At 43.2% G+C, this 253,731-nt stretch overlaps 2 protein-coding genes across 6 annotated transcripts; both read left to right on the top strand.

Annotated features, from left to right (window-relative positions):
* Window positions 1–71,780: 71,780 nt before the first annotated feature.
* USP2 (ubiquitin specific peptidase 2) lies at window positions 71,781–163,678 on the top strand. 5 transcript variants are annotated; one of them, XM_063437001.1, is made up of 13 exons: window positions 71,781–71,953; window positions 133,556–134,252; window positions 149,248–149,298; window positions 149,403–149,523; window positions 151,016–151,127; window positions 152,494–152,604; window positions 156,889–156,953; window positions 157,323–157,426; window positions 158,842–158,919; window positions 159,410–159,488; window positions 160,288–160,395; window positions 161,417–161,537; window positions 162,259–163,678. In XM_063437001.1, the coding sequence occupies exons 2-13, from the start codon at window positions 133,617–133,619 to the stop codon at window positions 162,344–162,346; spliced, it is 1,674 nt and encodes a 557-aa protein (XP_063293071.1). In that variant the 5' UTR covers window positions 71,781–71,953; window positions 133,556–133,616; the 3' UTR covers window positions 162,347–163,678. The 5 variants fall into 5 exon arrangements, with proteins under 5 accessions (XP_063293071.1, XP_063293069.1, XP_063293070.1 ...); XM_063436999.1 differs by having other exon boundaries at window positions 133,577–134,252; XM_063437000.1 differs by lacking the exon at window positions 71,781–71,953 and adding an exon at window positions 114,226–114,358 and having other exon boundaries at window positions 133,577–134,252.
* A 48,786-nt stretch (window positions 163,679–212,464) lies between these two features.
* On the top strand, window positions 212,465–247,608 carry MFRP (membrane frizzled-related protein). Its single transcript, XM_063435702.1, has 13 exons — window positions 212,465–212,525; window positions 224,765–224,930; window positions 229,027–229,129; window positions 234,949–235,077; window positions 235,453–235,557; window positions 240,621–240,828; window positions 241,019–241,149; window positions 241,231–241,356; window positions 241,656–241,881; window positions 242,131–242,261; window positions 243,538–243,672; window positions 243,813–243,940; window positions 247,307–247,608. Exons 2-13 carry the CDS (start codon window positions 224,784–224,786, stop codon window positions 247,529–247,531), a joined length of 1,794 nt encoding a protein of 597 aa, XP_063291772.1. The 5' UTR covers window positions 212,465–212,525; window positions 224,765–224,783; the 3' UTR covers window positions 247,532–247,608.
* The last annotated feature ends 6,123 nt before the right edge of the window (window positions 247,609–253,731 follow it).

Consider the following 253,731-nt stretch of genomic DNA (forward strand, 5'->3'; position numbering starts at 1 on the left):
GCCAGACACAGGTCAGACAAAGATTTTCCATCTACAGAGAGGCAGGACAAACCTGAGATAACAAATGGTTTGATTAACTAAATTTGGTGGTGCATAGCACAGCGTGCTGTAGTGGTACTTGAAGTGTTCCTTGAATACCATAGTGACTAATCATTCCTCTGGTGGGGATAGTAGATTAATGAACCAGAAGATTTAAGAACCCTTTCACGGATATACTATTTCAGATCCCATAAAATGAGGAAATTTATCAGTAACACATACCCCAAACACAGGAAGTACAGAAAAAGGTAAAAATCATGAAATAAGTCTTCCTGGTTAGTATGGGCCAAGAGTATCCTTACTTTTTTTACCCACCAACTATAACCAGTCCATTTCCAGGTGAGAATGTTTGCATAGCTGTTTGTATATTTGACATGTTCTTGGAGATAACCTGCAATTCTGAATGATTTTGCAGTTGCACTCTACCACATGAAACGTGCCAGATCATTGATGCAAATGGAAATATCCATGTACTGTCACTTCTTCGCAATTAAGCAACTATTAATACAGATACAGTTATTGGAGACACAGTGACCATTAGGTTTATACTGGCCTCAGTGGCCACATAACTATAACTATACAATAGAAAAAGACAGACTACCTGGTAAATCAGTTGGGCTTGAGACTGAATAAGTTGAGATATAATAATCAGGAAATATGTAGGACGGCACATCTGGTTCATAATCAGTATTCAGCAGTAAGGCTGTACACAAGAAATATAATCCATGGTAAACATGTAGGAATGAGTGTTGACAAGGACTCTTTCAAAAAGCAGTAAAGTTGAAGTATATGTTTGAGAACAATTTAGTATTAAAACTATAATAGCCTTCCATATATAATGCATTTACCCCTGGAATATTATGGATTCTATTTAATTCCAAGAAAATAGCAGCACCAAACATTGTATTGTACATGTAAAATATATCAAATCATGTATTTAACACTTTGTTCCTAATTAAATACAAATACAATGCCTTGCAATAGTATTCAAGCACTCGAACAATGCTCAGATTTTACTTAAACACAGTTTATGTATTGGACTTTTGTTCTGTATGAAACTTCATCAGAAAACTAGACTAGTGCAATTTAAGATTTTTTTTCCCAAAGATAGATCACCTTTTAGGACACCTTACATTCGCTTGGATATCGGTTTATGCGATGCCAAACGCTGATTCAAGTGTCAAATCCAAAGATTGGCAAGGATATGGGACAAGCAGTGTGCTTCAAAAAAAAAAATTAAAACATTAGCAAGATAGACCTTTCGACCACAATCCAAACCGCTCTGTGTTTCACAAAATAAAACACTGCTCTTACCTCAATAAAAGAAAGTTCACTTTTAGCTTTTAGCTCAACAATGATGAGAAGCACAAAGCAAAGCACTATTGTAATAACGCGAGAACAAATTTTAAAATTCTACAGTGACCCTGTCAAAATTCTAATCTTAAACTCATTGAGAATCTGTGGCATCATCTGAAAATTACAGTTCACAAGCTTTACGTAGCCAACATGGCACAAAAATGCCAAAAACAACAAACAAAAATTACATCCAGACTTAAAGCTGTTATCACAGCAATATTTATGCAAACAATACACTTACTTTTTTTGTTTAAAATATTTACTCATAAATACCTAATTTTGACTTTAAAATGTGCCGTTAAAATGGATGAATTTGCTTTCATTCATGAGGATCATTTGTAAAACAGAAAATTTTTTAAATATATTTTATCAGGGTCTGAATGCTTTTGCAAAGGCAATAAATATATATATATATATATAAAGTGCTGTTAACAGATTAAAATATACATTAGACATATTAAAATTGGTGTCTATAATATAACATTAAATATAGTATACATTTAAAAATGACCATGTATAATTAATTACAGTAATTCTATTTCTGGTATAAGTCTTAACCATACTTGTAGAGATTGTTTCGCAATGCTTCCAAAACGTGATGCTACATTTTAAACATATTAGCTGTTATCCTTCAAATATACAAGGAAATGTAGTGAGCACTTCTGTTTGATACTGTGTGTTAATTTTCAGAAACGGTGGAATTATATTATGAACCACTATTTCTAATACAGTTGACCAAATGATACCGTCTAAATGTTGTCTTTAATCTTCTTTACATTGTTGCATCAATCTGTCTTTTCCTATTAATTTTTGTATAATTAAATTTGATATATCACCATTGTTAAACCTTTAATCATGCATAAATGACATCTGTTTCCAAAAATAGATATACGTGTATTTCTTTAATTGATTGTTGTTATTATTACTATTTTATAATTAAAAGTGCCAGCATATTTTGCAGCTCTGGATAATATATAAATAAAACAAATCTTTTGTAACAACACAAGCTACACATACATGATGAAGCAATGTTCATAGTTTGGAAGCCAAATATAATTACACAAACAGGTGTCTGTTTCTCCCCCAACCCATGTGTGTGTCTCTTTTTACTCTTCCCCTATGTGTGTCTCTTCCCCTTAGCCCTTTTGTGTGTTTGCTTTCCCCCCAGCCCTTTTATGTGCCTCTTGCCCCCAGCCCCTTTGTCCCACCTCAAACCCACTGTGTGTCTTTGTGTGTGTGTCTTAGTGCCCCCAGCCCTTATGTGTGTCTCTTTGTGCCCCCATCCCCTTTGTGTGTCTTTTTTCCATGAGCCTAAATGTGCGTCTGTTTGTGCTCCCTCCTCCTGTGCCATTCTTTTGCCCCCCCCCCTCCCCTCCTGTGCCTTATTTAGCCCTCACCCCTCCTGTGATTAATTTAGCCCCCCTCCTTTGTACTTCTGTCCCCCTCCCCTCCTGTGCCCTTCTTAAGCCCCCTCCCCCCATGCCCTTCTTATGCCCCCTCTCACCTCCTGAGCTCTTCTTTTACCCTCTACACTCCTGTGCCTTTTTAGCCCCTTCTGTGATTTTTTAGCCCCCCTTCCCCTCCTGTGTACTTCTTCCCCCCTCCTCTCCTGTGCCCTCATTTGCCCGGTCCCGTGCCCTTCTTTTGCCCCCTCCCCTCCTGTGCCCTTATTTAGCACCACTACCCTCTTGTGCCCTTAATTAGTCCCCCTCCCCTTCTGTGCTTTTATTTAGTCTCTCTGACCTTCTGTGCACTCTTTAGCCCCTTCCCCTTCACTCCATAGGCCCTCTCCAATCCACTCTTTAGCCCCCCTCCCCTCCACACCACCTCTCACCTCCACTCTCTAGCCCCTCTCCCCTCCACTCTATAGTCCTCGTCCCCTCAGCCCCCCTGTCCTCCAATATTCAGTCCCCCTCCCCTTCACTCTTTCAACCCCCTACTCTTCAATCATTAGACCTGCTCCTCTTTAATCTTTAAACCCCCTCCCCTGTGCCTGCTCAGTCTGCATCGAATGAGCCTCTGCTTTCCTTATCCAGTCCGACAGGAAGCAGTTCTGTGCTCTCAGTGGGCACTTCCTGTCAGACCGGGTGGGGGAACAAAGGTTCCTCTACCGCGTGCATTCTCAGTCACGCTTTACATTTTGTGACTGGCAGGAAGGGAGCATTGTGCATTGCTCTCCCATCCTGCTGGTCACCCCCCCCCCCCCAACCCCCGCTTAGTACGCCACTGCTGCCTCCTTTTACTCTTCACATTCTTCTTGCCCTGATTGGGCAGCTCTTACACAGAATAACTTATTGTCATTTCTTTCTTATAATTTCTTGTAGAAGAAAATAATAAGTAAATAGGAAAAGAATAAGAAAGTATGGTTAAACTCAAGTACAAGATGTTCATTCATGCTTAAAAGGGTTTAGACGTCATCTCATTCATTGCCACCCATAGGCATTAATTTACAGGAATAACTATAATAATAAAAATAGACTAAGCCAGTCATGCAGAGGTATGTACTAGGAAATATGCATATAAATGCACGCAGTCACAGAATACACACAAACATAAAAACAGTGATACAGACTGACACAGCACACATAAATACAGAGGCACATATATAGGAACACTCATAGATACTCACATACAAAAAGATGAATTACTGTTGCATACTTACGGACACATATACTCACATTCATGCATACAGACACATATGTAGACATTCATGGATGCATGCATACGAAGAAACACTCGAAACACAGATACATAGATAGACTAACAGACACATTTACAGTAGAAAAACACAGACAGATACAGACAAGCACTGAGCAGTTACATGCTCAGTCATGAATGCAGACACTCACATATACATATACACTCACAGACACATTTACAGTAGAAAAACACAGACAGATACAGACAAGCACTGAGCAGTTACATGCTCAGTCATGAATGCAGACACTCACATATGCATATACACTCACAGATACACAGTCATACATGCAGACAGACACACTAATAAACAGAAGGAAACTTACAGAAAAACACTGACATACATACAGGTAGGGATATGTGCATCTGGGATACGCTCATACAGCTACTTAGGCCACCTTAAACTTGTGCTGGCCCTAGGGACATGTGTGAGAAGTGAGATGGATGAACTTATTAAGGGAGAGAATGTATTCAGCTCACTGATATTCTTCCTCAAAAAGTACATTTTAGAAATTTCTTAAGAGCCTGAATGCAACAAAAAAAATGTAAATTGTGAAGAAAGAAATTCAATAAGAATGTGGTTGAACTAGATGAAGGTAAGGGTGATGTAATATTATTTGTGCACTTACAGGTATTTAAGGAATACTCGAAGCACCACAACTACAGTGTGCTGTAGTGGTTATGGTGCCATGATAGATCTTGCACCCCCCCCCCCCCAGTGGAAGTAGCAAGACCATTTAGCAACTGTTAGACTTCTTACCTAGGCTTGGCTGGGTGGTGCTCCATACCCTCTCTAGCTTGAAGCTCTCAGCCCTGAAGTCATTTGATCAGCTGATGCTCTGAGTCAATGAGCTGACCCTGCTGTGCTCAGGAATGCTAATGGAAGCTCCTGCTATTAGTATGAGGGTGCACACAAGTCCAAAACTAGTCTGATATATACCATACTGTATGTATATGGTGCAGATATATGGACTTCAACTCCCTGTAGTGGTTACTCACATATAAAAAAAATCAAATGAAGAGGTATACATTTTTATTTAAGGTAACAGATCATCCATTATCCCCTTAAACATGGAGTCAATTGTACAAGTTGTGATCAAAACAAAACGTAAACAAAACCTGGCATTTTAACTGTTTATGTCATAATACAGTTAGTTTTTACTGCAATAAATTACACATATTTGTATTCAGCGATGTCTCACAAGTACAAAAGCACCCATCATGTACAGGTTTTATGGTGTTTTGGACAGTTAAAGGGTCAAATATAGGGCCTTCCCCTTTTTCATTTTTACACAATAAAATTTGCCAGATTTGTTTGCTGGGACTATGCTGTATTTGGGACCGTATGTCAGTCCAGGAATTAAAATTAACCCCAGCATTGCATACAATTTGCAAAAGTAGACAACCCAGGGTATTCAAAATGGGGTATGTCCAGTCTTTTTATTTATTTTTTTAACACGCACCATCATTTTATTGAGGCATAGATATTGTAGTACAAAAAGTAGAAATCAGAGTTAAGACATATGTTAACATGACAAGAAGAAATGTACGAAATGCAAAATGTAAATAACCCCCTAGTGAATCTGCCTCATTTTATGAATTAAGGGAAAGCTGGCTATACAGGCATGGTTACATTTAACATTTGACACTACACGTTGTCCTGGTGCATAAGCTATGGGTGTGCGTTGGTTGTTGTTGCAAAGTAGGCACTCTATTCTACATTTCTGTTGTGCTGGCATTTAAACTTTAACAACCTAATCAACTTTGAGCAGGGCTAAGCTGTAGTGTTAAGTAGGGGCAGGGCCGCCATCAGGGGGTGACAACCATGACGGTTGTCACGGGCCCGGCCGGCCGGGCCCCATGTGGAGCGGCGAAACTGCCGCAGGTGCATCTGCACCGGGCCCCATCAGGTGGCCCAAGCATTTAGGGCCACCCGATGGGCCCTATATCTTCAGGGGCCTGGTCAGCGCAGCGGGCGTGTAATTGCGCGACCGGGCTCCTTTAAAAAAAATTGCGGCTACACTGCAAGTGCTGCTCGGAGGAAATGACGGCCGGTCACCTTCTCCCAGCTTACTCCGCGCGGGGGGAGAGGGAGAGCAGAAGGAGAGCGGAGGAGAGGGAGAGCAGAGGGAGAGCGGAGGAGAGGCAGAGCAGAGGACACCAGAGGCATCCACTCCCATCATCCCCAGCCACCCTCTTGCAACTTAAAGGTAAGAGGAGGGTGGCTGATAAATGAAGTGTGTGTGTGTGTGTGTGTATATGTATGTGTCTGCAAGTATGTATATATGTCTGTGTGTATGTCAGTATGTATGTATGTCTGTGTGTGTGTATGTCAGTATGTATATATGTCTGTGTGTATGTCAGTATGTATATATGTCTGTGTGTGTGTCAGTATGTATGTCTGTGTGTGTATGTCAGTATGTATATATGTCTGTGTATGTCAGTATGTATATATGTCTGTGTGTGTCAGTATGTGTGGCAAAACTAGCCACTTCTGAGCGATATGCAGTATAGGTTGTCCGTAGGCTGAATGTATGATGTATTCCGTTAAATGTGTATGTATTGTGCTATGGCCGTTCGCATGCTGACAGCCGTACGCTGCCAGCATACCAGCATTCATACGACGAAACACGGCTATCCTGGCCGTTCGCCGTACGAATACGGGCTCCCCAGGTCGACCACACATTCCCAAGTCGTGTGGTACCAATTAACCGATTGCAACATTGTTGCAATCGGTAATTAAGGGCTCTCCTAGGTGGCCGTCGATCCACTACCGACCATGCGGCGGTCGGCCATCTTGGATCCTTTGTCTCTGCAGCGGTGTTCGGTCGTCGAGAGCCTGGAACTGAAAACGGCTACTCAATGATCCGAGCACCGCTGGACTTCCAGAGCGTTCGGGAGTTCCACGTTCGGTACATTATGTGTCCCGTACTTATTCGGTACTTTTAGACCAACTTCCATGTTTAAATGTATTAGGTGCGGCGTTCGGTCAATTCAGCCGGGATCGGAGCGGTATTCTCCCAAAGTGTGCGCTCCGACCCCAGCTATCTACCGAACGTTCGATTATTCCAAAGTACCGAATATTGTGTGAATTATGTATTTTAAAGTCAATTGTCGGTTTTGCTGCACGAGGGGATAATCCACTTAATCGTCCATTTTGGTGGGAGTATCCCTCTCGTGCCGCAATGCCTGTTGGGGAAGTCACAATGCATGTTGGGAGAAATCCCCTGGAGTATCTGTGTGGAAACCCCTTGCATGGGGAACTGTATAAATATGCTGCTTGTGAATAAACCGAGTTAGTTGACTCCCAAACTGTGTTTTGTCCGGTTATTGGGAGGATTGGGGATATTGCCTTGCTTTCTACTCTGACTGTGGATTTCCTGAGGATACCAACGGATATCGTGTATTGTTATACTGCATTCCGTTACAATTGGTGGCAGCGGTGGGATCCGAACCTTACAGCCGAAAAGCAGCGTTCGTGTAAACTGGAACTACCGAACAAGGAAAGCAAGGGCAATTCGTATGGAGATTGACTACACCATACTGAAACGACAGACTTTAAAAGAGCTACTGGAAGCCAGGGGTAAGATAGCCAGCAACAAATCTAAGGCTGTGCTGATCGCTGAACTGATGGAGGGAGACAGAGCCCGCAGCGCTACACCTCCACCAGCCAGGGAAGAGACCCCATTCCAGAAAGAGCTACGAACCAGGTTGGAGTTTCTGCCGCAACCAGTATCGTTGGAAATATTGACCGTGATGATATCGGATGTACAGGATTATCTGCTGGCAACCAACCCACCAGCAACACCGCCTAGGGCAGAGTCTGTTACTGCCTCCACCTATGGACAGGTAAAGCCCAAAGTCCCGCATCACGCATTTAAAGCGTTTTGTGAAGAAAAGGACGAAATTGATGGGTACTTACAGGATTTTGAGCGGCTGTGCGATTTGCACGATTTGGAACCCGCAGTATGGGTGCCGCTGCTGGCAGGCAAATTATCGGGTAGGGCAGCTGAAGCCTACCGTGCTGTACCTCGAGAGGACAGCAAAGATTACCCTAAAGTAAAGAGGGCGATCTTGGAGAGGTATGCTATTACCCCAGAAGCATACCGGCGCAAGTTCAGGGGCTTGCGCAAACCGGAGAAAGATTCTCACGCAGAGTGGGCGCACAAGCTGGATCAAGCATCGCAAGGATGGATACAGGCCAGCAACGCCACTAATATGGAGGAGTTGCGACAGCTGATGCTACTGGAACAGTTTTTTAATGGTTTTTCCCCAGACGCACAAGAATGGGTGAGAGACCGTAAACCACTCACCCTACCCGAAGCCGCTAGATTGGCGGATCAGCATTTTGATGCCAGGAGGCATCACGGGTCACAGAATAAGACTCTCCCTCGGATTACCGGGCCACCCAATAATTTTACTCCTACCGGCCCCACCGTACCCGTGCACAGGCCAGCACTGAATACTCCACCACCCCCCTCCCGATACAACGGCCGGGCTAACATTCAGTGTCACACCTGCAAACAGTGGGGACACATTTCTCGGGAGTGCACCCTAAACCGGAGCCGGCAAGCTTGGAATTAGGTGCGACAAAATTTGGCACCAAGGGCTGCTGCACACCATTACCAGGTAGCACCCGTCACCCAAGAATTGCTGAGCGCTCAAATTGAGGAGCCTCTAGGGGTGCTCCACGAAGTAATGTCGGTCCGAGCCACCGACAACCGACAACATCATCGGCAGCTAGTAACCCTAGAGGGGAAGGAGGTACAAGGGCTCCGGGATTCGGGAGCCACTTTAACGTTGGTTGCACCACATTTGGTACCGGGCGCAACCCACACTGGCGGTTCAGTAGCAGTACGGGTGGCCGGGGGAGCAGTATACCGGCTACCGACTGCCAAAGTACACTTGGATTGGGGTGTGGGAGAGGGGACTGTGGAAGTGGGGCTTATGCAGAATTTACCTGCAGATGTTGTGCTAGGGAATGACTTAGGCAAAATGACTTCCGCTTTTATTCCCCAGACTCCCTACCAGGAGGCACACCCCGTAACCACCCGGCAACAGGCTCGCACCACGGCTACACCGATACACTCTGAGGCTCAGGTAAGAGACCATGCTCCCCAACCGACCCCATGCCCTGGGATACCCCGACTACCTTTGCGACCGAAGTCCAGACCGATCCCACCCTCCAAGTATATAGGGACCGGGCACAAACAGACCAAGCCGGGCTAGAGGGGGAGCGGTACATCTGGGAGAAAGAGTTGTTATACCGTGTCACGACAAAAGATGTGGGGGGGTCTGTCACCCTGACTAACAAGCAGCTAGTGGTACCGCAAAAGTATAGGCAGGAGCTGCTTAGAATTGCTCATGACATCCCCTTGTCAGGACACCTAGGGATGACCCGTACCCGGTACCGCTTAACGCATGCCTTCTTCTGGCCCGGAATCTCTCAGGATGTGCGCCAGTATTGCACCTCTTGCGACGTCTGCCAGCGAGTAGGCAAACGAGGGGATCGCCACAAGGCCAAGCTATGTCCCCTACCCATTATCGCAGAACCCTTCAGCCGAGTAGCGGTGGATATCGTAGGGCCCCTGCCAAAACCCAGTCCCTCTGGCAAAAGATACATTTTAACGGTAGTGGATTACGCCACCAGGTACCCCGAAGCTGTGGCCCTCACTAATATCCATGCTGAGACCGTAGCGGAAGCATTAATGAAAGTGTTTTCCCGGGTAGGGTTTCCCCAAGAGATAATCTCGGACCGAGGTACCCAGTTTACGGCCGAAGTTACTCAACATATGTGGAAGGTATGTGGCATTAAGCCAATAGTTAATTCCGCCTACCACCCCCAGTCCAATGGGCTATGTGAGAGGTTCAACGGGACACTGAAGCAGATGCTTCGGACGTTCGGGGAGACCCACAAAGACTGGGAGAGGTTCCTGCCTCACCTACTCTTTGCTTATAGAGAGGTTCCCCAGGAGTCGACAGGATTCTCCCCGTTTGAGTTACTATTTGGGAGGAGGGTGCGGGGACCCTTGAACTTAATTAGGGAACACTGGGAGGGAGAGAGTACTACCAACGAAACCCCTATCATATCCTACGTCCTGGAGTTCAGGGACCGTCTGGAGGCGCTCACTCAGGCTGTACACACCAACCTCCAGGCGGCCCAGCAACGACAGCGACGCTGGTACGATAGAGGAGCCCGAGACCGCAGCTTTCAGGTGGGACAGAAAGTTTTAATTTTAAAACCTGTCCGCACAGACAAGCTGCAGGCCATCTGGCAAGGCCCATACCAGGTAGTGGAGCAGCGATGCGACACTACCTATGTGATTGGCCCCTGCTCAGGGGTAGGGAAGAGACGCATGCTCCACATGAACATGCTCAAACCCTACCATGAGAGGATCGAGGATGTGACGGCAATATGTGCCTCCTCCTTAGAGGATCAGGAGAACCTGCCCTTACCTGACCTACTAGAACCCAAGGCACCGATAGAGCCCTCCCAGGGAGTGCAGCTGGGGGAGCGGCTAAGCGCCCATGAGCGTGCCCAGGTACAAGCGCTGATCGAAGCCAAAGGAGCTACCTTCTCTAATTTACCTGGTTACACTCCGCTAGCCACCCACCGAGTAGACACCCTGGGACAGCTACCTATGAGACAGGCTCCATATAGGGTTCCGGAATCAGTCCGTACCCATATGAAAGCCGAGCTAGACGAAATGCTACAGCTAGGGGTTATCGAACCCTCCGATAGCCCCTGGGCATCGCCGGTAGTCCTGGTACCGAAAAAGGATGGCACCACCAGGTTCTGTGTCGACTACCGGAGGCTAAATGACAAAACGGTGTCTGATGCCTACCCGATGCCCCGGATAGACGAGCTGTTAGATAAGATGGCACGGGGCCAGTATCTCACTACCATTGATTTGTGTAAGGGATACTGGCAAATTCCGCTAGCCGATGACGCCGTCCCCAAGTCGGCGTTTGTCACTCCGTTTGGCCTGTACCAGTTCAAGGTCATGCCTTTCGGAATGAAAAACGCTCCGGCTACCTTTCAGCGGATGGTAGATCGGCTACTGGACGGGTTCCAGGAGTATGCCTGTGCCTATCTAGATGATATAGCCATCTTTAGCCAGACCTGGGAAGACCACCTACACCATATAGGGGCGATCCTAGATCGTATTGGGGAGGCCGGGTTAACATTAAAGCCTAGCAAGTGTCACATAGGTATGGCTGAGGTGCAGTATCTGGGACACCGAGTAGGGTGTGGGCAACAGAGACCCGAGCCAGCCAAGATTGAGGCCATAGCAAAGTGGCCTACCCCCAGGACTAAGACTCAGGTGCTGGCGTTTCTAGGGACGGCCGGCTACTACCGGAAGTTTGTTCCAGACTATAGCACCCTGGCCAAACCCCTAACGGACTTGACTAAAAAGAACCTTCCCCGACAGGTTGTCTGGGCCCCAGAGTGTGAGCAGGCATTCCAGCGACTCAAAACGGCTCTAACTAATGCTCCTGTGTTAACTGCTCCTGATCCAACTAAAAGATTTCTTGTTCACACAGACGCTTCAATGTTTGGATTGGGGGCAGTACTGAGCCAAGTGGGAGCCGATGGCGGAGAACACCCCGTAGCCTATTTAAGCCGCAAGTTGCTGCCGCGTGAAGTGAGCTACGCTGCCATCGAGAAAGAATGCCTGGCCGTGGTGTGGGCCCTCAAAAAGTTACAGCCATATTTGTACGGACAACCTTTTTCCTTACTCACCGATCACAACCCGTTAGTATGGCTAAACCGTGTATCTGGAGACAATGCCAGGCTGCTGCGCTGGAGTTTGGCGCTGCAGCCCTTTGACTTTACCATTCACTATCGGCCCGGAAAACAAAACGGTAACGCTGACGGGTTATCCAGACAGACTGAACTCGAGAAGTGATCTGTGAGTACTCTCCCGGACATCCCCAAGCCGATCCGTTGGGATCAGACTGTGTATGCCGGCTTGGTTCTGGGGGAGCATTGTGGCAAAACTAGCCACTTCTGAGCGATATGCAGTATAGGTTGTCCGTAGGCTGAATGTATGATGTATTCCGTTAAATGTGTATGTATTGTGCTATGGCCGTTCGCATGCTGACAGCCGTACGCTGCCAGCATACCTGCATTCATACGACGAAACACGGCTATCCTGGCCGTTCGCCGTACGAATACGGGCTCCCCAGGTCGACCACACATTCCCAAGTCGTGTGGTACCAATTAACCGATTGCAACATTGTTGCAATCGGTAATTAAGGGCTCTCCTAGGTGGCCGTCGATCCACTACCGACCATGCGGCGGTCGGCCATCTTGGATCCTTTGTCTCTGCAGCGGTGTTCGGTCGTCGAGAGCCTGGAACTGAAAACGGCTACTCAATGATCCGAGCACCGCTGGACTTCCAGAGCGTTCGGGAGTTCCGCGTTCGGTACATTATGTGTCCCGTACTTATTCGGTACTTTTAGACCAACTTCCATGTTTAAATGTATTAGGTGCGGCGTTCGGTCAATTCAGCCGGGATCGGAGCGGTATTCTCCCAAAGTGTGCGCTCCGACCCCAGCTATCTACCGAACGTTCGATTATTCCAAAGTACCGAATATTGTGTGAATTATGTATTTTAAAGTCAATTGTCGGTTTTGCTGCACGAGGGGATAATCCACTTAATCGTCCATTTTGGTGGGAGTATCCCTCTCGTGCCGCAATGCCTGTTGGGGAAGTCACAATGCATGTTGGGAGAAATCCCCTGGAGTATCTGTGTGGAAACCCATTGCATGGGGAACTGTATAAATATGCTGCTTGTGAATAAACCGAGTTAGTTGACTCCCAAACTGTGTTTCGTCCGGTTATTGGGAGGATTGGGGATATTGCCTTGCTTTCTACTCTGACAGTGGATTTCCTGAGGATACCAACGGATATCGTGTATTGTTATACTGCATTCCGTTACAGTATGTATGTGTGTATGTATGTCAGTATGCACGTATGTCTGTGTGTGTGTGTATGTCAGTATGTCTGTATGTACGTGTATGTGTCTATCTGTATGTGTGTGTGTATGTCAGTATGTATATATGTCTGTATGTATGTATGTCTGTTTGTCAGTATGTATGTATGTCTGTGTATGTGTCTGCAAGTATGTATGTCTGTATGTGTGTATGCCAGTATGCATGTATGTCAGTTTTTATGTCTGTGTGTGTATGTCAGTATGTATATATGTCTGTGTGTGTGTCAGTATGTATGTGTGTATGTATGTATGTCAGTATGGCTGTGTGTGTATGTCAGTATGTCTGTATGTATGTGTGTATGTGTCTATCTGAATGTGTGTGTGTATATCAGTATGTATATATGTCTGTATGTATGTCTGTATGTATGTATGTCTATGTGTATGTCAGTATGTATGTTTGTATGTATATATCTATCTATCAGTATGTATATCAGTATGCATGTATGCCTGTGTGTGTGTCAGTATGTCTGTATGTATCTGTGTATGTATATATCTATCTCTGTGTGTGTGTGTGTGTGTGTGTGTGTGTGTATGTCTGTATGTATGTATGTATATCAGTATGTATGTGTATGTATGCCATTATGTATGTATGTATGTATGAATGTTTCAGTATTTGTGTCTGTTAGTATGTGTGTATCTTTCTGTGTGTGTGTCTGTGTCCTTTTGTGTCTGTGTGTGTGTATTCCTGTGGGCGGATTTGGAGTCGGAGCTTGGAGCTGGGCACCCAGGGGCCCAGACCTTGAGCTGTGTTAGGGGCCCCACAATTTCTGATGGCGTCCCTGAGTAGGGGAGTAAAGCACAATATACAATAATATATGCTCAGAAGGATATTATGCTGTCATGACTGACAGCTTAGCTCTAATCGATAACACATGCAGTATAAAACTTCTAGATATATCAATTGGCAAAATGTCAGATACACAACAGTGTGCTAAAAAGTTCCCGAGTTAATAAAAATCAACATGTTAACCAAGAGTAATATATGCCACTGGAGTTTCTTAAGGAAATCCATGCAGCTCTCTGGGGCCTGCTCCACAGACTTGCTTGAAAAGGCATGCAGACAGGCTTGATTCCTGCCTCCGACGGAGGTAAAGTGAGCGTAGAGTCCTGGAAGGAAGGTAAGTCCGGTGGTGCCATTCCGGTTCCGTTATCACTAATGGCTGAAAACGGAGATCCTGGCTAGGGTTTTGTGCCCAGGAGTGGGGCTGTGGTTGTCCTCTGGGGGCCCAAAGCCCAGGAAGGCAGTCGTGGAGACCGGGCCTAGGGTCCAGGTACAGAGGCCAGTGTAGCCGTAGTTGTAGCGTTGGTTGTCGGGGTTGTTTAGGTGATAGGAGTTGGATTGTCTCTGATGTACAGGCTGTCTGTGTGCAGTTAGTTATTATTATTATTATTATTATTGGCATTTATAGTTGAGCTGCGCCCTGTGTAGGCCACCCGGCTGATATGTGTTTGTTGGCTTAGCACAGGAGTCCAAACGCTTGGTGAGCTCTGCATGGATGGTCTGCATAGTATCGGCTTCCTCCAGTGGGGACCGGGATAACCCCCACCGGCCCATGGGAGTGGGAACAGGGGCCTGTGAGGGGTGTCACAGGGCTGTTATGTGGCAGCAAGTATATGAACAGGGCTTTTGTCCAGACTTTTGTAGTAGCCACTTAGTCACAAACCCTGGCCAAAGTTAGTGCAATTTTCACACAAAGACTGCATTTTCATTGATGATATCATCATTATACATTTTACTGCCCTAAAACACTGATATTTGTGTTCAGTGATGCCTCATGAGTAAAACAGTACCCTGCATGTACAGGTTTTATGGAGTTCTGGAATGTCCGGGTCATGACATAATAACCTGGCAAGAGAAGACCTGGCACTATGAATGGACCCAGAGACTGTGCACCAGCAGGAAGGAGGGGGGTGAGTGTCAAGGCCACAGTCATAAAAGACAGAGCCCATCACGAAGATGGCTCCCAAATATGCCTGAGACAACAACAGATAGTGGAGGTTCCAAGACAAACCAGTGTCTGAGTCACTAATCCTAGCAGAACAGGCACTCAGCACCAGATCAATAGAAGTCTACCCCACTAGGCAAAGAGGCCTCTGAGATATGCCAGCACCTAGTAGCTGGATGTTAGTAGGAACAGCATACACACAGAGACACAACCAAGTTGCTTGGATTGTGTAACGAAACATCTGAACAGAATATGGATTGGACCTGCCTAAGTCCAGATGGGAGATACCACAAAGGGTAATTGAGAATGACTGGGCTAAGATCCTGTGGGACTTCAAGATTGAGACAAGCGAGTGCTGGCCAACCAACCTGACATCGTGGTGGTAGACATAAGGACTGATTTTGGAACCGCTGGTCTATACTCATCCCTAATTTGATTTATTTCAGGTTTGGTCCCTATATTCTGCCCCTTATCTCCTGGAGGCCTTACTCCATGTATCCTGCTCCTGGAGGCCTTATGTCCTGTATCCTGAAGGCCTGAATCCCAGAGACCAACCCATGTATGTACGTAGTGGGCATTGGATGAGATACCTTCCTGAAACCAACCATGAACCCCCCAAAAAATACAGACACTAATATTGGATGAAACTGGCCACAGCATTTATTAAAACATACAAAACATTTATAACATCCATATTCGTATAAAATGATAAATATAAATAACCAAATGATCATGACTTTACATATAAATAACAGTGCATAATGTCATACAGTATGTACTTACTCTAATCAAAACGTCCTTGCCAATCTAACTCAGACCCCTCCCAAAAGCTCTCACCTACCCCCATAGTCATAACAAATTCCTCTTCCCTTTTTGGGCTCACCACCAGCTGGCTTTTAGCTCGGTGGAGGCCCATCCATAATGCAACATCCAACCTGGTACCCTTGTGGTTTACCATAAGAGACAAGGGAGGTTGGAACCCGGCCATTATCCAACTTAATCTTCTACCTGCAACCATCTCCCAACCCGTTTGGTAAGGACATGCCTCCCGCCACAAATCCTGCTGTTTTAAGCCTAAAATCAGCAGGGGACCCCATCCAAACAACCCAAGCCCTGCTCCACCGCCTCCAGGATAGCCAAATTAAACAGGTCGAGCCTGACCTCTGTCATATGTACTTGGTCCTGGAGAAATAATTTTTCCACCTCCTTCTTAAAGACCTGATAGCGAGTGGGGATTCCCCAAACCCCCGAGACAAACTTTGAACCCCACCTATATAACTTCTTCCAGCAGCGCTCCAGCGCATTTTGGCTATGGGCCTACCGCCAGAAGTTCCTAGCAACTACCTCCGACCATATTATACAATCTTTGGGGAACAGGATAGAGATATGGGACAAGTCCCTCTTAATCATCTCCACCAAACCTCCAACCGGAATCGTCCCCAGGTCATTGCCCCCCCAGGTGGACGACCAAAACTGACGGTGCCCCTAGCAGGCGAGAGAGCCTGATCAATTCAGGGAGGAGCCAGACCCACCTCATTCCCCAGGTGCCAAACCACCGAACCTCCGCAGCTAAAGGCGTAAATCCGAGGTACTCCCCCCCGGCCAGACTGCTGCCATGCCCAGCGGATATATGAGTGCTCAAACACCCAGACCCTGGGGTGAACCTTAACTAATGAGAAAAAACAATAGCTTAGCAGACCGACAGGATGAACAAAGGAAGCAAAGCTCCTACATTCCCACCTGCCAATTCTCTGTACCTCATGATCTGGCATACCTAGCCAAGAAGCCTCCATCACAGTGCCAATCAAATTCCATCAAAATTGTTCCATTCCACCCACACCTTTGAGTACCTTGCCCACGTGGAACTAGACACCAATCTACGAACAAGCCTGCTGTACCAAGGAACCACAGCTCCACCGGACATGGTCACCTGTCCCTGTCTGCTTGAGGCGCGATGGCCCAAAACTCCCCCCACTGTGAACGAGAGAGGGCATCTGCAATCACATTACGAAACCCTGGAATATGCATCACCCTACACGTTACATTGAGGCACAAGCATTGCAGCACCAAGCGCCAAAGCAAGCGGACCACCTGTAATCGCCTGCACTATCCCCAGATTGTCGCAGTGAAAAATGAAATTTCTGATCCCCAAAGTTCCAGCACCACCATAATGGGAAAAAGCTCAAGGAAAGTCAAATTCCTAGTCAGGCCCAAGGCATGCCACTCAGCCACCCAAGTGTCGGCACACCAACGCGGCCCCATTCCCAGTTCCCGAAAGTGTTGGGAATCTTCTGATAACAAAACTTCTCCTTATCCAAATCCTTCCGATCCTTGTCCCCCAGGGGAGGGGCATCTTCCAAAAGCAACAGGTCAAAAATCACGACAAATTCCCCTTTCCAGTTTTTACTCTAATTTCCGGCTTCAGATGCAAGCCAAGGGGGCCGGCCCAGCTCATATAAGCTGCCCCTTAGGCCATCCGGGCTAGGAACTTCCTGTATCTCTCCTGATCTAAGCCCAGTAGAGCCATTGCAAGGTCAGCTTACTAGCTGTGACTGTCACGATATTAAGCAGGTGGTTTTAATGTGGCTGATCTGTGTATATGTGATTTACTAATGGAAGCACCTAGCAGAAAAGCTCAGGTGTCACTTTATGCTGAGAGGAACCGGACAAGGCATCCAGCATAATTTATACTATTGAATAAAACATTGAAAATCACATGTAACTTGTGTTAACCTTTCTATCATGCTCTGCTCGGTTTTCTTTTATATCTATATAAGACATTTAGTAAGTGACTTGATAATAATCCAGTTTACATAAGGTAAAGTAAGATTTTCTGATTTTGCTGACATTACTGGAAGAATAAAGATAAAGAATGATGGCAAATGAAAAGAATGAAAGGATAATTATTGGCAGAAATCTTCACAACTATGTGAAAAGTCAGTGGGCAGCTACAAAGGGTAGTGAAAACTTTTATTGAAACTTGGTGATAAAAAAAACGCTGGAAAAGCTGCATTCGTTGTCTTTAGAAAAACTGCAGCTTAGACGAGATATGATAACATTATGCAAATATTTACAGGGCCAACACAAACAGCTCTCTGATGACATTTTAATAAAGGAACTAAAATAATACTACATTTAAAATAACCCTAAAACAGGCATTTCAAATACTGCCTTCCCAGAGGTTGTACAAGTATGTGTACAAGGAATTCTCAGAGTTGATGAACATTAACATTTGGCGGCCAGAGTTTGAGATGATTTTTAATTTACCTTTAATCCGGTGCTGAGAGAGATTACTCACTATAGTCCAATTTGACTACTGTAAAGTCATCAATAAAATGCTTCTCATGGAGAAGCATTATGGGCCTACATACATGCACAACAAGCATCAAGATCTTCCAATCAAATTCTTCTCAAATAGAATCACTGAATCCAGTGCTCATTTGTGGAAAGCATTGAACACATGGATATGTCTCTATGTAAAGTCATTTACAAGCATATGTCTCTAGATAGAACATAGGTGCTAACAGATCCTGTAACAGAGCTCAGCACTCAGCTTGAGTGTTTCCGTCATAAGTCCCTCTCTTTAGACGCTGGATACCTGAAGTGATTATAGCTGTTACAGCTGTCTCACTCAAACACTAGCCGAGACTTAGTGAAGGGTGAATAAGAACTGTCTTTATCGGAAAAAAGGGAAACTTTTATACACACATAAACGTTATCTTAACTATCTCCCAAATATCAGGGCACCATTACAATATATTGGCCAAAACACATAAAAAGCATAAATAACCCTCTCAAGTCTTATTTCCCCAAATAACTCTCCACCTCCGCCTCCTTTCTTCAAAAAGGGCTGTGCCTGGTGGAGGGTAGATACAGCCTTAGGGACTGTGATAACACTCTGAAGGGGAAACATGTCTCTTCACAGTGACAGAACTGTGGTTCTGTTACATTTTTAAGTACTGTCTCAGCAAAAATATACCTTGGGGACTTGTCCCACATATTAAAATCTGCCAGCAGATTTCAAAATGCAGGAGGAGACTGGGCAAAAAGACAGAGGCTTTCAAAAGCATATGTCTCTATATAGAAGCATATACAAGTTACATAGTAATAAAGTCTGAAAATGTTTATGCACATTTGAAATGACATGGCAAAACCAAACTGATATATATTAATGTATATGTCTCTTTATATAAGTTTATCAATGTTTATGCCTCTTTGGAAAGAGACATGTTTGGATTTGCCTGTATATACAGACACACAAGTGAATATAATATACAGGGCAGGTGCAAGACTATTTTGCGCCTTAGGCAAGACCAGCCACTTGTGCATCCCCTAAACAAAGAAATTCCCCCAACTCCAACTCCGTTGTGGGTCTCTTCTCCCCCAACCACTCTCTGTGTCTCTTTACACCCCCAGCCCTCTGTACTCCTCTCCACCCATCGGAACTCTGTGTGTCTCTTCCCTTCTTAGCTCTGTCTGGCTCTTCTCCCTCCTTAGCCTTCTGTATTCCTCCTCCCCCACACAGCCCTCTGTGTGCCTCTTCTCCCCCACTTAGCTCTCTATGTGCCTCTTCGCCCGCAGTCCTCAGTGTGCCTTTTTCCCCCCTTAGTGCTCTGTGTGACTACCCTTGACCCCATCAGCCCTCTGTGTGCCTCTCCCCCCCCCCCCAGCCTTCTGTGTGCTTCTACCCCCCTCACCCCATCCCTTCAGTCATCTGTGTGCCTCTCCCCCACCCAAAATCTCCTTGTGGTCTCTCGCCCCAGTGCATGATCGCCTCCATCCTCTATCCTACATGCAGTGACCGGCGGGGGGGAAGCACTGTGCACTGCGCTTCTCTCCTGCCGGTTACCCGGACATTGCGACCCCTGGGTCGGTGCGCCCTAGGCAGCTGCTTATTCCACCTAGCGGTCGGCCTGGCCCTGTGTATATTATTCCATATAGAGACATACACGTGCATAGATAGAATTTCTAGCAGGGTTGTGTGTCATTTTTTTTCCCAAAGCTGTAGCTTCATGACTTTTCATATTGAACATAAGTCCCATGTGTGGTTACCACACATGTCACCAATTAAATTCTTCTTATATAGAAGCCATGCTTCTAATTTTGAAGCATAGAAATAGCCATCGCACAAGCGCTACAAAGTGTGCATTAAATAGAGATGAGCTGAATGACAGCTCAACTCACCCACATGCTCAGCCCCTCCACACTGTAAAATTGAATTCTTCCCCTCCCCACCTATACCAGCACTGATTTCCAGACCGTGAAATGTATAAACAATATTTATTTAATATATTTGATGTTTAAAATATTTATTTTTATTTTATTTAAACAGATTTATTGTGTGTTTATTTTATTCTCATTATGCTCTCAGTTTTGCTTGCACTGCAGAATTTCTTGGCACAACTTATAACAAATGTGTAACATATTTTGTTACTTCATATTTGCTGCCTCATAGTTTATGTTGCAGATACTTTCTTTCATCTGCAACATAGTTATATGCTCTATTTTAGAGATACAAATAATGGACACACTGTGGATAAGATGCGAACACTCCACTAGGTATCAGTCTAAAATAGGCACAAATTTTTTTTTTAAAGGGACACTGTAGTCACCAGAACAACTACAGCTTATTGCATTTGTTCTGGAGTAGAATCATTACCTTCAGGCTTTTTGCTGTAAACACTGTCTTTTCAGAGAAGATGCAGTGTTTACATTACAGCCTAGTGATAACTTCACTGGCCACTCCTCGGATAGCTGTTAGAGATCCTTCCTGGGTCACAGCTGCCTAAAATGCATCCAAACATTCAGTGTCTCCTCCCTCTGCATGCAGACACTGAACTTTCCTCATAGAGATTCATTGATTCAACACTATAGGGTCAGGAATACATGTTTGTGTTCCTGACCCTATAGTGATTCTTTAATAATGTATTGATGTATAGCATAAAAATTGTTTTCATTTTACCTAATATTGGCCTCGGTTTAAACACTCTATTCAGCAGAACAACTACAGCTTAATGTCCTGGTTCTGGTGTCTATAGCATGTTCCTGCAGCCTTAGCACTGTCACTGTCTTAGCACTGTCAGAGAAAAGGCAGCGTTTACATTGCTGCTACTAACATCCCTAGTGACAGTCACTCAGACGACCACTAGAGGTGCTTCTTGTGTCCGTGCTGCACCCAAATGATGCGTTTCCACACTCTGCATGGAGGTACTGAACATTCCTTATAGAGATATACTGATCCAATGCATCTCTCTGAGAATATGCTGATTGGCGCAGCTTGGCATTTTGCCATGCATGCGCAATAGCCTCCCAATGCTTTCCTATGGTGATCTCAGCAATGGACGTGGGACCAGGCATGGCCAGCTGCAGCAAGACCGGTGTGGCTTTAGAGAAAAGGTGAGCAAAAATACCTTTAATCTCCAGAGAGAACGGGTGCAAGGACCTAGTGCTGCAAATATGCTTTTTAAATTTTGTATGTATTATTATTATTATTATTATTATTATTTCTAAAGTGTCAAAAAATTCTGCAGCAACAAGAGGAGTTGGGTGCACAGAAACAGAGGATGTTGAGGGTGTTCCTGAAACGAGCTTACATTCTAGAAGGAGTGAGGTAAAGTGACACAAGAGGTAAGGGTAGGATGTATTGCATGTACTGGAAAAAGTAGGGTGATAGAATAGTTTACAATGAAGGGTTGTTGTTTTTTGGATAACACAGTTGCAGGAGAGTAAGCAGGGTGGGTTACCAAGGTCCGGGGAGGGAAAGTTATTGACAGTTTAATGCATTCCTAAAGAAGTGAGTTTTCAATGATGTTTTGAAGGAACAGAGACTGGGTGAGAGTCTAACAGAGCATGGAAGGTAGTTCCATAGGAATGACACAGTCGTGAAGATGAAGGTTTGAGGGCTGTGAGTATGAGCAGAGGATAGATGTAGGTCTTCAGCAGAGCATAAGGGACAGGACATACTTGTGTATAAACAGCCTATAGGTAGGTAGTAGCAGCCTTATTTATTTATTTATTTATAAAATATTTTACCATTTACGTATGTAGAGAGTTTGTAAGCAAGTACCAGAATTTTTAATTCAGCCCTAAAGCCATAAGTAAGGACTGACAGAGGGGGAGGCAGGGTGGTGAGGGTGGACATGAATAAGAGTCTCACCGCTGCATTCATTATATACTGTAACAGAGCAAGCTGGGAATGCATAAGACAATTCAGCACCTTAGCTGCATCCAGCGTTAGATAGGTGCTGATTTGATTTATGTTTTTGAGATTGAAACTGCAGGACTTGGTGAGAGATTGTCGAAGAGAATACCTAGACAGTAAGCCTGTGAGGTAGAGCTGATGGTAGTGCCATTGACTTGGAGGGAATCAAGAGTAGCAACACTTGATGGAGGAATGACTAAAAGTTCTGTTTTGGATAGGCTAAGTTTAAGGGAATGAGCAGCCATTCAGTTAGAATAAGCAGAGAGGCAGTCAGAGACACAAATCAAGAGGAGCATCAAGAAATCAGCAGAGGACAGAGGCATGTCATCTGCATAGAAGTGATATTGGAAGACAGAAGCTGTTGAGTTTATCAAGGGTGGCAGTATAGATCGAGAACAGTAGGTGACTAAGAACAGTTTGGGTTCTGGGGAATAAGGACAGAACTTTGGGACAGAGAGGGGTTACAGAGAATAGTAAGAGCCAGAAGAAGAGCGCTGGGAGAGGTAGGAGGAGAATCAGGAAAGAGCAGAGTCTCATAAATAGAGATTACGGATGATGAGAAAAAGTTGCTGATAATCAACAGTGTTTAAAGCAGCAGAAAGTTCAAGGATAATAAAAAGAAAGTAGTGACCACTGGATTTAGCAGTCATTAAATTGCTAGATACTTTGGCCAGGGCCAATTCGAATGAGTGACAAGTGCAGAATCCAGACTGAAGTGGATCAAGCAGAGATTTGGATTCAAGGAAGTAGGTCAATCTAGCATACACAACTCTCTCAAGGATCTGGATGCTGGATGGTAGTAGCAAGATAGGGAGGTAGTTGGATGAGAAGTAAGGGTCAAAGTTGGACTTTTTTAGAATTGGGATTACGGTTGCATGCTTAATGGATGAAGGAAATATGCAAGACGAGAGGTAGAGCAAGGGAAGAAAACAGAGCTTGAGTGAAATGTGAGGGAATACAATTGAGAGAATAAATGGTGGGGTTGAAGCACCCGCCTGTTATGGAATAGTGGGTGCAAGTGAGCATAGAACAGATGAGGGAGAGGATGTATTGGTAAGAATATGAGAGAGATTCGAAATCTCTGAACCTGATTATGAAAATCTTCTCACTGAAGTGAGTTGTGAAGTTTGTAGATGTCAAGATAGTAGGCAAGAGGAGCAGCAATGGGGCAAATAGAGAATTTATTGTGTGAAAGAGGTGTTTGGGTTTTTGGGAGAGTTTGGTTATAAGGGTATTAACCCCCTAAGGACACATGACATGTGTGACATGTCATGATTCCCTTTTATTCCAGAAGTTTGGTCCTTAAGGGGTTAAAGTAGTTTTTATTTTGCAGAGGAAAAAGCCAAACAAGCATAGCTTACATTTATAGTGGAGGACAGAGGGTCCAACTGGAACCTACCCCCATAGCCCCTGCTCCCAGGCATGATACCACACTCTCCACCCCAGTGCAGTGGCAAAACTAAAGTAGAGGAGGGGGCTCTCAAATAAATGGTTCAAATAAATATTTGGGACCCAATTTGGCAAGGGTGGCCAATAGGCAACTCTAACAATGCTTTGACAGCTGGGGTTCTACAATATTCCCATGCCTCGGTTGTATTTAGCACTGATAAGTGTTTGTGTTTTTGAATGTACACATGTTTTTGTTTGGAGTATGTTTGTGTGAATGTAGAAGTGTGTATGTATGTGGTGTTGGTCTTTGAATGTAAGTATGCATTTATGTTTAGTGTTGGTTTTTGAATGCAGAGGTGTGTTTATATATAATTTTGGTGTTTAACACAGAGGCATGTTTGTATGTAGTGTTGACATATGAACGTAGGGGTTGTTTGTATGTAGTGTTGAAGTTTGAATGCAGGGGTGTATTTGTGTGTAGTGTTGGCATTAGAATGCTGAGATGCATGAACATATACACATACACTGCCACACACACTGTGATACACATACACACACACAAACACACTGAAACACATGCAGACACCCAGATATACATAGAAAAGCATACAATTAGAGTAGATACAGATACTAGGATCTCAGTATATACAGCAGCCTCTCATTAGGCACACTCAAATGCAGGGCCGGACTGGCCCACCGGGAAATTTCCCGGTGGGCCGTCGGCACCTGGGGCCGGGCAGGCAGCTGGCTCACCTGCGGCCGCAGAGTGAGCTCTTTTGGTGGCCGCAGGGGGAGCTGGCTGTTCTGTCTCTGCTCCACCCCCCTCGCGCGCTAGAAAGAGACCGGGGGCCGGAATATGACGTCATATTCCGGCCCCAGTCTCATTAAGCAGCGCGCTGGGGCGGGGGAGCAGAGACAGAACAGCCAGCTCCCCCTGAAGCCGCCAAAAGAGCTCACTCTGCGGCCGCCATCAGACTGAGCTATCCATGCGGCCGCCAGCACACAGGTAGAAATTATGTGTGTCAGTGTGAGTGTATGTGTGTGTGTCTGTGTCATGATGTGTGTGTGTGTGTGTGTGTCTGTGTCATGGTGTGTGTGTGTGTCTGTCTGTGTCATGGTGTGTGTCTGTGTGTGTGTGTGTGTGTCTCTGTCTGTCATGGTGTGTGTGTCTTTCTGTGTCATGGTGTGTGTGTGTCTGTCTGTGTCATTGTGTGTGTCTGTCTGTGTCATGGTGTGTATGTGTCTCTGTCTGTGTCATGTTGTGTGTTTCTGTCATGTAATGTGTGTCTGTATGTGTCCCGGTCTGTCTGTGTGTCATGGTGTGTGTGTCTGTCTGTGTCATGTAATGTGTGTCTGTGTCACGGTCTGTCTTTGTTATGGTGTGTGTGTGTGTGTCAAGGTGTGTGTGTGTCTTTTTTTAAGGTGTGTGTCTGTCATGGTATGTGTGTGTCTCTGTCACGGTGTGTGTGTATGTGTTTCTGTCTGTGTCACGGTCTGTCTGTGTCATGGTGTGTGTCTGTCATGGTGTGTGTGTGTTTTTACTCACCTCCCCCCCCCTCCCCCACGTCGTGCTGGTCTCCCCTCGACTGGCCCTGCCTCTATGGCTGAGATCATCAAGCTTGATGATCTCAGCCAATCCGCACTGACACAGGAAGCACCTCTAGTGACCGTCTGAGTGTCTGTCACTAGGAAGCAATGTAAACACTGCCTTTTCTCTAAAAAGTCAGTGTTTACATTGAAAAGCCTGCAGGGACAGGCTATAGTCACCAGAACCACTACATTAAGCTGTGTGTGTATGTGCGCGCCTGCTAGTGAGTGGGCTTGCTTGTGTATGTGTGTGTGTGTGTGCCTGCTACTGAGTGAGCTTGTGTTTTTATGTCAATGACCTTATATATATCAGTGAGATTGTTTGTCTATGAGGCTGTGTATCAATCAGCTTGTGTCCGTGAGATTGTCTGTGTCTGCATGCGAGTATGCTTACTGTATAATTAAACGTTTTACTCTGAAAGGACCAATATTTTATATTAGAAAAAAAAAAAAATATATATATATATATATATGTGAAACATGGGGGATGGTTGCACTCACCTGAACATGCTTAAATGGGGTGCTGCTGGGGGCCATATTATACAATAAACAATACACAAGATCCAGCGCACTCTCGTATCTACTAAACAGCAACTTCAATGTTGACAGATTTTATTAGTTTTTAAAAGTTTTTTTAAAAACACCTAATCTAGGCAAAAAAAATAATGGGGATTTAGTTACATTATATGATCATACATTGCATAAGCCTGCCACAACGTCAATGTACCCCATCTTTGGCAGGTCCTACTCTCACAGTCTAAATATGTGAGGGTTGATTGTAGAACGCTACCTGGTGGATAATTCTTCTGGTTCCGTAATGCATACCGGAAGACTTCCGGTATGCATTACGGAACCGGAAGAATTATCCACCAGGTAGCGTTCTACAATCAACCCTCACATATTTATACAGGACATTGAGGAACCACCCCACACTTTTGATAAAGCCTCTGGAGAGGCGAAACACGTTAAGTGGGACATTCTTTTTTGGACATTTGTACCTATATTTTTATGTTATATTTATACAATAAATAGTCTATTTTATTCTACTTAGCCATATATCCTTTATTATTTTAACCTACATTTTATGTCCTGTTGACTACCTGGTGCCACCATATCCTTAGGTGGGGATAGTACCACCCATGCTGTGATTACTAGAGCAGGTCTTGCTCTACAAATTGTAAGTACAATACTTTGTTCTATTATCCTGGTTTATAGTACCTACTACACTATCAGAGGGCTTCTCTCTTTTATTTACATTTGCATCTGGAGGACCAATACCATCCCTACCATCCTGTATCCTTAGACGGGGATTATACCGTCCACGCTGAACAAAGCAGAGCTCTTATATAGCTCTACCCTATGTGAGTGGTTTTCCTACAGTTATCCAGCACAAATTTAGCACTTTAATATACTGCACTATTATTGTTTTTTTCTGTTTTATTACTTCAAGGTACTTACCAACTCTCCCTCCCTGAGGTGTATGTACGTATTACCTTTGGGCGCAGTATACGCCATATTTTATTCTCTGTTTCACCAATACACAAGGTTTGGGAATCCTTGTATTGTATACAGCAGCCCTCACTGATCTATCACATTATAGCGAGCGCCTATATACCTTGTTTTTTCTTATACTGTAGTAGAAAGACACTGTGGCAGTAATCAGGTCTCTGGGCTGTCGTCTGCTGGCTCTGCCTAACGCGTTTCGTCCCGCAATGTTCGGGACTTCCTCAGGAGCTGGGGATAAATTGTAAGTCCTTCCGTGTTCCTTTTAAATATTCGAATCTTCGCACCCAAGTAGGTCGATGCGCATGCGCGCAAAGGCATCATCCTCCATCTTCCCCGGTGCATTGGCGCACACTTGTACGTCATACACCTTGAACGTTCAGGAAGTGCCTCGCGCGCATGTGCCTTCACCTTGGAACGCACAACTTTAATGGCATCCGAACAACCTCCACAAAGTAACATAAGCTTCCACGTCTGTGGAGGTTACATGTAGCTGTTAGTCCGTAACATCTGATGGTTTGAGCATGTCGGAAGCCTTGGTTTATACCACAAATAAATCTTATGTGTTTAAAAAATAATATTTTCAAAAATATGCCACAAAAAACTCAAGTATAAAAAGATGTATGAAAATGTTTTATGGGAATATATATATTTGTGGTACCCCTTACAATCTAAACAAAAAAAAAAAATCAAAAAAAAAATAAATAAATATATATATATATATATATATATATATATATATATATATATAAGTACATGCAAATTAGAATACATAAAAGTATAGTATTATCTTACTGAAACGAATAATAAGGCGTCCAAGTACACATAGCATAAGATATTTAAAATAAAAAATATATAATATATAAACAAAGATATAATAAGGATTATCCATGAACATCTATGTGGACTTTTACAGGAACTTTGGATCCTATTTGGGGTAGACAGTGGAAAAAAAAAACTATTTTTTTTTTATATATAATAATAAAAAAATAATGATAAAAACCTTTTACATCTGGCATCGGATTTGCACTGTATAATAAAGGAGTTATCAATATGAATAGTGATAAGCTTATAAGCCTATAAGCTTATAGGAGACAAAAGACAAGAAACAAAAACAAACGTGATGACTTAGTAGGGTCATGAATAATAGCATTGTAATAGTTCCAAATACATCAATATATATTAATGCATACTATCGTGAATAGCAATATCAATACATCTTAATATAAAGAGTGAATATGTTAATAGATATACAAGTAGAATAAAATAAAAGAATATCATAACTACAAATACTTTATGATTTGCTAAGATATCCAGGTCAGTGTTAAGGCCATATGGAATGGAAGATTTAAGTTTATAAATTTATTCATACACCCAGATATACACACTGACACACATCCAGATATACAGACTCATATACACAGACTGACAAACATACATATACAGACACAGAGTTACACACACTGGCAACTGTTGCATGCAGTCTTCTCCACCAGGAGATAATGTAAGTCACTTTATACTGGACTAGAGCAAAGCAAGATTGAGATCATTGCCTGAGAGCACTCAGATGATGATTGTGATCCTGCTTTGCTCCTATTCACTAAACAACAAATTGTAGTGATTTGCTAAATGAATTGCAAGACTGGCAAAATAAATAAAATGGTTTTGAAAAAGGTTTCTACCTAAGCTAGAGCCTTGGTTTTAGCCTTGATTTAGTTAATTATTTCTGTTGTACATCCCTGAATCATTAAATTTTAATTGAAAAATTAAGGGTTAATAGAAAAAAAGTTCAGTATATATTTAAATGCAATTCATAAAACTAATCACTAGAGGGCTGAACAACATCATTGTCAATAATAACTTTGGGCTTGATTCTTCTAACATGCTAAAGACTACAAAAAATGATTTTATCACTTCCTACACTATTTACCAATTAATTATACACCAAACTCTTTCCTGGCAATTCATAGTTATTATTATTATTATTATTTTATTATTTATATAGCGCCATCATACTCCGTAGCGCTGTACAATGGGTGGCCTAACAGACATGTAATTGTAACCAGACAACTGGACGTACAGGAACAGAGGGGTGGAGGGCCCTGCTAGTTCTTAATATGTTTAAAGGAAGACCAGCACAGTTTCTCCATCCACTATGACCACTTATTCTTTTAGAAGTGGTCACGGTGGTAGGTGTCAGTAAGTCAGTAACTGCACATCCAAAATATATTAACTTTTGTGCAGCACTAGTCACACCCCCGGCACATGTGAACTCTGATTCATTTTATAGCGATTTATATAGTAGAAACAGGGGAGACCTAATAGCTAGTGCCCAAAAGGGAACTATATAAAAAGAATGAAGGAGAGATAGGAAAAGGATTAGTGTTATTATATATTATCACTATCGCATTATTTGCTTTTCCTAAGTTATGTTCTATAATCCTTTCTTACCCTTAATAATTTTTAAAAATAATAAAAAAATGTACATTTTATATAATATATATATACCCAGACGTGATGATCTTTTAATTTGTTTTTTTAGTAGTAGTTCACTTTGCTAATCCTACCAATTCTACAAAACAAAAGTTTATAATGATCAGCTGCTGGTCTTGTAGGTGACTCACGAGCTGTGCATGATCTCAGCCGTAACAGTGTGTCATATAAAACCAGCAGACAGGATTACCAAGCATTTGTTTGCGCACATCTTGACGTTGTGTACGAAGCATGTTCGGAAAAATAAAAAAACTGTGACTTTTATAACACACATCTAACCATAAATACATAAATGTAACAACATAAAACAAACAAACAAATAAAACGTGCCTGTGCATTGCTCCTTTTTGGTCAAAAGACTTCTTATAACAAACAAAATCAGCATCTATTTTAGAACAATTTTTTTTTATAGTAGGGAAACCTGTTTGGTTTTTGTAAATATTTCTTATTTTATTTAGAAGTTCTAATATTCTACTTGGTCTGAATTGTGACAGACTGCCATGTTACAGACACTTGACTATGATCATGTGGCCCTAGTAAGCTATAAGTGGACTTTTGGATAGAGAAACCACAAAGGTGATTAAACATATACAATACGAATAAACATTGGGGTCGCCATGATCCAATGGACACTGCATAGGTCACTTGGTTGGGTCATTGAAACACAGAGCTAATGAGGAGAAGAGGCCTCAATATTTTGGGAATTGAGAAATATAATGTTACCTTGTTTTTTTACCTGCTGATTTTGAGAAAAGTTGTCTTTTATCATGTGAAGCCCCAGAGAAAGTCTTGTTGAGAAGACAAAACGCGTTGGATGGGGCATTAAGTTTGGGAAATATTTCACAAAGTACCTTTGTTGTTGCATAACAGAGATTCTGAGTGTTTCCACTGGTTGATGTGTCTTGCTCATTTTATACATTTTGCACTATTTTTATCTCTTCACATTTATATCATTGAGCATGGATAGGAAAACCTGAAGGATTTTATTTGGTATTACCATTTGAAAGCCACCAGGGCCGGACTGGCCCACCGGGATACCGGGAAATTTCCCGGTGGGCCGCGGCACCTGGGGGCTGCTCTGGCAATGTATGTGCCACCGGGTGGCCGGTCCGGTGGCACATACTCTGAGCCGCCGGACCGGGTGGCTGCCTCGCCGGTCCGGCGGCATTTCTAATGCTGGGGGCTGAGCCTGAAGGAGGAGGGAGGAGCATGTCTCTGTACCATGCTCCCTCGCGGTTCCCACAATTCACAGCACAGGAACCGCGAGGGAGCATGGTACAGAGACATGCTCCTCCCTCCTCCTTCAGGCTCAGCCCCCAGCATTAGAAATGCCGCCGGACCGGCGAGGCTGTAGCGTGGAACGCGCTTCCCGCCCTGACTCCTCTTAGGTAGGTGCAAGAAAGTGCAAGAAGGGGAGGGAGAATGGGTGGGGGGTGCAAGAAAGAGACATAGGGGAGGGAGAATGGGGGGGTGCAAGAAAGTGACAGAAGGGGAGGGAGAATGGGTGGGGGGGTGCAAGAAAGAGACAGAGCGGGAGGGAGAATGGGTGGGGGGGGTGCAAGAAAGAGACAGAGGGGGAGGGAGAATGGGTGGGGGGGTGCAAGAAAGAGACAGAGGGGGAGGGAGAATGGGTGGTGGGGGGTGCAAGAAAGAGACAGAAGGGGAGGGAGAATGGGGGGTGCAAGAAAGACAGAGGGGGAGGGAGAATGGGGGGTGCAAGAAAGTGACAGAAGGGGAGGGAGAATGGGTGGGGGGGTGCAAGAAAGAGACAGAGGGGGTGCAAAAAAGAGACAGGGGGGTGCAAGAAAGAGACAGGGGGAGTGCAAGAAAGAGATGGGGGGGGTGAAAGAAAGAGACAGAGGGGGAGGGAGAGTGCCACAGGAAAAGGAGGGAGAATAGAGAGACAGAGGGGGGAGAATAGAGAGACAGAGGGGGAGGGAGAGTGCCACAGGGAAAGGAGGGAGAAAGAGGCAGAGGGGGGAGAATAGAGAGACAGGGGAAGAGATATGTGGGAGAGAGAGAGAGAGAGACACATGGAAAGGGGGAGAGAGACAGAGGGGAAGAGATATGTGGGGGAGAGAGACAGATGGGAAGAGATGTGTGGGGGAGAGAGAGACACATAGAAAGGGGGGAGAGAGACAGAGGGGAAGAGATATGTGGGGGAGAGAGAGGGAAAGGGGGGAAGAGACAGAGGGGAAGAGAGATGTGGGGAAGAGAGATGTGGGGGAGAGAGACACAGGGAAAGGGAGGAGAAAGAGGGGAAGAGAGATGTGGAGGAGAGGGAGACACAGGGAAAGGGGGGGAGACAGAGACAGAGGGGAAGAGAGAGACAGGGAGAAAGGAGAGAGACACACAAGGGGAGGGGGAAGAGAGAAACAGAGGGAGAAAGGAGAGACACACACAAGGGGAGGGGGAGAAAGGCAGAGGGGGAAGAGAGAGACTGGGAAGGAGAGGGGAGACTCCTCTCCCCCCTCCCACCCCCCCACGAGGCTCTCCCCTGGTGGTCGCAGTGTTGAAAGTGAACTCTAGCCCCATAGACACACTACCCCCACACACACACCATACACATGCACACATTGCCCCCCACACACATTTAAAGCCCCCCACACACACATTCACAGCCCCCCCATACACACATTTCCCCACACACCCTACGCATTCACACACTACACCCCCCCCCCCCACACACACACATACACTGAACCTTTCACACACACACTGCACCCCTCACACATTGCACCACTGCTCCTATACCCTACTACAGCCCCATATCCCAGCAGACCCCAGGTAAGTTGTCAAACTGTTCTTAACCCCTTAAGGACCAAACTTCTGGAATAAAATGGAATCATGACATGTCACACATGTCATGTGTCCTTAAGGGGTTTTAAACGGTTTGACTTCTTACTCTGTGAAGGGGTCCCGGCACTCCTTGCGCAATAACCACTACACAGAGCAGTACTGGTTATTGTACATGGATTTTTTTCCCCTCCCGGGATCAGGCTCTGGATCCTCCAATGGTATATGACATGTATATTAATGTGTGTATTAGTTATATACATATATATATACATACATACATATATATATATATACATACATACATACATACACACACACATATATATATATATATATACATATATACACACATATATATATATATATATATATATATATATATATATATATATAAAATTATGCCTTTTATATTTACAATAACATATTTAAAGTGAAGCGCGCACCCACAGGACTTCAATATAAATAAGATAACGTCAATTTTTTACAGTTGTGCCATACATACATTCACTATTTCAGTCCCATTACCAAGCTTTCCTTAATATGTCAAGGTAGTTGGACTGAAACATTGATTACATGCACGTCTGCTTAAAATAAATCAGCACTTTTGTTTATTTTGAAGCCTATGAGTGCTTTTCTTTACGTTGGAGTAATAGTTTTTAATTTTAAGTTCTCTTTTCTAACTCTGTATCTGCACACTATGCTGGCGCGACGCATTATGGGGCTGGTAAATCTTTTTTTCCAGGGCTGCTTTTAATTCCCAGTCCGGCCCTGAAAGCCACTGCTATTGAAAGCATCTAGTGAGTGAATTTACACCTTACTCAGCGGCGATATATTAACCCCGTAAGGACGGAGGCAATTGTACACGTTCTAATGAAAACAGGCCTCCAATGTCACATCAAATATTTATATATGATACATAATTTAAAATGAATAAAATCTAAAAAAAAAGTGATAGAAATTTAGAAATGTTATATTTCTGGGTTCTGCCTGGCATTTTAACTGTGAATGTCATAATACTGTTAGCTTTTACTGCAATAAAATACACATGTTTGTATACAGCAATGTCTCACGAGTACAACAGTCCCCCCCCCATGTATATGTTTTATGGTGCTTTGGAAAGTAAGGTCAGTTATAGGTCAATTTTACCCCATGACAGGGGGCTTCCTATTTTGCATTACTTTCTTTACTTAAAACTCCAGCAGCAACTATCCATATTAAAGATAAACCAATCAAAACTCAAAAAACCACAGGATATATAAGGCTGAGTCCGCCCACATTCCTCCTCTTTCTAGGCTGCTCCAGCAGGATACAGGTCAGAGAATTTGCTCCTGCAGTTTATTTTTACTTCACTTTGTTATTGTATTTCTGATGTAATCCCTCTGTCATGTGTGGGCATTATTTCCAGATACTGTCCCCTCCACCTGTCTTCCCTCCTTGCCTGGCTCTCTCTGCTCTGTTTGGGGTCTGTTGCTGGGTCTCAGGCTTGGGTCTCCCTGCAGACTCCCTTTTCCTTCGGCCTTCCTCATGCTGCGGAAGGCGTTGCTGCGATCGCTGAGCTTTTGCGCTCACTGCTCTCCCCTACAGGCAGGCTGGGCTTGGGGGACCTCTCCTCAGGTGGTAGGGGCACTTGCGACCTCTCTACTGATTACCGGGACCCGCAGTAGTTGTTCCCGGCGGGTCCGGGTGCGTGCTGTGGCCATCTTGGATCTCGCCTGTACTTATCTATATCTGGATTGGGGCTGTCTCCGGCTCTGCAGACTCCCTCTGCCCTCTCCCTCTGCCTCTCACAAGGACCACTCTGCTCTCTAAGGATTTCTGCAGGATCCTCAGGTGCTTAATCTCACTGCTGTTATTTTATGCTTTACTGCCACATGTACTGCTGTGACTGCCTTTTTTAACTTGATTTGTGGGTCTGTGGTTTTGCAAACTATGCATCTGTTACATTTAAAAAAAAACTTTAGATTTAGTTAAACACAATGAATTAGTGGTAGTAGGATCTTTTGTATAGTTTTCACACTGGGTTTGTCTGGGATGAGCGTTTTAAGTATTTCATCCTGTTTTGAGATGTGCCAGTGTTTCTTGATTTTTTCACTATCTGGCTTTAGTTGTTAAAGTTAAAAATGACTGGCAAAGATGGTGGATCTTTTTTATTCTTTGTTTTATATTCTAAAAGATTCTTCCTGTCTTTTTGTTTTACAGTATTTAGTATTTTATTCAGGCTTTCTGGTGAATAATTTTTCCTGGTGAATTGTTCTTTGAGGGTTTTAGACTGTTCTTCAAAATCTTTATTGCGGGAACAGTTCCTGCGAATGCGTAGGAACTGACTCTTGGGGACCCCATCCAACCAAGGCTGGTAATGGCAACTAGATTTTTAATAAATAATTAAGAAATAGTTTAAGAGAATCTTCAGGCCCCTTCCAAATAAAAAACAGACAATCTATGTATCTAAAATAGGTAACTAGGTTTGCTTTCCAGGGGTGGTCACCCCAAATAGCCTTTGACTCCCAGCCTTCCATAAAAAGATTTGCATAGCTGGAGGCAAACCTAGTTCACATAGCTGTACCTTGTTTTTGTATATAAAAAGAGTCTAAAACCAAAAATAGTTGTTGGTTAAAATTATGTTAATACCTTCTTTGATAAAATTGATTTGCTTCTCTGGGATATTATTATCTGCTGTTAGTCGATTAAAAACTACTTCACACTCTTTATCATGGGGAATAATCGTGTACAGAGACTGTACATCACGAGTAACTAAAATAAAATCTGCATGCCATATAAAATTTTCTAAAAAGAGAAGTAGTGTCATTGAGTCTTTGAGCCTCATGAGTTTGACAGATGGCTGTAGTAAAATGTCTATATATTCAGACAGATTAGATAATATAGAATGTATCCCAGAGACAATAGGTCTACCTGGAGGGTTCTATTCATCTTTATGTATTTTGGGTAAAAAGTAGATTACTGGAATTTTAGGATGGGGTAGGTTTAAATATTCCAATTCTTTTTTTAGTGAGAATTTTCTGTTCCAGAACCTTAGATAAAATTAGTTATAGTGAGTTTTTTATAGTTTGGGTGAGGTCTGAAGATAGTTTGCCATATACATTTGGATCGTTTAGTTGTCTTAGTGCTTCATTGATATACATAGTTTTAGAAAGTACAACTAAGCCTCCGCCTTTACCGGCTGGTTTGATAATTATATTATCGTCTTTTTGTAGTTCTATCAGTGCTTTCTGTTCTTGGCCTGTTAGATTATGATATTTGTATTTTTGTTTGTTCTTTGTTCCCTTTGTTTGATTTTGTCAAAACTTCTCAAACACCTGTATAGGACCTGGGTTAAAACTGGATGGGTAAAAGTTGGGAAAAAAATTCAGCAGGGTACTTACTACATGAGGTTTGTTTGTAGTGCACGGGTCTGAGGTAGAGTTGTTTGGGGTGTTGTTGGGGGTGTGCGATATATTAGATTTGCTAATAAAAAATCTTTTTAAAGTTGCTTTTCTCACAAACTTGTTAACATCTAAAAATGCCTGGAATGGGTAAAAGGATTAGTGCGTGCAAATTTTAGACCTTTACTTAAAACTGAAATTTGGGTTAAAGTTAAAAATGTTTGTGATAAATTAAAAATTCCATGTCTGTTATTGTCAGAATTGGTTAATATCTCTCTAACTTTTTTTTCTCTTGAAATCTTCTTCCACTTCTCCATCCTCTATACTTAAATTCCTCTTTCTTACTCTTGTTGGGTAAGGTGTTTGGACAGATGGGATGTTGTGTGTTCCGATCTCTAAAATATGATCATTAATATCAGTTTAAGAATCTATAGATAGTATTTGGTATATATTTGGGTGGTGAATAAGGGATGTGATGTGATTTGTATGATTGGAATTTTGGTAAGTGAATCTGTGTCTCTATGGTATGGGAATGGAGTTATCGGTGTCTTGTCTAAGTGTAGTTGGGACAGAGGTAGTAGGTTTGGTGAACCTATGTGTGGGGTGATTTTTATAGGTGATGTTGCATATTGGTTCGGGATATGGTGGGATGAGTTGTGATATCTGAGGGTCTTTTCCACCCTGGACCAAATACCAGATGACACTTGGTGAAGGTTAAAACAACAGCTAACTTTCCTAGACATAGCACACATATTTTAAGCCCCCAACAACCTAATTTACATACAGTGATGCATAAAGCACTATAGTACAAGGAAGGGTTGGGTCAGACAATAGCAAGGACTGATAAGAGATTGAGGAGGGACGAAGCAGCTTGTTTAAACTGGTCTGGCATTATCACTGGGACAACGCCCTGCTGAGGAAACAATAGGACAGGAAAAAGGGGGAGGGGGAGAGGCACAGACAAGTAATACATTCAACATACTCTGCACCAATAATGCAGAGTATGGGACAGTGCTTGTGGAGAAGGGATGAGGTTAGAGGCTTTGCCCTGGGATCCACTCTTCTGTGGGGCCAGCTGTATCTGATGCCTCAGGCTTGTGGGTTACCAGTGGGTTTGGGCAGAGGCCAGTGGTGCTCAGCCTTGATGCCGGTGTTTCAGGTGGGAAAGTTGCGCACTCCTCAAATGCCACCTTCACCAGAAGGTTGATCTCCTTGCTCTTTAGCTCCGGCATCGCTGCAAGTTGGGGGCAGAGGCCAGCGGCGCTCTGTCCAGATGCCAGCGATTCAGCTGGGGCAGTGGTGTACTCCACCAGCTCCACCATCACCAAAAGGCTGTCCTCCTGATTCTCAAATTCCGGCGTTGCTGCAAGTTGGGGGCAGAGGCCAGCAATGCTCTGTCCCGATGCCAGCGCTTCAGCCGGGGTTGAATTTTGCCGCTGGGGAGGGAGACTAACAACCTATTTTTCCAGTAACTTAATCTGCTGCTAGGAGAGGGAAGCTGACAACCTCTACCTCTGCTCAATGGGGTTCCATGCCATTGCTTGGGGATCAGGGCCGGCTGTGCAGTATCCCTGTGATTCAGGTGTGGAGTATACAGTTCATTCCCCATCTACCTCACCAACATATTCAGATGTAAGGTCTATTAAATCCCCAGTCTCTGGTACCTGCTGCTGTGCAGAGTCAAACAATAGCCTTTAATCCTGTTCAAGCTCCCACTCCAGGGTGGCCAGGTAGGTCAGATCAGGTTCCAGGTCTGTCACTTCTGATAGATCCAGGATGTCTCTCCTAAGTTCCTGAATCTCCCTGAGACAGAAAACAGCAAGGCTCACCACTCTTCAAAGGCCTCCCACAATAGGCCAGGACCAACATAGTCCTCACCCGCTGGAGAGTCGTCATTGGCTAGCCACGGGTACTGCTGGACTGCATACCGTCGTAAGACCCAGTAACCATTTTCCACCCACAATTCCATCCAGACCAGTCACTCAAGTTCAACCACCCAATCATCCAGGGGCTGTTCTCCCAGGAAATGTATCCACAGATCCAGTTGATCATGAAGTCGCTGTTCTGGGGTTGGGAGGGATTCCCTCCAGTGAACCTGAACTTCCTCAAGTAACTCGTTCCTTTCAGATCTGGTCCCTAAAATCCAATTTACTCTTTCCCGAGACTGTGTACTCATACTGGGACAGAGCAACCTGTAGTCTCCTCTGGAACTGCTCCTCAGATGGGGACGCTGCACGGCTGCTAGCTCTATCCATCTCTCTGTGTTCCAGAGAATGTGCAGGGATCCCAGTTGTGTCTTGGATGTTTCCACAATAGTTAGGAAGTCATCCCACCACTGGCAACCAAATGTGACGGAGCTCCAGTACTCCAACTGAGTACCTCCGCCAAGTCTGCTTCCTCGTAGCTATCAGGAACCCTGAAGCACTTCAGACCAAGTCGCCATGGCTTGACTGGGATCACTGAAGGCCTTTTCCACCTTGGACCAAACACCAGACAACACATGGTGAAGGTTAAAACAACAACTAACTTTACTGTGTATTACCAGCCGCTCCTACCGACCGGCTTTGCAGGAAAGGCCTATACATACATATATACTGCCTTTTAAGGCGAACCCCATACTACATATTGCAGGGGGGCCTCTCCAACAGGCCTGACTTACTAGCAGGCGGAGTAACAGTGTCCTCTCCTTTACAGGATGACACATGGTGCATTATATCAGACTCGCCGCAACAGACGCAGGACTTCCAGTCCATTGTCCGCGCTGCGGTGGCGGCCTCCATGGAAAAGGCCAAATCTAAAATTCTGACGCACCTCCCCTACTAGGGGTATTCCACTTTCTGAACCGAAGGATGTCTTGGGCTGAGAGGTTTCCAGAAAGGACCTCCCGCCCCTACCTAATCGACACTGGGCCCTGGCCTAAGGAGAAGGTTACCGCTCAAGCGCTCCAGACAAATGGTAACAGCTGAACCCCTACCTCCAATACTCTCCTCGGACGAGGAGGATGAATACCAACCTGAATCTCTTGAAATCCTGGATGAATGGAGGGCAGAAGACTGCAAATCTGAGCAAGAGGGCGACTGGCAGGATATGCCATCTTTGTTCCACAGGGAATCCCTCAAGGGTGACTCCTTCCCTCATGACACACACAACTCCATCCCGTCAAAAGGCAATGGACTGTTCTTTGACACCCATGGCAGCCTACTATTTGACCCGAGGGCCATCAGACACCCTTTGTCTTCTGAATGGAGTCTACCAACCCATCTCGCCAGATTTGTACACTTTTGGCTCCGAAAACTGCTGGACTCGCATATGGATGGAATGCCTCAGGCCCTCGCTTCCAGATAAAATTGCAGTCACACCAGTGTTGAATGAAATGGTGGTGGTCTTCATGTCCCAGTCGGGAAGACACCCTCGCAAGGGCTTCAAAAAAATGGCTCAAAGTTACGCAAGATAAGTTGATAGACCTGCTAGGTCCCCTGGGCAAGATCCTGTACTTCATGGACCTTGCCATGGCCCAAGGCACACAGCTCGGCCCGAGCGCGATCCGGGAAGTACATATGTATGTTGGGAAATATGAATGCTGCTCTGTGCACTGAAAGACACAGAACTGCCCTCCTACACATCGACATGAAGCTGATGAACATGGCCTCCAAAGAATTGGGCCCAACTAACGGCCTCCTGTTTGGAGATTAATTTATTGCCAAGTTGAAAAAGCATGTGCAGTTGTTCACTACCCTTAACAGGGGGCAAGGTGTTTTTGGATGGCCTGGTCAGCAGCAGGGGCCGGGCCACGAGCTGCTTCTGGTCTACTGGCTCTAGATCCAGTCCACCATCATCGTCCTTCTACCCATCCTCAATGCCCAGGAATACATCCTTCTATAGGGGCGCAACCAGGCCCAGAGGCTCCAGAGGATGTTGACAAATTACCACAGGTGAGTACCATTGTATTTTACCAACCAGATGCTTTCACTACAGGTAGATTGTCCCTTTTCTTGCTGAACTGAGAAGAAATCTCCACAGATGTATAGATTTTACAGATGGTAAGGGGTTACGTAATCAACTTCAATGCTCCTCCACGTCAACCTCACCCTCCACCTCCACTTCGGTTTTCCATGGAACACGATGATGAAATCCGGACTCTTTTTTTCTAAAGGCATGGTGCAGTATGCCAGAGACGAAGGCAGTTTCCTCAGCAATATTATTCTGGTTCAGAAAAAGACCGGAGATTTCCACCCAGTCATCAACTTGAGACATCTCAATTCCTTCGTGGTGTATCAGCACTTCAAAATAGAAGGGATTCACCTGTTGTGAGACCTTCTACTCAAAGGCAACTGGTTCACCCGGTTAGACCTAAAGGACACGTACATGTCAGTCTCAGTCGAGCATTTCTTTCACAGATTTCTATGCTTTCGTTGGAGAGGTCGGTCATGCCAGTTCCCCAGTTTTTACCCATTTTTTCCTTCGGACCCTTAACTATATGTGGTTAAGACGTTATTACTCTATGTCAAGTCTCCTGCCCCACTACATCGTTCTCCGACGGGAAAGTTACTCACTTCTTACGTGAAACCTCACAAACCGGTGTCTACCACTACTTTAGCCATATGGGTATGATGGGTACTATCTCTAGCTGGCGTCGAATCCTGTTTCAGCGCACATTCAGTATGCGTCACAGGCTTTGTCACAGGCTTTTTTGCCAGGAGCCTTGTTAACAGATATCATGCACTCCTCCGACTGGTCACGTGAAGTTATTTTCATCTTTCTCTCATGCTTCTTTTGCTCTTCTTCCTTCAGTGAAAAATCTCTCAAAGATCGAGTTCAGACAAGGGCTACTAAGCTAGTTAATGGATTTCAGGATAAAACTTACAAGGAAATGTTAAAGGAACTTAACATGTATAGCTTGGAGGAAAGACGAGACAGGGGGATATGATAGAAACATTTAAATACATAAAGAGAATCAACACAGTAAAGGAGGAGACTATATTTAAAAGAAGAAAAACTACCACAACAAGCGGACATAGTCTTAAATTAGAGGGGCAAAGGTTTAAAAATAGGGATGTCGCAAAAAATACAATTTTCTGTTCGCGAATGGCGAACGCGAATTTCCGCAAATGTTCGCGAACGGGCAAACCGGGCGAACCGCCATAGACTTCAATAGGCAGGCGAATTTTAAAACCCACAGGGACTCTTTCTGGCCACAAAAGTGATGGAAAAGTTGTTTCAAGGGGACTAACACCTGGACTGTGGCATGCCGGAGGGGAAAATTACATAGTTGATGCAGAGTATGGTTTTAATCCATAAAGGGCATAAATCACCTAACATTCCTAAATTGTTTGGAATAACGTGCTTTAAAACATCAGGCATGATGTTGTATCGATCAGGTAGTGTAAGGGTTACGCCCGCTTCACAGTGACAGACCAAACTCACCGCAAACAACCGCAAACAGTCCATTTGCACAACCGCAAACTCCCCATTTGCACAAGGTTGGATACCAAGCTAGCCATGTCCTGTTCCTTGTCCTCACTGATGTCATTGAAGGTCTCTTCCTCCACACAGCCACGTACAACACCAAGGATCCCCGAAAGGTGACAACAAGCCCCCTGTATTTTTTTTTAAAATGTACACTACTGTTACACCAGATATGAGTTGCACTGGTGTGACACTGTGCCCTGGCAGGCCCTGAAACGCACACGTGTGAAGGAAACTGACTGCTATTATTTCACAGTCAAATTTCTAGGTTTTTTTTAATGTACACTACTGTTACACCAGTGATTGGCCCATGTCATGCCTATGCCCCCAAAACGTTTGTGTGTGGGGGTGCTGGAATGACGTGGGCCATTGGGAGCCTGAATCAACTTTTGGCTTCCACTGCCCCTTTAAGAGCGAGCTCGTGACTCGAGCCGTGCTCCTAGTGCCAGGCGGGCCACGTGACCGATCACTGCGGTCAGTGCACGCGGCTAAGTCTATATCATATTTTTTTTTATATATCTTTTACTGTGTAGTAAGTAACTGACAAAACCCCAGTTTTGTGGCTACCAGTGCCCTTTTTTTCGTATGCCGTTCGTGAATTTACCCTTTTTTATTCCCTTTTATTTTACCGAATAAACTGCCCAATGGCCAGACCACACGCAATGGGAGTGTGCAGCCTGTTAACCTCCCAGAAGCTGTGGTTAACCGCAACTAATTGACCTAATGGACGAACGGCTGGGTGGTCGCCGTTCGGTACTTGGACTCACTCACTACTATACTGAGCCAATTGCATGAACGGCCCCGTTCGTGCATTCGAATAAGACAATAATTTTTATGCCTGAAATTGACCGATCACAAAGGACTTCCGACTAACTTTTTATCTACTGGAGGGATTTGTATTGTTTTTGAGAGTGTTTATATTTAAAGGATGCTGATTAGTAATATGTTACTTTTAGGAAGATTGGATGTATATTTTTTCAACTTGTATTTTATTGAGTTTTTAAGTAGGGGATACAGAAGGGAAGACAGGCTGGGGTTATCACGGTGCCCACTGGTATAGTCTTGGGGACTTCTGTAAGCAGCATTGTAACCCACAGCGACTAAAGAGGTTGGGGTCTTCTACTAAAGATGGACGTTCCACAATCATCCGCCTATGCACACCCGAACCTCTACATATTGCCAGTGCCCTGGCTCCACCTCCCTTCCCCTTCTTTTCTTCTTTTGCCCTTCACCCCATTCTAAACAAAACAGCAGTTCAGATGGACACACCAAGACATCTGCCTCCTAATAACTGGGGTACAGTGTGTGTGGCTGAAGCCCAGCTCAAACGAGACTCTAATGTAAACGATTTCACAAAATGTAATGCATTAGGCCATTATAAATGTTAATGTATAAGATTATCTGCCAATGTACTAATTGCAAACCGTACTGTATACCTTGCATAAGTACATCAGATATGCAACGCTGCATTTTTGAACTCATAAATAAAGAATTAAAAAAAATAATAAGAATTACTGGTAAAAAAAAGAGTTTTAGAGAATAATATTTTTTTTAAATGTAAATTACTGCTTCTAAAATAAATTACAAAAAATAAAGCAGTACTACAGCACCTTGGAGCTCTTGCAATAACAGTCAAATTATGAGCAAATAATAAATGATAATAAATAACTAAAACATAACAACCAGTTACTTTCACTAGTTGCTGTACTTAGAAAACCAAATTAAACGAAACCAATTCAGAGAATCAATGTCTTAACCGTTTATTTCACTGCTGATTGTGAAGAGAAAAAAAATAAAATAAGAAATTAAATCATTGACATATAGACAGTTACTTAATTGTCCATATACTTCTAAAACAAAAATTTAATTAACCTTGCCTGACTGATTTTGTGTACTGTAGATAGGAAACTGGAGTACAACTAAAATTGTATACACACAGTAGAATTTATTAAAATGAATTAAGTTAACAAAAAGATACTACAATAAATCTTTCTAAATGTTTGCTAATACCAGAACTAATTTAAATTAACTCTTACAGTGCAATGCACAGTCACACAACCAATGTGCTCAGCAGGCCCGTCGCTACCCGACAGGCAAAACAAGCAACTGCTTGGGGCCCCGAGCTGGCCCGGGGCCCCAAGCAGAGCCGGCAGGGGCATGCGGCCCTGGGGGGCCCGGATTGCTCAGGTCGTCCGGGCCCCACATTCAGTGGGTACATACCGGGTCGCAGGGGAGAAAATTTGAGTGGGTGGGGGGTGGGGGGAGGGAGAAAATTTGAGTGGGTGGGGGGGGAGAAAATTTGAGTGGGTGGGGGGGCGAGGGAGAAAATTTGAGTGGGTGGGGGGGAGAGGGAGGAAATTTGAGTGGGTGGGGGGAGAGGGAGGAAATTTGAGTGGGTGGAGGGGGAGAGGGAGGGAGGAAATTTGAGGGAGTGGGGGGGAGAGGGAGGGAGGAAATTTGAGGGAGTGGGGGGAGAGGGAGGGAGGAAATTTGAGGGAGTGGGGGGGAGAGGGAGGGAGGGAAATTTGAGGGAGTGGGGGGGAGAGGGAGGGAGGAAATTTGAGGGAGTGGGGGGGAGAGGGAGGGAGGAAATTTGAGGGAGTGGGGGGGAGAGGGAGGGAGGAAATTTAAGGGAGTGGGGGGGAGAGGGAGGGAGGAAATTTGAGGGAGTGGGGGGAGAGGAAGGGAGGAAATTTTGGGGGGGAGAGGAAGGGAGGACATTTTTTGGGGGAGAGGAAGGGAGGAAATTTTTTGGGGGAGAGGAAGGGAGGAAATTCGAAGGGGGGGAGAGGAAGGAAATTTGAGGGAGGGGAGGGAGAGCTAGGAATTTGAGGGGGGAGGGAGGAAGGAAACTTGAGGGGGGGAGGGAGGAAGGAAATTGGAGGGGGGAGAGGAAGGAAATTGGAGGGGGAGAAGGAAGGAAATGAGAGGGAGGGGGAGAAGAAGGAAATTGGAGGGGGGGAAGGAAGGAAATGAGAGGGAGGGGGAGAAGAAGGAAATTGGAGGGGGGAGAAGGCAATGAGAGGGAGGGGGAGAAGAAGGAAATTGGAGAGGGGGGGAGAAGAAGGAAATTGACGGGGGTAGGGGGAGAGATTGACATCCATCACACACACGCACAATGCACCCCTTGCACACAGAAAACACACAATGCATTACACACAGACACACATACACAAGCAATGCATCCCTTACACACAGCAACACACAATGCACCTCTTCCACACACTCAGTGTTTCCCAACCCAGTCCTCAATGCACACCTACCAGTCCAGGATTTAGGGGTGACCCAGTTGTGTCTAAGGTGTTTTTTCTTTTTTTTCTAAAAACCCCTTAGACAAAACTGGGTAATCCTTAAATCCTGGACTGGTAGGTGTGCCTTGAGGACTGGGTTGGGAAACACTGCCTTACAGACACACACACTGCATCCCATACATACACAAACTCACCTTGCAGCCCTTACACATACAAACACAGATTCACACAATGCATTCCTTACACACATCAGGACATCCCCCCCCCCCCCACACACACACACACCCCTGTGAACAAACTCATTGGTGGAACATGAAGGTGGACCCTGGGACCCAGACCCTGAGCTGTGTAAATGGCCCTCAAAAAATGGAGCTGCTTCCCGTTCTCCCAGAACATTGATTTTTGTGACCACAGTTACAAACCGCCTCCAGAGAGCCTGTTCTACACCAGACCAGTGGAGCCAGACGGCAGCTGAAGCCCATCATCATCCTCATCTGGTTGTAAGTAGGCAATCTACTATATTATTCGTGGCACTAATCTCTAATTTACCTCACATTAAAGGGACACTATAGTCCCCAAAACCACTGCAGCTTAATGTAGTGGTTCTGGTGTCTATAGCCTGTCCCTGCAGGCCTTTTATTGTAAACACGGCGGCACTGCAGCACTGTGTTAGTTAACATGGCAGATCATATGGGTGGGGCACTGTGATGTCACATGGGGGGCGGCAAACTTTACTTTTGCCTAGGGCGGCAAAAATCCTTGCACCGGCCCTGCAGACACTGCATCCCTGTTGGCGGACTCGGGGGGGGGGGAGGACCAGGGTGCAGGTGCCGGGAGAGGACCCGGGTGCAGGCGCCGGGGAGCCCAGACCTTGAGCGTGCATGTGGGGGCCTCCATGTCCGTTTTGCTTGGGGCCCCCAAATTCCTTCAAACGGCCCTGGTGCTTAGACAAAACTGCTACAAAGTGCAAACAGTTAAGGATTAAATTAAAAGATCAATATAGCAAATTGATATTCCAATTCTCAATGCTATAATGCTCCTGTCAGTAGTTTTAGTCAGGTAATACCCCCTCAGTGCCAAAAAAATAAAAATATTTACTTACCTTGTTCCAACACTGAGGCTCATTCTGCAATGTCTCTCGCCCCTCCTCTGGCAATGTCACAGAGGAGGCACGGTGTCCTATGAGATGGTCCAATCCAGTTCTCCTCATCAATGCTTTCCTATGAGCTTCCGTACCATGTGACCAAGTTTTACTCAAGTCTGTGCAGCAGAAGCGCCTCTAGTGTCGGGTGAGCGGACGAATGAGGAGCAGCCTCATGGAGTTTGATGGGGCAGAAGCCAGTAGGTATTGGGTTAAGATCTGTAGAGAAAGCACAAGGCGGGCGTTAGGTGCAGGGCAGCGCGTGCTGCTTGTTCGGTGGGAAGCCCAACGCTGATCCCCTGATTGGTGGATCGCGACACCAAAATACATTTTCCTCAACTTGTGCCAGACAATTAACAAGGTTGATTGCTTGTAAGTATTTGAGCTGCAGCCCCACCCACCCTTCCCTTTCAGTAAAGAATCTTGTTGTGACCTTATTATGGGATATAAGTCGCCCTCCTGGGTATCACAGGAGGGTGGGTTGGTTTATTGGGTTTTAATATATATTTATGGCTCCTGGCTTTAAGGGGTGAAGCCTGGAAATGGTTAATGGTTTATTATGGTTTTGGTTAAAAGTTATGGTTTATTATTATTATTACAGATTTTGATGTTTAAATTGGAATTGTGAAATCTGTAATAAAGGTTCACGGACATTCTTCAAATGTTTCAGTTTTATCAAAATAAACATATTGAATTAAGTTGTTTTGTGTTTTCTTATTATATTATGTATCATTAAAGAATGCAACATTCAAACCCCATGGTTATAATACTGACAGACAGCTACTAGAGGTGAACTTAACTTTGCAATGTTAATGTTGCAGTTTCTCAAAAAATGTTCTGTTTTACATTGCAGGGTTAAGGGAACAGGGACACTGCACCAAATTGAGATTAAATGGTCTGGGTAAGGGACAGGGACAGCAAGCTGAGAGGCAGCCATCTTCTCTATCTCTAAGGCTAATTTAGAGCACACCAAGCTCATCTGAGCCCTGGAAACTGCTCCATAAATGTGGGGGAATACACAGGCTCCTGGTACAAAGCCAGATCATTGAGCATCGATACCTGCCGGCACTCTTGGCCTACTCACATGCCTAATCCCAATGTCATGTAAATCACATGAAACGACAGGCAGCCTGCTACAACACACCAAAGGGAGGCTGCAAATAATGAAAGTCCGTATTGTTCGTGTGTGGAGATTGGAGGTCTGGCGCCACTTGCACCCCTTACTGTGGGGGTTATCCTGGCCATGGACCTGAGCCTTGAGCCTGAGAAGTGCTGTGACTTGCCACTGATTGTGGCTTTCTATTATTGCCTGTCTCCTACCTTGTCTCTGTGCTGCCTACATACTCCTGAGGTCACATTGGGAAAATTAAGAGGGTATACTTGGCTGAAGAATTAGGCTGCAACATGCTGCTTCTGTACCACGATGGAATGCTGCCTGGCTGCTGAAACTTCTAAACACAAGGCCTGCTGAAATTGAGGTGACCCCAATCTCTGGGTGCAGGGGAGAGCCCGGGGAGATTTGTCCCTGACACTGTGAGCCCTGTGCAGCTAGATTGTATGGATCTTCAGTGTACCAGTGGCCGTGAGCGATGCACACCTGCACCTAGAGTGTGGCCAGAGCCGGGCCAGGCATGTGGGGTTGCACAATTAACAAAAGCTCTGGAGGTGCAGGAGGCAGATGGTCCGCGGACTCTGGTCAACAATACTGTTATGTTGCTATCACTAACACTGTAAAACCACCTGCAATGGAGCATGTGCCTAATTTCACTTATTATTTGTTAATAATTATTTATTTGGGAATTGATAATAGTGAATTAATAAGCCCTAGAGAGATAATAACGAAATAGACATTATTCCTCACAATAAACAATAAAGACGACTGACATTGCTGGAAGATATGGTGTGAATGAAGGTATGAATGCGGTAATTTTTTTTTTGTTTGTTTTCTTCCATTCTGTCTTGAAGATTGGCTGGGTTTCCTCTTCTCCCACTTTTTCTCTTTGGCAAGGTTGATACCCCCCAAGGAATACCCATAGGAAAGGGAACAAAAGAGTTTATAAAGTGTAAATAAGCAAGGAAGTTTTAATTAATAAATAAAATAGAGGAGTTAGGGATGAGCCAACAAATATTTATGATGACTAATATACCAAGCCATGGGGCGTGGTTTGGCCGCGACTGAAGATGGCCGCTTAGAGAAAGAGCTCCGACCCACGCAGCAGCTATAGCGGGCTTACACATCAGCACGGCACGGATATGGGGCGCACTAAACGCCCAGACGGCTCCCAAACCCCCAGGAACCCGGCGACTGCCGCACAAACGGGTCCCATGGACGGGTACCTGGCTCCGGCGACAACCGAACACCACGTGGCCGCGGGCGCAAACATGGCCGACTCCCCGGCCCCCTCACCAACCTCAGAGCCGGCTGCACCCACGCTGGCAGAAATCAGTGAAGACATAAAAGCGATCAAAGCCCTAGCAGCAGCAATGGTCACCAAAACTGACATGCAGACCCTCTCTGACAACCTACACGCGGCGATCCGCATAGAGGTAAACTCCCTCAAGGCCGAAATTTCCACACAGGCCACCAGGATACAGGCAGCTGAAACCTCAGTACAGGCTATTGGGGAGAGAGTTGAGGCTTCAAATCTGGCCATACACAGGCAAGGCAATATCCTTTTACACCTAAGACGCCAAACTGAAGATCTTGATAACAGGGGCCGCAGATCTAACATAAGGGTCCGCGGCATGCCAGAACCCGACGGGGCAGAGGTCGTAGAAGCTACATTGCAAACGCTGTTCCGCGACATACTGGGACCAGATGCACCAGACTCCATAACATTTGACAGGGCGCACAGGGCGAATAGAGCACGCACGTCTGATAACATGCCAAGAGACATTATATGCTGCCTGCACTCCTACAAACTGAAGGAGAAAATAATGAACAAGGCCCGCGCAAGACCCACCTGGCGATTCAATGGCGCAGAAGTAGCTCTGTACCAAGACCTGTCTCCCCTTACGCTAGAGGCCCGCAGGGTCCTGAGACCCATCACTGCGCTACTCAGAGACAGAGGGATCCCGTACAAATGGGGTTTCCCCTTTATGCTTTTGGCCAGACATCACGACGACTGGTTCCCGCTACGTTGGCCAGAGGAGGTGCCCAGGTTCCTACAGCGCCTCAACCTCCCACCTACGGAGGTCACCGACTGGATACTGGGGCCAATGGACCAGAGGCAAGGAATCCACACCCCGAGCCAGCATCGCAGGAGGCGAGACATCACACCAAGGCGCCCACAGGCCCGCAGGCAACTGATACCCACAGACCCGGAGGAATAAGGTGGTGGCCCTCCCCTATTCTCACCAGGCAAGAAAGACCGACCACGACGAGCACAACATACCACAGCCTGCAGATGACCACTGAAGCCAACGCTATCCCGTGTACTGCAGAAGACAGATAAGTACTGTACGCACATACACACATTTGTGGGAACTTTTGCATGACCAAGTATCGCAACACATTCCTAGCATACCCCTGGGGACGGGAGGCTATCCCGAGTTGATTGGGGAGGGGGGCCTGATGGGGGTGGTACGCGACACTGGGCTTGCTCGTGGGTGGGGGCCCTTGCAAGGACTATCCCACGTGTGTACATAGAACACGAACTGTATCGCTATATAAGACTACTGGTTAATTACGAGACTCTCGAACTCCTGAAATAATGTGGTTCCACTGATGCTACAAATGCGATTTGGTCATGCCATAACATTAACTTAACTGCTACCTGCAGCTCTAATTGTGAGATGGATGGAGGGGGTTGGGAGGCGAATAAGGGGACACATACCTATACATAGTTCTTGTTTTATTGTTAATGTAATGCAGGGCTGTGACGGGTGGGATGGCTCTAGAGGTGGGAGTTTGGCTGGGTTACTAATGTGCCCTAGGGCTATGGGGGAAGTGGGAGGGAAGTATGGAGTTACACTGGGACTAAAACTATGACTCTATCGGTAGCACATGGTCTCGGGGGTGGGGGGAATGCGGGTGGGTTTGGTGGGGCGGGGAGGTAGGGGGTTCATGGGAGGTATTGAGGAGTGACGTTATCTATTGGCTATAACGCATTAGAGAGGGAAATGTGTATCCCTTGCACTGCACAATAAACGTCAATTAGGAAGTTTGCACACATGGCTGACAGACATGCACATACCCAGGGCGCCTTGTGTGCCCCCCCCCCCCCCGCAGACGGTTGGCCCCGCTCATGACTCTTGAACCAGGGGATCCGGGACGGGGACCGCTGTGGGAGACGGGGAAACCCGGGATGCACTCCCCATGTAGCTGACCCAGCCCGCTGAAACCCACGACCCGAGCTAACCTAAAACAGCCATGGACTACTCACCCAGACATAGGGAAGGACCAGCTGCCGCTCACACCGCACAAACCTACTGAATGTTAACCCATACCCCCATAAGACGTGACCGTACAGATCGACATTCGCATTTTCATTGAACTAGCCATTGATTTAAAATTAGTAACAAGTGGGACACGGACATCCCTCTGAGAGATCCACACACTATTACACCACTAGACTCTGAGCCTCTGCTGCCTACCTGGCAGTGACACTGGGCCTCATCGGTCTCACCACCACCCCGACTCATACCTGTGTAGACCAAATTACTGGGGGACCCAACACCGCGGCTGCCCTAGCTTGCTAGGGGACGGTACGGTCTTGTTATCCACCCAGCTACACAGGACCCCCCGTATTGTGGGGATAATTCCATTTCTTGTTGACGTCACACCATTGAGCACTCGCACCGGGGGCCTCCTGGGACGGACTGAATTGGGCGTGGGCCGAGCCGCCCCCATCTCGTGGGAATTTTAACTTACGAGGGCTATACCCTCCCTCTTCCTTAACTGTACTTGTATTCCTCCTCCCCCCCCCCCCTCCTACCGGCAGTTGAAGTGGGCACGGGCTACTGGACTTGGAACACCTAAAAGCGACCACAGAAGCACCAGCGACCTCGCCCACACTCGCCCCATGGCATACACAGCAGCACCTCTACATGTCCTGACGCAGAACTGCCGAGGTCTTAACACGCCTGAGAAGCGCACACACCTCCTAAGAGAACTTCACCGCAGACGGATCTCCGTGGCAATGCTACAAGAAACACACCTCAAATCTTCCGATACCCACAGACTGAAGGACAGAGATTACCCAGTCAATTACCATAGCACTCACCCTGAAGCTCGAAAAGTAGGAGTTGCGATACTGATGGCCGCGAATCTTACATTCACTCTGCTGGACCAAAAGGCAGACCCTAACGGTAGGTTCCTTTTTATCAAAGGCACGATTGCAGGAAGGAAATACACCTTCGCCTCTATCTATGCGCCAAACGCAAAACAGGCAATGTTCTTGTGCAAAACATTCCGCCAACTGGCAATATTTGCGGAAGGTTCGCTCATCATAGGGGGGGACTTCAACGCACCGCTTGACACGTTGATGGATTCCTCGACTGGACACAGCAGCATACCTCAAACCGCGATTAGGGCTATAAAGAAGACCATGCGAGACTTGAGATTAGTAGATGCGTGGCAGACCATACACCCGACAACCCGGGACTACACACACTACTCAGCCATACACAGGAGATACTCGCGCATTGACTATGTCCTTATACAACAGGAGGGCCTACAATACTTACAGTCAGCTACAATCACACCGACACCATGGTCGGACCACGGCGCAGTGTCCATGAAATTGGACTCCCCGCTGTTCAGGCCCACTAGGACAACGTGGAGGCTAAATGAGTCGCTCCTGTCGGACCCGGAAGTGCAGGCACTCTTGACAGAACAGCTCACCAACTACTTCAGTGAAAACGACACGGAGGATGTATCGAAGGTGACGCTATGGGAAGCACACAAGAGTGTACTTCGAGGCCATCTCATACGGATTGCTTCTCGTAAAAAGAGGGAATCGCAACAACAAATGCTGGATCTCACCGACCGGATCTCCCGACTTGAAGCACAACACAAGCGATCGCAACTAGAAGAGCATTATCGCTCACTCCTGGATGCTCGCAGACAATTGGCGGAACTGGTAGCCAGCAAACATCATAGGGCGACGCAACGATCCAAGGCCTTCTTCTACATCCATGCCAACAAAGGTGGGAGACTCCTAGCCCGCATGATCCGACCCCAACAAACCAGGGCGCAAGTACACGAACTACGGAAGACTGACGGCACACTTACACAATACCCGGAGGCAATTGCCACTGAATTCTGTAAATATTACCAACAATTATATAACTCCACGCAGTCACCCCCAGATGCCCGCGGAGCAGAACTACAAGACGCGACAACGCGCTACTTACAAGGATTTCAACCTGATGCCTTAACATCAGAAGAAGCGGAACTACTAGAGGTCCCGATCACCACGGAAGAGGTTCAAGCGGCGATTAAGGCAGCTAAGAAAGGGAAGGCTCCGGGACCAGACGGGCTCTCGGCGGGATACTATAAGCTATTCAGAGATATTCTGACTCCACACCTAATGGCAGCCCTCAACCGACTTCAACAAGGGGATAAATTCCACCAGGAAACACTAGCAGCTACCATCACGGTGATCCCCAAACCAGGCAAAAACCCTGAAAACTGCAGTAGCTACCGGCCGATCTCGCTTCTTAACGCGGATGTGAAGCTTTTCACCAAGATCCTTGCCACCAGACTACAACAGTATGTACCGCGCTTAATACATCCAGATCAAACTGGTTTTGTACCGGGAAGGGAAGCCAGAGATTGCACACTCTGAGCATTTTCCATACAAGCACTAGCCCTTAGAGAGAAATCGGGCCTACTAATGCTCTCAACGGACGCCGAAAAGGCTTTTGATCGGGTGAATTGGGACTTCATGATGGCGACATTACGTAAAGTGGGACTAGGAAGTGGGATGGTGACTTGGATAGAGGCGCTTTATACAGACCCCAGTGCCAGAGTGAGGGTGAATGGCGCGCTTACGGACGCCTTCGCCATTCACAATGGCACTCGGCAGGGTTGCCCATTATCGCCACTCCTGTTTGCCATCACGCTGGAACCATTTTTGGATAGGGTGAGACGTACGCCAGAGATCAGAGGATTTAGGCATGGGAACCAGGAACATAAGGTAGCTGCATATGCAGACGACATGCTCTTCTTTGTGAACGACCCAGCTAAATCCTTGCCGGCCCTGATGCAAGAATTTGACGCATATGGCCAGTTGTCGGGGCTGAAGCTTAACTTAACTAAATGCGAACTATTAGATGTCTCGACTACGACGACTATAGGAGAGCAAATCAAACGCAAATATCCCTTCCATTGGTGCCAAGACCAGATGCGATACCTGGGAATCTGGATGCCCAGAAACCCGAAAGAACTGTATGCCAGGAACTACACCCCCCTTTTGCGCACAATACTAAACGACCTTAAGAGTTGGAACTACGATCACATATCCTGGCAGGGTCGTATATCAGTGATTAAGATGAACATTCTCCCACGGCTGCTCTACTACTTCCACACCATTCCCTGGCACGTTCCACCAGAATTTTTTACGTCTCTTAAGTCGGCGGTGATAAAATATGTCTGGAAGGGAGGAAGGGCATGGCTCAGTTTTGACAAGCTATGCCTACCTAAGAATTGGGGGTGCCTGGCCCTACCGGATATCCGCAAATACTTCCATGCCGCGGTACTGCAGCGGATCAGGGACTGGCATACAGCGTCTGATAAACTTTGGGTGGCACTAGATAGAGAAGGCATGAACAAAGCCCTTTACAGGCTCACATGGCAAGGCTCGGCGGATGTAACATCGAAACTGGGCGCTGAATCACCCATCACACAAACGCTAAAGACGTGGTCTCTCATAAGACGAAACCTACGTATCTCCCCACAACCGAGCCCCCTGATACCGATAACTCATAACTCGGAGATAGGTGGAGGGCTGCACAGATCTTCCTGGCCAATAGAGGGAAACAACGATTATGTCCCGATATACGAGGTCCTAGGCAACTCTGGAATACGGAGCATTCGGGAATGGAGTGGAACACCGCATCCAACGCTAATGCACAGATTTCACTACGCTCAATTACGGCATTTTTATTATAACCTCCCCAACAGGGTAGCACTACATAGAGAACAGACGTGGTTTGAACGCCTCTGCGCGACCGGCTCCGACGCGGACGGCAGAGTCTCAGTCATCTATCAACAGCTTATAACAGGAGATCGCACACAAAACACGGCATTCAAGAGAAGATGGGAAGAGTTGACAGATAGGACGTTCACTGAAGCACAGTGGGAACAGATACTAATATTACAACACAAAAGCTCCATAAGTACCAACTACCAGGAGGTCAACTTTAAGCTACTCTCCCACTGGTATAGGACTCCATCTCTACTACACAGGATATTCCCGGGTACTACAGACACCTGTTGGAGATGCGAAACCCACACGGGCACAATAAGACACATCTGGTGGGATTGCGCAAAGATTAAGCCGTTTTGGGAAGATATACAAAGGGAAATGACAACCATCCTGGGAGACCTACCTGACTTCAACATAGAAATGGCCCTACTGCATCACACGGAAGGCTCAATAGCCCAATACAAGCGATCGATAATTCGACACCTACTGAATGCGGCAAAGGCATCCATACCTGCTAAATGGAAACAGACCCAACCACCGACTGTGACAGAATGGCTTCAGAGGGTAGAAGACATACACACGGCCGAGGCACGATACGCAGAACTACTCGGACGGAGCACCAAACACGTCGCCACCTGGACCCCGTGGTATGTATACCTCTCTCGACCGGGAGCAGGAGGAACATAACGTACGCCATTGTACACAGGGTCCAGGGATGCCCGGGCGCACGTCGACGCACGGTGCCACTTTTACACCCTACCCTCCTTCCCCCCCCCCCTCATCTGTCCCCCCCCATCCCCTTTCTCTTTCTCTCACTATACAATGCTTCCACTCAAGCCCACACGACCTACTTCTAGGACACCGTGGCGGCGGCTCGGGCTGGGCCCGAGGAGGTCGGGAACAGGGGTACCCGACTGCGAGGAGGCACGAATTATAGGTATGGAATGTAGTAGATTTCAGGAAGGCGAGCCAATGTCATCACTAAAGGCTAACTGACGAAACAACTAGGGAACTGAACATACACAGCAATAACCCCAAAGTATGACACACTAGACTGACAGGGGGACGGGAATACAACATAAACCCTGCAATACTCCAAGGCACCGCATCAGGCTTTAGACTGTAGGACTACTACGATAGACGGACATACCCAAACCACTTCTGTTGCACAGGCGACTCCTGGAATTCTCTTCTTTAGGAGATCCCTGGTTAAGAATCGGATTAGAGGGGTGGCGTTCCTTAACTGTGAAATGTATGTGCTTGGAACTGACAATCTTAATTGCACCACAACACACCTAGTTCAGCAAATACCTACATATCTCCGACACTACGCCCAACTGGGGCCACGTAGGATCTTACAGCTCCATGTGCCCAATATAAACATGTTTGAGATTGAAGTTATTATCTAGTTTCTTAGCCATAAGGTCTATATGCCAGGTTCCTTAGTGGGACCAAGGAATGGGGCCCTGAGATATCCCCTGGTTTAAACCCGCTTGATCGATTACTGATGTTACTGAAACTGTTTTGGCTCGTGACGATGCACCTACCTATAATTGTTTAAATTGTTTAATTTGCTACAATTGCTTATAATTTACTGATTGATTAACAGCTGTATAATGCTTGCCGTATGTTAGATAATCAGAAGACAACAACGCTTACTTTCAGTGTTACTCTCCGAACTGACTATACGTATTTACACTGTTGTGGTGTAAGTATTTTTGTGATTCTGTACTCACCTGATTGTCCTAATAAAGAATTTACAACAAAAAAAAATAATATACCAAGCCATAAATGAGGAAATATCCGAACTATAAACAGGCAGGTATGGTATGAAATATAAGGAAAAAAGAAAAGAAAAGGGAAGGATAGCAGAGAAAAGGGGAAGGAGAGCAAAAAAAAGGGGAAGAGTAGCAGATAAAATGTGAAGGAAAGCAAAGAAAATTGGAAGGAGAGCAAAGAAAAGGGAAGGAGAGCAAAGAAAATGGAAAGGATAGCAGAGAAAAGGGGAAGGAGAGCAAAGAAAAGAGGAAGGAGAGCAAAGAAAAGAGGAAGGAGAGCAAAGAAAATGGAAGGATAGCAGAGAAAAGGGCAAGGGGAGCAAAAAAAAGGGGGAAGAGTAGCAGATAAAATGGGAAGGAAAGCAAAGAAAATGGGAAGGAGAGCAAAGAAAATGGGAAGGAGAGCAAAAAAAAAAAAGAGGAAGGAGAGCAAAGAAAAAAGGGAAAGAGAGAAAAAGGGAAAGCGAGCAGTACCCCCAATTTTTCCACAGTAAAATGAAGGTTGAGAACCACTGCTCTAGCCTAACCTACCAAGCCTAGTATCCTACTCGTATAAGGCAGACACACAATTGGTTATTCACTAAAGTGTTAATTCACAGTGAATTCAAAGTCAAGGTAAAAATAGCTGAACTGAAACATTCAGCTATGTTTCCAGATCTCTACTTTGGCCTTAAAGGGACACTATAGTCACCAAAACAACTTTAGCTTAACCCCGTAGTAACCAGACAACTTTTCAATTTTCTTACTGTTTGGGACCAGGGCTGTTTTTACATTTCTGTAGTGTTTGTGTTTAGCTGTAATTTTCCTCTTACTCATTTACTGTACCCACACATATTATATACCGCTTTTCTCACCATTAAATGGCCTTTCTAAATAAAACATTATTTTCATCATATATAATTTACTATAAAAAAAACTATAAAATATGATGTAAATTTAAAAAAACACACTTTTTCGAACTTTGACCCCCAAAATCTGTTACGCATCTACAAGCGCCAAAAAACACTGATGCTAAATAGTTTCTAAATTTTGTCTTGAGTTTAAAAATACCCAATATTAACATGTTCTTAGCTTTTTTTTTTTTTTTTTAAATTCTTTATTTTTGTAGTGCATAAAGAAATAACAACGCGTATGTGGTACCCCAAAGGCATTCCACATGCTTTTCAATGACATTCACAACATTGGGGAACATAATCATATTTGCACACTTTTTATATTAATGTAAAAGGTCACTTCTGTTACGCGTAGCTTAAAGGTGGATTCAATATTTGAAACAAAAAACAGTTAAGTAAGGTAATATTTTATGCATAATAAACATGCTATTCTAACTAATATCGACCAGCTATTCCATTTAATAAAGTTTATCAATTACGAGGTAACTCAACGCATGTTATATTATAAGACTCAGGCTTGGTAGGTACACCGTGCAGGTTAAGTTAGAATATATGCTTTGTGGTGTGTCTGCTGTACATACTGTAAATAATAGTAACTGTGCACTGAGTGGGCAGATATAAGTAAAAGCAGCATTGAACCTAGGATGTAGCACACAGTAATAATAAAAGTTAAAAGAAAACAATTCACTCCTGTCAGGCTATGTATTCATGCCTAAATGCTAGACTATGCGGGTGCTAGTAGGGAAGGAAAAATAATGTAAACATAATGAAAACTAAACATTTGTTATTGTCCATTTTTATAGTTGCTAGTCATCGGTTGTGGTAGCTTGCGGTCGGCATCCATTAATCCGGCTGTCCTTTGCTTATGAGCGTCTTCACCCGATTCCCTGTCTGAGCTCTGCTCGGGGTTGGTTGCGGGATTTATCTGGGGCAGCCCTGCTGTGTTCTGAGCGTGTGGAATGTCCCCATCTCCAGCCCTCATCCGGGTCTGTGTTAGTTGTGGTGAGGCAGTGGTCCCCGCTTTTGATGTTCTTCCAGTTCCCAACCGGGTTGGAGTCTGGGGGTATGATGGTTAAGGTCCCCTGACTTATAGTAAGCCTTTTGTGGGCCTGTTGTCCCAGGCAAGGGTTGTAAAGCTGGCGGTGGCTGGGACACTCTGTCTGGGCAGTATGGCAAGGTGATCCCCTCTCACGCCCCATCCTTATTGAGCAGAGGTTTCTTTGCTTGGGAGGGATAGTGATCACCTCGGGGGAAGGGGGGGTGTAAGCGGGCAGACCTGGGGTATGTCGCCTTTTAGTTAAATGACTCACCGCTGGTGGTCTGCTGCCGACCCGTTGATGCTTGCGTCTGGTTTCCCGCCTTCTCCTTCCAGCTTTCCAGGCATTAATATGGCCCCTTTCAGGAGCTGCGGGTTGTAGCTTGGTGACCTGAGAGGGTGATGCTGCTTGTGTCTCTGCTGGAACGGAGAGCTTCGCCCAGAAAGCAGCTAGCAGTCGGTCCAGCCGCTCCGAAAGCGGTGGCAGTGAGGGTCTTCGTTCTGGCTGGCACGTGGCGTCCGCCATGATGTGGCACACCAGAACAACGGAGTCGGTGAGTTGTTTACGGTGCCGTGCCGAGGCTTGAGCCGGGATATCCCTCTCCGGCAGGGGGGGGGGTGAGAGTGTGTCGGGGAGACCTCCAAGTAATTTGGCATCAGCCAGCAGAGGGATCGGCCGCCTCCCCCGTGCCGTCTGAGTAGGCCGCCTGTAGGCCTCAGGTCAATCCCCGGTCCGTCGTCGCTGTGGGTTGCCGCGGCTTTGCGGACGCACTTTCTCTGCGGTAAGTCCTCTGTACAGGAGCTGAAAAGTAGGCAGTTGTAGGGTGTAATGTTTCTATTTAGGCTTATTTCTGTTTTTTTCGTGAGGAGCTCCACCAGCATGCGTCCGTTCAGCCCAGCTGCTAGGCTCCGCCCCCCCCCGTTCTTAGCTTTTTTTTAAAGTTATAGGGCTATAAGTACAAGTAGCACTTTGCTATTTCCAAACCATTTTTTTTTTCAAAATTAACGCAGTTACATGGTAACACTGATATCTAAAGAAAAAAATGGAGTAATAGGCGCTCTCTATAGTAACTAACGTGCAGGCAGCAGTATACAAACAAGGATTCCCAAACCTTGTGAACAATATATAGAAAAAGGAAAGGTGTATCCTGCGCCTAGTATATTATATGTGCAAAAAATACATACATATATTCTCAAATATATCAGGAAGGAACCGAACCTCAGGATAAAAACAGAGAATAAAACACAATAGTGCAATACAGTAATAAAAAATATTTTTATGGTGGTGAGTACGGCTATATATAATCCACTCACATTTATATGAGCTATAACAGAGCTCAGCTGTGCAGCGCTTGGACGGTACAATCCCCGTCTTGGGATATGTTGTTGTAGTATATGCAGGTGCTTCCAAAGTGCAGTATGCGTGGTATATGCAGACAAAAGGAAAAAATAGCAGCCAATAGTGAAGTAAGTCCCAATAATGGTGTAAATAATGAATAGTATTGTACTTACAATTAATAGAGCATGTAACCTGCTCTAGTGTGGTCAGCTTAGGTGGTATAATCCCCACCAAGGATATACCGGATCCAGGAGGTAAAAGAATGAGTATAAAAAGTAACTTTAAAAGTATACTTTAATATTAATACAATATAAACAAAAACCATAAAAGGTATAAAAAGTAATGTCCCACTTAACGCGTTTCGCCTCACAGGGCTTCTTCAGAAGTGTGGTACAACCTCCTCTCAGATCCGTTTTTATATGGTGGTAGATTGATAGATTTTCGTCCGGTGTGTTTCTTTTTCCTAGTTCCGGGTGCCGGTGGAACGCATACAGCGCACCGGAAGTGACGCGGCACTCGCGTCGAACCGGAAGTGACGCGGTGCTCGCGTGTAGCTGGAGACCGGCATTGGCTGATACTATTGCGCTGGAACGCACGCAACGCCCATGATTCGGCGTGCGTTGCGTTCCAAAAGCGCTTATAGGGGGCCAGCTTAGCAAAAATTAAAGCATGGAGAGGGGGCATATCTTCTCTCTCCATGCTAGTCGTAGTCCTGCGGCGGCCATCTTGGTTGAGGGCATAGGATATAAAAACATATGGGAAACAGATATTAGTCTTTGGGGGCACTTATTAGGCTTCCATATTACAGATATATAATGCAAAAATGATCCAAAATAATATATGTATATACAGTAACATATTTTAAAGTGAAAACAACATCCAGTTTCTTATATATGCTAATAAAAAGCAGGGGGGGGAGATTTAAAAAGCAGTGGTAATAAAAGAGAGAGAATACATATGTTTAGGATTGCAATAATAAAAGAGATACATATATAAACACATACGCTGAAAAATATTAAAAACCTATATAGAATCTATTAAAAGACAAAAATAATCTAAAAGGTAATGGTTAAAAAAATATATATATGGAAAAGTATTAAATAATGCAGGAGGATTTATAGGAAGTTGTATAGATCAAAGTCTGCGTTTAACCCGTTAGGGTGTAGGGTATCTAACTGGTATACCCACTGCATCTCTGTTTGACCGATCTTTTTAACAACATCCCCTCCTCTCCAATGATTCTTAACTATTGCAATCCCAATAAAAGAAAGGTATTTTGGATCATTATTGTGTATACAGAAGTGAGCTGGTATTGAATGGTTTTTTAAACCCTTTTCTACATTCCTGCAATGCTCAGCTATCCTGGTTTTGAGTGATCTTATAGTCCTGCCTACATACTGGAGGCCGCATGGGCACTCTAATAGATATATTACATTTTTACTATTGCACGTAATAACCTCTTTGATATTATATATTTTACCAGTATTGTTTGACTTAAATTTAGTAATGGTTCTGTTTGTGGTTTTTGTTTTTTGTTTTTTTTTGCATGCCATACAGCTGTTACATTTATAAAAACCCTTTTTATCCATAAAATTATTGATTTTATTTGGGCTAGTCTTGGTAAAATTCTTCGTTAGGTGCATTTTAAGATTTGGTGCCCCTCTGAAAATTATTTTGGGTTTATCAGGAATTATTTTTTTTAGAATATCATCTTCTTTCAATAGGTGCCAGTGCTTTGTTAAAATCTTCTTCAATTGTTTATTCTTATTATTATAATCCAAGACAATTGGTAAAGTGAAGTCTGGATTGCTTTGATTCACTTGGGCCTTTTTTGTTTTATGTATAAGCTGGTTCCTATTTATGATAGCTGCCTCATTTATTGTCGACTCAATCTTATTGGCATTATACCCTTTTTGTATGAAGCTTTCTTTTATTGTGTTGGCTTGTTTGAGAAACATGGATGTATCAGAGCAATTTCTTTTGAGATGCATGATTTGACTTTTCGGTATATTTTCTAGCCATATTTTGTTATGGCAACTATCTGTACTTATATAGTTATTTACGTTAACATCTTTGAAGTGTGTTTTTGTTTGTATCTTATTGTTTTCAACATAAATATTTAGATCCAAATAAGTCACCATAGTGTTGCTAAAATCCGCAGTTAAAACAATACCCTCTTCATTATTGTTTAAAAAAGAGATAAAATCCTTAGCAGTGCTCATAGACCCATTCCAAACAAACAGGAGGTCGTCTATGTACCGAGAATAGGATACCAGGTTCTCCACCCAGCCATGCCCCCTCCAGACAGACAGGTCTTCCCATTCTGCCATATATAAGTTGGCATAGCTGGGTGCGAACCTGGTACCCATAGCTGTGCCGGTCTTTTGTAAATAAAAACTATCTTTAAACCAAAAATAATTATGTTTTAAAATTAGATCTATGCCTTCAATTATAAAATTAATTTGTTCTTGAGGTATTGAGTTATCTCGTTCTAAAATGGATCGAATGGCTTTGCATCCCTTGTCATGTTTGACAATAGTATATAATGACTGTACATCACAAGTGATAAATATATAATTTTCCTTCCAAGCGATAGTTTCCAGTTTTTTTAAAAGGTCTATCGTATCTTTTAAATATGATTTTGTTTGTCTGACAAACGGTTGCAACATTATATCGATATATTCAGATAAGTTAGAAAGAAGAGATCCAATACCTGACACGATAGGTCGTCCAGGGGGGTTATTCACATTCTTATGGATCTTAGGGAGAAAGTATATTACTGGGGTTTTTGGGAATTTTATATTTATATAATTATATTCTTTTGCACTTAAAATTCCTATATCTTTACCTTTATCTCAATATACCTTAAATTCAGATTTAATGTCTGCTATTGGATCTTTCTGTAGTTTGACATATGTGTCACCGTCATTTAGTTGCCTCAGAGCTTCTCTTTCGTATTTTTCTTTGGATTGGATAACCAAACCCCCGCCTTTATCGGCGGGTTTAATCACTATGGTAGTATCGTTATATAAATCTTTGAGTATTTTCATTTCCTTGTTATTCATATTTGGTCTGTTATTGATTTTTTTCGTATCTAATGTTTTTAAGTCCTTACATACTTTCTTCTCAAATATATCTAAAGCACTTGATTTAAAATATGCAGGATAAAAAGTGGATTTACTTTTAAGTTAGCACTAGAAATGATAGATTTCACACTAACCACCACCAGAACACTAACCACCACCAGGACACTAATTTTCATAAAAAATCTTTTGAAAAATCAAACACACACTACCTAGAAAAAAGAGAAGTTAAACCTAAATACACCACACATCGAGATGTTCCTATATCACCTCTGATTGTGAGACCCAAGACACACAGATATACCTATATACGAGACTCCCCCAAACAGAAACAAACAAATAGCAAGTACTCCTGGGAGAACCCAAAGAAGTCATACAAAAGACAAGATGATACCAAACCACTATCACCACACGATCCAATTAAAAATAATAGATATCATGCCCTATCTTTCTGCGAACAGTTTGATGAAACTTCTTTTTTAGAAATCCCTTCCAACAGAGAGAGACAAACCCATCGTCTGAACATCACACCAATAAAAAGCCGCAAGAGAGAATTAGAGGAAGGAGATCAGGGAGAAGACAGCAAAAAAGGAAGGCTAGAAAGCTTTTAGATCAGAAATCACAGAACACACCTACAGGCATTTTTAATTTATCTGACAAAATTTTAAACACTACTGAGATAAACATTTTAAAACGTGGTCTTAAGTTTGCTCCTACTAAGTCATACAATTCGTTCCTTGCATATATAGATATAAACAAATTTGTAAGGAACGCCACCTTAAAACGTTTTTATACTATTAAAAATAATTCTGACACCAATTTAGGTACCAACATAAGTGACACCAACACAAAAGAATATAGAAATAGCGAACTTAAAAGTAAATCCACTTTTTATCCTGCATATTTTAAATCAAGTGCTTTACATATATTTGAGAAGAAAGTATGTAAGGACTTAAAAACATTAGATACGAAAAAAATCAATAACAGACCAAATATGAATAACAAGGAAATGAAAATACTCAAAGATTTATATAATGATACTACCATAGTGATTAAACCCGCCGATAAAGGCGGGGGTTTGGTTATCCAATCCAAAGAAAAATACGAAAGAGAAGCTCTGAGGCAACTAAATGACGGTGACACATATGTCAAACTACAGAAAGATCCAATAGCAGACATTAAATCTGAATTTAAGGTATATTTAGATAAAGGTAAAGATATAGGAATTTTAAGTGCAAAAGAATATAATTATATAAATATAAAATTCCCAAAAACCCCAGTAATATACTTTCTCCCTAAGATCCATAAGAATGTAAATAACCCCCCTGGACGACCTATCGTGTCAGGTATTGGATCTCTTCTTTCTAACTTATCTGAATATATCGATATAATGTTGCAACCGTTTGTCAGACAAACAAAATCATATTTAAAAGATACGATAGACCTTTTAAAAAAACTGGAAACTATCGCTTGGAAGGAAAATTATATATTTATCACTTGTGATGTACAGTCATTATATACTATTATCAAACATGACAAGGGATGCAAAGCCATTCGATCCATTTTAGAACGAGATAACTCAATACCTCAAGAACAAATTAATTTTATAATTGAAGGCATAGATCTAATTTTAAAACATAATTATTTTTGGTTTAAAGATAGTTTTTATTTACAAAAGACCGGCACAGCTATGGGTACCAGGTTCGCACCCAGCTATGCCAACTTATATATGGCAGAATGGGAAGACCTGTCTGTCTGGAGGGGGCATGGCTGGGTGGAGAACCTGGTATCCTATTCTCGGTACATAGACGACCTCCTGTTTGTTTGGAATGGGTCTATGAGCACTGCTAAGGATTTTATCTCTTTTTTAAACAATAATGAAGAGGGTATTGTTTTAACTGCGGATTTTAGCAACACTATGGTGACTTATTTGGATCTAAATATTTATGTTGAAAACAATAAGATACAAACAAAAACACACTTCAAAGATGTTAACGTAAATAACTATATAAGTACAGATAGTTGCCATAACAAAATATGGCTAGAAAATATACCGAAAAGTCAAATCATGCGTCTCAAAAGAAATTGCTCTGATACATCCATGTTTCTCAAACAAGCCAACACAATAAAAGAAAGCTTCATACAAAAAGGGTATAATGCCAATAAGATTGAGTCAACAATAAATGAGGCAGCTATCATAAATAGGAACCAGCTTATACATAAAACAAAAAAGGCCCAAGTGAATCAAAGCAATCCAGACTTCACTTTACCAATTGTCTTGGATTATAATAATAAGAATAAACAATTGAAGAAGATTTTAACAAAGCACTGGCACCTATTGAAAGAAGATGATATTCTAAAAAAAATAATTCCTGATAAACCCAAAATAATTTTCAGAGGGGCACCAAATCTTAAAATGCACCTAACGAAGAATTTTACCAAGACTAGCCCAAATAAAATCAATAATTTTATGGATAAAAAGGGTTTTTATAAATGTAACAGCTGTATGGCATGCAAAAAAACAAAAACCACAAACAGAACCATTACTAAATTTAAGTCAAACAATACTGGTAAAATATATAATATCAAAGAGCTTATTACGTGCAATAGTAAAAATGTAATATATCTATTAGAGTGCCCATGCGGCCTCCAGTATGTAGGCAGGACTATAAGATCACTCAAAACCAGGATAGCTGAGCATTGCAGGAATGTAGAAAAGGGTTTAAAAAACCATTCAATACCAGCTCACTTCTGTATACACAATAATGATCCAAAATACCTTTCTTTTATTGGGATTGCAATAGTTAAGAATCATTGGAGAGGAGGGGATGTTGTTAAAAAGATCGGTCAAACAGAGATGCAGTGGGTATACCAGTTAGATACCCGACACCCTAACGGGTTAAATGCAGACTTTGATCTATACAACTTCCTATAAATCCTCCTGCATTATTTAATACTTTTCCATATATATATTTTTTTAACCATTACCTTTTAGATTATTTTTGTCTTTTAATAGATTCTATATAGGTTTTTAATATTTTTCAGCGTATGTGTTTATATATGTATCTCTTTTATTTTTGCAATCCTAAACATATGCATTCTCTCTCTTTTATTACCACTGCTTTTTAAATCTCCCCCCTGCTTTTTATTAGCATATATAAGAAACTGGATGTTGTTTTCACTTTAAAATATGTTACTGTATATACATATATTATTTTGGATAATTTTTGCATTATATATCTGTAATATGGAAGCCTAATAAGTGCCCCCAAAGACTAATATCTGTTTCCCATATGTTTTTATATCCTATGCCCTCAACCAAGATGGCCGCCGCAGGACTACGACTAGCATGGAGAGAGAAGATATGCCCCCTCTCCATGCTTTAATTTTTGCTAAGCTGGCCCCCTATAAGCGCTTTTGGAACGCAACGCACGCCGAATCATGGGCGTTGCGTGCGTTCCAGCGCAATAGTATCAGCCAATGCCGGTCTCCAGCTACACGCGAGCACCGCGTCACTTCCGGTTCGACGCGAGTGCCGCGTCACTTCCGGTGCGCTGTATGCGTTCCACCGGCACCCGGAACTAGGAAAAAGAAACACACCGGACGAAAATCTATCAATCTACCACCATATAAAAACGGATCTGAGAGGAGGTTGTACCACACTTCTGAAGAAGCCCTGTGAGGCGAAACGCGTTAAGTGGGACATTACTTTTTATACCTTTTATGGCTTTTGTTTATATTGTATTAATATTAAAGTATACTTTTAAAGTTACTTTTTATACTCATTCTTTTACCTCCTGGATCCGGTATATCCTTGGTGGGGATTATACCACCTAAGCTGACCACACTAGAGCAGGTTACATGCTCTATTAATTGTAAGTACAATACTATTCATTATTTACACCATTATTGGGACTTACTTCACTATTGGCTGCTATTTTTTCCTTTTGTCTGCATATACCACGCATACTGCACTTTGGAAGCACCTGCATATACTACAACAACATATCCCAAGACGGGGATTGTACCGTCCAAGCGCTGCACAGCTGAGCTCTGTTATAGCTCATATAAATGTGAGTGGATTATATATAGCCGTACTCACCACCATAAAAATATTTTTTATTACTGTATTGCACTATTGTGTTTTATTCTCTGTTTTTATCCTGAGGTTCGGTTCCTTCCTGATATATTTGAGAATATATGTATGTATTTTTTGCACATATAATATACTAGGCGCGGGATACACCTTTCCTTTTTCTATAACACTGATATCTGTCAGGAATCCCTGAATAACCCTTCACATGTATATATTTTTCTAAAAGAAGACAACCTAAGGTATTAAAGTTGGGGTATTTTGACTCTTTTCATGCAACCATTTTACAACCAATCTATGCCAAATTAAAAAAAAAAATTATAATTGGTGATTTTTTTGACACACATATCAATTTAAGAATACATGTACTGAGAACTTTAATGGTTACTGCCAAAGAAAACCCCAATATGTGTTCAGCAACATCTCCTGAGTACAATGATACTCCCCATGTATAGGTGTGTCAGGTTCTCTGGGGGCTAAAATACCTTATTTGGAGGGAGCACATTCCAGTTTTCCCAACTTGGAATTTTCACAGCTGGCCATCGTTCACCCCTGTCCTATTTGGGACATTTTTTAAACCGGCCAATGTAATTTACCCCCATCAAACCATATATTTTTGAAAAGTAGACAACCCAGGGTATTCAATATAGGGTATGTCCAGGCTTTTTTAGTAGCTACTTAGTCAGAAACACTGACCAAAGTAAGCATTTATATTTGTTTGTGTGTTAAAAATGCCAAAAACAATTATGAACGCTAACTTTGGCCAGTGTTTGTGACTAAGTGGCTACTAAAAAAGACTGAACATAGCCCATTTGCAATACCTTGGGATGTCTTCTTTTGCAAATGGTATGCCATCATGGGGGTAATTCTCATTCCTGGGCTACCATACGCTCTCAAAGGCAACATAACCAATCTGATAAATTTCAATGTGAAAAAAACGGCCTTATATTTGACCCTGTAGCTTTTAAAAACACAATACAACTCGTACATGGGGGGTACTGTTATACTCGGGAGACTTCGCTGAACACAAATATTGGTTTCATTTTCAATCAGATGTAACTTACTTTAATTGTTTTTATCTCTTGCTCTGTAAATTGAACATTAATCACGTTCAGGAGGCTCCTGCAAGGTCTAGAAAGCTATTAACAGGGCAGGAGATAATAAATTGTAAATTAATCAGAATTTGCAATAAAGGAAGTGTAAACATTAGATTACTTTGTACAGGAAGTGTTTAGGAAGGCAGTGTAAGTCACATGGAGGTAGGTGTTATTAGGGCTGCATGAACAAAAATTACTTAACTCCTAAATAGCAGTTAATTGAGCAGTGATACTACAGATGCATGGTATATACACCAAAACTGCTCCATTAAGCTAAAGTTATTTTGTTTTAAATGGTTATTTTGTTAAGAATAAGAGCAGTTCAACAGCAAATCAGGAGTGCAGTTCTACTTTTGCCTTCGCAGAGGCTAGGTTAAGTAATATGACGCATTAACATAACATATATCAAGCGACCTATGCAGAGGACCTTAGCAAGTAAGAGTAGATGAGCATATAGGAATATTATTGCATCCAGTAAGAGCATAGTATTCAAAGAAACGACATGTAATATTCAATGAGTGAACAATTAGTGTAACAGCATACAATAGCAGGACCAACCTGTGTCCATGTTGCAACAAAATAGCAGTGCCGTGCATATACGAGCGATAAAGCACATCTCATGTAATTGACCCTTTCAGATACTGTGTCGGATCCACACGGATTAAAATATCGAACATGTTGTAAATAGTGGCGGGTAATATAGCGTTAGAAATTGGCATTGGTAGTGCGTTAGATTGTAGCTTGTATGACGCTTTAAGTGGTTTGTGTGTCTTCGGAACTTCTAGGTTGATAGGACAATGGTAGTGATGATTGGGCTGGGACACTGCTATGTCCCTAGCGGACAAATCGGCTCTGAGGACAGTAGGTTAATAAAGCGCTTTGAATGGGTGTATTATGACAGGGCCTCAAATCTAACTGAATCAGTGTACGCAGGTATGCACTTTATGGTATGCAATTTATCATTTAAATTGCATATCTTGGTTACCATATTGAGCATCATTAAGGTAAAGCCAATGGTGGCAATGAGTTACAACAACTAATAGCCAAAGGAGATAGAGAGCAGAGCATGTTACAGCATGGCAGAATAGAATTTGTTGCAGAAATTGAGACTGCGCTAGTAGTTAGACTGCACAAGTATGGTGTATACAGGACATATAGTAGAGTATATTAGAGTGTAAGAATATGCTCAAAAACTATAAAAATCTAATAGGCTACAATATTTTATCCAGGTAATAGCATAATTGGAAAACGATAATGTGAACAATATAAAAACATTATTTAGAAAAAAGTTTCCTGGTCATATGGCATGAAAATTAAAGCCTGCGTGATGGGCCTTCCAAATGCTCTCAGGGCTCAGTAGTTACACACCTGGTTTGGAGGCAGTCTCCAAAAAAAATTATAATATACAATATATGTATAAAATAAAATTAAATTAAAAGGGTAAAAATAAAAATTGTCCCCTCAAAAGCCCCTCCACTCCACGAGACCAGAGGCCCACTCCGCCCTGTCCAAGGTCTGTTACTGGGGTACTTTTTGTCCCAGAACGGCGTAAGCAGGACTCTCCAAGTGGGAGCAGCACCATGGGCACTCGAAGGCTCACCAAGCCACGGTGCTTCCCCCTCATAGAGTCCGCGGGTCAGCTACTTCCTGCACCTCCGCTATACCGCTGGTATTCCGGCCAGGAACACATGTAGCCTCTTTGTGCCTCGCCTACCGCCGGCCTCCTCTCCGAGAAAGGGCATTTCTGACCTCACAGCCACCGGTCCACCCAAGGCCCCAACACCTCCAGAGTTGGGCTCTCAGCGATAAGAGCAACGTCATTCAGACCCCCCCCCCCCCCATCCAGAGGTCAAGGCTCACATGCTCAGCCGCCCCCCGACCAGGAGACACCGTGTCCTCTCTCCGGATCATCTGGATGAGGCAGGTCCTCCGCTAGGCAAGGCTGTGCCTCCAGTCCGTGGAGTAGAGGTAGGTTGGTGGCAACAGTCCAAAGTAAGAGGGTCGCAACCTCAGTAGGCACCAGGTAGCCTGCAGCCGATCTGCTGAACCCACGGAGTGCAGTTATTGAGCTGTGGACCAGGATAACACCCCCTGCCCGGGGAGGGGGGAGCGGGCCGAGCAGTCCCCACAGGTGTCAGCCTTGGCTGTATCTGCCAGCAGCAGTGCACTGTCTTCATGCAGTACTCTGCGGGGTAGGCACACACGTGCAGGAAGGCCACAGGCTTCAGTATTAATACCCGGAGAGAAAAGCGGTCAGATTCTGGTTCCTGGTTGCCTCTGGGGTATTCCCCTCAACAATGTAGGCTCGCCAGTGGGTCAAGAAGTGATTGGTTCGTAATATTTATGTTCATTGGGGCCCGGAGCCAGAGCTGTATCTGATGGCATCTAGTCAGTTCGATGGTCTGGCCCCGCCTCCCTAAAGTTGTTTTGGTGACTTAAAAAATAAATTTATTTTGAATTATCACTTTAGTGAATAACCCCGACTGTGTGCAAAGCTGTTCCACACATCAATGTACAACACAGAAAGTAAATGCAAAACAAAAAACGACTGTGTCTTTAAAAGAAAAGAAAAGGGCCCAGGCTGCTTGGCTCACCAGATGCACGTAGAAGAATCAATGACAGAGGCTACTAGTCAGTCACACAATGTATCAGCAATGTCTCCTCAATAGCCCAGCCAATGTGTTCCTGCTCTGGATATATAATGTTTGCAGAGTCTCTTATAAATCAAGTCATGTCACAGGAGAGTGCTGATTTGCCCCAGGATATCAACTAACCTTCCCAATCCCTCTAGCTTCCCTCTCCTGCCGATTGCTTCATCTGAATGAACAAATGTTGCATAAAAGAAAATGTAACGCCATTAATTCATTCTTCCACTTTGCCATTTGTAGATTCGGTTTCCAGGCATATGGCCTAACGAGCCAATATTCACCCACATTGAGATTTTTTTTTTCCCCAATAACAAATGCCCAGGTCTAACAGTCTAACAAATAACATCCATTAGCACTGCTGCATACCCAGTATTAACTTTTTAAAACACATTTAAAAGACATCTTAATATTGTGACAACAAAAATGGTCAAATTTGTAGCAGCATTCTTGTGTTCATTTTTGTTTGTCTTGTAATTCTGTTATTAATCATGTGGATAAACAGAGGCAGCTGATCAGCTGGAATTTTGTGTTCCTACAGAAAACCAAAACATGACTCACTTTCTTAGCACACAAATAAACCAATAAGTCAAAACACACTCACAGAGGATTACATTTCCAAACAAACTAACTCACAACAAGCTTGCTTGTCTGTTGATTTCTTCTTATTTATTTATGCCCTAATGAGAGCGCCATGAAAATTAACACTTTGAATGAAAGAATAATTAGTTCCACCTTCAAAATGTATTACCGAACCTACTGTAGCTTAAAGGCAGCCATCTAATTGTGTGTGATTTCTTTATTTTGTTTTGCATATTTAAGTATTTGATTATATAAGCATTAAGTATTTATCGGTGTGATACTTTAGTGTGGTTTAAATAACAATCTAACAGTTAACTTACTTTGGATCCAACATTATAATCAACAGTTGGCTGAATGTGATGTGAGCTGCACTATAACAGCTGGAGGTCTACAATGAACTAATGCTGCAGTAGATTCATATAGATATATGTTTAAAATTAACTTATTCCAAAACAAATTGGCTTAAAACATACTAACTACTTTTCCAAATAACCTACGAGAGACACATTATAGAAAACGTTGCTACATATGGGATCCAGAGGGGGGACTATTCCAGAACATTTTAACATATAAAATACACATACGATCACTTGTTGTGTGTCATTGCACTTGACGTGGCTTTGATTGGAGTGAACGTGCATTAGGACTAGGTAAGGAAGGTGATCTTTGGTCAGGTAAGTAGTGTTTTTGACCAAAGATCACACGGCATGGCTGCACTCAGGAGAGAGAAAGGTTAATGGTGTATACCAGGTGATTTTATATATTTGCATTAGAAATATACCACATAGACTTAGCAGAGCACACACCTTTAGCATGATATAAATTACATTATAGTGCCAATTTCTCTATAAATAAACATGACAGTGGTTATTTTTTTTTTTTTTAAATGGATAACAGTGTACAAAACAGACAGTGAAGACAGTGAGAGATGTACTGTGGACAGTTAAAGGATCACTATAGTGTCAGGAAAACAAACTCGTTTTCCTGACACCATAGTGCCCTGAGGGTGCCCCCACCCTCAGGGTCCCCCTCCTTTGGCGCTGAAGGGGTTAAAACACCTTCAGCAGCTTACCTTATTCCAGTGCCGACACCCTCGGCGCTGGTGACCTCTCCTCCCCCGTCGACGTCAGCTCCCCCGTCTGCAAGTGCCGCGGGCACATTCAAAGTGTCCATAGGAAAGCATTTCTCAATGCTTTCCTATGGACGCTCTGCGCGATGGAGGCATAATATGCCTCCAAAGTCGCAGATTCGCCTCTGGTGGCTGCCTGGAAGACAGCCACTAGAGGCTGGCATAACTCCAAATGTAAACATAGCAGTTTCTCTGAAACTGCTATGTTTGCATCCGAAGGGTTAAAACCTGAGGGACCTGGCACCCAGACCACTTCACTGAGCTGAAGTGGTCTGAGTGACTATAGTGTCCCTTTAACATTGAATTTATATGTGCAATTTTAATTACAAAATAGGCCAATACAGATCACTCACTTTATAGTTTAGTTACGTTTTACCATGATAAATCATATAAGCGCCATTGTTACAGCAGCTATAAAATATCTGAATCTAGCAAAATAAAAAAATAATAGCAATACTCTTTAATTTAATTTCATTGGGTTTTTTTATCACGAAATATGAGCCTAAGACAAGTACTTGTGTTTTATCCCCGAATTGTGCCATGAGATTGTGAGGGAAAGTTAGAATTACTACAGACATGGCAATGGAGAGGTTAATTGCCTTCAGAGCAGGAATTTGAGATAGTGGAGTCAGAAGCTATATTTATCCTACTAGTAATTGGAGCTGAAGATTCCTGGGAGAACAGCACTTGGGTTCTGTCATTAACCACGACATCAGTTGTACAGGACAGACAGTGGTTAAACAGGTACACTCAGCCACCTCGCCTAGGGGCCCATGATTTAGCTTAAAAAACTCTCAGTTTGCTACAAAAATTTCTCCCAGGAATGTGTTGGACGGGAATACGAAGTGCCGACCACAACCAACTATCCTCACAGAAAGGTGAGAAATTCACAGAAATGTGACATGGCATAAGCAAGAACCTCATTAACTCCTCATTGAAAGTTGATATTAAATCGAGGCCGTATATCTTTTGTGCTAAATACGGCCTTGATTTAATATAAACTTTGCAAATGATTCAATATTTTGAAAAATATTTTAATATTTAGATTGTTTATTTATTGATACACTTATATAAATATATATTTTGTTATTTTTATATTTTGAAAACCGATATCCAAAAATATTAAATCAGAAAAGCGTATCCAAAAATATTAAACTGTGCTAACAAATCTCCAGAGATCCTTTTTGATAATCAGCAAATAGTTATTATTATTATTATTATTATTATTATTATTATTATTATTATGGGTATTTATATAGCACCAGCTTATTCCGCAGCGCTTTACAATATGAGGAATTTACCAAATGAGACAATAACAAAATGTAACAGGAGCAGTAGGTAGTTGAGGACCCTGCTCAAACGAGCTTACAGTCAAGTTACAATAGTAACCATAACTACCTAAAGATCATATTAAAACCTATTTTGAGTACTGTTCTACACATTTAATAACTCGAAATGTTGTCATAACTTGTAAATTATTTAATGAAAAACTCAGATTGATAATTAACTATATAAACCCTACACCCAAATTCACTCACTTGTGACTCAATGCTTAACTAGTGCTTGTATTTCTGACTTCCCACTGAGTTAATTATAACCTACTGTGAGATTTAACTTTAACATACTATGTGAACTAGCTACTCATTGCCTTGCTGACTAGCCTGTTGTAACATTTTGTTCTAACAGAACTCGTGCATGTTTTCTACACTGAAATATACATGTTTAGCCAATGGATGTCCGTATGCAATTTTCTAGTTATGTATTAACCTGTAGCATTAATGGGCTTGAGGATATTGTCAAAAAGATAAATGTTTTCAATGAACACTCTGGACACCTTAATCACTCCATCCCAATAAAGTGGTTACGGTGCTTGGAGTCCCCAGTCTCCATCTTGTCTTTTAGTGTTGAACTATTTTAGGTTTAACACAGAAGAAGTGTCCCCAGGCACCAGTCTGCTGCCTCTCCTCCTGTGATAGAGCTAAGATGCTGCAGTGATGGGCTGCGGAGATCAGATGATCACTGCCACCGCTTTGTTGATTGAGCTAATTCTTGCGCATTAGCCTGAGCGCAGGAGTAGATGCAGCAGACCAACACTTTTTCTATATTAAACCATTCTAAAAAGGTTCAACACTAGATGGTGAGATGGTGCCAGTGGACTCCAGACACCATATCTACTTTATTGAGACACAATTTGTGTGAATTAAGTTTATTGGCTCAACTGTCAAAGAGTTTCCTGTGCAATGGAATAAAGGCACATTTTGCATTCTTTAAAGAAATATACAAAGCCATTACATTGCCAAAATTTGCATGGTTGTTAGTTAACTAATTAATTAAATGGACTGTAGCCATTCAGGAGGATGTGGACTGCTGTACAAATATCTGAAGAAGAGTATCAACAAAACACTTGCTTGGACACTGCTCTGAAACTGGTTTCCTCAAGCCAGGAATTTCAGTTTGGGTGCTCCTGATGTCCTGACTTTAACAATTGTATATTAAAAAAAAGCCCTAATAATGACAGCTAGCTAACAGTTATAAAATATACATAAACATTTGAAAGGTGTTAACCACTAGACTACTAGACAGCCAAGCAGCTGTTTTTCTATGCCCTCTCCCTCTCCCCCCAACTTTGTCATATTCTGGATTACACCGATAAGGCAGCATAGGACAGTGGACCCCAGTCTTAGCCTGAAGATCTGGCTTTGACTGTGAGTGGGCCCTCGTTGGGCTGGCAGTAAGATCAATAGATCTCCCCGCTCGGCTCTGTGCTCCTTACTACCTTGAGGGAGCTTCTTGGTGTGCACTTTTATCAGGTGCAGATCACCTCACAAAAGATGCTCCACCACCAGAGAACCAGGGGACAGCTCCCCAGCATGCCCTCCACTGGGCCACCAGGCATTACACCCTGCTACCAAAAAGCAAGCAGCAGAGAGGCAAACTGCACTCAATGAGCAAATAGCACACTCATCCTCCCCCCACATGCAACTCTAACCTCCTGCACACACAGTCAGCCACTGCACATACTCATATACATACAACACTCAGTCTCCCCTGCACACATACAACACTGAGTCACCATACACACAACATTTAAATAGTCCAGAGCGCTGAGAGGGGTCCCCAATCTGGAATCCTGTCTAGGACCATGGGTTAGGGTGATAGGTGTGAAAATGGCAAATAAGGCAGTGACTTTATCACAGGCACAACCATTTTAACAGATGAACTGACATAAATACTAAGACTTTACACATGTACTCCGAGATCTCACAGACACATTTCCAAACCCTCATTACAAACATACTCTTACTTGAACTCTTAGACTAACTCTTCCAGACCCCCTTTAAACATATTCTTCCAGACTTGTTCAGAAATAATCAGAAATATATAGACACATTGCAAATAAAAACAAATACAAAAAGAGAAGTCCTGCGCTTAAGCAGCAAGGACTACAACACACATCAGCCCCAATATATAGTAAAAACCAAAGAAAAGAAAATGTTACTTGCGCTTTCTCCTTAATCCCTATGTATATTTAGACAAATGGAGGTCATTTAGTTGCTCCAATGGCCATTGGAGGGATGCCCGCCTGCCAACGTCAAGGCAGACCCCCCTAAGCGGGTCCTAACACTGACCCTTCAGCCTGCTTCCTTGAGCTTCTGGCAAAGATATCTCTAATGAGACAGAAAAGGGTATTTTTTATATACACCCCTTTACTTATTAACCCTTAATAGGGAACACATGGGATGGGCAGCAGCATTGCAACCAGGCTGTGTGATACAAAGTAAATACAAATACAAAAAGAGAAGTCCTGCACTTAAGCAGCAAGGACTACAACACACATCAGCCCCAATATATAGTAAAAACCAAAGAAAAGAAAATGTTACTTGCGCTTTCTCCTTAATCCCTATGTATATTTAGACAAATGGAGGTCATTTAGTTGCTCCAATGGCCATTGGAGGGATGCCCGCCTGCCAACGTCAAGGCAGACCCCCCTAAGCGGGTCCTAACACTGACCCTTCAGCCTGCTTCCTTGAGCTTCTGGCAAATATATCTCTAATGAGACAGAAAGGGGTATTTTTTATATACACCCCTTTACTTATTAACCCTTAATAGGGAACACATGGGATGGGCAGCAGCATTGCAACCAGGCTGTGTGATACAAAGTAAATACAAATACAAAAAGAGAAGTCCTGCGCTTAAGCAGCAAGGACTACAACACACATCAGCCCTAATATATAGTAAAAACCAAAGAAAAGAAAATGTCACTTGCGCTTTCTCCTTAATCCCTATGTATATTTAGACAAATGGAGGTCATTTAGTTGCTCCAATGGCCATTGGAGGGATGCCCGCCTGCCAACGTCAAGGCAGACCCCCCTAAGCGGGTCCTAACACTGACCCTTCAGCCTGCTTCCTTGAGCTTCTGGCAAAGATATCTCTAATGAGACAGAAAGGGGTATTTTTTATATACACCCCTTTACTTATTAACCCTTAATAGGGAACACATGGGATGGGCAGCAGCATTGCAACCAGGCTGTGTGATACAAAGTAAATACAAATACAAAAAGAGAAGTCCTGCGCTTAAGCAGCAAGGACTACAACACACATCAGCCCCAATATATAGTAAAAACCAAAGAAAAGAAAATGTCACTTGCGCTTTCTCCTTAATCCCTATGTATATTTAGACAAATGGAGGTCATTTAGTTGCTCCAATGGCCATTGGAGGGATGCCCGCCTGCCAACGTCAAGGCAGACCTCCCTAAGCGGGTCCTAACACTGACCCTTCAGCCTGCTTCCTTGAGCTTCTGGCAAAGATATCTCTAATGAGACAGAAAGGGGTATTTTTTATATACACCCCTTTACTTATTAACCCTTAATAGGGAACACATGGGATGGGCAGCAGCATTGCAACCAGGCTGTGTGATACAAAGTAAATACAAATACAAAAAGAGAAGTCCTGCGCTTAAGCAGCAAGGACTACAACACACATCAGCCCCAATATATAGTAAAAACCAAAGAAAAGAAAATGTTACTTGCGCTTTCTCCTTAATCCCTATGTATATTTAGACAAATGGAGGTCATTTAGTTGCTCCAATGGCCATTGGAGGGATGCCCGCCTGCCAACGTCAAGGCAGACCCCCCTAAGCGGGTCCTAAAACTGACCCTTCAGCCTGCTTCCTTGAGCTTCTGGCAAAGATATCTCTAATGAGACAGAAAGGGGTATTTTTTATATACACCCCTTTACTTATTAACCCTTAATAGGGAACACATGGGATGGGCAGCAGCATTGCAACCAGGCTGTGTGATACAAAGTAAATACAAATACAAAAAGAGAAGTCCTGCGCTTAAGCAGCAAGGACTACAACACACATCAGCCCCAATATATAGTAAAAACCAAAGAAAAGAAAATGTTACTTGCGCTTTCTCCTTAATCCCTATGTATATTTAGACAAACGGAGGTCATTTAGTTGCTCCAATGGCCATTGGAGGGATGCCCGCCTGCCAACGTCAAGGCAGACCCCCCTAAGCGGGTCCTAACACTGACCCTTCAGCCTGCTTCCTTGAGCTTCTGGCAAAGATATCTCTAATGAGACAGAAAAGGGTATTTTTTATATACACCCCTTTACTTATTAACCCTTAATAGGGAACACATGGGATGGGCAGCAGCATTGCAACCAGGCTGTGTGATACAAAGTAAATACAAATACAAAAAGAGAAGTCCTGCGCTTAAGCAGCAAGGACTACAACACACATCAGCCCCAATATATAGTAAAAACCAAAGAAAAGAAAATGTTACTTGCGCTTTCTCCTTAATCCCTATGTATATTTAGACAAACGGAGGTCATTTAGTTGCTCCAATGGCCATTGGAGGGATGCCCGCCTGCCAACGTCAAGGCAGACCCCCCTAAGCGGGTCCTAACACTGACCCTTCAGCCTGCTTCCTTGAGCTTCTGGCAAAGATATCTCTAATGAGACAGAAAAGGGTATTTTTTATATACACCCCTTTACTTAATAACCCTTAATAGGGAACACATGGGATGGGCAGCAGCATTGCAACCAGGCTGTGTGATACAAAGTAAATACAAATACAAAAAGAGAAGTCCTGCGCTTAAGCAGCAAGGACTACAACACACATCAGCCCTAATATATAGTAAAAACCAAAGAAAAGAAAATGTTACTTGCGCTTTCTCCTTAATCCCTATGTATATTTAGACAAATGGAGGTCATTTAGTTGCTCCAATGGCCATTGGAGGGATGCCCGCCTGCCAACGTCAAGGCAGACCCCCCTAAGCGGGTCCTAACACTGACCCTTCAGCCTGCTTCCTTGAGCTTCTGGCAAAGATATCTCTAATGAGACAGAAAGGGGTATTTTTTATATACACCCCTTTACTTATTAACCCTTAATAGGGAACACATGGGATGGGCAGCAGCATTGCAACCAGGCTGTGTGATACAAAGTAAATACAAATACAAAAAGAGAAGTCCTGCGCTTAAGCAGCAAGGACTACAACACACATCAGCCCCAATATATAGTAAAAACCAAAGAAAAGAAAATGTTACTTGCGCTTTCTCCTTAATCCCTATGTATATTTAGACAAATGGAGGTCATTTAGTTGCTCCAATGGCCATTGGAGGGATGCCCGCCTGCCAACGTCAAGGCAGACCCCCCCTAAGCGGGTCCTAACACTGACCCTTCAGCCTGCTTCCTTGAGCTTCTGGCAAAGATATCTCTAATGAGACAGAAAGGGGTATTTTTGCAAATAAAAGCACACATTAATTAAACATTAATTAAACCCCAATAATCATGTCTGTGCATCTGCTCCCTTTCACTACATGGACCCATTAAAACAACGGAAGGTGGGATATGCCCAGAGCTGCCATCTGTAATTTTAGGCCCCTTACACAGCTCAAAGACATGGGCCCCTTTATAGGCTCGCACCCAAGTCCTCCCATAGGGTCCACCTCCAAATCAATCTCAACAAGGATGAGTAAAGTGTATGCAATGTGTGTAGAGTGTATGCAGAGTGTATGCAGAGTATGTGTGTATAGTGTATGCAATGTATAGTGAATGAAGAAAGGGAGTGTGCGTAAGGTGGATGCAGTATGTGTATAGTGGATGTAGTGTGTGTAGTGAGTAAGGTGGATGCAGAATCTGTGTGTTAATTTGTGGGGTCGGATAGGCCCTATGGGGGGGTGCAGTTTTTAAAAATTCTTATCTTATCTTATTCCCCTGTACTTGCCTCTTACCTGTTACCAAGGAGGGGGACACTAACTTCCCTGGTTGTCCAGTGGCACAGAAGCTTGTATGGTGAAGAGGGGTCCCAGCAGACTCCATCTTCCATCTCCAGCCAGGCAGCATGTCCTCTCCTTCTCTCACAAGTTAGCCGTGCATGCTGCGTGGAGTGTTCCAACCAAAAGCAAAAAAATATATTATTTTTTTTGCTCACTTAAGGGCAGTCCAGATCCAAAATGCTGGCAAGTCCTCTGCACGAGAAATAAAGCAACCATAGATGCTACCAGAGGTATAGCTGATTTTTTCATATTCTCTGTGATAAAAAGCTCTCCCAATCTTGTGCCCAAACACAAGACAAAACTGAGTGCAGGGGCAAGACAAGACTGGTTTACAGAATAGCAGGCAGAATATTTCTACATTACAAGGAATTATATAAAATGGTGAAAAACATGTAAAACAGTGTGAGGACTTTGTGGGAGAAGGCAGTAACACAGGGGAAATCAGGATGTTGGGCACATACCCAGTGTAGCATTGGCTGAGGGGGCCAGTCTGTATGTGTAAACTAGGGACAACCAAGAGAGGGAAGCTTTACATATAGGAGGGGAGCTCGATCAGTCTGAGGGCACCAACAGATAGATCATTCCTTTCGCTACCCATGCTACAAAGGACAAGAATTCTGGGGGGCAAAGCTATACACATGATAACATTACTTGGTATTCACATTATTGCTAAATACTTTTTGGTGGCCACACTGACCAGTATTACCTGTTTAGAGAACTACAAGATGGGGAATTGCATTTTTAACCATTTTAATGCAAGCACATAATTAACTCTTCCAGTCACACCACTACAATTGCAATACTCCTTTGTAAATAGCACTATTCTCACTCATTGTTAACCAGCCTATGATCCCCAGAGGTAACCCTTCAAGTAACCCTTCAATTTAAGGAATCAACCCTTAAATTGACAATGTCCAGTTTATGGCTTTTATTGTGTTCCTGGTGTTTAGCCTGTGTTGTACATGTTTATACCGGATGTTCTGGTGGTTTAGGCTGGAGGAGGATTTCCATCACAGTGTCCTATAGGCTAGTCAATGCTGTGTCTGTATTAAAGGAACACTCTAAGGGCCAGAACCCCAACAGCTTTCTGTACCAGTTATGTTACTGGGAGGTTAAAGGGACACTATAGTCACCAGAACAACTACAGCTTAATGTAGTTGTTCTGGTGAGTACAATAGCTCCCTTCAGACATTTTCATGTAAACACTGCCTTTTCAGAGAAAAGGCAGTGTTTACATTGCCCCTAGGGATACCTCCATGTAGCCACTCCTTAGACGGGAAAGCATTGGATTGGCTAAAAATCGGCCATTGTGATGATGTCACAAAGGGGGTGGAGCCATCACCGGCAGACCCGTGCGGTGCTGGAAACTGGTGAGTTTTAAACTTTTATAGGGTGGGGTGGGGGGGGGGGGGGTGGCAAGCCACCTATATGGTGGGTTAAACAATATAGGGTCAGGAATACATGTTTGTGTTCCTGACCCTATAGTGATCCTTTAAGAATAATTTTACAACATACCTGGGGTATGCTGGGTGCTCTCCTGCTGCCTGAAGCACCTGTGTGAAACTTTGGTTAGCTCCACCATACTGAGTGCTGGCTCATTAACTGAGAGTGTCAATTTTGCCTGTTCAGCCAGTGATCACAGCATTGCACAGCTAGGCTCAAAGGCAAAGCTATTGGCAGCAGGGGAGGTGCTGGGCACCAGGCGGTAAGTTGTCAAATCATTCTTAAAAGGTGTGATGATTTACTCAGAAAGGATGGCAAGACACTCTTGGCACCATAACTACTACAGCAGACTGTACTTGTTATGGCGCTTGAGGTGTTCCTTTAAGGTTTGTGGCTACCTTAACCCAAGTCTGGACAATGCTCTTCTCCATAAATTTTATCACCACTGCTTATAATTTGTATTAAAATATGACTGTATGTAATAGGGCCGCCACCAGAAATTTTGGGGCCCCTAACTTAGCTCAGGGTATGGGCCGCTTCCAAATCCCACCCACATGAACACACACACAGACACAAACACATTTACTGATACAAAAGGACACATACACACACACACACACTGATACATACTAACAGACACACATACTGATACGCATATAGGCATACATACTGACACACACATAATGAGACATACACCCATATACAGACACACAGGCGTATATAGTGACAGACACATACTAACATACATACAGACACACATGCATAAGGACATACAGACACATACACATTCATAATGACATACAAACAGGCATTCATACTGACATACACACATTCATAATGACAGGCAGACATACATACACTGACATTCATACACACATAATGACATGCATACAGATATACATACATGCATTCAGACATGCATACAGACATACATTCATACATACATTCATACTGGCATACATACAGATAGACAGACAGACAGACATACATACATACATACACACATTCATAATGACATACAGACATACATTCATACTGGCATACATACATTCATACAGACAGATAGACAGACATACATACACACATTCATAATGACATGCAGACATACATACACTGACATTCATACACACATAATGACATGCAAACAGATAGACATACATTCATACAGACAGACAGACATACACACAGACAGACATACACACACATACGGGAGTTATAGTGTTTTAATATTTATTTTTGGTGTTTATTCTACGCATTCGTGTGTTCGTGCTCTGGTCTTGTTAGTCTTTTGTCTCGTCAGGCGTCTTCAGTCAGGTCAGCAGGACTCGGAAGTCTGCTCTTGTCGTAGTCAGGATCCAGTGTGTCCAGATCGTCATATACGTCTGTGTCCTCCCCTCTGCCAATAGGGAGAGCTCTTCCAGTGCTCTCAGCTCCTCCATTCGTTGGTACCACGTCTCTAAGGGGGGTGCACTTTGTTTTTTCCAATCGAGAGGGATTAGACTTTTGGCCACGTTAAGTATCCGGATGGTCAGAGATTTTTTATAGGTCGATGTTTTTGTCATGGTGTGATGGATGAGGAATGTTGCAGGGTTCATGGGTGGCGGGGCATCCGTGAATCTTTTGATGATCGTGTGGATGGCTGTCCAGTAGGGTTGTATGATCGGGCATTCCCACCATATGTGGAGGTATGTCCCCGTGTGTGTGGTGCATATCCAACATGTGTCGTCTTTCGTGGGGTCGTAGAGGTGTGTATGGAGTGGGGTGCGGTACCAGAGGGCTAGGATTTTGTATGCTGTCTCTTGCGTTCCGCTGGATGGAGCGCAGTGATGTGAGAGGGTGCATATTTTGTCCCATTGGTCAGGTGTAAGTGTGGTGCCTAGAACTGTTTCCCATTTCCCCATGAATCTTGGGGGTGTAGTCTCCTCATCCGCATGATCATAAATCACATTGTTTATGCATCCCTAGTCACATCTCCCTACATGTGACTTCCTAAATACTTACTTTAATGTGAGATCTAATGTTTACATTTCCGTTATTGCAAATTCTGTTTAATTTGCAATTTCTTATCTCTTGCACTGTTAGTAGCTTGCTAGACCTTTAGGGGCCTCCTGTGTGTGATTAAAGTTCAATTCACAGAGCACAAGATAAAAACGTCTAAAGTAAGTGAATATCTGATTGAAAATTGAACCATTTTAAAGAAAAACTAAAGTGATTTAACTCCTAAATGGCAGAGACTTGAGTGGAGAGACTTCAGAGGCATGATCTATACACCAAAACTGCTTCTTTAAAATAAAGTTGTTTTGGGGAATTTTATGAACTTAATGGTTTTTTGGTTGGGGGGAGGGTGTGTTAATTGTAACATTACATATGGAAACACTTAACAAGGGTGAACAACAGCACATCAGAAATTGTGGAGAATTCACCAGGATATTGCACACTTTAGGCCAAAACAGTTGACCTGGATAGATGAATTTCAACTCCGCTATTTTCCAGTTCAGCTGACTATTTACCATTTTCTTGTCAGTTATTCACATTTAGTTGATAAACCCAGAACATTAGAGGACCCATCAGTAGTAGGATTGTCCTGTATGTACCTTCACTTGTGAGACTTGAGAAACAAATGGTTGCCAGTTACTCACAAAACATTTAAGAAAAGTGTTGAGCTTTAACTGGAGATAAGTCTTCTTTTAGTGGTAATTTCAGTGGAGAAATTGTGAATTTACTAGAAAAAATACAGATGTCAATGTAAATAGCGAGGTCTTTTAATAGAAGTAAAATAGCGTAGAGAACAAAGATTGATGTTAACATACAATGTCAGCTAAAATACTAGATTCTGTTAAAGTGAGGAACATTTGCATGGTCATTTTTCTAAAGTGACAATTTTCGAGAATTTAAAATCATTTTCAAGTTTAAAGGCCAAATTAGCCAAAGTGGAAGCCTAGCTGACTTGGGAATTTTTTCCATATCAGCTACATTGGCCTTATATTTAAAATTTACGTTGAACTGACTTTGAATTGCCAACAATTCTCAATTTAGACAATGCGTGTAAATTAATGTAAAATGCAGTTTCTGTAACCCTACACAATAAGTAAGATTTATGTTGGCGTTATTTTCAAAACATGGATTGGTGGAGAATTGACAACATCATATTGCAGAGATAAATTGTCATGCTGAGAGTTAGAAACAGTTGCAATTAAATATTCTAGCTTAAAATGTACAATTCCTTTTTATTGAAATAGTTTTGCAACCTTGTCTTGAATCTATGTATTTAAAATGGCTGCCTTGTAATGGGGAAATTGCTTTTTAAAGGGTTATTCCAGCCTCCATGTTTTCTTCTGCTTTTAGAATCTGTAGCTTTCTGCTTGCAATGTTGCACATAACTGAGATATTTGCACTATTGCGTTGGGGCTAGTTGTTACACTTCTTGCACATCTGACTTAGGCAGCCGGAACTACTGGAGCAACAATTCAGAACAAGCATCCCCCGCCCTTCATTTCCTCTTTTTTAATTTTTTTTTATTTCTCTCTCTTCCCTCCTCTCACTTGGTTCTTTTTCTCCCAATCCTCCTTCTCTGATCTATGATGTCTACTATATATTTGCTCTCCCTCTCAAAGTGGTTCCTCGCTAATGCACACCTACCAGGCCACAAGGGTTGGCGACCTGCGGAGGGTGCAGGTAGCCGTGGTTTACTCTAAGACCACCTAGCCGCAAGCTCCGGCATCGATGCCCCAGGGACTAGAACCAACAGCGAACCGGGCGACGATCATGGGGCAGGGAACTGGCGAAGATGAACAGGGTGGAGGATCCCGTACCCTAGACTAGGTTATCATGTACAGTATGCATGGAGGTTCTGTGATAAGCGCGGTTACACACCTACGTGACACGTCAAGCGGAAATAAGAATGGGCAGACAGAACTGTTTTGGGCTGTCCAATATTAATTCTATGCAGAAATAACATAATCAGTTTTACAGATGTAATAAGAGTTCCAGACAGCCTAGGCCACATGTGCCTGGTTGCAACTAGCCATCGACACAATAGTGCAAATAACTCTGTATGTGCCGTTTTCAAGCTGAAACACTGCACATACAGACACAGACATCCCAAAATGCAAAAGCTCATTTCAGGGAGGTGGATTCACCAGCAACTACACACCCCACGTACGCATTGCCACACACGCACGCGTACACACAGACACATGCGCATCCCAAAACGCACAGAGCCACCAAACATGTATGAACAATGACATGATATTTTATAATGACAGAACACAACTATTTACATATTACAACTATTTACACACACTATTAACAAACGGACTCGTGCACACACCTTGACACACAGATACGGACACTGACGGACACTGACATACAGATACACACACACTCAAATGCACACAGATACACAGACTGATATACACACACTTAGATACACTCACTCAGATACACACAGATACACACACTTGCACATGTGTACACACACACACACAGATACACACTGACATACACTAGCACATACACACACAAGGCATAACAATTTGATCTGCAGCCACCCTTAGCTTTTCTTGTGTCCTGGCGGAGGCTGATGGGAGTGAGTATGTAGCTTCTCACTCCAGCCTCTCCTTGCCTCCATGCTGTCTGTGTGCTCCTCCCTCCGCGCGGCTGTCTTCTTAGCTGGGAGGAAGGAATAGGCTGTGAATAACTTCCTCCTAGTCGGCAGATACTGCAGGGGCCCTGTCATGCTCTTAAAGGGCTGGCCCCCGACCAGGCCTTTCTCAGAAATAATATTCATGGGGGTGGAAAGGGGGGGTTCTTAATATATGCTAAATGCCCTTAATTTATTTATATAATAGCCTGGAAATCATTCACACACAATCTGATACATAGAGTATGTTAGATTGTGTGTGATTTCCGGGATATTGTTTGACACTTGAAGGTGTCAGGGAGACACACTACAGACACGGGAGTCTTCTGGGCCTCTGTCTGCAGACTCTTACCACATGACCACTATTAAAAGCAGAAGTAGTCATGGTGGTTGGAGTAACCATTTAACAGTGGCCTACAGGGCATTATAACTAAAAAAGTGTATCATGATAGTATCCCTTTAAAATTTCACTTACTTTTCCACATTACTCTCCCACCTTCTCACAATGAGCTTTACCAAGCACGTTTCTTTGGCTGGCTGAAAATCCATCCCATTCTGTCAAGAAATACAAATATTTGCATACGCATTTCTTATAAAATGGCATTTCAAATACATTTTTGCAAGACATTTTATTAATACCATTCCTTGCAGTGTCCGGATGTAAAAGTACCAGCAGGTCTTGATCCTTGCCAGTACCAGGGAGACACAGGTGTCACTTGAAACCTGGGCCTCGAGCTTTTCAGTTGGGGCCAAAATTAGTACCACCATGTTAAATATTGAGCCTTGAGCAACAGTCAAAGTGCACACCGCCCTTTAAATTGCCATGGCTGAACTTTTGCACTTTTATTGACATCACTAGAGATTCCATTACTAAGAGAGGAGACACACCAGGTGTGAATAGGCTCAAATCGGGTCTCCCTGCACGATCTCTGTAGTTAGTCACACACATCATAAAATGATCAGTATTGCAGAGAGCTTTAAAGCGGCACTGTCATGCCGAACTTACCTTTCCCCAATTGATTCCGCTTCTCTCCCTCTGTCAGGATATTTTCTTTATTTCTTCCTGTCTGCTCTAGTTTTCTTTAAAAAATAAGACAAAGTAGGGACTACTTTGTCTTATGGAGGTTTCCTATGCTTGACCAGCTATGACCAACGGAGGAACAAAGTGTCCTGTGGTCAAAGCAATTTTCCAACAATTCTCACCTTTACTCCGTGATCTCGCAATGCTTTCTGTCAGTATTCCCGAACATCCTGTCAATAAGACAGAACGCCGGCGAAACTCCCGAATTTCGTGCTAACAAAATGAGAACAGTTTCTCCATTCACGTTAGGACGCAATTCGGGACTTTGTTCGGATCTGAATTTAATTTGAATGAATGAAACTCCAAACCGTAGTAATCCCCCGGTAATACTAATACTAAATAAAGATTAGTGGCTGCTCACGGGAGTGGGGGCTATCAAACTGAAGGGGGACCTATCCCCCCCCCCCCCCCGGCCCAACCCATGAGCAGCAGATGGGGGCCCTAAATGAAAATGGGGGGGACCTATTGTCCTCCCCCCAGCCCCAACCAATGGGGTCCTAAATAAAAATGAGGGGCGGAACCTATTGTCCTACCCCCCAGCCCTCACCCATGAGCGGCGGGCAGGGACCCTAAATGAAAATGGGGGGTGGGCTACTGTCCTCCACCCCTGCCCCCACCCATGTGAAATTGGTGGGGGCCCTAAATTACAGTGGGGGGGTGAGTAGGGTCTTTGGGGCCGCTAGTCACGTGGGGGTTAGTTTTACACTTAGCCCCCACCCGTCGCCCATGGGTGGGGGCAGGGGTGCAGGAAAATAGGTCCCCCACATTTTCATTTAGGGCCCCCATCAGCTGCTCACGGTGGGGACCAAGGGAGACCCTATGTCCCCCGTTTAGTTGAATAGCCTACGTCCCCCCCCCGCTAGTTAATAGATGCCCCACCATGGAGCCATTTGTTGGAAGGGGAGGGTTATTTTTACAACAGTGAGCAGCCACAGGCTGTTTAGTAGACATTCGGGAGATTTTTAATGTCCATTATCATATTGACCCCCATAGAGTGAGGGATGACATGGGGGGCTTAGGAATTGGGGGGGAAGCACTGCTCCCTGCCGCTTCTATTTTTCCATTTTACAAGGAGGGAGCTGCGAGACAGTAGCTCCCTCCTTGTAATAAACTAAATGAATGAACAAATGAACACCGATATTAAGTGTTTGTTCTTCTGACATTTCTATTCATTCCTTCGTCTTTCTGACGAATGAATAGATGAAATTCCTGTTCGAATGCCAAGTGTTTAACTGGGCATGCGCAGGAATTTTACAGCGCTATCTAGTGTGGGCAGATGACATGTCCCACAGGAACTTCATCTACCCACACAAAGATGGCGGCGCCCAGGACCTAGGTCCGGGCAGAAAATAAAGATTCAAAAATAGGTAATATTGGGGGTTAGGGGCATTTGCAGGTAACTAGGGGGGCAATTAGATGTAGTGGAGTCGAGAGGGGGGGTTAAAAAAAACTGGATTCGGCCATGACATTACAGCTTTAATGAATATTGTGACAGCTTGTCATTATACTATATATGGCTCCTGAGAATGAAATATACTCTCTCATGTTGCTACTGCACAATGTACAGAACACAGAACTCAGTACTCTAAGACAATCGTTCTGTTTGTAGTAAAGACAAAAAGGGAATTGGGGGAACCCATAACATGCATTTTACAGGAATGGTGCTGCCTTTGAGATCAAAATGTATACATATGCAGACTGAGACTGAACAGCGCAAATGAAAATACAGTTTTCCGTTTTATAAGGCTTCTTAATATCACCTATCTCAGCAAACAAATATGGGGATTAATTTCCACCATTCGGCCATATTGTGTTAAGCCCACCACTAATTCACAGTATCCCAAAATCGGTGGGTCCTACCAGGGGAGGGCTGGCAGCCTCAGGCCTGGGGGGCAAATCCAGTCAAGTGGCCCATTGCACCACCGAATCAGCCCACCATCCATGCCCACCTTTTCCTGGTTTTATAACGGATATTGATGTTATTCTAATCAGTAGCTCTTTGTCATACCAAATCTGTGGCGCCATTACGCAGCGGCACTCTGACTTTTATGAAACTCAGTTTCAGAAGCAGGTTCCTGATGGGGGACCTGAAGATCTAGGATATGCTTTAACCTATTAAGTTAATATAGCGCCCAGGGGCCTACTGGCACCATAACAACTTAATTTAGATTAAATTGTTATGGTAAACAGTGTTCCCTTAAAAATAACCAATATGTCTACATCTCACATAATCAAAAAAGTAAATACATTGATAATTTTTTTTTTTTTTACCTGGGATGATGAGATGGTCCAAAGTCTCCCTGTGAGGTACGAAAGCCTCAGCCCAGTGTCCAGGATGAAGTGGAGGGATCGCTTGTCTTCCACGCTGTCCTTCCTGCTCCAATCTCCTTTTCTTTGCCTTCTTCTGACACTGTCTTCTCCTCATTGACGCCTTCTGCTCTCCCTTCCTTTTCTTTTACTCTCCGTCTGATCTGCTTTCGCCTCCTTTCCTTTTACTCTTCTTATGCTTTCTCCTCTTTTCCATAAGCTCTCCTTGAACCTTTTGCTTTCCCTTCTGTCCTTTTGCTCTCCTGCTTTCCCCTCCTTTCCTTTTGCTCTATTTCTGCTTTCCCCTCCTTTCCTTTTGCTCTATTTCTGTTTTCCTTTTTTCTCTCTTCTGCTCTGCTCTCCTCTCCTTCTGCTCTCCTTTTGCTCTTCTTCTGCCCTGCTCTCCTCTCCTTTTGCTCTCCTCTCCTTTCCTTCAGCTTGTCTCCTTCTCTTCTTTTTCCTTCTTCTGGGCACCGCAGGCGGGGAAATGCAGGGAGGGGTTGTGTTGCGGCATGACATCATCGGCATCACAGCATCCTCCGCAATTGGCTGGCAATCGGCACTTTCCACGTAGCAACAATTGAAGCGGATTGGCCGATTGCCAGAAGGTTTAGCGTGCAGGACGAGGGGACTGCAGAATGGATGGAACTCCTGTGAGGGGTTTCATCTTGTATAAGTAGCGTTGCGGTAGCGACTTGGAAGGCTTAAATATCCTGAGAAAGACTTCCGGCAGTAAGTTAATATTGGTGAAGCACTGCAGCTCTCTGATTACATGGTTTAGGCCAAATTTAATTGTACCAGAGCTAAATAAGCTAAATAGTATTTTAATATTCTGTTGTAAGAGCATTGTGAATATATGTAATGCAAAAGCATTGTGATAATCAGAATTTTTTTTTTTATTTGCACTGTCAAAACTAAACAATCAAACTGATTGTGCTTTTATGTACATACTCATATATGTGCTCAATACCAAATGAAAATTATAGTTAAAGTGACATTACTATCCAAAACCTCCTCAAATTTATACTTTGTTGCCATCTGTTTTGACAAATGTTTTGACATGTATAGACTAATTTGACTATGCAAGGTGATAATATGCCCCACAATGTTGTTTTTTTAACTACAATAACATGATTTTTTGAAGAAAAATAAACAGCACCTTCTAGTTTCTTCAAGTTTTTCTAGTCAATTCTAGTTTTTTCTTCCTTGCTTCACAGTTTAATGTTAATTATATGTTATGTTCTCTCATTTTTACTAAACACATTGATTTAACCTTGCTTCTACTTTGTATATATTCCATGTCAATCAGTATTTTATACTCATTTTGGTTCTACTCTTGTGAAATTACTGTGCTTTAAAGGACCACTACAGGCACCCAGACCACTTCAGCTCAATGACGTGGTCTGGGTGCCAGGTCCCCCTAGTTTTAACCCTGCAGCTGAAAACATAGCAGTTTCAGAGAAACTGCTATGTTTACACTGCAGGGTTAATACAGCCTCTAGTGGCTGTCTTCCTTACAGCCTCTAGCCGCAAAAAGAAAAACCTTAAATTTTCATAGGAACGTAGGTTTATTTTTAAAAGTACAGTACAAAAAAAACAGCAACCCCCTCTACTAAACCACAGCACCCCCCTCTACTAAATCCCAGTCCCCCACCCAACCCCCCATATACTAAAATCCCAGTCCTCCCACTCTACTTAAATCTCAGCACCAACAAGCAGACTCCACTCACATTGTCGCTGCCAGAATGCAACTCCAGAGTCAGGCCTCTGGTATACTCCAAATGACGCCATCCGCACCCTGTGCCAAATCTGATCCTCGCACTACTTCTTGAAACCCTGTGAAGGTGGAGCACGTCAACGTCACGTCGGAATGTGACCTGGCGTTGTGTGCCTCCATGCACCTCCAATACTGGGGGGGGGAATTATTTTCCCTGATGGTCCAGTGGAAGAAGCATCTGGTCTACACTCCTTGACAGGTGTAGACCATGTGCACAGGGCCTGCGCTCTGCTAGTTGCAGGCTGGTGATAGAGATCTTTGATCTCCCCACAGCACAGAGCTCCCGCTATGGGCTGGAGGTCATGCAGCACCAGCACTAAAGGGACCGGCCGGGGAGATCCTTTAATCTCCCCTGTCAGCCTTGGCCCATTGCAATCGCGGCCCACCAGGCATTTTCCCGATGGCCGGTCCGGGCCTGCCTACTATACATAATTTTGGACATGTACAATCACCATGTGCAGTTAAAGTAGATATCTCAAGTGACTACCCTTCTAAAGCCAATCACTGGTTATATAGTTACATGCTGCCTTTTGTCTCACCTCCCCAGTTTAACCTTTACATTTTAAGCTCACGGGCAGGGCCATCTACCTGTTGTATCGGTCTGTTCGTATTGTGTTGTCTTTTTCCCAATTGTACAGCGCTGCGGAATATGTTGGCGCTTTATAAATACCAGTAATAAATAAAAATAAATAAATAGCTGAAAAGTGACATGCATCCATCAAGTTCAGCCTTTCTCACATCTGTTTTTGCTGCTGATCTGAAATAAGGCAAAATAAACAAAAACAGTTTGAAGAGCTATCAAATTTGCAACAAATTAGGAGAAAATTCCTTCTTAACCGCAGGATGGCAGTCAGATCTCTCCTTGGATCAAGAAGCTATTACCCCACAAATTAAAAATAATATCCCCAAATATTATGTTTTTGCAAGTATTTATCCAATTGGTGTACCTTTTTTACACCATCCATATGTGGTCTCTATGGCAACACCTCAGAAAGTGGTTGTTTCACTTGCTAATAACTGAACATAGGGTGTGGATGGTAACTATAGGGGTGGAGTTTAGCAGCAGTGCACTGCAAAGCATGCGCCTTGAGGTTGCAAAGATGTTGGTACGTTTTAGCTCTTCCTAAATCTGTTGGTATGTTTTGGCTTCTACTGGCTGATAGTAAAACAGCTAACGACTTATATTCAATCACATTAGAAACAAGCCCAATCGTGGCTCTTTGTGCATTTTTTATTGACATACTTAAAGAGCTATATTTTTCCAGACACATAAGACTGAATTTAACTGAATTGTATCTTAAAGGGGAACTGTCACCTCTTTGGCATTAACACCAATAAATAAAACACTGGAAATCACCTATAATTTGTGTTAACGTTTCTCCATGTGATGATCCTTTCTTAAATTTATATTAAAGAATTAGCAATGACATGGATTAGTTAAGATAAGGCAACACCAAGGCAAACATTGCACACAAAGAAGATAAATAGAAACAATTTTTCCTTCTCTGTGTGTTTTCTTTATGCTGACTGCCAGGTGCAAAGGACAGAGTTTATAACAAGGATTGACAGGGAGCTAAGATGGAGACACCTAGCCGCAGTATGAAGAGGTGTGGATTGCTACATTTATGTTTATTTTTCACAGCTCACAAATACATATTTCTTAAATTGTGAATACAAATGAATTGACATCAGATTTTTTTTTTTACAATGTAAATGTTTCTAAACTGAAAAATTTAAGGGACACTATAGGCACCCACACCACTTCAGCTCATTGAAGTGGTCTTGATGCAGTGTCCCTATTGCACTTAGTGCTGCAATGTTAAACATTGCAGTTCCAGAGAAACTATATTGCAGCCCTAAGTATCCCAGACAGCCACTGTAGGCACATCCTGCATCCAAACGGACCTTTGGTCCGGTAACTGACTTTAGACGTCCTCGCAATCCAGCGTCAGATTTTTCCCCATAGGACAGAGGAGGAGGCAGAGCTGTTACCCAGCGCCAAGGGAGGCAGAGGGAGCTATTGTGCCAGGAATACCACTTACAGTATCCCTTTAAGTATAAAAAAATACGAATAAATTCACAGCTAATTTAGCCTAAATGTCATTTTCATTCACTACAATGTGTAGTTTAGTGAAGAAACCTGTCAATTTACAATCTTTTGAACGATAGAACCTATTCTATTTATTAGGAAATAGTTCAAGATAACCCATATTTGCCAAATTAGTACAATTAGATCTCTTAATTCTCCCAAAATGCAAGAACTATGCCCTATGCCAGAAAATTAAGTTAGCCCATCATTAAAAACAGGAATGTTTGTCCACATCATCATTTTTAACATCAAAGCTTTTCCTCGTTGTCATAAACCACGAGTAGATAATATTAACCATTTATTAAGTCAGTCGAGAAGAGGCAATATTTGTATGCCGCTCTCGTTCAGACAGAAACATTGACAAAAACAAAACAAAACAAAATCATGTGATATAAGTAAATAAATAGCATCATTTTATATACTTTATTAGTTTAATAGTAGTTTGTCTATTTTAAATGTCATGGTTAACTTAATGTCCAATTAATTTATCAACAAACAGGAGATGATGGATTGCTTGCTTCATTCTGTCTCAGAGCTTTACAGTTTTTCCACTATGTAAATTTATCATATTCCTACAGAGGATTTAGATAATAACTGTTTGATATATGAACCAAATTTGATGCTCCATCCTACATAGTAGCTGTGCATAGAAAACAATTAGAGAACTGGGAAGAAACAGTACCTTTGTAATATGTCAATATGTCTTTCAAAGAAAGTTTATCTTTGCAAAGAGTTTTCATTTTTTTTCATCCTTTTCCGTCATTCACGTTTAGAAATGTTCAGTGAATTATCAGAAATGGAAAGTGCCTTCAAGAATCCAGTTAGCTTATATTGTGATACAGTATCACAGAATATATTATTATGGTATGATTCTGGTCAGTGCCATCCTTGGTACTTGATCGACCACTTTTTCAATGTCAGTCATCTTTGTGTCATATAAAAACAACCAAAGCAAGGCAGTTCATGACATGTGCACAGTCGCCTTGTCGGCATATGCACAAAACCCCCCACCAATACCCATTACAATAAAAGACACTGACACCAGGGTTTTGGCAAAAGTATATCACAGCTTTTATTTATTATTAACATAAATTATAAAGGTCATTGTCAACATCAGGCCCACATTGGCCTGCAAAATTACCACAGTAGTTTACAATTTAACCCCTTGACAATGACCCACCCCCACGTAACATAATACCCAAACATTGTAACATATTAACTTAACATTGAAACATGACCATTGCCACCAAAGGGCACCATCCATTGCCACCAAAGGGCACCACCAGTGTAGGGGCATACCGAGACACCCCTACACACCCTGGTTCGGAGCTCCCTACGAGCTCAAACCTACCAAACCAGTCCAAAGGCCTACCTATTAGCCCTGAACTCCAAACTTTTCCCCATCTCACTCTTTTTTCCCCCCAACTTTACTCTCCATCCCCCGCCGCCGTGACCAAACGGGAAACACTTGAAAGCAAAGGGAGGGTGGGTGGGACAACAAACAGGTCAGTGTAACTTTGGATTAAAAGTGACCGTTAGACCTAAAATGGCTGCTACTTATACTGCCCTAATAACTCCACCCCACTCCATATCCTTAAGCCAACCCCCCAACCACTGACAACTAGCTGGCCTGTCTCCTGGCAATGTCAAGGCCCACTCCCCTTAGCTACGCTGCTCCATGGGCTACATGACATGTGCACCGTCGCCTTGTCGGCATATGCACAAAACCCCCCACCAATACCCATTACAATAAAAGACACTGACACCAGGGTTTTGGCAAAAGTATATCACAGCTTTTATTTATTATTAACATAAATTATAAAGGTCATTGTCAACATCAGGCCCACGTTGGCCTGCACAATTACCACAGTAGTTTACAATTTAAACCCTTGACAATGACCCACCCCCACGTAACATAATACCCAAACATTGTAACATATTAACTTAACATTGAAACATTGCCACCGAAGGGCACCATCCATTGCCACCAAAGGGCACCACCAGTGTAGGGGCATACCGAGACACCCCTACACAACCTGGTTCGGAGCTACCTACGAGCTCGAACCTACCAAACCAGTCCAAAGGCCTACCTATTATCCCTGAACTCCAAACTTTTCCCCCATCTCACTCTTTTCTCCCCCCAACTTTACTCTCCATCCCCCGCCACAGCTCAGAGCTCGACTCCTCGAGCTCCTGAGCGACACCCCCCCAGGGAAAAAATTGCCCTCTGGAGGCCCTCCTGGAAACCTAGCAACAGGAAATCTACCACACTACCATAACCCCTGGCACTAACTCCCTCAACTTATCCACATCCCTCTTCATACTCTCGATCAATACCTTTTGAGGCAACGACCCCATGTCATTGCATCCTGCATGAAGCAACACTATGTCCGGAACCTGACCCAACAGAATTTTATGAAACATTTCCGCACAGATAGCATTCCAACCCCAACCCCGGTATCCAAACCACCGGAGCTGCACCATGGAACTCGGAAAGCCCAGCTGTAGACCCCAATGTCGAACTGCAGCTCTCCGATGTGACCAGCATATATATGAGTGGCCGACCACCCATGCCATCCAACCTGTAAAGTACAATTCCAAGCACAACACAACATTAAAGTAACAATCCCCCTTGAACCACCCATAGGCCTCACATCAACTTGTCTGGCCTAACGTAAGACCTGAACCTCAGGGATTCCCACCTGCTGATCTTTTTTACCTGATCATCACCCAAACCCAGTCTCGACGCTTTTGTAGCCGCGCCAATCCGAAAGGAATGAGTCCCAAATTGTCTTGGGTCCACTCCCAACTTTTCCAACGCCTTCCGCAGAACCTTGAGGAACTGGAACTTTGATAGTGAAGAGCCATCCTAGTGCTGAAAATATGAACCCCCGGCCATCGCCCGGACTACCTGGAAGGCCGTGGCGCACTTAACCGGGCACGTGCCCCCACCTGGGAGTAACCAAGGTCCCCTTCCCCATTGTGTCCGCTTTGGACCGCCTCAGGTTGATCACCACCTTGTCCCTCCACACCTCCACATCCACTGCCTGAAGCCCCTCCGCCCCTTGGCGGTTGCTGCTGACCAGCTCGTTGACCCGAAATGCCCCGAAAAAGGCGAAACTAAAAACCACGGAGAACAACTTAACTTCATATCCCGAAAAACACACCACGGGCAGGACCCCGACTACCCGCTGTAGCAACTCGAACGACACCGGCCTCCTGGAATCCACTGACACTTTTCCCCTCCTTAGAAATTTTAGCGCCTGCCTCACCAGAAAATGTTTTGTGGCGTCCTCCCATCCATTAAATTTGAACAAGAAAGCTAGCGCTGCCAGCTTCCGTCCTATCACCGCGGCCGAAGCCCCTGTGGTAACCGACCTACACACGAGCCACACCAGCGTGTCCAACCGGGCCTCCTGTGAGAGCTGGCCCCCCGACTGTTGCACTAGCTCGTCCCATTCCCCCCACACCTTACTGTAAGCTGTCCATGTAGCGGGCGCCAGGGAGTCCCTGATCAGTCCGCCAAGCATGATGTCCCGAGCCGCCACATCTCGTCCGGGCAAGACATCCCTTCCTCCCGCGCGCCAGGTGCCGCTTGCCGAAACCTCTCCCACTGCGAACGAGATAATGCATTGGCAATAACATTCAACAGTCCAGGCACGTGGCGGGCCCAAAAAACAATATTAAAACGCATACAAAACAATACAAAACGGCGATGAAGCCGCACCACCGGGATAGAGGACGCTGACAGCCCATTCACTGCGTCAACTACTGCCATATTGTCCGAAAAGAATACGACCTTCTTATCCCTCAACTGCGGACCCCATAGTGACAGCGCTACGACTAACGGGAACAACTCCAGGAACGCCAAGTTGCGGATCAGCGGGCTGACCCTCCACTCCTCTGGCCAAGTCCCCGTGCACCATTGCCCGGAGAAGTAAGCCCCGAAACCAACGCTACCCGAAGCGTCCGTGAAGAGCTCCAGCTCCTGTGACGAAGCTGCCGGCTCCCGATAGAACACCTTCCCGTTAAAATCCCGTAAGAATTCCCCCCAGACGTCCAGATCGGCCTTCATAGCCGCTGAGACCCGAATAAGGTGGTGCGGGAACACCACCCCCCCGTCGCCCTCGCTAGGAACCTGTTAAAGACCCTGCCGACTGGGATCACCCGACAGGCGAAGTTTAGCTGGCCTAGCAGTGACCAAAGCACCCGGAGCGTGACCTTCTTAGCTCCTCGTACCTCCGCCACTGCCTGCCGCAGGGCCACCAACTTATCCTGCGGCAGCCTACACTCCCCTTTGATCGAGTCGATCTCCAAGCCCAAGAAACTCAAGCACGTTGTAGGTCCCACCGTTTTGTCGCCCGCCAGGGGGACTCCAATAACGTGTGCCACCCATTCCAAAGTCCTCAATCCCCTCCGGCATTCCTCTGATCCGGGAGGCCCGACACATAGGAAGTCATCCAGGTAATGGACTACCATCCTAGTGCCCGCTTCCAGCTTCACCACCCATTCCAGAAACGTGCTAAACTTCTCGAAGTATGCGCACGATATCGAGCACCCCATGGGCAAACATAAATCCACGTAGTATTCCCCCTCGAAGTGACAACCCAGTAGGTGATGGCACTTCGGGTGGATTGGTAAAAGGCGAAAAGCCGCCTCAACGTCCACCTTAGCCAACAACGCCCCCCGTCCGCTCGCTGCACCAGACTCACCGCCTGGTCAAACAAAGCATACGACACCGAACAAAGGGCCTTGTCGATGTCGTCGCTAGCAACGGAAGGGGCAGAGGGTGACTCACCCGGGCGATGTGCAGCCGTTGTTCCTGTTCCACCAACAGCACTTCCAGCGTTCCCTGAACCTGCTGCCAAGCCTGCCGTACCGCTCCTCCTTCTTCCACTGGCCCGCGCTTGCAATGGCCCCTTTTTCGAACTCCTGTCACCAGCAGCCACTTCTCTTCCCTTCCTGTAAAGAGGACACAAAAACCGAACGTTCGGCAGTTCTGCTGCCTCCACGTTCGGCAGCTGAACGGCCTGCAGTATAGCTACCTCCCCATTCAACTCCCGAACGTTCGGCAGTATTTTTACCTCCCCGTCCAGGAAACCAACGATCGGCAGTAGTAGTACCTCCACATTCGTCTCCCGAACGTTCAGCAGTTTCTGCCCATTCGCCAGATCTCCTGCCTCCACGTTCATCTCCCGAACGTTCGGCAGTTTCCGTCCGTTCACCAATACTCCTACCTCCACGCTCGCTCCCCGAACGTTCGGCAGCCTCCGATTCGGTTCCCGAACCCGCAGCCTGTATCTCCAGCCTCGCCTGACGGCAGGTTCGTGCGGCCACACTGCGACGGCGCCCGCGACCTCCTCCACTTGCGGCCTTCCCGCCAGCAGCCTCACTGCTGCCCAGACGACCTCCAGAGGGGCCCTTCGGATGCCGGGAACCCGGAACCGCGCTGGGGCTCAATCTCTGCGGGGGCCTCGTCCTCCTAACCGGCCTCTGACCCTGGGAGCTTTCTGATCCGGATGGCAGAGCATCTCCAAGACGGTCCCTCAGCCACTCGACACCCCTCTCCTGCACAGCAGCCCTGACTCCTTCCAGCCAATCTTCCATCTTGCTGACAACCTGCAGAGGAGAAAAAAGAAGAAGCAAAGCCACACAAATCCTGCTACAACAACAGTGATCCTTAGATCTAAAATGGCCACTAAAATGGCCCTTATAACTCCACCCCACTCCATATCCTTAGGCCCATCCCAAACCACTGACCCTTAGATGGCCTGTCTCCTGGCAATGTCAAGGCCCACTCCCCTTAGCTACGCTGCTCCATGGGCTACATTGCTTACACTTCTGCCCCTATTCAAATACTCAGTTAATTCTTATTTTCTTCATCCAGGCCAGTAGTCGATCCAGGAGGGGGGGAATGGGGAAATTGTCCCGCAGAAAAAATATGCTGCCAAACTATTTCACTTGTAAAGGACCCAGCGAGCTCGGGCCCTTACATACACACAAAAGATCAAAAATCTCCCTCACTGGGTCTTTGCAGAGCTGTGCAGCAGGAAGTGGACCCCCCCACACACACTGCACCCCTTACAATCACACACACCGCACCACTCACACTGCACCCCTCACAATCACGCACACTTCACCTCTCACATACTGCACCCCTCACAATAACACACACTGCACCCCTCACAATAACACACACTGCACCCCTCACTATCACACACTGCACCCCTCACAATCACACCCTGCACCCCTCACAATCACACCCTGCACCCCTCACAATCACACTCTGCACCCCTCACAATTACACATACTTCACCCCTCACACTGCACCCCACACAATCATGCACACACTGCACCCCTCACAATAACACACAATGCACCTCTTAGAATCACACCCTGCACCCCTCACAATCACACACAGCACCCCTCACATACTGTACCACTTACAATCACATACACTGCACCCCTCACAATGACACAAACCCTGTACCCCTCACACATACTGCACCCCATACACCCTGCACCTCTCACACACACCCTGCACCCCTCAAACACACACTGCATCCCTCAAACATACACACTACTCCCCTCACACACATATTGCACTGTTCACACATACATTGCACCCCTCACACACATACAATGCATCTCTCAAACTTACACACTGCAGCCCTCACTATACTACAGATCCTAACCCCCACTACTGCCCCTATCCCCTACTGCAGGCCCTATACTGGAAGACCCCAGGTAAGTCGTCAAACTGTTCTTAAACAGTTTGCCTACTTACTCTGGGAGGGCACCATGGCATATATTACCATAACCACTGCAGGGGGCTGTATTGGTTAATGTGCCTGTACTGTTCTTTTAAATAATCTACCAATGTCCCTCCCAAAATTAGGTTCTGGATTTTCCCCTGTTCTGGGCATCACAAACACACATTATTAATGGGTCAGTGTTGGAAATAATGTAGAGGGACCCTGGTGCCAGAAATGTTTTAGAACCCCTCTGTTTTAGAACGCAAAAGTGGCCAAAGAGTAGATCCCCATCTGGCGTACAACTCCCACAATGCTATACCAAGCTATACCAGCTGGGGATTTACCTTTTGCCCATCCTACCAGGGTTGTGAGCAATGTTAGTCTGTTTGAATGTAAGCGTGTTCTGTATAGAGTATGTGTGCGCACGTGTATTTGTATGTACTGTTGCCATTGGAATGCAGTGGTGTATTTGTGTGTAGTGTTTGCATTTGAATGCAGAGATGTGTTTGTATGTAGTGTTGGCTTTTAAATGCAGATGTGTTTTTAAGTGTAGTGTTGGTGTTTGAATGAAGGGGTGTATATAATGTTAGCGGTTAAATACAGGGGTGTGTTTGTATGTAATGTTTGTGTTTGATTGCAGGGGTGTGTTGTCTTTTAAATGTGATTTGTATGTATTGTAGGTGTTTGTACCAGGGGAGGGCTGGCAGCCTTAGGTCTGGGGGGAAAAACCAGTCAAGTGGCCCATTGCACCACCAAATCAGTGCAATGGTGCCCACCTTTTCCTGGTTTTATAACGGATATTGATGTTATGCTAATCAGTAGCTCTTTGCCATACCCGCTCCTTCACGGCTCTGACTTTCAATGTTGTCAGAGAGCAGGCTGAGAATCTCTGAGCCTGTGCTCCGACTCACTAACTGAGCGCCGGAACCACGAGGGAGAGGATATAATCTGACTGCACCTACTGCTGGTGCGCACCAGTCGACCACCAGCGAATCGTTTAAATTGAATATGCTGGTGTACCCAATTTGTGAGCTGTGTTGTCCGCCGGGCGCCTCTGTTGTCATGGCACCCTGCGTGACTGCACAGCTTGCACACCCCAACGGCTGGCCCTGCTGACACACTGATGTTACTACTTAGACATCCCTCAATATTAATACAGACATCAGAGTAAGTTTATAAAGATTTGCTTACTGGATTTGTTGTAAGATTAAATCATGCCTTCTCCTCTCTCCCCCATGCGCTGCTCTGTAGGCTGGGAGGAAGTGAAGAGTAATCACAATCTCCCAGCACAGCGGCACCTGTGGCTGCATGGGGAACAGCTGAATTTGCCGCCCTCCCATGTGACATCACAATGCCCCACCCATATGATCTGCCATATGAACTAACGCCAGTGCTGCACACAGTGTGTGTTTACATTAAAAAGCCTGCAGGGACCAGCTATAGACACCAGAACCACTTCATTAAGCTGCAGTCGTTCTGGGGACTCTGAAAAAACAGGGTTTTATAGGCGCTCACTATACCGTAAGATAACAATGGGGGCTGCTGTATACAATACAAGGATTCCCAAACCTTGTGTATTGGTGAAACAGAAAATATAAAATGTGGCGTATACTGCGCCCAAATATTATACGTACATACACCTCTGCGAGGAAAAGTTGGTAAAATACCTCGGAATAATAAAACAGAAAAAAATAATAGTGCAATACAGTATATAACAGTGCAAATATTTGTGCTAGATAACTGTAGGAAAAACACTCACATACGGTAGAGCTATATAAGAGCTCTACTTTTTTCAGCGTGGACGGTATAATCCCCGTCTAAGGATGTAAGGTGGTGAAGATGGTACTGGTCCTCCAAATGCACAATGGGGATAAAAGAGAGAGAGACGCTCTGATAGTGTAGTAAGTACTATAAAATCAGGGTGATAAGATAAAGTAATGTACTTACAATTTTTAGAGCAAGACTTGCTCTAGTTATCACAGCATGGGTGGTACTATCCCCACCTAAGGATATGATGGCACCAGGTAGTTGAACAGGACATAGAGGAATAATATATAAAATAATAAAAGAATAAATGTCTAAAAGTATAAAATAGACTATTTATTATAAAATATCACATATAAAAGTATAGGTACAAATGTCCAAAATATAAGGGGGTCCCACTTGACGCGTTTCGCCTCTCCAGAGGCTTTATCAAAAGTGACTTTTGATAAAGCCTCTGGAGAGGCGAAACGCGTCAAGTGGGACCCCCTTATATTTTGGACATTTGTACCTATACTTTTATATGTGATATTTTATAATAAATAGTCTATTTTATACTTTTAGACATTTATTCTTTTATTATTTTATATATTATTCCTCTATGTCCTGTTTAACTACCTGGTGCCATCATATCCTTAGGTGGGGATAGTACCACCCATGCTGTGATAACTAGAGCAAGTCTTGCTCTAAAAATTGTAAGTACATTACTTTATCTTATCACCCTGATTTTATAGTACTTACTACACTATCAGAGCGTCTCTCTCTCTTTTATCCCCATTGTGCATTTGGAGGACCAGTACCATCTTCACCACCTTACATCCTTAGACAGGGATTATACCGTCCACGCTGAAAAAAGTAGAGCTCTTATATAGCTCTACCGTATGTGAGTGTTTTTCCTACAGTTATCTAGCACAAATATTTGCACTGTTATATACTGTATTGCACTATTATTTTTTTCTGTTTTATTATTCCGAGGTATTTTACCAACTTTTCCTCGCAGAGGTGTATGTACGTATAATATTTGGGCGCAGTATACGCCACATTTTATATGTTCTGGGGACTATAGTGTCCCTTTAATGTGAGGTAAATTATAGATTAGTGTCACTAATAATATACTAGATTGCCTACTTACAACCAGATGAGGATGATGATGGGCTGCAGTTTGGCTCCACTGGTCTGGTGTAGAACAGGATCTCTGGAGGCTGTTTGCAACTGTGGTCACAAAATTCAATGTTCTGGGAGAATTGGAAGCAGCTCCATTTTTTGGGGGGCCCCTTACACAGCTCAAGGTCTGGGACCCAGGGCCTGACGGTGTGTATGCCCACAATGCCCACTCATAAGGCCACTTATATGTTCCACCCATATATGTGTTATTGTAGAGGATCTAATATGTGTGCTTATGGTATGTAGTGTATAGGGATACCAGTTTGTGCAGGTGATGCAGTGTGTTTGTGTGTAGTGGAAGCAGAGTGTATTTGTGTATAAGGGATGTATTGTGTGTTTCTGGTTGTGTGTAAGGGATGCATTGCGTGAATCTGTGTTTGTATGCTTAAGGGATGCAAGGTGTGTGTATGTAAGTGTGTGCATTGAGTGTGTGTAAGAGATGCATTGTGTTTCTGTGTGTATGTAAGAAAAGCAGTGTGTGTGTGTTTCTATGTGTGTATAAGGGTTTGCATTGTGTGTTTCTGTGTATGTGTGCAAATGATGCATTGTCTTTGTGTGTAAGGGTTGCATTGTGTGTGTGTAATGGATGCATTGTGTGTTTCTCTGTGTGTAAGGGTAGCATGTTGTGTTTCTGTGTGTGTAGGGATGCATTGTGTGTTTCTGTTTGTGTAGGGATGCATTGTGTGTTTCTGTGTATGTATAGGGATGCATTGTGTGTGTGTGTGTGTGCGCGCGTAGTGTGAAAGAGCTTCCTGTCTTGCCCCTGTCCTATAGAGCCGTCCCTTCTGTCCCTTAGAGCTCTCCCCTGTCCCTTAGTGATCTCTCCTCTCCCCCACCCTCCCCTAGCAGTCTCTTCTCACTCTCAACCACCCTCCCTGTGCTCTTCTCATCCACCCTCCATGTGTTTTTCTCACCTCCCCCTCCCTGTGTTCTCCTCACCTCCCCGTGTTCTCCTCACCTTCCCCCTCCCTGTATTCTTCTTACCCCCTCTCCTCCCTGTGTCCTCCTCACCACCCACCCTCCCTGTGTTCTTCTCAGTCCCCCCTTCTCCTCATCTCCCCTTCTCCTCACCCTTACTCTCCCCCTCCTCCTTGTGTTCTTCTTACTCCCCCCTTCTTCTTCTTACTCCCCCCTCACCCTCTTTCTGTTACTCCCCCCTTCACTTACTCTCCCCCCCTTCACTTAGTCTCCCCCCTCCCCCTCCTTCACTTACTCTCTCCCCCATCTTCACTTACTCTCCCCAACCTTCACTTACTCTCCCCCCTCCCCCTCCTTCACTTACACTCTCCCCCATCTTCACGTACTCTCCCCCCTCCTTCACTTACTCTCCCCCATCTTCACTTACTCTCCCCCTCCTTCACTTACTCTCCCCCCTCCTTCACTTACTCTCCCCCCTCCTTCACTTACTCTCCCCCATCTTCACTTACTCTCCCCCTCCTTCACTTACTCTCCCCCCTCCTTCACTTACTCTCCCCCCTCCTTCACTTACTCTCCCCCTCCTTCACTTAGTCTCCTCCCCCACCTTCACTTAGTCTCCTCCCCCACCTTCACTTAGTCTCCTCCCCCTTCCTTCACTTACTCTCCCCCTTCCTTCACTTACTCTCCCCCCTCCTTCACTTACTCTCCCCCCTCCTTCACTTACTCTCCCCTTCTCCTTCACTTACTCTCTCCCCCCTCCTTCACTTACTCTCCCCCCCCTCCTTCACTTACTCTCTCCCCCCCTCCTTCACTTACTCTCTCCCCCCCCTTCACTTACTCTCTCCCCCTTCTTCACTTACTCCCCCCTCCTTCACTTACTCTCTCCCCCCTTCTTCACTTACTCTCCCCCCCTCCTTCACTTACTCTTCCCCCTTCCCTCCTTCACTTACTCTTCCCCCTTCCCTCCTTCACTTACTCTTCCCCCTTCCCTCCTTCACTTACTCTCCCCCCTTCCCTCCTTCACTTACTCTCTCCCCCCCCCTTATTATTCTGGTTCTCTCTCCTTAAATAGTTTTCACAGATCCTTCTTTGTTCCCTTGTGTGTCGGACCGTCTGGCACCCCGACTGGGTACCTCTGTCATTCGCTGCTTCCTAGTACTTGCGAGCACCATAAGCACTGTACTGGAACACCATAACCACCGTAGACCCCACGAACCACCGCAGCTTGGTTGGGGTCTTGCCGTCCTTCACCCACCCTGGACCCAAGACCAGGATCCAGCTTCCAGTGGGTAGACCTCTATCTAGTCCTGAGAGCGTAGCAGGAACAGCTCTCAATACATATAGGGACTGCTATATGTATTGTGATATAGCAGTCCCCAGAGTGTATGCAGTTCTCCAATTCTCCAAACATGAGCCAAGACTTCATAAAGGGGTAAAACGAATCTCTCTTTAATGGGAGCCACACTGGCCTTTTATGCAAATCCCTAAGCAAGGTGTACGCCTACATGACCCTTGTTGGGGACAGGGACACAAACTTACAAACCAATAATAACACATTTACAATGTAAGGTACTCCCACACATAACATACATTCCCTCCCCTCTGCTTGGGAGATAATTGGATCAGTAACTGTACTAATTCTAATCCAATTATCTCCAAGCACAGAAAAAACATGTTTTGTTTTTTGTTTTTTAAAACACTCCAAAAGTACCCTACAAATACATAAAACTTCACAAATGTTACTATCCCTGATAGCCCTGATCTGGGAGACCAACATATCCAAAAATCACCCAGATCAGTTCAGGGGTTCCGGAATTTCCGGCAAGTCTTATTTTTGACCAACTGTGCATATGGTCCCATGCCCGAAACAGTTCCAGAGAATTAGTGCTAAAGGTCGTTTTTCTCTGTCTGGAGTACAAAAGTACATACTTCACATAAATAGAGCCTTTTAAAGTATGTTAGTCAGGTCTATTGCAGGGGCCATAGTCACAGGGTAAGGGGCTGTCCAGCAGGCTCCTCTAAGAACCAGTGACGAGGTTCAGATCGTCACATTCCTTGCTGTATGTACACAGAACACTTGCAACATGCCTATTTTTACTTGTTATTAATTTTCGGCACATCACTGCTGAATAAGGAGCTGTCCTTAGTTTGACCTCACATGTGGAATGTCTAAAGTGTCTGAGAACACCAAGGCATCAATCAGAACTTGCTATAAACCCAAGTGATATATCTATTTATAGCCAGGACAACCTAACTACTGTCTTCAATAGAAAATGAATTTGTTAAACGGACACTATAGGCACCCAGATCACTTCAGCTTATTGAAGTTGTCTGGGTGCAATGTCCCTGTCCCACTTAGTCCTGCAATGTAAAACGTTTTCATTGCAGCACTAAAACAGCCTTCAGTGGCCAGACACCCACTAGAGCAGGGGTTCCCAATTAATTTTTCCAGTGGAACCCTTTGACATATTGTATCAACATCGTGGAACCCCCTCGCCCCTTCCCCCCCATTTTTTGTATGTGTGTGCCGGTGTGTGTCTGCATGTCAAGGTGTGTGTATCTGTGTGCCAGTGTGAGTATCTGTGTGTCAATGTGTATCTGTGTGTGTGTGTGTAGGTGAGGGTGTATGTATCTGACACACTGATGCACACACACTGGCACATAGTGGCACACAGATACACACACTGACATACAAACACACACTCACACACGCACTTAGATACACATACACACACTCAGATGCACACAGTGACACATACACACACTGACACACACTCAGATTCACACAGACTGACATACACACACACACACACACACACACACACACATAGGCACATACAAACACACTCATATACACTGGCACATACACACACACACACACAAACCAATACACACATACTGACATACACACACATACACACTCAGATACACACACTCTTTGACAGACACACATACACTCTCACTGACAAACACACATACTCTTTGACAAACACACATACAAACACATATACATTCTCACTGACAAACTCATACACACTCACACACTCACTGACAAGCACACATACACTCTCACTGACAAACACACATACACACACACTCAGTGACAAACACACATACAAACTCCTTAACAGACACATACACAATGCATTTATTATTTTAAATTTCACTCCACCGAGCCTCCCTACCTTTGGGAGTGCTGGCATGGAGTCTCTATTACCCTGGGTCCAGTGGGGCTGCTGGGCTGAGCAGCTGGTGTGCAGTCCCTGGGGTCCAGAGGGGCTGCTGGGCTAAGGCAGTGAGGGAGCAGTGATCTTCCTGCTTAGCTCCCTCTCGCTCCTCTTAGTGATGCCGGAGCCAGAGTGATGTCATATTCTGGCTCCGGCATCACTGCTGTGCGTGCCATGATAATGGCCGCCGCGATAATTGAGACGAGGGAGCACTTTCCCCTTCTCAGCTCCCTCGCCACCCACCTCAATTATCGCGACGGCCATGTTGTTTCCCCGAATTTTGGCGGAACCCCATTTGTGTTCTCGTGGAACCCCAGGGTTCCGCGCAACACCAATTGGGAAACACTGCACTAGAGGCACTTGTGGGAGTTTAAAAAAAGAATAACAAATCTTTCTTTGAAAAAAAGGAGTCCCAAGTCAAAAGACTATAGGTAACGATTCTCAAAAAAGGTTAGATTACCCACATATGACGATGTTGGTTAGATTACCCACATATGACGATGTTGATACACCCCACTATAATTGGTGAGAAACAAAATATTAAAAAATAAACTTTATTAGTATTTAAAGGGCATGTCTACATAATAGTGAAAAAGAAAAAAAGACAAAGGGAAAAACACAAAAGTGACTTGTGAAAAGTGTAATATTAACCCCTTAAGGACCGGACTGTTTTTGCGATGTTGTACATTTGCGACCAGGCATCTTTTTACACTTTTGTGGTGTTTGTGTTTAGCTGTAATTTTCCGCTCTCTCATTAACTGTTCCCATACAAATTATATATTGTTTTTTTCAGGACAAAATGGGGCTTTCTTTACATACCATTATTTATATAATCTCATGTAATTTAATTTTTCAAAAATGAAAAAATATGATGAAAAATTGAAAAAAATACATGTTTTTTTACTTTTATGTGAAAAATATTTTACTCATCTACAAAGGCGAATGAAAAAAACTGCTAAATAGATTCAAAATTTTGTCCTGAGTTTAAAAATACCCAGTGTTTACATGCTTTTTGCTATTTTTTTGCATGTTATAGGGCTATAAGTACAAGTAGGATATTGCGGTTTCAAAACATACATTTTTAAAATGTATCAATAGTGACATTGTAACACTATTATCTGTCATAAATCGCTGAATAACACCCCACATGTACATATTTTTTTTTAAAGTAGACAACCCAGGGTATTCAATATGGGGTATGTCCAGACTTTTTTAGTAGCCACTTAGTCGCAAACACTGGCCAAAGTTAGCGTTCATATTTGTTTGTGTGTGAAAAAAGTAAAAAACGAAATTGAACGCTAATTTTGGCCAGTGTTTGTGACTAAGTGGTTACTAAAAAAGACTGGACATACCCCATTTGCAATACCTTGGGTTGTCTTCTTTTGCAAATGGTATGCCATCATGGTGGTAATTCTCATTCCTGGGCTACCATACGCTCTCAAAGGCAACGTAACCAACCTGGCCATTTTCAATGTAAAAATATTTGACCCATATATTTGTCCCTGTAACTTTCAAAAACGCTATAAAACCTGTACATGGGGGGTACTGTTATACGCAGGAGACTTTGCTGAACACAAATATTAGTGTTTCAAAACTGGAAAATGTGGGGGGGGGCGTGGTCTCAACGCTAACGAGAACAGACGCATGTCGGCTAAGCTCCCACGGCCGGCATACTAAACGGCGGATTTCGGAGTTCCTACCTACCCTTACCCCGCCCGAGATCGAACAAAACCACTCACCTCACAATGGGGAAGAAAGCAAAGAAGCTCAAAACCCTTACCGGGAACGGCTCCTGCGATATCGCCGACCTCCTACAACCGCGGCCTAGGCCCAAAATGGCGCCGCAACTTGAATCATACTACACATCCTCTGAGGATGAAACTCTGGATGCACCGGATGAAATCCCCTGCTCGGTGAGCATGATTAGCCCACAAGTAGAGGAAGACCTGACAGCCCCAGTGACTAAAGGGGATATTAAGGCTCTGCTGTCAAATATAAGAACCTTTTTCAATGCAGACCTAAACGTAATACGAGAGGATGCAACAAAGGTGACTGCCAGAGTACAGGCCAACGAAGACACCATCACCTCCCTAGCCCAAAAGCAAGCAAGTACCACAGAGCTTCTGCTGCAGCTCCAAGCATCACACAAGACCATGCAGGTCAGACTGGATGCCCAGGACGATGCGAGGAGACGCAATAACCTTAAAATAAGGGGCATAGCCGAATCAATTACGGATCAAGAGCTGCCCCATTTTTTACGCCGGCTATGGACTACCCTGCTGCCACAGCGCTCTGCAAAGAGCATACAGATAGACGGCTATTACAGGCTTGCCAAATCAAACAGGGCTCCGGCCGGAGTGCCCCGAGACGTCCTGATACGTTTCCCACTGCTTCGCGACAAGCTGGCCCTACAGGACAGTATAAAAGCCAGAATACCCCTCAAGTTCGAGGAGATGCAACTTCAATTCTTGCAGGATCTGTGCCGCTCCACCCTGGAATGGAGACGATCCTTTCAACAGGTGACAAAGATCCTGCGCTCTGCAAACATCGGCTATAAATGGGGGCCCTCTCGCGCCCTAATTGTTCAGAAAGATGGGAACACACATCAGCTTCCAACCGCAGAAGACTCCACGGCATTCCTACAGGGACTGGGCCTCACCATGGCATCTGCCTCCACGACTCGACCGGGACACAGCTGGGACGTGCACAGGATCGTTCCTTTTACCCCACGCTCTGCAGCTGATACCGGCTGAAGATGAGCCAGCAGCCACAAGAAAAGGGACTGACCCCTACACCAGTCCCAGATGCTTATGCACCATTGCTGTTTAAATGTTTAAAAGTTATTGTTTTAATGCTTGTTCACACCCAGAGCTCTGCTCAACAGTGTTCACACAGTTGATCCCAGGTGCTAGTACACCTTATATGGCACGTCCCAATAGGAGGGCACAGTAACCGGAGATTTTCCTCCACCCCCCACCCCCCCCACAACACAATTGAGTGTAAATTGATAAACGATACACCCGATTGTCCACCGTAATACCTATGTGTCCGACAGGGCTACAGCTTCCTTATATAAGACCCTTGGGGCAGGGTCCCTCTATCAGGTCCACGGCCCTAATCAACTTAAAACGCCCTATGTTACTTCACACGACGTACAACTATTAGAAACCCATCACTTACATCTTACCTGTGTATCACAACACTCTGCCGGGTCCTAGAACCAGACACCCACATCAAGGGCACAACCTTGTGTACCTGCAGAGTGCTTAATGACCTCTACTCAAAAATAAAAAATGTGCATTATTGAATCACACTGTACCCAGGGGTCAAGTCCTGGGTAAAACAGTTCGGGAACTCACCCAAGATCCACTCCCCGCCCCCTCCCCCCCACCCCCAAAAAAATTATACGCTTGTATGCAGGGGCTGAGTAAGGGCACGGGGCTGAGGAAGAGGGACAGGAGCTTAGGAGGGGGGGGGGGCATGGGCTGAGGAAGGGGACATGGGCTAAGGTAAGGGATAGGGGCTGAGGAAAGGGACAGGAACTGAGGAAAGGGACAGGAACTGAGGAAAGGGACAGGAACTGAGGAAAGGGACAGGAACTGAGGGGCTGAGGAGGGGGACAGGGGCTGAGGAGAGGGACAGGGGCTGAGGAGAGGGGCAGGGGCTGAGGAAGTGGGACAGGGGCTGAGGAAGTGGGACAGGGGCTGAGGAAGGGGGACAGGGGCTGAGGAAGGGGGACAGGGGCTGAGGAAGAGGGGCAGGGGCAGGGGCTGAGGAAGAGGGGCAGGGGCTGAGTAAGGTGGACAGGGGCTAAGTAAGGTGACAGTGCTGTGGAAAAGGGACAGGAGCTTAGGAGGAGGGGGGACATGGGTTGAGGAAGGGGCCATGGGCTGATTAAGGTGGCAGGGCTGAGGAAGAGGGACAGGAGCTTAGGATGAGGGGGGGCATGGGCTGATTAAGGGACAGGGGCTGAGGAGGGGGGCAGGAGCTGAGGAGGGGGACAGAGGCTGAGGAAAGGGACAGGGACTGAGGAGGGGGGCAAGGACTGAGGAGGGAGACATGGACTGAGTAAGGGGACAGGGCTTGAGGAGGGGACAGGGCTTGAGGAGGGGGCAGGGCTTGAGGAGGGGGCAGGGACTGAGGAGGGAGACAGGCACTGAGTAAGGGGACAGGACTTGAGGAGGGGGGCAGGGACTGAGGAAAGGGACAAGGACTGAGGAGGGAGACAGGGACTGAGTAACGGGACAGGGCCTTAAATAGGGGGACAGGGACTCGGGAAAGGGACTTAGGTGGGGGACAGGGACTGAGGAGGGAGACAGGGACTGAGTAACGGGACAGGGCCTTAAATAGGGGGACAGGGACTCGGGAAAGGGACTGAGGAGGGGGACAGGGACTGAGGAGGGAGACAGGGACTGAGGAGGGAGACTGGGACTGAGGAGGGAGACAGGGACTGAGGAGGGAGACAGGGACTGAGTAAGGGGGACAGGGCTTGAGGAGAGGGACAGAGACTGAGGAGGGGGACAGGGCCTTAAATAGGGGGACAGGGACTGAGGAGGGGGACAGGGACTCAGGAAAGGGATAAAAAACAAACAAAAAAAACTAAAGTGCCTTTCCCCCTCCCTGAGGCTTACCTTTGGCCAGGAGGGGTGGGACAGGATCTGGAACCTGCAGCCTGCAGTCAGTGGAGTAAGCCGGCCTCTCCTGATGATGTCAGGAGGAGGGGGCGTGGCTTCCTCTGCTCCCCAGCGGTCCTGTGAGAAGAGCAGAGAAAGTCACGCCCCCTCCTACTGACATTATCAGGAGAGGCCGGACGACTCCACTGACTGCAGGGGGAGAGGTGAGTTTATAAATCCGAGTCCCCAGTCAGAGGCAGGGGATTCGGATTTGTGCTCCCCCCTGCTCTGGCAGCCGCTTGTGCCAGCCCTGGGTCCTGCAGGACTAGTAATGGGAACGGCGTTCCTGCTGTGGAAAAAGTGCAGGAACGCCGTTCCCACGCGTTCCTGCAGGACTCGAGCCCTGACTGTACCAATATTGTTGAAATGTGGCATACGAAAGCTGTTGTGGCACAGTATGCATGCTTGTGAAATCCTTGCACTAAGAAAATAAAGAATTAAAAAAAAAACTGGAAAATGTATCACAACAATTATATCATCAGTAAAAGTGCTGTTTGTGTGTGAAAAATGCAAAAAAAGTAACTTTCACTGACAATATCATCGCTGTGATATGTTTTACTGTTTTGAATCACTAATATTTGTGTTCAGCGAAGTCTCACGAGTAAAACAGTACCCCCCATGTACAGGTTTTAGGGTGTCGTAGAAAGTTAAAGGGTAAAATACAGTGATAGCAAATTAAATTCTCTGGACTTTCGGCCTGGGTTGGCAGGCAGGTCTCTTAAATTGCAATCAATAAAATTACTTAATTATGTAAAAATATTACATAAATACGCACGTAGAATTTAAATATATATGCATATTTATATATTTGAAGTCTACGTGTATATTTATATAATTATTTATGTAATTTTGTATATGGACATATGAATAGTTCGTATTCTTTTTATTTATTTATATATACATAGATATATATACAATTTCATTCTAAGTGTATTTTGATATAAATATATATATATATATATATTAATATCAAAATACAGTTAGAATAAAATTTCGTATAGATATATAATTTTTTAAAAAAATTTTATTAAAATGTTATTATTATTTTTACATGTTTAATTTAATTTAAATTACTTATTATTTGTATTTTATAATAATATATATATACAATATATATAGTTATTATATATATTATATATATACGTGTGTAATTTAATTATAAGTGTATTTTGATATTAATATATGTACATATTAATATAAAAATACACTTAGTATGACATTATATATATGATATATAGACATATATTATATAAATATAATATATGTCTATATATCATATATATATACACATATATAATTATTATTTTTTTTTATTAACTTTAACTTTATTTTTTCTTTGATTTTACAGTTGCAGGGAGACTGCCTGTCAGCACAGGCAGTCCCCCTGCAGGCAGACACATGGACACCTATTGTGACCATGTGGTCACCCTGTTGAGCGATCACATGGCCCCAGGGGTCCTAATCTGCCATGGGGAGACTGTCTGGGCTGCAGGCAGTCTCCCCACAACAGGAGCACCGCGGATCGCCACCGGGGGAACGACGGCGATCGGGTAAGTACATCCTAACGTTAGGACGGTTCAGGACCGTCATCGGTCGGCAATGGAAAAATGCAGATGACGGTCCTGAACCGTCCTCCGTCCTTAAGGGGTTAAAAAGGAGAAACCTAGGGGGTCTGCCTATCTGGCTTGTATATATCAATCACAACAAGCATGAGTAAATATACTGAAGGATCACTATAGGGTCAGGAACACATACATGTATTCCTGACCCAATAGTGTTTAACCCACCATATTGGTGGCTTGAACCACCCCCCCCCCCACCCCCCCCAACCCCCCCCACCCCTCCCCTCCCCCGGTCCCCCTATAAAAGTTTAAAACTCACCTTATTTTCACCTTATTTTCAGCACCACGTGGGTCCAGTGACGCTGGCCCCACCCACTTTGTGACATCATCGAAATGGCCGAAAATAGGCACGGGGTGGGGCCAAATGCCGTTTTGGCCAATCAGGACCTCCTCATGGAGATGCGTTGAATCAATACATCTCTATGAGGAAAATTCAGCATCTCCATGCAGAGCGTGGGGACGCTGAACGGCAGGGCTGCTTACTGTGCAGTGTTTACATGAAAATGGCAGTGTTTACACAAAATGCCTGAAGGGAGCTATTATACTCACCAGACCAACTACATTAAGCTGTAGTTGTTCTGCTGACTATAGTGTCCCTTAATTCTTGATCATCCCAAGTAGAAAGATAGTATCAAGAAAGACAGCTGTTTAGTAATAAAATGTTATTCTAAGTGGAAGGCTAAAATGTATCCAATTAAATAGCAGCAGTATATGGGGATCGGAAGAATAAAGCTTAGCATTTAGATTCAAAATTAGATATATTTAGAAAATTACAGATATTAGAAATATTAGAGATATTCAAAAAGGTGAATAAAAGGTATGGGTAGAAGATTCAATGATAGAGATAATGGAAGTAAACTGGTATATTAGTAGAGTCTGTTATAAGGAACAGGAGGGTAGGTGTATAGAGTGTCAATTCATCACCCACACCTTAATAATTAGACCAAACTCCACTTAAAACTTGTGGGAGTTTACTCATGCTCAGCATGAGGACATTCGGCATCAGTAAAATATCCATAAGAAAGCATTGATTCAATGTTTTTTTATGGGGAGGGCCTGAAGCACTCGTAACGCTCGATGCGCATACGCATTAGGCCCTCCTGTTGGATGAAGTGGAGCGCCAACCCAGCAACCAGGGACATCGGCGCTGGAATCGGGTTAATAAATAAAGGGTTTTTAACCTTTTATGGGAGAGGGGAGGGGTCACGAGCCAGGGGGGAACCAGAGGGTATAATAGTGTTAGGAATACAGATTTATATTTCTAACACTATAGAATCCCTTTAATTGCCTCCAAAAAGTCCCTTCTATAAAGATTACACCTTTTAATAAAAAATTTAAAATTAAAGGACCACTCTAGGCACCCAGACCACTTCAGGTTATAACTGCTATGTTTATACTGAGGGTTAATCCAGCCTCCAAAACCTCTAGTGGCTGTCTCATTGACAGCCGCTAGAGGCGCTTGCGTGCTTCTCACTGTGAAAATCACAGTGAGAAGACGCCAGCGTCCATAGGAAAGCATTGTAAATGCTTTCCTATGCGACCGGCTGAATGCGCGCGCGGCTCTTCCCGCGCATGCACATTCAGCCGATGACGTCGCAAGGAAGGAGGAGGAAAGCTCCCCGCCCGGCGCTGGAGAAAGGTAAGATTTTAACCACTTCCTCTCTCCAGAGCCCGGCGGGAGGGGGACCCTGAGGGTGGGGGCACCCTCAGGGCACTATAAAGCCAGGAAAACGAGTATGTTTTCCTGGCACTATAGTGGTCTTTTAAGCATAATTTGTGTTGACCTTTTTTTTTTTTTCTGGAATGCTATATTTTCTTTACATTTTTATTAAAGATTTAGCTATTGACCCCAAAATAGAGTTAATACCATACACATACAGGCTGCACATTAAAAATGAGGAGGAATAGAAGCATTGTTTTCACTTTGCCGAATGTTTTCTCTATCCTGAGTGACAAGTGCAAAGAACACAGCTTATAACAATGACTGACAAGGATCTAAGATGGAGGAGTCCAGTTGCAGAAGTGTGGATTTCTACAATTTTATTTTTCACACCTCCCAAGTATATATTTGTTAAACACAGAGATAGGTAAACATAATATTAGAAATCCTTGGAAGTGACCGTCCGCCTTGAAAAGAAAAACATTTTTTAAATAAATTTATGTAAGAACCGCAGTAGGGATTTTTTTTGAGTATGGTATTTCCCTTTGTTCTGTAGACTTTTTTTTAGGCCCATTCTTGTCTTTAGGGCAGGCCTGTGCATGTTCTTACTCAGTAAACATAGGCTAGAGGAGGCTTCTGTGTTTGCAGCTCCTTCAGTGAGCATGAAAAGTGTTTGTAATCAGGGTCATTCCCAAGGTAACGGATTCAACAGCCATGTGAGACAGCACGGCTCCTCTTACAGGACTGAACGAAAACAGAGTGTGAGCAACAGAAGGAGTCAGGAAAAAAGGAGAAATTTATAAACAAAGATGAAAAAAGACATAACGGAGAGGAAAAACAGCCATGAAATGGAGACCCGATGAGAGCAGATCAAAAAGTGAGTTTAAGGCTGTCAGCTGAGCAAGACAGCAAGAAATAAGAAGGCATTAGAGACAGGTGCAAGAAAAAGAAACTGGGGAAATAACCGGGAATACAAATAAGACAAAACAGGCCTGACAGTTTTCCAGATAAAGAGACAATCAAACACCCATTAAAAGAAAAGTGAGTAAAGGTTCATAGAAAAAAAAAATAATAATAAATTAATAAGCCTAGAAACTGAAAACAGCTTTAGAAAAGGAGGGGCAAGTAAAAGAAGCAGGGGAGATCTTTTAAATGTCTTGCAATTTCTAAAAACATAAAATGATATAGGTAAACTTGTGAAAGGGAAGAGAGAAGTTGATTATTCAACTATAGCTTGAGAAATAGAACTGCGACAGTTGCCCAGAAAGAGCACAAGGTGAACGAGAGAGAGATCACTTTTCAGCCGAATCAGACGTACTCAGAAGTAAAAAGGAGTCACGCAATCAAGTGAACGGTGAGTGCTCTTTCATAGCGGTGGGACATTTTCCTTGAAGTGATGGAAAAGTGTGAAGTGAGATGTTTATGGGCACACAGCATCAACGTTAAAATGTGTTGAAGTAACAATGATATTTAGGACAAAATATTAGAGTTGGGGGGGGGGGGGGTCATTTGCTAAAAACAACTAATTATAGAATGCAGAGTATTTCTACAGATTAAAAGTATATACTATTACTCTAATTGTTTGAGCAAGGCCCTCTGCACCTCTTGTTTTTGTTTACTTTAATTTGTCAGTTATTTGTTGTTTTATATCCCCATTGTACAGCTGTAAAGTGTTTCAGGGTATGTTGGTGCTCTAAAAATAATAATAATTATAAGTGCCCCTATCACTGTATTGATATGCTACATTTAAAAAAATTACTTTGGGTTTCAACAAGACGGTAGGTCAGTCTGGGGTCCTTAAGCCTTGCTGGGTCCATAAAAACAGAATGCCTTTTAATACTTGTCTAACTCTTAAAAAATACTACCAATAAGCACTACAATGAGCTGCAGTTGTTATGGTGCTTAGGGTTTGCATATAAGCAGGTAGTGAAGTAAGTTAGACAGTTTTAACCTGTGTTTATTTATCCCAAAGTTGAATCTTCTATTCTTGGTAAAATAATTGAACAATGTTTAAAAGCCTGTATGTATGTATCTGTGTTTGTATGTGCCAGTGTGTATGAATCTGACACACAGACACACACACACACACACTGGCAGATAGTGGCACACAGATACACACACTGACACAGATACACACACCTTGACACACAGTGTGTATCGGTGTGTGTGTGCAGGGCCAAGCTCTTTAGTGCCTAATTCGGCAAGCTTGGAATCAATTTCAGTTGATATGGCGACATTGGCGTTGCCTCGTAGGCATTGTGCCCTCTGTGCCCATTCTCACACCATATGTGCATCCAAAGTGCCACCTGCCAAAGCCTCATCTGCAATAATGAATATCTGCATATGCGAGCCCGCAATATCCATAATTTTGTCCTGAGTGGCCTTCAGGCCTTGTTCTAAACCCTTACAGGGATCTTTTCCCATTTTGGATAGGAAGGTAACGAGCAAGGGATCAAATTCTAGGGTAATAGCCACCTTGTCTGGGATAATAGGTGCTCTCACTTCCTTCTCCAAAGGTTTACAGAGCCATATTCTGCAGAACTTAGCAATGTGGTCTGGAGGGGTCCACTTGGCAGATGGGGGGTGTTTCATATACCTAGGGTCGAAAAGGGGGCGGCCAGAGGTATCCAATAAAATATCGTCAGAAATGGGGTTAGAGTCTCAAAGGGATTCATTCTGTGGTTCATGAGAGGGGAAATCCTCATCCGAATACCCCGCACAGCATTCGTCTACTACCTGAAGGTGCAAATTAGAAGTTGAACCCTCTAATGGGTCAAAGTTATATTTGAGATTAGCTTCCCTAGTTTCTGAATAGGACAAGCTTGGTGTTTTTGCTGGTGCTTTGCCTTTACCGGCAGTAGCACTATCGCCTTTCCAAGGGCGTTTGCGGGGGGCTTCGTCATGGTCTGAGCCTTTGGAATCCTCAGAGTCTGACAGCTGAAGAATAGGAGCCCTAGGGGCGGGCATAGTCTGTTCGTGGAAAGCTACGAAAGCTTTGGGAATTCAATCCGCAATGGTGCTATACAACCAAGTTTTAAGCTCCGCAGATACTGCTGGTTTAGGTAAATCAGACATAATTGACAGAAAAAATGTGGGGTCACCACAATAATTTTTAGGATCAGGGTTTTTGTTTTTTTTAACTAATATGAACTAAACAATAATAATATTAATAGGCAGTGGACTTGAGTAAATGAATGCAAAGCGTGTATATAGAAAGTGTGTTCAGCCACTAATTTAACGTGGGGGTCAACCACAGTTTGTAATAACAGCAAAATTGTTCACCAAATGCAAAGGACAGTATAAGTGACCAGAGTTAATATCAGGGGTAGCCTGTGTATACAAATAGGGATTTACCCGGTAAAGAGGCAATAAGGGGGTCACCCTCAGGAGACAATGAGGCAAATAAGAATTTAGAATAGAGGAGGCCACCCTCTTATGCAAGGATTTTGGTTTTTTTGAAAAGTGTAATCTGTAATAAAACAGAATAAAACCATTTGTAATGCTGTGAATACTATACAGTGTTTTTACAATCAAAGCGCTTTTAGAATTAGGTAAAGTAAAATTACTTACCTGAATGGCCGACAGAGGCGTTTGAGAGCCGTTGGAGATGCCTAACCGTCCAGTCTTTCGGGAGTTGAGCGGGCAAAAGCGCGCGAAAAAGCCCGCACAAATGCCTAGAGAGAGATGGCTGCGGGAGGCAGGACGCGTTGCTATGGCGATGGTAGGGGCCGGAAATAGTAGTAGCGGCGGTGAGGGTGGTTAAGCTGCCGTGGTTAGGGAGTCTCGATCTGAGTTGTGGCTCTGACCTTAAGAAGGTAATGGGGTCAGAAACCAAAGTAGAGGACTGAGCAGAGGATTAACTCTGCCATAAAGCTGTTTAAATAGTCTAAAAACGTGTTTACAATACTAACTAGCAAAGAAAACACATTACTAAAATATAATGAAGTAAAACTACTAGTACAATGTAGTAAAATCAGATTAGTTATGTTAAACAAGGACTATAATTAGAATAGACTAACCTTGGAGGCTAAGCAGCAAAGAAAGAGGAGTTGGGAGGAGCCTGAAGACTAGACATACTCTGTTATACATTCTGATTGGTTAAACCTTTTACTTACTGTTAACTGTTTTTGCTGCTGGGAGTTTCAGTAAAGAAAGATAAGCAAATATGAAGCCTCCTGTCTTGCCATAAAATTCTGGTGATCACCAAGGACAGAGCAGATGTTCCAACATGTGTTAACCCTATCGAGTAGGTATGGCAATGTTTTAGATTGCAGGGTTAAAATTAAAGGGCTACTGCATCCAGATGAAGTGGTCTAGATAACGTTAGCCTTTGACGTCTTATTTGACGTCTTATTTGATACAGGGAAATAAAACATACCCACATACCCACAGTGATCTAATACCCAAACCGATGAAAAAGTAAAATACTGACCCCAATCTTAAAAAGTAACAACTTGGCTATGTATAAAATTCAGTCGTTGATGCAAAGTACTAGGTGGCTTCCTAAGGAATGGATCCAGAGGCTTCAGTTGTTTAACTTGAAATTAGGGGAAAAGGAATGGCTGCCAGTAGTAATGGTGAGTACAGATCTCAAAAATAATTACCCGTTTGATAAAAATAATGGCCACTTCAATGAGAAAACTTACATAACCCTTATGATAGAATAGACTGTTGTTTTCACCAGATACCTAAGTAGCCAGTATGTGTATTTACAAGCATTGTGGTACCGCTCCCAAACAGTATTGAGGTATTAGGAGATTTAGCAGTGGGGATAAGTTCTGAATTTGGTGATAGTATGTATTGGGTGAGGAAGATTTTGAAGGGTCTAGCAGTTCAAGAGCCTGAAAAATATAAGAGACATCAGTAAGGTTCTCAGTTACACCATACATTGATTTATCCCTTAAGGGTGTGTAAGCTAATAGTATCTATGCTCTGTTTGATTTAATAAACCTGTTTTTTCCCCCCTCTGTTTGGGACTGGTGCTACCAAGCATGGATATACAAATACCGTGAGCTGAATTAGGTATCTAGCAGACTGAATAGTCTACTGTTTGAAGTTGGTGCTTTGTGTATAGCCAAATAGATATACCTGTATTGCAAGCTCAATACCTTTTAACCAAATCTGATTTCAACCGACTGGGCAGTTAACTCAATTTAAGTGGATAGCTGGCGCAAATACCGTATTTTACTTAATAATAGTCGCAGATTTTATGCCTAATTCCTTTCCTTAAAAATGGTGGTGCGACCATTATGCATATTTTTTTTAACAGCTTTTTAATAGTTGCTGATAACATTATAGTTGCTAATAACATGTCTACTGAGAACATGCATATTACATGATCAGAGTTCATTACAAGAACTCTGATCCTGATACCGGTCTCCCAATTGGGATCCTGATCCCTGTCCCCCTGTCGTTTTAACTAAGAACATACACATTCCTAATGCATTGCACAGATAAAATGCACTAAAATACAATAAGCTGATAGGTAACAATGATCTTAAGTATAAGATCAGTAGGATGTGTGCCATCAGTTTTCAAGAATATGAATGTCTTACAACAAAAACAGCAATGGTCATTTATGCAACAATTATGTGATTAATTGGATTTGAACCAATTTTTGGACTGAAAAACCAGGGTGAGACCATTATTTGGTGGCGACTATTATGTGGTGAAATACAGTAATTTATTTTTAAAGTGGAACGGTAACTCCCTAGGAATCCCAGGATATTGCATTTTAATGCCCTGTATTTACCAAACATATGTATGTTAGTTTCAAATAACATCAAAATTTCCACACTACCATTTGTAGCTCTATTCGGAAATCAAACGCCTACATCATGATGCCCCGTCAATCGTTCTTATAAGTGGAGGTCTCTGCACCTGTCACAGACCTCAGATCTCACACAGTTTTCTTGTCTGACATAGTTTTCCTCAGTCCTCCCATGGGTACATTTAATAAAAAGAGAAGCTATAGTTGAACAAAGACATAGCCAAAAGCCTTCAACTGGTGCAACACAAAACATATAATGACATATACTGAAGTGTTTAAAGTATACTGTGTCACATAGAGCCATTCCCCCTTATTTATACTATGTTGCAGAATGTCAAATGTATGTTTGTGGTGGTAGAATGCATAAGTGTTTACCCCTGCTGGATTCTTAAAAACTGCAATAATTATTACTGCAGGGGCAAGGGATGTGGGACAGTGCACCCAGACCACTTCAATTAGCTAAAGTGGTCTGGGTGCCTATAGCACCCCTTTAAACTACTTGCATTGAAGGTGTGTGTAATGAGCAAAATATACCTGTGATATGAATTTTAACCAGAACAAATTAACATTTTAGCACTAAACTGTGAATTTTAGATACTATATATAATAATGAGAGATACTTGCTCATTACCTGTAGAAATACTTGCATGCTTAAAGGAACACTATAGTAACCTAAATTACTTTAGCTAAATTAAGCAGTTTTAGTGTATAGATCATTCTCCTGCAATTTCACTGCTCAATTCACTGTCATTTAGGAGTTAAATCACTGTTTCTGTTTATGCAGCCCTAGCCACACCTCCCCTGGCTATGATTGACAGAGCCTGCATGAAAAAAAAACTGGTTTCACTTTCAAACAGATGTAATTTACCTTAAATAATTCGGGATTATTCTAGCTCCTAGTGACCGAATAATCTAAATTTTATTAAAGACAGGAGGCGAATATTTGCTTATCTTTCTTTACTGAAACTCCCAGCAGCAAAGAAACAGTTAACAGCAGTGTAAAAAAAGTTTAACCAATCAGTGCATCACAGCAATATAAACTGTCATCAGGCTCCTCCCAATTCCTCTTTCTTGATGTAGCCGATCAGTCGTAGAGTCAACCATGTAAAGGTAGTCATTAAAACGATGAACAGGTAACGGTGAAGGTATCTTTAAGGATGAAGGTAGTGATCAACCCGCAGGTAGAGTCAAGGCAGAAGGCAAGCGATCTTCACACTAGGAGGAAGGAGAAACATCGTGAAAGTATGGTCTCTTTGGCAAAAGAAAAACCAAATAAATGCAGTGAACTGACTTCCAATTTAGTGCAAGCTCTAACTATGGTAATAACTGAGTGGTATAACAGTAAATGACCATCTAGAATTTAATGAACTAAATATAATAAAAAAAACGGGTTATAATAATAACGACCTAATAAGTCTAGGTTAGCGAAAGAGAGGATGTAAGTCATAGTTAGAAATTGGAGATAGTACAGGATACTTACCTAGAAGGGTGGGAAAAGAAATCTAGGGTGGGAAAATATCCGCCTCCTGTCTTTAATAAAATTTAGATTATTCGGTCACTAGGAGCTAGAATAATCCCGAATTTTATGGCAAGACAGGAGGCTTCATATTTGCTATTTTAACGCACAGATAGCAAGGACAGAGAAACGTGAGGAGAGTGTCTAAAATAAAAGGTACGGAAGGTGGATTCTCTAGACCAATCAGCGGAGGATAGAATTTCCGCTAAGGAACCTCCAGCTAAGAGTGCTGAAGAGGCGGCTGCGCCTCTAACCGAGTGAGCCCCGAAAGATGCATCAATGCCAGCCAGGGCTAGGAGCCATTTAATCCAGCGTGCAATGGTAGGGCACGAAACTGGTTTGTAAGGCCGTACATAGGATACCAGGAGGGGCCCGGTAGGTGCTCTGAGAAGGGTAGTGCGAGCGATATAGTGTCTTATGCACCGGGCTACGCATAGGAGTGGTCTCTCCGAGAAGTAAGGGTAGCTCACGGTAGATGAGTTGGTCTTGGTGCGTCTAGTGATGTGAAAGTGTACCCCCTCTGGTGTGAAATCGAGGGCGTAAAAGTCAAAAGCCCTGATGTCGGAAACTCTTCGGAAGGAGACCAAGCAGAGGAGGAGAGCTAATTTGGCTGATAATTGGCGTAGGGAAAGCGCTTCGTTGTCCGGCCAAGCTTCCAAGAACGTGAGCATGACGGCAACGTCCCAGAATTGATTATATTTGGGATTCGGGGGTCTAGCGATGCGGATGCCCCGCAAGAGTCTGCAGACAGACGGGTGTTTGCCCACGAAGAGCCTTCTATAGGAACGTGCGCTGCAGAAATAGCAGACCGAAACACGTTAATGGTCCGGTAGGATTTACCCTGGTCGAATAGAGACGACAGGAAGTTAATAATATTAATTATAGGTGTTGAAAAGGGATCAAGGTTCCTTTCCAAGCACCAGCAACTCCATAGGCGCCATGCAGAGATGTAAGAGCGTCTGGTTCCTGGGGCCCATGAGTCCCAAAGGAGTCCCTGAGCAGTTGTCGAAAGGCCTTAGACATTCCACGATCCCCTGAAATGGTCCAAGCCACTAGTTGGAGATGGTCTTGAATCGCCAATGGGTGAAAGTTGCCTATCGAGTCTCTGAGGAGGTCGTGGGTGCAGGGTAGCAGCAGGGGAAAGTCCACTGACATTTCCAGTAGGTAAGGGTACCATGGTTGGGCCCGCCATAGCGGGGTCACTAGAGTTATCTTGACACCTTGAGTTCTGAGAAGTTGTAGCGTGCGTGGAATCATGGAGAATGGAGGGAACGCATATGCCCCTGACATCGGCCACTTCTGTAGGAAGGCATCGACTGCAAGGCACGCTGGGTCCGGTAACCAGCTGTAAAAAGCGTCCGCCTGCCTGTTGAGGCGAGATGCAAAGAGGTCCAGGTTGAATGGTCCCCGGCAAATCTGGAGATGTTGAAATATTTGTGGATTCAGTTGCCAATCGCTGGAGTCCCTCCAGTGGCGGGAGAACCAGTCTGCGACGAGGTTGTCTGTTCCCGGCAGATATTCCGCTCGCAGGGAGATATTCCTGTCTAGGCAGAACTGATATAATTCCTTGGTCAGATCTGAGAGCATCTTTGATTTGGAACCTCCTAGATGATTCACGTAGCGGACTGCGGACACGTTGTCCATCTTCAGCACAACTGAACAGTTGTAGACATCTTTGGCGAAGCTGCGGATTGCAAATGAGCCTGCAATCAGTTCGAGGCAGTTGATGTGAAGTGCGCGTTCTGAGTGGGACCAGAGTCCTCCTGTAGAGGTTTCCGAGCAGGTTGCGCCCCATCCGAGCAAACTTGCATCTGATTCCAGGATGAAGTCTGGTTGGGATCCAAAAATGGCTCTTCCATTCCAGGCATCCATATGTTGTAGCCACCAATGGAGCTCGAGCCGGACCTCGTCTGTGAGTGTGATCTGTTGGTCGTAAGACGTCGACTGGTGTAGGTATTGGGTCTTTAATCGTTGCAGTGCCCGGTAGTGCAGTGGGGCAGGGAATATAGCCTGTATTGAGGCGGGGACAAGCCGATGGTGCGGGCTAGATCCCGTAGGCGAAGGTGTGGTGATATCAGTAACTTCCGAATGTCTCTTTTTATGGATTTTATTCTGGGTGCCGGAAGTTGAAGGACTGCTTGAACGGAGTCTATCTGGAATCCCAGGAATTGTATCGTCTGGGACGGTGTTAGAGATGATTTCTGGTGATTGATCACGAAGCCAAGATTCTGCAATAGGGCGGAGGTCATGTTTGTATGATGGAGGAGGGTCCCCTGGTCCTGTGCCATGAGAAGGATATCGTCCAGATAGATTATGGAGCGGATTCCTTGGGACCGCAGTAAGGCCATCACTGGTTTCATTAGTTTGGTAAAGCACCAGGGTGCGGAAGATAGGCCGAAGGGGAGGCAGGTGAACTGCCATAGTGTCTGTTCCCAACGAAACTGAAGGAGGCAGCGGTGTGCTGGTGTTACCGGCACCGTGAGGTATGCATCCTTTAGGTCGAAGCGAGAGAACCAATCTCCCTCGGAGAGTAGGTCTCTCAATAAATGGATCCCTTCCATTTTGAAGTGACGGTATACGATGAAATTGTTCAGATCTTTCAGGTTGATGACTGGTCGTAGACCCCCTGATTTTTTCTTTACCAGAAACATGTTGCTTACGAAGACCTGTGGGCCCACAACTCGTTCGATCGCACCTTTGGTGCATAGATCGTTGAGTTCGCTCCGTAGAGTCGACTCGTCTAGCAAAGACATTTTTATTGGGGTAGGAAGGGAATTTTGAATTGGTTCGACTGAAAAATCCAGGTGGGAACCCGGACACCGTTTGAAGGATCCAAGGATCCTGAGTTAGTTGAGACCACTGTTGGGAAAAAAGGGTTAACCGGCCTGCAATAGGAATAAGAGAATAAGGAAGGTCCATTACCTGTAGCAGAGCGACCGCGTAGGGAAGCGGATCCACGTCCTCGGATTGCTCCGCGAGAGGGAAAAAATTGTCTGTGTTGGAATCGGGTATTGCCCGAGTTCCAGGTGTCTGAAGGTCGAGGCCTGTAGCCTGTGAAGGCGGCTCTGCCAGTCGCTCGGCCTCTATAGCGACCAGCTCTTCCGGAAAAACGCTGAGAGCGAAATACCTTGCGAATAGAGGATTGTGCCTTTGTCAGTGTTGTAAAAACAGAGACGTGTTTACTTAGTTCTTTTATGAACTTGTCTCCAAATAACATGCCTTGAGCCTCTGGACCAAGTTCTTTAGTGCCTAGTTCGGCAAGTTTAGCATCAATTTTATAAAGGACGGCTTTCCGCCGCTCTGTTGATATTGCCACATTGGCATTGCCTAAAAGGCATAAGGCCCTTTGTGCCCACTCTCGCACCATATGTGCGTCAAATGTGCCACCTGATAAAGCCTCGTCTGCAATGAAGATTTGTATGAGCGGGCCCGCCACATCCATCAACTTGTCTTGAGCAGTTTTAAGACCCTGTTCTAGACCTTTACGGGGGTCTTTCCCTGACTTGGTTAGAAAGGTCACAAGGAAGGGGTCGAATTCTGGTGTATTGGCCACCTTGTCTGGGATGGTGGGGCGTGGGCATTCAGCCCTTAATTTGGCTCTCACCTCTTTTTCTAAAGGCCGACGGAGCCACATTCTACAATATTTGGCAATGTGGTCTGGGGGTGTCCATTCGGCCGATCTAGGGTGCTTAATGCACCTGGGGTCAAATAGAGGGCGTCCAGAGGTGTCAAATAAGGTATCCATGGGGTCAGACTCCGATTGGAGTTCCTCTAGAGGTATGAGGGGTTCATTAGTTGCAGAATCGGATGGATAAAGGTCTCGGAATGTCTTATGAGGCGGAGCCTCAGTATCAGAGTGTTCTGCGTAGTATTCGTCTAATACTTGGAGGTTAAAGTCAGAGGTAGAACCCTCAAATGCGTCAAAATCATGTTTGGGTTTTGAATAGGGCACTTTAGGGTGTTTAGCGGGCGCTTTGCCTTTACCGGCGGTGGCGCTATCGCCCTTCCAAGGGCGTTTGCGAGGGGCTCCTTCATGTTCCGAAGTGTGAGAATCTTCGGAATCTGAGAGTTGGGTAATGGTCGCCGTAGGGGCTGGTATTGTCTGCTCGCTGAAAGCCGCTAAAGCTTTAGGAATAGATTCAGTGATGGCATTGAATAGCCAAGCCTTAAGTTCGGCAGAAACTGCTGGTTCTGGCACATCAGACATAATGTCAATAACAGTGGGGTCGCCACAAAAGAAAATAATATTATATACAATTTTTTAATTTTTTTTATTTTTTTAATTTTTTACATTTTTATTATTTTTAATTTTGGTATGCAGACAAACTAATTACAATGAGGCGGTGGACTTATACAGAAAGTAATTTTTGTAACAGTGGGGTTCATCCACAATATATCAATGGGGTTCACCCAGAGAGAGAAGGACAATGAAATGTCCAAAATCAAATAACAGGTATGTGCCTGTGTTATCAAATAGGGATTACCCTGTATAGAGGCAGAAAAAAGGGGGGTCACCCTTGAAGGAAGGCTTGAGGGGGTCACCCTCAGTATCAAGCAAGGATTTTTTTTTTTTTTTTTTTTTTAATTCTTTATTTTTGTAGTGCTTATAGACGTAACAAGGAGCACATGCGGTACCCCAAAGGCAATCCACATGCTTTTGCAAACATTAAGTACAGTGAGGTATATAACAGTTTTTGCACATTTTTAGTATTAATTTGAGTAAGATCAGGATGTAACAGTGCGTGTAATTATTCTTGGCATAGTAGGTGCAATCTAAACAACTGGTGTTACATTAACGTCTGGCTACATTGGTTCTGTCATATTATGTTGAAGTCGTCGACTTCAAAATGTATGTTTAAAACTATAGTTAGGCTTAGCCTGCGCGTCTGTCGATCTGTTAACATCACAAGTTCTGCATACATAAGGGTTCACGTGAGTACTACTGGTTGGCATTAGGAATTGTCTACATCGTTAAACAACATATTATACTAGGTCGCACGTTTGTTGGTTCTAAGCCGTGGCAAGAAACATAAAATTTAAGGAAAAACAACAGGCCATATAATAACATCTGACCACATGAATTGTATTATATACTGCTTATGAAATTAACTTTAAGGTGTATGTTTATAGCTATAATCAATCTTAGTCTGCACGGTAACTGATCTGCTGACCTTCTAGATTATGCATATGTTGCAATTCAAGTGAATACTGCAGGCTAGTACTAGGAACTGTCTGCGACTCTAATGTACAGATTATAGTAGGTCGCTCATTTGCTGTATTCGTGTTGTAGCAATAAGGGTAATGAAATTAAGATGAAGATGAAACATTGATGGGAATTACAGAGTGAGGATGACTCCTCCTTTTAATATCTACCCCATAAGTCAAAGGGGGGTGAGAAGTGTAAGGGTCAGTAGCAGGAGTATACACCATTAAGTATGCTGGCTTAGCTGACCTGTGAAGGTGTTGCAACTCATGAGGGGAAGTTAATATTTGTCATGTCGATGAACACCGCATGTCAGCTGCTGCCACAACGGCACTATTCGGGCTTCCTAAAAGTCTGGTGGTGGTATTTTAGTCCTCCAAATTTGTTTAATTGTACAGCTGTACATTTGCACAATTGTATACGTTTAACCAAGCGGGATGTTGGCAAGGTAAGAGTAGATACATTAAAATAAGGTATTAAAATAAGATAATGGTGGTCATTGTTTGCCATTGCTAGGGCCCCTATGCTATAGGAGGTATCGTGTGTACACATGTCGAAGCGGGGCAGTGTCTGGCTATAGGCCAGATGGCTAAACAGTGCTAAGGTTTTATACATTAGTTACATAAATATACGAGAGGCAATTCAACACAATCTGAGGCATGGTGCGAGTGAACTGTTTAAGAGTTCCTGGCACGTGAGCTTTAAATGTTTAACTTTTTCTGTTGTGCTACTGAATTTAGTTTGCAATCGGCTGTAGTGATATCTCTCAAGATGCCTGTAACCCTGTAAAATATGTGTCGCTTCTCATATCTTCACGGCCCCCTCATAACCTACAATAGGTATCTGCCTGAGCTCTATAAGACAAAGTAATGTAAACTAAAATAAGATAAAATAACAAGGTACTTTTCATGTCTTTCTGTCACAGCACACATTACTACCAATTAGCTAGACAGCACGTGAAATATGCTTAAGATGCGGAATTGCGGCACAGGCAGTAAGTGAATAACAGTATAATACAGTATGATAGCTTGACCTTAGAGTCTCTGGGGGGGGTCCCCCATCTCTTGTCGTGCCAGAGGTGAAATTAAGCTTTTTATGTGAGTGTTCGTGACGTGGGTCTCGGTACGCTTCCTCTTTGTTCGTGTCGGAGGCAACTTTTCCCCGTGATCAGGGTTGCCCACCTTGGGTGACTGCGGGTTGCGGGTATGTCGTGGGTTGATCGGGAGTCTAATGGTAAGTCACAAGTTTTTGGCTAATACTTGACATATGATACGTACAGTTAATCATAAAAAAGGTATAGCGGTAACCAGGAAGCAATAGGGGTTAAACATGTCATCAACGTTTGACATTAAAACAAGGCTTCAGCGTTTGATAACGACAAACACAGTTTGGTCAGGGATTAAAAAGCTGTGTGCAACTGTCCCGACCGCTTCTCGGTGACTCTAGAGGAGAAGGGCACCGTACGTTCGGTGGAAAAAGTTCTGGTCGTCTTGACAGGCGTTTCGTATGGTCGTCTGTCGCTGCTCACGTTGTAACAGTGGCGTACGGGTCTGGGGTGAGGCCTTGTGGGACAAACGGGACAGTTCTGGTTGGGTCCCATCTGTGCTGCGGGGATACCGGGCTCTTCCGACCGTTTGGGTTGAGGGAGTCCATGGTTAGGCCCAAGGATTGTAGAAGTGGTGCCGCGTCACATAAGTCCCGTACCTGATGCGAGTCAGATCCCTTTTGGATTGTCAGTGTATGGGATGGTCGCCACCTATATCTAAGGCCCTGTTGGCGAAGGAGGGTGGTGAGTGGCTGGAGGGACCGTCTCCAAGCCAAGGTGCCGTTGGAGAGGTCGGCGAAAAAACTCAGTGCCCTGCCTTCAAATTGTAGGGGTGTCCTGCCCCGCAGGGCGTCCAGGATCGTTTGTTTGTCAGCTCCATTCCGGAGTGCAACTATGGCGTCTCTGGTGGTCCCAGCGGGTGCCTTTGGTGATTTGGGGACCCTGAAGAGGTAGTCTGGGCGGATGCGTTCCGCCTGTGCGGGTTGCAGTATCATTGCGAGCAGGCGTTTGACGACCTCTGGTAGGCCCGCATCTGTGATTTCCTCCGGGAGCCCTCTGATTTTTAAATTGTTACGCCGCCTGGCGTCTTCGTTCTCGGCCATGCGGTATTCGTGGGAGCGTTGCTGTAGTTGTAGCTCCTGTATAGCCCGTTTGAGTTCCCCTATGTCCCTAGCGTGAGTGTCGGTTCGGGTCTCCACTGCATTTAGGCGAGTTGTTACCCCCTTTAGGTCTCCCCTCAGCGCTGTAATGTCCTTATGGATGCCGTCGTGGTGGTCAGCTAGAATTTGCTTTAGGATCGCCACTGTCACAGGCGAGGAGTCTGATGTGGCGTTGGTCGGAGGTGAGGGCCGTCCTGCTGTGTGGGCTGGCAGGTATTCCTCACCTGAGAGGTCGTCCGAGAAGTCCGAGCAGCCTCCATGGAGTGCCGCCATGTTGGTTTCGGTTGCGCCTCGGGCCTGCCTCCACATGTCTCCTATGGTGAGTCCCGGGTTGGGTTTCCCTGGGTTCTTTTTCCCCGTTCTGCGACCCATGTTGGCGGGGTGTGGATCAGGGGCTTCTGCCGTGGTTCAGCTGCTGGATATTTGGGCTTTTGTCCGCTTTTCGAAGTTTGGGCCTAGGAGCGCCAGGATAGTGCGACCGCTTGCCTCGGGTGTCAAGCTCCGCCCCCAAGCAAGGATTTTTTAAGTTGAAAAAACCTGTCAAGAAAAAAGGGAAATTTTGAGTATGTATCTTTAATGATTTAAAATAAAAAGGTCTGGGGCTTTAAGGGATAAAAGTACTTACCGAACAGCTGGGTCGCGTTCTGCAGTGGGAGCTGAAATGCGAGTGAACCGCCGCGCATAAAATTTCCGCAAGATGGCGCTGAGAGGAAGCCCGGGAAAAGGTAAATAGAAATGGCCGCGGAAAGAAAAGGGCGGGAAGCGTCTCTATGGAGACGCAATGCAACCCACGAAGTGTGTGAGGGGAAAAAACAGAGCGGAGCGGACCGGCAAAATGGCGGGCGCTGCGGGGAAAAGTGTGTCAGTTAAACAGACAGTATAAGAATTACAAGTATGGTAGAAAAAATAAGAGAGGCAATTGTGTTTATAGGTTGACTGGGGAGTCAGCCCATGTCACCTAAGCAGAGTGTAAAAGCACAGAAAGGCTGAGAAAAAATACTAGAATGAGTAAATGAATAAATATATATAATATTAAAGCAATATACTCATATATATATATATATATATATATATAAAAATCGAGCATAAATAGGAGTATAATTAGAATAGACTCACCTGGGAGGCTAAGCAGCAAAGAAAGAGGAATTGGGAGGAGCCTGATGACAGTTTATATTGCTGTGATGCACTCTGATTGGTTAAACTTTTTTTACACTGCTGTTTCTTTGCTGCTGGGAGTTTCAGTAAAGAAAGATAAGCAAATATGAAGCCTCCTGTCTTGCCATAAAATTGTATCTCAATCTCTAAATTGAACTTTAATCACATACAGGAGGCTCTTGCAGAGTCTAGCAAGCTATTAACATAGCAGGGGATAAGAAAATCTTAATTAAACAGAACTTGCAATAAAGAAAGCCTAAATAGGGCTCTCTTTACAGGAAGTGTTTATGGAAGGCTGTGCAAGTCACATGCAGGGAGGTGTGACTAGGGTTCATAAACAAAGGGATTTAACTCCTAAATGGCAGAGGATTGAGCAGTGAGGCTGCAGGGGCATGTTCTATACACCAAAACTGCTTCATTAAGCTAAAGTTGTTCAGGTGACTATAGTGTACAATGCAAGTATACACTATACATAAACAATGCAAGTGTACAAGTTAAGCAGTACAATGCAAGGCATCAAAATATAGTTGCTTATTGCTGTTCCTTGTCTCTGGTATAAACATTGTCATTTCAGAGAAGCAACAATGTTTACATTTGTCAGAGAACAATCCTCCACTGGTTGTCATACAGACACACACTAAAGACAACTCCTCCTTAAGAGCTTTGTAAATCAAAGGTCTTCATGTTCAGTGTCATCCGTTGCTTATCTATGGGAAGCATCAGATTAGTATAAATTGCAGAGTATGGCAATTTCTGCGCATGTGCTGTAGATCCCCTGTGCTTCTCTATGGCACAGATTGGATTGGACATACATTATCTATGCTGGTTATCTCTCAATGCAAGGAGCGGAAGTTGAGAGGAGACTGCATTGGTGAATTTTATTAGGGTTGGTATAGATTTATTATTTTTTTCAATGCTCTTCACTGTTTGGATGGTGCACATCAAATTCATCATGCCCTAAACAACTCGTCACAATGAATTGTTTACTGTAGCTGGCTGCACTGACTTTACCAATGCAGCTCCAGGACCTCTAGCATTGCAAACATCCCAATGAGATTGTTTTGCCTAATGTAGTTTAGCCGTATTAGATTAGAATTGATGAATAGATTACTAAACTCATTTTTCAACTACAAAATGGGCCATGATACTGCCATATAAATAAATGAGGTCCTTTTCAAAAAAAGTTAAATAAAAAACACTGCTATAATGGATGCAACACCAGATCTTTAGCTTTAAATAATAATAAAAACAACAACAAAATGTTTAACCATGAAATGTACATTCAGATTACTCTGGTTTCCAAGTACGTACAGGGGATGTTACTATTACTCAATTTAATGGTACTCATTTTATCTACCTCGGAAGGATCAAGTCCTTAGTCAGCCCTGGGGGGGTGATGCTTTAACCCACTGAGCTAACTCATTGGCATAATCATGTTATAATAAATATATGTTGCAACCAAATATTTTTCATACATCTCAACAGTTAAAGGAAACAAGTACACCCATCTTATTACATAAGCAATCTGTACAATCATTCTGAATTGCTGGAAAAGGGTTATACAATGAAGGGAGCGGACGATTGGTAGAAAGAAGTACGATGAAGAAGATCAGTGCTTTGTGGTAAATGGTGGTAAGATGAAAGTAGTGGGTGTATGGTGGAGAGGGGTTGTAAGTTAAAATAAGTTAAAATAAGTGGGTGTTGGGAGGAAAGGGGTGTTTACATTTTCTGGGTGTTTTGGAGAGAAGAGAATCCTGAGATGAAAGAAGTGGGTCCTAGGAGGGAATGGGTTCTAGGTGGTGGGCCAAGTTTGCTGCCCTCTTGTATCAAATATCTCCCTTTGTCATATCGTTTTTGCCTTCCTAGTTTCTCTCTCTTTCTTCTATCTTTGTTTCTTTTTTTTATCAGTGTTTTTCTACCCAGCTCTCTCTGCATAGAAACGTCTCTGTTCACCAGCTTTTTGTCTCTTTCTCACAATTTCTATGCCAGTCTCTGTTTTCCCTCTGTCATTTTCAACCTACCTAGCATCTTCCACTGCCCCTTTGTCAGTCTGTTTGTGTATTTAAAAAATAAATGGCTTTGTGTGTGCAAGGTTGAGTGTGTTTGGGAGGTTGTGTATGTTTGGCAGTCTGAGTGTGTGTATAGGAGTATGTGTGTGAAGCTGAGTGTGTTTGGGAAACCGCGCTTGTGTGTGGATGGGAGGCTGTGTGTGTGAGACATGGTGTGTTTGTTTGGAGGCTATATATGTGTGTGAGGCTGTGTGTTCAGAAGGCTGTGTGTGTGTTAGGAGGCTGTGTTTTGTATGTATGGGGAAGCTATGCAATTACAGTAGTTAAATATATATATACACATTTTGTATATGACCCCTTTCTGCCTACCTTCCTGGCAGGTGTGTAAGATCCACGGTGTGTTGGTGGGAGTGCTTGCCTTCCAGAGGTGCACACCATATGCTCCCTTGCTACAGCAGAGTGGTGCTGGGCTGAACAGAAAGATCATTTGATCTCCCCATCGAATGTAGGGCATCCCTCCACATACCCCTTGCCTGTAACATGTGAGGGATATTGTAAGGGTTCGCCACTGATAGTGTGCCACTCTGTGAGAAGTGTTGGGCAAAAGAATAACGTTACTAGGTAAAAACACAGGGTATAGTAGAGAACTATATAGGAATCCTTAAAAAATTTAAAGGGACACACGTGGAGAGTGTGTTCTCTTTTTTTCATTTTCAAAAGAAGTGCAGATTTCAATAGCACCTGCTTTGCAGACTTCTTACTAGTACAGAAATATGATGTAGATGGAACACTTAAAGGTTAAAGGAACACTAGAGTGTTAAAAATACAAAGCTGTATTCCTAACACTGTAGTGTCACTCTGGCGGACCACTTGTCCATGGCAGTTAAAGGCTAAAACATTACTTTTCTCACTTACCTTATTCCGGTGACAAGGACCCTCGGTGCTGGCTCCACATCCTGGGATGTCAGTGCCAAGAAGGAACCTAATGCGCATACGTGGCGAGCGACCCACATTAGGCCTTTCCTATAGAAGATCATTGAATCAATGCTTTCCTATGGGAAATATGAAGATGCTGGTTGTCCAGCATAGTTTCAAATTCCATAAAACAGCAGAAAGCGCGCCTCTAGTGGCTGTCAGGTGGACAGTCGATAGAGACAGTCTTAACATATGCTGTGTAAATATAGCAGTTTTGCGGAAACTGTAATGTTTTACACTGCAGGGCTAAGTGGGCCAGGGACACTATCCACACTACTTCAATGAGATGAAGTGGTATTGGTGTCTATTGTGTCCCTTTAAAGAATGGTGGACAGAAAAAAGGGGATGTGGGAAAAAGTACAAGGAAAAAATAAAATAAAAAACAAGACAAATTTAGTAACCATATTACTTTAACAGAATATTATCTACTTAGTACTTATACAAGCAGCATCCAACCAATATTCCTTCTGCCTATAGTCACCATTTGCCTTACAAGGCAGTAAAATACACAATATAGATAAATAATCCATGTTTGTTTAACGTGACCAAAATATGTTGCATTCTTTGAGATTCCGTGATGCATGGGACACTGATGCCTAAGCTGCCTCTCATTAATTAGTGCAAAGAATTTGGACACAAACAGCTACCAATTAGAAAAGAGCTATTCATTCCTGCTAAACTCTAACACTACAAACACAAATATGCACTTAAGAAGCACATTCCATTTGGCAGAAAAGCATGAATAGTTGCCAAATTGTTTTGTCCAGTTAGTAGCTGCTCTAATACTTGTTTTTAGCTCATCAATGAACACTGTTTATTTGCATTGTATCTGGGTGAGGTGCAATTTGTCTATACTTTATAAAGGTGAGTGTATTCATTGTTAGCAGCACAAGACAGAGGGCATTGTACTGTATGTGTATTAGAAAAAGATATAGTGCTACTATAAGTAACTGTAAGGATGAAGCAGAGGTATTTATAATTTGACATCAGTTATATAAACTTGATTATAACCGTGTAATCACCACTAATTGCATTCATTCGTTTTTGTATTATAAAATGCATTGCATAGAGGTCTGACCTAAATGTAGACAGGAAAGGGTGCAGGATAAAAGCATTACAGTTTCTCTTAATTTTAAATAGGGAGTATGTTATATGTGAATCAGAGATGGATTTTTATAGTTGAGTGGGGTCACAGATTTTATTTGTTTTGTTGCTCATATTATTTTTTTTTTCACATTTAGTTTTCACTGTCTTCTCTGCAGTTGATCCTGAGGACCTCTCTTTCTACTGTTGATTCACATTATGTCTTACTCTTCCTCCACCCTCAAAAGATATGTGGACAACTCTTACTCCAAGAGTTATGGAGGGCTTAACTCGTATACCTCCAACTTCAGCTCATCTTACAGTGAACGAGAAAAGCTGCCTTACAAATCTAGCCTAGGTGGCTCATATCTCTCCAGCCCATCTCATCTGCGTGCTTACCAAGACTTTGATCGGAGTCTTCCACGACTGGATGTAACAAGTAAGAGGACTGAGATTTCTACACGTTCTCCATTCAAATATGGGACAAATAGCTTCTCCACACAATATGGATACAATAACAATTATTCATCACTTGCAACCTCTTCAACCACCTCTTTATCCCGCAAAAAGTCCTCCAGCCACACTGACCTATCCCATGGACTCTCTGAGCTGCGGGCCTCAGATACTTACTATTATCGCAGCCCTGCACTGACCCGCAGTTATTTGGATGTGGAGGGCACCTCACGGATTCCACGAGCATCAAACTATAATGAGTCTTATGATGTCTATGGCAAAAAGCGTGGAAGTACAAATACTTATGGAGCTTCTGAATCAGTCACTTCCACTGCAAAAAACAACTCACGTCTTACATATTCACAAGACAAGAGTGATGGACCCAGCAGTAGAGAGATAACGGTGAGTAAAATTACTTCTGTGCAGTATTTATGAACCAAATTGTATTTAAAGGAACACTCCATACATTATAATGACTACAGCACACTGTGGTGGTGATGTTGGTAAGAGTTCCCGGGCACCATCTAACGCCAAAATGTCAAATCACTTTATCCTGCTGTGACAACTTACCTTAGTCCCACCAGTCATTAGCATACATGAACCACATCCAGTCTACTCTAGCAGAAGTCTGATTGCTTTGTAGAGCAAAGAGAGCCGATGCAGTATCATGCTCATTGACTGACAGCACTCAGCTGATGCCCTCAGCCACTGAGTGTGGTCATGCTCTAGTCTAAGCAGTGACACCCGTCATCTCTGGCTTCAGCAAATGACCAATGGGTACCCTAGCGGACAAAATTAAGTTGCCAAACCATGTTAAAGCAATAGTGTACTTAAATTGCTGCTTAATTTTCTTTGCAGTTTTGCATACTTTTTGTCAATCTATGAATTTAAGTATATCATTATGGTAGATCGATTTACTAGGTGCATTCAATTCCAGGGGCAAAATAGCACTACCCAACTCTACATCACCTCCACCATGGCACACTGCTGGCAAAAAAAAGCTTGATGATCTCACCGTAAGCCAGGGCCGGATTCCCCACAATTCCACCAAGGCCACAGCCTTGTGGAGAAAGCAGAGGAGGAGTGGTATGGCTGATGGGGGAGATTCTCCTTCTGTGTGGCCTGCAGTGCCGGCGCTCAAATGGAGAGATTTCAATAGGTCTCCTTCGCCTGCACTGTTTCTGAATCAGCGGCAATGCTTTGATACATTTCCTGGCACCAGCCAGAAGAAGCTGTCTACATCCACCGCGGGTGCAGACGCAGACATGCTGCATATCCCACTGGACCATGAGGGACCAGGATTCCCCCTTCCTAATAATAAGCTTAAGTTTAGTTTTCTTAACAAAAATAATTGCATTTCTATAGGCCCTACTACTGCCTCTCTTTCTCCACTAGAAATCTTGCCCCACACTATAGACACAGCCCCCCACTATAACCTCTAATCTCCACTATAGCCACTATCTCTCCACTGCATCTACCACTATAGATACTACAGTATCTATGTACCTATAACCTATATTTCCCCTAAAGCCACTGCCCCCACTACATCCCATATATCCACACTATAGCCCTATTATCTTACTATAGCCACTATCCTTCCCACTATAGTCCCTATCACACTACTTGAGCCCCTATCCCCCATTACAGCCCATATACCCCCACTATACCCACTATTCCCATACTAAAGCCACAGTTTCCCCACTGCAGCCTCAAACGCAACATAAGAAGCAACCCCACATACATTATCCCCTATCTGTCTACTACAGTCTCTATCCCTCTACTACAGCCCTATGAGCCAATCCAGTCACCATTCCCCACTGCAGCCCCTATCCCTACACTACAGCTCCTGTCACCTCACTCTAGCTACTAACCCCCCTTAAAGCCCCCTTTCCCTCCACAACAGAAATGCAACAGAAGAAACAACCCCTATAAACAAAAGCCCACAAGCTGTATACCCACAAACAAACAACACCACATACAGCCTCCACTCACCATCTCCTAGCCCTGTCCAAAATCCAATGCATGAAGGCCCCACCTTGCATCACTTAAAGGTTCTGCTGCTAATGCCTATGTGCCAGATATCACAGGGCACGTCCAGAGGTCTTGAGGAGTCAATGTCTCAACGCATTTGAGCTGTTGTGGCTGCACGAGAGGGAGAGAGAGACCTACACAATATTTGGCATCGGGTTTTAATGTTGTCGCTGATCAGTGTATATTCTTTCTACATAATTTCCATTTTAAGGAGTCTAGCTACTAATGCCAGACTGGACTACAATGGTGTAATATTGAATGTCCTCTGCATGCAGGCACTTCAAACAAGATCAATTTCCTCCTGATAATCTTGGATCTTACAGAATGGTCACAATATGCCACCCTTGAACCATATTGCAGGACTTTTTATATTACTTCCTTTTTTTAGGAAAAACTTTGTTTTGTCTGACATGTTATCTGCAGTTACCACTACCTTTATTAATGACTGGAGATTCTGAGCAACTAACCATATCAATATTTGAGGACCATTTTTTTTTCCAAAAATGCCAATTTTCTGGGTACTGACCAATCAACCATGATTAGTCTGCTATAATAGAAACAGAATGTGACAGCAGATAAGAACCATTCAGCCCATCTAGTCTGCCCAATTTTCTAAAAACTCTCATTAATCCCTGGTTTTATTTCATATCTAGTATAGCCTTATGCCTATCCCACGCATGCTTAAACTCCTTCACTGGATTAACTTCTTCCACTTTTACCTGGAAGGGTATTCCATGCATCCACTACCCTCTCAGTAAAGTAATACATCCTGATATTATTTTTAAACTTTTGCCCCTCTAATTTAAGACTATGTCCTCTTGTTGTGGTAGTTTTTCTTCTTTTAAATATAGTCTCCTCCTTTACTGTGTTGATTTAGGGTTTCTAATGTCAACCATAAGCTTTACATGGGATCGTCAGAACCCAGACACCCTAAAAGATAGGCCTGCATGTCTGCAAACATGTCATCTTGTCTTTTATGGCTGTCTTTGAGTAACCACATTGGTATGTGAAGTTGGACCTCTTTCAAGTAGTTGTTTTCCAAATATGTCTATCTATAGGTTTATGTGTTAAACAAGGTATGCCATCTCATTGAGTCAAGGGATGCATTGGGTTAAGTGTGCAGAGCACAATTAATCCTGGGGAGGGGGCTGCGCAACACCAACTTAAACATCACCCATCGTCAATGTTGTCAAGTTTAACTGTCAAGTTTAACTGTCAATGTTCGTCTATGGATATTTCATGGATGTGCTGGATATAATGTAACTCTGCAATGGGTTAGGCTTAACTCAATCACTAGTTTTGCACTATAGTAACATTTACAACAGTTTTTTTTTTCACAAAAACTGGGGGGCGGGGGGAGAGCAGGGGTGTCACCTGCCTCCACTGCTGCCTGTTTCTGTTAAAGATTGTGGTATTGGTCTCAAAACTGTATTTCTAACACTACAGTGTCCTCTGCCCCCCCTCCCCCTCCCCATCTCATCGCAAATGGGTAAAAAAGCATTTTTTCACTTATATGCAAATGTCTCCTATATGGCAAATGTCTCCTCTGCCAGCTGGATGGATGGCCTAATTTTATCGGAAACTGCAATGAGATGAAGTGGTCTGAGAGCCTATAGTGTCCCTTTAAGAGCTAGTGTGTTGGTGTAGCAGAGGTGCAATAATTGAACTTGTGCACAGAACCGACAGATAATCTAAACCATGGGTCCTCAAACTCCGCCCCCACCCCCGCCCCAGATGTTGCTGAACTACAACTCCCATGATTCTCTGGCTATCTATGTAATTCAAATAATCATGGGAGTTGTAGATCAGCAACATCTGGGGGGGCCGGAATTTGTTTAACCCCTTAAGACCGGAGTGCGTACAATTACGTCCTTTTAAAAGCGTCTCTAAACGCTGCAGGACGTAATTGTACGCCCTCCGGTTTTTTGTTACTTACCCGGTCGCCGGCGATCCCACACCGGCGATCGCGGTTGGGGGGACTCCCAGGGAGCCCCCCCGGCACCTCTGTCCTCTTCAGCCCCCCGGGCCATGTGAGAGTGAGGTCCTTGCGAGGACCTCACAATCACATGGCCGGGATAGCTGGCTGCTGCAATGCCAGCAGGGGGACTAACTGTAATGACAGTTAGTCCCCCTGCTGGCTGGAAATAAAATTAAATTAAGTTAAATAAGTGTAAAAAATATATATATATACTTAGATCATATATATATATTATATATATATGATCTAAGTATATATATACACATATACATACACACACATACACTGTCTAGGTGTATTTTAATATTAATATATATATAATTATATATATATATATATATATATATATATTAATATCAAATGACACGTAGACTGATACTGATTAAATATATATAATTATTGTTATATATATATATTTATATATAATATAAAAAAATATGTAAATACGTAAAAAAATAAAATAAAAAAATAATAAAAAATAAAATATTAAAAAATATATAGATGTGTTTTATTTTGTTCTAACTGTATTGTGATATTAATATATATATATATTTATATCAAAATACACGTAGAACGAAATAATATATATATATATATATATCTATATACATATCACTATATATATACCTATATATAAATAAAAATATTTAAAAAAAATTATATATATATATACGTTTATATGCATATATGTATATATATACATATATTAATTCTACACATATATTTATGTAATATTTTTACATAATTAGGTATCCTAATTAATTACAATTAGCGGGACCTGCCTGACAACCCATGCCGAAAGTATAGTGAATTTAATTTGCTAGCACTATATTTAACCCTATAACTTTCCAAGACACCATAAAACCTGTACATGGGGGGTACTGTTTTACTCGTGAGACTTCGCTGAACACAAATATTAGTGTTTCAAAACAGTAAAATGTATTACAACGATGATATCGCCAGTAAAAGAGACGTTTTTTGCATTTTTCACGCACAAACAGCACTTACACGGACAATATTATTGCTGCAATACTTTTTACTGTTTTGAAACACAAATATTTGTGTTCAGCGAAGTCTCCCGAGTACAACAGTACCCCTCATGTACAGGTTTTATGGTGTTTTCAAAAATTACAGCGTCAAATATAAGGCTTGTGTTTCATTTTTTTCACATTAAAATACGCCAGATTGCTTACGTTGCCTTTATGACCCTATGGTAGCCCAAGAATGAAAATTACCCCTATGATGGCATACTATTTGCAATAGTAGACAACCAAAGGTATTGCAAATGGGGTATGTCCAGTCTTTTTTAGTAGCCACTTAGTCACAAACACTGGCCAAAATTGGTGTTTTTTGCATTTTTCACACACAAACAAATACTAACGCTAACTTTGGCCAGTGTTTGTGACCAAATGGCTACTAAAAAAGACTGGACATACCCCATTTGCAATACCTTGGGTTGTCTACTATTGCAAATGGTATGCCATTATGGGTGTAAATGTATTTCCTGGGCTACTATACAGTCTCAAAGGCAACGTAACCAATCTGGCAAATTTCAATTTCAAATGTAACGTGCTATATTTGACCCTGAAACTTCCCAAAACACCATAAAACCTGTACATAGGGGGTACTGTTTTACACGTGAGACTTTGCTGAATACAAATATGTGTATTTTATTGCAGTAAAAGCAAACAGTATTATGACATTGACAGTTAAAATGTCATGTAGAACTAAAGAAATTAAAAGAAAATCTTATTTTCTCCCATTTTTTTATATTTTTTTTATATTAAATTATGTTTCATAGCTACATATTTGATATTAAATGAAAGCCCTGTTTCCCCTGAATAAAATGATATATAATAAGGGGTGCCTTTAATATGAAAGGGGTGAATTACGGTTGGACAGACATATAGCGCAAATGCCAGGTTTTGTTTACATTTTGTTTCGTTCACAACGTGTACATTTGGCTCCGTCCTTAAGGGGTTAATATAACCCACTGACGCCTCTAATGCACACAAATGTCAGGAGTCTAGCAACGTGCAAGGGAACCACATTGATCATGTCAACAACATCTCACATATTTTAAAGAAACTGTGTTTCACCTTTATGACAAGATGAGTCAGGCAGCAGTGTGCATATTCAATGGTTTCGTGTATAACAGATCTCCACAGCAATGATACAATCATTTGTCTTCAAACTACAATAAATGTGTTTAGAAATCAGTCTGTGTAAATAGGATACACTGCTCTTGTTCTTAAATACATTTATTTGCAAAAATTATTAGTAAGTCACCCAAAAAAATCCCTCCCCCTCCCTCCCTACTCCCCATTACATTTTCTTATGCTTCGAGGAAACTCCAATATAATGATATAGTATTTTTGCAAATGTGATAAAGGGGGTGTGTACCCCTTGGGTTGTTCAGCTTTGCAAGATGTCACCACCCCCTCCAGGCACTGGCAGAGTTAATGCCTGTGTTTATGTTCTTGCTCTGTTTCATGGAACAGATACTGTACACAACGCTCAGAGCCACGATGCAGTTTCAAATGCAGTATAATAATATAAATATGTAACTAGTTATTACCGAGGCACTTGTGCTCAGTGCAGTCTCTGACAGTGAAACACGTGTGGGAGAGAGAGAGAGCAATGTGTGACCTGCGTTCATCTCCTCCTCCTCCTCCTCATCGTGACGTCAGGAGACTGTCAAATTCCATTCACAGCCAGCGAACTCTTTCTTTTTCTCCTGCTGAGCTGTGAGGGCCAGGGAGGTCAGGCTGCTTTCCTGGGGCACGGTAAAATCAGAGCTGGGGGGGGTCTCTCAATAAAGAATCACCTTAATACCAGAACATCACCAGAGAGGTTCCCCAGCCCCAGGAATCAAGATCAGAGCTTGCAGATCAGAAACGTTCCACCTGTCAGAATCTTGGAACCTCCAGCAACAACGTAAAGTAACAAGTGAAGTGTTCACCAGGAAGAATCCGGAGATCTGCCTCAAAGCCAAACCGGGAGTAATCAAGCCATGCGTTCTTACAGCCTCACCATGCAAAGCTTGAGCAGTGGAAGGGACCATCAGGTTCCTGGAGCAATCCTTCTGTCCAACCTGGTGGATTTCATCCTAAACAGGACAAAGGTGAGCTAAGTGAAAATAACAGGTTACTGAGGCTGGGGTGCAGTATATTGTTTGGGGGCAGCAGTCCCTCTTCTGAAGAGCTTGATATTTTATTAAATGTGGGTTTAAACTTTGTCCCCATGCTTTACATCTATTCTGTAATCTTCGAACTCCTTCACCCAGGCAATCCCTGTTTGGCCCGGGGCTTTGGCTGCTAATAGATTAGTTAGCGATGGATGACCGCAGGCAGGCAGGCTGCTGTGGCTTACTTCTCCTACGATGCTCAGCCAGCCAGAGTGCTAGGAAGTCAGGGATTTGCCGTATTGTCGTTTTAAATTCATAGTAAACCTTAGAACGTTTTGTTACCAGGGATTTATTTATTTTTAAAGGTCAAATACAACTCGTTATGCTGTTTTTAAATGTCTGATGTATATTTATGTGGGGAAAATGCTAGGTAAAAATACGTTAAAAGCCAATTAATAAATATATAATCACCATTTTTTTTCAATTATTTATATATATATTGTGTAATTTAATAAACTCCAAATTGTAGCAACTGAAAATATGAATAGCAAATTTGAGGGCAAATCGTTGCTCTGGAAAACTTCTCCAGTATCTATCATTAGCAGTAATTTGGGCCTATATTTTACAATTCAGAATTTTATTCGCTATGATTTTGAGTTTATTGAATTAGCCTTTACTCGTATCTCCATGTCCCCTCTTCATTATACAGCTCTGGTCCATATTGTAATCACTCTCTGATTGTTCTTAGGTGAAGAGAACAGAGACAGGCTGTCTTAAAGAATTAATAGGCATTTAACACTATGAATTGTGACACTGGGAATTATTTTTTTTTTTTTTTAATTTTTAGGACAAAATGGTGAAAATTGAAAAATTATTTAAGTTCAGCTCTTTTTCCAGTTGGGTAGTTAACCTTAATATTTTTATTGCCTGGTTAATCCCCAACAATTTTCCAATGGGAATAACCCTTACAATGATTTACAATATAACATATAACTTTAGGGGGCAGGGAGTGGGGGTTTCCAGCTTGCATTATACAATTCATTTTCTCATTCACTTTAGTCATAGAATTCTTTGACACAATGATTAATAATGATCCAAATGATGTTCTACAATCACCTGAACACCCAATATACTAGTGAGGCCTAACCATCATAAACACAGATTTACAGACTTTTCATCTTGATTTATGGCATTTCTGTAGAGCATGGGTTCCCAATTAATTTTTCCCGTGGAACCCTTTGACATAGTGTATCAACATGGTGGGACCACCCCTCCCCCCTCCGGAAAAAAATATTTTTTTTTTTATGTGCCAGTGTGTATATCTGTGCATGTATGTGCCAGGCAGATAGTGGCACACAGATACACACACCTTGACACACAGTGTGTATCTGTGTGTGTGTGTGTATGCATCTGTGTGTCAAGGTGCGTGTATCTGTTTCAAAGTGTGTGTATCTGTGTTTGTATGTGTCTGTGTATCAAGGTGTTTGTATTTGCCAGTGTGTATTAATCTGACACACAGATATACACACCTTGACACACAGATACACACTATGTGACAAGGTGTGTGTATCTGTGTGCCACTATCTGCCAGTGTGTGTATCTGTGTTTTGTATGGGCCAGTGTGTGTTTATCTCTGTGTCAGTGTGTATATGTATCTGACACAGACACTGGCACACAGATACACATTGACACACACCTTTATACACACACACACACACACACACTTGCACCCACATATACACACTGACAGGATACACACACACACACACTATGACTGGCGCACACGCACACACACTATGACTGGCGCACACACACACACTATGACTGGCGCACACACACACATACTATGACTGGCACACACACACACACACACACACTCTTTGACTGACACACACACACACTCTTTGACTGACACACACACACACTCTTTGACTGACACACACACTCTTTGACTGACACACACACACACACTCTTTGACTGACACACACACACACTCTTTGACTGACACACACACACACTCTTTGACTGACACACACACACACTCTTTGACTGACACACACACACACTCTTTGACTGACACACACACACACACACTCTTTGACTGACACACACACACACACACTCTTTGACTGACACACACACACACACACTCTTTGACTGACACACACACACACACTCTTTGACTGACACACACACACTCTTTGACTGACACACACACACACACACTCTTTGACTGACACACACACACACACTCTTTGACTGACACACACACACACTCTTTGACTGACACACACACACACACACACTCTTTGACTGACACACACACACACACACACTCTTTGACTGACACACACACACACACACACACACTCTTTGACTGACACACACACACACACACACTCTTTGACTGACACACACACACACACACTCTTTGACTGACACACACACACACACACTCTTTGACTGACACACACACACACTCTTTGACTGACACACACACACACTCTTTGACTGACACACACACACACTCTTTGACTGAGACACACATACAAACACATATACACTCTCATTGACAAGAACAGATACATTCTCACTGACAAACACATGCACACATTCACTCTCACTGACAAACACATACAAACTCCCTAACAGACACACATACATTTTTTATTTAATTTTTTTTTACATTTTACTCCACCCAGTTTTTAAAATTTTTGGCGAACCCCAATTTGTATTCCACGGAACCCTAGGGTTCCGCGGAACACCAATTGGGAAACGGTGCTGTAGAGTGAAGCATCGAAGCTGATAATACACACAATCTCTTTCAATCCAATGGATTGGAAACGGGCATGGCGGCCAAATGCTGCGCTTCTCCAATCAATCAAACATCGCTCTCCAGAACAGAGTTTCACTGGCTTCTGGAGGAGGAATTAGCTGTCGGGTAGAGGGCCTCTTGACTAGAGGTGTATTTCAACATTGCAATTTGTACAAAACTACAATGTTTTTCATTGCAGGGTCAAAACTACAATGTTTTTCATTGCAGGGTCAAAATTACCGAATCACTGCATGCAGATCAGTTCATTGAGATGACGTGGTCTGGGTGACTTTAGTGGTCCTTTATGTGAAGTACGAGGCTGTGAGCTATGTTCTTTTACAGCTTTCTCTGCGATGGTACAAGACAGCTGGATGTGGTGTCATACTAGTGCTGTGCTCATGTAGACCTAGCTCTATGTAGATCTCCTTCTTAGCCATAGAATGTAAGCTCTAGGCGCCTTGTGTTCATATATGTCCAACTTGTCTTGTTGCAACTACTTGTTAGACTACCTACAGTTCAGTTCTACAGAATATGCTGGCGCTTCATAAATAACAATATTGCAGTTCGGGTCCTTTAGCCTCCAAAGCAAATAATAAGCAGATTTTAACTAGTTTTGAGTTGTTCCGTAGCAACGCCATATACAGACCAGGCTGAAAGTTATTGGAGTTTGTATCTGCCAAAGAGTAATACAGTGAGTAATAAATGTAGTTCTCACATCTGCTGGATGGCTACTATCACTTGTTTGGGTACCCTGAATCTGCAATGAAAATGAAAATGTGTCTTTGGAGTTAAAGGTGAGTTGGTAGGGGTGCTGGGAAGCTTTGTCTGTACACAATTTAATTATTGTGTAGCTATAAAGCGCCATCAAATTTCACATTCGTGTGCAGTATGTGGACGAACAAAGAATAAGTTGCAACTAGACAAGTTGGACATAGGGCAACAAAAGGTTGTGAGGGCCCTCCACAAACAAACTTACATTCAGCATAATCTACTTTATTACTTCATCATATGAATACAGTTATTGTAACATTTTAGTCATCCCTTCCAATAATCAATGGAATAAGGAAAAGCAAGCACACATTCATCACAGGTTATTTCATTCTGAGGGATGCACTAGGTTGTGGAAGTTATTTCTGGATATTGTTCAAAGGTCACTGAGCGTAGTCCAGACACATGCTTGAAATTATTGTGTTTTAAAGGAACTGCAATAATCTGCAGTACAGTAATGTACTAGTGGAGCAACATTAAACTTCCACTTACAAACATGTATTCCTCACACAATAATTTTAATAACCCTTATTAGGCCCCTCACCCTCCTTGCTTCCCTGTAAAAGGTGAGTCTATATTTAAAAAAAAAAAATTCAAAAACCAAGCCGGTCTCTTCGCCTCCTTGGCAGGAATACAATGATTGGGAGGCTATTGTTCATGTGCGACAAAATGCCACACTGCACCAATCCGCATTGAGTCTATGCAGATGAATTGGGTGCGTTCAGTGTCTCCATGCAGAGTGTGGAAGCACATTCTAGTGGCCCTCTGAGTGACTTTGAAGTAAACACTGCCTTTTCACTGAAAAGGCAGTCTTTACATTAAAAAACCTGCAGGCTGTAGACACCAGAACAACTGCATTAAGCTGTAGTTGTTCTGGTGACTGTAGTGCCCCTTTAAAGGCCCACTAGTGTCACCCAGGCCACTTCATCGCAATGAAGTGACCTGGGTGTAGTGGTCCTGTAGGTTTAACCCTGCAATGTAAAACATTGCAGGATTAAATCCTCATGTAGTGCTGTCATAGCGACAGCCATTAGTGGTGCTTCCTGCTTCATCACCTGAGCAAGACTCTGTCATGTGACTGCAGCAGCCATAGGGAAGCAATGATTTAACGGTTGCCTATGGGGAAATTTAAGGCACTTGGCACTCGCTGTGCATGCACATCAGGTTCCCAATGCTCCTCTATAGGAAGCATAGTATTAGACTGACTCAAAAGGAGTCCGTATCTTCACATTGACACCGCGAGAGGAGGGGAGGTAAGCAGAGCAGAGGGAGCCTCGTCACTATAAAAAATATTTTTTATTCACATCTATGCCAAATGGGGGGGAGACAACTTTATTATTAAAGACAGAAACGATAAAGCGTAAGGAAAACACATTTATATTCCTAACGCTTTAGTGTTCTTTTAATCAGAATATTAAAAGTTGTCTGATCTCTGAGAGGTGGCTATGTCATCCCATGCAAAAATAAAAACTGTAGATTTATTGAACCCTCATTATTTTATCTAAACATGTGATACGGTGTTCACGCTTTGCCCTCTAGCAGTAAGTCATTCCTTGTGTGGAATGTGGCAGCTTACAGCTGGCTGTTGAAAGAGACATACAAGAATGTTATCAATTCCAAGGAACCTTTTACCAGCCCCTAACCTTGTCATGCTATGAACTCAGTCACTTTCTGCTGCTGTACCTGCCACAACCAGCATATTCTAGTTTTAAATCTAAGCACAGAGTCTAAGATTCTAGGAATTCTGTAATGAATACTGTAAAAAGTATACAAATTGTGCAGGATCATATCACAGGATAAACCAGAACAATTCTAGAGAAGAGAACCCATTCAACTTACTTAAAGCGTCATTGTGAACTCCCTTGAAAAATTTGTATTTCATAAAGACATAATCTTTATGAAATACTCATATTGACCGTGTTGGAATTTCACTGAAACTTTTCCCTGAATTTCACTAAAAGTTTCCTACGCCTGACACTTCTAGACACTGGGCAGAGTTACCACCGTCTAGAAGTGTCAATCCCCAGCCATCACCAGTGACGGCTGCAGGGAACTGGTTTTATCTATGGAGGAACTAGCGGTCTCCTCAAAAGACCTCAATGCTGTACTCCATAGACCTCAATGCTGTACTCTTGCGCATGCACGAGTTCATTAGTGATATTGGCTCCTGGTGCTAAAGCAGACTCACCGGGAGAAGATGGCAGTGCCTGCGATGGACTGGTACAGGTAAGTAGAACTCTCCTTTGTTGCCTCACTCCTTCCTCGGCCCATGGACCCTCAGTGGCGATATCATTGTCGGTGGTCTTTGCAAAATCTGCAAAGTTCCTAAATGGTGACAGTGCCACTTTACGGTTTCTGTACACGTATTGGAAATCTGCATAGCAATTGGAAACAATCTGTGCATTTTTACTACTGTAACTTATTTCTAGAGAACCAACTTATCCTGTAACACTGTGCTGTGGGAATACAAAAAAATAGACGTTATGAACAGACTCCGAGTTTATAGTCTACTGCAGTAGTTCTTAACTCAAAATTGGGTTCCCATTTCATTTCAGTTGTTTTTCATATGTACAAATAGACGCATGTGATTATTTTCACTGAAGTAAAAAGAAAACCTAATTACATTTGGAGGGAAAAAAATGGCTTTAGTAAAAATTAAACTACACTTTAGTTACAGCTTGGCCCTTTTAGCTTGAGTGTTCACTTCACTGGAAAATTTTAATTTCTGAGGATCTATAATTTTTCTCTGTCTGGCACATATGGTTTTTGTAAGATCTGCAAAGTAATTAAATGTAGCAATTCATATATCTATCTTGGAACTGATATCTTGATAAAGACCGTATGGTCGAAACGTCGATTGATTTTCTCACCGAATAAATACCTTTGAATAAGACCTCTGGAGTGCTCTTCCTATGTCCTGTATATCTTGGAACTGTGACATTCCATGTTGGCTCCAGTCAATCATTGTTAAAATGCTGTCCTTTTGTGCCATGGAAGAGGCGAAAACTTGTTTAATTGTGGGCCCTGGTCGTGACTGGACTAAGCTGGATTGCAATGTCACTTGCTAAATGATTTGGTAAGTGAGGTTGCAATGCAGCTCAGTTCAGGACTTGGTTCATATGCTTCTATTAAATAGAGCATTTTTAGGAATTTACTACATTCATTAGGCTATTATAATAAGGGGAAATCTAATCAATTATCACAATCAACAAAATGAAATAATTCTACTTTAAATATAGACATTTTCAACTCTCATACCAGCAACATATTTATGCATAGATCGACTAGATTTGGGCTTGGATTGATAGATTATAGAAGAGTGCATTTTCCCCTTCAGTTATATTGCTTAACAAGGCAGCCCTTAGTGACGGTCAGAATCTCCGTCAAAGCAGAGCAGTGAACAGAAGTATAGATCAAAAAAATGGCCATCAGTTACAGCTTAGAGTATCTCTTTAATTACTTGTTGCGTTGGACATATCAAATGACACCCCCTCTTAGGGTTTCACTGATGGATGCTGTTGCCATAAATGCTTCTCAAGATACATCAGTTATGTATAAGATATATATATATTTTTTTTTAATCATTTGTTTTTTGAGAAGTTTCATAAGCATGAATGATGCTATGTTGATTTATAATCTTTCTAAAGCATGGACATGTCCTGCAGCAGTGTTCTGAACTAGCATGATAGATACAAACTGAAGCACGAGGTTCTAAAGGCACTATTTGCCAACCTTATGGTATGTATAAGTTAAACACTGGCAAATCAGAAGTCAACAGCTTCCTAACCATTGCTGTTTGTGTCTCATTGAATTTGGAAGGCGGCTAAATCTGTAATCACATTATTTGTTTAGCTCAAGAAGCACTAAGAGCCTGGAGATATAATTCAGAGAGCTATCAAAATAGGATCTAAATTTCACATGATATGAATTTAATATTACATGCAGATCCTGCAGAAATTACATGCCAAATGAAGTCAGGGCATTGAAAGCCCACCTATTGTACAGCGCTACGGAATTTGCTGGCGCTATATAAATAATAAAAATGTGCAGAGTGCTTTTAATAAAGCTGAGTGGGACTGGTCAGACATGCTGTTAGCCTGGCTGGCATGTATTCACATCAGTCCAACACACCCCATCATTCATCAGCCCTGTCTGCTTTACAGATAGGACCACCAATTAGGGTCTAAGTCTGGACACTTTCATTCCCCCACAGGCCTGTCTATCCTTTTCTGATTTTATACCTCCCAATCAAAAACATTTGATTACACTTGTACTCTTGACTGCTTTTGCTACCATTTTCTTTTAATGGGAAATAGTAGATTAAACAAGCCCATTATTATTCATCATCACACAAACTTTAGTAAACTAAGTCTGGACATATTTATGTAGCTGTGTATACTTGCATTTGTAATCATTCCACACTTATTAAAACCACTTTTACTTCTGGCTGTCACTGTTCTTTTCGACATTCCCCACTGGGGCTTTAAAAAGGCTTAGTGGGATGTTATTAGTGTGTTGGTTTGTCCATCGGCACCATTATTAGTGCAACATTTCCTTACCTCTTTAGTGAGTGTGAGGCTTTAGGCAGTTGCCCAGCATTGGGGCCAACTCTGCTGCTGTCCGTTTCCTTCATCAAGGCTGGTTCATGACCATTTATATTTTTTGTTTCTCTTTTAGTCTGTTAAATCGGTACAAGGATTGGTCGGTCTACGGAATCTGGGGAATACAGTAAGTCTTATTTCTTTATTGTATTTTTCAAACTGTCTTGTACCATATCACAACTGGTTCATGTGGATTCTGAATCTTACTGAGTATGTGTGTATGTATTTTAGTGCTTCATGAACTCCATACTCCAATGTCTAAGTAACACCAAGGACCTCCGAGACTATTGTCTGCAGAACTCTCATCGTCGGGATCTGAATTCGAAGAACTGTAATACAGCTATCATGGAGGGTAGGTTAGAACGTAACAAAATGTGGTGTATATAAAAAAACAAAACTGTATGCGTGGGGGGAAAATAAGAATTTATTGAAGAGCTGCAAAGTGCACATACAAAAAAAATACGTTTTTACACAAGAAAGAGGGAAGGAAATGATTATTGCATCTAGAATGCGCAGACTTTGGTACATGGCGAAATAAGAAAATAGATTATTTTCTCATGGATTAAGATGATATCTTGTTGATATAACTTAGTTACATAGGTGAAAAGAGACACGTGTCCATCAAATCCAACCTTTCTCACATTTGCTTTTGCTGTTGATCCAAAAGAAGGCAAAAAACACAATCTGAAGTGATTTCCAATTTTGCAACAAACTAGGGAAAAATCCTTCTTGACCCCCAAATGGCAGTAAGATCTATCATTGGATCAAGAAGCTTTTACTTTAAAGTATTTATCCAATTGTTGTTTAAACATCTGTACAGACTCTAACTAGGGAGAAACTGAATTGGTACAGATTGCAGATTTAAAGGAACATATTGTACAGGGGTTGCAACATAGTAACCTCAAGTAGGTCAGGGAAATATTGGTATTGGGTAATAATATGCAAACTGGTATGTGCAGCAGTGTTTGATACAGTATGTATAATTTTTATGAATGCGAGTTGCATATGTAAGAATTAAAGTGTATAGTAGCTATGTATGTACAAAAAACTTTATCCAACAGCACAAATAATTACCGTAGATATTTTGTTGGTTAATTAGTATGGTTAGATTCAGGCAAAAGAAACTGTAAAATAATTGTATTATTAGTCTTTTTCATAAACACAATTTGTCAGAAAAAAAAAAAACACTTCCTTCGTTCTTATTCTTTATTGTGTTTCTATTTCTGACATGGTACTACTCTTACCTGTATCTGTATTAATTAGACTTCACATATATAAAGGCACAGACCAGTTTAATTACACTCTCTGCCTGAGTCACTCATGGAAATAGAAACACACAGAGACACACCTACCTATAACGAGGAGGTATCTCCAAAAAGCTGTAACTGTGACAACATGGTGTTGTGTTGACACACCTATGAATGACACAAAATATTGACATTAAGGCTGTAAATACAACATATAGGGCTTAGGAAAACACATACGTAAAGGTGCAACACAAATTATGTACAGATTAATCACTTAAACGTTTTATCTTTATGCCGTCCGTACATTAAATGCAAGTTCCCTGGGCCACGTTTAAATGTCTGCTGCCTGTAGATGCAGAAGATTGCAGGGGACACCGGTCAAGGCTCATGGTACTTATCATCTTCCACCATCCCACCTAAGCCCCCCCCACCCCCCCAAAAAAACCCCAACACATTTAACACATATAATTATGTCGAAACCAAGTACCTGTAGGCAGAAATCTACTCTGGCTAATGGGAAATCTGGCCCTGCAAGTTTTTCCACCTCTTTATAATGAAATTCTTCTTCTTTTTTTTTTTTTTTTTTTTCCTCTTCAGAGTTTGCTCGCCTCCTTCAAGCAATGTGGACAAGTTCAGCCAATGAGGTGGTCAGCCCCTCGGACTTCAAAACTCAGATACAGCGATATGCTCCAAGATTCATGGGATACAAGTAAGAATTTAAAAAAATATATAATGGTCTTAGTTTTTCAAATCTCATCAATAGTGTAAGCCATAAGCTCTCATTGATCCGTTAACCACCAGACTGCAACATTAGACAGAATTTCATAAAATTTTATTTAAAAAAAACATGTATTATTCTATGTCACACTCAACTTTCATTGCACACATAGTAAAATCACAATAATCCTAATTGCACTTTGCCGTATCTATTGACTTTTGATGCATTGTAAAGTCAGAGATAATTCTTCACATGGCCCTGCAAAGATTGTTTGTTATCTCAACCTGAGCCTGTCTTAATTATTAACCTTTATAATGTAGAGGGCCAATTGAAATGTCAAGGCTTTTGTTTTTGTAGGCTTGTCACACAATGTAGAGTGTTTTTTAAATAAACCTACACCTTTTAAACACCGCTTTGAAAGTGGTCTTAAGTGTTGATGAACAACAATTTAATAGGAAATAGACATCCCGTGGAGATCTGCAAATGTCAATTTCCAAAAAACACTCTTATCAGTAATTTTGTTCCCACACATCTACTAATTCTAAAGTAAACTGCAGCTTAAGTTTTCTGTTAACCAAGATCCTCAGTACACAAAAACCCTATTCACTATTCACCATAAACAGAGCCCTGTGACTTAAATAAGTCATGACCTTGCCGTGTTATCCCTTTCACTGGTATCTATGGCAGGTTTTAAAAGTTAAACATGGGTGCCCAACTAGTTTAAATAATAAACTTCTAAAAGATTAATTAAATTGTAGGTATATGTTTTATACTTTTTATTAAATGCCATAAAACAGAAAAATAGAAAAGCAATATAAAACGACAACAAAAATAAACAATCTAGGAACACCAAAAAAAAAAGCGGTAACAAAATAAAATCGGAACTGCCCTTGGTCATTGCAACTCCCAACAAGGCTGGAAAAATCTATGATGTGAGTAGCTGATCCTAAAATAACATATCTCAATTACATTTAGTGAATTTAGCAATTTGGTTCTCAATTTGGAACTTGTATAGGTAGTGGAATCACCTTAACGTCTACTGTGCACTCTGGTGGTTATGGTAGTTGGAGTCCATTGGCACCTTCACTCGGATAAGAGCCAAACCATTTCCTATTTTTCCACTCTATCCCGAAGAGGGGTTGGATGGCAGGTGCTCTAAGTAATTAAAAAAACTGTATGACTTTTACATATTATATGGTGCCTTGCTGGTTTCTGTACCTGTGACTGTTTCACCACCCTAATTTGCAATGTCCAATAAAATGTATTTTACATGTAGTGAGGAACCTAGGAAAGCTGTCTAGAAGTTGTGGTGAACATAGAATCTTACCATAGGTCCTCTTTCTTTGTCTCCTTGCAGCCAGCAGGATGCTCAGGAATTTTTGAGATTTCTGTTGGATGGTTTACACAATGAAGTCAACCGAGTAATTGTTAGACTGCGTCCCTCCAACCAAGATCTGGATCATATGCCGTAAGTGAATATATATACATATATTTTAGAAAATAGAATTAATAAACATGTAACAAACCTGTTTTACATTTTCCCTAATATAAGTGTATTCTTTAAGGGGACTGTATGCCATGCTTTGTTAGAGGGACACTCTTAGCACCAAAACCACTATATTGTGTGGTTTTAAGGCAAAGAGACAGTCTCGGCACTGCATTTTCTGTTACTCAGACAGCTGCTAGAGGTGCTTCCTGTGGCGGTATACCCTCTCGAGGATGGGTTACTTACACCTGTGGTCGCCATTTCCCAGTTGTGCCCTGCCCTAGAGTGGTTAGAGTTGCTAGCCAGTGATTATAGTCGCTTGCAGAAGGGTAATCGTGGAATCACCCAAACACTAGTTGAGACTTGGTGAAGGGTGAAATAGAACGGTTTATTTCAGGCAAGATACATGGTATTTATGCACAGTCCCCCAGCAGGGGATCTCCATTCAAAGTAACATGAAAACATAAGCCCGCCCAGGTGTCGCTGTGTCTGGGTGATAATGGTATCTCCCGGACACAGGAAGCCAAACACCCCAAAACCACAAAAAGATACACAATACAGTAATGCATCCTCACGTGCCATACATCCACAAATAGCTCCTGGTTCCAGCTATGATCCCTGCACATAACGGAGCGATTGGATGTACAGGGCCCGAGCAATCGTTGTACAGGGTCTGGGCTTGAGGCTCTGTACACACCCGAAAATAGCTCCACAGAATTAATTGGTTTAGGCCGGTGGATTCAAATTCAGTGCTTCAATCACGTGGCAGCCAATCAGGAGAAAGGGTGCAAACCAATTTGCACTAACCGGCACTTAGGGAGAGGAGGGGTCTTGCCGGCCAATCTGGAGAAAGAGCGCAAAACCAACTTGCACCAATCGGCTTTCGGGGATGGCCTTCAGTAACTGCGTTCCGTCACACTTCCTATTCCTTTCCTGCAATCTTTGCACGACTGACATTTGGAGTCCTCGTGCTCCGTATGAAGATGTTGAATGCTTCCCATAGAGATGCATTGAGAAAATGCACCTTTATGAGAAAATGCTCAGTGGTTTAATAAAGCAATTGCTACTTCTGCACATTAGGGCATCAATGCTTTTCTTTGAAGAAGCATTGGATTGGATGAGATTATCATCATGGATGATCTCAGTCAGGGGAGTAGAAGCGGCTGCAGCGGGCCTGGTGCGGCAAGACTTGTAATCCTATCCTATGTTTTTATCAGATGGGGGGGCCCCTAAATTCTAATACATTAGGAAGAAACTCTAACATCAGAAATAGGTGTTTGTACGTCAAATTTTAGAGTTTCCCTTGGCGTATTCTATTGCTCTGATTAAATCAGGCACTTAGGTCTGCAAAGACGCAGTGCTCAGTCACAGAGTGGAACCTAGAGGAATCCGACCAGGAGTGGATTTGTGTTTCCTAGAGAAAGTGGCGAGACACATTCATGTAAATCTGTTGTGAAAAGAATATACCGGTAACTTGTTTATGTCAAAGATGAGTTTCTTGGCTATGCTCACCATCCAAAGAAACACCGCTCTCTGAGAACATTTTAAAACACCTTCACAAATTGTGCATGGAGCAAGGAACACTATAGTGTCAGGAATACAAACCTGTATTCTTGACACCATAGCCCTGAAGTGGCTACTTAGCTGATCACCCCCCTCTCTCCGATCACAGTAAAAAGGTGATTTTACTAACCTTTCTCTCCCTCATCGTGCCAGTTTTGCTGTGACTAAACTCCACCTCCATGGCTGAAATAATCAATCTCGAAAATCTCAGCCAATCCCATAATTTCCCATAGGGAGGCTATTGAGCTTGCTTGGCAAAACACTGTGCTACGCCAATCCGCATCTCCTCATAGAGATGCATTAAATCAAGGTCTGCAGCTTCTGCAAGCTGTTTTTAAATATAGCTTCAATGGGGAAAAAAAATGCATAATTAAATGTATGCATGTTTTCATTGGGGTATATGTACTAAATATCAATGTTTAATTTTGTATTTGGGGAGTGAAGTGTACCTTTTAAAAACTGGAAACCCTGCATTGATGTAGTAAATGTGAACGGGAACTGAGAACAAAGGACACATTATTTTATTTTGGAAGAACTTCTGGTAGGGTCAGCTTTATCGTAAAAGTAGTTTTCTATTTTGTGCTGTGCCACTAGAAACAGATTAAGTACCTGGAGTTCTGCCATGCTTGGAATTTCATCACATCTCTGCCAAAACCGTCTGCTGATTTTATAGCTCATTATATAACTGCAATTACTTATTACTTAATGTGTAATGACAGGTCTGATGCTGTTCTTTTCTGCTGCACAAATACTCATTTATGTTAATCATGTTACATCATACTTTTTAGGTTTGCCTTTTCACTTGTTAAAATAGAACGTATACGGTCTTCCGAGAATTAAAAACTGTAATAATAGCTATACTATATACATGCCTATTATTACAGTGGGATACACTTCGTACAAGAACAGGTGCTTGCTGCCAGACTGGTAGTTTCCATATTCATCCTATTTGCAACCAGTGAGAATGACTTATTTATATATATATATCACTAGCTGCGTAACAGGTGAATAGGGAAACTACCATTCTGGCAGCAAGCACTTGTTATTGTATAAAGCTTATTCCATTAAATACGTTGACACTTTTTTAAACTTTGTTTTTCTTCTTTTTGGGAATCACAAGTGTTTGGCCCCCCAAAAAAAAAAAAGTTTGAGATTTTATTTTCTGTTTTCCTATTTTTGCTTTATTAGAATGAATGTGTTTATTTTTAATTGAATGCCTGAACTGTGCACTTTTATTATTTGGCACAGACTAAAAGTTAAACGGGTTTTGGTATCTCTAGAATTAGTTTTAATCTCTCTTGGAAACCGTAAGTAAATTTGGTTTCAGTCATAAGCTTTCACATAAACACAATGTGGAGTTTATTCACTAAACAGCAAATGGTCTGAATTTGAAAACCAAATTGCAAAATTCAGGTAAAAATAATATATGATTAAAGGATTACTAGTGTCAGGAAAACAAACCTGTTTTCCTGACACTATATAACCCTTAGGTCCGCCCCTCCCCTCCCACAGGGCCCCCCTCCTGCTGGACTGAAGGGGTTAAAACCCCTTCAGCCACTTACCTTTATCCAGCGCCAGGCTCCCTCGGCGCTGATGACTCTCTCCCTCCGACGACTGCTCCCAAGCACGCATGCAATCAAACCGCCCATAGGAAAGCATTTTGCGTGCTCAATACGATTTTTGGCATTGAGCGTTGGGGGAAGCGCTTCTAGCGGCTGTCAGGAAGACGGCCACTAGAGGCTGGATTAACCCTGCAATGTAAATATAGCAGTTTCTCCGAAACTGCTATGTTTACAGCTGCAGGGTTAAAACATGGGGGACCTGGCACCCAGACCACTTCATTGAGCTGATCTGGGTTACAATAGTTGTCCTTTAACCCCTTAAGGACACATGACATGTGTGACATGTCATGATTCCCTTTTATTCCAGAAGTTTGGTCCTTAAGGGGTTAAAGTCAAGTTGGAGATTTTTTCCAAATCCGCTATTAAGAATATTCCCTCACAAGTCTTGAGAGATGTGAGACTTACAAGGTCATTCTGCCTCACCATGGGCTCACATGGATTAAATTTGCCTGCGTTTTTTGTATAGCTATTTGGGGCATATATGCTGTCCCTGCCTTCTAAATGAAAAACTCTCTTACTGAGAGTTGGCACTGTTTATATTCTGCAATTTCAATTTCTACTAGTGGCTGTAAAATATATAAAAATTAAACCTGTTGAAAAAAGCCATATTATTTACCTGTAATCCAGCAGAGGAAAGTTCTGCTCTCAGTTCAAGTGCGCCGCTTCTCATAGAGAAGCACTAAGGATCTACAGTGCATGCTGGTCGATAGCCACCATATGTGAGATGATGCTGAATGTGAAGACCTTCAATAGTTCTTAAGGAGGTAGACTCTCTAGTGTCTGTCTGTATGGCAGCCATGGAGGAGTATTTTCAGACAAATGTAAGCCTTGCGGTTTCTCTGGGTTCTACATCATCCAAGAAAAGGGACTGCAACTTTGCACCGAATGCACTGCATCAAGGTGTTTTGGGTTTGGTGCTTAGTGTTCCTTTAAGACAAAATATCTTGTTTTTATATTTGTTTTATAGCGCTACAGAGAATTTCTTAATGTAATAAAAACTATTTATTTTCCATTTCTCTACTTTTTCACCTTTATAACATTTCATCATTTATTTTTTTTATTTTTCCAAATGTCTGATCAGTGATACAGAAAAAGGGAAAGAAATGTGGAAAAGGTATCTTGAGAGGGAAGACAGCAGGATTGTGGGTAAGTTGTAATGTATTTTTTTTTTTTTTGTTTTTATTTTGTACACAATATGGAGTGATTTAGGTTAATATTGACTTTCACTAATATTATATATAGTATGTTTGTGTAGTTGAATTTACTAACACTACACATCTTTCCATTTATAATTTTCTAGTTTATCTTAATCGTATCCAACCTTTTAATGTTGTTTACTATCCACCATTTGCATTGGCTTATTGTCTTCTACTAGATATCTTTCATGTTCTGTTTTCTCTGTCTGCTTTTCCATACCTGCTTTCTGTTCTTCTCAACCTCTGTCTCTGCCATAATCTTGATAACCCTTACTGTTCTACAACAGTCTCTCACCCTGCTCTTCTATCTTGCCCCCAGAACTGTTTGTTGGACAGTTAAAGAGTTCTCTCACATGCACGGAATGCGGATATTGCTCCACTGTTTTTGACCCCTTTTGGGACCTGTCCCTACCAATTGCTAAGGTAATGTCATCCTGAAAAAAGATGAATATTTTATTTTTATTTTTTAATGCAAGGAGGAGTCATTTTTAAACTGATGACAAACATAATAATGATAATGTGGGAAAACCTGCTTATTGCTTGAGTCAGAGATGAAATACTTCAGAAGAATTTCAGTGTAGACAAACTTGACTGTCCAAGTACCTTGGCTCAGAGTTTGACAGTTTGTGAATTAGCATTTAAAACCTTCCAAAGCACGAAACACCAATTCTATGATGCTTTCCGATTTTTATTTTCACACAGCTCATAAGCAGTTTTTGATATTATACGAAATTCAGTAATTTAAACAGATAAACTATATATTTGTTTTTATATTTTATTAATACTGTGAAAAAAAACTTTTAAAAGTGAATCCAAAAATATTAATCTAAGGCTTATATGAGCAAAATGTAAGTTCTGTGCACCTAGTTTCTAACTCTGCATACTATGGTAAGCTGTCACTTGAGTTTTTAAAAAAATTTTTTGTTGAATTGCTATAAAGCCAAGGTTTTGAGAATAAACCACATGTAAGCTTCTTTTCTAATGTTTCATAGTAATCATTATATATCATTAATATATATTTCTGGAGATAAATTAGAAGGCACGAAAACCCAATTAAATACCACATGTCCCTGCCACTGTGATTTTAAGAGAAAAGCAGCTATTGATAGTAGGCACCAAAAGAAACGGAGCACACACACTGTTATAAGGCATTCAGGCAGAAATATCGCAAGGATATGGACTCTGTTCACATTGCGTTAAGTGTATATGCTATCAAGCACAAATTGTAACGACTTCACTCTCACTTACACAAGATTTCTGTTTTAATATCAGACTTGCGATATTGTAAGCCCCTGTCTATTTTATTTGATTTATATTTGAAAATCTGAAGGGGAAAAAAAAAGTAAAAAATATAATAAAAAAAAAAAAGCAGCTATTGAATTAAATGGTTACAAAACACTGGTTTTGGTTAGAGTAATCCTTCCTTCTCTTGATTCCACCCCACTCCAACTTTAAAAATACCGGTAACCCTAAAGGTGTAAAACTTACCTCCATTTTAGCAACGAGACCAAGTTCTCCCTTCACTACGAGATCCTCTTCCTCTGATGTCACAACTCTGTATATGCAGCGATTCATAGCTAAACATTGCACGTATAGACTCTAGGCACCATGACCACATCAATATGGGTGTTTCGAGAAGTAGCCCTTCAATTACCAGGGAAAAGCCCTCCTGTTAATAAAAAAACCTCTAACCTTTTACTGCATGTTCTTACATACCGTACTTGGATCTCTCGAGAAGAGACATTGGTTGACTAAGAATCATTGAATAGAAATATAGTTTATGCATGTGAAATGTAAATAATGTACCATTTATTTTTTTCCCACACTGTTTTGTACAGAAGACACCTGAAGTGTCTTTGATGGACTGCATCCGTCTCTTCACCAAGGAAGATGTACTTGATGGAGAAGAAAAGCCAGTGAGTGTCTCATGAATTCAGATTTACTTTTAGCACGGTTATAAGTCTACTAGATGCTTTAAAAAGTAATGACATTCAGAATATCTAGTGTAAAAACACCCTCAATATATGGTTCTAATTGTATGGATAAATAAGTATTGCACCTTGTCTCGTATCCCAGCTTAAGGGTATTGGCCAGTCTGCTTTATTTACTAATCAGTTGTTTATAACATTGTGCCACCACAGTACAGATCCTTTTGTGTTGAAATTGTATTGAGAAATCAAAGGGAAATACAACTAATTTGGTAGATTACATAATGGGAGCTTGGTTAGTTTTTCATGATAGCTTATTTTTGCTCCCACTATTTTATTTGTGAATTTAAGTGGTCATTCTAGGGATCGTGATCCCTTTTTTTATTGTATCCTTCTGAATTGTTCTGTACTGTATGTCTTTTCTAAAATGTGGCTTATATGCTCATTCTCTTACTCTTATTATATTTCTTTCTCAAAGACCTGTTGCAGGTGCAAAGCTCGAAGAAGATGCACCAAGAAGTTTACCGTACAGAAATTTCCCAAGATTCTTGTACTCCGTATCCTTCTAATTTAATATGTTTGTTTATTACACTCTGGGTGTCCACTACAGTGGAAACATGGTACCATGGACTTAATAGATAATGGGTGAGGGTGTGAGGCAAATGGATAAATAAGCAGTATATATTCCAGGTTCTTTACTAAAGAGTAAATTGTTTTTCAAATTGCAGGCCGAACAGGCCTATGTGGCAACTTGGATATTTTCTGTTTTTTACATTTTTAGCCTTGTATATTTTAATGTTTTTACCCGGTGGTATCTAAACTTCAGATTTATACTTATTTATACTCTATTTTCAGAGTGTACAAAGTTTAATTACCGTAGTAGTATATATGTCTAAAAAATACAAAATGTTGCAAAAGAGAGAAACATTTGGCATTGTAAGAACTGATAAGGGTGTGTTTAAAAACGAACAAACCAAAACAAAAAAAACAACATTTATGTAATAATTATATCTGCAGTTTTCAATTCTTTTTTTTTTTTTTTTTTTATTGATGACTGAAGACGGAGCTGGCTTTCTAGTCACAACTTATGAGGTTAATTGGGTAAAGCCCAACAAGTCAGGGTGGATAGCACCCCATCATCTTTAAACTTTACCAGCTATCACTAAATATGTAGGAATATTATGCCTTTTTGCTTCCCAAAAGAACACTTTTTATTTTTATTTTTTTGTTGGTGGCTAGTATTTTATCTAAAGTCTTTTTACTGTATTCCTCGGTCTTTATCGCTTTTAAAATTCATTTAATGTTTTATATTGTTTTTTGGAATCTTGTGGTTCTCCACCTTAACTACTATTGTAGATCTCAAGAGATTCTCTGAAGCTCGAATCAGAAGCAGTAAACTTTCCACATTTGTGAACTTCCCTCTTAAAGACTTAGATTTGCGTGAATTCTCTTCTGAACCAAGCTGTGAGTCCATTAGTACTTTAGCATACATTTATTTTAAACAGAATTCTGATTTGTACAACTCGTTGTGATATGTGTATATATGTTCAGAAATCCTTTAGTCTTGCTGTATTATGTCATGAGAGAGGGGGTATACCAGGCTGTGTATTATTGCAAAGTAAGAGTTGATCTTGATGATAATAATATTGTAAAGCAGCACCAACACAATTGTCCCTAAGCCAACCCCCACCCCCCACCCCCCACACTTCTGAGTAGATATAGCAGCACAAAATTCAATATGATATAAAATATAGTGTCACTCCCATGTAAACAAGGCAGCACGTGTATTGTTGTTCTCAGTACTGTCGGACTCCACAGGAGAGTCACTCCCAGAAGGACTGACAGACTTATGTTAAAATACAACTGTGTTCTCCCCCATAGCGAATTTAAAATTCAAAAATAAAAATATTTGTGTATCCAAAATATCAATGCCATCTCAAAGTAGATGCAGCCATGGGACATCAGTATATGTGTTTTGCATTAAAACAATACTTTATCAAGGCGCATTCTCCTGGTTGAATTTCCCATTACATACATCTAGTTTGAAATGTCACTGATATCTCGGAGGCACAAATAATTGTGTTTTTGAATTTTAAAGGACTTATGAGGGTGAATAAAGGCTAAGCTATTGGATTTTAACATACAATTATCAGTAGGTATGTGCTTATCTTTACTTGCTCAGTGTGGGCACTCTGTCCACTAAAAACGAAAACACTTTGGGCATCAGGAAGGATGGCGGATTTTGTCATTCGCTGTTGATTTTCTAGTTTGTTATCTTGCCAATTTTTACATTTAGAAGCCACTTCAGCACCACCCAAATACGATTTGACTACTTACGATAAATGAGGGGGTCACTACTGGCAGCTTTACCATCACAACTACAGTGATCTGTAGTGGTTATGGTGCTTGTAATGTTATTTTATTGTAAAGGATGTATACACTGCTGAAAATTCCCATGGATAATGCCTTTTTTATTTTTTTGTAGCTCATACAAAATATAATCTGTACGCTGTGTCCAATCATACGGGTACCACTATGGGAGGACATTACACAGCCTACTGCAAGAATCCCAATAATGGAGAGTGGTACACTTTTAATGACTCAAGGTAAATGCACGTATTACGTCTTGCCACACATTCCTTGGTTTTTATTTGTTTTCTGAGTGGATCTGAGATGTGATTACTGTGTAGGGGATGTAACATGAGACTTACTACATGAGTGGATACCTCATCATTTAGGACCTTGCATTGTCTGATCCCACTGGTGTCTTGACTTGAATGCTTGCTGCCTGATCATCTTGGGCAAATTATTCCTGGATGGAGCTCCTAATTGAGTTCACATTAAGGTCAGCATGAGCTTTGGGGAAAATCCAAGCAACTTGGCAAATAGTGAGGAGTGGCCACTTGGAGGTGTCCCTAGGGGCGATGTAAAGGCAGTGTTTGCTTGAAAATGCCTGCATATAATTATTAAGCTGTAGTTGTTCTGGTGACTATAGTGTCCCTTTAAACAGATACATTAATTAAAAGTACTAAATCACAAACTTTATTTTTAGCTTTTTTGGATTATCTTCCATTACTCCAATTACCTCAATTAAATTATTTAATCTTTCCATATTTTTCTGATCACTCCTTCTTTACTGCATTATCACCTTCTCTACCGTCCCATTCTACCCTCAAACAACTTTAGAACCCTTTCTGATTCTTCACTCTCTAGTCCTTCAGTTTTTTTGTATGGCATTTGCAAATTCTTTCTATTTTCCTTGTATACCGTATTTTTTTATCACCTTCCAAGACCTATTAAACATGTATCTCTTTCATTCTCATTCAGAGTTACAGCAATGTCTTCGAGCCAAGTTAGAAGCAGTGACGCATATGTACTGTTCTATGAGTTGTCTGGTCCCTCTTCTCGAATGTGAACTCCTACAACATCTAATACCTCGAACGTGCACCATTCAGAAACAGAAACCCATTTGCTGCAGAGACACACTCTACTTTTAATTTGTATTTATTTTTTTATTATTCTGATTTTGTTGGGTGCACACAGACTAAACAACACCAGCATTTAATATAAACAACCATTTTGCCTTATCTAAGCAACCAGAAAACACAAACTGCATTTCCAGTGGAAGCTAAATGAACCTTTTCTACTAGCAGCATTTGGCAAATGAAGGAAAACGGATGTTGCCTCCAGCTCTGTGGTGAAGACACAGTTCCCATTTAAGTTGCAGTTTAGGTAGTGTGGTCTGCTGATCCCTCTGCTGGTTGTCTTCAGTATTGCATAGAGTTACCATTAACCTGCTGATTCTCAAATAGCGTGTAGAGTGGTTTTAAGAAGCAACTCACTGACTTGCACCTGTTTAAAAATACATGACTGTCCGTCTTCATCAAAGGAATTCAATATGTATTTCGGAAACAGTGTTAGGAATTTAATAATTTAGTGTTATAAAGGCTATTGGAAACCTATATGTAGACGTTTGCCTAATCTAGCTTCATGAGTGGTTAAAGAGTGTTATTTCACTCAATGAATTAGGCATTCAAGCCCAACTGCATTGCAGGAGCCTATTTGTACGAGCCTAATTATGAAAAGGTTGGGAAATGATATTGTCATCAAGTCATAGCTGTACATAATGTTGCATGTTTGAAGAGTGCAGTGTGCTTTTAATGAATTAAAAGTAATGCCCAGTGGAGCTCTCAGAAGAGATGAATATGTTCTGGAATGATATGTTTGTAAAAGTTGGGTGGATTTAAAGAATATACCACATAAAGAACCACTCCATATGAAAGGTCCATCTGTCGACCGCAATATTTGGTAAGCTGAATTCTTCCCCTAGCTATTTCAGTTTAATGAGCGTTATAGTTTAATGAAAACCAAAAGGCTATTAGAAGTGGTAGAAAGAGGTGGAGAAAAATAATATTTGTTTGCATAATTTCTTTATCAGAAATGCATACCTACTCTATAGATGTGTGATGTACGGAACAACCTGTATGCTTGCAGTGTTTATGTACCCAGTGTGTAGAGCAAGATGTGCCTCATAGATAAATTATGTACTAACCTCTCAGGAAGTGAATATTTTTGAGGTTGCACATTCAATTTTGGGGAGGAGTGGGTCATACAACAGGCTCCTCTGTCTCACTGAGCCAGTGCTTACCATGTAAGTGTCTAGGATTTGTATGAAGGGAACTCTATATTCAGTCTGACTATGTTCTATGCAAATGTACATATCCTAATTACACTCTTTTACAAACCATGATGACTTCTGGTCTTTGTAATATACAGTATATATACACTGCATGTATTTGCTCCACCTTGCTCAAATTTCAGCTTTGGAATTTTGAGAGTTAAATGCTACATACAAACGAACTAGTCACTTTATAACTTTTTTAAAGAAAAATTGCCCCTATACGTATGCAGTATTTTAATTGTGGTCTTATTTCATAAAGATTAACAAAACAAATACCAATAAATAAAGGGGCACCCAGGCCAATTCTGCCCATTGGAGTGGTCTGGGTGCCAACCCCCATCAACCTTAACCCTGCAAGTGTAATTATTGCAGTTTTTATAAACTGCAATATTTACCTTGCAGGGTTAAGTCCTCCTCTAGTGGGACTTCCGGGTTCTTAAAACACAAAGTGTTTTAAACTACGCTGGACGTCCATGCGCTATGCATGAGGATCTCCAGCATCACCTGAATCCTCATAGGAAAGCATTAAATAATGCTTTTCTATGGGGAAGTATAATGCGCGTGTGGCCATTGCCGCGCATGCACATTAGGTCTCGGTGGGGGAGAGCGTGGGCGGAGCCTGACCAGCGCCAAGGGACAACAGCGCTGGATTCAGGTAAGTCACTGAAGGCGTTTTAACCCCTTTAGCAACATGGGATGGGGGGTAGCAGGCAGGGGGGCACTGCAGGATTCTGCAGTTCCAGGAAAACGGATTTGTTTTCCTGGCACTGGATAGTCCCTTAAGTGTGCACATACACACTGTCATGCCGAACTTACTTTCCTTTAATTGATTCCTCTTCTCTCCCTCTCTCAGGATCTGTTCTTTGTTTCTTCCTGTCTGATCTAGTTTTCTTTAAAACACAAGACAAAGTAGGGACTACTTGTCTTATGGAGGTTTCCTACACCTGACTATCTCTGACTAGCGGAGGCACAAAGTGTGCTCCATTTCCGATGGTCAGAGCAATTTTCTCCCTACTTTGTCTAGTGTCTGCTCTAGAAAACTAGAGTAGACAGGAAGAAATGAAGAACAGATCCTGACAGAGGGAGAGAAGAGGAATTGATTAAACAAAGGTAAGTTCGGCATGACCACTTTAAGGAGCTAAGTGTGGAAATGAGTGAACCTCTGTATTTAATCTTTCTAGATTATATTCATTCAGGTATTGTACAGGATTATTGGAGGAAGGTAGATGTGGTTCCTATATTCAAAAAGGGTTAAAAATCTTTTCCTGGAAATTATAGACCTGTGAGCTTAACTTCTGTGGGTGGAAATGTATTTGAAGGGTTATTAAGGGATAATATTCCTGAATTCATTGGGAAGAACTTTGTTATTAGCAATAATCAGCATGGTTTTATAAAACATAGGTCACGTCAAACTAACCTAATTGCATTCTACGAAGAGGTAAGTAGAAGTATAGATCAGGGTGTTGCAGTGGATGTGATCTACTTGGATTTTGCCAATGTGTTTGTTACGGTTCCTCACACTAGGTTAGTGATCAACTGAGACTGGATTGCCATTCTGGGGTCAAGAAGGATTATTTTTTTTGCCAGTTTGTTACACAATTGGGAGCGCTTGAGACTTTTTTTTTTTTTTTTGCCTTTGGATCAACACCAAAAACAAATGTGAGGCTGAACTTGATGGACGCAGGTCTCTTTTCAGCTATGTAACTCTTTGATTTATATGGTTTTACATATCAGTACATAATAACCATAATCTGTTCCTTAGCAGGTGTTTAAAATTAGTACAATTTAAGATGAACAACATCTAGACGGTGGTGATTTATTTAGCAAAACATTTTTTCAAAAGCCAAAACGGAGAAACCATATGTGAAAAATGAAGTACACATTATAATTCAATAGCTTGTAGAACCACTTTTAGCAGTAATAGTTTTCTGTATCATTTTATCAGTCTCTTACACAGTTGTGGAGGAATTTTGGCCCACTCTTCTTTGTTGCATCAGTTCATTGAGGTTTGATGGCATTTGTTTATGCACAGGTCTCTAAAGGTCCCACCACACCCCATTTCAATCAGGTCTGGACTTTGACTTGGCCATTGCAACACCTTTAATTCTTTTATTTTCCAGTCATTCTGTTGTAAATTTCCTGATGTGCTTGGGATCATTGTCCTGTTGCATAACCCAATTTCTGCCAAGTTTTAGCTGTCGGACCGATGGCCTCACATTTTACTCTAGAATACTTTGGTATACAGAGGTAGGTGTTCATAGTCAACTCAATGACTGCAAGGTTCTCAGGTCCTGTGGTGGCAAAAAAAAAAAAATCAAAACATCACCCTTTACCACAGTGCTTGACAGTTGGTATGAGGTGTTGTGACATTGTTCCAGAAGTCTTGTGGTTTGTCTAGATGCAACTTTGCAAGTTTTTTATAAAAATATATGCTCACTCTAAAAACAGTGGGTAGAAAAGGGCTACAATGAAGTGCGTAAGTTAACTTAGTCTTTAGAGCCTACTCTCAACTCTATGTTTAATGCTCAGTAATGGGTATAGTGGTTAATCTTCATTTAAGGTGAAATTATTAAGTCCCGATGAGAAATGCAAAACATCACACATATACGTTTATATAAGACCTCACTTTTCCTTCCACAATGTATGTTTCATACGGCCATACTACGACACCGCTAAGGGCCTATACTTGTGTTGTGATCAGCGGTACCATGTTACTCAAATGTCTCATCATTGTCATCTCCAATTAATAGTCCTGTCATTACGGGCTTCTCACAGCTCGAATTATATACACGCTATGGTGTGGAGAAGGTCTGCCATTTTGCTTCGCTATGTGAATTGCAAGTGCTCTACAGCGCAATAACCATTAATTGACCTACGTCCTACCATTTCATACATCCACTAATTCTCATACTACCCTTACATGGCCATTAATTGACCTACGTCCTATCATTTCATACATCCACTAATTCTCATACTACCCTTACATGGCCATTAATTGACCTACGTCCTATCATTTCATACATCCACTAATTCTCATACTACCCTTACATGGCCATTAATTGACCTACGTCCTATCATTTCATACATCCACTAATTCTCATACTACCCTTACATGGCCATCCTGCTACTCATGAACTGCAATTAGCAGTCTTCCTTGACACACAGCTTCACTAGACCATATGCTTCTAGGCTGGCTTACCGCTACAACCTAATTTTGGTCTTCCTGCTGCTAATTGGCTATGTGTTGGCCTATTAACCCCATAATGATGACGGGTGATGGACCAGGTCTGTCATGGGTTAAAATTAACCCCAGATCGCTGTGATCACGGGGTTAACGATGCTCCGCTCTGCCTCTATATTAGAGGCAGACCGGGAGCACCCGATCGCGCTACCCTGCAGCTGTGCTCGCTCTGACAGGCTGTCAGAGTAAGCACATGTGCTGCAGGGACTTACCAACTAGGCATGTGCATGGGGAAAATTTTCGGTTCGGTTCAGCATTCCGAAATTCAGGATTTTGGAACTTCGGAAATTCGGCAACTTCGGCACTTCGACACTTTGGAATTTCGGGACTTCGGCACCTCGGGACGTCTCTTGCAGCCGCTTGGTAGATAACTCCCTAATTCCCATGGTATTAGGGAGTTATCTACCAAAAGGCTGAAAGACCTAAATTGGTCTTTCAGACAAATTTACTAATACCAAGTAAAAATTACTAAGGGGGGGACCTAATGTCCTCCCCCCTGGCCCCCACCCCTGAGCGGTGGGTGGGGGCCCTAAATACTAATAAGGGGGGACCTAATGTCTTCCCCCCCACCCCTACCCTTGAGCGGTGGGTGGGGGCCCTACAGTAAAATAAGGGAGGCCTAGTGTCCTCCCCCCTGGCCCCCACCCCTCCCCCCAGGGCCCTAAAGAAATGTCCCCCCCAGGTGACTAGGGGTCCCCAAACCCCTAGTCACCCCCTCCCCCCCAATAAAAATGTATCCCCCTACCTACCCCCCTCACCTTAAAAACTAATGAGGGGGGGCCTTTAACTAAGTACCTGTAAAAAAAAAAAAAAAAAAAACTTCCCATTCGATGTTTCTTTCTTCTAAAATCTTTTTTCAGCCCCCAAAAAGGCCAAATAAAAAACCAGAGGTGGGGGCCAGGGGGGAGGACATTAGGTCCCCCCCCTTTTTAGTATTTAGGGCCCCCACCCGCCACTCAGGGGTGCGGGCCAGGGGGGAGGACCTTAGGTCCCCCCCCTTATTTTACTGTAGGGCCCCCACCCACCGCTCAGGGGTGGGGGCCGGGGGGGAGGACATTAGGTCCCCCCCCTTATTAGTATGTAGGACCTCCACCCACTGCTCAGGGGTGGGGGCCAGGGGGGAGGACATTAGGTCCCCCCCTGTTCTGATTTAGGGCCCCCACCCACCGCTCAGGGGTGGGGGCCCGGGGGAGGACAATAGGTCCCCCCCCATTATTTTAGGCTGCTCACTGTTTAATAGACATGCCCCTACTCGCAGTATAGCGAGTAGGGGCATCATTTACTAATACTAAGTAATCTTTACTTAGTATTAGTAAATTTGGCTGAAAGACCAATTTAGGTCTTTCAGCCTTTAAGTAGATAGCTCCCTAATACCGTGGGAATTAGGGAGTTATCTACTTATTCATTCCTGTCATTACATTGACTGGCCAAGTAACTTACATTTTATATGAATGTATGTTACTTGATTGCTGTAAATGCTTACAACTGAATCCTGGCTATGTTTGTATACTTTTTATTTAAAATTATTTACAATGTAACATTCTTCTTCTTTCACTAGGTAAGTATATTAGTACTTAGGCAATACTGTGCTTCAGAACTTCGGAAATTGGGTAATTTCGAAACTTTGGGACCTTCGGCACTTCGGACATTCGGAAGTACCCGAATGTCCGAATTGTCCAAAATTCGTCCGAATACATATTCGGACCGAAACGAATTGCACATGTCTATTACCAACCGCCTCCCTGCACTTCCGAGTTCTGTGAAGTGCATGGAGACAGATCAGTGATGATCTGCTTCCCTGTTAAAAAATTAAATAAATAAATAAAGCTTAATTAAAATCCCACCTCCCTTTACCCATCTTAAATAAAAAATGAATCCCTTCCCTGCCAATTGATCAATGACTACAGTGATCAATAGGCAGGGATTACATTTTACTGTCATCTGATTCTTTTTTTTTTTTTTACCTGAGGGTTATTTTTTTTTTAACCCTCAGGGGTTAAATTTATTTTATTAATTAATTGAAATATTTTAAAATTATATATTTAGCTAGCTGGGGTGGGTGGAAGTTAGTGAGGAATTGGGAGATTTGGTATGTGCCTAACTAGGGGTTAACGTTAAAAAAAGTTTTAAAATAAGCTTTAAAAAGTAAAAAAAGTTTTAAAAAATGTTTTAATAATTTAAGTAAAAAAAAAACACACCCTCCTTTACCCAGTCCAAATAAAAATGAACCCCTTCTTTACCAGTCGATCACTGCCTACAGTGATCAAAATACAGATCACAGTATTATACTGTGATCTAATTTATTTTTTTTTTTTAACCCCTGAGGATTAACTTTTATTTTTTAACCCTCAGGGGTTTATTTAATTATTTAATGTAAATATTTTATAATTATATATTTTGCTAGCTGGGGTGGGTGGGAGTTATGGGAAAGTGGGGAATTTACTGTTAGTGCTGCTTACTGCTAGTTATGGTTTAATGGTAAAAAAAAAAAAAGCTTATAAAAATGTTAAATCTGTAAAAAAAAAAAACAGTTTAAAAAGTTTACAAAAATTAATAAGCAAAATAGTTTAAATACTAGTTTTAAAAAGTAAAAAAAGTTTAAAAAAGTAAAAATTTTTTTTTAAAAACACTCATTACCACTACACCTGGAACAAACTAGAGAAAAAATGATCCCACGCTAATGTTCAAATTACGCCTTTTGAATTACCTCAGGGTGTATCCTTTAAGAAATAGTATGTGTTTGTAGGAAAGTTTCAATAACCAACCATCTAAACTACTCAAAAATGGAACATGGACACAGCGTAAAACTTCAAAGTTAAAAAAAAACCTGAATGGCTGCGTCTCAAATGTGCCTCTTCAACATCCAAATACACCTGGCAAAAGTACATACGGGGGTATTGCTGTACTCAGACGACATAGCTGAGCAACATATGTCACATAAGGTTTGCAAAATATACTGTGCAAACTCACTTTGTGTGTCTAAAAGGCAGAAAAAAACACTTATCACTACACTTGGTACAAGCTAGCGGAAAAATTATCACACACTAAGGTTCAAAATATGCCTTTAGAAATACCCTGCGATTTCTTCTTTAAAAAAATGGTATGGCTTTATGGGGTATTTAGATTATATAGCCTGGTAAAATACTCTAAAATGGGGCATGGGCACAGCGTAAAAATTAAAATTTTGAAAAAAACTGGAATGGCTGTGTCTCAAATGTGCCCCTTTCATGTCCACATATACCTGGCAAAGGTACATATGGGGGTATCGCTGTACTCAGATGACATAGCTGAGAAACATATAAATTATTATACAATCTTGGCACACATACGATTTGCAAAATATACTGTGTAAACTCACTATGTGTGTCAAAAAGGCAGAAAAAATGCTTATTACCACTACACTTGGTTAGTGATGTACCGAACAGTTCGCTGGCGAATAGTTCCTGGCGAACATAGCGTGTTTCGCGTTCGCCACGGCGGGCGAACACATGCGCGGTTCGATCCGCCCCCTATTCGTCATCATGGAGTAAGCTTTGACCCTGTGCCTCACGGTCAGCAGACACATTCCAGCAAATTAGCAGCAGACCCTCCCTTCCAGACCCTCCCACCTCCTCTACAGCATCCATTTTAGATTCATTCTGAAGCTGCATTCTCAGATAGAGGAGGAAAAGTGTAGCTGCTGCTCATTTGATAGGGAAATAGATAGCTAGGCTAGGGTATTCAGTGTCTACTACAGTCCTGAAGGACTCATCTGATCTCTGCTGTAAGGACAGCACCCGAAAAAGACCTTTTTAGGGCTAGAACATCAGTCTGCTTTTTTTTTTTTTTTTTGTGTAATGTAATTGCAGTTGCCTGCCTGCCTGCCAGCTTCTGTGTCAGGCTCACAGTGGATACTGTGCCCACTTGCCCAGTGCCACCACTCATATCTGGTGTCACAATAGCTTGCATTTAAAAACAAAAACATATTTTTCACTGTAATAGATTGAATAGCAGTTAGTTGTCTGCAAGCGTCTGGGTGTCAGGCCTTCAGCGTGTACTCTGCCAACTTCTGCCAGTCCACTTTGCCACTCATATCTGGTGTCACAATAGCGTGCCTTTAAAAAGAAAAAAAGTTTTTCACTGTAAGCTAATAGCAGTCAGTGTCCTTCAAGCGGGTGTCAGGCCTTCAGCGTGTACTCTGCCAACCTCTGCCAGTGTACTTTGCCACCCATATCTGGTGTCACAATAGCGGGCCTTTAAAAAGAAAAACGTTTTTCACTGTAAACTAATAGCAGTCAGTGTCCTTCAAGCGGGTCTGTCAGGCCTTCAGCGTGTACTCTGCCAACCTCTGCCATTGTACTTTGCCACTCATATCTGGTGTCACAATAGCGTGCCTTTAAAAATAAAAAAAGTTTTTCACTGTAAGCTTATAGCAGTCAGTGTCCTTCAAGCGGGTGTCAGGCCTTCAGCGTGTACTCTGCCAACCTGTGCCAGTCCACTTTCCCACTCATATCTGGTGTCACAATAGCGTGCCTTTAAAAAGAAAAACAGTTTTTCACTGTAAGCTAATAGCAGTCAGTGTCCTTCAAGCGGGTGTGTCAGGCCTTCAGCGTGTACTCTGCCAACCTCTGCCAGTGTACTTTGCCACTCATATCTGGTGTCACAATAGCGTGCCTTAAAAAAGAAAAAAAGTTTTTCACTGTAAGCTAATAGCAGTCAGTGTCCTTCAAGCGGGTGTCAGGCCTTCAGCGTGTACTCTGCCAACCTCTGCCAGTGTACTTTGCCACTCATATCTGGTGTCACAATAGCGTGTCTTTAAAAAGAAAAAAAGTTTTTCACTGTAAGCTTATAGCAGTCAGTGTCCTTCAAGCGGGTGTCAGGCCTTCAGCGTGTACTCTGCCAACCTCTGCCAGTCCACTTTGCCACTCATATCTGGTGTCACAATAGCGTGCCTTTAAAAAGAAAAAACGTTTTTCACTGTAAGCTAATAGCAGTCAGTGTCCTTCAAGCGGGTGTCAGGCCTTCAGCGTGTACTCTGCCAACCTCTGCCAGTCCACTTTGCCACTCATATCTGGTGTCACAATAGCGTGCCTTTAAAAAGAAAAAAAGTTTTTCACTGTAAGCTTATAGCAGTCAGTGTCCTTCAAGCGGGTGTCAGGCCTTCAGCGTGTACTCTGCCAACCTGCCAGTCCACTTTCCCACTCATATCTGGTGTCACAATAGCGTGCCTTTAAAAAGAAAAACAGTTTTTCACTGTAAGCTAATAGCAGTCAGTGTCCTTCAAGCGGGTGTGTCAGGCCTTTAGCGTGAACTCTGCCAACCTCTGCCAGTGTACTTTGCCACTCATATCTGGTGTCACAATAGCGTGCCTTTAAAAAGAAAAAAAGTTTTTCACTGTAAGCTAATAGCAGTCAGTGTCCTTCAAGCGGGTGTCAGGCCTTCAGCGTGTACTCTGCCAACCTGCCAGTCCACTTTGCCACTCATATCTGGTGTCACAATAGCGTGCCTTTAAAAAGAAAAACAGTTTTTCACTGTAAGCTAATAGCAGTCAGTGTCCTTCAAGCGGGTGTGTCAGGCCTTTAGCGTGAACTCTGCCAACCTCTGCCAGTGTACTTTGCCACTCATATCTGGTGTCACAATAGCGTGCCTTTAAAAAGAAAAAAAGTTTTTCACTGTAAGCTAATAGCAGTCAGTGTCCTTCAAGCGGGTGTCAGGCCTTCAGCGTGTACTCTGCCAACCTCTGCCAGTGTACTTTGCCACTCATATCTGGTGTCACAATAGCGTGTCTTTAAAAAGAAAAAAAGTTTTTCACTGTAAGCTTATAGCAGTCAGTGTCCTTCAAGCGGGTGTCAGGCCTTCAGCGTGTACTCTGCCAACCTCTGCCAGTCCACTTTGCCACTCATATCTAGTGTCACAATAGCGTGCCTTTAAAACGAAAAACAGTTTTTCACTGTAAGCTAATAGCAGTCAGTGTCCTTCAAGCGGGTGTGTCAGGCCTTTAGCGTGAACTCTGCCAACCTCTGCCAGTGTACTTTGCCACTCATATCTGGTGTCACAATAGCGTGCCTTTAAAAAGAAAAAAAGTTTTTCACTGTAAGCTAATAGCAGTCAGTGTCCTTCAAGCGGGTGTCAGGCCTTCAGCGTGTACTCTGCCAACCTCTGCCAGTGTACTTTGCCACTCATATCTGGTGTCACAATAGCGTGTCTTTAAAAAGAAAAAAAGTTTTTCACTGTAAGCTTATAGCAGTCAGTGTCCTTCAAGCGGGTGTCAGGCCTTCAGCGTGTACTCTGCCAACCTCTGCCAGTCCACTTTGCCACTCATATCTAGTGTCACAATAGCGTGCCTTTAAAACGAAAAAAAGTTTTTCACTGTAAGCTAATAGCAGTCAGTGTCCTTCAAGCGGGTGTCAGGCCTTCAGCGTGTACTCTGCCAACCTCTGCCAGTCCACTTTGCCACTCATATCTGGTGTCACAATAGCGTGCCTTTAAAAAGAAAAAAAGTTTTTGACTGTAAGCTAATAGCAGTCAGTGTCCTTCAAGCGGGCGTCAGGCCTTCAGCGTGTACTCTGCCAACCTCTGCCAGTCCACTTTGCCACTCATATCTGGTGTCACAATAGCGTGCCTTTAGAAAGAAAAACAGTTTTTCACTGTAAGCTAATAGCAGTCAGTGTCCTTCAAGCAGGTGTGTCAGGCCTTCAGCGTGTACTCTGACAACCTCTGCCAGTGTACTTTGCCACTCATATCTGGTGTCACAATAGCGTGCCTTTAAAAAGAAAAAAAAGTTTTTCACTGTAAGCTAATAGCAGTCAGTGTCCTTCAAGCGGGTGTCAGGCCTTCAGCGTGTACTCTGCCAACCTCTGCCAGTCCACTTTGCCACTCATATCTGGTGTCACAATAGCGTGCCTTTAAAAAGAAAAAAAAGTTTTTCACTGTAAGCTAATAGCAGTCAGTGTCCTTCAAGCGGGTGTCAGGCCTTCAGCGTGTACTCTGCCTACCTCTGCCAGTGTACTTTGCCACTCATATCTGGTGTCACAATAGCGTGTCTTTAAAAAGAAAAAAAGTTTTTCACTGTTAGCTTATAGCAGTCAGTGTCCTTCAAGCGGGTGTCAGGCCTTCAGCGTGTACTCTGCCAACCTCTGCCAGTCCACTTTGCCACTCATATCTAGTGTCACAATAGCGTGCCTTTAAAACGAAAAAAAGTTTTTCACTGTAAGCTAATAGCAGTCAGTGTCCTTCAAGCGGGTGTCAGGCCTTCAGCGTGTACTCTGCCAACCTCTGCCAGTGTACTTTGCCACTCATATCTGGTGTCACAATAACGTGCCTTTTAAAAAAAAAAAGTTTTTCACTGTAAGCTAATAGCAGTCAGTGTCCTTCAAGCGGGTGTCAGGCCTTCAGCGTGTACTCTGCCAACCTCTGCCAGTCCACTTTGCCACTCATATCTGGTGTCACAATAGCGTGCCTTTAAAAAGAAAAAAAGTTTTTCACTGTAAGCTAATAGCAGTCAGTGTCCTTCAAGCGGGCGTCAGGCCTTCAGCGTGTACTCTGCCAACCTCTGCCAGTCCACTTTGCCACTCATATCTGGTGTCACAATAGCGTGCCTTTAGAAAGAAAAACAGTTTTTCACTGTAAGCTAATAGCAGTCAGTGTCCTTCAAGCAGGTGTGTCAGGCCTTCAGCGTGTACTCTGCCAACCTCTGCCAGTGTACTTTGCCACTCATATCTAGTGTCACAATAGCGTGTCTTTAAAAAGAAAAAAAGTTTTTCACTGTAAGCTTATAGCAGTCAGTGTCCTTCAAGCGGGTGTCAGGCCTTCAGCGTGTACTCTGCCAACCTCTGCCAGTCCACTTTGCCACTCATATCTGGTGTCACAATAGAGTGCCTTTAAAAAGAAAAAAAAGTTTTTCACTGTAAGCTAATAGCAGTCAGTGTCCTTCATTCGGGTGTCAGGCCTTCAGCGTGTACTCTGCCAACCTCTGCCAGTCCACTTTGCCACTCATATCTGGTGTCACAATAGCGTGCCTTTAGAAAGAAAAACTGTTTTTCACTGTAAGCTAATAGCAGTCAGTGTCCTTCAAGCAGGTGTGTCAGGCCTTCAGCGTGTACTCTGCCAACCTCTGCCAGTGTACTTTGCCACTCATATCTGGTGTCACAATAGCGTGTCTTTAAAAAGAAAAAAAGTTTTTCACTGTAAGCTTATAGCAGTCAGTGTCCTTCAAGCGGGTGTCAGGCCTTCAGCGTGTACTCTGCCAACCTCTGCCAGTCCACTTTGCCACTCATATCTAGTGTCACAATAGCGTGCCTTTAAAACGAAAAAAAGTTTTTCACTGTAAGCTAATAGCAGTCAGTGTCCTTCAAGCGGGTGTCAGGCCTTCAGCGTGTACTCTGCCAACCTCTGCCAGTCCACTTTGCAACTCATATCTGGTGTCACAATAGCGTGCCTTTAAAAAGAAAAAAAGTTTTTCACTGTAAGCTAATAGCAGTCAGTGTCCTTCAAGCGGGCGTCAGGCCTTCAGCGTGTACTCTGCCAACCTCTGCCAGTCCACTTTGCCACTCATATCTGGTGTCACAATAGCGTGCCTTTAGAAAGAAAAACAGTTTTTCACTGTAAGCTAATAGCAGTCAGTGTCCTTCAAGCAGGTGTGCCAGGCCTTCAGCGTGTACTCTGCCAACCTCTGCCAGTGTACTTTGCCACTCCTATCTGGTGTCACAATAGCGTGCCTTTAAAAAGAAAAAAAAGTTTTTCACTGTAAGCTAATAGCAGTCGGTGTCCTTCAAGCGGGTGTCAGGCCTTCAGCGTGTACTCTGCCAACCTCTGCCAGTCCACTTTGCCACTCATATCTGGTGTCACAATAGAGTGCCTTTAAAAAGAAAAAAGTTTTTCACTGTAAGCTAATAGCAGTCAGTGTCCTTCATGCGGGTGTCAGGCCTTCAGCGTGTACTCTGCCAACCTCTGCCAGTCCACTTTGCCACTCATATCTGGTGTCACAATAGCGTGCCTTTAGAAAGAAAAACTGTTTTTCACTGTAAGCTAATAGCAGTCAGTGTCCTTCAAGCAGGTGTGTCAGGCCTTCAGCGTGTACTCTGCCAACCTCTGCCAGTGTACTTTGCCACTCATATCTGGTGTCACAATAGCGTGTCTTTAAAAAGAAAAAAAGTTTTTCACTGTAAGCTTATAGCAGTCAGTGTCCTTCAAGCGGGTGTCAGGCCTTCAGCGTGTACTCTGCCAACCTCTGCCAGTCCACTTTGCCACTCATATCTAGTGTCACAATAGCGTGCCTTTAAAACGAAAAAAAGTTTTTCACTGTAAGCTAATAGCAGTCAGTGTCCTTCAAGCGGGTGTCAGGCCTTCAGCGTGTACTCTGCCAACCTCTGCCAGTCCACTTTGCAACTCATATCTGGTGTCACAATAGCGTGCCTTTAAAAAGAAAAAAAGTTTTTCACTGTAAGCTAATAGCAGTCAGTGTCCTTCAAGCGGGCGTCAGGCCTTCAGCGTGTACTCTGCCAACCTCTGCCAGTCCACTTTGCCACTCATATCTGGTGTCACAATAGCGTGCCTTTAGAAAGAAAAACAGTTTTTCACTGTAAGCTAATAGCAGTCAGTGTCCTTCAAGCAGGTGTGCCAGGCCTTCAGCGTGTACTCTGCCAACCTCTGCCAGTGTACTTTGCCACTCCTATCTGGTGTCACAATAGCGTGCCTTTAAAAAGAAAAAAAAGTTTTTCACTGTAAGCTAATAGCAGTCGGTGTCCTTCAAGCGGGTGTCAGGCCTTCAGCGTGTACTCTGCCAACCTCTGCCAGTCCACTTTGCCACTCATATCTGGTGTCACAATAGCGTGCCTTTAGAAAGAAAAACTGTTTTTCACTGTAAGCTAATAGCAGTCAGTGTCCTTCAAGCAGGTGTGTCAGGCCTTCAGCGTGTACTCTGCCAACCTCTGCCAGTGTACTTTGCCACTCATATCTGGTGTCACAATAGCGTGTCTTTAAAAAGAAAAAAAGTTTTTCACTGTAAGCTTATAGCAGTCAGTGTCCTTCAAGCGGGTGTCAGGCCTTCAGCGTGTACTCTGCCAACCTCTGCCAGTCCACTTTGCCACTCATATCTAGTGTCACAATAGCGTGCCTTTAAAACGAAAAAAAGTTTTTCACTGTAAGCTAATAGCAGTCAGTGTCCTTCAAGCGGGTGTCAGGCCTTCAGCGTGTACTCTGCCAACCTCTGCCAGTCCACTTTGCAACTCATATCTGGTGTCACAATAGCGTGCCTTTAAAAAGAAAAAAAGTTTTTCACTGTAAGCTAATAGCAGTCAGTGTCCTTCAAGCGGGCGTCAGGCCTTCAGCGTGTACTCTGCCAACCTCTGCCAGTCCACTTTGCCACTCATATCTGGTGTCACAATAGCGTGCCTTTAGAAAGAAAAACAGTTTTTCACTGTAAGCTAATAGCAGTCAGTGTCCTTCAAGCAGGTGTGCCAGGCCTTCAGCGTGTACTCTGCCAACCTCTGCCAGTGTACTTTGCCACTCCTATCTGGTGTCACAATAGCGTGCCTTTAAAAAGAAAAAAAAGTTTTTCACTGTAAGCTAATAGCAGTCGGTGTCCTTCAAGCGGGTGTCAGGCCTTCAGCGTGTACTCTGCCAACCTCTGCCAGTCCACTTTGCCACTCATATCTGGTGTCACAATAGAGTGCCTTTAAAAAGAAAAAAGTTTTTCACTGTAAGCTAATAGCAGTCAGTGTCCTTCATGCGGGTGTCAGGCCTTCAGCGTGTACTCTGCCAACCTCTGCCAGTCCACTTTGCCACTCATATCTGGTGTCACAATAGCGTGCCTTTAAAACGAAAAAAAGTTTTTCACTGTAAGCTAATAGCAGTCAGTGTCCTTCAAGCGGGTGTCAGGCCTTCAGCGTGTACTCTGCCAACCTCTGCCAGTGTACTTTGCCACTCATATCTGGTGTCACAATAACGTGCCTTTTAAAAAAAAAAAGTTTTTCACTGTAAGCTAATAGCAGTCAGTGTCCTTCAAGCGGGTGTCAGGCCTTCAGCGTGTACTCTGCCAACCTCTGCCAGTCCACTTTGCCACTCATATCTGGTGTCACAATAGCGTGCCTTTAAAAAGAAAAAAAGTTTTTCACTGTAAGCTAATAGCAGTCAGTGTCCTTCAAGCGGGCGTCAGGCCTTCAGCGTGTACTCTGCCAACCTCTGCCAGTCCACTTTGCCACTCATATCTGGTGTCACAATAGCGTGCCTTTAGAAAGAAAAACAGTTTTTCACTGTAAGCTAATAGCAGTCAGTGTCCTTCAAGCAGGTGTGTCAGGCCTTCAGCGTGTACTCTGCCAACCTCTGCCAGTGTACTTTGCCACTCATATCTAGTGTCACAATAGCGTGTCTTTAAAAAGAAAAAAAGTTTTTCACTGTAAGCTTATAGCAGTCAGTGTCCTTCAAGCGGGTGTCAGGCCTTCAGCGTGTACTCTGCCAACCTCTGCCAGTCCACTTTGCCACTCATATCTGGTGTCACAATAGAGTGCCTTTAAAAAGAAAAAAAAGTTTTTCACTGTAAGCTAATAGCAGTCAGTGTCCTTCATTCGGGTGTCAGGCCTTCAGCGTGTACTCTGCCAACCTCTGCCAGTCCACTTTGCCACTCATATCTGGTGTCACAATAGCGTGCCTTTAGAAAGAAAAACTGTTTTTCACTGTAAGCTAATAGCAGTCAGTGTCCTTCAAGCAGGTGTGTCAGGCCTTCAGCGTGTACTCTGCCAACCTCTGCCAGTGTACTTTGCCACTCATATCTGGTGTCACAATAGCGTGTCTTTAAAAAGAAAAAAAGTTTTTCACTGTAAGCTTATAGCAGTCAGTGTCCTTCAAGCGGGTGTCAGGCCTTCAGCGTGTACTCTGCCAACCTCTGCCAGTCCACTTTGCCACTCATATCTAGTGTCACAATAGCGTGCCTTTAAAACGAAAAAAAGTTTTTCACTGTAAGCTAATAGCAGTCAGTGTCCTTCAAGCGGGTGTCAGGCCTTCAGCGTGTACTCTGCCAACCTCTGCCAGTCCACTTTGCAACTCATATCTGGTGTCACAATAGCGTGCCTTTAAAAAGAAAAAAAGTTTTTCACTGTAAGCTAATAGCAGTCAGTGTCCTTCAAGCGGGCGTCAGGCCTTCAGCGTGTACTCTGCCAACCTCTGCCAGTCCACTTTGCCACTCATATCTGGTGTCACAATAGCGTGCCTTTAGAAAGAAAAACAGTTTTTCACTGTAAGCTAATAGCAGTCAGTGTCCTTCAAGCAGGTGTGCCAGGCCTTCAGCGTGTACTCTGCCAACCTCTGCCAGTGTACTTTGCCACTCCTATCTGGTGTCACAATAGCGTGCCTTTAAAAAGAAAAAAAAGTTTTTCACTGTAAGCTAATAGCAGTCGGTGTCCTTCAAGCGGGTGTCAGGCCTTCAGCGTGTACTCTGCCAACCTCTGCCAGTCCACTTTGCCACTCATATCTGGTGTCACAATAGAGTGCCTTTAAAAAGAAAAAAGTTTTTCACTGTAAGCTAATAGCAGTCAGTGTCCTTCATGCGGGTGTCAGGCCTTCAGCGTGTACTCTGCCAACCTCTGCCAGTCCACTTTGCCACTCATATCTGGTGTCACAATAGCGTGCCTTTAGAAAGAAAAACTGTTTTTCACTGTAAGCTAATAGCAGTCAGTGTCCTTCAAGCAGGTGTGTCAGGCCTTCAGCGTGTACTCTGCCAACCTCTGCCAGTGTACTTTGCCACTCATATCTGGTGTCACAATAGCGTGTCTTTAAAAAGAAAAAAAGTTTTTCACTGTAAGCTTATAGCAGTCAGTGTCCTTCAAGCGGGTGTCAGGCCTTCAGCGTGTACTCTGCCAACCTCTGCCAGTCCACTTTGCCACTCATATCTAGTGTCACAATAGCGTGCCTTTAAAACGAAAAAAAGTTTTTCACTGTAAGCTAATAGCAGTCAGTGTCCTTCAAGCGGGTGTCAGGCCTTCAGCGTGTACTCTGCCAACCTCTGCCAGTCCACTTTGCAACTCATATCTGGTGTCACAATAGCGTGCCTTTAAAAAGAAAAAAAGTTTTTCACTGTAAGCTAATAGCAGTCAGTGTCCTTCAAGCGGGCGTCAGGCCTTCAGCGTGTACTCTGCCAACCTCTGCCAGTCCACTTTGCCACTCATATCTGGTGTCACAATAGCGTGCCTTTAGAAAGAAAAACAGTTTTTCACTGTAAGCTAATAGCAGTCAGTGTCCTTCAAGCAGGTGTGCCAGGCCTTCAGCGTGTACTCTGCCAACCTCTGCCAGTGTACTTTGCCACTCCTATCTGGTGTCACAATAGCGTGCCTTTAAAAAGAAAAAAAAGTTTTTCACTGTAAGCTAATAGCAGTCGGTGTCCTTCAAGCGGGTGTCAGGCCTTCAGCGTGTACTCTGCCAACCTCTGCCAGTCCACTTTGCCACTCATATCTGGTGTCACAATAGCGTGCCTTTAGAAAGAAAAACTGTTTTTCACTGTAAGCTAATAGCAGTCAGTGTCCTTCAAGCAGGTGTGTCAGGCCTTCAGCGTGTACTCTGCCAACCTCTGCCAGTGTACTTTGCCACTCATATCTGGTGTCACAATAGCGTGTCTTTAAAAAGAAAAAAAGTTTTTCACTGTAAGCTTATAGCAGTCAGTGTCCTTCAAGCGGGTGTCAGGCCTTCAGCGTGTACTCTGCCAACCTCTGCCAGTCCACTTTGCCACTCATATCTAGTGTCACAATAGCGTGCCTTTAAAACGAAAAAAAGTTTTTCACTGTAAGCTAATAGCAGTCAGTGTCCTTCAAGCGGGTGTCAGGCCTTCAGCGTGTACTCTGCCAACCTCTGCCAGTCCACTTTGCAACTCATATCTGGTGTCACAATAGCGTGCCTTTAAAAAGAAAAAAAGTTTTTCACTGTAAGCTAATAGCAGTCAGTGTCCTTCAAGCGGGCGTCAGGCCTTCAGCGTGTACTCTGCCAACCTCTGCCAGTCCACTTTGCCACTCATATCTGGTGTCACAATAGCGTGCCTTTAGAAAGAAAAACAGTTTTTCACTGTAAGCTAATAGCAGTCAGTGTCCTTCAAGCAGGTGTGCCAGGCCTTCAGCGTGTACTCTGCCAACCTCTGCCAGTGTACTTTGCCACTCCTATCTGGTGTCACAATAGCGTGCCTTTAAAAAGAAAAAAAAGTTTTTCACTGTAAGCTAATAGCAGTCGGTGTCCTTCAAGCGGGTGTCAGGCCTTCAGCGTGTACTCTGCCAACCTCTGCCAGTCCACTTTGCCACTCATATCTGGTGTCACAATAGAGTGCCTTTAAAAAGAAAAAAGTTTTTCACTGTAAGCTAATAGCAGTCAGTGTCCTTCATGCGGGTGTCAGGCCTTCAGCGTGTACTCTGCCAACCTCTGCCAGTCCACTTTGCCACTCATATCTGGTGTCACAATAGCGTGCCTTTAGAAAGAAAAACTGTTTTTCACTGTAAGCTAATAGCAGTCAGTGTCCTTCAAGCAGGTGTGTCAGGCCTTCAGCGTGTACTCTGCCAACCTCTGCCAGTGTACTTTGCCACTCATATCTGGTGTCACAATAGCGTGTCTTTAAAAAGAAAAAAAGTTTTTCACTGTAAGCTTATAGCAGTCAGTGTCCTTCAAGCGGGTGTCAGGCCTTCAGCGTGTACTCTGCCAACCTCTGCCAGTCCACTTTGCCACTCATATCTAGTGTCACAATAGCGTGCCTTTAAAACGAAAAAAAGTTTTTCACTGTAAGCTAATAGCAGTCAGTGTCCTTCAAGCGGGTGTCAGGCCTTCAGCGTGTACTCTGCCAACCTCTGCCAGTCCACTTTGCAACTCATATCTGGTGTCACAATAGCGTGCCTTTAAAAAGAAAAAAAGTTTTTCACTGTAAGCTAATAGCAGTCAGTGTCCTTCAAGCGGGCGTCAGGCCTTCAGCGTGTACTCTGCCAACCTCTGCCAGTCCACTTTGCCACTCATATCTGGTGTCACAATAGCGTGCCTTTAGAAAGAAAAACAGTTTTTCACTGTAAGCTAATAGCAGTCAGTGTCCTTCAAGCAGGTGTGCCAGGCCTTCAGCGTGTACTCTGCCAACCTCTGCCAGTGTACTTTGCCACTCCTATCTGGTGTCACAATAGCGTGCCTTTAAAAAGAAAAAAAAGTTTTTCACTGTAAGCTAATAGCAGTCGGTGTCCTTCAAGCGGGTGTCAGGCCTTCAGCGTGTACTCTGCCAACCTCTGCCAGTCCACTTTGCCACTCATATCTGGTGTCACAATAGAGTGCCTTTAAAAAGAAAAAAAGTTTTTCACTGTAAGCTAATAGCAGTCAGTGTCCTTCATGCGGGTGTCAGGCCTTCAGCGTGTACTCTGCCAACCTCTGCCAGTCCACTTTGCCACTCATATCTGGTGTCACAATAGCGTGCCTTTAGAAAGAAAAACTGTTTTTCACTGTAAGCTAATAGCAGTCAGTGTCCTTCAAGCAGGTGTGTCAGGCCTTCAGCGTGTACTCTGCCAACCTCTGCCAGTGTACTTTGCCACTCATATCTGGTGTCACAATAGCGTGTCTTTAAAAAGAAAAAAAGTTTTTCACTGTAAGCTTATAGCAGTTAGTGTCCTTCAAGCGGGTGTCAGGCCTTCAGCGTGTACTCTGCCAACCTCTGCCAGTCCACTTTGCCACTCATATCTAGTGTCACAATAGCGTGCCTTTAAAACGAAAAAAAGTTTTTCACTGTAAGCTAATAGCAGTCAGTGTCCTTCAAGCGGGTGTCAGGCCTTCAGCGTGTACTCTGCCAACCTCTGCCAGTCCACTTTGCCACTCATATCTGCTGTCACAATAGCGTCCCTTTAAAAAGAAAAAAAGTTTTTCACTGTAAGCTAATAGCAGTCAGTGTCCTTCAAGCGGGCGTCAGGCCTTCAGCGTGTACTCTGCCAACCTCTGCCAGTCCACTTTGCCACTCATATCTGGTGTCACAATAGCGTGCCTTTAGAAAGAAAAACAGTTTTTCACTGTAAGCTAATAGCAGTCAGTGTCCTTCAAGCAGGTGTGCCAGGCCTTCAGCGTGTACTCTGCCAACCTCTGCCAGTGTACTTTGCCACTCATATCTGGTGTCACAATAGCGTGCCTTTAAAAAGAAAAAAAAGTTTTTCACTGTAAGCTAATAGCAGTCAGTGTCCTTCAAGCGGGTGTCAGGCCTTCAGCGTGTACTCTGCCAACCTCTGCCAGTCCACTTTGCCACTCATATCTGGTGTCACAATAGCGTGCCTTTAAAAAGAAAAAACGTTTTTCACTGTAAGCTAATAGCAGTCAGTGTCCTTCATGCGGGTGTCAGGCCTTCAGCGTGTACTCTGCCAACCTCTGCCAGTCCACTTTGCCACTCATATCTGGTGTCACAATAGCGTGCCTTTAAAAAGAAAAAAGTTTTTCACTGTAAGCTAATAGCAGTCAGTGTCCTTCAAGCGGGTGTCAGGCCTTCAGCGTGTACTCTGCCAACCTCTGCCAGTCCACTTTGCCACTCATATCTGGTGTCACAATAGCGTGCCTTTAAAAAGAAAAAAGTTTTTCACTGTAAGCTAATAGCAGTCAGTGTCCTTCAAGCGGGTGTCAGGCCTTCAGCGTGTACTCTGCCAACCTCTGCCAGTCCACTTTGCCACTCATATCTGGTGTCACAATAGCGTGCCTTTAAAAAGAAAAAATGTTTTTCACTGTAAGCTAATAGCAGTCAGTGTCCTTCAAGCGGGTGTCAGGCCTTCAGCGTGTACTCTGCCAACCTCTGCCAGTGTACTTTGCCACTCATATCTGGTGTCACAATAGCGTGCCTTTAAAAAGAAAAAAAAGTTTTTCACTGTAAGCTAATAGCAGTCAGTGTCCTTCATGCGGGTGTCAGGCCTTCAGCGTGTACTCTGCCAACCTCTGCCAGTCCACTTTGCCACTCATATCTGGTGTCACAATAGCGTGCCTTTAAAAAGAAAAAAAGTTTTTCACTGTAAGCTAATAGCAGTCAGTGTCCTTCAAGCGGGTGTCAGGCCTTCAGCGTGTACTCTGCCAACCTCTGCCAGTCCACTTTGCCACTCATATCTGGTGTCACAATAGCGTGCCTTTAAAAAGAAAAAAAGTTTTTCACTGTAAGCTAATAGCAGTCAGTGTCCTTCAAGCAGGTGTGTCAGGCCTTCAGCGTGTACTCTGCCAACCTCTGCCAGTGTACTTTGCCACTCATATCTGGTGTCACAATAGCGTGTCTTTAAAAAGAAAAAAAGTTTTTCACTGTAAGCTTATAGCAGTTAGTGTCCTTCAAGCGGGTGTCAGGCCTTCAGCGTGTACTCTGCCAACCTCTGCCAGTCCACTTTGCCACTCATATCTAGTGTCACAATAGCGTGCCTTTAAAACGAAAAAAAGTTTTTCACTGTAAGCTAATAGCAGTCAGTGTCCTTCAAGCGGGTGTCAGGCCTTCAGCGTGTACTCTGCCAACCTCTGCCAGTCCACTTTGCCACTCATATCTGCTGTCACAATAGCGTCCCTTTAAAAAGAAAAAAAGTTTTTCACTGTAAGCTAATAGCAGTCAGTGTCCTTCAAGCGGGCGTCAGGCCTTCAGCGTGTACTCTGCCAACCTCTGCCAGTCCACTTTGCCACTCATATCTGGTGTCACAATAGCGTGCCTTTAGAAAGAAAAACAGTTTTTCACTGTAAGCTAATAGCAGTCAGTGTCCTTCAAGCAGGTGTGCCAGGCCTTCAGCGTGTACTCTGCCAACCTCTGCCAGTGTACTTTGCCACTCATATCTGGTGTCACAATAGCGTGCCTTTAAAAAGAAAAAAAAGTTTTTCACTGTAAGCTAATAGCAGTCAGTGTCCTTCAAGCGGGTGTCAGGCCTTCAGCGTGTACTCTGCCAACCTCTGCCAGTCCACTTTGCCACTCATATCTGGTGTCACAATAGCGTGCCTTTAAAAAGAAAAAACGTTTTTCACTGTAAGCTAATAGCAGTCAGTGTCCTTCATGCGGGTGTCAGGCCTTCAGCGTGTACTCTGCCAACCTCTGCCAGTCCACTTTGCCACTCATATCTGGTGTCACAATAGCGTGCCTTTAAAAAGAAAAAAAGTTTTTCACTGTAAGCTAATAGCAGTCAGTGTCCTTCAAGCGGGTGTCAGGCCTTCAGCGTGTACTCTGCCAACCTCTGCCAGTCCACTTTGCCACTCATATCTGGTGTCACAATAGCGTGCCTTTAAAAAGAAAAAAGTTTTTCACTGTAAGCTAATAGCAGTCAGTGTCCTTCAAGCGGGTGTCAGGCCTTCAGCGTGTACTCTGCCAACCTCTGCCAGTCCACTTTGCCACTCATATCTGGTGTCACAATAGCGTGCCTTTAAAAAGAAAAAATGTTTTTCACTGTAAGCTAATAGCAGTCAGTGTCCTTCAAGCGGGTGTCAGGCCTTCAGCGTGTACTCTGCCAACCTCTGCCAGTGTACTTTGCCACTCATATCTGGTGTCACAATAGCGTGCCTTTAAAAAGAAAAAACGTTTTTCACTGTAAGCTAATAGCAGTCAGTGTCCTTCATGCGGGTGTCAGGCCTTCAGCGTGTACTCTGCCAACCTCTGCCAGTCCACTTTGCCACTCATATCTGGTGTCACAATAGCGTGCCTTTAAAAAGAAAAAAAGTTTTTCACTGTAAGCTAATAGCAGTCAGTGTCCTTCAAGCGGGTGTCAGGCCTTCAGCGTGTACTCTGCCAACCTCTGCCAGTCCACTTTGCCACTCATATCTGGTGTCACAATAGCGTGCCTTTAAAAAGAAAAAATGTTTTTCACTGTAAGCTAATAGCAGTCAGTGTCCTTCAAGCGGGTGTCAGGCCTTCAGCGTGTACTCTGCCAACCTCTGCCAGTCCACTTTGCCACTCATATCTGGTGTCACAATAGCGGGCCTTTAAAAAGAAAAAACGTTTTTCACTGTAAGCTAATAGCAGTCAGTGTCCTTCAAGCGGGTGTCAGGCCTTCAGCGTGTACTCTTCCAACCTCTGCCAGTTTACTTTGCAACTCATATCTGGTGTCACAATAGCGTGCCTTTAAAAAGAAAAAACATTTTTCACTGTAAGCTAATAGCAGTCAGTGTCCTTCAAGCAGGTGTCAGGCCTTCAGCGTGTACTCTGCCAACCTCTGCCAGTGTACTTTGCCACCCATATCTGGTGTCACAATAGCGGGCCTTTAAAAAGAAAAAAAGTTTTTCACTGTAAGCTAATAGCAGTCAGTGTCCTTCAAGCGGGTGTCAGGCCTTCAGCGTGTACTCTGCCAACCTCTGCCAGTCCACTTTGCCACTCATATCTGGTGTCACAATAGCGTGCCTTTAAAAAGAAAAAAAGTTTTTCACTGTAAGCTAATAGCAGTCAGTGTCCTTCAAGCGGGTGTGTCAGGCCTTCAGCATGTACTCTGCCAACCTCTGCAAGTGCACATTGCCACTCATATCTGGTGTCACTATAGCGTGCATTTAAAACCCAAAAACTTTTTTCACTGTTATAGATTGAATAGCAGTTACTTGTCTTCAAGCGGGTGTCAGGCCTACAGCGTGTACTCTGCCAACCTCTGCCAGTGCACATTGCCACTCATATCTGGTCTCACAGTAGCTTGCACGCATAGTACCACTAATCCAAAAAAAAATGACAGGCAGAGGCAGGCCACCCCGCAGGGGCCATCGTGGTGCTGTGATTCCCTTTTGCCCTAGAATAATGCCCAATTTTTAGAGGCCACGTACCCTGAACTTGAAAAGTTCTGAGGACATAGTTGACTGGCTAACACAGGACACCCAATCTTCTACAGCTTCCACTCGGAACCTTGACGCACCATCCTCCTCCAGCTTAGCTTCGGGCACCTCTCAAGATACCACTCACCCGCCTGCCGCCACCACCAACACTAGCACCACAGCCGCTTCACTTTATCTGTCAGAGGAGTTATTTACACATCCTTTTGAAGAAATGAGTGATGCGCAACCATTATTGCCAGAGGATGTAGATAACAGGGATATGTCTCAGTCAGGCAGCATTACACACATGGACGTACAGTGTGATGATGATGATGATGTTGTACCCGCTGCTGCTTCCTTTGCTGCGTTGTCAGATACAACTGAAGCGGTTGATGCTGACGATGCGTCCATGGATGTCACGTGGGTGCCCGCTCGGCAAGAAGAAGAACAGGGCGATAGTTCAGATGGGGAGACAGTGAGGAGGAGGAGACGAGTTGGAAGCAGGGGGAGGTCGTCACAAGGAGCTAGTGGCACAGTCAGACAGCATGCATCAGCACCCGGGGTCAGCCCGACAGCACGCCAATCAATGCATGCTGTGTCCACCACCAGAATGCCGTCATTGCAGAGCTCAGCAGTGTGGCATTTTTTTTGTGTGTCTGCCTCTGACAACAGGGATGCCATTTGCAACCTGTGCCAAAAGAAACTGAGTCGTGGGAAGTCCAACACCCACCTAGGTACAACTGCTTTGCGTAGGCACATGATCGCACATCACAAACACCTATGGGATCAACACATGAGTACAAGCAGCACACAAACTCAAAGCCGCCATCCTCCTCCTGGTCCAGCATCTTCAGCCACGTCAACCACTGCTGTCCTCCTTGCCCTCTCTCAACCATCCGCCACTCTGTCTCTCGCCTTGAGCAGTTCCCGCTCATCTGCCCACAGTCAGGTGTCTGTCAAGGACATGTTTGAGCGTAAGAAGCCAATGTCAGAAAGTCACCCCCTTGCCCAGCATCTGACAGCTGGCTTGTCTGAACTATTAGCCCGCCAGCTTTTACCATACAAGCTGGTGGAGTCTGAGGCGTTCAAAAAATTTGTGGCTATTGGGATACCGCAGTGGAAGGTACCCGGCCGAAATTTCTTTGCACAAAAGGCAATCCCCGACCTGTACTCGATTGTGCAAAAGGAAGTAATGGCATGTCTGGCACACAGTGTTGGGGCAAGGGTCCATCTGACCACTGATACCTGGTCTGCAAAGCATGGTCAGGGCAGGTATATCACCTACACTGCGCATTGGGTAAACCTGCTGACGGCTGCCAAGCATGGAATGCGTGGCTCTGCAGAGGAGTTGGTGACACCGCCACGACTTGCAGGCAAGCCTGCTACCACCTCCTCTACTGCTCCTACTCCATCCTCTTCCATAACCTCCTCGGCTGAGTCCTCTTCTGCTGCTGCGTCTTGCTCCACATCAACGGCACCCCCCCAGCTCCCCAGGTACTGTTCCACATCCTGGATACGCCAGTGTCACGCTGTCTTGGGTTTGACTTGCTTGAAAGCAGAGGGTCACACCGGACAAGCACTCCTGTCCGCCCTGAATGCACAGGTGGAAAAGTGGCTGACTCTGCAGCAACTGGATATCGGCAAAGTGGTTTGTCACAACGGAACAAATTTGTTGGCGGCATTGAAGTTGGGCAAGTTGACACATGTGCCGTGCATGGCACATGTGTGTAATCTGATCGTACAACGCTTTGTGCATAAGTACACAGGCTTACAGGACATCCTGAAGCAGGCCAGAAAGGTGTGTGGCCATTTCAGGCGTTCCTACACGACAATGGCGCACTTTGCAGATATCCAGCGGCGAAACAACATGCCAGTGAGGCGCTTGATTTGCGACAGCCCGACACGTTGGAATTCAACACTCCTAATGTTCGACCGCCTGCTCCAAATAGAAAAAGCCGTTAATGAATATTTGTATGACCGGGGTGCTAGGACAGCCTCTGGGGAGCTGGGAATTTTTTTGCCACGTTACTGGACGCTCATGTGCAATACCTGTAGGCTCATGCGTCCTTTTGAGGAGGTGACAAACCTAGTCAGTCGCACTGAAGGCACCATCAGCGACATCATACCATTTGTTTTCTTCCTGGAGTGTGCCCTGCGAAGAGTGCTGGATCAGGCCGTAGATGAGCGTGAAGAGGAAGAGTTGTGGTCACCATCACCACCAGAAACAGCCTTATCAGCATCGCTTGCTGGACCTGCGGCAACACTGGAAGAGGATTGTGAGGAAGAGGAGTCAGAGGAGGAATGTGGCTTTGAGGAGGAGGAGGAAGACCAACCACAACAGGCATCCCAGGGTGCTCATTGTCACCTATCTGGTACCCGTGGTGTTGTACGTGGCTGGGGGGAAGAACATACATTCATTGAGATCACTGAGGAGGAGGAACGGGAAATGAGTAGCTCGGCATCCAACCTTGTGCAAATGGGGTCTTTCATGCTGTCGTGCCTGTTGAGGGACCCTTGTATAAAAAGGCTGAAGGAGAACGACCTGTACTGGGTGTCCTCGCTACTAGACCCCCGGTATAAGCAGAAAGTGGCGGAAATGTTACCAAATTACAAAAAGTCAGAAAGGATGCAGCATTTTACAATAAATTAAAAAGTATGCTTTACACAGTGTATAAGGGTGATGTCACAGCACAACGGGAATCTAACAGGGGAAGAGGTAAAAGTAATCCTCCTCCTCCCACGACCACGCCGGCAAGGACAGGACGCTTTAAAGACGTGTTGTTGATGGAGGACATGCTGAGCTTTTTAAGTCCTACGCATCGCCACAGCCCTCAGAGAATGACTCGACCGACAGGTAGCAGACTACCTCGCCTTAACTGCAGATATCGACACTCTGAGTAGCGATGAACCCCTTGACTACTGGGTGTGCAGGCTTGACCTGTGGCCTGAGCTATCCCAATTTGCGATAGAACTTCTGGCCTGCCCCGCTTCAAGTGTCCTGTCAGAAAGGACCTTCAGTGCAGCAGGAGGTATTGTCACTGAGAAGAGAAGTCGCCTAGGTCAAAAAAGCTCACCTTTATTAAGCTCACCCTTACCTCACCTTTATTAAGATGAATGAGGGATGGATCCCGAAGGGAATGACAGTGGGCGATACATTCGACTAAAAAAGGCCTGATGAGATGAGCTGCCTTGGGCTAAAAATGGTCCACATGCCGGTTGACTTGCGTGACTTATCCGCCACCAACTAGGGTTCAAGCCGCAATGTTTTAGGGCACTTTCTGCCTGGGAAACAAACATCAATTTTTCTGGCCGCAGCGGCTGCAACAATACCTAATTTTTCAGGCATGTGTACATGCCTAATTTTTCGGGCCTCTGGTGCTGCACTGTGGCTTCAAAAACCAAACCAAAAAAAAGGCACATAACAGGGATTAAACTGATAGGAATAGTACTACTTAACACACATCAGGGATCCTTCGGATAGGTGTCAATCCATATCTGCCAAGTGACCCTATGTAGGGGGAACAGTCCCTATTCTGCTCTGTGTCAGTGTGTATCAGGGTCTCTGAGGACAGGTGTCAATCCATATCTGCCAAGTGACCCTATGTAGGGGGAACAGTCCCTATTCTGCTCTGTGTCAGTGTGTATCAGGGATCCTTAGGGTAGGTGTCAAACCATATCTGCCAAGTGACCCTATGTAGGGGGAACAGTCCCTATTCTGCTCTGTGTCAGTGTGTATCAGGGATCCTTAGGATAGGTGTCAATCCATATCTGCCAAGTGACCCTATGTAGGGGGAACAGTCCCTATTCTGCTCTGTGTCAGTGTGTATCAGGGTCTCTGAGGACAGGTGTCAATCCATATGTCAAGGTGTCAATATGTCATATGTCAGGTGTCAATCCATATCCATTGTGATTTAGGAATGTTAGGTGATTCATGCCCTTTATGGATTAAAACCAGACTCTGCATCAACTGTGTAATTTTCCATGGGAGGTTTGCCATGGATCCCCCTCCGGCATGCCACAGTCCAGGTGTTAGTCCCCTTGAAACAACTTTTCCATCACTATTGTGGCCAAAAAATTCGCCTGCCCATTGAAGTCTAAATTTTGTGTTCGCGACATCACTACACTTGGTACAAGCTAGCGTAAAAATTATCCCACGCTAAGGTTCAAAATATGCCTTTATGGTGTAGTTGTAATATGTAGCCTGCTCAAGTGCTCCAAAGTGGGACACGGACGCATCAAAACCCTCCATGAAAATGCACACTTAAAAACCTGAACTTGTCACGTCTCTTTTACAGCACTGTAACTTCTCAAAATAGTGTCTAGGTCATACATTGGGCATATTGTTTTACTCATAAGGTGTAACTGAGTATAATTTGGGGATTTTTATGACCGTGGTACATATTAAGTGTAAGAAATACTCAGCAAAAATACAACATCTATGTAAAAATTACATTTCCCACACCCCCCTCACCACAAATATTGACATAAATTGGTAAAAAAAAAATGGTGACAAGTTAAGGCACAATATACACCATATAAGATTCCCTGGGGTGTCTGCTTTATCAAATGAAAGCCCTTTGTGGGGTTATTTGTACAGTCACACTGCTAGAATACCCTAAAATGAGACATAGGCCCATCAAATCCATCTACGAAAATTCTAACTATACAAACTGAAATAGCCTTGTCTCTTATATGGCACTGTAGCTTTACAGAAAAGTGCCAAATGTATACAATGGGGGTATCGTTATACTCAGCAGATGCAGCTGAACACAATATGGGGTTCTGTGCGGAATAGCACACACCAGCTTTACGAAATACACATTACAAAAACATTGTTATATGTGTATATGCCAAAATAAAGAAAAAACAAAATTGTACTCCAATATTTAGCAGAGATTGGCGATGAAATGGTTACGTAAAAAGTGTCAAACTAACCTTAGGTAAATAGCCTGTGATGTCTACTTTATATAAATATATACTTTTGTGTGGCAATTTTGTTTTCTGTGATGGCCACTAAACCTACAAGACAAACATACCAAATTCTAAAATTGTTGCAAATTAAAATTTTATTTTAGTCCTTGTATTTTGTGACCTGTTGCTTTCAAAATAAGCTGAAATCCTAGACATATGATGTACTCTCTAAATCAAGATACATAAATTAATTTATTTTGAATTAATTTTTCGAAGCTGGACATATTATGCGCACGCTATTATTGCCAAAACTGTGAAGAAAAAATATTATTATTTTATTTATTTTTTGGGGGCATTTTTATATAATTAATGAGAATGTATCTATTTATATGTGACATCAAATTAAAGCCGTCTTTGGGAGGCGGAGCCTGACCACGGAGGCGAACGGTCGCATAAGCCTGTAGCTCCGTGCTCACAGAAGCCAAAACGCCTGATAACCGACACCCTTACCTCCGAAAACTGACCGCAAGAGCTTTCCGGGGCGGCCTGGACAACATGGGACGCAAATCTAAGCGCCCAACAACTGATAAACCCGCTCCCGGACTTACTATTGGGGACATGTGGAGGCAAGCGCATGGCGCCGGCGGGCCCAAAATGGCCGCGATCTCCAGTGGCTGCTCAAACTTCTCGGATGGGCTGTCTGACGACGCTGATGATGAGTATCTGCCCATGCCTGCACCGGCCCCCACAGCAAACACCGAAACACGCCAAAGCAGGGTCTGATTCCTCACCTGTGACCACAAAGGTCCTCAAAGCACTGCTGGCAGACCTACAAAGGAACATCTTGGCGGACATAACGGCGGTACGCACTGACCTGCAGGGGCTGACGGGCCGCATAGGGGCCCTGGAAGGGACTTCCCAAACCACCACCCAACAAATTGCTGAACTCCACATAACCGTAAAGGACCTGCAACAGCAGACCCGGTTACAAGAACGCCGCCTTGCGGCCCTGGAAGACTCACGGAGACGAAACAACCTCAAACTCAGAGGGGTCTCCGACGACATCCTTACGCAAGAAATGCCACACTTTTTGAAGCGCATGCTGGCGACCCTGCTACCACAGAGGCAGGGGACTGCCATCATACTGGACAATTTCTTCAGACTCCCTAAATCCAACAAAGCGCCAGCCTCAGCCCCCAGGGACTTAATACTTACCTTTCAATCCGGGAAGGACAAAGCAGCGGTCCTCACAGCACTGCGGGACAAGTCCCCCCTCCGTTTTGAAAATATGGCGGTATCATTCTACGCCGATTTATCTAGCGGCACACTAACATGGAGGCGACCGCTCCGACCGCTCACCTCCCTACTCCAACAACGGGGGATTCAATACCGCTGGCACCGTTCCCACAAGCTAGCGGTCAAGCACGGAAGCGAAACACACTACATCCAAGACCTACAGAGCTCTGCGACGCTACTGCGGGAGATGGGCTTGTCCTTGGACTCGCTGGCACAACAGGGAGAGCGAAATACACCCCCCTCGACTCACACCTGGGATCCGGCAAGAACCACCGTTTTTATTCCCCAAGGAAGGACACCCGACTCCTATGCAGCTGTCACCACATGAAGGGCTACATAAACGGCCCAAGGGCCGAGACTGTATGTTTAATGTCTGAGGAACACTATCCAGGGTTTTCATGATCCCTGTTATTGACGGATATGATGCCTTCAGTCTACTGTTAGAAAGGTTGTACCCCGTTCTTTCCCCCTACGATACCCTACCTCACAAGCGAATACACCACAGACACGTCAGCTGACACATGGCAGAATGTATTACCAGACACAGTAACGCTCACACACACACACACACACACACACACACACACACACACTGGAGGACTGACACACACTACGCTCACTCCACTGTCACCTTACCGCCCCTGCATTCACACACGCACCAGATGCTCAGTAACAACACTACCCACATCCACACCCTATATGCACCGCCAAGTTGTCTGATGTCAGCACCCACTCCTCCACACAAGGCGACCTTATCTGCAGCTTTAAAAAAAAAAAATAAGGGCAAATGCAGCAACCATGCACCCCACTCCGGTACGCCGGTAGTTTGTGGTGACGAACTTTTCCTGAATGACTTATGTTTTTTCTGTTTTTTGCTTTTATGTTTTGTGTCGCAATATTGCTTCTAATCTGCTACCCAAGATGTCTGGGGTCCCTACTTGCATATAGTTAGGGCTTCACAAGTGCATTCGCACGCGTAGAGAAAACTCACAATGGGAATTCTGCACTATCCTTAACTGAGTCAGCATCCAGTGCAAACGCTACTGATTTTATTTAGTTGAAAGGCATAGGCCGAAATTGTTCATATACTGGCGGAGGAAATTGCACCTAGATAGCCGGGACCCCCCTAAGGGGATTAACCTAATGTTTTCACATAGCTGTAACCGAACAATGATGTTCACTCACTCGAGTGTATTGAATACCATAGCTAGACAGTGTACACACACTATGTTTCTGTTATATAGCACTTCACAGCTAATCCTGTACAACTAAACGACCTGTTCCCCTAAGCAGAGTACACGCATCCGTGTTTGCACGTCTACTCATACGTATATAAGACTAACCATAGGCTTAATGCCTCCTAACACGGCCTACCACGTACGATGTAACCTCCTAGCCTGTATTCAGCTTGCAATATAAATTCTGAAAAACTGTGCCAGGTTTCATGAATACCATGCAAATGTATAACTATGTTTATTTTCATTTTCAAATGCCCGTAACTGCCGTCGCGGCATTACAGGCACACTTGTTGCTTCTTACACAGCAAATATGAAGAAATTACAAACAAGCTACCGATTCAGCGCAGATTAAGGCAGTTACTTTAAATGTACAAGGCAACCGATGTTAACTAATGTTCTGTTTCTACATTTATATATAAAAATGTGCATTGCTCAGACGCCACCATTGTAATATCAATGTACTATGTTGATGCTTGCGAATGCTATTGTGGCAGAGTGAGCTGTTTTGTCTACCTATGCACTCAAAAATAAAGAATTTAAAAATAAAATAAAAATTAAAGCCCTCTTTGCCCTCTAAAAAACGATGTATAATATGTGTTGGTGCATTAAATGACAGAGATGCAAATTGCGTTTGAATACAAACAGCAGAAAAATGCAGAAATGGCGTTTGTCCTTAAGCGTAAGACAAGTTTCTGAAGCTCTGTCCTTAAGGGGTTAAACCACATTTAAGTAAACCACTTAGTGTAAAATAAATAAAAATAAATAAATAAATAAAAAACAGATCGAAAGCCAGAGCATCACTATTGTCCATATGCAATTCACAGTACATTTCATAACTTACATTTGCAATATCTCTACACGTCGGCCACACTTCACTCCATACATTACATACAGAACTCTGCGGGCAGGGCCGCCATCAGAAATTTTGGGGCCCCTAACACAGCTCAAGGTCTGGGCCCCCCTTCAATCCCGCCCACAGGGTCCGCCTCCAAATCCCGCCCACAGGAATACACACACAGAAAGATACAAACATACTAACAGATACAAATACTGAAACAGACATACACACATGCATAGGGAGATACTGACACACACATGCAGACATACATACTGACAAACATACATACATACACACATACACACATACTGCATACTGATATATACATACATATATATATATACATATATATATATATACATACATACATACTGACATACATACATACATACAGGCATTCATACATACACATACTGGCACACATACATTCATACATACACACACATACTGGCATGAATACATACACACATACTGGCATACATATATACATACATATACTGGGATACATACATATATACTGGCATACATACATACACACTGGCATACATACATACAGGCATATATACATACATACTTACTAGCATACATACATACTCACACATACTGGCATACATACATACACATACTGGCATATATACATACATATACTGGCATACATACGTACACATTGGCATACATACATACAGACACACACTGGCATACATACAGAAAGACACACACTGGCATACATACATATAGTGGCGTACATACATACATATAGTGGCATACATACATACACACGGCATACATACATACATATACTGGCATGCATACATACACACTGGCATACATACATACTGGCATACATGCATACATACACACTGGCATACATACATACAGACATACTGGCATACATACACACACTGGCATACATACATACATACAGACACTGGCAGGCATACATCCATACATACACACTGGCATACATACAGACACTGGCATGCATACATACATGTAACAGTGAATAGTATAGAAGTGGCGCTAAAGGGTCAAATCGGTGGATGGTGCAGCCAAAACCAAGTATATCACCACTAAATATACTTAAAGAAACATGTACAACCAAAAAAGTTTGAGCGCACACACACACCAAACAGGAGTGATTACCTGGAGTATAGCAAATAGGTATCTCCTCCTTAGTACACAATGATAGGGTTTGACAAATGGAAAATCCCTATATAAAAAATATAAATACAGAGAAGGACATAGTGCAACCTGTATAGTATATACACTTAAAAGTGAAAATTTGAGATGGAATCACTCACACTTTTTTGAGCCGTTTAGAAGTAGGCTCAGGACTTATACAGCTTTCATGTCACTTAAATGGGACATGCACATTTACTGGAATCCTCAGGCCAGTTCCCCTTAGGTCCCAATGATCATCAAGTTTGGAGTCAGGAGCCAGGAGCCAGGAGCCAGGAGCCAGGAGTATCAGGATAGTATTTTATTTTAACAGATAGTTAAAAGATAAGTAGTAAAAAGCAATATTGCACACACAACGCGTTTCAACCAACTAGATGTGGTCTTCCTCAGGTGCTCTTCCAAGTTACAATAGATATACCACAGTTTATATAGGGGAATCATTACCTGCTTAATTAAACAAATTCACAGCACTTGTATATGTAATTACCCTTATATGGTCCGGACCGGATGTGATCTGCCACCTCCAATATGGCTGCACATCCGGTTCGGAAGGGCATATAAACAGATTATATATACCATATACAGAAAACAATCACTAGAGACAGTCAATACATCCTATCCCCATCACAGTCAGCTACCATGATATGATAAAATCATGTGTGACTGTGAAAATAGGTATATCTCGGGTTCTTTCGATGTTCCGTTTCGTCACTTCCGGTGACGTATCCAAAAATGGAGTCCGCCCGTCGCGTCACTTCCGGTGACGCATATATTAGCCGAGCCCATCAATCTTGCTTCTGGTATCATAATGGGAAGGCGGAAACACTCTCTTCGTTCTCCTGGGAGTATAGGAGTGTCCATTTTTGCTTTGAAGATAAGGTGGCCATCTTAAGAGTGGGCAAACAGTCCTCTTATGAATAATTTCACACGCAAGGCACATATTGCGTATAAATAAAAGAAAAACACAAAATACACATGTATTAATACCAACATCCACTATACACATATAAATGCAACCCAGTTTATAACTCTTTAATGCAGATAATAAATGCACTGCATTATTTAGGGGTGCATCAATGTAACAATGTTAAATAAACCATATATAAAAGTTCCTGTACTAGGAAAACGAAAATATAAAAAATAGCTGTCTATTAGTAACCTGATCTCAACCGACTAGACCAGAAATGCTATAGAATAAAATAATTATAAATAATTAGATAAAACATCCTAAAAAGGACCATATTAAAAATAGAAAAAATAGAAAAAATATAAATGCTATAAAAATTCTTCGTAAATGAGTTCTCAGATACCATCAATTATAGCAGCTTATTGATCTCAAAATCAATGTTGAGACCTTTTGGGGCCAGAGAGCGTAATTCGAAAATCCACTTGGATTCTTTTAAACTAAGGGCTTTCGATATATCTCCACCTCTCCAGTGTCCCACTACTTTTTCAATGGCAAAAAAGCTCAGAAACTTAGGGTCCGAGCCATGATGTTGTAAAAAGTGTCTGGATACACTATGGTTCGGAAACCCTTTTTGAATATTTCTTAGATGTTCACTAAGCCTAATTTTAAGTTGGCGGGACGTTTTCCCCACGTATTGGTATCCACAACTACATTGCAAAAGATAGATGACATAAGTAGAGTGACACGTGATTAAAGTTTTAATGTGATATTCTTTTTTAGTCACTGTGGAATGGAATTTCTCTACTTTCTTGTTATTCAGTCTTAGGGTGTTGCAGCAGGCTCTGCACGCCCCACAGTAGAAAAAACCTTTTTGTTCTTGTGTCCAATCACTTAAAAAGTTTCTTGGTACTTCAGTTTTAATAAAGCTGGAGGTTACCATTTGTTTGAGGTTTCTTGCACCCCTGAATATAAATTTTGGCTTTATGCCTACAAATTGTTTAATGTCCTCCTCATGTTGTAAAATGTGCCAGTTTTTGTTAATAATTTTCTTAATGGCACCTATATTGCTAGAAAAATTAAAAATAAAGGGGATCTGTTTTTGTTCACTTAAATCCTTTTTATTTTTATATTGTAACAGGGGAGATCTGTCCATGTCCCCGACTTGATCTATTTTTTCCTGTAAGTCGTCACTCTCATACCCTTTTTGTATTAGTTGGTTTTTAAGGGACATAGCCTGACTAGTGTAGTCCTCTTTTTTGGTACAGTTCCTTCGTATCCGAAGGAACTGTCCTTTGGGTATGTTGTCTAGCCAAGGACGATGGTGGCAGCTATCCAATTCGATAAAACTGTTAACATCTACCTTTTTGAAAAAAGTTTTAGTCATTAAAACTTGGTCCTGGATAAAAACATTCAGATCCAAAAAATCAACGTTGTTATTGCTCACATTTTGTGTGAGGGAGATTCCCCACTCGTTATCGTTGAGGTATGTAAAAAATTCTAAAAGGGTCTTCTCCGGCCCCTTCCAAATAATAAAAATATCGTCAATATATCTTTTATAGAGGACCAAGTTTGCGCCAAAGCCATGTCCCCCAAAGACGAAAGTACGTTCCCAAAAGGACATGAATAAACTCGCATAACTTGGCGCAAACTTGGTCCCCATAGCTGTCCCTTTGATTTGCATAAAGAACTCCTCCTCAAACCAAAAATAGTTGTTCTGTAGGATCATGCGAATTCCCTCCAAAATAAACGATCTTTGGGGGTCTCCATATGCCTCAGTAGCCTCGAGATAGAATTCGACGGCTTTACATCCTATATCATGTTGGATGATTGTATAGAGGCTAGATACATCGCACGTTGCAAGTAGATAGTCCTCTTGCCAACTAAAATTTTTTAGAATATTCAGCAGACTCATAGAGTCTTGTAGAAATGCTGGAGTCTTTTTAACCAAAGGTTGTAGGTGGTAATCAATATATTGGGATAATGCAGATAAAACCGAGTCTATTCCAGAGACGATGGGGCGTCCTGGGGGGTTTGTTACGTCCTTGTGCATTTTGGGCAATATATATATGACAGGAATTCTCGGATGTTCAGGGAGTAGGAAGGAGAATTCTTTCTTATCTAAAATATTGTCCTCCAAACCTTTTTCCAAGAATATTTTTAGATTATTTCTAATTCCTTCTAAGGGATTATTCTTAAGTTTTACATATGTAGTCGTGTCATTTAATTGTCTGTATATTTCCCGTATGTACCAACTTTTATCAAGGACGACTATTCCTCCCCCCTTGTCTGCTGGTTTAACAACTATAGATATATCCTTTTTAATTGAGTCTATAGCTTTTCTCTCTTGAAAAGAGATATTTTGTTCAAACTTAGTAAGGGGCTTTATGTTATGTATGTCGGCCAAACAAGAATTCTCAAAAACCTTAATATTATCTGTTTTGAGAAAGGTGGGAAAAAAATCTGACTTTTTCTTTAAATCAGTATGGATAACTCCCAAATTCCCACTCACTGGAGCTGAATTAACCAATGAATCTGGTATGGTAGGATCTTGTTTATTAAAAAATTTCTTTAAACATAACTTCCTGGTATAGCGGTTGAGATCAAGAAAAACTTCAAATAGCTTTATTAAAACTGAAGTACCAAGAAACTTTTTAAGTGATTGGACACAAGAACAAAAAGGTTTTTTCTACTGTGGGGCGTGCAGAGCCTGCTGCAACACCCTAAGACTGAATAACAAGAAAGTAGAGAAATTCCATTCCACAGTGACTAAAAAAGAATATCACATTAAAACTTTAATCACGTGTCACTCTACTTATGTCATCTATCTTTTGCAATGTAGTTGTGGATACCAATACGTGGGGAAAACGTCCCGCCAACTTAAAATTAGGCTTAGTGAACATCTAAGAAATATTCAAAAAGGGTTTCCGAACCATAGTGTATCCAGACACTTTTTACAACATCATGGCTCGGACCCTAAGTTTCTGAGCTTTTTTGCCATTGAAAAAGTAGTGGGACACTGGAGAGGTGGAGATATATCGAAAGCCCTTAGTTTAAAAGAATCCAAGTGGATTTTCGAATTACGCTCTCTGGCCCCAAAAGGTCTCAACATTGATTTTGAGATCAATAAGCTGCTATAATTGATGGTATCTGAGAACTCATTTACGAAGAATTTTTATAGCATTTATATTTTTTCTATTTTTTCTATTTTTAATATGGTCCTTTTTAGGATGTTTTATCTAATTATTTATAATTATTTTATTCTATAGCATTTCTGGTCTAGTCGGTTGAGATCAGGTTACTAATAGACAGCTATTTTTTATATTTTCGTTTTCCTAGTACAGGAACTTTTATATATGGTTTATTTAACATTGTTACATTGATGCACCCCTAAATAATGCAGTGCATTTATTATCTGCATTAAAGAGTTATAAAATGGGTTGCATTTATATGTGTATAGTGGATGTTGGTATTAATACATGTGTATTTTGTGTTTTTCTTTTATTTATACGCAATATGTGCCTTGCGTGTGAAATTATTCATAAGAGGACTGTTTGCCCACTCTTAAGATGGCCACCTTATCTTCAAAGCAAAAATGGACACTCCTATACTCCCAGGAGAACGAAGAGAGTGTTTCCGCCTTCCCATTATGATACCAGAAGCAAGATTGATGGGCTCGGCTAATATATGCGTCACCGGAAGTGACGCGACGGGCGGACTCCATTTTTGGATACGTCACCGGAAGTGACGAAACGGAACATCGAAAGAACCCGAGATATACCTATTTTCACAGTCACACATGATTTTATCATATCATGGTAGCTGACTGTGATGGGGATAGGATGTATTGACTGTCTCTAGTGATTGTTTTCTGTATATGGTATATATAATCTGTTTATATGCCCTTCCGAACCGGATGTGCAGCCATATTGGAGGTGGCAGATCACATCCGGTCCGGACCATATAAGGGTAATTACATATACAAGTGCTGTGAATTTGTTTAATTAAGCAGGTAATGATTCCCCTATATAAACTGTGGTATATCTATTGTAACTTGGAAGAGCACCTGAGGAAGACCACATCTAGTTGGTTGAAACGCGTTGTGTGTGCAATATTGCTTTTTACTACTTATCTTTTAACTATCTGTTAAAATAAAATACTATCCTGATACTCCTGGCTCCTGGCTCCTGGCTCCTGGCTCCTGGCTCCTGGCTCCTGACTCCAAACTTGATGATCATTGGGACCTAAGAGGAACTGGCCTGAGGATTCCAGTAAATGTGCATGTCCCATTTAAGTGACATGAAAGCTGTATAAGTCCTGAGCCTACTTCTAAACGGCTCAAAAAAGTGTGAGTGATTCCATCTCAAATTTTCACTTTTAAGTGTATATACTATACAGGTTGCACTATGTCCTTCTCTGTATTTATATTTTTTATATAGGGATTTTCCATTTGTCAAACCCTATCATTGTGTACTAAGGAGGAGATACCTATTTGCTATACTCCAGGTAATCACTCATGCATACATACATACACACTGGCATACATACATACATACATATATACACACACCTCATTTTCAGCCACCTCCTCTTCCTTACCATTTCATTGCAGGAGGGTGGCTGGGGATGATGTGAGTCGGCTGCCTCTCCTCGCGGCCTTCATGCTGTCTCTCCTCCTTCCCCCGCGGAGTAAGCTGGGAGGAAGTGACCATCCGCCACTTCCTCCCAGCATCACTTGCTTTCCTGCTGTATTTTTTTTCTTAAAGGGGCCCGGTCACGCTATTACAGCGCTGACCGGGCCCCTGAAGCTAATAGGGCCCATCGGGTGGCCCTAAATGCTTGGGCCACCTGATGGGCCACCTGATGGGACCCAACAGCGTGGGGCCCCCAGGATCAGCGGATCGTGACAACAGTCATGGTTGTCACCCCCTGATGGCGGCCCTGTCTGCGGGCAATCAACTACGACACAATTTCGGCACCTAATTTGAACAATTGCATATGACATTTCCAGCTTTACAAGGGTCTAATACAGCCCTAACATACTATGCTTGACTATTCCTCTCTGCCTTGTTAGGCCCATGCAATTTCTTCCTATATGACCCTCTCTCCAGTGGCGTACATACCGCCCTGCGACCCGGTATGTATGCCACTGTGGCCAGCCTCTGCTCCTGGGGGGCCCAGGAGCCATCCACCTCAGGGACCCCCGAGGCTGGCCCTGCTGTCACCGGGCGGCCGGTCCTGCAGGCGCGCGAGGGAGCACTCTCCCCTGAGTGTTTCCTCTTCAGCTCCCTCGCGGACCGCGCTGATACCGGAGCCGGAAGATTACCCTAAGGCAGGGGTAGGCAACCTTTTAGCAGCACTGTGCCGAAATATGATTGTGATGTTATTTATACTGCATTTGCTTTGTATCATTGTATTTGTGCGTATATGAGCTATTATATTGTATATGTTCATTAATAGTTTGTGGTATCATGTATAATACCTATGAATTTGTGCTGTGTATGGGGGCTGTTTGTGGAATTGTGTGTGGATGGATATGTCACATTGTGTATTTGGTAGTGTGTGTATGTGTGGGGCTGTTTGGGGTATTGCATGTGAGAGGCTGCATGTGGGGTTGTGTGCATGTATGTGGATTGTTGGTGGTGTTGTGTTTGTGCGGACTGTGTGTGTGTTTGTATTATTTGTATGAGGGGAGGGTTATTCTGCAGCTCTGAGGCTTCCCTGGGTTTTAGTGGGGACCAGGCTGGCCAGGTACAGATCAAGGATAGAAGCTGCAACAGGAGGCTGTGGGCTGCTCTACTTCAGTGTGGATTCCTATTCACAAGTGCTGGGAGGAAGTGATCTGAGATCACTTCCTCTACGTGCTGCAATGCATAAATGGAGGATTGTCCTTCACCACCTTTTCATATTAACAGATATCTTAAGTTTCACTGGGACTCCTGACAGGCCAGAGCCTGTTTGGCTCTTGTACCCTTGAGTGCCGTGCAAAGGCACCTCGAGTGCCGTGCATGGCACTAGTGCCGTAGGTTGCCTACCCCTGCCCTAAGGTAAGGAGGCTGGGGGGATTAAATTAAAAAAAGGGGGGGGGGGTTAGTGTATGTGTCTGTGTGTTAGTGTGTGTGTTAGTGTTAGTGTGTGTGTTAGTGTGTGTGTTAGCGTGTGTGTGTTAGTGTGTGTGTGTTAGTGTGTGTGTGTGTGTGTTTGTGTGTGTTAGTGTTAGTGTGTGAGTGTGTATTTGTGTGTTAGAGTGTGTGTCTGCTAGTGAGTGTCAGTGAGTGTGTCTGTTATTGAGTGTGTGTCTGCTAGTGAGTGTCAGTGAGTGTGTCACTGTGTGTGTCTGTTACTGAGTGTGTTTGTGTGTGTCTGTTAGTGAGTGTGTGTTGGTCAGTGAGAGTGTATGTTTTGTAAATGAGTGTGTATGTATGTCTGTCGCTGAGTGTGTCTCTGTCAGTAAATGTGTGTGTCTGTTAGCTAGTGTGTATGCGTCTGTTCGTGACAGTGTGTGTGTGTTTTCAGCACTTACCTTTCACCAATGCCAGACTCCCTTGGCGCTGGGGATCCCTCCGCCTCTCAGCCTCCGAATACGCATGCGCGGCAACAGCCGCGCGCACACTCAAACCGCCTATAGGAAAGCATTACTCAATGCTTTCCTATGGATGTTCAGTGTCTTCTCACTGTGATTTTCACAGTGAGAATCGCGGAAGCTCCTCTAGCGGCTGTCAATGAGACAGCCACTAGAGGCTGAATTAACCCTCAGTGAAACAGCTGCAAGGTTAAAACTAGAGGGACCTGGCACCCAGACCACTTCATTGAGCTTATGTGATCTGGGTGTCTGTAGTGGCCCTTTAAGTGTGTGTGCATCTGCATGCACTGGCGTACATACGGTGGTCGCAGGGGTCGCAGCCCTGCAACCCCTGCAACCCCTGCAACCAGGTGCCTGTCGCCATGTGAGCGGGGGGGGGGTGGAGGGGGCACGGATCAATTTTCGCACCAGGGCCCCATGGGTCATGTGTACGCCACTGTACATGGACACTGAATACTGATGGTTGCGTTCTATTGTAAAGAGATTACAATGTGTTAAATGTGTTAACCTTTCTTCATAGCTGGTATGTTCCATTCCTTTTATTAATTTTGTAGCCCGCCTCTGCACTTTTTCTAGTGCCATAATATCCTTCTTTAGAACAGGTGCCCAAAATTGCACAGCATATTCAATACATGGTGTAATTTACAAGTTTAAATACAGTTTTAGTGATAAGCACTTACCAAACAAGGTGTGTGTGTAGCTCCATCCCTCTGAACCCGGAAGTGCCCAGACTGGACGCATGAGCACCATGGCGTGCGTGCGTACGCATTTGCGTGGTTGCCAAGTGACGAGTAAACAAAGTGCTGTGATGCATAGTAACAGTGCCGTGCTGCAGTTCCGTGAAAGAAAAAGATGTATTTTTTTTTCAATTAATGGAGGTTTTTCAATTATTTGTTGTCATTACCCATTCTGACTATATGGGAAGCCTCAGGTATGTAAAAAAAATAAATAAAAGGGAAATGACAGTGAAAATAGTGCGGTGTGATAAATCAATAAACATGCATGTGAAAGAAAAACATCCTAAGCCATATAATAAAAAGAGACTAATCCAAAAAGCCAACAAAATGTCAAAAAGATTACTATAAGAGTAATAGTCTATTGTGAAGGACTAGGTGCTAAAGCTATACAATATATAGAAATGTTGAGTATATACATATTCATCTCACAGAAAGTTGCTATTTGTTTCCATATAAGTAAAATTACCAGCAATGTATGATCTCAAACAATACTAAAGTAATTCACAACCATATACATAGCTGGCTAAATGGATGTGCCACAAATATAAATAGATTACATTTAAATTACTATTAATCCATATATTGGAATAAAAATATACCTGCTTGAGAAGAGAAATCTATAACTTCTAGACGATTTTCCTTAATCATAAGTACATTAACATGGTATTTATGGCTCATGTAACAGGAACATTAAATATAAGCACGAAAAGGGGTGAGTGCCGAGGACCTCTGGAATATATATATATATATATATATATATATATATATATATATACACTTTTTCTCAGTATTGTCACATACAGTATATTAACATCATTGTTTATGTTCTTTCTTTTTAGACATCATTGCAGGATTTCCCCCAAAAAGTGGGTGTGAACGAAGTTATGTCTCATGGTCAGGGTGCAGAAGAGCCAATTCTTTCAAATGTTTAGGAATTGCTTAAAGGGTTTAGTTACATCAATCCCAAATGGGTCCCATCATCCCAACCCTAAGCAGGACCTATTGCAGAATCCTTAGGCCTAGGGGAGTCATCCACATTGTCTACATCACATAAAGTAAGAAAATATAACATGTTTTTACTAACGGTTGGACTCCTACCTGGTATTCTAAACACTACCCTATGACTATACTATTATAATTTTTTTTAAATGAGCAATTAAAGTTGCACTGTTGTCATTATTTTTCATCAGGATAGTGTCTATAATGTGCTTCTAAAACACAATGCTGGGCATTGAAATATCTTTCTGTTCGTTGCCCATTTGATTTTTTTTTTTTTTATATCTGGATGGTTTCTTGCGTATATTTCACTTCCAGAAGAAGATTTTGCTTTCTTTCTTGTTTTTATATAATGCCTGTACATCCAGGAGGATATGTGGGTAACAGAAGCACACAAGCATAACAATTCTGGCTATTCTGTGAATGTGTTCAGGAAAAATAACATAAATGTGTATCAAGGAATCTGATATAACCAGAGGACACAGACATCTCTATGTAGTTGTGCTAGCATAACAATTCTATTCTGTACCAATGGAGATAACATAATCCGCGCAAGAGGAGTGCCTTGAGGACTAGGTCGGGGCCCACTCTTGCAGACCATTCATTACTGTAATGTCTGTGTGTTTATTAGATCAATAAAAGACTAATTTTAAACTTTATTTCTAACTAATTGTCTTTCAGATGAAAAGTAACACAGAAAAATCATCGTCTCCTCCTCACCTGGACAGTTCTTTTTCCAGATTGCCCATTAAAGGGATTATTACAAATAGGAAAAGAAAAAGGAAAGAAAGTGAGAACAAACCAGGCTGTGTTCACACAAAAAAAGAATATCTGATCAAAGCATCTCCACTTTTCTTCTCCTCCCATTCAGTTTGAGTCATGCAGTAGAAAGTGTGTGAGAGAGATTATTTACAAAAAATGACATCTGAATAAAATGTATTTGCCTCACTATAGAAATATGTTAATTGGTTTTGTTTTCAATGTCACCTATATATAGTGGGAGCCAAATGTCACATGAATATGGTACGGAATTAAAGAGCGAGGAATTCCTCTCATTCAGTTCCAAAGTTTTAGACTAGGGATAGGCAACCTTCGGCACTCCAGATGTTGTGGACTACATCCCCCATAATGCTCTTACACCCATAATGATGGCAAAGCATCATGGGAGATGCAGTCCAAAACATCTGGAGTGCCGAAAGTTGCCCATGCCTGTTTTAGACTCTTTATTAGGAATAGGTAACATTCAGCAGCCTTACTGTGTTTACGTATTGTTTCACTTCAGTGAGGTGTCTGCACTATGCAGTAACCTTGCCATGTTATGAATTATGGGAGAGAGTATCTTAGCTGAGACATTACCATATGTACAGTGAGGGGAAAAAAGTATTTGATCCCCTGATGATTTTAAACGTTTGCCCACTGTCAAAGAAATGATCAGTCTATAATTGTAATGGTAGGTGTATTTTTTTTTCTTAAATTCTTTATTTTGTATTGACAGCTGGTCATATAGTATAACCTTGCATGGAGCACCAGACCAAGGGAGACTGACAGTTATTTTGTGTTCCTTCCATTTGCGAATAATCGCACCAACTGTTGTCACCTTCTCACCAAGCTGCTTGGCGATGGTCTTGTAGCCCATTCCAGCCTTGTGTAGGTCTACAATCTTGTCCCTGATATCCTTGGACAGCTCTTTGGTCTTGGCCATGGTGAAGAGTTTGGAATCTGATTGATTGCTTACAGTCAGGGTCGGCCTTAGGGGTGTGCGAGCTGTGCGGCCGCACAGGGCGCCATGGAGCAGGGGGCGCCATGTGGCCGAACCAGCTCACACATGGCCGGGTGGGATTTAAAAAAAGACATTTTAAAAAATTTGCGGCGGGGGCGGAGCTTCCTGTGCGGCAGTGAATGTTCCTGTGTATGTGTGTGTCTGTGTATGACTGTCTGCCTGTGTGTGTGTCTGTGTGTGTATGACTGTCTGCCTGTGTGTGTGTGTGTGTATGACTGTTTGCCTGTGTGTGTGTGTGTGACTGTCTGCCTGTGTGTGTATCTGTGTTTGTGTGTGTGTATGACTGTCTGTGTGTGTGTCTGTGTTTGTGTGTGTGTATGACTGTCTGTCTGTGTGTATTTCTATGTGTGTGTCTGTGTATGTGTGTGTGTATATGAGTGTCTGCCTGTGTGTGTGTGTGTGTATGACTGTCTGCCTGTATGTGTGTATGACTGGCTGCCTGTGTGTGTGTGTGTATGACTGGCTGACTGTGTGTGTGTGTGTTTGTGTGTGTGTATGCCTGTCTGCCTGTGTGTATTTCTCTGTGTGTGTCTGTGTATGTGTGTGTGTATATGAGTGTCTGCCTGTGTGTGTGTCTGTGTCTGTGTGTATGACTGTCTGCCTGTATGTGTGTATGACTGGCTGCGTGTGTGTGTGTGTGTGTGTGACTGGCTGACTGTGTGTGTGTGTGTTTGTGTGTGTGTATGACTGTCTGCCTGCGTGTGTGTATGACTGTCTGCCTGTGTGTGTGTGTGTGTGTGTGTGTGTGACTGTCTGCCTGTGTGTGTTTGTGTGGCTGTCTGCCTGTGTGTGCAGATGTCTTCCTGTGTGTGTATAGCTGTCTGCCTCTGTTTGTGTGGCTGTCTGCCTGTGTGTATGTGTGTGGCTGGCTGTGTGTGTGTGTGGCTCTCTGCCTGCGTGTGTGTGACTGTCTGCATGTAAGTATGTGTGTGTAAGACTATATGTGTGGCTGTGTGTGTGTGTAAAACTGTATGTGTGTGTGTGGCTGTCTGCATGTGTGTGTGTGGCTGTCTGCCTGTAATTGTGTGTGAGTGTGTTTATCTACCTGTAACTGTGTATGTGTGTTACTGCCTGTACCTATGTGTTTCTGCCTGATCCTGTGTATGTGACTACCTGCCTGTGACTATGTGCATGTGGTGGTGACAGTATATATGTATAACTGTGTGCATCTGACTGTGGGTCTGTGTGCACATAACTCTCGAAAAATATACACCTGCATTCACACAAAGTTTTTATCTGAATTAAATAACCATCACACACAGCCAATAAACCCAGCACAAATATCACATACAACCAATACATGCATATCACACACTGTTAATACACCCATTACAAATATCACACACAGCCAACAAATAGCATACATATCACACACAGTCATCACACAGTCATCACACCTATCACATACACAGACAACACAAACATTACATCATACATGGATGACGGGGGGAGGAGGGCGCTGTGAAGATTTTTTGGTGCATCTGAGACAGGAACTCGCCATAATGAATGAAAACATTGCAAATGTATCCATTAGGTCAGACCAAATAGAGCCTGAATTAACGGCAGAGGCGAATGTGCAAGAAGATCTCATCGAACGAATTTGGTCTATGGAGTTGCAACTAAAAGCTGCAAATTGTAAGATCGTAGACTTAGAAGTCCAAAGTCGCAGAAACAACTTACGAATTTGGGGCATTTCGGTTACATCCAACCGAATGAATTAAAAGACTACTTAAAAGGCATAATTCGGTCGGTCAAACCGAATTGTATTGAACTTGATTTAACAACCGATAGGATTCAAAGGCTTTCTAAGCCTAATACGACACCCAGGGATGCCCCCAAAGATGTAATGGCAAAATTAAATTTTTATCATATTAAAGATGAATTTCTTTAAGCACTCAGAAACTCTACCTTGCCAAGGGAATTTAAGAATATTAAGGTATTTCAGGACTTTTCCTAATACAGAATGCAAAAAAGAAAGGAATTTCAAGAATATGGAATTACGCAAGAGAAACATAAAGTATCGTTGGGGCTTTCCTGTTAAGGTCCTTTTTAGAATAGACGGCAAAAACTATACAATTAGAAATGGATTTAATAAATACACCATCAACACCACAACCACCAAGAAAAATGAGACGTAAATTATTGAAACAATAAGTATTCACGGTTTTTAATTTTAGATACTACTTATTAATTTTTATTAGTTTTATGGATACAAATAAAGTTATTAAAAGAAAACTTTCACGGGGCGGGGCCGGACCGCCGAGCTGGACGGTCGCAGGCACGCAGAGCTCCTGCAACACCGCATTAAAAAAAGACTAAAAACCATGCTTTAAAATGAACAACAGACCTACAGCAACAAAGCCCAACACAGAGGGACGGCTGGATCCAGGGAGAGGCTGGCTCCACAAGCTACAGTCCCCTGGAGGAGACATTGTCGCCAAACTACCTTAGGCCTTCTCCGGCGGTGAGTGGGGCAGACAGAAGATTTGCTCCCCGGTGGTATACACTATCCCTAAGCATGCATAAAAATCGTTTCACAAACCTGAGCGAGCACTCTGTCAGTTAAATCAGTCTATCTCTAGTTAACTGCAATTTGTTATATTCCTAAACATATGATTATTATTTGTTGGTTCAACTACCATAAAAAGTGCAGAATATGAAACAGCATACCGCAATATCTTGTTCTTAGGATATAGTTAATGAAGACCCGGTACCTGCATTTGCATAGCTTAAACCTGAAACACTTGGTTCAACTCGTTTACTTTTACGTTAACAAATATACTGTGTAGTACCTTAGCAAATGTCATGAAAATGTATAATCTGTGACCATATCAAAAGCCTGTCTCTGCTGAATCAAATAGCTATGCGTGCTTAGCCTGAATGTTCTGTAAATCATTACTATACCATTTCCTGTTTTAATCGTGTTCCTATCTTGCTATCACACAAAAAAAGAGAAAGTGCAGCATCTCTTGACTACCCATACCAATTGTCTATGACGATCTAATATGTTGAACGAGTCTTTGTTTATGCCTGTAACTTACCCTGCACTCAAAAATAAAGAATATAAAAAAAAAGAAAACTTTCACATAACTCGCTAAAAAAACAATAAAAAGGAAGAGAAAAACAGAAGGAAAAAAGATGAAAAGAAAGAAGAAAATAATAAAAGTATACAATTATATTTGAGTTAATTTTGTTTGTATTAATTAATTTTATTTATATTATTTAAACTTTATTTATTTTTATTTTTTTCTTAGATATAATATACTTATCTTAAATTTAGACATGGGTCATATTTAATATGCTTATGATGCCACAACGGCATTGACAAACAAACATATTGTGAGCATTCTTTTAAGTACAGTATCGTGGAACATGAGACTTGCACTTTTTTAAGTATAAGAAACAGGCTGAACTACCGGCCAAACCGTAAGACGAGACAAAATCAAAACATATGTATAGCTAAACGTCTTAGAAAAAAACCAGTTACATAGCATTCAGATTATTTGGCTTAGCTGCACCTTTTGTTATCTAGCATGTAAAACCAACATGTCAAATCTTTTAGTATTACTCAAGGCATGAGAAGTACACTGGTAGACATTATTAATGTCACTCCGACCATCTTTCTTTAGATTTTTCTAAATTTAGGCTATTGTGCTGGGAAAATCCCTTTTCCATTAGAAATTTATATTCTACTTGATCAACTAGATGTTTAGATTCCACTTCATCCTTCGTTTTCCCTTTTCTAGCTATAAGAAGTTTAAATGCTGCCAAGAGATGGACTACTATGAATCTCGATTCTATTGGGAGGCTATAGGTATCAACATGAAATAAAGCTCAAGCTGGATCTAGTTCCCATTTTTTATTTATTAAAAAAGATATAATATTAAAGATTTGAAAGCACTGAGTTTGAATCTTACTGCATTTCCACCATATATGTACTAGTGAACCTTTTTCTTCCAGACATCTCCAGCATATCCCATTTTCATTGGGAGAGATTTTGTTTAATCTTTCTGGAGTTAGATACCATCTAAAGGTGATTTTAAAATACGTTTCCAATCGATTTATATTATGGATAGCTGTTTTCATAAAGTTAATTGTTTTAATCCACGTGTCCTTCTCTGTCTTTAGTTTTGGATCTTTGATCCATTTTTTTATAGTTGAATATGATTTAAATTCTACTCTTATATCAGCAATTTCCATCAATTAGCCAGGTTTTTTTTCTGTTTCCCCAGGAATATCTCTTTAATTTTTTATTTTCTTTGTATTTTTTTAGGGATATTTCTTTCTCTATATAGTTTTTTATCCTAATATAATTAAAGAATTTGTTTGAATGTATGTTGTGAGTAGTTTGAATAATAATAAAGCGGGACTGTCATGGCCGAATCCCGTTTTTTTTTTACCCCTCTCCCGACTCCACTACATCTAACTGACCCACTAGTCACCCCCAAATGCCCCTAAGCCACAGGCTGCTCACTGTTTAGTAGACATGCCCCTACACACGGTAGAGCGAGTAGGGGAATCCAGGAGATTTAAATCTCCCTTATGCTATTATGGGGGTTATATTGACCCCCATAGAGTGAGGGAGGACATGGGGGGCTTTCCACTTCTATCTTTACATTTTACAAGGAGGAATCTGCGCACCGGTAGCTCCCTCCTTGTAATAAACTGAACGAACAAACGAACACTGATATTCGGTGTTTTTTTGTTCGTCTGACATTTCTATTCATTCATTTGTCTTTCTGACGAATGAATGAATAGATGAAATTCCCGTTTGCATGCCCAAGTGTTTAACTGGGCATGTGCGGGAATCTCACAGCGCTATCTAGTGTGGGCAGATGACGTGTCCCACAGGGACTTCATCTACCCACACAAAGATGGCGGCACCCAGAACATATATCCGGACACAAAACAAAGTTGAAAAATAGGTAGTATGGGGAGCTTAGGAGCATTTGGGGGTGCCTAGGGGGTCAGTTAGCTTTAGTGGAGTCGGGAGGGGGGTTAAAAAAAAAACGGGATTCGGCCATGACAGTGCCGCTTTAAAATCCGTGCTTTGAGTTTTCCTTCACCTCATGTTATTCTTTCTTTTTTTTTTTTTTAAACCCAGTGGTATCAATAGTCAATCACAATGTTAGTGCAGCTCGCAGTATCACATATTTTCTATAACTTCTTTTCTGACATCTCTTATCTTGTTTCTTATTTATTATAAAAAGTGCAATATTCTAACATTTTCCGGTATCTCTACGCCCGTGCATTGTTGCTTATACTCTTGAAAAAATGTCACAGTTATGCTATGCACTATCAAAATAATGAATGTAAAAAAAAAATACAGTATTTCTGTTCAGTGCTATAATATTGCATAGAGTAGATTCCTTATGGAAGGGAGGGATGCTGGTCCTCACATGACAAGGATTATGCTGGCTAGCTTATTTTCTAAAAGCCCTACTTTTTTTCCCTTGCATTCTGAACAAGGCACGGAACATTCACAGGAACACTTAGAAATTTAAAGCTCCTGCTAACAGTAAGTGTTTTTTGTTTGTCATTGTATTGAATATTGGTCTGTGAACAGAACTCATTCAGTGCTCAAAGGGGTGTGCAACAGTTTGCTCATCCCTGCGGCCCTCAAAGAAATAGGGTGGTTGTGAGAACTGAGTTCTCCTCAGTCTCTGTACTTGTTTTATTATGTTTCTGTGTATATCCATGTCACTGTGAGTGTAGTTTGTTTCTGACTTTTGTATGTATATTTTTTTCATATATATTCTGCTTTTTATTGAATGTGAATTTGAGAAAACCATTCCTACCCTTATCCATTTTAACCCTTTAAGGACAGAGTCAATTGTACAAGTTCTGACCAAAACATAACCTAAAATGTAAGCTATATGTCTGTTCAACCATAATTACCACTTTTATATTAAGTGCACCCACACTTATTATATATCATTTTGCTCAGGAGAAATAGTGAATTTAATTTCACATTAAATATTTGTATATGGAATACAATTTAACCCCTTAAGGACCAAACTTCTGGAATAAAAGGGAATCATGACATGTCACACATGCCATGTGTCCTTAAGGGGTTAAAATGAATATAATCTAAAAAAAAAAAGTGTGAACAATTAGGTACTTTAATTTTCCAAGCTTGGTACATTAACTGTGAATAGAATGTCTTAATACTGTTGGCTTGTCCTGCAAAAAAAACACGTATTTGTATGCTGTGATATCCCTCAAGTACAATGATGACCCCATCTACAGGTTTCTTGGTGTTTTGGAAAGTTACAGGGTCACATAAAGAACCTTTTTTCAGTTTTCACACGCTGAAATTTGCCAGATTGGTTTGCTGGGCTTATGTTGCTTTTGAGACTGTATGGCAGTCCAGGAATGAAAATCACCCCCAATCATGGCATACTACTTGTAAAAGTAGACAACCCAGCGTAATCAATATGGGGCATGTTCTGTCTTTTTTTTTAGCAGCTGTTACAAACCTAGTTACAAACCTAGGCCAAAGTTACAAACCTAGGCCAAAGTTAGTGTTCCTATTTGTTTTTTACATTTTTCACATACAAATATCTATATATATATATATTCTACACTCTATGTCTGCATGCAGTTGTATTTCTGTTCTAAAGACTGACAGTTGAAGTGTGCAACCAATGCCGCTGAGCTTTGCAACAAAAATAAGTGAATCCCAGCGTCTCTCATAGGCCAAACTAAAAGCGAGGGAAGACTGTATAAAATTTGGAATATTTAGTTGATTGTGTTCGGAGATTTAAAAAATATATATATATTATTCCTGCAAGTTTTTAAATCATATTAACACACCAGTAAGTACGGTATATACTTTAAAAAAAATAGCTCAGATATCTGAGGCAGGAGTTAAAAACAACTTGGAAGAGTGTCATAAATGTGGCAAAATGGACAAAAATAACAACTTACGTAAAACGTCATAGTGACTGAGAAGATACTTGAGAGTTTTATTTACTAAACACCTAAAAATTCAAATAGACTAAAACCGAAATGCCAAATTTTGGCAAACTTAGCAAAAAAAGTAACAATATCTGCAATGTTAGATTTTTTCATTGTCGGTACTTGTTTGCCTTTTGGAGCTTGGCTTACAATTACAATTTGGTTTTTAATGAGTAAACCCATTAAATGATTAATTCATTGCTTGTATTGTATATTCATTGTTTTCTGTGTGATGGTATGTGGCTGCTGTTAGGTGTACCTCCCGGAGTGCAAAGGGTTACATGAGATTAAATAGTTTAATACGTGAGATTAAATAGTTCAATAATTGAGATTAAATAGGCCAAATACCTTTTCCTGCAGTTCTAAAGTGCTTCTGAGAAAAAGAAGGTAAGACTGCCCTCAATAATTACAGAATGGGAAATTCTCCAGAAATGTCTGGAGGAGGGCTGCACTTTCCAAACAGAAAAAAAATCATAAACAAGATAAAATAACATGGGTTCACTTCTAACACCCCCAGCCATTATTCTTTATATAGTCCTCTCTCTCTCTCTCTCTCTCTCTCTCTCTCTCTCTCTCTCTCTCTCTCTCTCTCTCTCTATATATATATGTCATAAATTAGAGGGGCAAAGGATTCCACAAGGGATCGAAACGTTGCACTTTGTTCCAATTAACCTGCTGAATTGATCCTTGAGTGCCTAGACTACAATATTTTTCAGTTATCACAGAAGGGGTAGCCAACCCCAGGTCTGGTTGCCAGGGGCGTATTAGCCGCGAGGCAAACAAGGCATTTGCCTTGGGCGGCATTTTCCAGGGGGCGGCAAAAAAAGCCGCCCCAAATGCCCAAGGCAAATGTCTTGTTAGCCTTGCGGCTAACAGACATGCCGGCGGGCTGCTGGGCGATCGGGCGGCACTGCCTGCCTGCCTGGCTGGCTGGCGGGCGGGCGGCCGGCTGGCCGGCCGGCGAGGGAGCACTTCCCCTGAGCTGTCTGCTCAGCTCCCTCGCCAGCCGCAGAGTGAGGGTCGGAGGCGGAGCCGGAATATGATGTCATATTCCGGCTCCCAGCCTCACTCTGAGGCAGTGCCGCCCGATCGCCCAGCAGCCACTGGACCACCAGGGAAGAAGAGACACCCCCCCTCCCCAGCATTCCCAAAGGTAAGGAGGCTGGGGGGGGGGGGTGTTAATTAAAAAAAAAACGTGTTAAAAATAAATATAAAAAAAACGTGTTAAAAATAAATATAAAAAAATGTGTTAAAAATAAATATTAAAAAAACGTGTTAAAAATAAATATAAAAAAATGTGTTAAAAATAAATATAAAAAAATGTATTAAAAATAAATTTTAAAAAAAAATGTGTTAAAAATACATTTTAAAAAAAAATGTGTTAAAAATAAATTTAAAAAAGTGTTAAAAATAAATTTTAAAAAAATGTGTTAATGTGGGTGGGTGAGTGTGTGTCTGTGTCTGTTAGTGTGTGTGTCTGTTAGTGTGTGTCTGTGTCTGTTAGTGTGTGTGTGTGTGTGTGTCAGTGTGTGTGTCTGTTAGTGTGTGTGTCTGTGTCTGTTAGTGTGTGTGTGTGTGTCTGACTGTGTGTGTATGTTAGTGAGTGTGTATGTTAGTGAGTGTGTGTGTCTGTTAGTGTGTGTGTCTGTTAGTGTTTGTGTCTGTTAGTGTTTGTGTCTGTGTCTGTTAGTGTGTGTGTCTGTGTCTGACTGTGTGTGTCTGACTGTGTGTGTATGTTAGTGAGTGTGTATGTTAGTGAGTGTGTGTGTCTGCTAGTGAGTGAGTGTGTGTCTGTTAGTGTGTGTCTGTTAGTGAGTGTGTTTGTCTGTTACTGAGTGTGAGTGTGTCTGTTAGTGTGTGTGTGTTTCTGTTAGCTAGTGTATGCGTATCTGTCAGTGAATGTGTGTGTGTGTATTTAGTATGCGGGGCGGGGGGAAAGGTTGGGTGGGGGTGGCGCGGGAGGAGGGGGGGCGCGGGGGCGCCTGAGTTTTGTACTGCCTAGGGCAGCACAAAACCAGGATACACCACTGCTGGTTGCACCAGGATTGTAATAAGTGGGGTATTCCTCTCTTTTTTTAAAATTTATACCGATACTCATAGAGACACAAAGTTAGACCATATACAGACACATACCGATTCACAGACACAGATGCAAAATGTACACGTTTTAAGCCATCCTCATGTTTCCTACCTTTTGTGTGCAGGAAGGTGGCTTACCTGGGGTCCAGTCGGCTGGCCAAGTCTGTTAGGAAGAACAAAAGAAAAGGGAAGGGCTGCACCACAGGTAAACACTAATCATATAACTTATTTGGCACAAAAGCAGAAATAGGTCTGGTGCAAAAGTCTCACAAAGAAAGTTTTTATAGCTTTCTAAGCAGTCAATGAGTTGCTGAATATTCTTCCCACAGGGAGATACCATGTTGCCCCCATTGGTTCTCAGAATGCAAGGGTTGTGGGCAATCAATGCTTAGCCTGCTTACTGCTACTGACAAATAGGATTCCCGGGATTTTCCCGCCCACTTACGCTGGCTCTGACAGACAGCTTCAAGGGAGGTCACACCTCACCCTCCAGGATCTCATGCCTTGTCTGTGGGGAGCAGTTACAATGTGGAGTGGGAGACTCTTCCTTCTAACTCAGGAAAACTGTCATTGCAGCTATATAGAAACATAGAATGTGACAGCAGATAAGAACCATTCGGTTCATATAGTCTGCCCAATATTTCAAAATACTTTCATTAGTCCCTGGCCTTATCTTATAGTTAGGATAGCCTTATACCTATCCTACGCATGCTTAAACTCCTTTACTGTGTTAATCTCTACCACTTCAGCTGGAAGGCTATTCCATGCCTCCACTACCCTCTCAGTAAAGTAATATTTCCTGATATTATTTTTAAACCTTTGCCCCTCTAATTTATGACTATGTCCTATATATATATATACTATATATATATATATATATATATATATATATAGGACTACCTATATATATATATATATATATAAAAATATCGAGGACTCCGCACTCAATGTACCTGTCTTGTTCTTGCCTTGGTGCTGCCTCGGCCGTCAGAATGTATAATGCAAAAAACGAGTGCACTCGAAAGGACTTGGTAGAAAATTTGTTCAAATTTATTCACATACGTGCCAGTGATGGGTTCAACGTTTCAGTCCTCGCAGGACTTTTATCAAGACCAAGACTTGATAAAAGTCCTGCGAGGACTGAAACGTTGAACCCATCACTGGCACGTATGTGAATAAATTTGAACAAATTTTCTACCAAGTCCTTTCGAGTGCACTCGTTTTTTGCATTATATATATATATATATATATATATATATATATATATATATATATGACTATATAAAGAAAAATTGCTGGGGGTGTTAGAAGTGAACCCATGTTTTTGTATCCCTTGTGGGATTGAAATGTTGCACTTTGTTCCAATAAACCTGCTGAATTGATCCTTGAGAGCTTGGACTATAATTTTTGTTCAACTGTATGAGCATCTGTGTGTTATTGTGAGCCCCTGTGTATCTGTGTGTGTCTGTGTATCTGTATGTGTATCAGTGTTTGTATCTGTATGAGTGTCAATGTGTGTGTCTGTGTATCTGCATGTGTGTCAGTGTGTGTGTCTGTGTATTAGTGTTTCTGAATGTGTGTGTCTTTGTATTTGCATGTCTATTCCTGTGTATCTGTATGTGTCAGTGTTTGTATCTGTATGTATGTCTGTGTGTGTATCTGCGTGTCTATATCTGTGTCTATGTATCCAGATGTGTGTCTTTGCATTTATATGTGTGTGTATGTGTATCAGCGTGTGTGTGCGGCAATGTATATGTATATGTGCATTCATCTCAGCATTCAAACTCTAATACCACACTCAAACACACCCCTGCATTCAAACATCAACACTATATATAGACACACCTCTACATTCAAGGCAGGGCCGGACTGGGAAAAAAATTAGGCCCGGGCATTTTTCAATCAGAGCGGCCCCCTAAGAAGGGGGCGGGGCCATATAGGGTGTGTTTGGTCATCACTAATGACAAGCACGCCCCCTCTCAAAGCATGTTTTTTCAATGCGCAGAGCCCCGCTGAAGAGCTCTGGCATTAGAAAAAGGCCCTGAATTTGTTCTGCGCAGCGCAAGCAAATTTAATAACATGCTTGGTGCTGTAGTGTGTGTGTGTATATATATATATATATATTTGGACGTATTGTATGTGTGAGGGTCGCAGTGTGTGTATGTAAGCGGGGTGCTGTGTGTGAGGGTGTTTTTATCTGCCGTTACATTCTAGGTTTCTCACTGAGGGTTATTTTATATTATATATATATATATATATATATATATATATGTGTGTGTGTGTGCTGTATATGTGTGGGAGTGTGCTGTGTGTGTGAGCGAGGGTGCTGTCTTTCTGAAAGTGCTGTGTGTGAGTGAGGGTGCTGTGTGTGTCTGGGGGTGCGCTGTGTGTCTGGGGGTGCGGTGTGTGTCTGGGGGTGCGGTGTGTGTCTGGGGTTGCTGTGTGTGTCTGGGGTTGCTGTGTGTGTTTGGGGTTGCTGTGTGTGTTTGGGGGTGCTGTGTGTGTCTGAGGGTGCTGTGTGTGTCTGGGTGCGCTGTGTGTGTCGGGGTGCTGTGTGTGTCGGGGTGCTGTGTGTGTCGGGGTGCTGTGTGTGTTTAGGTGCTGTGTGTGTCTGGGTGCTGTGTGTGTCTGGGTGCTGTGTGTGTCTGGGTGCGCTGTGTGTGTTTGGGTGCTGTGTGTGTCTGGAGGTGCTGTGTGTGTCTGGGTGCTGTGTGTGTCTGGGTGCTTTGTGTGTTTGGGTGCTGTGTGCGTCTGGGGGTGCTGTGTGTGTCTGGGGGTGCTGTGTGTGTCTGGGTGCTGTGTGTGTCTGGGGGTGCTGTGTGTGTCTGGGGGTGCTGTGTGTGTCTGGGGGTGCTGTGCTGTGTGTGTCTGGGTGCTGTGTGTGTGTAACGAGTATATACCCCTACACGCAGGATCCAGCCAAACAGAAGACAGCACAGAGGAGAGATATGTCTACCGGACCTTAGAGTGGCCGGACTCGACGTAATAGGAGAAGTACAGAGTCAGGAACGATCCGAGGTCAAGGGCACAAAGAGACAGCGTAAACGAGAACTAGCCGGGGTCTGGTACACAGGAATCAGAAAGCCGGCAAACAGTACAGACAAGGATAAAGCGAAAACGAAGTCAGAATACAAAGCCAAGGTCAAATACGGAGAAACACAACTGAACACAACAAGCACTAAAGGGAACTGTAGCAGAAACCACGATAGGGCAAGGAACTAAGGGAAAAGGGTGAGTATAAGTAGCCTTCAAACTAATGTGATTGGCTCCTGTCCCTTCCACACCCCCAACAGGTAAATGTATGGGGTGATTGGCATGACAGGAGCCAATGGGAGCCTTTTTGCAATTTAGGCTCCCACTGTATCTCTAAGAGCGCGCCCGAGACTCGCGGCGCGCTCTTAGCTGCAGGCGGGACACGTGACCGCATCTCGCGGTCACTGACCGTCTTCCTGTTAGGAGAGTCGGATGAGCCGCGCGCGGCTCGTGCAGCCGCAGGACCGCGCGCGGCTTGAAGAGAGGATCGCGGCCGGCCCCCGGATAAGGTAAGTAACGCTACAGTACCCCCCCCTGAGGACACGCCCTCCGGGCGGGCAGGACCAGGCCTGGCAGGCAGGGCCGGCGCGTCCATAAGGCGGCACAGGCGGCAACGGCAGTGTGTCTGTCAGTGTGTGTGTGCATGTGAGTATGTGTGTGTGTTCGAGTATGTGTCTGTGAGTTTGTGTGTGTGTGTGAGTATGTATTTTCTGTAAGCCTGTCTGTATGTATGTATGTATCTGTATGACGGTATGCCTCTGTATGTATGTATGTGTCTGTATGTCTTGTACGTATGTTTCTGTATGCATGTATGTAACTGGATGTATGTTTGTCTCTGAATGTCTGTATATATGTCTCTGTATGCATGTATGTAACTGTATGCCTTTATGTCTCTGTATGTACGTATGTGTCTCTGTATGCCTGTATGTCTTTGTATGCATGTTTCTGTATGTATGTATGTATGTGTCTGTATGACGGTATGCCTCTGTATGTATGTATGTGTCTGTATGTCTGTATGTATGTGCCTGAATGTCTTTGTATGTATGTTTCTGTATGTCTGGATGTATGTGTCTGTATGACGGTATGCCTCTGTATGCATGTATGTCTCTGACTGTATGTGTCTGTATGTCTCTGTATGATTATTTCTGTCTTTGTATGACAGTGTACCTGTGTGACTTTGACTGTGTGACTGAAAAATGATGCATGTGTGCCTGTGGCTTGGGAGGAAAGACACACAGGTGAAGATGCATTTTTTTTTTTTTTTTAATGAGGGTTGGGGGCGCCAAAATGCATCTTCGCCTGTGTAACTAAAAATCCTAGCACCGGCCCTGCTGGCAGGAAAACGCGAATGGAAAGTACGTACAAGGCGGGGAGCATGAACAGCATCCGCAGAAATCCAACTGCGCTCCTCAGGCCCATAACCCTTCCAATGTACCAAGTACTGAAGCCGAACCCTAAGGAAACGAGAGTCAATAACAGCAGACACTTCGAACTCCTCATGACCCTCCACAGAGAAAGGAGGGGAAGGGGGTATGCCGGGTATAGCGGTTGCGTACGTAAGGCTTCAACAACGAGGTGTGAAATACATTAGGTATACGCAGATTCTTAGGCAGACCCAAGGCATAAGAAACGGGATTAACCTTATGTATAATGCGATAAGGACCAATGAAGCGGGGAGCCAATTTCATAGAAGGCACCCGGAGGCGAATATTCCGTGTGGAAAGCAAAACCCTGTCCCCCACAACATAGGAAGGAGCCGCTCTGCGATGCTTGTCAGCCTGAGCCTTCTGGCGGGCAGCAGAGTCCACCAAAGAACGCTGAACCTGCTCCCAAGTATTACGCAAAACAGCCAAATGCTCATCCAGAACTGGCATGCCCCGTGAGGAGAATGCAGCCGGAAGAACCATGGGATGCTGGCCATAGACAACGTAAAAAGGGCTATTGCCGGAAGAATCATGAGTGGCGTTATTCCGAGCAAATTCAGCCCAAGGAAGCAGGTCAGACCAATTGTCCTGATGGTGAGACACAAAACAACGGAGGTACTGCTCCAGAGACTGGTTGGCACGTTCAGCAGCTCCATTAGACTGGGGATGGTAAGCGGAAGAAAATGAGAGAGAAATACCCATCTCCGAACAAAAGGCTTTCCAGAACCTGGAAATAAATTGGCTACCCCTATCGGATACAATAGATAAGGGAATACCATGTAATCGAAACACTTCTCTAGCGAAGATAAGAGCCAGTTCCTTGGAAGTGGGCAACTTGCGAAGAGACACAAAGTGAGCCATTTTGGAAAACCGATCTACTATCATTAGGATGACTGTGTTACCATTCGAAGGGGGTAATTCAACAATAAAATCCATTGATAGATTAGACCAAGGTCTCTCGGGAACGGGTAACGGATGCAACAGCCCACAAGGAACTCTACGAGAGGATTTCATACATGCACAAGTAGTACAAGCACTTACATAGTCAGTAACGTCCTTACGTAAGGTATCCCACCAGAAATACCGAGAAACGGCTGACACCGTTTTGGAAATACCAGGATGTCCAGCAGTCTTAGTATCATGATACAGTGACAGAATATCCCTTCTCTCGGGAACGTCAACGAACAATTTATCATTAGGCCTCTCGCTAGGTGCCATGCTTTGTTTCGCTTGTATGGCCTGCAAGAGGGACGAGGAAATAGACAATATAGTAGTTGCTATTATCCTGTCTGGGGGAATGACAGGAGTGACATCAATCTCCTGTTTGTCAATAGTCTCGAACTGTCTGGACAGAGCGTCCGCTTTAGTGTTCCGATCACCTGGCCTATAGGTGATTTTTTAATTAAATGAGACAAGAACAGTGACCACCTAGCCTGCCTTGAAGACAATCTTTTAGCTTCGCTAAGGTAGGATAGGTTCTTATGATCCGTAAATATGAGGATAGGATCCTTAGTGCCCTCTAACAAATGTCTCCATTCTTTGAGTGCTAAAATGATAGCAAGGAGTTCGCGATTACCCACATCATAATTCCTTTTTGCTTTGGACATTTGTTTAGAAAAGAAGCCACAAGGATGCAATGGCTTGTCAGGAGACTCTCTTTGGGATAAGACAGCACCTACCCCTATATCGGAAGCATCAACCTCAAGTATATATGGCAATGAGGGGACAGGATGCTGTAAAATAGGTGCAGAGGCGAACGTAGTCTTAAGAAAGTCAAAAGCCTGAAGTGCCTCGGTAGACCAGGCACGTGTATTGCCATCCTTTTTAGTCATACGAGTAATAGGTGCTACGATAGACGAAAAACCTTTGATAAAACGTCTATAATAATTAGAGAAACCCAGAAAACGCTGGATGGCTTTCAGACCTTGCGGCAGAGGCCATTCTATGACCGCAGCGAGCTTCTGGGGATCCATCCGAAAACCCTTAGCGGAAATCAAATACCCTAAAAACTGGACCTCGGATTGGTCGAATAGACATTTTTCTAGTTTGCAATAAAGACCATTAGCAAGAAGGGTCTTCAGAACTGTCGTAACATGTCTGTGATGAGTGTGTAAGTCTGTAGAATATATTAAAATGTCATCCAAGTACACAATAACAAATGAGTGAATAAAGTCCCTTAAGACATCTTTAATAAATTCTTGGAATACTGCTGGGGCATTGCAAAGCCCAAATGGCATGACGGTATACTCATAATGACCTGACCTAGTGTTAAAGGCTGTATTCCATTCGTGGTCCTTTTTTATACGTATCAAATTGTATGCTCCTCTAAGATCTAATTTGGTGAATACCGTAGCATGTTTGAGCCTGTCAAACAATTCTGTTATTAATGGTATAGGGTAAGCATTTTGATGGTGATTTTATTAAGACCTCTATAATCAATGCAAGGTCTTAAATCACCTTCTTTCTTTGATACAAAGAAGAACCCCGCTCCAGCCGGAGAAGAGGATCTCCTAATAAATCCCTAGTCTAATGATTCTTTAATGTACTCCTCCATGACACGGTTTTCTTGAACCGATAGAGGGTACACCCTGCCCTTGGGAGGTATAGTGCCAGGTAACAAGTCAATAGCACAATCGTAGGGTCTGTGAGGCGGTAATTTGTCAGCCTCTCTTTTATCAAAGACAGTCTTTAAAGATAAATACTGAGAGGGTATAGCCGTAGACAAAGGAGGAATGGTAGGAACATTAATAGAATTCACAGGCGTGACTTCAATAGTACATGACTCATGGCAGGCTTCACTCCATGATTTTATCTGCCCTGTCTCCCAGTCAAAAATGGGATTGTGGGCACGTAACCATGGATACCCTAACACCAACTGTGAAGAGGGAGAGGTGATGACCTGGAACCGAATGGTTTCATAGTGTAGAACCCCTGTGTACATGTGTAGCGGTGCAGTCTCGTGAGTAACAACTGGAGATATCAATGGTCTACCATCTATGGCCTCAACGGCCAAGGGTATCTCCTTCTCCCTGATGGGAATATTGTTTTTCTTTACAAAACCAGAGTCTATAAAATTCTCAGCTGCCCCAGAGTCAACCAGGGCGTATATATTTTCAACTATACAATTCTCTCCCATATGTAAAGAAACAGGGAGAAGCAGTCGGTTAGGAGGCAATGTAGGAGACTTAGAAATCACACCCAAGGCCAGTCCCCTATAAGGTCTTAGGTGCGAGAGTTTTCCGGGAGCAAAGGACACTCCTTTACCATATGGTCTCTCCTACCACAATATAGGCACCGGTCCTCTCTCCTCCCTCCCTCGCTCACACCCCAGCCGGCGGCCGCATCTGAGTGCCTGTGGGCCGGTGAGGGAGATCTTTTATCTCCCCACCGGCCCATGGAGACACACAGCAGGGCCGGTACTCGGGTAGCGCTGGCCCTGCAGGGGCTGGCAGGGGAGATCCTGTAATCTCCCCTGCCGGCCTCGGCCCACAACCATCGCGGCCCACCGGGCATTTGCCCGGTATGCCCAATGGCCAGTCCGGGCCTGATTCAAGGCTACACACAAGTAAAACCCTCCTTTCAAATGGCAACAGTACATAAAACACACAACATTACACACAAATACATCCCCACATTCACACAAACATACTTCATACAAAAACATTCTTACAATCAAACACACAAACACTGCTAAATGCTAAATACAACCCTGCAAGGATGGACAAATGGTAGATCCCTAGTTGGCAAAGTATTGTGGGAGTTGTACTACAGACGGGATCTACTTTTTTTTCCATCCGTGAGATAAGGAGAGCTTAAAAAAATTCTTGCACTTGGACCCTCTCTACTTTAGTTCTGCCACTAACCAGCAGAGGCAGCAACAGGTGCCGGACGAGAGCAATGTAACCTGTCACACTGTTCTTAAACTTTTTTTGGCACCACAATCACTACAGCAGTCTGCTTGGAGATTCCTTTAAGGATTGAGGTTTGTCGATAGAATTGTAAGGTAAAATAGTTTTTTTACTATTCTATTTTTATTGTGCATTTCTGTGATCACAGGTGTGTGTTTATTGAGTCTGGATTAATCAGAAGGTGAGCAAACCTTGCTAATGTCTATCATCTTAACATTCTTCTGCCACTTTTTATCGCTCATTTTGATGTTTTGCTCCTTTTATATGACAATTTTACAAAAAGAAAAGTGCCAGAACAAAAAAAAAGCTTAAAAATTACACTTTTTGTACCTAACCCCCTATATGTCTTGCAGGGTTCTTTGCAGTGCCTCAATGGCAATAACACGCCATATTCAAGGCTGGACATCACTGCATCCCCTAAACTCAGAGCTTACGAATATTAGTGATTCCAGATGCATGCAGCAGGAAAAAATGGGAGGCAAGATGACAGTATCCCCCTGTGAAGGAACTGCAGAAGAGGTAAAAGACAATACTATATCTCCTACTTATAGTAGGTTGGTTATAGTGTGAGGAATCCACTGGTGCTGTCCTATCACTCAGAGTTAAACCATTTTATATATTACAATGCTAAACAAGAGTCCCCTAGCAGTCCATCATTCCCTCCAGGGCCGGCCTTAGGCATTTAGACGCCCTGTGCGAAAAATCTTCACAGCGCCCCCCCCGTCATCCATGTATGCTGTTATGTTTGTGTTGTCTGTGTATGTAATAGTACGTGTGATGACTGTGTGTGATATGTATGCTATGTGTGATATTTGTAATGGGTATATTAACAGTGTGTGATATGCGTGTATTGGTTGTATGTGACACACACACACACACACACACAGAGTCAGACGGCCATACACACACAGGAAGACATCCACACACGCACAAGCAGACAGTCATACACACACACACAGGCAGACAGTCATACACACACACACGCAGACAGTCATACACACAGACACACACAGGCAGACAGTCATACACACAGAGGCAGACAGTCATACACACAGAGGCAGTCATACACACAGAGGCAGTCATACACAGTCACACACACAGAGGCAGACAGTAATACACACAGACAAACACACAGAGGCATACAGTAATACACACAGACACACAGTGGCAGACAGTAATACACACAGACACACAGTGGCAGACAGTCATATACAGACACACGCAGACAGTCATACACACACACACGCAGACAGTCATACACACACACACACACAGACAAACACACAGGCAGATAGTCACACACACAGAGGCAGACAGTAATACACACAGACAAACACACAGAGGCAGACAGTAATACACACAGAGGCAGACAGTTATACACACACACACACGCAGACAGTCATACACACACACACACACACACACAGACACACACAGGCAGATAGTCATACACACAGAGGCAGACAGTCATACACACAGACACACACACAGAGGCAGACAGTCATACACACAGACACACAGAGGCAGACAGTCATACACACACACACACAGACAGTAACACACACACACACACACAGAGGCAGACAGTCATACACATAGGCAGAGAGTCACACTCACATGACAATCACACAGTTACCTGTGGAGTTAATTGTGGAGGCAGTGCAGCTCCTGGTGACTGGTGGGGAAGCAGGGACTCCTTCCTGCTTCCCCTGCAGCAGTTTTCCGGCGCTTTTAGCTCCGCCCCCGCCGCACGGTAAGCTCCGCCCCCGCTGCAAATTTAAAAAAAAAAAAAAAAAATTTTTTTTTTTTTAAATCGGCTGTGCGGCCGCACGGCGCCCCCTGCTCCATGGCGCCCTGTGCGGCCGCACAGCTCGCACACCCCTAAGGCCGGCCCTGATTCCCTCTGTCCTGCTTGGACCAATGAGGAAGCCTTAGCCTGAGCAACAGTGAGTGCCTGTGATTGTCTGAGAGTGTCAGCTAAACACTTTCAGCCTACCACAATGCCAATTGCTGGTATGAATTAGCAGATCTCTTATCTGCAGCTTTTGTAAGCCCTCCTTCAGAGTATCAGTCTGTGCCAGAGGATACTTCAAGCAGAATCTTCTCATTGAGGAGAGCCAAGAGTGCCCACTCTTTGTGGGAGAGCCAAGAGTGCACATGCACACATGATTGTAGTTTTTCCTAAGCTTTATATTACAACTCATTGAGTAGACGGCCACTAGAGGTGGAGTTAACCCTGCAGTGTAATTATTGCAGTTTATCAAAGACTGCAATAATTACAATTGCAGGGTTAAGGGACCTGGGACACTGCACCCAGATCACTTCAATAAGAATTACATGCATTACACCAAGGCTCGACAAATCCCAGGCACCAGGTCGCCACGGGGCCCAGGAATTTTTTTCTTGGCACCTAGGATATATGAGTCTGTTACCAGTGGCGTCTCTAGGGTTCATTTTCAGGGGCGGCACATGGTGGGCCATGGACAAAAGTAGGGGGGCACATTTAACCCCGCCCTTGCCACAGTTTGACCCCGCCCCTGCCGCATGTTAAGCCCCGCCCCCGACACAATGTGTTTTTTGTTTTTTTTGTTAATAATCCCTGGTGGAGAATTCATTATTTTCCACCAAGGACTATTAAAAAACAAACACATTTCCCTTGGTACAGTCCATACACACTCACATAGACTGCTGAGTCCTTACACACACAGAGACTGCTGAGTCCATGCACACACACTGCTGAGTCCATGCACACACACTGCTGAGTCCATACACACACACTGCTGAGTCCATACACACATACAGACTGCTGAGTCCATACACACACAGACTGCTGAATCCATACACACACACTGCTGAGTCCATACACACACAGACTGCTGAGTCCATACACACATACAGACTGCTGAGTCCATACACACACAGACTGCTGAATCCATACACACACACTGCTGAGTCCATACACACACAGACTGCTGAGTCCATACACACATACAGACTGCTGAGTCCATACACACACAGACTGCTGAATCCATACACACACACTGCTGAGTCCATACACACACAGACTGCTGAGTCCATACACACATACAGACTGCTGAGTCCATACACACACAGACTGCTGAGTCCATACACACATACAGACTGCTGAGTCCATACACACACACTGCTGAGTCCACACACACACAGACTGTTGAGTCCATACACACATACAGACTGGTGAGTCCATACACACAGACTGCTGAGTCCATACACACATACAGACTGCTGAGTCCATACACACACAGACTGCTGAATCCATACACACACACTGCTGAGTCCATACACACACAGACTGCTGAGTTCATACACACATACAGACTGCTGAGTCCATACACACACAGACTGCTGAATCCATACACACACACTGCTGAGTCCATACACACACAGACTGCTGAGTCCATACACACACAGACTGCTGAATCCATACACACACACTGCTGAGTCCATACACACACAGACTGCTGAGTCCATACACACACAGACTGCTGAGTCCATACACACATACAGACTGCTGAGTCCATACACACACACTGCTGAGTCCACACACACACAGACTGTTGAGTCCATACACACATACAGACTGGTGAGTCCATACACACAGACTGCTGAGTCCATACACACATACAGACTGCTGAGTCCATACACACACAGACAGACTGCTGAGTCCATACACACATACAGACTGCTGAGTCCATACACACATACAGACTGCTGAGTCCATACACACACACACACACACACACACACAGACACACACACACACAAGTTTCCTCACTAGCAGACAGACAGACACAGACACACACACACACACACACACACACACCTGAGCACATTAAGCCTACCTGTCACTGGAGGCTGTTGCTGGGGGTCAGACAGCCATCTTCTGGCCTTTCCAGCAGCAGCATGGTCTGCTGCTTAATGCAGGGGCAGGGCTTAGGTGCGGGAGGCAGGGCTTCATTTGGGGCAGGGCCTGTGCCGGGGAAGCTGCTGAAAACACCCAGCGTTCCAGCCCCTCTGTCCTGCATTCCCTCGGGCTGTGACAGACTGTTACAGTCCGAGGGAATAGAATCTAAGCACATGGCCAGCAAGTTGCTGGCATTTGGAGGGGCACATGGGGGGACACAGCATGATGTAGGGGTGCCATGGCCCCCTCTGGCCCCCCCCAGCGACGCCACTGCCTGTTACCTCCGAGGCGGGCGGCAAGCTGGGGGATTGTGGAGGCGGGCGGCTGGCTGTCCGTATTGTTGCCAGACGGAGAGCGAGTGATCTCCCTGATATGAATATAACAGGGTGACTCACTAAAGTGAGACTTTGAAGTGAATTCAAAGTAAATTTTAAATTTAAGGCCAAAGTTGCTAGACTGGAAGCATAGGTGACTACTTTTATCTTACATTTTAAATTCACTTTGAATGCTCCCTTTAGTGAATAACCCTGTAAGATTTTAAAAAGACTCAGGTTTGTCAGGGTCATCCTTTTACGCATTTCTTTTTCTGTGGATGATCCAAAAGCGGGAAAAATTAAATGTGAAAATGACAATCAGATTTTGCCTATTAATAATATCTATTTTCTGTGACAGGGAAATTTCTGCAATCTAGGTTTTGATCCGATATCAGAGGTGTTACAAATAGAAGCTCGTCCAGACAGAAATGACATGCTGGAATCCTGCCAAGTCAGCTCTGGTAAGTCTGATGCTGACCACCAGGGTAGCTGTTGTTAGGGTAACATACGATACTATTCTAAATCCCTCTGGAATTTATGATCTTGAAAGTAGTGTATATAAAGGAATGCAGTTAACTAGTTATGTTACTTGCATGCCTTACTTTCTTACCTACTTCCAATCTATCGGTAACATTTTTATTGTATCATGTTATTAATATTAGGGTGCCCCCTCACTATTATCAGTCTGAGAGTAGTAGGGACTTGAGAAAACACCTTGCCGCCATGGAGTGGTTGGAGGGATCAGGGACAGTTATGGGCTTTGGAGTCTGGGCCTCCCCTAGGACCAAGTCTTTCTACAAGTTTATGGGCAAAACAGACTGGTCATCTCCAGGGCCCAATTAGTATTGTCCTTCACCCTGCAGCACATAGGATGAAATAATGGATCCCATTTTATTAATATTTAATGACAATGTGTATTAATAAAGAGAGCTGATCCGCGCTGTGTGTTAGCTGATCAGTTATTTTAATGTATGTATAGGGAGTTAGCAGTTGTTAAAGGAACACTATAGAGTCAGGAATATAAATGTGTATTCCTAACCCTATAGTGTTAAAAATGCAGTTTAAGAACCGCAGAGCCGAGAGGTCGCAGAAAAGAGCTGCTCCTGCACCTCGGGACAGAAACCTCGGGTTATACGCCTAAAATTTACCGCAAATTCTACAACCGAGTATCCAGCAGAAAGGCGAGACCGGGGGCTACCTACCGACACCAAATATGTGGCATACCAAGCAGGAACCCTCGAAGTACTCCTCAAGGCCTGCCTGCATGGCCGGCACAGGGGAGACGGCCGCTCCCCTGATGCCTCCAACAGAGATAAGCATGATTACGGGCCCTAACCCCCCCCCCCTATGGACCGGTGGGGGTAATCCCGGTCCCAGGAGGACCACCCCTGAAGCTGTGGCAGCAACCCCAACGGGACCGACCTATACACAAAATGGCGGAGACTACACCCGAGCCAACAGGCCCAACAAAGGAGACTGACATCCTAGCCCGGCTGGACGCCACATTTAAAGCGTTTTGGGACAAACTAGCAGACCGGCTGAGCACAAGTAAGGCTAGAGATTCAGACCCACCTGAGGCAGCGCCATACCGCTCCCGACCGAAGCGCACACCCAGCCAAGCCAAGCGCGCCAAAAAAATATGGCGGCGGAGAAGAAGCTCTCTCCTGCAGGCAGGGACACACACGGGGCGGCGCCCGACAGCGATTACCGCACGGCACAAAATACAGCAAGCCGCACTCAAGCAGGTAAAAAAAGGGCCGCTAACCAAGAGAGCTGTGAAGAGCCTGCACTCACACCCGAGAGGGGCCCACACCACGCCTGCAACTATACCGGGGAAAGAGATGGTCCGTCCACACCTCAGCAAACAGGCAGCAAAGCACATGAAGCACACAGACCTGGTGGTCGGATCGGGTGAGTCCCAAAGGCGGATGAAAAGCTCAGATCCTCCACCGGTGACTACTCATCACATACCGCGAAGACCTCCTTCCAAGCCGGCAAAGCTACCAGCGGGTAAAATCCCAACATGGCGGCGGATCAAGTACCGCCACCCACCCAAACACAAAGTGGCGCTGCGGATGCCACACAGGGGACTACAAGCGAGGTCACACCCGCAGCCGGAGAGGGGGAAAGGGATCCCAAAAGCGACCAACAAATCAACTTACCTGAAGAAAGATCCACGCCCGTCACAGACAGCAGGAACCGCGGGAACAGCGATGATACCCTCCAGTGAGGCCAAGGACAAGCGGGACGCCGGGCACAAAGCACACCTAGCATTGCTACAAAGATGCACCCATGGGCCCACGAGAGCCCCGGGGGACGAAAGGGACTTACCAAGCCGAGGTGTCGGCTGACAGTGCCGCATACCCTCGAGCAAGGACTTGCAGTCATAACCCAGCCTACTGGTATCAAGACACACAATGTTGTTAAAAAATTTCACACTTATTGGTTTGATTTGTTTGTTTTTTATTCATGTTTTGATGACTACTAGCTATCTGCCTTTACTTTTAATCATTAGATAGGAAGTAGCTCAGAATTGTTACCTGATCTGCCATCACTAACCCATGCCAAATGGTGACACCTTCCATGCAAATATAATGATCTAGCTAGCATATAAGTGTTTAACGCCTTGACTAGCTAAACAATTCCTGCTCAAAGTTGAACAACTATGTTTTTTTTTTTTTTCCTGTTAATCATATTACAAAAAGTGCAAGTTCTTCCTGAAATCACTTAGGGTCTGCTAGCCTGGTACAGTCGATGTTGACAGAACTTAATATTGTGAAATGTGCACATTTATCTTTGCTATGAAAGACTCATTGACTTAGACTAGCATGCTATGTAGCACTATACGTGAGTTGAATGGCATCTAACATGGCAGCATGTCACTTACTCTTTAAGTACCCTCGCAACTCTGCCACCTTTAACCCAGATCTACTGTTTGAACAACTGTTTAATCAACCTACTAACATACTTTCCTAACGATATTAAACATGCTTTTGGTACACGGCAAATTAACACTATTAAACAAAAAATGAGGCATCATTACTCAGGAAATGTAATTGACCATAGCTATCGATGTACGGACCCTTTATTGTAAACCGTTATTGCATTCCCCTTTCTTTATTTCTGTACCCCATCTAAAATGCTTCAATAAAAGAAAGATTGACAAAAAAAAAAAAAAAAATGCAGTTTAACCCCCTGGTTAAAACATACCTTTATTCCAGCGCCTCACGGGTCCGCTGGTGCTGATCCCACTCCCGATCAGCCTCCTTGGCTGACATCTTTAGAATTGACAATCTCAACCAATCACAATGTTTTCCCATAGGAAAGCATTTGATTGATGATCTCAGCCATTTAATTGGTTAAGATCGTCAATTCTGATGATCTCAGCCAAGGAGGTGGGGTGAGGGGTGGAGCCAAACGCCACCCTGTCCAATCAGTATCTCCTCATAGAGATGCATTGAATAAATGCATCTCTATGGGGAAAGTTCAGCATCTCCATACAGACCATTCGTATATCATTAAAGAGACTATCCCTTTAAAATAATATAGATTACACTATACATATTCTAGAATATTTCAGAAAAAAATGTGATGTTTTATCACTCCGCACTAAATGAATCTGAAAATTTAGAAGTCAGATGCCACGAAGTGGGGAGTGGACATCGCAGCTGGAGGCAACTTGAGGGTTAAACTGGAACCTCAGAAGGCCTCCTTGCACCATAACAACTTAATTTAGATGAAGTTGTTTCAGTCCCTGGAGTGTCTCTTTAAAGCTTATTTCCTATGTTGTGGTAAATATCAGCTGTAAACTGTTTTTGTTACCAACAGCCAGTAAATATTTGTGACTACAAAATACCGACTTTTATGGTGTGATTTATAGGTTTGGACGCACAATTTAGTTTAATTTATATTGCTTTTCAAAATACTTTATTTGCACAGGAAGGTTGATGTACATGTCTGAAATATGTATACTATGTGTATTAAAATGTGATTTATAATATGAAAGGTGCATATCTGTATGGTGGTGTTGTGGGTCAAGGTTGTTACCTTAAATTTTAAGGTAAATTTTTTTGAATGACACATGCACTTTACTTATATAAACAACCAATTTACCAACTGTTAACTAAACCGATTGTAGCAAGTGGCAGCTTGTCTGTAAAACTTACAACATTGAAAACATTTCGTCACATGTTCAGTCTCATATTTGACTTATTTTCCTGGACCTCAGCAGACCTCTCTGCAGCATCAGTGATCCCTCTGTACACTTGCACCACATCATTAAAGACCTCATCTTAGGAGATCTTCACAGTGGTAATATTGCGTCTTCACCTTTACCCCTTGCCTAATGGTTCATCTGCTGCTTCACATTTCTCCTGTAGCCATGAAGCCAGTGCTTGATGTTTTGGTGTGTGACTTATTATCAATAAGGCACTATAAGCACAATGTACTTCCTCCCACAGTCGTGTGTGCACACTGGTTCTAAGATTAGAGTTTTCCAACTGTGATACTCTCTCCAGATATTCCAACAAAAACAGTGAATATCAACATACTGAAAATGCTTTTATCCAACCAACGGCACAACCTCCTGTGTCTCTGCCTCCAAGACTAGTCAGAAGTGAATTTGTACCATCCATTTATGTGAGCTAGCATTTTGTGGCTGCAAATATTCACGGATTGTTGGTAATACAAACAAATAAAATAAACTCCTCTTTTCAGAATTGGTCATAAATACAGCTTGCAGACTGCCTATTTGGTTAAAGGACCACTATAGTGCCAGGAAAACATACACGCTTTCCTAGCTCTATAGGGTCCTTGGGTCCCCCTCACTTTCAGGGGCTCCTCCCGCCAGGCTCTAGGGTGAGTAAGGGTTTAATCCCTTACCTTTTTTCCAGCGCCGGGCTCCCTCGGCGCTGGGGACTCTCCTCCTTTCCCGTCATCGTCCGCATGCGCGGCATGAGCCGCGCGCACATTCAGCCAGTCCACAGGAAAGCATTCTCAATGCTTTCCTATGGAAGCTGGCGTCTTCTCACTGTGAAAATCACAGTGAGAAGCGCGGAAGTGCCTCTAGCGGCTGTCAATGAGACAGCCACTAGAGGCTGGATTAACCCATTTGTAAACATAGCACTTTCTCTGAAACTGCTATGCTTACAGCTGAAAGGGTTAATCCTAGATGGACCTGGCACCCAGACCACTTCATTAAGCTGAAGTGGTCTGGGTGCCTATAGTGGTCCTTTAAGAATTTTTGGCACCCAATGCATGTATTTCTAGTTAATCAAAAAGAGATCTCAACCTTTAAAAACCTGTATGTAGCGGAGCTCTTATATGCCGACTGGATTTCTCCGCTGCAATTCCCTCTTAGCTGGAAGAGAGCCTTTCAGTGTTAAAGCCTCTTTCCCCAGACATCAGCCAACACATAATGCTGGGAAGAATAACAACTTTTATTTAGCACAGCGCAGCCATTTATACACAAACCCTCCAGCATGTGGTCTCCATTCAGTTTATAGCTGATCCTGCCCTGGCACCTCTGTGCCTAGAAGAGGAAGACATCCGCTGCTTAAACTAATTATCTCCCGGACACAGAGAGACCAACACAAAAACAACCCCCAAAACACAACAAAACAAGCCCGAAATCCCACATATTATATATCCCCAGATAGGACTGATCTGAGCGCTCATTCTGGGAAAATAGTGCCTGGATCTATGGGGAATTGCCGAAACACCACAGTTATAAAGTTTTGTCTGACCGCTATGAAAGTCCTGGTCGATATTAGTTCCAGATGGTGGCCGCATTCTGCTGGTCATTTAACCAGAGCCCTGGCTCTCAGATAGCAATTATTCCCAGTGATAAACTGTATATCCCTTCCAAACAGTGCTCTCCTAGCCCATTAAAAAAGGGGGCAAAACAGCTAGGCAATGTGATCGGGCAAGGCCAGTGATTGTGGCTGAGCCAGAGTTCCAGAGGAAACATAGTCAGGTCCCGCTAAAGGTGTTAGAATGCTCAGGCTCCCTGTAGCGGGTAACAGGCAAGATGGAGAGGAGCATTGGTTGGAAACACATGAAGAGAAGGGGATGGGAATTGAAGAGCCAAGGGAAATTATATAGTCTTTTAGTTTTTGTAGTCGGTATCTGCCACTCTGTATTTCCATCTGACGAACCTAGAAATATTACCTTATTTGTTCAGAATTTGCCAGGTAGGAGAAACATGATACCTTAGCCATATTATAGTAGCTTTTTGAAGTAAACTCTAACTCTAATCTAGGTACTATTACATGTCAATTAGTCTCCCTACAGAGTGAAAGTTTTCTTCTATGGAGAAATCGACCTAGTCGTATCACTGTCGTCATTATCATCATCTCTGTCCTGCTGCTGGTCCTGATTTTAAGCCTGACGCTTGGAATCCTTCTCTCCAGTGAGTGTCTAAGAGAGAGTATTATATTTTACAGTTTATTAACATTGGACTACAAAGTTAAGCTAAGGTCACAAGACCTTAATGCTAACATCAGACAAAACAACTCCAGAAAGCTTCAGGTTAGCTAATGATTATGTAAAAGTTAGTCTTGTTTTATTGGTTTATTGGTGAAGTCCAGAATAATTGCAAGTGAACTTACTGTAGACAAGTCTAATATGCCTTATTAAACACCTTATGAAAACACCTATATGACTACAGAGCTTTTTACAAGATTGTTCAGTTGATATGAAAAAAAATGAACCACAAATAATGCTGATGTACATGGTTTCATTGGTTATATTGTCTATGGCTACTCAATGTTTATTCTTTGAACAGAAAGAAAAATAGACGTGAGTGCTATTTCCATTTCCGTAGCAAATGATAGCAATACTTCAGTACGAGATACCAGCATTTCAAGATTTACAGAAATAGTGCTTTCCAGTAAGTGATATCCTAAAATAATGGTTTTCCTATTACATACTTTGAGTGCGGTTGAAGAACAATGTTCAATCAAAACGCTGCTTTGGATATGGATCCAATTACCACTAGCAGTAATAAAATATGTATACCCGTGGCTCCTAAATGTAAATGCAGAATTATAGGACAGTTTACAATGATTACATCAAGACACTCATCCTTAAATTGTTTACCAACATTTTAGGTGCAAAGTCAACAAATTATACACAGTAGAGGAGTGGAATACATTTTTATTATCGTTAATAGGTATCACTCAATGAGCAAACCATTTGGAATCCCATTTCAAATTACGGTAATTTATAGATGGTACCTACAAACGTTTTAACATGCATCTTAGCGAAAATAATAAATGCTGGAGAATCTGCGTCTTCTATTCATGTCCCAAAACTAAAACTTGTTGGCTGAAAATTCTCTAATTAATCAATATATCAGAATTCGATTATACTAGGCCATCTTCTCATATCAGCTAATTCCATCATCTCTCGTCATTAGAAGTCACCCACTGGGGGGGCAGAGCTAGCAACTCAACACGAACGGACGCAATTTCTAACAGCTCCCACAACCGTCAGACAAAATCCACAAAATATCACGAAATCCTGAACCCATCCAGCCACAACACTAACCCCAACGGCTGCAGCTCACCGTACTGCATCCATCGATGCCGTTCTTTCAGCCACAGAAGCTGCAAAAATGGAGAATCAAGACCGGGGCCTACCACGCACCATCGAGCCTGGACCTTGAGGAAATCCTGTGCGGACACCTGGCGAAACACACCAGCCAGATACACCCACATCCCACTGACCCACCGGATCATACTCCGGCAATGGGACGCCGCTCTCAGAGGCAGCAAGGTACTGAGGACAGGGATATAGGGGTCATGTTCCAGAAGCCCAACCATCCCCCGCCGGCACCCGCGGCAGCACCGCCGGAACGCAACCAGGCGTCTCTCCACACATGGCAGAGCCCAGATCACCCGGGTAGCTCCCACAATACCCAACCTAGTGAGGCACCCAGGGCAACGGGACAGAAGCCTGAAACACAAAGGCAATTCACCACCCAGACAGAGCCGGCACTACCAGTAGGCCCAGAGGCTCGGGAGGGACCCAAAGGGAGGCCCCCAACGCCCCTGCAAACCCAACCGTATACAGCTCAGCCAACAGAACCCACTATGATACCAGCGACAAAGCAGGACATAGCGGACCTACTTCATGAAATGCGGCAGCTGCATGCAGCGGATCTGGACCTGCTCAAAACGGAGATAACGGCGGTCCGGCACGCACACAGGCCTCAGAAGGAGACATAATAGAATTAAAGCAAGAAGTTCAAGGCCTAAAAGACGTCCTGCAACTGCTGCAAAACTCCCAGGCCATACCAGGCAGAAGACCGCCACAGACGGTCAAACATTAAGATAAGGGGCATACCCGACACTATTGGCTCCACGGAACTCCCCCACTACATGAGACGGCTCACTGCCTCCATCATGCCACACACTCAAACAAAGAAAATCACCTTTGAAGGCTTATTTCGTATACCCAAGCCGAGGCAAGCACCACAGGGGGCACCGCAAGACGTCATCGCCCGATGCCACTCAACCGCGGATAAAATTCAAATAATGACCGCGGTCAGGGGTAAAACCCCGCTAAACTTCGAGGGGGCCCAACTCACTTTCTACCAAGATGTCACCCACACTACACTCTTATGGCGCAGATCACTGGGCCCGGTGACCAACCACCTACGCACCTTGGGCATTGAATACCGGTGGGCACTACCACGCACTCTGCTAATCAATAAAGATGGGACCACTAAGAGACTGTCCACGCTGCAAGACGCTACTTCATACCTCCTCAACCTGGGGATTCCCATACCGAATCCGGAGGCAGCAACCCCAACGAGCTCACACTCCTGGGACCCAGAGAGATCAGTACCCTTTACTCCGAGAGACAATGAACATACAATGGCCCCAACCTGACAAAACAGGCCAACACAAAGAAGCATACCATATAGAAAATCCAGGACTCTGAGCCGCAGCCACACCAACTGATGGCCCCCGCTCTGTTTTATTAAGTTTTATTATGTTTAGTTTTGATAGTTTTATCCTTAAGTGCTTTACAACGTACATTAACCTATCCCATACTGGCACTTCCGCGCCATGATAGGCCTTGCTCCTTAACCGGCACATGGACTACCCCACGTACCCAACACACACATACCGGACAAGAGACATGCCTCAGTCACACCTTCCCCGCCCTCACAACCCAACGACAATAAATGGAACACGAGACTACGCCCCCACCCCCCCCCCTCATTACTACCTCCCAAGGGTAGATGGCCCACACATTAGACACTGCATAAGGCCCAAGAGACCCCTACAGGTCCACACAGACAGGCACCGAGACGGCCCTCTCACACGGTCAAGCAGACACGACCAGACTACCCACAATCACGCACGCATACCCCACGCACAGGGGACCGAAGCAACCTCCGAGACGCACCTTACCTCCCCCACAGGGGGACACAAAGAGACAGGGGAACTACAAACAGGCACCCCACTGCACTAGACACCCCAACTCAATAACCGAGCATGAACATCGACGGACGACACAAAGCGGACCCGTAACACATGCTTGAGAGACAATAACAGGCACGACCAAAACCAAAAACAAACTAACAACAGCTTGACGCCTAATCTACAGACAACACACAAAAACCGCTCACGACTATGGACTAAACAATTAGCTCACAAAATCAAAAGCAAATATAATAACGTACTGACAGAACACATAGAGGCCTATAACCAGGGGCTTAATCCCTTATAGCCTCAACGGGTTAAATGGCGTGCTACTCATTACTCTCTGCAGTTCACGGCGACTACCCCTCATCTTCGTGAGACGTTACATGCTACACAATAGTCGAGACCTGCAGCACACGAGTTATATCATCTTGTTTACCTTAATCTTTTTTTTTTTTTTTTTAATTCTTTATTTTTGTTTGTGCATGTGAAAACAGATTACATGAATTCTTGCAGTGCCACAACAGCGACTGCAGGCGGATTTTGAACATCAAGGTGCCATGGCATGCAGTTAAAACAGCACAATTTTTTTGTTATTGTTCATGCTAAAGTAACCCGTTATATAAGACAAGTATGTTAATGCATAGAGAGATGACAGTGCTAGACAAAGAATTACAGACACTCTAATGCCCTGCCAAGACATCATCAACATGAACTATTGCAAAATACGTGTTTGAACTAAAAGCTGGCCCATCAATCGAGTTATAGGGCAATTATAGCGTAATCGCTTCAGGTTACATGCTCTATGCACTCCTACAGAGACTAACGTAGTGCAGGTTACAGATACGTAGACAGGCGAGTTATTATATCTAATGCAATGAGACGATGGGATCAGCAAGCTTATAACAGTGAATATAAATTTTAGCTTAAATAAGTAAGTGTGGGCTTTCAAGATTATTACACGATTGAACTTCAATATTACCACTGCAGAACAGGTAGGCGGGCGGGCACCGGGGCTGGACGCATTCTTGTATTATAAGGTATGAACATTAGACATAGTAATATAATAGCATGGCTACAGTGAATGTTAGAGCGCCTTTTGAGTGGCAAGAGGTAAATAGGAAGCTACTGTCTCTTAGGTAGCTGATGTTGTAACGTAGCTTCTCTCATTTATTCAGTGTCCTGTGGTGTTGTGAGAGTCTCTATGCTGGCATATGTGACTCCTTCCCCTCGGACACTGATCTATCGCCATGGCTGTTCAGCTTCACAGGTGCACATTTTCATTTCGCGCCTTCTGCACTCTGCCCCACCTAGGGAAAACCATTGCGTGCTGGGGGTCTCTCACTCACCCAGACCGCGGTGATTATTCTGCGGTTGTCTTTTACTTGAAGCCCTCCGGCTGGGCAGATGATGTAACCGCGGTTCAAAGGGGCTACATGGTGCAGGAGCAGATGCTGTTGAGCTATCAGCCGCCGCCATTTTGTGAGACAATTCGGGTGTTCCATGCGCCTCAGCCCCCGCCCGTCTCAGGCACTCCCCAGTGGGGACCGGGATGACCCCCCCGGTCCAAAGGGGGGGGAAACAGGGCCGGCAAGCAATTCTCGCTGTCAGTCTGTGGCAGCAGGAGAGGGAGACGCAGCAGCGGACGTCCACCACGCTCCCCTCCCGGGTAGGCCGCAGCCCTCGAAGCTCCGTGCCCCCTTCAGATGACCAGAACTCCCGATCTCGGGGTCTGCCGCCGCTCCCACAGCCATGGGTGTCTTGGAGACTCGATTTGTGTGCGAAATTCCCTAGTAAGTAGCTTAAAAGGCCCGGTTTCTCCGGAGCCTCTCCTGCATGCGACCGGTTAGCATGGCGGTCCGGCCCCGTCCCCGTTTACCTTAATCTTTTAATAAAAATGTGCAGAAACCGAAATGTCATGCAAATGTATTACTATGCCAAAAATGTACTACTATGCCAAAACTATGCCGACTAATGATGTTGTGGCAATGTAAGTTGTACTACTATTACCTGCACAACAAAAATAAATAAAAAAAAAATAAAAAAAAAGAAGTCACCCACTGTACCAACTGTGGGTGAAGTGGGTTATCTCTCGTTTTTGAAAATAAAAGGTGTGAATTGGCTTTTCGTGATCCATCTACTTTCACATCTATATTGCAGCATGAATAGTCAATGTGGGAAGATGATGTGAAAGATAATTTCAGAGTTTAACCATGTTCCCACCAGACTGAATACATATTGTGCTTCCTGATTTATTTTTTTAGTACCATGTTGTAATTAATTACTTGACAGTTTTTTTTATTTCTGTACATAGTTTATTTATTTAATATACAAATATTTATAATATTTATGTGCATTTTATTTGATTGCTTGCTTAGTATTGACAATGGTTTATAAGTCATTATATATATGCCAATGTTGTAAGATATATTATATTATTTTAAAACCTTAATAAAAATATTTGATGCAAAGTCAAGAATTTCTAGTAAATTTTGTTTTTACCCTTTGATTTTCAAAGATTGTGGTGGCTACCTGAATGACTCTCAAGGATCATTTAGTTCTCCAAATTATCCCCATCTGTATCCACCCAACTCTCACTGCACTTGGGTGCTGGAGGCCCAGGAAGGTCACGTGATTCAAATGAAGATAGTGGTTTTAGATATAGAGGGATATGGCAGCTGCCTCATTGATTGGTTGGAACTAACAGATGGGAATACTACAAGCAGGTAACACATTAAAAAAGATACTAACATGGCTAAAGATACAAGATGTGTGTCATAGTTCACTAAAACAACTGCAGGCTACTATCGATTTTGAAGGAAGTAGCGGGAGTCAATCAGTTCATTTTTTATTGCTTATTTTTTGTGTTTATTGTTAACCTTTTTACTAATGTATTGTCTCTAAAATCCATGGCAGGTTATGCGGCTCTGTTGCACCTACAACGTTTATTTCTATTTCCCACTGGCTACAACTAAATTTTGTATCTGATAACAGTATAAATGCCCAGGGCTTCCTGGCTACATATCGGATGATTGAACCGAGCCAAGGTACATTTCTCTCAGCTTGTGATTAGAATAATTTGTTGAATACACTTTAATGCAGCATAAATAATAAGTGATCTTGTACAGGGAGCTGTTCGTGGGATGAGTTTCTGTGTGATGGACGCCGCTGTGTTCTGCTTCCTGCGCTGTGTGATGGAATACCAGACTGTGCAGACCAGATGGATGAAACCAACTGCAGCCAAATACAGTGGGGTACCACGGGGAGGGACATGTAGGCTTAAGGGTTAAATCAAAGATAAGAATAAGGATTATGTACTGCAAAATAATGCATATGATGCTTGGCGAATACCTACCTATTTATGGCAGATCTGACTACCAACAGGTGTCAGCCAAGCATACGTAGGGAGCTGCGATTGCCCAGATGTAATTTTGTTATGGATCGCTGATTACAAGACTTGACTATATACAAGAGAAAAAAAACTAGATCCAAGCAAGTATGTCTGTGAGTGTGGTCTGATTTGTAGAGAAAGACATATCTCTTGTGTTCGCAGATTGTGGTGGTTCCCTAAACAGCCTACAAGGATCAATTTCTTCACCCAATTACCCTGAGAAATACCCTGGAAAGATTGTATGTCGGTGGCATCTCAGTGTGCCAGATGAGTTTGTCATTCGACTCCAGTTCCATGATTTCAGCCTGGAGATGGAAAGGGGCTGTACATTTGACTACGTGGAGATTCATGACAGTACTAGTCTTGGAACTGCAAGTATGATGGGCAGGTTAGCAAACCCATTCTCATATACAGAAGTGCTTAGTATCTGGAGGTGATACTGGAGATCATAATCTTCACTTATTTCCCAACAAAGGGGATTGCAAACAAACTACTAGTTACCTGCTAACATTACTGCAGTTAGTGAAGTTTTTGTCTCATAACTGGCACTGAGCGTGATATTGTTGAGGTTCCGAGACTCTATACACCCCCTCTGTAGGATGCTTCATCTCCTTTTATTATCTTCTTTTTTCCCTAGGTTCTGTGGTTCTCACCTCCCTCCCAACCTCACTTCTTCTGGTCCACATATGTACATAGTGTTTGTTTCAGATGAAGAAGAATCAGGCCTAGGATTTTTTGCCACATATGAAGCCTTTAATGCTACAGCAAGTAGGTTGAAAAGTTCTAAGGAACAGTAATTGGTATTTTACTGTGGGATACAAGCTAAAATACGCAGAGAAGAGTGGAGGTGGGGTGAACTGCCCCTTGGGCAATAAGCATGCAGGAGTTATGGGCTACAGACTCACATCACCATGCTTCTGCTGGTAAATTACTTTAAGATGTGTGTTAAGTAAACTATTTGCAAGGTACTGTAGGAGGGCAGGAACAGGACAAGTCAGAATTACCAGATCAGAATTGTATGTGTTAATGTGCAAACTTTTGAGTTAAGGCTGCTGGCATGCAACCTCCATTTATTTTTAAAGATATTGGAAGGGGTATGACAGTGAATTGGATTGGTTGAAAACAGGATAATTAGTTTGTGCTTACCAGTATCTTTGCTGTAGATCAGAAATACTAGATAGAGTATTTGCCCTTCAGTTTATTTTTTAACTAATGTCATTATGGTGTACATTTCTGTTCAAATTGACATCTATGCCTTAGCGAGATAGATTCAGAAGATAGTTGCAGTGGTTGTAGTTGGACAGGGAATAAGATTTTTTTAAACACATATAACACATCCTTTTTACTTCAATTTTAGATTTATTGGTTTTTTTTGTTTTTTAACGACTTTTGCTTTTCTTTTTATTAATAGTCTATTGATTTAAGAAGGGCTCTATGGTTTAAAAGCAATGGCAAAAACATAATATATTCCTAAACAATACATGGAGAGATTATTGTTTACACATAGCTGAGCCAACAAGACCCTTGTTAATGATTAGCTTGTCAATAAAAAATTAATGAATATTAGAAACAAGCTCAAGAAAAGAAAAGCCCGCTAAAAGTTTGGAAAACAATCTAAAGTGTGTACTGACCACCCTTTAGATAAGCCCATGGAGGGTCCACCAGAAGCAAATATGAGTGATAAGAGTAGTGAGAAAGAATTGGAAAACAGGAAACAATAAAGAAGCCCCAGATTGTGAAGCACAGGATACAAGTAATACTATACCGTACGGTGCGTAAATTGAGTGACCATGATTACATAAACAACTGACCACTTCCAATTCATTTAGGGCAAGAACAATTATTATTTGTTCAAAATAATCATATAAAACCACAGAACAATTTAATGTAATTAGTATCTGACACAAAATCTAGCCAGGCTAATTTTGGTATACCTCCAATGACAATTTATTTATTTGTTTATTGCATCTACAAGTTGTTGCATATTTTTGATTTTTACTACTTTGCCATTAGAGATGTTTTATATCACTTTACTTTTTCCTAGTTCAATGTGACAACACAGAGTTGAGATGTGATGGCGGTCAGTGTTTGTCCTTGCAATTGGTCTGCGATGGGTGGATTGACTGTCCAGATGGGAGAGATGAGCTGGATTGTCCAGATAGAGAGGACACAGAGCCAGGTTTGGTTGCTGACACACAGAGACGTGATGTAACAATATTTCTCTGACATTAATCTAATATACTTCTAGTTTTGTATTTGACCTTCAAATGTTTCAACACTGATTAGGAATGAGTTTGATTTTGTTATTCACTATTCCAGTGACACCATGCCAGCCCCTTCGGGTTCCTCTTTGTAAGGGTTTGTCTTACACCCTCACTGTGTTTCCCAATCTTTGGATGTCACTTCATGAGCAACCGGCAGCAAGTGAACTGCTCAAAGGATACAAGGTATGAAGTGTATCCACTACATTGAATAATGTATTCTTTTAGTGGTTGATACAATAAATGTGACCATCGGAATTGTAAATTACAAGCGCTAATTGTGTATTTAGTACTGAACAGTGTGAGTACATGAGAGATAGTAAGCACTGAAGATTGTTAAAGGGACACTATAGGCATCATTATCAATTCATCTCATTGAAGGGTTTATGGTGCCTGGAGGTTAACATTTTTGACTGGTTTATCACTAAATGAGGGTGCTTATAGCCCTTCCCTGCTCTTCTGCTCAGACTAATCCACATTAGTCTGAGCAATGATGGTCAGCAGTGATTGGCTGACAGTATCAGCTGAGTGCTTGCAGCCTATCACAGTTGGTCATCCTTTGTTTGGCAGAGGCAGAGTGTAACCCTGCTTTAGTGTAATTCCACCTTAGCCATATCTTCATTTGAGGACCCAGCTGTGGTTGTTAAAGGGATACTATAGTCACCAAAACAGCTTTAGCTTAAGTTTTGGTGCATAGATAATGCCCCTGCAGTCTAACTGCCCAATTATCTGCCATTTAGGAGTTAAATCACTTTGTTTATGCAGCCCTAGTCATACGTTCCTCCACGTGACTTACACAGCCTTCCTATACACTTCCTGCAGAGAGTCATCTAATGTTTATACTTCCTTTATTGCAAATCCTGTTTATTGTATTATTTCCTGTCTCCTGCACTTTTAATAGCTTGCTAGACCTTGCACAAGCCTAATGTGTGTGATTAAAGTTCAATTTACAGAGCAGGAGATAAAAACGTTTAAACGTTTAAAGTAAGTAACATGATTGAAACGGAAAGCATTTTTTTTCATGCAGTCTGTGTCAGTCACGGCCATGAGAGATGTGACTAGGGTTGCATGGACAGACACAAAAGTAATGTAACTCCTAAATGGCAGAGAATTGAGCAGTAAGACTGCGGGGACATGATCTATTCATCCAAGAAGGTTTATTAAAGGAACACTATAGGGTCAGGAACACAAACATTTATTCCCGACCGTATAGTGTTAAAAGCACATGTAGGGCCCCTGGCCTCCCCTTAAATAAGTAAAAAAAAAAATGTTTCCAGCGGTATGCGGGTCCACTTGAGCTGGCCCTGCACCTGATCCACCTCCATGGCTGACATCACCAGAATTTATTCCCATAGGAAAGCATTGGATTGGTTGAGATTATCAATTCTGATGATTTTATTCAAGGAGGTGGGGCAGGGACTGGGTCCAAATGCCATCCTAACCAATCAGCATCTCTATGGGGATCGTTCAGCGTCTACATGCATGCATTCAGAGCATGGAGACGCTGAACGGCATTGCCAAGGAAGGATCGTTTAGTGGCTGTCAGAGGAGTGGCCACTAGAGGTATTCCTAGGCACTACAGTAAACTCTGCCTTTTTTCTGAAAAGGCAGTGTGATTGCATGCCTACAGGGACTGACTATACTCAACAGAACAACTACAATAAGGTGTAGTTGTTCTGGTGACTATAGTGTCTCTTTTTTTGAGTGTTTGAATGGTTTAACACCAAACCATGGAATGGCAGCAGGGTTATGGTGCTTAGTGTCCCTTTAATGCAAGCTGGTTTAAGTGGATATTATAGGCACCCACACCACTTCATCTAAATGAAGTTTTTTGATTGCCATGTCCCTGTCTGTTTGACTGTACGATCGGCAGTGTTTACATTGTGAGGTTAACATGCCTCTCCCTGACAGCTACTAGAGGCATTTCTGCCAAAGAGTCAAACAGATAGTTTTATAGAGGACAGTCTTCTACTGTTTCCCTGCGATGGTGATCTCAGCCAAGATGATCTCAAGAGGTAGAACGCAATCATGGAGACTGCTACGGCAAGGGATGAAAGGTAAGTAATACTCACCTTTCCATGGGGTGAGAGGATGGACCTAAATATGTGTCAGGACACTATACCGCTAGACATACATATTTTTCCTAACACTACAGTGTTCCTTTAAAATTCAAAAATAACATATTATTTGCATATACACTGATCAGCTACAACATTAATACCACCTGCCTATCATGTAGGTCCTCATGCTGTCAAAACAGAATTGATGCATTGAGGCATGGACTCCACACAACACCTCTGAATGTGTCCTGTGGTAACTGACACCAAAACATAAGCAACAGATCTCTTTAGGTCCGGCAATTTGCGAGGTGGGGCCTCCTTGTATCAAATTTGTTGTTCCAGCACATCCCACAGATGCTCAATTGAATTGAGATCTGCGGAGTTTTGAGGCAAAGGCAACATTTTGTACTCTTTGTCATATTACTCAAACCATTCCTGAATAATTTGTGCAGTGTAGCAGGGTGCACTACCCTGCTGAAAGAGATCACTGCCATCAGGGAACACGAGTGCCATAAAGGGGTGTACATGGTCTGCAACAATCTCTAGGTAGGTGGTATGTGTCAAAGTAACATTCAAATGAATGCCATGACCCAGCAGAGCATAACACTATCTCCGCCAATCTGCCTTCTTACCATAGTACATCCTGTTGCCATCTCCCCCAGGTAAACAACACACACACCTGGCCATCCACCTAATCTAAAAGAAAACATGCTTCATCAGACCAGTTAACCTTCTTCTATTGCTCCATGGACTATTTCTGATGCTCACAACTCCATTAAAGGTGTTTCCAGTGGTAGACTGGTTTAATCATGGGCACTCTGACCTCTCTGAACTCCCCTATGCAGCCCCCATACACAGCAAATTGTGATGCACTGTGTGTTTTGACATCTTTCTATTATGGCCAGCATTAAGTGTTTTCAGCAATTTGAGCCTTCACTCCCCACGTGCATCAATTAGCCTTGGGCGCCTATGACCCTGATGTTGATTCACCAGTTGTCCTTCCTTGCACCACTTTATTCAGGTACTAACCACCCAATACTTTGAGCACCCCACAAGACTTGCTGTTTTGGAGATGCTCTGACCCAGACTTCTAGCCATCACTATTTGGCTCTTATCAAATCACTCAGATCTTTTCGCGTGCCCATTTTTACTGCTCCCAACACATGAAATTCAAGAACTGACTGTTCACCTCCTGCCTAGTATATTCCTCCTCTTAATAGGTGCCATTGTAGCGATATAATCAAAGTTATTCAATTCACCTGTCAGTGGTTTTAATATTGTGGCTGATCAGTACATAGTAAGTTTCCCAAGTATTCCCACTGCATTTGTGCACTGCTTGCATGAATATACTTGTTAATGTAAAGAAAATATGTATGAGATAGCTACGTTAATTAAGGTATTTTTATACTACTAAAACTTGTTCTAATCATTAATCTCATGTAACTCGGTAAAAGAATTTGAATAGATGATGTCATTCTTTTTGTACTGACAGACACTTCAGGAGCTTCCGTGTTTTCCAGCTCTGCGTCCATTGCTGTGTGCGCTACTGGTTCCTAGTTGCTCTCCCAATGGGGGTTCTTTGCAGCCATGCAGATCAGTTTGCCTAAATGCGGAGCACCACTGTCAGGACCAGATACATCAACTAGGATTACCCTGGTCTTTTAGCTGTGATCTGTACCCTACCCAAATGCAGCAGCCAGATTGTGTTGTCCCCTGAGATAATATTTCCTCTTCAAGTTTAACCTCCAGAGGTGACTGTGTAAAAACACCTCTGTGAAATGTTAATAATGTAAGAAACTGATCACATCAATATATGTCTATTAACTTTTATTTACAAATTAAAGAATTGGATTTTAGGTGGTTGGTTTCAATGTTTGCCATTTGTAAATAAATGCATTAATAAAAATACATAAAATCACGCGATATGAAACAGCCACTAGAGGTGTATTTAACCCTAGTTCAATGTAAACGTTGCTATTTCTACATAACAAACCAAAACGGCAATGTTTTACATTGAATAGTGTATATGACATTATAGTCAAATGACAGGACCACCGCACCCAGACCACTTCATTCAGACAAAGTACTCTGGTTGCCTTTTAGTAATCCTTTAAAAATGTTACTCTTCATTTTAATATTGTCAGGTAAAAAAGCTATTGTTATTTATTACATAGATGAAATAGTGAACATGTTGACATAAGAGGACACTCAATGACATAACTATCAGAAATAAACTGTGAGGGCATGTATAAATAAAGATATAGCAACCAAAAGAATGTCCCTCAACTCCAAAAGAGTCTTCCTACTTTGCGGAAAATCACTAGTGATTTGTTTAAGGAGTTCATAAATATATACATGTATATACCTCCTTGATTTGCCACAAGGCCATAGCCTCAGGGCTACAGGCAGGAGAGAAGTGGCATGGCTGGTAGTGAGATCAAAGATGCTGTGTATGGCTAGTTACATTCACCATTCAATCATACCCAAAATTAGTCGTATAAATACATCCAATCGAATACTCCAAACTTTGCGTGTATATATAAACATATGGCGGGGTATGCATTGAGGATACTAGCCTTGGGGCAGCAAGGAGCACTGTCATTTTGGCATAGGACACACTACAGATAATAATCACAAGTCAATGCAGGGCATTGCACAAATATCACATCCCATGGTTTAACCTAACCACCCATTTAAAGAGATAGTACGTACTCTTTCTCTTAATAGGAAGCCTGTGACAGGCTGACACACTTAGCCTATCACTGGCTGCAGGGCCAGATTAAGAGCCCAGTGGGCCTGGTGCTGACAATTATGATGGGCCTAATTTCAAAATCTTATTGACCAAAAACACTAAAACAGTCCTACCTCCTAAGCGTCATGTATCTGATGGAGATGGTGTTGGAGGGAAACTCATAGGCTGCAGCTATGAAAATACATACCCTATGCTAATCTCATGCTTTCATCTTTCAAGAAACCCATACCCCCTAACAGCAGTGTCCAGTAAAGCAGGAAGTCTATGGATGGGGTAAAAAGGGTGGGCCACTGACACAAATCACATAACAGGAACTGCTGAAAGGGACGAACATACACAAAAAGGGGACATGTCTGTGTCCCCATGTCTCCCAGTCCCTTAGTGTCTGTGTCCCCATGTCACTAGGACACTAGGGGACATTGAGAGACATTGGGACACTTAGAGACATTGGGACACTGTGAGACATGGGGACACTGAGACACTGGGAGAGACATGGGGACACTGAGATACATAGAGAGAATAGGGGACACTGGGAGACTAGGGGACTCTGGGAGACTAGGGACACAGACACTAGGGACACTGAGAGACATGGAGAAATGGGGACACTGCGTGACTGTGGGACACAAGGGGACACTGGGAGACATGGGGTACTGAGACACTGTGATACATATGGGACACTGTGATATATAGGGGACACTGGAGACTTGATAAAGACCTGGGTACAGGTCAACATTTTGCGGTGTCCAATAAACCTGCTTAAATCTATCACAGTGAGTGCCTGAGATTGTTTTTCTTTTGTACTAGGTGACACTGAGACACTGGGAGACTAGAGGACTTTGGGAGACTAGGAAACACTGAGACACTAGGGACACTGGCACACTACGGACAATGAGAGACACCAGGGACACTGGGAGACATGGGGACACTGAGAAATTAGGGACACTGGCTGGGAGACATGGGGACACATGGAGTGCCCCATGTCTCCAAGGTCTCAAAGTCACCCAGTGTTCCCATGTCTCCCTGTGTCCCCTAGTGTCTCAGTGTCCCCTAGTGTCTCAGTGTCCCCTAGTGTTTGTATCTCCATGTCTCCCAGTGTCCCTCAGAGTCTGTGTCCCCATGTCTCCCAGTGTCCCAATGTCACTAGGACACTAGGGGACACTTAGAGACATGGGGACACTGTGAGACATGGGGACACAGACACTGGGAGAGACATGGGGACACTGAGATACATAGGGACACTGGGAGACTAGGGGACTCTGGGAGACTAGGGACACAGACACTAAGGACACTGAGAGACACCAGGGACACTGGGAGACTAGGGGCCACTGGGAGACATGGGGCCACTGTGTCCCTAGTGTCTCAGGGTCCCCATGTTCCCCGGTGTCCCTATGTCTACCAATGTCTCAGCATCCCCAAATCTCTCACCGTCCCCATGTCTCGCAGGCTCAGAGCTGCAGTCTGCACTCTATGCAGAACTGCTCCCCCGCAGATCAGTGAGTAGAGAGAGGCAGGGAGTGAGATGCTGTAACTTCTTATGCCTGCCTCTCTCCACACAAACAGCGACCCCTACACGCCAGTGCTGGTATTGCAGAATAATCTTGGTTTATACTGAGACAGTCATTTGTATTGACGGTATTATTACAATACCGGCACCGGCTCGACAGCCTTAAATAAATGAGAAATACTTCTGAGAAATACCTGGCAACCATAAGAAATACATGAGAAATACCTGGCAACCCTAAGAGTAGTGTGTGTAAAAAAAAAAAAAAAATTTTTTTTTTCTTTAAATCAATGGGCCTATTCCATGGGCCTAGGCCTGGAGCTGCAGCTCCATCAGCCCCTATGTTAATCCGGCCCTGACTGGCTGTCCAGCTAAACATTCCTCATACTGCCATGGCAGAGATGAAAGAATCCAGGGGGAGCTGTGTTGGGTGCAAGGTTAGACAACTCCTGGACACAGTGAAGTGATTGTGTTACCAGTTGGAACTGTCCATGTAATATATTTTTTTATTATTGCTAATAATAATAGCAATAATAATAATTATTGCATATTCATTAAGTAACAATGAACAGAAACAATAACAAAAATAGCATCAGTTTTATTTCAAACTAAACGCAACTGTCAATAAGTGTAAATCCCCCCAGCTGTCACCAGTGATGACTGCAGAGAATTGGTTCTGTCTAAGGAGGACTCTTGGGATCCTACATAGACCTCAATACTGTACTCTCATGCATGCATAAGTTAAAATCACCCTTAACTGCTTCCTTGGCCAAAGGAACCCCATCGGCGATGTCCCCGTCGGGGTCTTTTTAAGCTATGCAAAGTCCCCAGGTTTTGACAGTTTGCTTTAACTAGTTGTTTCCTGCTATTTGTAAATGTAAAGAGCAGGCATACGGTGTGGCTGCCACTCACTGGCATTTTCATGCCCATGTTTGTGGGGCAAATAGCAAATAAGTGCCCATTCATTCAGATGCTAACCCCTTGACTGAGGTATTTCCAATTTTCATGACTGCGGTTGGTTTTATCCTTTGTTATGTGTTTGTTTAAAAGTACCTTTCTGCTTTCTTATTAAGTGTTTCTATATACATAAATATATAGAGAGAGATTTGTTCATGGTTTTTGCTTAAAATAATCTCTACAAAGCAAGTGTAGCTTAAAGATAAATACCTCAAAATATATTCATTCATTACACTGATTATGGAAATGCAAAATGATCACTTGTCACAGTATTTCCATGCTGAGAGTTCCCTCTGTATTTTGGATGTCTTATCTATATTTGAAAGCTCTTGTTTGTGAATAAAGGAAATAAAATTTGATGGAGGTAGCATTTGATAGAGTATGCATGGTGTCAGAGCAAACAGCTGTGGGCACCATGCATACTGTATCAAATGCTAGGGCATTGCATACTCTATCAACTCCTAGGGTAGCTCCTGAAGTGGCATTGCTGGACACCCTCGTTGCAAGCATTATGGCAATAGTCTATGGTGGGGAAATAGGGGTATGAACCAAAGGTTTACACACCTCCAGCATTCAATTGGGCAATATTAAAGGTTGCCCAAATTAATTTGGATGAAACAAACAAAAAACAAAAAAATCTTTGTACTAACAATTCAGATGAAGCAAATGTGTATTCTGTATGCAAGTAAGTCTACTTCTTAGTATAATAACAGCACTCATTTTATCAGACACGAACACAAACAAAATATATTGTGATAAGGTGAATGGGGTGGTCTGTGAGGGAGTCTATATATCGACAGAATTGTTCAGAGAGGCATATGATTTTTAACCCCAGGGGGAGTGTATGTTTCTGGGTATATAACCAGAATGAATATTTAGTTATGGGCCCCTGGGGTGGAGCATTTGGAGAGCAGGGTGGGCCAGTGCTCCACTCCGCAGTTTAGCGGTTTTCTTGGAAGACATAGATCCAGGCCAGGGTTTTTGGACTGTCTCCAACCTACTGCTCAGCTGCAGGTAATCAGCTGCAGCAGTGGGAATAAACCCCTCCCTGCTAGGCAGGTAAGGGGAGAATGTTTGTTTCTCTCTGGAAGGCTGGAAGCAGCAGGCTTACTAAATAATGGAGTGCTGAGAGCGGACAAAGACTCTAGGTTGGTGAAATCAATATTGTTTTGTTTTAGGTTCACCCCTGAGAGATAGGGAACCTAATGTTAGTTAGTGCTCAGATGAGCTAGGTTTTTGTTTATAGTGATTTGTGTTTTTTTTTTTTGTTTTCATTTCCTGCTGTCTCCTGTGTGGACTTACAAATAAAGTGCCTCGACTTTATGCAAATAAAAGGCCTGTTTTTTACCCTAGAGGACCGTGCTACTTGCAGACAAGGATCACAATATCTAAAAACAGCCTGCAGCTTTAGCAAACCATCCCCTTCAAACCCCGCCAAGACTTTCTGTGGCTGTCCAATCACAGACATTCCAATGCAGGGCAATGAAAAGTCTTCACAAGGCAGATATGTTGAGCAATTGCTGACTCTTGCGTTTAGCTCCACTGAGCTAACCAAACTAGGAAGTAATGGGATCTGCTGTCTGCTTAAAAGCCAGGGGGGTGTTATAAAAATAAATCATAAAAATGCACATTTCTATTAAAATCTGCACTTTTTGTAAATTGAAAAAATAAAGAGGACTCACTCTTCACACATAAAGCATATCAGCAAGCGAAAGTGCTTTAGGGTTCCAGAGTGTAATAATAATAATAATAATAATAATAATATATTAAAAGCTCTCAGTAACTCCATTCCTCATTACATTTTCTTTTTACTCAACAAATTGTTCCCTTCGCTCCACAAGCTGTTTCCTGATATCTGCTCGTTCCTGCACTGCTAACTCGCAACTGCAGGAATGTTCAAGGGCAGCCCCATTCCTTTGGAACTCTTTACCTTGTGTTGTTTTTTTTTTTTTATCGAAGTCTTGAAAAACACTACCATCTGCCTGGGTGGCGCATCTCTCATTACAATTGCCTTCATCAGCTCCTATATCTTTATAGCCCAGCTTCCCCTCCTTCCACTGTTCGATTTTTCCACACACCACTTTTACTAGGCTTATTTCGACATGGGCGTCTTGTGCATCAGACATGCTGTCATTTTTCTTGTGTGTCTATGCTCCTTAAAGGAACACTATAGTCACCTAAATTACATTAGCTAAATAAAGCAGTTTTAGTGTATAGATCATTCCCCTGCAATTTTACTGCTCAATTAACTGTCATTTAGGAGTTAAATCACCTTGTTTCTGTTTATGCAGCATGAAAAAAAAAACTGGTTTCACTTTCAAACAGATGTAATTTACCTTAAATAATTGTATCTCAATCTCTAAATTGAACTTTAATCACATACATGAGGCTCTTGCAGGGTCTAGCAAGCTATTAACATAGCAGGGGATAAGAAAATCGTAATTAAACAGAACTTGCAATAAAGAAAGCCTAAATAAGGCTCTCTTTACAGGAAGTGTTTATGGAAGGCTGTGCAAGTCACATGCAGGGAGGTGTGACTAGGGTTCATAAACAAAGGGATTTAACTCCTAAATGGCAGAGGATTGAGCAGTGAGGCTGCAGGGGCATGTTCTATACACCAAAACTGCTTCATTAAGCCAAAGTTGTTCAGGTGACTATAGTGTCCCTTCAATAATAGATTGTAAACCATATTGGTTGTCCGTTATCC

The sequence above is a fragment of the Pelobates fuscus genome, chromosome 11, assembly GCF_036172605.1.
Source record: "Pelobates fuscus isolate aPelFus1 chromosome 11, aPelFus1.pri, whole genome shotgun sequence".
Lineage (NCBI taxonomy): Eukaryota > Metazoa > Chordata > Amphibia > Anura > Pelobatidae > Pelobates > Pelobates fuscus.

Bases quoted from the DNA above. Each gene is read 5' to 3' on its own strand.
- USP2 (XM_063437001.1), top strand. From the start codon at position 133,617: ATGTCTTACTCTTCCTCCACCCTCAAAAGATATGTGGACAACTCTTAC. The intron at 156,954-157,322 runs GTAAGTTGTAAT...TCTTGCCCCCAG, and splicing joins GGAAGACAGCAGGATTGTGG to AACTGTTTGTTGGACAGTTA. The intron at 158,920-159,409 runs GTGAGTGTCTCA...TCTTTCTCAAAG, and splicing joins TTGATGGAGAAGAAAAGCCA to ACCTGTTGCAGGTGCAAAGC.
- MFRP (XM_063435702.1), top strand. From the start codon at position 224,784: ATGGCAATAACACGCCATATTCAAGGCTGGACATCACTGCATCCCCTA. The intron at 224,931-229,026 runs GTAAAAGACAAT...TTTCTGTGACAG, and splicing joins GTGAAGGAACTGCAGAAGAG to GGAAATTTCTGCAATCTAGG. The intron at 242,262-243,537 runs GTAGGTTGAAAA...ACTTTTTCCTAG, and splicing joins AGCCTTTAATGCTACAGCAA to TTCAATGTGACAACACAGAG.